The sequence below is a fragment of the Oncorhynchus nerka genome, linkage group LG22 (assembly GCF_034236695.1).
Source record: "Oncorhynchus nerka isolate Pitt River linkage group LG22, Oner_Uvic_2.0, whole genome shotgun sequence".
Classification (NCBI taxonomy): Eukaryota; Metazoa; Chordata; class Actinopteri; order Salmoniformes; family Salmonidae; genus Oncorhynchus; species Oncorhynchus nerka.
This window is the reverse complement of record NC_088417.1, coordinates 36,980,260-37,268,617: the sequence shown is the minus strand read 5'-3', so window position 1 is coordinate 37,268,617 and position 288,358 is coordinate 36,980,260. Positions and strand designations below refer to the sequence as shown.

The following is a 288,358-nucleotide window of genomic DNA, read 5'->3' as shown; positions in this document are numbered from 1 at the left end:
TTTTTGTATCATGTAGTAGCCTAAACCTACCGCTGTTACATTGAGCTTGGTGAACAGAATATGAATGACAGTCATCCAGTATGCTGTAATAGAAATAAGGCCATGCTCATTATGCTAAGCCATAGCTCAATACACAAATCCCGGTTTTCTGACTAGTCTGGAGCATAGGCCACTTTCTAGGTATGCATGAGATGTAGAAAATGCGTAATTAAGGTGACTAGTACCATTGACAGAAAAAAATAGGTAGCAGTTTCCTCAGACAAGGCCCGCTGCTGTGCAAGTAAAACACACTTCTGAAAGTTATATCGGTAAATCTACTCTAATCTATTGATTGAATACATTTAATGTATTAGTGAAACATTTATTAATGTTCACGATTGCATGTTAATTAATATATGCTTATTTTTGAAGTATTGCCTAGTCTCTTTAACGGTGTCCCCTCCCCTGCCCCAGTTCTGCGGTGTCTGGGCATCCCTGCCAGGGTGATCACCAACTTCAACTCCGCCCACGACAACACAGGGAACATAATCACAGATCTCGTCTTCAACTCAGTGGGAAATGTACTTGAACTGAACGAGCGCCTTACCAGAGACTCAATCTGGTAGTTATATTTCTGCTTATCCATTTGTATTGAATGAAAATGAAATCCCAGAACGTAGGTTTCTATAATCCTATCTTTCACTGTATGTACTGTAAAAACAGTTTAGTCATAGCATGGTGGAGGGTGAAATGGACTAGATGTCCCTGTTATCTTTAAATCAATGTGCTCCAAGAAGAAAATGATTGTGCAGAATCCCAGATAGTGTATTTAAGTGGTGAAGGATGACAGATTGTGTATCTCAGTGGTGCAGGATGCCAGATAGCGTACCTGAGTGGTGCAGGATGCCAGATAGTGTTCCTGGTGGGTGCAGGATGCCAGATAGTGCTCCTGATGGGTGACGGATTCCAGATAGTGTTCATGATGGGTGCAGGATGCCAGATAGTGTTCCTGATGGGTGCAGGATGCCAGATAGTGTTCCTGATGGGGGCAGGATGCCAGATAGTGTTCCTGGTGGGTGCAGGATGCCAGATAGTGTTCCTGATGGGTGCAGGATGCCAGATAGTGTTCCTGATGGGTGCACGATGCCAGATGTTATTGTGTTATTGAGAGGTGTGCATTGTCTCCACAGGAATTACCACTGCTGGAATGAGGCTTACTTGTCCAGATTTGACCTCCCTGCAAACCAGAACTTAGGTGGCTGGCAGGTGGTGGATTCAACCCCCCAGGAAACCAGTGATGGTAAGAGAGAAATTAGGATAATGGGAGAGACCATTAAAATGTATACACATTTTGTATGCTTAGAATGGGATTCAAAATTGCATAATGAAATGAATGAAAATGCAGCCATTTAAGATAGTGTGTTCCATGATAATTTGAAGGCTAAATAAATACAAATACTGAGCTATATTGTATGCAAAAACATTACATTATTTTATACTAATACAATTGCTCAGCAAAATATATTTCGTTTATTTCACAAGCAATACAAAACCATCTAAAAAAAGACAGGCGTCAAAATGATTGGCATCCCTGTTTTCAATAGTCCAGCACCCTCCCATTGCGAGGATAACGACACTGAGCCTTTTTCTTCAATGTTTTATGAGATTGGAGAACAAACACATTAGGAGTGATATTAGACCACAGTTCCTCGATAAAGAATCTCTCCGGATCCTTGAAATCGTACATTACATTTACATTACATTTAAGTCATTTAGCAGACGCTCTTATCCAGAGCGACTTTTTTCTTTAGTCTGCACTTATGGACTGCCCTCTTCAATTCAAACAACAGGTTGATTTTGTACTCAATTAACCATTTGTTTGTGGATTTTGATCAGTGCTTGGGGTTATTGTCTTGCTGGAAGATCCACTTGCAGCCAAGTGTCAGCGTCATGGCAGAAGCAACCAGGTGTTTGGATCAAATATCTTGGTACTTGGTAAAGTCCATGATGCCATTGATCTTAACAAAGGCCCCAGGACCAATGGAAGCAAAATAGTCCCAAAACATCAAAAATCCACCACCTTATTTTACCATAGGTATGAGGTACTTTTATGCATACGCTTCTGTTTTTCAACACCAAGCCCACCACTGGTGCGCGTGGCCAAAGAGCTTCATTTTCATGTCATCTGACCATAGCGCTGTTTCCAATCCATGTGCTAATGCCATTTATTAAACTCTAGGTGATGCTACAAATGACATGAAAATAGAGCTCGTTTTTTCTCTTTCTCTAAGCAATTGTATTAGTTTAATAGAACATATATATTTTTATACAATATACAGTAGCTCAGTATTTGTATTAGAATCATTTATTCTATACAGTCTTTTTTGCTCATCTTTATCAAGGGTGCCAATAATTACTGACCTCGCTGTTTATTTTTCCACATTTGCATTTTTTCATCTGAAATGAATGTTCTTGGGCCCTTTCTATGTTTATGGCTGTACTCGTACTTTTAAAACATTTACTTTAGAATGTGTTGTGTTGCAAAACAAGATACCCAACACACTTGTTTCATATATCCAGAGCCATGTGTTTAGAGAGTTGGGACATTGAGGTTTCTGCATTGTGATGCCTTCACATAACAATACAATATTCTATGGCAGCCATGTTAGCTCCCGAATGAGCATTATGTAATAGTCCCAGTTCTTGTTGTTTGTCTCTAATGATTTTTAAACTTAAAAGATGAAACACATTTTGTACGTCTTCACCACATCTGTGATTATTTCAGCAGATGTTATTATTTCCTAAAGTTATGAAGTATAAGGCTTTAGATTTTGAAAGATTTGCACAGAAACAGTGGATAACTGTTTTATCCCCCTGAATCCAACAATATAGTTGAAATGATAGTGACGTCAAATGTTTTGGGGAAACATGCTGCTTTGTTATTGAGAACACTGGACAAAATAGTAGAGTGCAGGCCTACATAATGGCATTTATATTCAAGAAAGTGTCTGAATGTAGCTGTTAACACAGGCTGTAGACTTGGAAAAAAACTGCAGCAGAAACAAAAACCGGGAAATCAGTTACCAGTCTAATAGTATTGAAATTGACAGCATCGCTAGTCCTTTGCCCATGCTTTGACCAGGGGCCCAATCTGGTATTTGACGACGAGGCAGGCAAAGGTGTAGAGCTGGTTGATGCTTCCAGTGATGGTGAGAGGGACGACGGTGTCAAACAGCTTGTGCTCCTTCTCTCTGCAAGTCAGCTGCTACACAGGGACCATCAGCCGAGATGTATTGCGTCTCCCTGAATTCTGCTGCTGGCGTCTGTGCTTTCTTTCAGAGGAACAATGGTCTGTAGACCTTACAGGGCTCACAGTCATCCACAAGGAAACCTTTTTCCACCATTATGGCCATCGCTGGTTTCAGCAGAGAAACGATGTCGGACTGCTTCAGGATCTCCTCACTGGCAGAGCCTCCATATGGGGCTGAAACAAAGAAATGTGTTAAGAAAGTTGCCCCATGTTGTCACGATGCAGCTCACAGTCCGCTGGTGGATGTTGAATCTGTGAGCCAGATCCCTCTGCTTCAGATTCAGTGAAAGATGAGTCATGAAAAGGACAAACTTGTCTGTGGGCTGCAGGGATTGTGACTGATGGAGAGAAAAAAGGATTAAGATGCATTACTATGCAAAATTATAACTAACCTGATCAGCCCTACAGATTGCAGATAAATTTGATAATATGGAATTACAGCATCGCCTCTGCTAGAAAGGAGTCTCTGTCAAAGGTTGTGGGTCAACCAGCAGGACAATGACCCAAAACACACATCAGAAAGCACCCAGGAATGGTTCAAGAAGAAAAGCTGGACTATTTTGAAGTGGCCAGTGTTGAGTCCAGATCTGAATCCCATCAAAAATCTACGGCAAGAACTGAAAACAGCAGTTGGTGGAATGCATCCCTAAAATATTGCAGAATTGGAGCAGTTTGCAGCAGTTTTAGGGATCCAATAAAAGATGCAGCAAGCTCATTGATGTCCACAGGAAGCATTTGTTGGCAGTTATCTGGCCAAAACCTCTGCATCCAGGTATTAGCTCTTGGGTGATAATAATTTTGTCCATGTCATTTAAACTCATTTTAGAATAAATTGGGAATTATTTATAAAAAGTGCAAGGGTGCCAATATATTAGGCCGCAATTGTACAGGCAATAATTTAAATGTATTAAATGGCTCTGAAAAGCATTGACTGCATCTTGAAAATGTACCAATACCCTGATAATTAATACAATCCGTTTCCAATTGCGTTGCTGTATTCTCCAAAAATGCTAGCCAATATATTCTAGAAGATGCTAAATAACCAGCTAACAAAATATCAAAACCGTTTGGATGAAATAACAGCACCCTAGGGAAGTCGTAAATAAGAAAACATTTAGAAATGTGAACTGTCCCTTGTAAAGTCAAATAGACAGGGTCATGGGTTGTTGATATTGTTTTTGCAGGATATTTCCGCTGTGGACCTTGCTCTGTCAAAGCCATCAAGGAAGGAATGCTTGGCTATCAATTTGATGCCCCGTTTGTGTTTGCTGAGGTAAAACAATATGTCTTCTTTATGCTTGACCAGTAACACTCTGTTGAATGTTCAGCCATAATGACTTCATCATCACTCTATGCCATGATGAAGCGTAACACAGTTATGCTTTATAACTTGCAATACATTTTATTTAATTAAAATCAATCATCATATTCACATTTATCTCTTTCTTTTAACCTCAGGTGAATAGTGACGTTTACAAATACAAGCTAAACTCACAAACTGGGAAAACTGAGTTACTAAGCGTAGACAAAACTTATGTCGGCATGAAAATCCTGACAAAGTCCATTGGTGGAAACAATTATGAGCCAATGGACATTACAGGGACGTACAAATACCCAGAAGGTATGTGGCACCTGGACAATGGAGTAGGCTGGCAAGGGTGCAACTGCAATTTTAAAGGTTGTTATTGGCAGTTTGCAAAATGTCTCATGAAACTAATGCAACAAGAATGAAGAATAGAAATGACTTTGCTATTGCTGCTTTTCAAATTACTTTGCAAAAATATAAACGTAACATGCAACAATTTCAACGATTTTACTGAGTTACAGTTCATGTAATGAAATCAGTGAATTTAAATAAATGTATTTGCCCTAATCTATGGATTTCAAATGACTGGGCAGGAGTGCAGCCATGGGGAGCCAGAACCAGCCAATCAGAATGAGTTTTTCCTCACAAAAGGGCTTTATTACAGACAGAAATACTCCTCAGTTTCATCTGCTGTCAGGGTGGCTGGCCTCAGAAGAAGCCAGATGTGGAGGTCCTGGGCTGTACAGTATATACAGTATATATATATAGGTGAAATAAAATTGCCAAGAGTTTCATATCAGTCCCATGGTTGTTCTTTTAAGGAGTGTGGTAGTCCCAGTCCTCTCATATTTGTCTGTCTATTCTATTTGATAGAGAGAGAGAAAAGATAGAAGAGAATTGCTAAAATAGCAGCGGGCCGGATTCTAACCTTTGCTGCAGCGATATATGTATTCCGAAGAGAGCGGTTTAGATCACTAGATCAGCCTAGGCCACCAGTCCCATGTTAACTCTATTCCCCTCCAACTCCCCCCACACACACAGGCAGTAGTCAAGATGAGGAGACCATGAAGAATGCCGGGAGAACCTACAAGGCGCATTTGCAATATGACGATGAGCAGGGCGTGGCGATGACGCTGGAGATCCCGCAGGAGCGTGTGAAGATTGGCCAGAACTTCCAGATGGCTGTGGTCTTCAGGAACATGAGTGAAGACACACGCACCATCCATGGCCTCCTGGTTGGCTCCACGATCTACTACACCAACATCCAAAGGGCTCAGTTCAAGCAGGAGACCTTTGACGTCACTCTGAACCCAATGGAGAGTGAGTAGAAACCTGGGTGACCCTTCATATACCTACTGTACTGTAGGTCATTTTGGGCTTGTCTCCATGTATCACAACTTTGTATGATAGTCCTGCAAAGCTTTCAGACCCCTCTGAAATAAAATCCTCAACAGTTTATAGAAAATGCTTTGCAGTCCTTTTACAGCTTTATGGCAACGTCCTGTTTCAGCAGGTGTGTGTATGTATTGTATTGTAAGAGAACGTGAGGTAACGATGGGATACTCTCTAGTACTTACCTCAAAATACTTTACAGGTAACAACCTGGTACTAAATGGTAATGAATGGTGAATCCAAAATAATCCAAATATGAATTATCAGGTAATAATTATAAAGTTATGTTCTGCCAAACATACACTCCTGTTGTTTATTGAATTTGTTTCGTTGTCAAATCTCTGTCTCCCTAAAACCAACAGCGTCGAGGATACAGGTGGTCGTGCTGGCCCAGAACTACATGCCCAAACTGGGTTGCCAATCCAGCCTCCGCTTCGTGGTGACGGCCAAGAGCATGGAGAACAACCAGGACATGACGGCCATACAGATAGTGAACCTGAAAGGCCCCGAGTTGGCCTTTGCGGTGGGCCTGGAACTTTCATTAGTCCTCTTTATTAGGATGTATTTCCTTAGTCCTTTAAAGGGATAGTTCACCCAAATATAAAAATGACATCTTGGTTTCCTTACCCTGTCAGCAGTAATTTGGTCACAGTGACCAGGTACACAAAACCAAGTCATGGATTGCTCTCTTACGTTGTCCATAGACTGCTGACATGGAAAGGAAAACTGTAATTTTGTAATTTGAGTGAACTATCCTTTAAAGTGTTCCGTAAAAGTATATATTAAATTTATTTATTTTTTCCCCAAGAGCTAATGTTTTAGTGTACCCAATTAAAGCCTTATTTGTGCTGCTGGTGTGCTGCATCTCTCCTCGCCTTTGATAAAGCAGCCATTCCGAAAAACATCCATGCTCCCAACGCAGGGGAGTTGATAATCCCTAGATTATAATGATGTCTTATATCACCATAGATTGTTGTGAATGGACCATCTCTATTTGAACAGATGAGTGGACCAGCGAAGGTGAACCAGGAGATATTTGTCAAGGTGGAGTTCACCAACCCGTTCCCATTCAGCCTGCATGACGTGAGGATGGCCATACAAGGGCCTAATTTCATCTCATACCGGGAAAAGTTGTACAAGTAAGAGGATTTACAACTCCAAGTCCTCACATCATCAGGATGTTCACACTTACATTAGTCTCACATTCACAAAAACAGATGTAGTCTGTTTAGTATGTCAATCTGTGTGTTTGTGTGTGTGTGTGTGTGTGCGTGTGTTTGTAGTGAGATCGCTACCGGCACCTCCATCGCCTGGATAGAGTCCTCTGTCCCTACGAGGTCTGGGAATACAATGATCTATGCTGTCCTGGACTGCTCGGTTCTTGGGAATGTGCAAGGCAATTGGGCCGTCAGCGTCCAGGCCTGAGCATCGCCCAGGAAGCCCTTCCCACCTGCTAATCGCCTGCCATCGACCGGAGAACCATGGACGAATAGAGGCTCTTGTATAGATCTGAAAGGATTTGATTGCTGGATATGCAATTCCATCTAGCTTATGAGAAGGTGAGGGCGAGCAAATAACATACCCCTTACGGATAAAACACATGATTCACAGGTGAAATTTCCTCCTGGGAAATCATGTGAAACCATGTTTTTTTTTTTTTAACACTGAAGTTTACATGTGGATTTTACATGTGATCACATAACCTTTCACGTGAATATTTTTCAAATGAGATTCCACAGATGATGCCCTGCAAACAAAATTGAGTCGTTAGGATACACACAAACAGTTCTTTTAACATAGTGTTTTCAATGTACATTTTTGACATACATAATTACATTGTGTATGTTTATTTATACAGTAAATATTATTCAACATGTCCTCAGCTGGGTTTTGAACTCACAAATTCTTGGTTCAGAGCATCCCGACCTTCCTGCTACACCATCACGTCGGTGTCAATTACAGATTGAACCTGTATTCGTACACTTTGGGTTTGAGTAAAGTAGCAATCAGCTTTATTAAAAATACACTATTATAAAGAACGATTATAGTTATCATAGTGATTCAGGAGTAACATTAAAACAGAATAATATCCCCCACAAACAGTAGACAGCTATTCAGAAAACTATACTTATTCTGAAATAACTATGAAATCTATGGTGAGAGAATAATACGATTAACTAAAATAGAAGTGCAGATGGCACTCTTTTGCTAAGTGCAGACATGTATTATATATAATGAATGTGTATAGGAATGCTATAGACTTTGATGGGCAGCAGAAAGATCAGCGTAACCCAGAAGTTGTCAATTCTAATCCCAGGTGGGGTCATATTGAAAAGTCACTACTAAGTGATCACTACTAAGTGATAATCATGTTGTCACTGATGAAATATTTTGTACACTATTTTAGCTGAATACGGTACCATTTACTTTAAAACCCACATATCATATGATTCCCTTACACAAAAATACATGCAAAATCACATTTTCACATGTGAAGTACCTGAAATTTTCACATAAAAAAAAGAGACTTGAGGTCAGTTCTTCACATATGAAACCACATGTTCACATGTATTCAAATTAGAGTTCACATGTTAACACCACCTTTTCACACATGTTTTCACCTCACGTGGAATTTGTTTTTCACGTGTGAAAACGTTCACATAGGAACATCTAACTCTCAAATGTGTAGTTTCATGGTATCGTACGTAGACATTTTGCATCCCCATGTTGTCACATTTATTTCACGAGATCATGTTTTCGCATGTGTAGTTTCATGTTATCAGATGTTGCTTTTACATGTTGTCACAGATGTTATCACATGTGAAATGTATGTGATTTTTCTGTAAGGGATTGCTTACACGATAAGATTTGTTACAGAATGGGCTAGGGGCTAGGAGTTGATTTGGAATTGGGCAGAAGAGGGAGGGCCAAGTCGCAATAAGCGCATCAGTTTATCTTATTATTTTCTCTGCATTGCCAATTATCAATCAAATCAATGTATTTTCAGGCATTGGTGACACTTAAAGTTGAAGGGCACCTGCATAAGGACTTCATCACACATTCATTAGCCATATATTCCACATGCATAATAGGTAGAACTGCAAGCTGACTTTATTTAACTAGGCAAGTTAGTTAAGAACAAATTCTTATTTACACTGACGTTCTACCCCGGCCAAACGCGGACGATGCTGGACCAATTGTGCGCCGTCCTATGGGACTCCCAATCACGGGCAGATGTGATACAGTCTGGATATGAACCAGAGACTGTAGTGACACCTCTTGCACTGAGATGCAGTGCTTTAGACCGCTGTGACTTTTTTGATATGTCAGAGTATCATCACTTGCATGTCGACTCTAAACATCCTGTGTAAACTTGCAGTTGTTGACATAGTTTTTTCATAAAAGTTAACCCTTCACAAGTGTTTCCAAAGACTCTCGGACGAAAAAAGTTCAAAAGTTATGATTCATATGAATATGATGGACAGAGTTTTTTATGTGTTCTAATTAGATTACATTTATATATCAGGGATTTAATTTGGTTTCGAATCAGCCGACTCAGTTTCGGGTTTCTGTTATTGTCGACCTTACAAACCTTTGCTGACTGTGAATTTCTCACACAATCATGACCTTCAATCTAATCAACGGTCCAGTGTTATCTGCAATAGATTTTAATCAAGCACAAAAGGTGCTGCATTTAAAGAAGCTATGCGTATTTGGGAAACAAAGTAAAAAATGTTTCTTTTAGACTGGGATTTTCGTTGCCAAAACGTTGCACATCACCCACCTATCATCTTTATATAAATAATTTAATTGTATGATATAAAAATATAAATAAATCACAATGTAAAGCAGGATGTGGACACCATTCCTCAGTTATTTTTGTTTGATTGTTTTTTGTATAGCCAGTAATATTGGAAAACCGTAATTTTTGGCTTTGCATCAAACTAAACATTTCAATTCACTGCCATTTACTGTTTTTAACATTTCAGCTGTGCACTGCTTTTGATTAACAATAAAATCATTTTCAAAATCAATACTGTTGTCACATCATTACATTTTTTTGTATCATTTAGTATTTTAAAACATTTCCGGATAGAGTGGGATAAAGTTAACAGGCCACCCTTAACTGCCAATATCATTGTTATGTTCACTGGTCCCATTTCATGAATAAAATCTAACACACCTTACAAACCTTCCAACCTTTTTATGACCAAAAACAACAGGCTTGCACAAAGTACTAGAAAACATTCAGACCATCAACTCGACACAGGTTCCACATTAACCACTGTAAATGAATGAGGAAGTGCAAGAAATGTATAATTGCATTAAAATAAGTGCAATAATAGCTAACTTTCACTTCAGTCTTAAATCAGTAACATTATAGCAGGCTGGGATGACATCCTATTAGACAGTGTTCAACAGTCTCTGATGTTCCAGGAACAGGTTTTATATCGATGGTTCCAGGTGATACCTTTATTTTACCAGGGAAGACATATTGAGACCTAGATCTCTATTTCAAATGTGCTCTGCAAACCACAACACAATTGACACATTATACACAAAGTATAAATACAGTGCATTCTGAAAGTATTCAGACCCCTTCACTTTTTAGACATTTTGTTACGTTACAGCCTTATTCTAAAAAGGATTAAAGACATTTTCTCCTCATCAATCTACACACAATACCCCATAATGACAAAGTGAAAACAGGTTTTTATACATTTTGGGAAATGTATAAAAATAAATATACAGGAATACCTTATTTACATAAGTATTCAGACCTTTTGCTATGAGAATCGAAATTGAGCTCAGATGCATCCTGTTTCCATTGGTCATCCTTGAGATGCTTCTACAACTTGAACGGAGTCCACCTGTGGTAAATTCATTTTATTGGACATGACTTGGAAAGTGTTATGAGAATTATGTTCTCAATGTTCCTAAACTGGGCTGGGCTCCCTGCCTGTGCCATTAAACCCCTACAACTCATCCAGAACGCCGCAGCCCGTCTGGTGTTCAACCTTCCCAAGTTCTCTCACGTCACCCCGCTCCTCCGCTCTCTCCACTGGCTTCCAGTTGAAGCTCGCATCCGCTACAAGACCATGGTGCTTGCCTACGGAGCTGTGAGGGGAACGGCACCTCAGTACCTCCAGGCTCTGATCAGGCCCTACACCCAAACAAGGACACTGCGTTCATCCACCTCTGGCCTGCTCGCCTCCCTACCACTGAGGAAGTACAGTTCCCGCGCAGCCCAGTCAAAACTGTTCGCTGCTCTGGCCCCCCAATGGTGGAACAAACTCCCTCACGATGCCAGGACAGCGGAGTCAATCACCACCTTCCGGAGACACCTGAAACCCCACCTCTTTCAGGAATACCTAGGATAGGATAAAGTAATCCTTCTCACCCCCCTTAAAAGATTTAGATGCACTATTGTAAAGTGGCTGTTCCACTGGATGTCTTAAGGTGAACGCACCAATTTGTGAGTCGCTCTGGATAAGAGCGTCTGCTAAATGATTTAAATGTAAATGTAAATGTAAACTGAACCTCAATTAACTTCTCTGGGGTAGGGGGCAGCATTCGGAATTCTGGATCAAATCAAATCAAATGTATTTAGCCCTTCGTACATAAGCTGATATCTCAAAGTGCTGTACAGAAACCCAGCCTAAAACCCCAAACAGCAAGCAATGCAGGTGTAGAAGCACGGTGGCTAGGGAAAACTCCCTAGAAAGGCCAAAACCTAGGAAGAAACCTAGAGAGGAACCAGTCCTCTTCTGGCTGTGCCGGGTGGAGATTATAACAGAACATGGCCAAGATGTTCAAATGTTCATAAATGACCAGCATGGTCAAATAATAATAATCACAGTAGTTGTCGAGGGTGCAGCAAGTCAGCACCTTAGGAGTAAATGTCAGTTGGCTTTTCATAGCCGATCATTAAAAGTATCTCTACCACTCCTGCTGTCTCTAGATGAAAAGCATGCCCAAATTAAATGACCTGCTACTCGGCTCAGAAGATATGACATGCATATAACTGGTAGATTTGAAAACCTGAGAAACATTCAGGAAGTAGTTTTTTGGAGAAGGTCTGTATGGAGGAGTGGGCCAAAATCCCTGCTGCAGTGTGTGCAACCCTGGTCAAGAACTACAGGAAACGTATGATCTCTGTAATTGCAAACAAAGGTTTCTGTACCCAATATTAAGTTCTGCTTTTCTGATGTATCAAATACTTATGTCATGCAATAAAATGCAAATTTTAGATTCCATCTCTCACAGTTGAAGTGTACCTATGATTAGAATTACAGTCCTCTACATGCTTTGTAAGTGGGAAAACCTGCAAAATCGGCAGTGTATCAAATACTTGTTCTCCCCATTGTATGTACATTTGATATTGATCCATGACTGTTCTAGGCCTATATCAAATTATAACTCTTCCTGTTAGGATTTTTATTACAATCCTCATAAAAAAAACAGTCTAAACATTAAAAATTGTCTTATCCAACATAGGCTCCTCGTAGTTAAAAGAAACGGAGCCAACTCCTAGGCCTGGAGGCCTGTATTCGTCATCCCACTGGCCGGAGCTCGGAATCGGTCCGTATCTCATCATCTCATTCATCATTGATCTTTCCAGAGTCCTGGTGATCAAACCTCTCACACATGGGAACAAAGAACATCCACACAGAACCAAAACACTCATACGGGTGAAAGTTGCCCACAACACAGGGATTATGACATTTTTCAATTTCCCAAACAATTTGTTAGAGAATTATCCACGCCAGAGTTCTCTGCTAACTCATGAGCTAATGTGGTTAACCTTTTTGGGAGAGGGGGCAGCATTTTCACTTTTGAATGAATAGCGTGCCCAGAGTGAACTGCCACCTACTCTGTTCCAGAGCTAATATATGCATATTATTATTGGTATTGGATAGAAAACACTCTGAAGTTTCTAAAACTGTTTGAATGATGTCTGTGAGTATAACAGAACTCATATGGCAGGCAAAAACCTGAGAAAAATCCAACCAGGAAGTGGGACATCTGAGGTTTGTAGTTTTTAAAAGCTTGGCCTACCGAATACACATTGAGATATGGATGAGGTTGCACTTCCTAGGGTTTCCACTAGATGTCAACCGTCTTTAGAAACTGCTTTGAGGATTCTACTATAAAGGAGGGGCTCATGATACCTCTGGTCTGGCAGAGAGCCTCGGTCTCATGACGCACGCTCCCGACAGAGTTACCTCTCATTCCAATGATTTTCTGAGAACAAAGGAATTCTCTTGTTGGAACATTATTGATGTTTTATGTTAAAAACATCCTAACGATTGATTCCATACATCGTTTGACATGTTTCTAAAGGACTGTAGAACCTTTCGAGTTTTTGTCTGGACGAAATGCTCGCGTCTCATGAAGATGGATTACTGTGCTGAACACGCTAACAACAAGTGGCTATTTGGACATAAATGATGGAACTTTATGGAACAAATCAGTCATTTATTGTCGAACTGGGATTCCTGGGAGTGCCTTCTGATGAAGATCATCAAAGGTAAATGAATATTTATGGTGTTATTTCTAACTTGATTCCAAAATGGTGAATATTCCTCTGGCTGATTTGGGCTCTGAGTGCCGTTCTCAGATGATGCTTTTTCTGTAAGATTATGATTTTTCCGTAAAGTTTTTTTGAAATCTGACACAGCGTTTGCATTAACCTCTCTAGGGTAGGGGGCAGCATTCGGAATTTTGGATGAAAAGCACGTCCAAATTAAACGGCCTGCTACTCGGCCTCAGAAGCTATGATATGCATATAACTGGTCGATTTGGATAGAAAACACTCTAAAGTTTCCAAAACTGTTGAAATAGTGTCTGTGAGTATAACAGAACTGATTTAGCAGATGAAAACCTGAGAAAAATCCATTCAGGAAGTCGTTTTTTTTGGTTTTGTAGTTTTCTATTCAATGCCATTACAGTATCCATTAACTTGGGACTCCATTTGCAGTTCCTATGCCTTCCACTCGATGTCAACAGTCTTTAGAAATAGGCTTGTATTCAGGCTTGTATTCTTATAAATGAGGGAGTAAGACCTGTCTGAACGAGTGGACCCTAACGCGGCGCAGAGTTTTTTCAGGCGCATGTGCATTTCTTGTTTACCTTTTATATTGACGACGTTATTGTCCAGTTGAAATATTATAGATAATTTAGGCTAAAAACAACCTGAGGCTTGAATATAAACATCGCTTGACATGTTTCTATGAACTTTACGGATACAATTTGGATTTTTTGTCTGATTGTTTTGACTGAGTTTGAGCCTGTGGATTACTGAAGAAAACGCACTAACAAAACTGAGGTTTTTGGATATAAAGAGACTTCATCGAATAAAAGGAACATTTATTGAGTAAATGAATGTCTTCTGATTGCCACCATATGAAGATCAGTTTTGTAACGCTTCTGCTTGGCTGGTTACTGTTTGTAATAATTTGTCAACTGGGCTATGTTCTGGGCTAGGTATGCTTTCGCCGAAAAGCATTTTATAAATATGACACTGTGGTTGGATTAACAAGATGTTAATCTTTAAACCTATGTAAAAATATGTTTTGTTTTCTGAATTTTTATAATGAGCATTTCTGTAATTGAATTTGGCGCTCTGCAACCTCACTGGATGTTGGCCAGATGGGACGCTAGCGTCCCACATACCCTAGAGAGGTTAACTTCTTGACGCTACCATATTCATGAAATCTCAAGTGCAATATTTTGAAACACAGCTTAGCCTTTTGTTAATCACCCTGTCGTCTCAGATTTAGAAATGATGCTTTACAGCGAAAGCAATCCAAGCGTTTGTGTAAGTTTATCGATAGCCTAACAAAGCATTATGTACATTTAGCATCAGGAAGCTTGGTCACGAAAATCAGAAAAGCAATCAAATGAACTGTTTACCTTTGATGATCTTCGGATGTTTTCACTCACGAGACACCCAGTTACAGAGCAAATGTTCCTTTTGTTCCATAAAGATTATTTTTATACCCAAAATACCGACATTTGTTTGTCGCGTTATGTTCAGAAATCCACAGGAAAGAGCGGTCACAACAACGCAGATGGAAATTCCAAACAGTCTTCATAATGTCCACAGAAACATGTCAAACGGTTTTTATAATCGTTCCTCAGGTAGTTTTTAAAATATATATTTGATAATATATCAACCGAGTGTGTAGCTTTTTCCATAACAGTGGGAGGAACAATGGCCGGTTTACTCAATTGCGCACCAACTCACTCTGAGAGCCCCCACCTCTCCACTTACGCAATGTGATCCTTCACGCTCATTTTTCAAAATAAAAGCCTAAAAATATGTCTTAAGACTGTTGACACCTTAGGGAACCAACAGAAAAAGGAATATGGTTGATATCCCTTTAAATGGAGGACAGGCCTGCATAGGAACACAGAAAATATTTTTACAGTTGTGGAAACTGTTTTCTATCCCAATCGGTCAATTATATGCATATTCTAGCATCTGGTCATGAGAAATAGGCCGTTTACTTTGGGAACGTTATTTTTCCAAACATAAAAATAGTGCCCCCTAGCTTCAAGAGGTTAAGGAGAAGTCTATCTTTAATTCTGTGAATAACATTTGTATCTTTTATCAATGTTTATTATGAGTATTTCTGCAAAATCACCGGATGTTTTCGAATCAAAACATTACTGCACGTAAGGCGCCAATGTAAACTGAGATTTTTGGATATAAATATACACATTATCGAACAAAACATACATGTATTGTGTAACATGATGTCCTATGAGTGTCATCTGATGAAGATCATCAAAGGTTAGTGATTAATTTGATCTATATTTCTGCTTTTTGTGACTCCTATCTTTGGCTGGAAAAATGGCTGTGTTTTTTCGACTTGGCTATGATCTAACTAATCATATGTTGTGCTTTAGCGGTAAAGAATATTTTTAATCAGACACGATGGGTAGATTAACAAGATGTTTATCTTTCATTTGCTGTATTGGACTTGTTAATGTGTGAAAGTTTAAAAATATATATTTTTGAATTTTGCGCGCTGCCTTTTCAGCAGAATGTTTCAGCGGAATGTTGCTAGCGGAACCCCTGCGCTGGAAAGATTAAACCAGCCAAGGCCTTGCTCACTGATCCGTCTGGAGCTATGTTATCGGGGATGAAAGTACAACATTCCGCTCCAAATATCACACACACACCCCCCTTCTCAGCCAGTAGCATATCCAATGCTATTCTCTTCTGCCATACCATCCAGCTAGTAGCAGCTGTTTGTTCTGCTAACCCTTTTATCGCCCTTCTAGTATAGTTGATGAAACACTGTTGGTTATAGTAGATATAATTGATCCAATCTACATTTTTTTTGAGAGTTAACCACCAGAAAATGCTTGATTCTAATCCAGCCCGTATCTGATTCCTAGCTTTGAACTCATCAGGCTTGTAACCCCAATGCTATCGATGTAAACTCTATTGTCAAAGGACAGGTTAGGCCACAGCTTCATACCTCCACACAACCACCGAACCTCCGCTCTAGGCCTTGTTATCTTGCTAAAGTCCTCGGAACTCAACCACCCAGTCAGGTCCCTCATTGTCTCGTCTGTGGTAACATTCTCTGTCCGGTTGCATGTCCTTACTTCCCCTACATTCCGTCCGTATGTGGTGTATCGAGCCATACAATAATAATTTCCTCCTGTAACTGTGAAAGGGGAAAGTCTGGATGTAATGGGCACATGGGGATACAGATAATGCATATCAATGCAACTGTCATTGTCTGGCTTCCCTGCCTTCATGAACAGCTTTACCATACAGGCCATTCCCCTGGGTAAATCAATTCCATCAAGTGGAAAGGGGATGGTTGTCAACTGAGGTTTGGCTGTGGCACAGGCATAACATTCTTCTTTATCTACTGATCTGGCTGTATACAGAATCCATTCCAACCATTGGTTGGAATCCCCATAACCAGTTTCCACCTCAATCACTTCCTTAAGATCTTTCGTCTGAACTATCCGCACCGGTCCTTGGCTCTGGACGACTCCACGGGTAATGTCCGTTTTGTCCGGGGTACTGCTGGTATTCTGGCTGGCTGTAGACCTATCACCAGATCTAAACTCTGCTACCCGGAATGGTACCGTAGTCTCGACCGAAACCTGGTCAAAACCAACATACCTTAACCTGAGATCGTCTTTCTTTACGTTTTTAATGGTCATTCATACCTTTATGCAATACTTCCCTTGCTCCGGATTACAGTCAAAAACCCTCACCTTCACTATACTCCATTTTCTCCATACTGGGTTTGTGGATTTATATAGCCCTCTCTCTCGGTGTGAGCTATGACCTGTTTCCATGAACTACATGGGGACCTGCACAGATATCTTCCATAATGGCTCATAGTCCTAGACTGCCAAGGGGTTAGAGACCCCATTTGGTCTACATAGAACTCAACTGAGACATCCTTCCCTAGCTCTACTCTCACTTCCTGTTTATCCAGATTAAGTGACCTTTTGTACTTTGTTAATCCTCATCTTCTACACTATGGGTCAAGTTACCACCTTCTGCCTTCTCGGTTGGGTCATGGTGTATTAGGAATATGGCTCCCACAATCAGACAGCTCAGACCGATCAGCACTCCTGTAAAGCCCCACCCTTTCCCGGAGAACATATCATCAGCTAGAGGCCAGCGCTCACTTCTATGAACTTCGTTCTTGGCAATCCTGTAACAATTCTCTGTCAAATGTCTTATCTTCTTTAAGATTTATCTGTGCTGCTTTGTATGGTTTTAAATGCCTATGTGCTTGTCTGTGTAAATAGTAACCTTTCTCTCCTTTCTTATTTCCCAGGCACTGGTCAATGCTACTATTTCGGCCTGTTGTGCAGAATAATTTCTGGGCAATGGTTCAGTGTCTAACACCTTAGTTCCTGAAACCAACTAAGCTTTCATTCCCCTTTTGTCTCCACTCAGTAACTGTTATCTACCCATTCTGTGTCACTTCTATCTTCTCTCCTCATGCTACCCCCAACCATCAAGGTCTCAGTAGTGCGGGGAGGGATTCTCCGTCTGCCTTTCCTTCTATCTGTCTGTCTCTCTTTCTTATAACAGTCAGTATCAAATATGGGTTGTTTCCAAATATTAACTATATGTCTCACTGTCTCCCTGTCTGAACTCATGGATTTTAGAACAATCAACAGGTCTATGGTAGTAATCTCTTAGTGTCAAATGTCTTACACTGCATACACCATCTGACTACCTAAAGGAATATACAACTTTACTAGATTTCTAAACCTTACTTAAGCCACCTTAAAATCAGTTTTACAAATTACCTTAAATTCATCATCCAAATGGCCCTCCCATGAGGCTGATCAGACCACAAAGGAAAGCCATGATAGAAGTCAAAAGTCATACCACCGTTTCACAGTAATGTTTCTTACTATATTCGACAAATTAAAGAAAAACCATCATACATTTCTACATGTTGTATCCCAGGTTCCCAGAACATTCCTTTATCAAAAGAATTCCCGTGTTTAATTCAAACTCAGAAAATAAAACTTCTAAAATTCCATGTGTGTGTACCCCTTTAAGATATCATTTCTCTAGGAAAAAATGGAAATCTCCTCAAACCCCTAGGTTAAAAACAAACAAAAACATTTCCAGACCTTTTCAATTTAGTAGAAATATGCCTCTATCTCACTCGCTCCCTTCAAGATTACAGCCCCCATAAAACATTTCCGAAGATAGAAAATGAAGTACTCCTTTTCCCAGAAAAAAAACACTTGGTCAGCATTCATTATACTACCCTGATTCAGAAACCCAAATGTTGACTACAAACAAAACCCAATAATAATGATAATTCCATTGTACTCCCTCCAATCATTAGTTTTAAATTTCCTCAATGGTTATATGTACTTAATTGAGCATGTGCTACCCTTGGATACAATACTGTACTTGAAATCTATGAAATACCCCTACTTAACATCCTACTTGACTAGTTTGACCCAAGCTTGCTTTGCAACATTAAAACCCATTCAGTCTGTCTGCAAACAGTCTCTCAAAATGCTTGATAGGAATACCCTGCCATTAGACACACATCACTGAGATGAATGTGCACTGTCCCTGCAAAATCAAATTAGCTCAACCTGCAATCCACTTTGCTGACCTGACATTGTTCCACGTAATGGAAACAGATGATAATGTTAGAATACATTAACTTTCTGTTCCAATTCACTGGTGTTACCTAAACAATCAAACCAAGAATCAATAACCAGAAACTATCACAAAACTTTTATCCGACATCAGTCAATCCGTAAGAATAAAAACAAATGTCGATGGGCACAACTCTATCAAAATGATCTCTCCACTATTATTTAGAATTCATTAGATTTAGGTAACTGTCTCTTCTATGATTCAATCATTTAAATACGACTCCATTCACAATAGGTTATTCCAGTAGATCAGTTAGGCAAGACAGCGTATTACATCGAAATCGCCTCGCTATTATTTAGAATAAATTAGTCTTTCAATTTAACCTAAACAAGCTATTAAAACGTTCAGTTTATATCTTAAACAAGCACTAACAACCATATATTTCCAGGCAAAACATATCAATAGTTCAACTACTATCCAAAACCCAGATTTTAGTCAATTGGTGCTTAGGCTGGGATACAAACCCGAGTCTCGCGCATGGTAGGCAAGAATTCTACCGCTGGACCACCAACACTTTTTGAAATGACAGAGACTCCACGCAAATAACTCTTTTTATAATTGTCTGTAGTCGTAAAATCAGGCACGTACTACCGAGACAATTCCCAGAAAATAGCGACAATTTAAAGGTCCGAGCGTTTCCCTAGCGAGGATTGTCCTTACTCTCTCTCTCGTTGTCTCTGCCTCTCTCTTTCTCTCTGTATGTCCCCTTATCTTCTCTTTTCCTTTCCTCTCTTGACACTTGTCACTCTCTCTATCTTCTACTCAGAATTTAGGAATAATTACTATTAGGACTTTTGATAAGTTATTAGGTCTCACACGCACATCATTTTTTCTCCTGCTGATATCCTTGTAACTTTCTCTCACCCTTTCTCTACACTTGCCTTTTTGCTCCGACTACTCCTCTTTTTCTTGGCCCCATACGCTCTTTTTCTAGCTTCAGCCAGCCAAATACGAGCGGTGTCGAGCCCTTCTGTCCGTTGCTTCTCTACCCTGCCATCACAAACCCTATTTATTTGTTCAATCATTGATTCAAAGTTTTCTATATTTAAACGTCCGTCAAAATCATACTTTTTCCTCCATTTCGGGCCAAAATAGATGTTCCTCTCATCTTTTCCCTGCATATATTTCTCATCTCCCGTTAATTCCGGGATTCCCTTAGAGGATTTATGACCCATGTTTCATACTTATTTTCACAATCTATGTGTATGTGCTTTTTACCGTTATTATTTTATTTATGGTAGTGCACATGTACCTCAGGTCATTGCGGACCTGCTCCCTCAATCGATTTTGGTTAACTTCTTGGTGACGGGGCAGTATTTTCACATCCGGATTAAATGCATGCCCAAATTCAACTGCCTGATACTCATGCCCAGAAGATAAGATATGCATATTATTATATATTTGGATATAAAAGACTCTGAAGTTTCTAAAACTGTTTGAATCATATCTGTGAGTATAACAGAACTTATTTAGCAGGCGAAACCCTGAGGACAAACCATTCAGATTTTGTTTTGTTTTGAGGTCACTCTCTTTTCAATGGGTTTCATTGGGAATCCAGATTTCTAAGGGACCGTCTTGCAGTTCCTATCACTTCCACTGGATGTCAACAGTTTTTAGAAATTGGTTGAGGTTATTCCTTTGTGTAATGAAGAAGTATGGCCATCTTGAACGAGGGTCACTTGAAGTGTACTTTTAGATAGAGGCGCATGACCAGAACACAGATCATCCCGTCTTCAATTTTATGATTATTTATGTTAAAAAATACCTAAAGTTGCATTACAAAAGTAGTTTGAAATGTTTTGGCAAAGTTTACAGGTAATTTTTGAGATATTTTGTAGTCATGTTGCTCAAGTTGGAACTGGTGTTTTTCTGGATCAAACGCGCCAAATAAATGGACATTTTGGATATATATCGACAGAATTAATCGAACAAAATGACCATTTGTGATGTTTATGGGACATATTGGAGTACAAACAAAAGAAGCTTGTCAAAGGTAAGGCATGATTTATATTTTTATTTCTGTGTTTTGTGTCGTGCCTGCAGGGTTGAAATATGCTTTCCTTTTTCTTTACGGGGGAGCTATCCTCAGATAATAGCATTGTTTGCTTTCGCCGAAAAGCCTTTTTGAAATCTGACATGTAGGCTGGATCCACAACAAGTGTAGCTTTAATTTGCTATCTTCCATGTGTGATTTAATGAAAGTTTGATTTTTATAATAATTTATTTGAATTGGGCGCTCTGCATTTTCCCTGGCTTTTATCCAAAATGTCAATTTATTTGGCGCGTTTGATCCAGAAAAACACCAGTTCCAACATATCCCAGAGAGGTTAATACACAAAGTAAAAGCCTCCTAGTGAATCTGTTCAGAATAACAAAGCTCCTATTATTGATATATTCTAAGTATTTAGAACATCAAATCAAAGATATCTTAAATCATTCCCCAGATACTGGTTGAAATGAAAACAGACCGAGGCCCAGCCAACAATAGTCGAATGTTTATTCCCGAGGACGTCCAGTCCGTTGTACAAAACCATCCATTTTATACTGGCTCCTTACGCACATACCTTCACACACAAACAGCAGGTATCCTACGCACATACTGTATCACTACCCAGCCGACAAAGATTAGGGAGACCGTGAGAAGTATTCCCTGTCCTCCCCCAAGATTAGGGAGACCGTGAGAAGTACTCCCCGCCCCTCCCAAATCTCTCAGAGGCCTAGCCAGGTCGGCACCGAATTTTGCTCAGACAGTCTGTGTTTAAGATACTATAAAGATATATTGTACAGATATATTGTTTTACCCTAATTCTGACTAAAACTACACACATCATTAATTATAATTTTACTGACTAAAACTACACACATCAGATTATAATTTTATGATTCTAATCAATTTCATACAATTATAAGGTTTCAGAGTGAATTATTTCATCATTAGCTTTCAACATTTATTTTATTCTTTTATCAGAAAGGCACACACCTGTCTATATGCTCTATGGTCCCACAGTTGACAGTGCATGTCAGAGCAAAAACCAAGCCATGAGATTGAAGAAATTGTCCATAGAGCTCCGAGACAGGATTGTGTGGAAGCACAGATCTGGAAAAGGGTACAAAACATTTCTGGAGCACTGAAGATCCCCAAGAACACAGTGGCCTCCATCTTAAATTGAAGAAGTTTGGACCCACCAAATCTCTTCCTAAAGCTGGCTGCCTGGCCAAACTGAGCAATCGGGGGAGAAGGGCCTTGGACGCGGCCCAGGAACCCGGTGGTCACTCTGACAGAGCTCCAGAGTTCATCTGTGGAGATGGGAGAACCTTCCAGAAGGACAAGCATCTCGGCAGCACCACCAATCAGGCCTTTGTGGTAGAGTGGCCAGACGGAAGCCACTCCTCAGTAAAAGGCACATGACAGCCCACTTGAAGTTTGCCAAAAGGCACCTAAAGACTCTCAAACCATGAGAAACAAGATTCTCTGGTCTGATGAAACCAAGATTGAACTCTTTGGCCCGAATGCCAAGCATCACATCTGGAGGAAACCTGGCACCATCCCTTCGGTGAAGCATGGGTTGGCAGCATCGTGCTGTGGGAATGTTTTTCAGTAGCAGGGACTGGGAGACTAGCCAGGATTGAGGGAAAGATGAGCGGAGAAAAGTATAGAGAGATCCTTGATGAAAGCCTGCTCCAGAGCGCGCAGGACCTCAGACTGGGGCAAAGGTTCATCTTCCAACAGGACAACGACCCTAAGCACACAGCCAAGACAACGCAGGAGTGGCTTCAGGACAAGTCTCTGAATGTCCTTGAATGGCCCAGCCAGTGCCCGGACTTGAACCCAATCGAACATCTCTGGAGAGACCTGAAAATAGCTGTGCAGCAACGCTGCCTATCCATCCTGACAGAGCTTTGGAGGATCTGAAGAGAACAATGGGAGAAACTCCCCAAATACAGGTGTGCCAAGCTTGTAGTGTCATACCCAAGAAGCCTCGATGCTGTAATCACTGCCAATGGTGCTTGAACAAAGTACTGAGTAAAGGGTCTGAATACTTATGTAAAAGTGATATTTCCAATTTTTGGTTTTATACATTTGCTAAATTGTGTGCTTCGGTGTGAGCCAAATAAAATAAAAAATATGTATCTATATATTGGTCACATACACATATTTAGCAGATGTTATTGGTCACATACACATATTTAGCAGATGTTATTGGTCACAAACACATATTTAGCAGATGTTATTGCGGGTGTAGCGAAATGCTTGTGTTCCTAGCTCCAACAATGCAGTAATATCTAACAATTCACAACAATACACAAATCTAAAAGTAAAAGGATGAAATAAGGAAATATATAAATATTAGGACGAGCAATGTCAGAGTGACATTGACTAAAATACAGTAGAATTAAAATCCAGTATGAGACGAGTTAAGCAGTGTGTAAACAATATTAAAGTGACTAGTGTTCCATTATTAAAGTGGCCACTGATTCCATGTCTATGTATATAGGGTAGTAGCCTCTAAGGTGTAGGGATGAGTAGCCTGGTGGTAGCCGGCCAGTGATGGCTATTTAACAGTTTGATGTTTTGAGATAGAAGCTGTTTTTCCAGTCTCTCGGCCCCAGCTGTGATGCACCTGTACTGACCTTGCATTCTACATGACAGCAGGGTGAACAGGCTGTGGCTTGGGTGGTTGATGTCCTGGATTATCTTTTTGGCCTTCCTGTGACATCGGGTGCTGTAGGTGTCCTGGAGGGTGTTGGACAGAACAGACCATACCGCCCTCTGGAGAGCCCTGCACTTGTGGACGGTGCAGTTACCATACCAGGCGGTGATACAGCTCGACAGAATGCTCTCAATTGTGCACCTGTAAAATTTTCTGAGGGTCTTAGGGGCCAAGGCAAGAGAGAGGCGCTGTTGTACCTTCTTCACCACACTGTCTGTATGGGTGGACCATTTGAGATCGTCAGTGATGTGTACGCTGAGGAACTTGAAGCTTTCCACCTTCTCTACTGCCGTTCCATCAATGTGGATAGGAGGGCTCTCTCTCTGCTGTTTCCTAAAATCCACGATCAGCTCCTTCATTTTGTTGAAGTTAAGGGAGAGGTTATTTTCCTGGCACCACTCCACCAGGGCCCTCACCTCATTCCTGTAGTCTCGTCATTGTTGGTAAACATGATAATGGAGTCGTGCGTGGCTACACAGTCAAAGGGTGGACAGGGAATTCAGGAGGGGACTAAGCACACACCCCTGTGGGGCCCCTGTGTTAAGGGTAAGCGTGGTGGAGGTGATGTTGCCTACCCTCACCACCTGGGGTCAGCCTGTCAGAAAGTCCAGAATCCAGTTGGAGAGGGAGGTGTTCAGACCCAGAGTCCTGAACTTGGTGATGAGCTTGGAAGGGATAAAGGCGTTGAATGCTGAGTTGTAGTCAATGAACATGATTCTCACATAGGTATTCCACTTATCTAGGTGGGTGAGGGCAGTGTGGAGCGCTATTGAGATTGTGTCATCTATGGATCTGTCGGGGCGGTATGCAAACTGGAGTGCGTCTAGGGTGGCTGGGATGGTGGAGTTAATGTGTGCCATAACCAGCCTCTCAAAGCATTTCATGATTACAGAAGTGAGAGCTACAGGGTGGTAATCATTGTGGCATGAAGCCTTAAAGTTCTTAAGAAAAGGGATGTATGTGGTCATTTTAAAACGTGGGGATTACAGACTGGGACAGGTAGTGGTTGAAAATTACTGTGAATATGCCTGCCAGCTGTTCTGCGCAGTGGGGAGGGGATGCGCCTTATTATCACTATCCACTGCCATATGCTGCTGAATGTTGGAACTTCGAAACTCAGCTCAGGTGTCCATGGTTCTGAAATCTCCACTATTAGTTTAATTTGTGTGTGTGAGATTACGACCATTCTAACTGTAGAAACAAGCTCCCACCACCAGAGGGCGACTAAATATCAGTTTATCGATGGAAAAAAGGTATACACCCGATGATGACGTCTACTAGGCTACTACTGTAGTTGATGATCTTAAGATGATCATATTAGAACATGGATCTTATCAGACAATTGCGACAAAAGACTCTAAAGAGCCTTATAGCTCATCAGACTACTCCGATATTCCTATGCGTCAATTTGCTTATGATATTTTGCATAATGAAGGATCCATTGGAAGTTAGGCTATACATTTATCCAAGGCTGTTTGTTTAACAACTATGCTGGTTAATTTATCAACGGGGAGGGACAATCTTTTTTAGGAAAAGTTCAAGAACCATATCTCATTCAAAAAAAGTCAAGGTTCTTTAACATAGTCAACCTATCAGAAAGAGGAAGAGTGAGGGAGAGAGGGGGGATAATCTTCTGGGCTCCAGCCAATATTACAGTTTCTAGTCCTTCACTAAAGGCTTATTGCAGCGCGGTCTCTGTTCTAAATTAACTTTTGGGGGCTAGTAACCCGCCGAGGCAAAGGGAGCTTGCAGTCCGCCGTTCTCATTGTGTGAGGATTCTCCTTTAGCAATTTGCCTGACGGAAACGTTTTAGTATTCTGGCGAGTGCCCCCGGGTCTGGCACTACAAAAGTGAAACTCATTGGCTCGCTATAAATTCTGCTGACGTCAGCGAGGGAGAGAGAATTATATTATCCTCCCTATTTTTTTCATTATGCAAACAATTTGTATGACTTCCTCACACACACACACACACACGCATGCATACACACACAGAAACACACACAGCTTTCCATGACACATTCAAGTGAATCTGAAATGACAAGCTACCTATCTACAGACGTACGCACCTACAAACAATGCGCCCACGCATACACACATTCACACACAGCTTCACATAAAACACCTTGCAACGGGCACTGAATCTGAATTTACTGGGTGAGTGGGTAAGTCATTCACATCAGTTTTAATGTGGAGGAATGGGGGGAGGTTCCCTTTTCCTTGTCACTAATGTGATTTTTTTTATTTATTAGTCTTGGCACCGAATAGGCTATATTGTTTGTGTGCCTTCAAAGGCAGGCATGCGATAGCCCCATTAGACCTTTTCAGAATAGCGTATGATTAAACAAATTAGTCACATATGAGAATGTGTCTGGTCCTCGTTTCCCAGTTTTAAGTGTTTGACAAACAAGCACACATAGAAAACGTTCGCTAAGTGCGTCGTTAGACCATGTGTCAATAATGATAAGATTGAGAGAGAAAAAACAGTGTTGCTCTCGGATCAGCTTTCTCCATTCAAATCTTACCATAGCATTATAATTATTCCACAACACTGACAATACCACCCATGGCTGCAAATATTGAGGCGGCGTATTCTAAATGCGTAGGTTAGAGCGTTGGGCCTGTAACCGAAAGGCTGTTGGATCGAATCCCCGAGCTGACAAGGTAAAAAATATGTCGTTCTGCCCCTGAACAAGGCAGTTAACCCACTGTTCCCAGGTTGCCAGTAAGTTTAAATAGGAATTTGTTCTTAACTGACTTGCCTAGTTCAGTAAAGGTTACATTTTTAAAAGGTTAGGCTACCCTATAATAATGCAAATAAGATTTCGCACACATGTCACAAATAATTCCTGTTGAAATATATTGAGGCACAAAATACAGACCCTAGCATTAGCTAAATATAATTAAATTGAATGAATATAAAAATGTATTTCAAAGTTATTGAAATATGTAGCTCTACATAGCCTATAATGTATTTACGACTTGCAGTCATCTCGGGTTTCATTTGGAGTATCGTTTAATTCTTTTGCATTGGCAACTTTGTATGTATACACAGCAAACTCGCTAGTGTTACCTAGTGTTGATTTTTCAGTAACATTTCTAGTGTTGGTTCAGGTGTGATATTTTACTGTACGTGTTAAATTAACACTCATTGGTGAAAAATAACCCCGGTGTTGGTGTTAATAACGAGTGCTATTAGGTAGTCTCATACCTTAACCTTCTTAACCCGTCAGTCATTCTAAATGTTGGATCTCCCCACTTTGGCTAGATTCCTAGAGGAATTACACCTAAAAGCTAAACGCGATTTGGCCCTTATAGTATATAGGCCTTGTGGACATTTTTATAATAGCTAAACAACACTGTTTTTTGTCAGAAGCGGAGTCTTTTCGTATTTGGTAAAATTATTATGAACATACAGTATTGTAATAAATAATACACCACAAACTTTCGTTATTTGTTTTTCTCTCTTGACGCTCCACGCTCTCTAGACACCAGCAATGTGGTCCTTGGCGATAACGTGTGCCCGTGACACAGATGCGGATATCACCACAGCTCTTTTAATGACTGTACGGTGTGGGCAAGGGGGAAAGACTACCCTTGCCTAGCAAATGAAAAAAACGTAGAAAGCGGGAGTCCAACTGTAACTTTTACACCAAGCATGCCATGTGGGCGTGAAGCAGAGAGATAGAGATAGAGAGAGAGAGAGAGAGACGCCCTCGCTTTACAAGGGGTAAACCATTTCACTCCTCTTCGCCACGCTGTGTAACAGGCAACGGGAGAAAAAGCTCCCCGAGTGCTGCTGGAAGTTGATGGCTATGTGTGATGCTCAGACCTCAACATCGTTTTTCAATCAGAGTTTTTAAGATCTGCATATGCCAATGGTTTTACCACACGTAGAATGGGATTAACTTGGTCCGGCAAATATATCTCACTGTTTCTTGCTGTTCAGTTAGGTGAGTGACTCTGTCACGGTCGATTCGTTATTGTCTTGTTTTTATATTTGAGATGATGAATAGCGAATTGTAAGAATTATAGTCAAACTATTTGGAATGTAAACTATTCGATAATTTCAGGAAAAATATATAGATTTTGTATTGCAAAGGAATGCATGAAATCAGTTTATTTTCGGGTTGCAATGGGATGCATGCAAACATAGCCACAACAAAACAAATGCTGTCACATTCCACGTTTTAATAGTTATAATGAAAAAATGTGAAACCAATTATTATTTATTTTGTATTAATCTATACGAATGCATATGTAAATTCGATTGGAAATGTGCATGGGGACGTTCGCACCACAGGAGCCTGTTGAGGGGAGGACGGCAAATAATAATGGCTGGAATGGAGTGAATGGAATGGTATCAAACACATGCGTTTGATGTGCTTGATACCATTCCATTGATACCATTCCAGCCATTACTAAGAGCCCGACCTCCTGAATTAAGGTGCCACCAGCCGCCTGTGGTTCGCACAAGTAGGCCAGTGTTTCGTTTGCATTGCATAACGCTGTCAGTGGAAGACGCTGCTCCTTGGAGTCCTGTAGTGGCAAGGGAATTAATTATAAATAATGCATGCCATAACAGCCGAGCCATTGTTGGAAAAACATAAATGATTTCACTTGACATGCTTTGTGAATGAAACATTTGACAAAAATACATCTAAAAGGCAATTGACGCTCGTTTAATATATGAGTGTCTAGCAGGTGCGTCGTCTCTTTTTTCAAACGAAATGCATTGAGTGCGCTATGTCGAACAGTCTAATGTATAGTAGGATTTCGAAAAATGTGAGATCATTTTTCATTAACGAATATGACTATTAAACTAAATTTAGTATACGAAGATAACATCATTTAAAAAAATTAAAAATCAACAAATGTAGCCAACCGCATAGATATTAAGTGTTTATTATATGCATATGGGCTATTTGGTCTATTTCATGTTGAGGCTATAATTTCGAATATATCTAAGAATGTAGGCTAGCCATATCCATTTGTTTCATCGTGTAGCCTAGCATTAACCTAGAAAACGGCAACTGGTAAACTATGGATAGTCGTTTTTATCACTTGGATATTACCTGGTGTTTTGTCTGTGACTGCAGGGTCGTCCGCATCGGTCGCTTTTAGAGTGTTATTCTACGTTGATGTGCGGTGTTTTGCTTTAGCTAAATCTATAGTGTGGGTGTGAAGGATTGACGAATGGTAGCACGAAGGCTACTGTAGCTAGCTACAGAGCTAAGAGCTGAGTCTATGCTGAGTCTATACTGAGTGCGAGAAACACGTGTGATGGATTCTCCTAAAACGCTGTCCTCATTTCACACATTAAAATAAAGGGTCCCTAAATTTTAAATCAGAGGGCATATCTATTTCAAACCTTTTATTGCACTTGTCAAAATAATTACCCCATTTACAAGATAATATTATTCTCAGGCTACTCAAATGATTGAAACTGGGTTGTCTTGATATATGCAGTTCTGCATTATAGACTGTATCGGATCGAATGTTAACATTCTATAATTAGAAGGTGGCATGTAGTACATTGCTGTAAACTTGCGATCTGGCATCATATACTTTCTGACCATAATGATGATTGCATTTCGAAGTCGAATATAGAGACAGAGTTTGTGCCAAGTGTAAGCGGCACACGGTGAACTGCTAGGCTATATGGGGGTTATGTGTAATTTTACAATGCAAATGATCATATAATCTCGCTCGTTGCCACTTTATAAATAATCCCTGCAAAATGTGTAATGCAAGCAGGTTGCTCCTCGAGATGCAGCGACATGAATTATTGCCTTTCGAATTTACGCATTAATCTGACCTCGACAGAGTCTATTACAAAATCCGCATAATGTATTTGGTGACATTGGATTCCTTGTAGGCTACAGCCCGATTTACTAAATGGCATGATGGCAATAAGAGTAGCCTCACATGTTTTACAACACTATTTAACGAAAACGTGATGCCGATATTGTCAACATATGACCTAAACCTAAATGCCTATAACAGAGGTTGTGCATTATTCTACAACCAATCGACATGGGACACCATTGTAACAAATGGTCAATCGAGCGATTCTCCCGCGTAATGGTTATCTCTGGTTAGAGATGCTCCGTGCGTCCACCATTGGCAAACAAAAAAATGTAGTTCGAGGGGGTTAAAGGGTTGGATTGAAGACTTGCACGTTTGGCAACAACATTGTCATTTTCTATATTTAACGAATTATAAAAGACGTAGAACGCCCCATAATCTGGTTGAATAAACACAGACACATATATTACTAAAATGTATTATAGCAGAGGGTACCCCCACACCCACACAAACACACGCACACGTGCAAGCACACATATGATAATTTCGTTACACTCGCAATAACATCGGCTAACCATGTGTATGTGACCAATAAAAAATGTGATTTGACATACATACAAAAGCCATGCAGTGAGAACCCCCCCCCCCCCCCCCGCACTCGGCGGTGCGTTAATCTCATCCTCCTTTGTTGCTGTTTTCGTGGCGTTCAATGCTGGGATCTCCGGATGTAATTCTCCAGATATTAGTGTATGATCAAGTGCAATGAAATTGTTGGACATATTAAAACGAACATTATACTATGGGAAAACATTCCGATATTTCTTGATCATAAATTATATTGCTCATTTTGAACTATTAGTATATGAAACATAGTCTGGCTAACACTTAACTCTTTAAGTCCTCCTGACTATTTGGTGTCACAATGCGTCGATAATGAAGAGGGCTGTGCTTTTATTGGTTGGCTTTCCTCTATGTCGTTTGCTCAAATTTAGCTGTAGGCCTAATTTAAGATTTTTGTCATTCAAAAAGCATGACAAGAATATTGAGGTTTTGATTTTGTCCAATGTAACAGTAAGCTAAATCTGGTCAATTGATAAAGCATACTTACTTTAACCTCTTGTTTTGACCTTGCATTGTTTTTAGCCTTATAGATTATGAAATGTTGATGTTTTCAGACAATGCAATTAATCATGATTAGAAAAAGAGTGCACTAAAATGACAAAAAGTGAACTTGCTTTAACTGATTAATAACTCTGACAGCCCTATACAAAAGTGAATAAATTATTTCCCCCCCAATTCCAGTTTATCTGCTACATGTGGTGAGAGCAACGGGGAAATGTGATACAGTATTCAAAGGTTTCTCCAATTGCTTGCTGAGACTGGGGGAGAATATGGCTAACTATCCACAGGAGCTGGATGAGAAGGAAAACCTACAGACCATCTGCACGTAAGTTGAATTTAAAAAAGGAAAGAAAAAAAAAACATGCTACATTTGATCAACTCCAAAAAGGATCAAGCAGGCACAACCCCCACCCTGTATTCCAAACCGGTTGGTGCAAAATGGCATGAGGGCCCAGTTTATCTCGACAGCTCCATTGGATTAGATACAGAGTCGGGTTCAGGGGGAGCCACGTGCCAGCTCAATATGGAAAAAAATGGTGTAGTGGCTTATTTGAAATGAACAACCTATGTGGAAATGGAATATTATAGCCCAAAAACTGTACATGTGATTGGACGTTAGGCATGTGAGAATGGGGGATCGACAAGCATGGGTGCTGATGATCTGGCTTTGGCTAGCTAGTTCGCCATAAGTGGTCGTTTAGGGCCCCCGGGCCGTCAGCCCCCCCCCCCCAAAAAAAACAAAAACAAATAGTAGAATAGACTCAGAATAGTAGAATCTACAAAGTGCTATTCCGCAAAAAAGAAATTGTGCATCAGTGGTTTTTCTCTTGTTATGTCAGTCACTGACAGTCACTCAATTAGCCATTTCAGCTAACAATTTTTTGTTTTGTAAGTTAGTCTAGCCAGCTATCTACATTTACATATTTACATTTAAGTCATTTAGCAGACGCTCTTATCCAGAGCGACTTACAAATTGGTGCATTCACCTTATGACATCCAGTGGAACAGTAGTGCATCTAAATCTTTTAAGGGGGGGTGAGAGGGATTACTTTATCCTATCCTAGGTATTCCTTAAAGAGGTGGGGTTTCAGGTGTCTCCGGAAGGTGGTGATTGACTCCGCTGTCCTGGCGTCGTGAGGGAGTTTGTTCCACCATTGGGGGGCCAGAGCAGCGAACAGTTTTGACTGGGCTGAGCGGGAACTGTACTTCCTCAGTGGTAGGGAGGCGAGCAGGCCAGAGGTGGATGAACGCAGTGCCCTTGTTTGGGTGTAGGGCCTGATCAGAGCCTGGAGGTACTGAGGTGCCGTTCCCCTCACAGCTCCGTAGGCAAGCACCATGGTCTTGTAGCGGATGCGAGCTTCAACTGGAAGCCAGTGGAGAGAGCGGAGGAGCGGGGTGACGTGAGAGAACTTGGGAAGGTTGAACACCAGACGGGCTGCGGCGTTCTGGATGAGTTGTAGGGGTTTAATGGCACAGGCAGGGAGCCCAGCCAACAGCGAGTTGCAGTAATCTATACTTGGAATAATCATAGCCGAATATCTACAGGCCATGTGGCCAGGCACCTGAAGCCCTTTGTCTACTTTCCCAGAGTCAGATGAACTCATGGATATCATTTTTATGTCTCTACATGCTCTTTGAAGGAAATTGCTATTGCTAACTAGCATTAGCACAATGGGTAGTCAATGGTAACTGCTAGCATGCTAGTAGTTAGCAGTTAGTTTTGCATGTCAATGCTAACTACTATCTCTAACTTACTTCATATTGAATGCAGAGACAAACATGGTATCCACGAGATCATCTGAGTCTGGGGAAGTACACAAAGGGCTTCCTTTTCAAAATGTCGAAATATGCCTTTAACATGGCCTAAGTTTTGGCAAATTGTGTAGAACTGCAGGAAATTAGCTTTAAAACTGCAAAAATGTCTCTCCACCCAAAGGTAAAATGGTAAAAATTGGCGACAATTATCTTTAAAACGTAAATGTTTTGCTCTACCTTCAAGAGGTGGGCCTTTAAAATGTTTTGCCCATGAGGTGGGGGACACAAGCAAATGTCACAAGCAAATGTCAGGTTAAAGCCCCCAAGGGCTAAGGACGGCCCTGAAGACGGGAATAGGTTGTGTGTGTGTGTGTGTGTGTGTGTGTGTGTGTGTGTGTGTGTGAGAGAGAGAGAGAGAAGTAGAGCAATTGGAGGGGTTGGATAAAATCACGTGACTTCAGGGAATCTTTTTCAGAGCTTGTGAATTACAACCAATGTAGATTTTGTTTGTCCTACTAGGGAGCTGTTAAAACAAGACTTTAGGCCTATGCATTTATTACTGGAATTATTTTTGGCGTTCTATTGTTATTAAAACAGTGTTAAAAGAAAACTATTTACTCTATTTGAATACAGCATGGACAATTGATGAAGAGAGAGAACAGGATTATAACAGTAATATAATACTCTAACGCCTGTCTTGTTTATTTTACATTTGATTTGCAGATATTGGGATGACTTCCACTCATGTGCGACCACTGCGCTGGTGGATTGCCAAGAGGGAGCCACAGACCTATGGGAGAAGCTCAAAAAGGAGTCCAGAAACTTAGAGTTCCGAGGGAGCTTGTTTGAACTCTGTGGCGGGGGGAACGGGGCCTCCAAATCCACAGTCGCTTTAGGTCTCATCATACTTCTAACGGCACTTTCTGCCTTAGTGACTTGGCTTGCATTTTAGCAAAAACAAACAAAGAAGAAGATAAAGGGGAAAAAATGCTAGCTATTGACACAAAAATACAAAACAAAAGAGACGTTTGAATTCATTTACACCCAAATGGATTATACTTCATCCGGGGAAGGCGACCTGATTTTGCTAGAGACATTGGCGGGTCGTCTTCCGGGACTGGTGCACCATATTTCTCTGACCTGGGGTCAATTACATTAAATATTTAGCAGGTATTGAGTTTAAATTATGATGACATTTAGATGGATCCTCGCCCGGTTACTATTAAAGTCGACTATTAATTATTTATATTAGTAGCCTAGGCCTTGACATCTGTTATTTCAGGTGATTGCAAACTGCTCATACTCTGTAGGCTAATGCGAGGCGCGCTTTAGCCCAACGAAATCTCCAGATCGGTCTCCAATATTCACCGTTTAGATATGTTATTTACTTTACTTTGCGAAATGTATCATGTCGAGCCAAGTATAAATGGAAAGTGTTGTTTGAGGATATGATGTTTCTACCTTCACACGATGCTAATAGCCTAACTATCACCCTAGAAAAAATACATGTAAAATAGCATAGTAATAAGAATGAAAAAAAGAGTACTCTGAAAAAAAGAGTACAAGCATTCAATGGTAGTTTGGTTATTACGTGAAAAGTAGCGTATGGCAATATGATGACAAAGTTGGTCAATGTAGAGAACGAAAACAGTGGCCGGAGAGTGATATTGACTGTTGCCATTATGTTGGCACTTTACCCATCAATTTACGAACAAATAGAAGCTACCCATGGGGTATAGTGTACATGAAACCATACTTTCCCAAAGTAGGCTACAGTAGCACGAGAATACTCGGAACGCGAAATCAATAGCTGGATGAAAAGAAATTAAGCTAGCTTTATTTGATGTTGCATAGACCACTTTTTACTGCCTTCAAAATATGTGTATTATGTTTGTTTGTTTTTGGGGATGTTGCATATAACACTTCACTATTTCAAATCATGTAAGTAAATAAGAGACTATGTATATCAAAGGAATTTTGAAAATATATATACTAATACTTTATCCCAAACATTTTTTAAAATAGATTGATTATTATATAACAAATCTGATTGCTAAAAGTACTACGAATATTGAATAAAACAGTTAATGTTTGAAAATAAGTGTGTGGTTCAGATTTGAACATGTTACTATTTGTAGTTTTGTTCCAAAATGTGTAGCCTACATTATGCTGCCAAAATGTGTACATTGGTAGTGTGTAAATCATCATAGCTGATTTTAACCTAACTCAATGATGTTGACAGGTGTCTTTGGCAACAAGATCTTTGGATGTTGGGTTCATTCATGGCTTTGAAGCAAACGAGATAAAGCAGTCATTTAGTATTCACTCACAACACACACACACACACACACACACACACACACACGCACGCACGCACGCACACACGCACACACCGAGTCACTTCATTGATTTAGGGAGAGAAAGCAAGAGACCATACTGCTGTTTGTCTTTCTGGGCAAAAACGTAAAATCTCAAAGCGACTGGCTACTGTGGCTAGGAAAAACAGAAACTGGCTAGGAAAAATAGAAACATTGAAACAGGCTACAGTATTTAGAAGAAAAATACTGATTTAAATATGTCCAATAAAGCATCCTAATGTGCAAAAGATGAATTCAAATCGAGATTAGGAGTGGCAGGCGACAGGCGTCTGCGTTGCGTGAACCTTAACGATTAATAAAACAATATGTCCCTAAGGAATGAACGTTGTGGGCTTCAGCTCGTGATTATTTTTTATATTTAGGTCTATGTTAAAATGTGGTAGAGCAATATGAAATATATATAAAACTTTTTTTTTACTAATATTGCTCACACATTTCGTCAATCAGAAGCTCATTTGTATTTTCTTTCCCCAGTGGAATACACTTTTGATTTCAAAAGCATGCATTAATATGGATGAAAGCTGTATGAATGACTGTCTCTCCTTCCAAGAAGAGAAAGAAACCTACAAACCTGCCTGTATTTTTCATTTATTTTCTTTTATTTGAGAAAAATTCTGTAATTGCAATGCAGTTTTTGTAGATTCTATATTTTGTATCGGTAGGGACAATCACCTATCACCTACACGCCTATCACCTCATACACCCCCCCCTCGAAATAACAGAAAATGCGTTTAGCCTTTTTCCATTTTTTTTCTACAGGAGAATAGCATAATTATAAAAATACACACTCTAACAGAAATATTTGACCAGCTTTTATCGCCTCCGTGAGATATCCCCTTGAACTCCTCATTAAAAATGTATGCTACTCCGGAGGTTCCAGCTAGTTCTATTCAAAGCATAATCTCGAAGGGGTTAAGGCGCCACCTGTTATAGACTATACTGTGACCTATAACGAACCCTACGTGTTGCCATTTCCTATGATAGTAATATTACTATAATAACGAAAACCTTAGATAAATTATAAATGAGAAGAATCACAATTTGAATGTTACAATAATCATAGCCTCATATCTTTATTCAAACGAAGCATGATACCTTATTTGGTTTAAAAGAAAGATGGCATTGTTTTTGCCTAGAATAATTGAAGTAGGCTAATATCACTCTGACACGTTTTCGTTATTAAAGTTTTTAACAGCGTGACAGAAAGTGTGACTATACATACACACTATATTAATTCAAACTACAGTAGACTGACCCCCCCCCCAAATTAAACTATACAAAAACGATGTCCAACTGTGATTAGCCTATCTTACAGTACATGGCATATGATATGTACATAACAGAATTAGCCTATAGGCCTATATGATTTTATCAAAGCATATAATTCTCTAAACATGTTTCTATTCAAGTGTTTAATGATATTGTTGTCTCTTTGGCTATTTCATATTAGGTTGTGAACCATGTGAAATCAGGATACTAAGTAACCAGCTTTTCCTATTTGAACCCTGGGATTTCCTGCAAAAGAAACTGAAGCTAGTTGCTGCATTCCACACACAAGCTCAAAAAGAAAACCTGCCAAAAAGACATGAAAGATTAACAAGGGAAAAATGTCAAGGCATGCCAAAAAAAAGATACAAAATAAGCTATTTATGTTTTCTAAAGTAACAGTTCAACAATATCGGAATAGAATGCAGAGTTAGGCATTTTGAAGAGCAAGAGGACAAAGGACCCTTTTGGACACTTCAACAAACAATTACATATTTCAAGTTGGTTTTGGCAGACTTCCATTGTACCTATGCCTGTTCCAGTCTCAAGAGAAGTCGGTCTCACCTTTCAAGGACTCCTCTTACAAAGAGAGCCCTCTTACTGTATCAAGGTATGGTATTGAGGTCAAATTGGCCTAGGATCTTGCTTGATTGCTATGAGTTATATTGATGTACTCAGTAAACAATTCCTCTAGAGTGTACTGTTCAAAAGTGTTCCTCTGAAGAATATCTGACCTTTGTTTCTATTTGGTAGATGTGTGGCACGTTGTGGCTGCCAAACTATTGAACATTGGAGAGAATGTGGTCAAAACCCTGCTTTCCTTTAGTGCCACAAGTCTTTCAGGACCATGGACAACTCCTGACTCCCATGCAGTTCATTCAGCACCATATAGGTCTAAGCCAGTCAGTCAGAACCACGGAGAGCTTCTACATTAGCTAGACAGTTCCTAGCCTTGCTTGCCAAGTTTAGTGCAGAACAGACTACAGCTCAACCTGAGCTCACAACGCCATCAGTCTCCTGCAGTAGATACGTCAATAAAGCCTGACAGAGAATGAGAGTCCTCACAGTAGACACTTATCCCTAACATCAACAATTGCATGAGAATCTCTGCTAAGCTGGGTCTTTGCCCAGAAAGGGATCCCAATACTCTTTTCCAAAACAGTAGAATGATCCTCACAAAATACAACATTTAGACAGTTTTTCAATAAACACAGTTGTCTGTTTTTAGAAAGGCTTCAGGTCTTTACAGATTCTCCCAGCAACAACATTGTACCATCATAGGTTACACAACAATAGCTGTATAACACATGTAAAAAAAAACACACCACTAAAATGGGATTTGGGTTTGGGACATAAAATATCTTGCATCATAGAAAAAATAAACTCCTAGTAAAATCCTTTGGAGAACCTTGCAGAGTTCAGAGAAGATTGACATTACAACAGAAAATGGGGGCAGTGCTGGTATTCACTGACTTGACACAAATTGATAAGTGTCACTAACCACATATCACATAGCTTTCACCAATCCAGCCATGGCAGATCAGCAAATTCCTCCAAGAAGGGAGGAAGAAAGGATCCAATCTTAACACCTTCGAACAGGGCCTGTTTCTTCTGGAATGCACCTCTTCTGGAAATGTCCCTCGCAAGAAACAGCCTTCCTCTACATATCTGCCAGTTCTGCCCATTGACTCTTACTAGAGAAGCCATAACTTCCATTAATCAGCTGGGGCCTTGTGAGTCGGCTAATGACTATCACATTTTGTCTTCAGACAATAAATGAAAGAATCAAATCAAGCAAACATTAGTGGTAGTTTAATCCTCCTTATTGAAGCACATGTATTTCATACCAAGACAAACTCAATTGGAACATGCTGATGATTGGTTGAGATAGATGCATGTCAAAAGGTCTCCAATCTTAAATATATATAATTTGATCATGAACATGTATACACGGTCATCGTGTTGTCAGGTGAGTTCTTCCAAATTTCATGGCTGACTCAAGATGTGTCTCTCGCAGCCATCCGCCGACAAATCTTCTCCTGCCAATCCTAATCGGATAAGGAATTCTCCCCAAGTCCTGCCTGCTTATCATGAAAGGTTTACTGTTGGGGAGATGTGTGCTGACACTGAGTCACCGGGTAGAATCCATAATCATCCAAGGCCTCAGCAGGGAGGCAACACAGGGCACAGGGTCAAATTGAACTTTAGCCCACTTTTCCATTGTGTTCATATCCCCTGATCGGAAACTCCAAAATGAAATAAGGGACATGGTCATTCAGCACCAAATGGAGGAAAAGGGACTGAAACCGGAAGGGACAACCTGGACTTGTCCAATATGAAATGCAAATGTTGGTTTCCGTTGCAAAACATTTCAAAACGTTTCTGTTATGTGCTCTAATAAACATGACCCGCGCAGGAATATGCCTCAACAGCAAGACATGTCCCCTCTATAAGTTGCCAATGAAATTGTATTTAAAAAATAAATAGCCAGCGTCATGGGGAGCTCTGCCAGTGAAAAATTACTTTGGAGGGCATTGTGACCTATTGAACATCAGTGGGGAGGCTCGTCAACGATTTTTGGAGAGCAGGCGAGTGCACCGCTGTGGGCCTGATTAATGCTGAGCTCCCTCCCACTTCAAATATTTCCCTGAGTCATTAAGTTTTCTGTCGACACTGAAACTTTCCCTCTCTCTGTCGACTAATTGACAAGGTCAATTCCACTTGGTTATTAAGTCTACATGGTTGACTTAGTGGCCTCCTCGGTCAATGCTATCATGTTGAGAGTGTACAAGGATTCCCTCAGGAGTCTAAAGGGGTCTCTCCAAATTACTGAGTAAAGAGACACCTCTGGCATCTAAATTACTTCCTTGGAATGTTAACCCTGCAGTGACTGATGTCTTAGAAATGTTTAATTGTTGCTGAAGTAATTGCTAGATCATCATTTATTCATCATTTATTCATCTCAAAGACTCAAACTACTGTGGCAGCCGGCAGGGAGAGGCGAGGGGAGTGATAATTGAGGAGAGATATCTTGCAGGTTGCTGGATCCACCCACAAGCCTTATATGGACTTCCTGCCCCAACGAGGCAAGACTGTATTTCATTAGTCAGGGAGTGCTTGAGGATAAAGGTGGAAGCAGCCTGCAAAAATAAAACAAATAAAAAGCATACTATCTGTGAGATTACACGTTGTGACCTGGACTGTCAGACTAACCGAGGACCCGAGTGTGAGGATTACCCCTGGAAAACAGAACAGACTAAGAGAATGACTTGTGGACTGTGAGGTGATTGGTGAATTCCCTCTTCTTTCCCCGTGTACAAAAATCCATAATAAACTTCCCCTTTGCGTTCTATTCGTGCTACTGGTGCCTGTTTTGTTATGGAACTTTGGTATTGAAAATTTCACAAATGAACATCCTTATTATAATAATGCAGATAGTCACAGAGATTTAGAGGATATGTGTAGTTGAAGTCAACAAGATAAGTTGTATTGCCAAATCTGTGTTGGAAACTACAACGCAGTTCCTAATATTGACTCCCACCACATCCAAAATATGGCAACTGTGATTACTGTACTGTTTGTAATTAGGATTTTGCGATGATTAATACATTGTCAAATCATCCTCTCAAGTTAACTGTGGGTAACTTTTGTGAGATGATCAAGTGTATAATCATTCTACAAGTTCCATTCCTCGGGGGTCAGCTTTATTACAACATTATTTCCCCCCTCAGATACCTCTCTCCTAGATGCACTCAAAACAGAGAGGAAAAACACTTTCTCTCAAGCGCGATGATTGTGACAGATGGAAAGAGAGAAAGAAAGCAAGTGGGAGTCAGAGCTAGAGAGAGAAAGATAAATAGATACAGAGAGGATGAGAGAGGGAGAAGCAGAGAGAGGGAAGCAGCACTAATTGCCTGGGCTCTGGGGGTGCCTGGGCATTTGAAATCTGCCACGGATCACCTGCACCCTAGGAGATAAATCACAGTCACGCCACAACCTCTGCGCTGCCGGCTAGGAACACAGGAGAGGGAGCAGGGGGACAGGAGGTCAGCACTGCAGCCCTCGGCAGCTATGCAGTTTGTGTGTGTGTGTGTTTGTCTGTGTAAGAGAGTGTGTGTGTGTCAAAAGGATAACTATGTAAGCCTGTGGGTTTGCATTGGCAGCTATCAAATATGTTGCTTGCTTGCATAGTAGAGGGGTCGACATGACATGCTTAATAAAACCAACAAGCTCTCCCTTGAAACCCCTATGACTTTCTAATGCCCTATGTGAAATGTAAAGCAGTACCCTACTCTGGGCACAATCAGTGGGTCTTTCTACAATAACATCCCCTTCCAACCTCATAGGACCTGTGTCTGGCACTAAGGCTGCTAGACTGCTGCCATTGCTCATCTATTTTCAATCTCTTCTTCCTTTCTCTCTTTCTCACACCATTCTTAAGGGAATAAGATGTGGGGAGGCTTTTTCAAGTCTGTTGCATCAGCCGCGCACCATGGAAAAACGTCTTCATCGGTATTGGTTAGAAGAGTGTTTCGCTGAGAAATGAGACTTCTTTAGATGCTCCAAGGCAGAACACACTGCCATGTGAAGTGTAATGCTGCTGCCTTCTAAAAATACATGCCCTGAATTGTTAAATGAACACGTGGAAAGCCTCCCATGGGACCACTGAACCGAGAACCCACTCCGAGCACGTTCGCACTCGTGTCGCCAGCTCGCGGTCAGCGTTCCTCGTTTTTACGTGGTGGCGCGCTGTAATATTTCATTCTATGGTGGTGCGAAAGAGCTATCTGGTGATGTATTCCCCTGTAAGCTAGCCTCTGTGAATGACGATTCTGCAGAGACGGCGATGAGAGGGGGTGTGAGGAAGAAACACTAAGAAGTGAACCCGATTATTACTCACAGTATTGTCTCTATAGGCTACTGAAGAATTCATACAAATCATTCCTTTCTATTCCAACTGTCCGTCTATTTGAACCCCCTCTATTGTCATGCCCTTATCTGTTTCACCTGTCCTTGTGCTTGTCTCCACCCCCGTCCGAGTGTTGCCCATCTTCCCCATTATCCCCTTTGTACTTTACCCGTGTTCTCTGTTTGTCTGTTGCCAGTCTGTCTTGTTTGTCAAGTCAACCAGTATTTTGTCTCAGCTCCTGCGTTTTCCCAATCTCTCTTTTTCTCGCCCTCCTGGTTTTGACCCTTGTCTGTCCTGGCTCTGAGCTTGCCTGCCTGACCACTCTGCCTGCCGTCCTGTACCTTTGCCCCTACTCTGGATTACCGACCTCTGCAGGACCTGACCCTGAGCCTGCCTGCCGTCCTGTACCGTTGCCCCACTACTCTGGATTATCGACCCCTGCCTGCCTTGACCTGTCGTCTCCAGCCGACCACGTACGCAGACTCAACCCCCAGAGATGTCTGTATTGCGGTACTGCCGGACAATATGTGCTTTCCTGTCCCTTCAAGAGGCCTAGCTCATTTGTAAGAATCAGTACTCTGGTGGGTCTTTAGGACAATTTTGCTTCTCCCCTTACTCGCCCCCCTTTCCATGCCACCCTGCAGAGAGGGGACCAGTCCAAGTCTCTCCAGATACCCATCGCCTCGGGGGCCGATATGAGTCTTATGGACGTTACCCTGGCGTCCAAGCTGGGCATCCTCACTCAACCTCTCTCGAATCCCATGGATGTTAGAGCGCTGGACGGGTGCTCTATAGGCCGGGTCACCCACCATACCATCCCCATCAACCTACGAGTGTCAGTGAACCACAGCAAGACGATCCACTTCCTGATAATTGAGTCTCCGCAGGTTCCAGTGGTATTGGGAATCTCTTGGCTCCAGCGACACAATCCCTCGATTGACTGGTCTACTGGTGCCATCTGGGGCTGGGGCCCGTTCTGCCACACTCATTGCCTGAAATCAGCTCTGCCTGCCCTAGGACGTCTTCCTGGGGGCTTGGAAATTGCCCCGGACCTCTCCGCCAGCCGGGCGGAGTACCAGGATCTACGGAGGGGTTCAGTAAGGCCCGGGCCACTTCGCTTCCGCAGCACCGACCGGTTTCCAAGAAGGTCAAGCCAGATGTGCTGGTACGCCACTATAGCCCCGCGGCTACAGCCCCTGAAGCCGAGACCTTCCCCCCCCGCTCCAAGAATATTAGCCCCTCTGTTGTTCGTCCTCCGTTGCCCCATACCCTCCGTATACTTCCTACCTTTCCTGTGTCAAGAATTAAAACCATGTCTCACAGCCCTTTGTCTCCTGTTTCCAGGCCCACCCCTCTCCCCCGTCTCATCGACGGCCAACTGGCGTACAGGGTGAGATGTCGGGGCATGTGATTCCAGTACCTGGTTGAGTGGGAGGGTTGTGGCCCGGAGGGAAGGTGCTGGGTCTCTGATCTGTTTCACCTGTCCTTGTGCTTGTCTCCACCCCCCTCCAGGTTTCGCCCATCTTCCCCATTATCCCCTGGGTACTTATACCTGTGTTCTCTATTTATCTGTTGCCAGTTTGTCAAGTCAAACAGCATTTTGTCTCAGCTCCTGCTTTTTCCCAGTCTCTTTTGCTCGCCCTCCTGGTTTTGACCCTTGCAGGCCTGACACTGAGCCCGCATACCTGACCACTCTGCCTGCCCCTGAGCCTGCCCGCCGTCCTGCACCTTTGCCCCACTACTCTGGATGATCGACTCCTGCCTGCCTTGACCTGTCGTTTGCCTGCCCCTGTTGCTGTAATACATATTGCCACTTCAACACAGTCTGCATTTGGGTCTTACCTGAAACCTGATGCTATAGGATATCATATCCGAGAACAATATGGTATAGATATCAACTAGCTGGTGTGACCTCTGAAAGATATAGGTCTATCACATGCAGCGAGGATATGTTAAATTATATCCAGGATATACAATGCAATAAAATATGTAAAGAGATATCCTTTTAGGTTGCATGTTAAGCGTCCTAAAAAAAATCTGATGAAATTCAAAACAACATTTGGGTAACACATACCTCATGCTTTCTTTATGAATGCTGTGCAGCCTTCTGTGCATCCACTCCATCCTCCATATTTTGAATACAAATGAGACAGACATGAATTATGGCGAGTGAAAAGTTCCTATTTCCATGCTCACATAAGTTTGCAGTAATGTTCAAGATAGAACCCTAATCATATCATTACATTTTGATCATGATTATTGAAGGCCACAAGTCATATTGCTGCTGCATGACATAGATTTCAGATTATACACAGATATGTTAATATAACTAATACTGTTCCTCAAGCCAAATTAAATCATACATAAAATGGTTATCAAAAGTGTACATGTGATGTAAAAATAAGTTGGCTTTAACATCAACACATGAGTTGGAACCAGTGGCAATTTTAGCATGTAAATCTTTGTGGAGCTAACCATTTAAAAGAAATGTTTATGCCTGCCAGCCAAGCCACTACACACGACTACACAAAGCTACTACACCCCCCCCCCCCCTCAGAAAACACATTTATTGCACTATAATGGTGACAAACAGTGCCCCAAAAACTATTAGGGCCTACATAAAGCTGTAACTCCCAACACATTACAACTGCAGCACCTGGCTATCAGCGGAGCCTTGTCTGGCAGCGAAACAGTTCATTCAGCCTCATTTACTGCCTTTAAAAAAACATAGCTGAAATAGCTGACTTGCTTAAACAAATGCGGTCTCTACTGACAATTGAGATGATAAAACAAGACAATAAAGATTGAGCTAGGAAGGACATAGTCAATATAATTATTTGTACAGCACTTTTGAAGTGACAGAATTCAGAACATGGGCCATTATTATAGAACCGTAGGATAAATAAAGGGGGCATATAAGCACACAATGAAAGCTCTTTTACAATATTCAATGATGACATTTCTCTAAAAACTAGAGGCTACATGAGGCAGAGGCTACATGTGCACCACCAAGTCTGAACAGTAGGCTAAGTTATTAGGGGAAAAGGGACCAAATTATTAGGGCGAGGCACATGGGCTACTAACAGCTTACTACACAACATACGGTTAGTATGTTGTGTATCACAACATACTATCACTTTCTTAGTTACAGTATACATATCTCCATGGCATATTACATCATTTCTGCAGAAGCATACAAGCCATTTTTGGACTCACCTTGTGCTGTGCTCACTTGAACAGGAAGGTGACACAACGGTCCTTCGTGGACAAATTCTGTCATCAAACTTTGTCATCAAAGTCTGGCATTCCCTGGATTTATGGTACTTACAAGACAATTGGGAACTCTGAAAAATACAAGGTTGAATCATGACATCAGTGATCTTCAGATCAAAGCTTTAGAAAGATGCCAGAGTTCCCGACTTGGATTTCCAGGTTGGATCACTGTTCAAAGCGTATTTTCCCAGTCGGAGCAATTTTTTTTCTGAGTTCCAAGTTGTGGTGAACTCACTGAAGTCTGAGATTTCCAGTTGTTTGGAACGTGGCAGTAGTCGTGCTGTATTGACAGCATGGCCAATGTTTAATGTTTATCCTTTAAAGAATGCTTGCAGTAAGCCACGGACTCCTTCCAAACCACTCATTATTGAATTTGTGATTTCCAACTTGTTGTGTAATGTAGGGGCACAACCTTCATTGGGGATGGGAGACATGTCCCACCCACATTCTGAAATTGCATTTTTGATACAAAACAAAAAAACTGTGTGCTTTAGGAACATGCGGATGCCTCTGAGCGGTTAGGTGGGATTTTTGGAGTGTTTATCCAACTGGATTAAAAAATAAAATAAATAAATGAGTGATGTCCCACCCACTTCTAAAACCAAAGTTGCTCACCTGGTGTAATGTTAATGTCCAATGGCCGATGAGCCCCGATACATTTTATATATAATTTCTCTTCATACTTTCTCTTCATACGACAAGGATTGAAAAGGATTTGCCAGTAGATTGTCAACTTGATTCATGATGATGACTGCTAGCTTGCTTGCTAAGATTTTGAAAGTATGATGTTGACATGATCAGTCCAATTAAAGCTATGGTAGATACAATGTGATTTGACTTCATTTTATCTGTGGCCAATGACCTTGAGCCTTCTTTTCGAGCTCTCCCTGTAGATTTTGCAGCGACGTAGTGTCCCCATGAGGGACAGAATACTGAGCCAATCACAGCACAACTGGAGAACATAATCAAATTTATTTCACATGAGATCATATTTTCACGTGCTCAAATGTTTTCACATGTATAGATTCATATTATCACATTGCTTTTACAGGTTGTTCCTTTTAATCACGTTAACTTCACATAAGATCACGTGAAATTCATGTTGTTTTTCCGTAAGGGCCATCAGTCTACAAATAAAGCCCCAACTCAGGCAGCCAGTGTTTTCAATGCAATCAAAAGCTATTCCAATATTTGTGTAATACTTAGAAAAAAGGATCTTTACCCATTTCAATCGCAAAGAGTTAGCGCTAGAGTACACAAATTAACACCCCATCCCCCTATCCTTTCCCCCGACTGCTATCTGTTCTGGTTTGAGGAGAGCTTTGAGTTGATCGCATTTGAGCCACATGGGACATGCATCAACACATCTCCCCAATGCCTCCAAAGCAAGAGGAAGAGGGAGTCCGGAAAACACACTGTTAAAAGTCATGGAAACCTGAATATTACAATATTAATTAATAATAGTCTAGTCATTTTTTAAAGACATGTCATTAAATATACTGAACAAACATATACAAGCAACGTGTAAAGTGTTGGTCTCACGATCCCAGAAATGTTACATATGCATAAAAAGCTTATTTCTCTCAAATGTTGTGCGCAAATGTGTTTATATCCCTGTTAGTGACCATTTCTCCTTTGCCAAGATAATCCATCCACCTGACAGATGTGGCATATCAAGAAGCTGATTATTACAGGTGCACCTTGTGCTGGGAACAATACAAGGCTACTCTAAAATGTGCAGTTTTATCACACAACGCAATGCCACAGATATGTCAAGTTGAGGGAGCATGCAATTGGCATGCTGACTGCAGGAATGTCAACCAGAGCTGTTGCCAGATAATTGTGTCTTAATTTCTCTACCATAAGCCGCCTCCAACATTGTTTTAGAGAATTTGGCAGTGCGTCCAACCGGCCTCACAAACACAGACCATGTGTATGGCGTCATATGAGCGAGCGGTTCGCTGATGTCAATGTTGTGAACAGAGTGCCCCGTGGTGGCGGTGAGGTTAAGGTATGGGCAGGCATAAACTTAGGACAACAAACACAATTGCATTTTAGCGATGGCAATTGGAATGCACAGAGATACCATAACAAGATCCTGAGGCCCATTGTCGTGCCATTCATTCGCCTCCATCATCTCATGTTTGAGCATGATAATGCACGGCCTTATGTCGCAAGGATCTGTACACAATTCTTGGAAGCTTAAAATGCCCAAGTTCTTCCTTGGCCTGCATACTTACCAGACATGACACCCATTTAGCATGTTTGGGATGCTCTGGATCGAGGTGTACGACAGCGTGTTCCAGTTCCCGCCAATACTTAGAAACTTTGCACAGTCATCGAAAAGGAGTGGGACAACATTCCACAAGCCACAATCAACAGCTTGAACAACTATGCGAAGGAAATGTGTCGCGCTGCATGAGGCAAATAGTGGTCACACCAGATACTGACTGGTTTTCTGATCCACGCCTCTACCTTTAAAAAAAAGTATCTGTGACCAACAGATGTATTCCCAGTCATATGAAATCTATAGATTAAGGCCTAATTATTTTATTTCAATAGACTGATTTTCTTATATGATCTGTAACGTTGCGTTTCTATTTCTGTTCAGTACACTCTATTTAGAATGGGAAGATGTTCCCAAATACATTTAAATCAATAGAACATTTATTTATTGCTTCCAAAATGCCCAAAAGCCACTGCAACTCAAGAATGACCCTTCATGCGTCATCTTAACAATGCCTCTCTACCCAGCACACAGGTGTAGCCCTGGTTATCATGTTATCATTGGTTATCATTGGTTATCATGTTAATGTCTTTCCCCTTTGCCGTGGCAGAATCGGCTGACACGAATGCTGTTATTAACCCATACCTTGCCTGCAACAGAGCTCCCTCCTGGGTGTATAGTAGATAGATATGGGGATACACATCGTGATATGTTGTCATTACGTGATAGAACTCTAATAGAAACAGATGAATGGGACGAAAGGAGAAACGCGAGACAAATGATGAGTTGATGCTGGGTGGGATGTTTGGCAGGGCTCTGTCTGTTTGAGCATGCCAACCTTTGAAGTGTGCGTCCGCCCTAGGACAACATTCAACCAATTATAAAGGTCCTTGATCAGGTGAATATTTATTAAGCACCGTCCTGATATAAATAGATGCACAAGGTCTGCAATATTGTAAGCTCACTGAATGTATATGTTCTACTGTGGAAATCAAGGTACGTTTTAAATATTACACATACTGAGCAATACAATAGGCATGATCTCCTAAGCTGGCATACTGCAGATCAATCAGTTTTCATTCAAGAAAGTTGCACTAAGATGTAAAGATACTGGGATAATATAATTTAATGGCACATTTAAAGGAATAGTTTGTTAGATGTTTTCATACCTCAAATAACTACAGGGGTGGTTCCTATACTGCATCTCTACCAATAATGTCTATAGTAAACGCGTATACAGTTCAATAGATGGTTCAACTCTGTCCCTTAAATGATTCATTGGCTGTCCCCATACGAGAACCCTTTGAAAAACCATTTTTGGTTGCAGGTAGAACGCTTTTGTGTTTCATGTAGAACTCAAAAGTGTTCTATCTGGAAGCAAAAAGGGTTCTTTAAAAGAGCAGAACAGCTATATACGGTTTGACGAGGGGTGGTGGTGTGTGTCTATTTGTCAATAATAGCTGGTACGCGATGTCTAATATTAAGGAAGTCTCGAGGTATTGCTCGCCTGAGTACCTCATGATAAGCTGTAGACCACACTATCTACCAAGAGAGTTTTCATCTAGATTTTTCATAGCCATCTATTTACTACCACAAACTGATGCTGGCACTAAAACCGCACTCAACGAGCTGTATAAGGCCATAAAAGCAAACATGAAAATGCTCATCCAACAGCGGCACTCCTAGTGGCCGGGGACGTTAATGCATGCAAACTTCAATCCGTTTTACCTCATTTCTACCAGCATGTCACGTGCAATCAGAGAAAAAAAAAACTCTAGACCACCTTTACTCCACACACAGGCTAAAGGCTAGAGCTGCCGCTTCAAGGAGCGGGACACTAATCCGGACATTTATAAGAAATACAGCTACGCCCTCAGACAAACCATCAAACAGGCAAAGCGTCAATACAGGACTAAGATTGAATCCTAGTACACCGGCTCTGTTGCTCGTCGGATATGGCAGGGCTTGCAAACTATTACGGACTACAAAGGGAAACCCAGCCACGAGCTGCCCAGTGAAGCGAGCCTACCAGATGGGCTAAATGCCTTTTATGCTCACTTTGAGAAAAGCAACACCGAAGCATGCATGAGAGCACCAGCTGTTCCGGATGACTGTGTGTTCACGCTCTCCGGAGCCGATGTGAGCAAGACCTTTACACGTTCCGGATTTCCAGAACGTGTACTCAGAGCATGCACGGACCAACTGGCAAGTGTCTTCACTGACCTTTTCAACCTCTCCTTGACTGAGTCTATAATACCTGTGCCCAAGAAAGCGAAGGTAACCTGACTAACGTCGGTAGCCATGAAGTGCTTTGAAAGGCTGTTCATGGCTCACATCAACACCATCATCCCGGAAACCCTAGACCCACTCCAATTCACATACTGCCCCAACAGATCCACAAATTACGCAATCTTAATCGCACTCCACATTGCCCTTACCACCTGGACAAAAGGAACACCGATGTGAGAATGCTGTTTATTGACTACAGCTCAGCGTTAAACATCATAGTGTCCACAAAGTTCATCACTAAGATCAGTACCCTGGGACTAAACACCTCCCTCTGCAACTATATCCTGGACTTCCTGACCCCCAGGTGGTAAGGGTAGGCAACAAAACATCTGCCATGCTGATCCTCAACACGGGTGCCCCTCAGAGCTCGTGCTTAGTCCCATCCTGTATTCCATGTTCACCTATGACTGTGTGGCCAAGCACGAATCCAACACCATCATTAAGATTGCTGACAACACAACGGTGGTAGGCCTGATCACCGACAACGATGAGACAGCCTATAGGGAGGAGGTCAGATACATGGCAGTGTGGTGCCAGGACAACAACCTCTCCCTCAACGTGAGAAAGACAAAGGAGATAATCGTGGACTTACAGGACAAGGAGGGCCGAACACACCCCTGTTCAAATCGATGAGGCTGTAGTGGAGCGGATCGAGAGTTTCAAGTTCCTTGGTGCCCACATCACCAACAAACAATCATGGTCCAAACAAACCAAGAAAGCTGTGAAGAGGGCACGAAAATGACTTTTCCCCCATCAATTGACTTAAATTTGGCATGGTTCCCCTGATCCGATTTGCGAGGTGGTCTAAGGCATGGCATCTCAATGCAAGAGGCGTCACCACAGTACTTGGTTTGATTCCAGGCTGTATCACATCTGGCCATGATTGGGAGTCCCATAGGGCGGCACACAATTGGCCCAGCATCGTCCAGGTTTGGTCGGGATAGGCCATCATTGTAAATAAGAATTTGTTCTTAACTGACTTGCCTAGTTAAATAAAGGCACTATCAAGAGCATCCTGACTGGTTGCATCACTGCCTGGTATTGCAACTGCTCAGCATCCGACCGTAAGGCACAACAGAGAGTTGTGTGTACAGCCCAGTACATCACTGGGGCCAAGCTTCCTGCCATCCAGGACTTACAGTGCCTTGCAAAAGTATTCATCCCCCTTGGCGTTTTTCCTATTTTGTTGCATTATAACCTGTAATTTAAATACATTTTTATTTGGATTTAATGTAATAGACATACACAAAATAGTCCAAATTGGTGAAATGAAATGACAAAAATAACTTTAAAAAATGTCTAAAAACACCCCCCGGAAAAGTGGTGCGTGCATATGTATTCACCCCCTTTGCTATGAAGCCCCTAAATAAGATCTGGTGCAACCAATTACCTTCAGAAGCCACATCATGTGTTAAATAAAGTCCATCTGTGTGCAATCTAAGTGTCACATGATCTGTCACATGATCTCAGTATATATATATATACACACCTGTTCTGAAAGGCCCCAGAGTCTGCAACACCACTAAGCAAGGCGAACCATCAAGCAAGCGGCACCATGAAGACCAAGGAGCTCTCCAAACACGTCAGGGACAAAGTTGTGGAGAAGTACAGATCGGGGTTGGGTTATAAAAACATATCCAAAACTGTGAACATCCCACAGAGCACCATTAAATCCATTCTTAAAAAATTGAAGGAATATGGCACCAGAACAAACCTGCCAAGAGAGGGCCGCCCACTAACACTGACGGACCAGGCATGGGGGGCATTAATCAGAGAGGAAACAAAAGACCAAAGATAACCCTGAAGGAGCTGCAAAACTATACAGCAGAGATTGGAGGATCTGTCCACTTTAAGCCGTACACTCCATAGAGCTGGTGTTACGAATCCCTTTTGGCCCGACAGTCTAGGGGGGATGGTAATGAGACCCGTAACATAACTCATGCAAATTATTATTGTGACAAAGTAAAAGTGTGCACGAAATAACCACGACAACAGAAATCTACCGTCAAACTCTAGGTTTATTTATAAACACACGGTAATGGGGGGGAGCAGGAAAAGGGGCTGAGCTGGACCCAAGAAAAGAAACAATAAGTATTCAAAAACACCCCTAAGCTAGACTAGCCTACTTTAACAACAGCTAACTAACTAACCAAAAATACAGTGGGTGGTCCGCCCAGTTCTAACTAGTGTATTTAACAAAGTTCACCTACGGGTAGTGTATGCCCATGGGCGACTTGTCTTGGTTTCCCCCTTTTCCCACCAGCAACAAACAAACACCATAACCAAAAACAATACTCACAGGTGATGACAAAGTGCTATGGAGGTGCTTTAAACAAAAGAGAGGTTAAGACACAAAGCGAGAGTGAAACACAGAGACCTACAGACATGGCATTTACAGAGAGATTGAGCTAGAGATTGAGCTAGAGATTGAGCTAGAGATTGAGCTCTAGAACAAACAAATGATGGGGTTTTTAAACCATGGGGAAGGAACTGTGATAGGTTAGGAAGTAGGAGGAGGTGTGTCTTCTGATTGATGATTGATTGTTGACTGATTGGGGAGTGATGGTTTTCACCTGTGAGGGGAGAAGGAGAGAAAAGAAACACACACAGGATACACACACACACAGGATAACTGTATCCGTAACACTCCCACCATTAAAAGAGCAACCCTAGGGGTTGCGACTACAGTATTTCAATGAATACTCACAACAAAGCAACAACCTTGCAAAACATACAGAAATCATTTTCACACACGAGACAAAGCATCTGCCAACACATTATCAGAACCCTTTTTGTGGCGGATCTCCAAATTATAATTTTGTACAATCAGCGCCCAACGCATAAGGCGCTGGTTCTGGTTGTACATTCTGTGGAGAAAAACTAAGGGGTTATGGTCAGTATATACAATCACGGGTAGGGCACTGGAACCAATATATACTTCAAAGTATTGCAGAGCCAACAACAAAGCAAGAGCTTCTTGTTCTATTGTCGCATAGTTTGTTTGACATTTATTAAATTTACGTGAAAAATAACAAACGGGATGATCCACTCCACTCTTGTCCTGCTGCAGTAGAACAGCACCAGCACCTCTGGCACTAGCATCTACCTCAAGTTTGAATGGTTGTTCAAAATCTGGAGCAGCAAGTACAGGTGTACTACATAAGAGTGCTTTCGCTGATTCAAAAGCTCTCTTACAATCAGGGGACCACACAAATGATCTAGCCGGACTAAGCAAATCGGTCAATGGAGCAACTACCGCAGAGAAATTTTTACAGAAGCTACGGTAGTAGCCAACCATCCCTAAAAAGCGGCGTAGCTCTCGTCTGGTGGTAGGTGCAGGAATGCAGTTATAGCCAAGACCTTGGCATCAACAGGGCGCACCTGTCCATGGCCAACCTCTTTACCGAGATAGGTAACAGTAGCCTTCCCAAACTCGCACTTTGCCAAGTTCAGGGTTAGAGAAGCAGCTGCCAACCGTTCACATACTACCCTTAGCGAGTCAACATGATCTGACCACTCAGAAGAATAAATCACTAGGTCATCAAGGTATGCACTACAATTAGGAACGCCAGCTAATACGGAGTTAACCAGTCGTTGGAAAGTGGCTGGTGCATTTCGCATCCCAAAAGCCATGACTGAGTACTGTAGGAAGTTGTCTGGGGTCACAAAGGCAGAAATCTCAGAAGCACGTGAAGTTAACGGAACCTGCCAGTAACCTTTAAGAGGTCTAACTTAGTTACATACTTAGCAGCACCAATAGTGTCGATACAGTCGTCCAGTCGGGGTAACGGGAACGAATCTGGCATTGTGACAGAATTTACCTTTCGATAATCCGTACATAACCTGGACGTACCATCAGGTTTAGGAACCAGAATGCAAGGAGAACTCCAAGGGCTTGAACTTGGCTTAGCCAGGTCATTCTCCAACAAATATTTCACCTCATCCCTCATTATCTTCCTCTTGGAAGCGTTGATACGATATGGGTGTTGCTTGATAGGTGTAGCATTTCCAACATTAATGTCATGTTCCAACACGTTTGTGCGAGTAGGAACGTCATTAAAGAGACATGGAAAACTGTGTAGTAGCCTCACAATATCATTGGCCTGTCCATCCGTTAAATGAACCAGACCGGATAGGATAGACAGCAGCATTTCTGAGTTGGGCAATCTAACACACTGCTGCTGAGTATTGCGCAACTCCAAGCCATCAACATCATCAATATGACAGTCCACTATCATAGCAGTAGTAGCAGAGGAGACAGTAGTACCTTCCTCTGTTTTTGAACTCTCTAACTGTGTGATGGGTCAGGTGTGGTAAGCTTTCAACATGTTAATGTGACACACACGAGATTGGCGTTGTCTATCAGGAGTTTGAAGCACATAGTCAGTTTCACTTATTTTCTTTTCAACTAAATAAGGACCCGAGAAACGAGCTGACAGTGAAGATCCTGGAACAGGTAATAACACCAGTACTTGGTCACCTGGCTGTAGTGGACGAGAAACAGCCTCTTTATCATAGTGTCTTTTCATGCTCCTCTGTGAGGAAGACAGAGCTTCCTTTGCGAGAGCACAAGCTTGGTTTAGGCGCTCACGAAAGCGACTAACGTAGTCCAACACATTCTCATCTCTGGTACACAACTCTTGGGACAAGAACTGTTCTTTAAGGACTTTCATTGGTCCTCTCACTGTGTGACCAAACACCAGTTCAGCCGGGCTGAAACCTAGGGACTCCTGCACAGTTTCACGAGCAGCAAACAAAACTAGAGGAACTCCCTCATCCCAATCTTTCTCAGATTCCAAACAATATTTACGTAGCATAGACTTCAGTGTCTGATGCCATCTTTCAAGTGCACCCTGAGACTCTGGGTGATAGGCGCTGACACACGGTGCGTAATTGACAAGGATTTTAACACCTGCCTGAAGAGCTTGGATAGGAAATTGGTACCTTGATCGCTTTGTACCACCCTAGGTAACCCGAATGTCGTGAAGAATTTTATTAAGGCTTTACTCACTACCGGGGCTGTAATCCTTCTCAGAGGAATGGCCTCGGGGTATCTTGTAGCCATACACATTATCGTTAACAAAAACTGGTTACCCGATTTTGTCTTCGGTAACGGTCCGACACAATCAACCACCACATGCTCGAATGGTTCACCTATGACAGGTATGGGACAAAGAGGAGCGGGAGGAATAACCTGATTTGGTTTTCCTGTTATCTGACATGTGTGGCATGTCCGACAGAAGACTGAGCCACATCTTGTTTTAAACCCGGCCAAAAGAAATGTCGAAGGATCCGATCATAAGTTTTTGTGATTCCTAAATGACCAGACCACTGGTGATCATGAGCAAGGGATAACACATTTTGTCGAAAGGCTGTAGGAATCACTATTTGGTAAACAGCATTCCAATCTCCATCCGCGTCAACATGGGATTTCCATTTACGCATGAGGAGATTACCATCAATGAAGTAAGCCACGTTCTTCTTCTTCACATCTTCCAATGAGACAACACTAGAAAAACATTTAGCAAGCTTGTTGTCAACCTTTTGGTTAGCAATCAGCTGCTCACGAGTGACTAGTAACTGTATTGCATCAGCAATAAGTTCAACGTTCTTTGCTTCTTTCCTGGGCTGTTTGTCAGAGGTGATCAGCTTCTCAGAGGTATCACACAATCCATCTTCTTGATCAACCTCTTTGAACAGAACAGTGTTCGACAAATCTATCACGTCACCCTCTTGTAGTGCCTGAGCACGAGTGACAGCACAAGCGGGGAACACATGTGGATAACTCTGTGCCAGCTCATTCGAGAGAGAGTGGTCACTTTTATCCAATACTTCCAATACGGGTGCTACCTTTCCTCCGGCAATATCGTTACCCATTATAAAGGTCACACCTTTCACTGGCAACATAGGGCGTACCCCCACTCTGAATATTCCACTGATTAACTCAGAGTGTACTTTCACAAAGTGCAATGGCACTGGGACAAAACCCATTTCAATACCCTGCACTAACACACTGGAACCACAGTATGTATCGTCAGATAAGGACAACACATCTGACAATATAAACGACTGCGCCGCACCAGTATCTCTAAGGATTTTAACCGGCCGTTGAGACGCTTCGTCATTCGTTAGGGACACAAACCCCTCGAAAATGAATGGTTCATAACTGCGGTCGGGGACTGAGACTTTCAAACTACAGTTACCCTGAGGCACCTGTTTTGTTGCAGACCTCACAACCGTACGAATTAGAGCAACACCTGTTGGTGGCTTGGCACGAAGAGGCATCCCTTGTTTGCGTTTAAGCAGGAAGCAATCATTAATCATATGTCCTACTTTATGACAATAGAAACAGGGACGCTCATTCTTCTGGCGTGCTTGATATACTACTGCTGGCCGACTAGGGCTAAAGGTAGGAAACTCAGTGGCTCTACTCTCAGTTTGAGCCGAAAACACACTCTTGTGCGTCAACACAAACTCGTCTGCCAACACAGACGCTTCTGCCAGGGAGGATACTTTCTGTTCGTTTAGGTAAACTACAATGCGTTCGGGCAAGCAATTTTTAAACTCTTCCAACAAGATTAACTCCCGGAGAGAGTTGAAATCAGTTACCTTACTAGCAGCATGCCATTTATCAAACAGATTTCCCTTGTCTCTAGCAAATTCCACATAAGTCTTACTAGAAGACTTTCTATGAGACCTAAATCTCTGTCGGTATGCCTCAGGCACAAGCTCATAGGCACAAAGAACAGTAGCTTTGACGACTTCGTAATTCAAACTGTCCTCCAGAGGTAGCGCTGACAAAACCTCTTGGGCTTTACCAGTTAATTTACACCGAAGTAATAGGCACCATACCTCTTCAGGCCATTTCAATGCTACGGCTATACGCTCAAATACACAAAAATAGGAGTCAACCTCTGACTCTCTGAACAAAGGTACTAAGGCAATCTGCCTACTAATGTCAAACGTGTTTGAGGACACAGTAGGTGAGGACGGCTCACAAACAGGCACAGTAGGACCGTCTGCCTCCAGTTCCATCTGGCGCATTTTGAACTCCAACTGCCTTTGTTCTCTGTCTGCATCAATTTTACACATCTCCAAATGCCGTTGTTCTCGTTCTTTTTCTGCCTCTATTTTACACATCTCCAACTGGAGAGTCTCTTGCCTAATTTGGGCTCTCTTCCACCTCCAGTTGGAACTGTGCTAAACGGACATCCCTCCTGGCATCACCATTTGACAGTGGGGATAGTGGATCAAAACGGGACAATGTGGCTGGTGTTTTAGCCTCGCCCTCATTATCAGACACCAATGGGCTTACAGGAGCAGCAACATCCGCTACAGGGGTAGTAGGCTCAGGCAGCGGTAACACAAGCACCTGCTCTTCCAACAATACATTTAATACTAGCCGTTTAACCTCCGCCTTAACTAAACTCTGCGGAATCGATACTGAATAATGGTCAGCCAAGGTCATTAAATCAACTCTACGACATTTGTCAAAACCCCCCCACGAAGGGTTATCCAAAAATGATTTCAAATCAAAAGTAGTCATTTTACACTACTTCACAAGTGCCAAAGAAAATAGCAAACACTAATGCTACTTCAGCTATGACGCTCAACACTGAACTATACCACTACAACAATCTACATGAGCGGCATGGGTGTCAGTTATGACAGATCCCGGATGAGGCTCCACTTATGTTACGAATCCCTTTTGGCCCGACAGTCTAGGGGGGATGGTAATGAGACCCGTAACATAACTCATGCAAATTATTATTGTGACAAAGTAAAAGTGTGCACGAAATAACCACGACAACAGAAATCTACCGTCAAATTCTAGGTTTATTTATAAACACACGGTAATGGGGGGAGCAGGAAAAGGGGCTGAGCTGGACCCAAGAAAAGAAACAATAAGTATTCAAAAACACCCCTAAGCTAGACTAGCCTACTTTAACAACAGCTAACTAACTAACCAAAAATACAGTGGGTGGTCCGCCCAGTTCTAACTAGTGTATTTAACAAAGTTCACCTACGGGTAGTGTATGCCCATGGGCGACTTGTCTTGGTTTCCCCCTTTTCCCACCAGCAACAAACAAACACCATAACCAAAAACAATACTCACAGGTGATGACAAAGTGCTATGGAGGTGCTTTAAACAAAAGAGAGGTTAAGACACAAAGCGAGAGTGAAACACAGAGACCTACAGACATGGCATTTACAGAGAGATTGAGCTAGAGATTGAGCTCTAGAACAAACAAATGATGGGGTTTTTAAACCATGGGGAAGGAACTGTGATAGGTTAGGAAGTAGGAGGAGGTGTGTCTTCTGATTGATGATTGATTGTTGACTGATTGGGGAGTGATGGTTTTCACCTGTGAGGGGAGAAGGAGAGAAAAGAAACACACACAGGATACACACACACACAGGATAACTGTATCCGTAACAGCTGAGCTTTATGGAAGAGTGTCCAGAAAATGCCATTGCTTTAACAAACTATAGTTTTGGCAAGTCGGTTAGGACACCTACTTTGTGCATGACACAAGTCATTTTTCCAACCATTGTTTACAAAAATATTATTTCACATATAATTCACTGTATCACGATTCCAGTGGGTCAGAAGTTTACATACACTTGTGCCTTTAAACAGCTTGAAAAATTAAAACAAATGATGTCATGGCTTTAGAAGCTTCTGATAGGCTAATTTACATAATTTGAGCCAAGTGGAGGTGTACCTGTGGATGTATTTCAAGGCCTACCTTCCAACTCAGTGCCTCTTTGCTTGACATCATGGGAAAATCAAAATAATTCAATCAAGACCTTAGAAAAACAATTGTAGACCTCCACAAGTCTGGTTCATCCTTGGGAGAAATTTCCAAATGCCTGAAGGTACCACATTCATCTGTACAAACAATAGTATGCAAGTATAAACACCATAGGACCACGCAGCTGTCATACAGCCCAGGAAGGAGAAGAGGTTCTGTCTCCTAGAGATGAACGTATTTTGGTGAAAAGTGGAAATCAATCTCAGAACAACAGCAAAGGACTTTGTGAAGATGCTGGAGGAAACAGGTACAAAAGTGTCTATATCCACAGTAAAACAAGTCCTATATCGACATAACCTGAAAGGCCGCTCAGGAAGGAAGAAGCCACTGCTCCAAAACCGCCGTAAAAAAGACAGACTACGGTTTGCAACTGCACGTGGGGACAAAGATCATACTTTTTGGAAAAATGTCCTTTGGTCTGATGAAACAAAAATACAACTGTTTGGCCATAATGACCACCGTTATGTTCGGAGGAAAAAAAGGGGGAGGCTTGCAAGCCGAAGAACACCATCCTAACCGTGAAGCACGGGGGTAGCAGCATCATGTTGTGGGGGTGCTTTACTGCAGGAGGGACTGGTGCACTTCATAAAATAGATGGTATCATGACAAAGCAAAATTATGTGGATATATTGAAGCAACATCTCAAGACATCAGTCAGGAAGTTAAAGCTTAGTCGCAAATGGGTCTTCCAAATGGACATTGACCCCAAGCATACTTTTAAAGTTGTGGCAAAATGGCTTAAGGACAACAAAGTCAAGGTATTGGAGTGGCCATCACAAAGCCCTGACCTCAATCATATGGAAAATATGTGGGCAAAACTGAAAAAGCATGTGCAAGGAAGGAGGCCTGCAAACCTGACTCAGTTACACCAGCTCTTTCAGGAGGAATGGGACAACATTCACCCAACCTATTGTGAGCAGCTTGTGGAAGGCTATCGAAACGTTTGAACCAAGTGAAACAATTTAAAGGCAATGCTACCAAATACTAATTGAGTGTATGTCAGCTTCTGATTCACTGGGAATGTGATGAAATAAATAAAAGCTGAAATAAATCATTCTCTCTACTATTATTCTGACATTTCACATTCTTAACATAAAGTGGTGATCCTAACTGACCTAAAACAGGGCATTTTTACTAGGATTAAATTTCAGGAATTGTGAAAAACAGAGTTTAAATATAGTTGGCTAAGGTGTGTGTACATTTCCGTCTTCAACTGTATGTATATAGTCTTAATTCATTCCTACTTAGATTTGTGTGTATTGGGAATATGTTGTGCAATTTGTTAGATATTACTGCACTGACAGAATTAGAGGCACAAGCATTTCACTGCACCCGCAATAACATCTGCTAAACACATGTATGTGATTTACTGATTTAAGTAACAACCTGATTTAAGTAAAGTCACTACCTGGTAAATAGCGGGCTTTAAAATAAAGGGTTATTGAAATATCTATAAACAGTACTGTCCGCAGGATACCTACCACAGACTATTTACTATTTACCACCAATAAATCCACGAAAAATGAGAATTTCAATAAGCATTTTTCTACGGCTGGCCATGCTTTCCACCTGGCTACCCAGTTCATCTGTCCTGCACTCCCCACAGCAACTCGCCCAAGCCTCCCCGATTTCTCCTTCACCCAAATATAGAGAGCTGATGTTCTGAAAAAGCTGCAAAATCTGGACCCCTACAAATCAGCCGGGCTAGACAATCTGGACCCTCTCTTTCTAAAATTACCTGCCGAAATTGTTGCAACCCCTTTCACTTGCCTGTTCAACCTCTCTTTCATATCGTCTGAGTTTCCCAAAGTGTATGTTTTGAGTAAAACAAGCCTATATTTTGGGTTCTGATGGAGTATGGCAGTTGAACTAAGTTCATGAGGCATTTATAATTTACATTCTTCAAGAATCAACAGGTATACATCATTCATTTTAAAAGTACATTTTTTTTAACCAATCATAGATTGCCCCTTCATGGAATGACACAGTCCACTTTTTATTTTGGAATTCATGCAGGACATTCTTCAGATGACTTCCCGAAAGAAATCAGAGTGGCAATTAAATGTACATGTCACAATATGTCGATAAGCTCCCCCATGAAATCCTGTCATCATAAACTACTGATTTCTGCCTTTGCCCAGAGGCGGTTACGCACCGCATTATATCTCAGTCTTTTCCCTAAAGAAAACAATAGATAGTTGTTTATTGTTTTGCCCATCCCCCCAAGCTAATTTCCACCAATTGATCTGGGCCCTTGTCAGTGGAGTTTGTCTGGGTCTGGGGCTGCTATTGATCTAGCCTGCACCACCACCACGCTCAGAGGAAACTAGCAGTTGAAGACTATTTCCAAAATGCTCTATCCACTCATTTTTCACGTTTTTTCATCAGACATTTTTGCTTATGGGCACCTTCACGTGTTTCTAAAATGTTACTGTTATCAGAAAAGCAATTCAATATTAGGAAACTGTTCTTAATGTTTTCTAAAATATGTGTATATCCACTGTTTAGCTGGAATGGAATGCTTGAATCCTGTATATTTTACTGTGATAGGCACAGACCATTATTCCTTCTCCACCAAACTTTACTATGCATTCGGGGAGGTAGCGTTCTCCTTGGCATCCGCCAAACCCAGATTCGTCCGGACTGCCAGATGGTGAAATGTGATTCATCACTCCAGAGAACGCATTTCTGCTGCTCCAGATGCTTGGCATTGTGCATGATGATCTTAAGCTTGTGTGTAGCTGCTCGGCCATGGAAACCCATTTTATGAAGCTCCCGACGAACAGTTCTTGTGGTGACGTTGCTTCCAAAGGCAGTTTGGAACTTGGTGGTGAGTGTTGCAACCGAGGACAGACAATTTGTATGCGCTTCAGCACTTGGCAGTCCCATTCTGTTTACTTGTGTGGCCTACCACTTCGTAGCTGAGCCATTGTTCCTTCTAGACGTTTCCACTTCACAATAACAGCACTTACAGTTGACCGGGGCAGCACTACTTGGGCAGAAATTTTAAGAACTGACTTGTTGGAAAGGTGGCATTCTATGACAGTGCCACGTTGAAAGGCACTGAGCTCTTCAATAAGGCCCTTCTACTGCAAATGTTTGTCTATGGAGATTGCATGGCTGTGTGCTCAATTTTATACACAACAGGTTTGGCTGAAAAAGCCGAATCCACTAATTTGAAGGGGTGTCCATATACTTCTGTATATATAGTGTGATTGTCTCACCTAGCTATCTTAAGATGAATGCACTTTCTGTAAGTTGCTTTGGATAAGAGCATCTGCTAAATGACTGAAATGTCAAATGTACATGTTTTACATACAGATCACATATTAGTGTATTGAATACTTTACAAAAAATGTCGTTATTTGTTATATGTTATATTTGACAGTGTAAAATCTAGCAGTACTGCTTATTTCTATGAGAGTGAGGCGGATATCAAGAATTTAAGAAAACAACATGATTATTGTTTCTCTGAAATGAAACCATCAAGTGACAAATTTTAAACAAATACATATCTGTCATTGAACAACCCCATGCAATGATTAGATAGTGAAAAACACACCAATCTCTTTCATAATTTATTTAAAACAAAATATAACCTGAAAATAGATATATAGCGTTTTGGAATGAAACATTGCAATTTAGCAAATTAGCAACTTTGCAACTACTTACTACATTTGACCTACTTTGCAACTACTTGGCATGTTAGCTGACCCTTACCCTAATTTCTAATCCTAACCTTAACCCCCAACCTTAACCCCTAGCTGAGCTAATGTTAGCCACCTAGCTAAAGTTAGTCACAACAAAATTAAATTCGTAACATATACAAAGTGGATGATGGACATCCACAAATTAAACTACATACCATACGGAATGTTACATATCATACTAAATGGAGGGAGCCACTCATCACGTCGCAATTTCATTTTCTCTGTTCCTCTCCAGCCAATTCAGAAGAAAAGGAAACAGAAACATTGTCATAAAGAATGGGCCCTTTCTTTGACAGCTCTATTCTGTTGGGTCGGTTTGTCAATCTAGTGCTCTGTATACCCAACGGCAGCAGTGAAACAACAAGAGAATCCCGAGGATTCTATTGACAAGAGATTGGAGCCAGGGGCTGATGAAGTGTCAATGTTTCTAATGACTTCTTAATGAAGAGGCTTACAGCACATCAAATAAATATGGGACACAGTCTCATCTGGTATTCACACAGGTTCTTCCAGTCGTAAATAGAATAGCGGGCGTAATAGACCGAGTGCAAATGCATAATCACTCTGTTAACGAGACTGACGAGGGCAGAGGTTGTTCCAAAAACCTTGGTGCTCAATCTGCGGTATAACATCATTACTGCAACTCCTCAAATATATGTGTGTGCTCTGCTCAGAAAGAACGATCGCCAGGACTTTAACCAAATGTCACGGTTTATTTGAAATCACCTGTTACGCAAAAGGACATAAAGAACACTCTTTGTACATTCACCCAGCACTGAGACAATAGTGGCTTTTATTACAATGCTTCTCAGGTAGTGTACCAACACATCCCCTCCTCACTCCTAATAACACATCTTTCATGAAAATATTACAAGTACAAATGTCGATTACATTTACATTACATTTAAGTCATTTAGCAGACGCTCTTATCCAGAGCGACTTACAAATTGGTGCGTTCACCTTAAGACATCCAGTGGAACAGCCACTTTACAATAGTGCATCTAAATCTTTTAAGGGGGGTGAGAAGGATTACTTTATCCTATCCTAGGTATTCCTGAAAGAGGTGGGGTTTCAGGTGTCTCCGGAAGGTGGTGATTGACTCCGCTGTCCTGGCGTCGTGAGGGAGTTTGTTCCACCATTGGGGGGCCAGAGCAGCGAACAGTTTTGACTGGGCTGCGCAGGAACTGTACTTCCTCAGTGGTAGGGAGGCGAGCAGGCCAGAGGTGGATGAACGCAGTGCCCTTGTTTGGGTGTAGGGCCTGATCAGAGCCTGGAGGTACTGAGGTGCCGTTCCCCTCACAGCTCCGTAGGCAAGCACCATGGTCTTGTAGCGGATGCGAGCTTCAACTGGAAGCCAGTGGAGAGAGCGGAGGAGCGGGGTGACGTGAGAGAACTTGGGAAGGTTGAACACCAGACGGGCTGCGGCGTTCTGGATGAGTTGTAGGGGTTTAATGGCACAGGCAGGGAGCCCAGCCAACAGCGAGTTGCAGTAATCCAGACGGGAGATGACAAGTGCCTGGATTAGGACCTGCGCTGCTTCCTGTGTGAGGCAGGGTCGTACTCTGCGGATGTTGTAGAGCATGAACCTACAAGAACGGGCCACCGCCTTGATGTTAGTTGAGAACGACAGGGTGTTGTCCAGGATCACGCCAAGGTTCTTAGCGCTCTGGGAGGAGGACACAATGGAGTTGTCAACCGTGATGGCGAGATCATGGAATGGGCAGTCCTTCCCCGGGAGGAAGAGCAGCTTTGTCTTGCCGAGGTTCAGCTTGAGGTGGTGATCCGTCATCCACACTGATATGTCTGCCAGACATGCAGAGATGCGATTCGCCACCTGGTCATCAGAAGGGGGAAAGGAGAAGATTAATTGTGTGTCGTCTGCATAGCAATGATAGGAGAGACCATGTGAGGTTATGACAGAGCCAAGTGACTTGGTGTATAGCGAGAATAGGAGAGGGCCTAGAACAGAGCCCTGGGGGACGCCAGTGGTGAGAGCGCGTGGTGAGGAGACAGATTCTCGCCACGCCACCTGGTAGGAGCGACCTGTCAGGTAGGACGCAATCCAAGCGTGGGCCGCGCCGGAGATGCCCAACTCGGAGAGGGTGGAGAGGAGGATCTGATGGTTCACAGTATCGAAGGCAGCCGATAGGTCTAGAAGGATGAGAGCAGAGGAGAGAGAGTTAGCTTTAGCAGTGCGGAGGGCCTCCGTGATACAGAGAAGAGCAGTCTCAGTTGAATGACTAGTCTTGAAACCTGACTGATTTGGATCAAGAAGGTCATTCTGAGAGAGATAGCGGGAGAGCTGGCCAAGGACGGCACGTTCAAGAGTTTTGGAGAGAAAAGAAAGAAGGGATACTGGTCTGTAGTTGTTGACATCGGAGGGATCGAGTGTAGGTTTTTTCAGAAGGGGTGCAACTCTCGCTCTCTTGAAGACAGAAGGGACGTAGCCAGCGGTCAGGGATGAGTTGATGAGCGAGGTGAGGTAAGGGAGAAGGTCTCCGGAAATGGTCTGGAGAAGAGAGGAGGGGATAGGGTCAAGCGGGCAGGTTGTTGGGCGGCCGGCCGTCACAAGACGCGAGATTTCATCTGGAGAGAGAGGGGAGAAAGAGGTCAGAGCACAGGGTAGGGCAGTGTGAGCAGAACCAGCGGTGTCGTTTGACTTAGCAAACGAGGATCGGATGTCGTCGACCTTCTTTTCAAAATGGTTGACGAAGTCATCTGCAGAGAGGGAGGAGGGGGGAGGAGGATTCAGGAGGGAGGAGAAGGTGGCAAAGAGCTTCCTAGGGTTAGAGGCAGATGCTTGGAATTTAGAGTGGTAGAAAGTGGCTTTAGCAGCAGAGACAGAAGAGGAAAATGTAGAGAGGAGGGAGTGAAAGGATGCCAGGTCCGCAGGGAGGCGAGTTTTCCTCCATTTCCGCTCGGCTGCCCGGAGCCCTGTTCTGTGAGCTCGCAATGAGTCGTCGAGCCACGACTCCAATTCGATTGAATCGTCAACAGGACTGTATTGTGTTCGTTCGTCGGTCTCTCTCGCCAGGCTGGTAAGAAGCCAATGGCATGAAAGGCTTTCGGTGACGTCCATATTAAATCAAACACATTCCACCTCCGGTGATGCGACGCTGTGAATTGTGTTATTTAAGAGCATCAGCCACTTCACACGAAAGGTTCCTGGAGGCTCTAATGATAAGAGTTGCTTGGTACTGAGGTGGAGTAGAGCCTATAGTTGATGTGTCGCTTTGTTCAGAAGAATCAGTGAATATAAATAATGTCACATAGCAGGCGCTTTTATTCAAAGAAATGTACAGTACAATGAGAGCATCCATTTTTATTATGTGATCAATGCAGGAATTGAACTACCTTGGCATTGCTAGAGCAGTGCTCTTACAAACTCTACCACTATCTAACAGTCACATTGAAGGACACTTTCAAGGAGGTCTAGTCGTTACCTATAGTCTCATACCACACCTCTCCTCAGGGACAGCCATCCGTTCCATGTATTTGAACTATTCCAGAGCTAGCACACCTGATTCAACTTGACAACTAATGATCAAGCCCTTGACTACTTGAATCAGGTGAGTTAGCTCAGGGCTACAGCAGGAAAATAGTCCTGCAGCAACAGGAAATATGAATTATTATGGTGATTATAATTTCTGGACCTTTTCGTTAGGGGTTTATACATTTTTCATTGGGGCAAATCAAGTCTGACATTTTAAAGTGGAAATGAAAAACTTCAGAAAAGTTTTTAAACTTTGAATACACTACAAAATTCTCAACAACAAAAGGGTAATCAAATTAAGATCCTACGTCTGTAGGTACTACAACCACTTGCATTATTGTTGTACTACCAAGAGGAACCCCAGGAATGGTCCGTAGGATTCCCCTTGTGTCTCTATGAGAGCCGAGAACAGAGTCAGCCGAAGTCCGTCAGCTTGAAATGTGTAAGTCATGGTTATGATCAGAAGGACACACAGTGACAAAATTATTGCAAAAGGGAAATTTGAGTTTGGGTAGTGCTTTTCCATTTTGCCAGGTTTTAAACCGATTTTTCCTGTTTACCGCCTACTGAGCATGACCCAGGGGAGGGTGCGGCGGAGGGGGTCTCAGTACCTCCCCTTCACGCCCAGTTCCTGCTCGGCGGTGTGCTCGATGGCGGCGTGGAGAACACGCACCTCCTCCTGGGTCAGGGTCCTCTCCATGTGGCGGTAGGTGATGCGGTAACAGTGGCTGTGCTTCTGCGTCCTGTGGGGAGAGAAGAAGAGAGACAGGGGTTAGGAGGACCGAGAGGGATCAAGAGAGGGTGCTGGTCACAATGGATTTAAAAAAAAGAAAAAGAAACGTCCCTTTTTCATGACCCTGTCTTTCAAAGATAATTCGTAAAAATCCAAATAACTTCACAGATCTTCATTTTAAAGGGTTAAACACTGTTTCCCATGCTTGTTCAATGAATCATAAACAATTAATGAACATGCACCTGTGGAACGGGTGTTAAGACCCTAACAGTTTACAGATGATAGGTAATTAAGGTCACAGTTATGAAAATTTAGGACACTAAAGAAGCCTTTTACTGACTCTGAAAAACACCAAAAGAAAGATGCCCAGGATCCCTGCTCATCTGTGTGAACGTGCCTTAGGTATGCTGCAAGGAGGTAATGGTATGAGGACTGCAGATGTGGCCAGGGAAATAAATTGCAATGTCCATACTGTGAGACGCCTAAGACAGCGCTACAGGGAGACAGGACGGACAGCTTGATCATCCTCACAGTGGCAGACCACGTGTAACAACACCTGCACAGAATCGGTACATCTGAACATCACACCTGTGGGAAAGGTACAGGATGGCAACAACAACTGCTCGAGTTACACCAGGAACGCACAATCCCTCCATCAGTGCTCAGACTGTCCGTAACAGGCTGAGAGAGGCTGGACTGAGGGATTGTAGGCCTGTTGTAAGGTAGGTCCTCACCATACATCACCAGCAACAACGTCGCCTATGAGCACAAACCCACTGTCGCTAGACCAGACAGGAGTGGCAAAAAGTGCTTTTTACTGACAAGTCACGTTTTTGTCTCACCAGGGGTGATGGTCGGATTAGCATTTATCGTCAAAGGAATGAGCGTTACACCAAGGCCTGTGCTCTGGAGTGGGATCGATTTGGAGGTGGAGGGTCCGTTATGGTCTGGGGCGGTGTGTCACAGCATCACCGGACTGAGCTTGTTGTCATTGCAGGCAATCTCAACGCTGGGCATGACAGGGAAGACATCCTCCTCCCTCATGTGGTACCCTTCTTGCAGGCTCATCCTGACATGACCCTCCAGCATGACAATGCCACCAGCCAAACTGCTCATTCTGTGTGTCCTGTCCTGTCCTGCAAGACAAGAATATCAGTGTTCTGCCATGGCCAGCGAAGAGCCCGGATCTCAATCCCATTGAGCACGTCTGGGACCTGTTGGATCGGAGGGTGAGGGCTAGGGCCATTCCCCCCCAGAAATATCCGGGAACTTGCAGGTGCCTTGGTGGAAGAGTGGGGTAACATCTCACAGCAAGAATGGGCAAATCTGGTGCAGTCCATGAGGAGGAGATGCACTGCAGTACTTAATGCAGCTGGTGGCCACACCAGATACTAACTGTTACTTTGATTTTGACCCCCCCTTTGTTCAGGGACACATTATTCCATTTCTGTTAGTCACATGTCTGTGGAACTTGTTCAGTTTATGTCTCAGTTGTTGAATCTTATTATGTTCATACAAATATTTACACACGTTAAGTTTGCTGAAAATAAACACAGTTGACAGTGAGAGGACGTTTATATTTTTGGAGACTAATGAACACAAACACAAGAGGTATGTTTGACCTCTCCAGTGAGATCCACATGGGCAATCCCAATTAGATCAGACAATATTCATGTTGTCTACAATATTTGTCACATCCCTCCATTCCTAAGGGATATAGAAAGACATTAGGTGAGATATTAGAGCCTATAGTAGTCAAGATAATGGATTATGCATGCACACACCCTAATGCACGTGCCCACACACGCACACATAGTCCCTGTCTCTCTAGGGGACAGTAATGAGGATCTTCAAAGTACAGCGAAGGATGAACGTGAACAACGGTAGTATCCGCCACATAAAGCAGTTCGAAAGCTAAGCGTGGCCCTTTTGTCATCTCCATATTGCGGTGCTCATTGAAACCAACGGCTGAGATTTGTATTGTGCCACAAAGCACCTGGCTAAGACAAAATGTCTGAGAGAAGACTTCTGAAAGACAGAGCCTTGGGATTCCATAGCTCAAACCCCATGGGATCCCTGATAAAATCAAAGTCGGCTTCATACCAGCAGACTCCCACTGTCAGGGGGACACATCTGGTGTCTACTGTTGCAGAGATAATAATTCAAACAGAGACGTGGTGACAAAATCACGCAGTGGTTTTAGTTCCGCAAACACTGAGGCAGGCTGTGGCGACTGACATCAGAAAGTGTCAACTGTGTTCTGATAACTCCTCATTTCAAGCACATTCCTCACCGGTCCTATTTTCTGTATACACATCACAATATGGGGGTGCATTTAAAAAAAAAAAACAGTACATACGGCTGCTGCAAATTACTGGGAAAACAGAGGCGAACTGTTTTCCCTGACAATGCAGATATCCACTGGAAATGAGAAGCTGCAATTACGGCGAGGCGGTGGCGACACTCAGGCCGAGTTTAGCCATGTTGAATCAGGAAATCCTTTAGGGCCATAAACGGAAGCTCCGCTCTCGCCTTTCATTTCTCTCCAGCTCCGGTAGACAGGAGAATAGATTACATTTCTCCAGCTTTACAGTGTTCTATATGGTGGCGGGGGCTGTGCCATAGGTGTCGGTTTCTTCCCTCCTCTACTCTCTGAAAGGGCAACCTTGTTTTACAGAAAACCCCTCCTCGCAGGCTGCCACGCTAAGAATAGCTGCAGCCCGAGAGAGTGTGATCTCTGGGTAACCTTGTCGGGAGGTGACTGACAGATGAGAAAATATAATTTAGAGCGCACGGCGCTGAAAGAGATAATTGGTTTATTGGACCGACATCCTCGTTAAAGAGAAAAAAGAGAAGAAAATAAAAATCACACTCTCAGTTAGAGAGCTATTGTGCGCAGCTTCGTAAATACCAGCCCTGACAAATTTATGCCACCACTGATTGCAAATGGGACATTGCATGAGGCTCACACGCAGCTATGTCTTTCTATACTTTTTGGGGACCAATCAAAATCCTATTTTCCCTAACTCTTAACCCTAAACCTAACCTTAACTCCACCCCCCCCCACCACAGCCAAAACCAGCTAATGAGAAAAATGTTTTTGAGCTTGCACAATGTTCTTCTCCCTCTCCCTCCATCATTGACTTGACATGTCAATGTATGACAATACATACTGTAGACATGCCAATGATGAGCTAATGGAATTAGCTCCAAACCAGAACTGTGTATTAATGATAATAGAGTGCAGACCATAACTATCAACTGTACAGGAGGGGAGGGGACATTTTCTGAGGCGATTCCGACTTGATAATGGAGAAATTAATTATTCAACGTCCGAGCCCATCAAAAATAATCAATGATTGGCCATGACACCCCGTTAGAAATGGCATTTGTTGTCTCCATTGTCTCCATCCACAGCAGTTGGTTCATGCATGGCTTCCCTCGTTTCCCTCTCTCTCTCTCCCCACTCCTGCCCCGTCTGTCTTAGCAAAAAGAGTATCTGACATTTCCGCAGAACGCACAGTTGTTCAATAATTCAGTACGCAGAAGAAGAACAGTGATCCAAACACAAAATACAATCACTATTTATTGTAGAAGTCTCCATTTTATTGCCCTGCAGAATTTGGTTTACATTCAGCCAGTCGGCTGTTGGTTATTCACACTGGTTTCTTCCAAAGGGAGAAAAACAGAGCTGTCCAGGAGCATAGAGGATTTGGCCTCCAAGGCCGGCAGAGCAGATGTGAGAAAACTATCTAACAAAGATTAGGGTGCTGTAATCGGGAATGTACAGTATGTTCAGAAAGAGTCATGTCGTGAAGCAAAGCGAGCTTTGTTGTGGCGGGACACCGAGTCAGACAGCTGACAATGTCAAAACAAAATGTTCAATAAAATGTGTGGTCAAACAAATACAGTTCTCCTGACACACGTTGTGATTTTGATGATTACATGTTGTGTAACTCTCCAGGCCACACTTTTCAGGAGTGAGTAGACCTATTTTCAGTGAGTGAAGAGGGTATCCAGCAGACTGCTTCACAAACTGGATGTAATGTGGTTGTATTCATGACGTCATTACAACCTATTTGGTAAAGGGCAAGGACTTGTTGTGTATTTACTGTCACGAGTGACAGAGCAATGAGATCAGTGATGCTTAGGGGGATGTTTGGAGGAGTTGGGCTGGGAGAGGGGTCCGTGGCTGGCTGAGGGAAGAGAAGCTGAGAGGAGGAGAGAAGCCCAACACACAGGAAGCAGGAAGTCCACTCTAATTGGTCCCAGTCAGCTAGAGAGAAGACTGCTTAGCCTGGGACACTTTCTCTCTCTCTCACTGTCTTTTATGCTCTCCAACACTGACTGACTGACACACACACACACACACAGTGCTCCAACACAGACCCGGTGCCAGGATAAAGTGACTATGGAGGCAGTTGAAATTGGCGAGGGGGATACATTTTTGGGGGTTCTTGCATTGGAATTATATTGAACTCTGCTTATATAATCACGCTATACCAATATAAACAAAGTTCAAATACCGAGACTCCAAGATCATTGAGGGCTTTTAAAATCTGTAGCTTCTCTCTGCTGCGCTGTATTAGCATAATGGACAGCGCGCTGAAGCTAGGCGGTTTTGGTAATGAATATAGGCTACAAACAGCCTATGTGAATCTAGCCGTACACACAACTGTCTTACCAAAATCATGTAAATCAAATGCTGAATGTAGTAACCTAGTTATTCATGCATGCAAACAAAAATACAGAATAGCAGTTTGGCTTAGAAAACCAGCACAACTGAATGCGAATAAACGCAAACAGAACAAAACAGCGGTACCAAGTAGTAGGCCTAGGGTTCTTTCATTGGAATTATATTGAATTCTACTTATATCAGGTTATATCATAATAAACACAAACGTTTAAAAAAATGCTTTTGACCAAGAATTTACAGGATCAACGGGACAAAATCTCACTGCGCTCCATCAGCACCATGGACAGCACCCTGCATACTAAAGCCAGATTTTGATCAAAACTAACCAGCTAGATAGCGGTGGTGCATCAGTGCCACTGGCACTGCACTGTGCCCAAATTGCTTCAAAATTGCTGTCGCACCTCAGCTTCTTGACACACTCAAAAGCACCACATTGACTCCAGTGTAAAGATCCGTTGCTTTTGCCTGGAGTAATTTGTTTGGAGGATCGAGAAGACCGACGATTATGTGCATTTAAAAAAATATATTTCACCTTTATTTAACCAGGTAGGCTAGTTGAGAACAAGTTCTCATTTACAACTGCGACCTGGCCAAGATAAAGCAAAGCAGTGAGACAGAAACAACACAGAGTTACACATGGAATAAACAAGAGTACAGTCAACAACACAATAGAAAAAAACAGTCTATAGTCTATATACAGTGTGTGCAAATGGCATGAGGTGGTAAGGCAATAAATAGGCCATAGTAGCAAGGTAATTACAATTTAGCAGATTAACACTGGAGTGATAGATGAGCAGATGATGATGAGCAGATGATGGTGTGTAAGTAGTGATACTGGTGTGCAAAAGAGCAGCAAAGTAAATAAAAACAATATGGGGGTGAGGTAGGTAGATTGGGTGGGCTATTTACAGATGGACTATGTACAGCTGCAAGCGATCGGTTAGCTGCTCAGATAGCTGATGTTTAAAGTTAGTGAGGGAAATGTAAGTCTCCAGCTTCAGCGATTTTTGCAATTTGTTCCAGTCACTGGCAGCAGAGAACTGGAAGGAAAGGCGGCCAAAGGAGGTGTTGGCTTTGGGGATGACCAGTGAGATATACCTGCTGGAGCGCGTGCTACGGGTGGGTGTTGTTATTGTGACCAGTGAGTTGAGATAAGGCGGAGCTTTAGCATAGCCTTATAGATGACCTGGAGCCAGTGAGTCTGGCGACGAATATGTAGTGAGGGCCAGCCGACTACAGCATACAGGTCGCAGTGGTGGGTGGTATAAGGCGCTTTGGTAACTAGTGTTGTATGGCATTGAAGCTCGTTTGGAGGTTAGTTAACACAGTGTCCAAAGAAGGGCCAGATGTATACAGAATGGTGTCGCCTGCACAGAGGTGGATCAGGGAATCACCCGCAGCAAGACCGACATCGTTGATATATACGGAGAAAAATGTCGCCCCGAGAATTGAACCCTGTGGTACCACCATAGAGAATGCCAGAGGTCCGGACAACAGGCCCTCCGATTTGACACACTGAACTGTGTCTGAGAAGTAGTTGGCGAACCAGGCGAGGCAGTCATTTGAGAAACCAAGGCTATTGAGTCTGCCGATAAGAATACGGTGATTGACAGAGTCGAAAGCCTTGGCCAGGTCGATGAAGATGGTTGCACAGTACTGTCTTTTATCAATGGCGGTTATGATATCGTTTAGTACCATGAGTGTGGCTGAGGTGCACCAGTGACCAGCTCAGAAACCGGATTGCACAGCGGAGAAGGTACGGTGGGATTCGAAATGCTCAGTGATCTGTTTATTAACTTGGCTTTCAAAGACTAGATTGGTGGCTCTAAACTTAAAGCCGGGGTCCGTCACTGCCTTCAGCAACCCTGTAGCCTCGAGTCTTACTTCTGTGTTGTAGGAACTTGTGTGTTTTTTCCTGTTTTTATGGAAACCCAAAAGGAGTTATTCCTGCCCGCCCAGTGGCTTTCCATAGCCCCCCGAACACCGCCAAAGTTTACATGACAGGTTGGCGCAAAACAAATCAGTATCTCCGCTCTGCTGTGTCACCCTGTCAATCAGTTAAACTTTTTTGCAAATTTTATATAAGGACATAATTCTAAAACTGAGGGAGCAAAAGTTTGAACTTAGCCCCCTAAGTTCCCTTTAACCCCCTCGTGTAGCCGGGTAACACCTATATGAGAATGCTGTTCATTGACCACAGTTCATATTGAAAACGATTCTCTCCTAGCTCAACACCAAGCTCAGAGCCCTGGGTCTGTACAACACCCTCTGAAAAAGGATCCCGGACTTCCTGATGGGCAGACTATAGGCTGTGAGAATTGGCAGCAACACTTCCTCCACACAGGCTCCTAAAACAGCCCCCCCCCCCCCAGGGGTGTGTTTCCTCAGCCCTTTGATGTACTCCCTGTTCACCCACGACTGCTTGGCTTTGCACGACAACAACTCCATCAAGTTTGCTGACAATACCACGGTTGTATGCCTAATAACAAACAACGATGAGTCAGCCTATAGGGAGGGGAAATGGGGTATATCTAGTCAGTTGTACAACTGAATGCCTTCAACTGAAATGTGTTTTCCGCATTTAACCCAACCCCTCTGAGTCAGAGAGGTGCGGGGCCTGCCTTAATCGACATCCACATCTTCAGCGCCCGGGAACAGTAGGTTAACTACCTTGCTCAAGGGCAGAACGACAGATTTGTACCATGTCAGCTCTGGGATTCGATCCAGCAACCTTTCGGTTACTGGTCCAACGCTCTAACCACTAGGTGGTAAGTGAATTGGCATTGTGGTGCTAGTACAACAACCACTCACTCAACATCAGAAAAACAAGAAGCAGAGGACTTCAAGAAGCAGATGCAACATCCCCCGATCCACATCAACGGAACTGCAGTAGAGTCAGCTGTTTTTAGTTCCTCGGCATCCACGTCACCGACGACTTGACGTGGACCAACTTGTCAAGAGAGCGCAACAGCACCTCTGCATCCTAAGGCGGCTGACGAAATTCGGCATGCCACCCAGGGTCCTCAGACTCCTTAACACGAACTGGACTGACCACATGCTCTGATTCTCTGCACCTTAACACACATGCAGTCACTCACGCACGCACACACCCACACAGACATACAAACATTCACACACACATTCCAACTGCTGCTACCAGACTCTTATTATGATCGCTAAATACTGCACAATAGAAACACTACAAAACACACGTAAATATTGGACTGTAAATTGTAAAAAGTCTATTCTAATGAGCCATTCACTTTGTTTCTATTCTTATATTTTATTATTTCTTATTGTTGTTGCATTGTCGAGAAGGAACCTGCAGGTAAGCATTTTGTTGGACGGTGTACACCATGTGTAATCCCATACAAAGGACTAATACAAATAAAACTTGAAAACACACACACACACACACACACACACACACACACACACACACACACACACACACAGTTCTTATACACTGGGAGTCCATATACAGTGGGGAGAACAAGTATTTGATACACTGCCAATTTTGCAGGTTTTCCTACTTACAAAGCATGTAGAGGTCTGTAAATTTTTATCATAGGTACACTTCAACTGTGAGAGACGGAATCTAAAACATAAATCCAGAAAATCAAATATACTGTACAGCTATTCAAATTGAGAGCACAGACCAGTTGTTTTCCCACCTCCAAACAATTTGTATTTGTTTTAATGTGATTACAAGTCAACTCATACTAAACATCCTATATTTTCAAGTAATTCATCTAGTCAGGATGGACGTTATCTTAGCATGGCACCAATGTAATTGAGAAATAATCTGAGTAATTGCAGTCCACAGGAATCTGAACATCCTCTGCATTTGCATACATTTCCATGAATTAATTTGTCATTTCAGTTAGTATTTTTTTCTTAAAGCTTTCTTTTCTTTTCTCTTCTCTCCTTGATACTTATGTAACTGGAGGGATACATCTAAGCCATCCTACATTTACCTGTCACAAGTCTTAGAAAAAGCATTGCTTTACATGTGGTGCCTTGTTGCTTCAGGCCAGGGGATGGGCAGCGAAAAGATGAGTGTAGCGTTTCATTCATGAGAGGGAAACGGAGGAAGGCTGCTTGCTGGGACAACCCCCCCCTGATGGCTGGCATTCAAGATGAGATTCTGAGATGAGAGGAGAGAGGAGCAGACCAGGGACTCTCTCCAGACTCCATGCCATGCTAATGATTCCAAGCAGTAACCAACAAGGCACTGGGATAGTAAAGCAATGCTGGTTCAGGTTTATTGCACCATTGAAGTGTTTAGGCTTCCTTTGCTTCCTCTGAGATCCTCTGGTATAGCACATTGACCAAATATGATAGCAATTAGAGGGTATAGGAGTTGCTACACTGGATAGTGGAAAACGCCTCGGCCGTTCAAGAGAAAATCTCTATTTCTTTTCACTTCAATGACAGGCTCTCCAAGACAGATACTGCTTTGTCATTCACAAATTATGCTTTCGCAATCCAACAAGGTTTTTCATTGTTAAAGGCTGAGGGGGTAGTTCTGACATGTTGTCTTTGTTGTGAATAAGCGTTGCTATCTATAGTCACACACATAGCCACCCCAATAGTACATGCGATTTCCAAACTAGCGATTTACTGAATAAAAGAGATGACATCACAGTCTGGAAAAGAACACACAAAACTCATAAATTAATTAGACCCAACAGACAAGTAGGGTTACAAAACAACTCGTCTTTGTCTGATGGTAATGCAACAGTTAGTACATTCATCTTAAGATAGCAAGGTGAGATATCACAGTCATAATAAGTACATACCCAGTAAGGAAGTTATCAGAAATGTCAATGCTAGTAGGAAAATGTAACTGCAAGTTATTATTTGTATTATTATTATTATTTGTTTTTGGAAGGGAGGACAGGGATTCTGCTGTTCTAGCATCAGGGGGAAGCTGGTTCCACCATTGGGGTGCCAGGAGAGAGAAGAGCTTTGACTGGGCTGAGCGGAGGCTGACCTCCCGTAAAGTTGGGACAGACAAAAGACCAGAGGAGGCAGAACAGAGTGCTTGAGTTGGAATGTAGGGTTTTAGCATAGCCTGAAAGTATGGAGGGGTAGTTCCATTTGGTGTGCCGTAGGCAAGTGCCATGGTCTTGCAGTGGATGCGAGCTTCAACTGAACGTCAATGGAATGTACGGAGGAGCGGGGTGACACATGTGAACTTGGGAAGGTTGAACACCTGTGTGAAGAAAGGTCATACTCTACGGATGTTGTAGAGCATGAACCTGCAAGAGTGACTCACTGTTTTGATGTTTGTAGAGAACGACAGGGTGTTGTCCAGGGTCACTCCAAGGTTATTTGCACTCTGGCAGGGGCCACCGTGGAGTTTGTCTTGAAGCCGGCAGGCCTTCCCTGTGAGGAAGAACAGCAACGTTGTGTCGAGGTTGTGGTTGAGGTGGTGGGCTGACATCCAAGCTTAGATACCGTATCTGTCAGGCACGCAGAGATGCGTGCCACGACCTGGACGTCAGATGGGGGGGGAATGACAAAAGTAGTTGGATGCCATCTGCATAGCAATGACAGGAGAGACCATGAGAGGATATGACGGAGCCGAGTGACTTGGAGGATAGAGAAAAGAGGAGAGGGCCTAGAACCGAGCCCTTGGAGACACCAGCAGTAAGAGCATGTGTTGCGGACACAACTCCTCTCCAAGCGACCTGCCAGGTAAGATGCAATCCAGGAGTGTGCAGCGCCTGAGACGCCCAGCCCTGAGAGGTTGGAGAGGAGGATCTGATGGTTCACGGTGTCAAAGTAAGCTTTGGCAGAGACGGAGAGCCTCCGCAACACAGAGGACAGCAGTCTCAGTTGAGGGACCCTTCCTGAAGCCTGACTGTTTAGGGTCAAGAAGATCGTTCTGAGAGAGTCAGAGACAAAGACAGCACACTAAAGTGGTCAGAGACAGCACACTGAAGTGTTTTGGAAAGAAAAGAAAGAAGGCATACCGGTCTGTAGTTATTGACATCAGAGGGGTAGAGTGTTGGCTTCTTGAGGAGGGGAGCGACTCTGGCCATCTTGAAGTCAGAGGGGACACAGCTAGTGGTCAGGGTTGAGTTGATGAGAGAAGTGAGGAATGGGAGAAGCTCCCCAGAGATAGTCTGGAGAAGTGAAGAGGGGATGAGGTCAAGTGGACAGGTTGCAGATTTTCATCTGGCGAGAGAGGGGAGAAAGAGGTCAAGGCATAGTGTAGTTCTGTGCAAGTGGGACCAGTGAACTCAGTAGACAGTGAATGAGGAGCAGATGTCATCAACCGTTTTTTCAAAGTGGTTGACAAAGTTGTCCATAGAGAGGGAGGAGGTGGAGGGAGAAGGTGGAAAATAGTTTCCCAGGGTTGGAGGCAGAGGCTTGGAATTTCGAGTGATATAAAGTGGCTTCAGCAGCGGATACAGAAAAAGAGAAGGCAGAGAGTGGAAGGATGATAGGTCCTCCGGAAGTTTAGTTTTTCTCCATTTTCACTCAACTGCCGGCAGCCACAGAGCAGGAGGGGAGGGTCAAGCCGGCTGGGAGGAGAGGGGACAGTGGGAATCAAAGGAGGCAGAAAGGGAGGAACATTTATCAGAAGGGAGAAATTATAGGATATATGGGGAGAGAGTAGTGAGAGAGAAAGAGTGAAGATTGCGACGGTGCATGACCATCTGGGTAGGGGCTGAGTGGGTAGGGTTTGAGAAGAGAAAAGTAGTGATCAGAGACCTGGAGGGGGTTGCAGTGGGATTAGTAGGCAAACAGCCTTCAGTAAAGATGAGGTCAAGCGTATTGCCTGCCTTGTGAGTGGGAGGGGGCTGGGTAAGGGTGAGGTCAAAAGAGGAAAGAAGGGGAAAGAAAGGTGTAAATAATCAAAGTCCGGTGTCGGGAGGTTGAAGTCGCCCAGTATGATGAGTGGTGAGCCATCGTTGGGAAATAATCTTATTAAGGTGTCAAGCTCATTAAGGAACTTTTCAAGGGCACCTGGTGGGCCCATAGGCGACAATGTTAAGCTTGAGTGGACAACTGACAGTGACAGCATGGAATTGAAATGAGAAGAAGTACCATTTAGGAGAAATGAGTATCCCTGTGCCACCACCGTGACGGACAGATGCTCTCGGACTATGAGAGAGCAGCTGGAGTAGCAGTGTTCTCTGTGGTAATCCATACTATGAATGTGCATTGTTGCTATCAGTCTTGCCTTACCTGCATGCCTTTCAAATTGACAATAAAAAATATTTTGTTAAGCCTTGATGTGTCATACTGTAAATTAAGGTAGGAGGTTTCATCAGAAAATCACCAAGCCTTGACTGAAAAAGTGTTGGAACACTGAATCTCATTTAGACATGAACCAGGCGGAACCACCTGGTGCACCAGTCGCTCACATTCCCTGTTAAATTCAACAGTATCTCTCCCCTATCTGCACTCATGCCCCAGATCTCCAAGACAATGAGTGAAAGTTACACATCCCACATGTCAAATTAATGTGCCTAATTAGAGATAAATAAATAAAGAATGAAAGAGGGAGAGTGAAGCGAGAAAGAAAAAGAGGGAGAGCGACAGAGAAAAAAGAGAGGGAGAAAGCGAAAGAGAAAGAGATCCTCTCACTATGAGAAGAAGAAACTTTTCAAAGGCCCCAAATTCAAATTCAAGCTCAGAAGTCTCCCGGTGGAACAGCAGCGATTTGAATTATTAAGATCTCTGTCACAAATGAGGGGGAAACACATTTTGGTGGTGGGCCCATATAAAGAAGGGGTCCCGTCTGCTAAATGACTTAAATGTAAAATGTAATGTAGCGCCAGGCATGCAAGAGGCTGTATGATTATGATCAACGTTCCATAAATGCATCACTGATTGGAACAGAGGGGTAGTGGATTGACGTCAAAGCTAGCTTAACACTGACAAGGTCTCTGTAGAGGGATACACAATTGAAGATGTTGATGTATTTTCATAAACATGTTTACCTACTCAGCTGATGTACAGTGCCTTCAGAAAGCATTCATACCCCTGGACTTATTCTGCATTTTGTTGTTACAGCCTGCATTCAAAATTAATTAAATATATACTTTTAAAAATTATATTTATTCACACAATACCCCATGACACAGTGAAAACATGTTTTTAGAGATTTCAGCAAATGTATTGAAAATTCTATACAGAAACATCTCATTTACATAAGTATTCACAGCATTGAGCCAATTCATTTTAGAATCACATTTGGCAGCTTTTACAGCTGTGATTCTTTCTGGGTAGTCTCTAAGAGCTTTGCACACCTGAATTGTACAATATATTAAAGAAGCAATAACACTGGCCTTCTTTAGACTAGTTGAGTATCTGGTTAGAGCCAGTTTGCTCTGTTCTCAGAACAAGAATAGACTGACAAGTTTCAGAAGAAAATTATTTGTTTCTGACCATTTTGATCCTGTAATTGAACCCACAAATGCTGATGCTCCAGATATTCAACTAGTCGAAAGAAGGCCAGTTTTATTGCTTCTTTAAATCAGGACAACCATTTTCAGCTGTGCTAACATAATTGCAAAAGAGTTTTCTAATAATCAATTAGCCTTTTAAAATTATAAACTTGGATTAGCTAACACAACATGCCATTGGAACACAGGAGTGATGGTGGCTGATAATGGGCCTCTGTACGCCTATGTAGATATTCCATAAGAAAATTGTTGTTTCCAGCTACAATAGTCATTTACAACATTAACAATGTCTACACTGTATTTCTGATTAATTTGATGTTATTTTTAATGAACAGAAAATGTGCTTTTCTTTCAAAAACAAGGACATTTCTAAGTGACCCCAAACTTTTGAACGGTAGTGTACATTTTTTAAATTCTTCTTGTTGATCATAGCTAGACAGCCATTTTCAAGTCAAAACTGTAACTAGGCCACTCAGGAACATTCAATGTCACATCAGTTAGTAATTCAATTGTATATTTGCACTTGTGTTTTAGGTTATTGTCCTGCTGAAAGGTGAATTTGTCTCCCAGTGTCCCTTGGAAAGCAGACTGAACCAGGTTTAGCTCTATTCCATTTATTTTTATTTAAAAAACTTCCTTGCCGATGACAAGCATACCATTACATGATGTTTGAAAATATGAACAGCGGTACTCAGTGGGGTGTTGTGTTGGATTTGCCCCAAACATAATGTTTTGTATTCAGGAAAGTTAATTTCTTTGCAACATTTTTTACAGTTTATTTTAGTGCATTATTGCAAACAGGATGCATGTTCTGCCCTGAGCGGTTTCCTTCCTCTCCGGCAACTGAGTTAGGAAGGGCGTCTGAATCTTTGTAGTGACTGGGTGTATTGATACACCACCCAAAGTATAATTAATAACTTCGCCATGCTCAAAGGGATATGCAATGCCTGCTTTGTTATTTTTTTTACCCAACTAACAATACCCATCTGCCCTTTTTATGAGGCATTTTGAAAACCTCCCTGGTCTTTGAATCTGTGTTTGAAATTTACTGCTCGACTGAGGGACCTTTCAGACATTTGTATATGTGGGGTACAGAGACGAGGTAGTCATTCAAAAATCATGTTAAATAAACACTATTGCAACACAGTGCGAGTTAATTCAACTTATGTGACTTGTTAAGCACATTTTTATTCCTGGACTTATTTAGGGTTGCCACAACAAAGTGGTTGAATACTTATTGACTCAAGACATTTCAGCTTTTCAGTTTTTATGAATTTGTAAAAAATTCTAAAAACGTAATTCCACATTGACATTATGGGGTATTGTGTGTAAGCCAGTGACACAACATGTTAAATTCAGACTGTAAAACACAACAAATTGGGGAAGGATTCCACAGGTGTGAATATTTTCTGAAGGCACTGTATGTATGTGCGTGCGTGTCCCAATAGAATTGGAACACACAAATTTCAGGTCTGCTGTGCGCAAACTTGAACATTGTGAAAATTCTGTGCAACTTCTAGCGTACATTTGTTACAGTTTTAAGAGTGGTCTTGTAGGGTACAGTGGCTTTTTGATCATAACGTAGGCCTACCAGAGTGGCCTACCATGAAAAACAAGAAAATGCATCCCATAACATTTTAACATGGAAACAGATGTTTTATCATTCAGCCTACAGTAGCAGCCAATGTGTGGTGTTCAATGTAGGCCTACATTCCATGAGACCTTTGGAAAAAAAAACATGCAGGGCTCGACATTAACCTGTTTATTCACTTGTCCTTCAGACAGAGGTAACTGAAAATGTTGTGCTGTTTGATGCAAGAAACCATTTTACAAAATGCATTATTATTCCCATATCATTATTACAGATAATCAGACATATTATGCTACCCTCTTGCCTATTGGCTCCTTAGCTTATTCAAGCCTGTCTCAAAATACAACACTGCCCCTTTAAGACAAAAAAAGGTCCCTACCTGACTTCCTTTTCAAAGATATCTAGAAACGTATATTCCCCAACTGCTGACTACAAATTATCTATAACTGGGCTAATAACTCACTAACTAGCAAAGGATATGAACAAAATGTGCACACATGGCTACATGCAGCTCTTGCTTTGATCTCAAAACAAGCACTTCTACTCACGACCGCTCATAATGTGAAAAAATTGGCCAAAACGCTAATAATTACAACAACCATGCAAGCCTATAGATACACTTTCCTACTCATTCATTACTTCTGCAGCGCTTGTTGTAGGGCTTGGTGGAAATAGGAAGAATGCCCATTTTATGGCTTATAAAAGTGTTGAATAGTGCTGAGTAAGAACTTACACATGAACTCACTCATAAAAACAGAAGCTCTTTGCTATATTCGTTGACAGTCTCTCTCTAGTCATGGTTTTAAACATTTTGAAATTTCACAGTATCAACTTTGCTGTAGCTTTCTTTCATGCCTGCTACTGCAGACACGGTCATCTGAGCCATGCGATTGGCCAGCGGTAAGTGCACTTGATTTGCTCTCTGGGCCCACAGGGAAGGCAGAGTTTGTACCTTAAACATTAAACCGTTAAAATGGCAACAGTTAGCCAACCTGGCGTGCAAGGCAGCTGAATCAGGTGCCTTGCACCTAAAAAAAATTAAAAATAGGAACAAGGCTTTATCATTGTTTTTTTTTACAGAAAGGTTTGACGATCAACTAGGAAGGGAGATCGACCAGTTGGTGAACACTGCTCTAGAAAATTGCATATAGTTCAATCTTGTGGGCTGATATTTCTGTGCAGCAGTCCTGGGCTCCTGCGTGGGAACATTGCTGTGACCCACTAGAATTACATGACACCATTGTGATGATGACATTTCTTTGAAATAATGACCAGATAAAGACCTAACGATGTAAACTCTGTTTTAATGACAAAGTACTATAATTCTAGTGCTGTCAGCAATCACATGTATTCCGTCTCATGTGTTTGGTTATGTGGGGGAGGGAGGATTAGGCGGTTTTATTTATTTCACCGGTTCCTCCAGTGATCAAAAGTTGGAAAGAGAGCAGTCACCAACGTTACAACGTAGTGTACAAACTACGGGAGGAAAGTTCAGATGCTTATAAAAGGATCTTAAATTCATTGTTCTTTCTTTTATTTGTTCCTAACTAATAACAGAAACCATGGTATCTCTCTCCCTCTCTCTCCACCTCTCTCTCCCTCTCTCGCTTTCCCTCCCATAAAATACCAGGTAATGATTGTAAATGTTTCGGAATTTCTCAGACATTTCTTCATTACTGTAACTCAACTAAAGTCTTTTGCATATTGCTATTTATCTTATGGAGTCTAAACATTTCAGAAGGCTAATTGCTTAGTCTTATTACAAGTCGCATGTGAGGTATTTATAATATCATATATACTGTATATACATGTCAAATATTACTGCCTACCACACACACAGCCACTATTTACCCACACTCAGGTGGATATGGCTTGTTTCATGGGGTCTGGTCTTGGTCTTGGCCTGGATCTCCAGAGTTCTCATCTTGACTTCATCTCTGGTTGGCCTTGAGGAAACTAGCAAACGATTCAGACTGCTAGCCTATAGCTAGCTACTGCTATGACAGCCATGTGATGGTAGCTAGAGTAATAAAGCATGTCTACTTTTCTCACCACAGTGACCAAGAACATACTGAAACGTTGTGTGCCAAGGTTTACCAGACATGAAGACGTTAACTACCTTTAAGATGCCATCGGTACATGGGGCACTGCTCCGGCACTGTAAATAACTCAAGGCTTGGGTTCGCCGTGGGAGGAGGGCTCCACTGCAGGGATTTTTTTTCTCGATATATGCCTTGACGACCTGAACCTCCGGTGGGGCCTGGAGACCCCGGCTCGGAATATATGAGTAATAAATACTCCCTCCCCTAGAAGCGAGGCCCTGGCCAGTGAGATATTGAGGGTTTGGGATAAATCCCGCATGGGCAGCTGGACGGAGCGGCGAGCCTGAGCTCAGTAATAACGTGGCCCTTACTGTCGTCATCATGACAGGCTCCCAAGAAAATGCTTAGGGGGAGAGCGACAGCTGAGATGAATCACTCCATGTTGTACATTACATCATGGCAGGTGGATTGGGCATTGCTTCTGAGTGTGTGTGCAGCCAGAGTGTGAGTGTGTGAGTAGGTCAGTGAGGGGTTACAAGACATTACGCTTCTCTCTCCATCTGATTGAATTCCCCTGCTAGAGACCGAGACACATTACGGTGGGAGGAAAATGATGTGAGCAGGCTACACAGACCTAGCCTAAACCCACAAAGGCCCTCTGCTGTACTCTGCATCCACTCCCTTCTCCTTACCTAGACTACAGGGTTCAGTTCTATCAAACTAGATAACTAACTATGCATTGATCATACATGCTGCTGAAGAAAAGCCATCTGCTGTATTGGAATGCTTATGAAAGAATAAGCACTTATCTAGACATCTCTTCTTTAACCATTAGCAATGATAAATCGGCACTCACATACAACAAGTAATAGCCAATGCAAATGATTATTATTATATCCATTACCGATTTAACTGTCCGTAATTGTCACACTGTCGCTTGTTTTGTCAGCTCTGTTGTCTTCAGTTTGCCAAGGATTCTAGATGAACTTCTCATTGGTTCCTTTATTCACAGATCTAAAACCACATTACTGCTAATCAGATTGGAGGGAAACTGATACTTCTGTTCATTGTCCATTGTCCATAGTCATTTTTCTTCTTTCCATAGTCATTTTTTTTCTTGCATGAGTTTTAAATGCCTATTGATAGAGCATCTGATACAGTATAATAGGCATATTACCATGTAGCAACAACTTTTTAAAACTTTGTTTTTGAAACCTTCACTGGGAATTGCAAAAAAGTTCAATCAATTGCTTTAATCAACAATATTATACTGTATGCTCAACTTCTAAAAAGGTACTATGTTGCTCGTGTTAGTCTGAAGTAAGTGAGATGATTTTGGCATGCTAGTTGGGTCATGCTAACAGAGATGCTACCATTCCTAGTGTTTTGTTCTCAACAAGTAACGAGTGCTAAGCTGTGTTAACTGCTACAGGTTTAGTTTTTTCCAACAAAATGGGGGCTCGTCTGGGATTTTGGTTCCCATTAGTATGGTAATCGCTCTAGTCACCTACTCTGAAGCTCTAGTGTACCCAGATATTTGAGTGTTCAAAATACACTCCTTGCTTTGAAACAACAAAAGCTCAGCTGTGTGATCAACCCAGTCGATATCACATGAATGAGCTCAATGTTTCCATGGATTTTAACTGTTTGTTTCAGTTTGCCATCAGATGCATGGATCTCAGTGACATGGCATAATATATCAGATGCTTGGATCCTGGTGGCATGGCATAATATGATGCATGGCATAATATACAAATATGAAGGGCAAAAGATGTGCTTATCTATGCAGGCTATGAATGCTCCAGGCAAAATGAGAAATAACCAAAAATAGACCAATAGTTATGCTAATGCATCAGTATAGCAATGCTTATGCTACTGAATAACACATGAATAAAACATGTTTGTCTTAGAATATATTAAGGTCCTGGCAGAAAACAAACCAATCACAAAGAAGAGAGCCCGAGGCGGGAATCTAAATCGATGTTTCACCGGACCCCACATTACCAAAGATGTGGCTGCCCGCGTGGGTGCCCAATGGTAAGAGAGGAGGGTATCCACATTGCTGCATGCTCAATAATGAATTGTTTATGCAAGGTGCATCGGAGTGATGGTGACAGCTTTAATTTATTTCAACCTGGGTGTTGGGAGTACTTGAAGTTGGTGAAATATTCAAGGGAAAAGGGGGGCCAGTGGAGTCAAGTATTTCTCACCATGATGGTCTCTCTAGCTATAGCTTGTGTGCTTCAGATGGAAATCACAAAATCTTGTCAATTACACATCAAAAAGCTGGACAGTGAGATGACATTTGGGGTTGACACAGCTGACGAATTTCTGAAAAGCTGGAGCTGTCATTACACTACCGTTGTCGGATCTAATATTTTGTGGGTGACCGTATAATTTCTCTAATTTCTTTAACAATTATTCTAGGATTGATTGTGAAAATGACCTGTCAACGTCAGTCAACTGCTAGTCCCGATGACATTTGCTCGACGCATTTTTTGAGCATACTCCAGAAGACACATTTTTTTATTGACAAATCCTCTCAGGTGATGCACCACTGCCCTAGTACTACTGTACATTAGCTCAAAAACATGCAATCACATCTGTGTACTGTGTAATCCCTAAAGGTATTGTAAACTACAACCATACACTCCCTGAACTTACAGTACAGTAGCGACAGGTGCTTAAGTGTAATTATATTTCTATGGTTCCAACATCAAGGCCAACGTCCCATCGCTTCCCAACAGCAGCCCAGCTGATGAGCAGCCCCCTAATGAGTCATTAGGCCAAGTTCACTGGGTTTGTGAACGCATTTGACATTAGCCTGAGATTAACCCTGCTCATTCCCGTTATTTCATTGAATTATTTATGCCTGTTTTTTTTTTAATAGCTGACAAGTCCTGACTCGCATTTCCTCCTAAATTGTTTGTTAAACGTTCTACTTGACCTTCATTGGAAGATAGAGGCGAGATAAAACATTACGCATTCTTTCTCTTTTAAAACACCACAACTTCCATGGACAGTTTCTGCATTTTTTACTCTGGTTTTAAGAAACCACTTCTTCGATTGAGCGGATGCATGAAATCAACATGGGATTGCGGGCCGGCTATCTACTCACTGTCCATTCCCCCAGTGGAGACAACTATATGTAGACTGAAATAGAGTCCCCCAGCCTCTACTGACAACCATCATTCAGGTCAGTGAGACTGTCAAGCATTGTATTGCTCCCAAGATGCAGGCAACAGTGACGTGGCAGCAAGCAGCATCAGCAGTCACCGGCATAAATGTTTAATTCGGCTGTGGCATTCCAGCAGATCAACAATGGCCGACGACTTGAGCATAGATTTATGGGTGATTGCCGAGACAGGGGTGGACCCTGTGCCGTTATTGAGGTCAGGTTTTCACAGTCCGGGTGTTGGAGGAGCCGTGATTGCTTTTGGGCTTGTAAACCCAATGATATTCCCAGTGGTTTTTGCATAAACAGACGAGAGAGCAATCAAACTGAGGCTTTCCAATCCGGCCCACAATTTGAGTATCCAAATTACCCAGCGGGTCAATCATTTCATTTGGCGAGACTGGCATGGTTCACTAATAATGGTTGAATATTTTCCCAGTATTTTACAAATGTTCTATCCCAAGAATAAATCACTTTTCTCCCAGGTAACCCGCTATTTCCCAGAAGTGTCATTCAAAAGCATTATAAAGAGTATAAATGTCAGGATTTGATTAGAGCTTTGATCAGCATGAAAATTCTAACCTGAGCCTGATGAGCCATATTTTAAATACATTAACGACATTTCATGATCCCAAGCCCAAAAAAGCCCAAATTATTGTGCCGTTATACAATACATATGATATACAGTAGGTTACTGTACATTACGCATGACAGAAAAACATAAAAGCCCATAGCCTAGCTACAGTATATGCTCTCTTAGATAAATAAATGAAACTAGTTCCAGTAGGCTAATATTTTTGAGTGTGAACTGTATTACTGTACTGTATTATATGGACTGGAATTACGCACATCGCTCCAACCATGATGAAGCAGAAGAGAACATGCGATTCTAATGCAGCACATACAGCCTACAAAGTTACAAGTATAGGCTAGCAAAATTGATTTTAATTTGGAAATATAATAGGGCCTATTTGTATAATTAGTAGGCTGACGCATATGGGTCAAAGATGTATAAGGATTTCAAAGTAGCAAAAAAAAAAAACAGCAATTACAAATCCCTAAAATACTTTTAATGTTCATTGGAGTGTCACCTATGCCCTTATATGAGTTATATTCAAGAATAAAGCCAATAAATCATTTTTATTGTGATTCATATGAATGTACCCAAGCAAAATGTCATTCAGTATAACACGGTTTATTATTATTTTTAAATGTCCATTTATCATAATCACAAGGTTATATATCCATGCTTAGACTGGCAGAAATATAACTACCCAGAAAAAATGACATTATTTTATTTTGAATCCCACATATATGATGTGTCACAGGTGGAACATAAAATTTGTTGAAAGTTTTTACAAAACTTCCAGCCTTTCACTGAAACAAAATGCAGAAATCGATGAAAATATCTTTCACTTCATCCTTTGAGATTTGTTTTTGTCTCTCTGTGAGTCAATAAAACAAAGTTATTGTATTTTAATAAAATGCTGGCGTTATACTGTACGACAATATTTTTACCCTGAATGACACATTTCACTACGGCCCAGAAATGTTGATTAAATGTGATTCCTTCAGCAATAACAATAACGATCCTATGAACTATTATTAGTAGCAGCAATAGTATTTTTCCTTTAGCTATTTTTTTACTTAGAAAAAACAGGATAAGATGTTTAAAATGTGCAGGCTAGCTGACCTTAGATTGCTTCCATACTAGAGCAAGAGAGAGAAATTACCCATACGCCACACACAAAGAACATGGATTTTACTATGCAACATAGTTTAACTGACACATGAGGTACAATATAATTCACGTAGCATTAAATCAGCATTGAACATTTCAAACAAAGCATTCATTAAAAAACATTCCAAAAACATTGTGAAAAAAACTGTAGTTTTGCTTCATCACGAAACAGTGGATATATTTCTCAGGCATTTGAAAGAAAACACATAAAAAATAATTCCACCAACATCAAAACAAAACATTTCTGAACATCAGAATATTAACCAAATCTATTGTCTGAACATCAAATGGAACTCATCAACGTTCTCAAACAGAACACATCATTCAATATCTTTAAAACATGGATTTCTTTTCTATTTTTTAATTTTAATTTCTAGATTGCTTGTGTATGTCCGTTTCTTGTGTAGGCCTATGTAGTATTCTGTAGCCTAACTGGTGTGTAACTTGGAATTTGGAGTAATAAAGCTCTGTAAACTTTTCCCAGTCAGAGTTGCAGAGTTTTGAATTCCTTTGTTTTGGAGTAAACGCCTCTGGTTCGGAGATTACTGCTTGGACATCAGACTTGAAGTAGTATGTGATGTCCTTAACATGGGGTCATTCAGCATAACGGGTGAAACTGGTTTAACATGACACTTTTGTTGTGCTAAAGGACAAAGGCGTGATACTGAAGGACGGATTTCATACATAAACCTATTTAACAGGCAGTTCTTTGGCCACCTGTATAAAGTGATGACCTTGACCTATAAAGATTATCCTTACTTTTCAAATTTAATATAGCTTTTTATAAAATAATAACATGAAAAGTATGTTTTCTGTGTTGTACTGAAGGAAATCCGTTTTTGTTATTAGAGTGAAAAAGTGAAATCATCAAATATTTCAGAGAGATTTACTCACCACCTCACATTGATAGAGGGTATTCAATGGGGCTTCCTTGTGATGTCACACACTGTCACATGATTACCATCATGTGATATGCTTTAAAATGGCTTTTTACCTTTGATATACTGAATGACATTGATGAAGCGCAAACGTCTGGACAAAAGTTATTCAAGTGATACAGTATGTCGCCCATTATTCTATATATTGTTGCAAACCCTAACACAATTATGCCATGGGTGTTGATTTATATTTTTGGGATGAATTTCTAAATCTTAAAAACACTTTTGTCATTAAAATTTTAACATGGACAGTACCACTGAAGAACATTGACACTTTAGAGCTCAATAACTTCCTTAATCCTTTTTGGAATAGGGGGCAGCATTTTCACTTTTGGATGAATAGCATGCCCAGAGTGAACTGCCTCCTACGCTGTCCCAGATGCTAATATATGCATATTATTATTAGTATTGGATAGAAAACACTCTGAAGTTTCTAAAACTGTTTGAATGATGTCTGTGAGTATAACAGAACTCATATGGCAGGTGAAAACCTGAGAAAAATCCAACCAGGAAGTTATGTAATTTTTCAAAGCTTGGCCTACTGAATACACAGTGCCTATGGGGTCAAGTTGCACTTCCTACGGCTTCCACTAGATGTCATCCGTCTTTAGAAACTTGTTTCAGACTTCTGCTATAAAGGAGGGGGGAATGGCAGCTCAATGAGTCATGGGTCAGAAAGAGTGTCTCAGGCTTGTGACGCGCGCTCCCGACAGAGTTAGCTCTCGTTACAGTGCTTTTCTTCAGACAATGAAATTCTCCCCGGCTGGAACCTTATTGATGATTTATGTTAAAAACATCCTAAAGATTGATTCCATACATTGTTTGACTTGTTTCTACGACCTGTAACGGAACTTGTCGAGTTTTTGTCTGGACGAAGTGCTCGCGCCTCATGAAGATGGATTACTGGGCTGAACATGCTAACAACAAGTGGCTATTTGGACATAAATGATGGACTTTATGGAACTTTACGGAACAAATCAGTCATTTATTGTCGAACTGGGATTCCTGGGAGTGCCTTCTAATGAAGATCATCAAAGGTAAGTGAATATTTATAGTGTTATTTCTAACTTCTGTTGACTTCAACATGAGGGATATTTCTTTGGCTGGATTGGGCTCTGAACGCCTTACTCAGATTATGCTTTTTCCGTAAAGTAAAAAAAAATCTGACACAGCGGTTGCATTAAGGAGAAGTCTACCTTTAATTATGTGAATAACACTTGTATCTTTTATCAATGTTTATTATAAGTATTTCTGCAAAATCACCGGATGTTTTGGAATCAAAACATTACTGCACGTAACGCGCCAATGTAAACTGAGATTTTTGGATATAAATATGCACATTATCGAACAAAACATACATGCATTGTGTAACATTATGTCCTATGAGTGTCATCTGATGAAGATCATCAAAGGTTAGTGATTAATTTGATCAATATTTCTGCTTTTTGTGACTCCTATCTTTGGCTGGAAAAATGGCTGTGTTTTTTTTGACTTGGCTATGACCTAACATAATATGTTGTGCTTTCGCTGTAAAGCATTTTTTAAATCGGACACGATGGGTAGATTAACAAGAAGTTTATTTTCATTTGCTGTATTGGACTTGTTAATGTGTGAAAGTTACATATTTCAAAAAAATATTTTTGAATTTCGCGCACTGCCTTTTCAGCGGAATGTTGCCAAGGGGTTCCGCTAGCGGAACGCCTGCCCTAGAAAGGTTTTAATAGTTTGCAACACAAATATTTCTGGGTCAAAAGGGTAAGAGTTGAGTTAATTAATATTATATTTATACATATTTATCTTTTTAAGTTAAATGAATGGCCTTCGGACACCACATTTACGTCTCATCTTTGACCCATATATACCTTTCATAATGTTTTCACTAATGTTATTAGCCTACCTCCACTTTCTCTATTGTTGCTTTCAACAGTTGTCCTTATCTTAAATCATTCTTATGACATCCTTGGATAATATAGGACTAGAATTAGATGCAGAAGGCTTTCACTTCTCTTCACAAAGATTGAATGGTTATGGGTCTGAATAAATAACTTACAGCCTACCTGGAGCTCTATTGGCTGCTGTAAAACATTTAACATTCAGCAAAAAAAGAGTGTCCCTCTTCGAATAGTGTATTGGTATAAGAACTGCTATTCTATTCTAGCTTTTCCTGCATGGGACTCCAAGAGCTAAGGAGCATTTTTTAAGGAGAGGCCAGTGGAGCACATGCGCTTGCGTAAGACACATAGGCTATAATTTAGAAGCACATTATGCGTAACCCATCATGAATTATCTAAATATAAGGCTAATACTGCATTGAAAGTATTACCTGAAAGAGGTAGGCCTGGACATCTATAAATAGGGATATACAGTGGGGAGAACAAGTATTTGATACACTGCCGATTTTGCAGGTTTTCCTACTTACAAAGCATGTAGAGGTCTGTAAGTTTCATCATACTGTGAGAGACGGAATCTAAAACAGAAAATCACCAGAAAATCACATTGTACGAGAGAGTGCTCGCTGCGAGAGAGTGCTCTTGCGTGCAATGATTTAAAGCAATGATATGAGTGATAAGCGGTTTTAAAACTCTGCAGCAGCAATTAGAAGTTTAAACAATCCTTACAATTAGAACACAAGGTGACCCCCGAATGCCAGATGGAGATGGGTAAATTAGACGCACATATGGGTCTTTATATTACTGTAGCATAGGCTATGCTGCAGCAAATGCAGCAAATGTAGGCCTATCTGTCACAATAAAAAAAGTTACCATGATGAGATGATAGGTCTACATGCATTGTGAACTGAGCTCCATACAGAGATGGGCTATCTGTCCCCACCCTGTGCGTTGATTCGTAATGCAGAGGCCGTAGAGAAGCCATATTTAGACATTGCAAATCATTTAACAGTTCAATTTCACACCATGCTGTTCTCATATAAATAATTTATTGTAATTTACCGGTTTCTCGCAGTTATTTATCCTGGGAAAAGGGAGTGGTTTTGGACAGTTCCCACCATTCAACCCTACTTCTAAGCTCACAGAGCCATACGTTTCCAGGTAATGAAAGTGGTGCCTACAGCACACACAAGCAGAGGACAGTGTACATACTCGTATTTGTTTACGATGAGACATACAACTACTCATACAAGAGTAGAGAAAATCACACAAGCTGTAAAGCATGTAACACGAGTCATCATGCAAGTTCAGTTACCAGTACAGTTACCAGTACAGGTTAAGTCTTAGTTAGAAGTGGGGGGAAAAAGACAGTCATCATGTCGAATGTCAATCGAACCGGTGTTAATTTCCTACAGTACCACTTGGCCAGAGATGATCAATATCTAAATACTGGCTGATGAGGAAGCTTCAAAATACAAAATGGCTACTACAGTAGCACTGCATACAGAGGTATGCCTTAAGCCAGCCTGACCCTGGCCTCTTGCCAATGCAGAAGTCCAGAAACCCAAGCTCTTGCTAATTAGTGAGCCAGAGTAGCACATTTATGCTGCACTTTCCACTACCTAGTGCCCTGGGGGAGACAGCATGGGGTGCCCGGACTGCACGGTCTGAAACATTTAACAGTCCTTGAGGCCGTGGATAAGGCCTGGTACTGGCGGCCACAGAAGCATACAGAAGCATTCTACATCTGACTGTAATTTTGAGTGTCCTGTGACATGCTAAACACAGGCCTACTCTCATGGAGAGCCAAGGGTCAACAAAAGTCCTCAGCTGTAATCTATCCTGTTATGGCAAGATGAACCATCAATCAAGTCTTCACATTTACATGGCAGACGCAAAACTTAATTTGTCTCACTCAGATATCCCTTTAAGACTTTCAAATCTGGTTTGCACAGTCTTCCTGGTTTGCAAATGTAATATTAAATATTACATTTACAAATGTTACATGGCTTAGCGTGACTGACTTTACATCCCTCAGTGGAAGCTTTCCTCTTTGGGCAAATAGTTGGCTGGATGGATCAAGCTCGGTTTGAGCTCCAGTGAGAAACTTGAGGGTGCTAAAATCGGGACTTGGCTTTGTAAAGTACTGTGTGTGTCAGTGCACAGACTGATGCACACGCATCATTGACATGGTAATAGTGTCACAGTGCGTCACAGCATTGCAGTCGGACATTCTAAGTGAGGTTGCGTACAGCATAACAAATAAGGACGACTAAGGATAAGAAGGAATGTCCCTCTGTAATAACGACACAAGCATGCACTTACAGTGTCCTGGGAAGAGGATCATCTGGGGGAGAGGGGGCATGATCAGAAAAGAAAGTCTTCGATCAAATGTTGACGAGGGAATTGACACGAGAGTGCCGAGTTGCTGATGTGTTAGGACTTTGGTTCAATTTGTAATGAAACAATAGGCTAGTTCCGGTTCTCCTAGCTGATTAACTGCCCAATGATAATTCAAGCCATGACACTGCTCACAAGTGGATACAATGTTCACATGTGTTGGGTGTTTCACCTCTGGTTGACATTGAGGTACAAGCTAAACATTCTGTAATAAGTGTTCAGTATTAGAGAGGTATTACTTTTGTTAGAACAGAACACTTTTCAAACTCTCTGCAGGTTAAATGTGGTAGGATAGTACCTGGCTAGCATCCTTGCTTAGAAACTAAGCAGTGACTGAAAATGTCAGCAGATCTGAAATACTGGTACAACAGGTGCCTTATGTCCTATAATGCCCCTTAGCAGGCCAATATTTCCCAAATATCAAAAAACGCTTATCCATCACCACTTGTATTGCAGAAGACAGAGGAAAAGTCCATTACAGCAAACCAACAGACAAGCATGGTGTGTCAAAGGGTTCTAGCCTTTATAATCACTTAACTCTGACAAACAGTCTGCAAATGCAATTAGAAGCAAACTAACAAGCTATCCTCCTTGCTCGTCATCATATGCCCTGGAGTGAGGCATCTCTCTCTAATTATAAGAGGAATCTGGGGGGCAGGGAGGTGCACGATAGGGTTTACAGAGAGGGTGTGGGTGTGGTAGAAGAGCTAAAGGAAGCATAAGAGGGGTGCGGCCCCTATTTACCATCAGCCCCATTGCCTGCACGCAACCTTATTGCCACAAAGACGGCCTCATCGTTACTGTAAAATGGAAAGGGTATTGTCTTCCCGCTTATGTCCACATGGTTACAAGTCCACGGCCACACCTCTCCCTCCACAATGAAATTAATTCAAACGCTTCTTCCGAGTGCGCCTGGGTAATTTGAGCATATTATGCTGTGGATGGCTACTTGGGAGGAGGTAATCAATAGCTTTAATGCTGGGTTAAGTTAATCCACATTGTGCATTAGAGCGCCTATTCAGAAATAGATTTGTGCTAAAAGGACTTGGGTCCTGAAACTGGGAAGCAGCAGGTTCGGAGAAGGAAACAAAAAGCAGATACCAAAGTGGGACTTCGTTTTTTTGTTCTTGTTGCATGTATCCTGCACTCAAGCCTCCACACAAGTCCATTACGTGCTATTTGGTAGGACAAAGTGATTGGTTTCCGTTGCCTGCCTCTCCCGAGCCTCAAACCGACATCTCCATTGACAAGGGAGTCGTGGTCCAATATCCATCATTGAGATATTACTATTTCTATTATCGCCATCCTCCTTAGCCACTGCTTCACAAAACAATATAGTGTGGCTCAGTGGCACCGGCGTCTCGGTTAGCTGACTGAGGCGGCCCTGTTTGCGCCCAGAGGGGCGATGAGCTGTTATGAGGAGCCATAAACTGTATTGCATGCTCACAACAAGTTTTATCACCCTCTGCTACCTGTATGCACTGACGAAGGCCAACAGAAGAAGCTGGGATGTACTATAAATTCGTTATCTAAATGCACTTCATAGAAAGTGTTATAATAGCAGATAACATTTGCTAAAAAAAGTGCGGGGGGCCCCAAGGGCAACAGGCAGCACAACTGTATCAAGTGAAAATACTGACTTTGGTTGTGTATTAAATGGATTGTTCACTCTTTGAAGTTAGAGCTCATTTCCGACCTAGGGTGTTTGTTTCATTCAAACAACTTTTACGTTTGTTAGCTTGTTATCGGTGAAAAACAATTAAAGCTAAAAGAATATACATTAACTATCCCTTAAAAAGAGTTGGGTCTATTGTGTTGCTGGCATGTTTTTCATTGGCTGCCTTCAGGGGAAATAAATAGAACTCTGCCAAGCACGATTGAGAATTCACATTTGAATAGGAAATTGCTTTTTTCAATTACAATGAAAGTTTGCTCCAGTGTTGTATGACAAAAAGATTCTATAACGGGAATTTGCATTTCCTGCGTGTATTACTCGCTTGTTTTGTTTGGGGGCTGAGGACAATCAGGTGCGCGCCCATGTTTTCCTTTGCAAATTGCTTTCTCCGTCCAGATCTAGCTTACAAACAATTCTCCATAATGAATCAAAATCCTCTTTAATGAAAGCCAGAGACTGCTAAATGATAACAGGTACGAGACAATGCACCCCTGTCACCGAGTGATTGAGTGAGAGAAAAGCCCAAATCACGGTGCAATCAATCTGTCAGCGAGGTATCCCCCCAACAAACACATGCACGCACGCACACACAAACACACAATTCCCTCCATTGCCCCCCTGAGCGAAAGACGAGGGTTACAGGAACATAACAATGCTGAAAAGGTCAATGTAGTGTCAGCAAGCCTAAATGATGTTGTGAACTCATCCCGACCCATTTCTGTAACTTTAATCTCCTTTCTGTCTGTCTCCAGATTTCCCCTCATTTCTCAATCTATAGGTGCGAAAGAGCTCCATCTCCCATATAGTCTTTTCCATTAGCAAAGGCTGTCGGCTAATCAGCTGGTTAGACTCATTTTCAGCCAGCTCATTTTCCACTTCATATTAACTAGGCTACTTTTCATTTCAAAGTTTCAATTCGCTAGTTCATCGAGCCCTCTCCTACTAGAACGAACATTAGTATGCATCTTCTAACATCTAGTGATGGTCAGTCACAAAGCGAGTGATGACAGGGAAACGCAGCAGAGAGGAAGAGGCGAAGCGAGACAAAGTTTCACTCGCCAAAATCTGTCCCAAAATAAGCCTAATGCGTTTCTATGGGCTTATTTTGGACCTTAGAAAACTATTGGGTCAGTGACACATTTGTTGTTGTTTTGGCTCTGGACTCTAAGCATTTTGGATTTCAAATGACACAATGACTACGAGGTTAAAGTACAGACTGCCAGCTTTCGCTTGAGGGTATTTTAATCCATCCCAGTTGACCCGTTTAGAAATTAAAGCACTTTTTGTACATAACCAAAAGTGGAACAAATTCACTTATCAGTATTAAAGTAGACAAAAGTAGCACGCAATGATTACATCAAGCTGGTGACTCTACAAAATTGTTGGATGTATTTGTGTTTGTTTTGGTTGTGTTTCAGATAATTTTGTGCACAATAGAAATGAATGGCAAATAATGAAGTGTCATTTTGCAGTCACATATTTATTTATTTACATTTTTTCCCCCCTTTTTTCCCTCTCCAATTTCATGATATCCAATTGGTAGTTACAGTCTTGTCCCATCGCTGCAACTCCCATACAGTCTTGGGAGAGGCGACAGTCGAGAGCCATGCGTCCTCCGAAACACGACCCTTCCAAGCCGCACTGCTTCGTGACACACTGCTCGCTTAACCCGGAAGCCAGCCGCACCAATGTGTCAGAGGAAGCACTGTACGACTGGCGACCGTGTCAGCGTGCATGCGCCCAGCCCGCCACAAGGAGTAGCTAGAGCTCGATGGGACAAGGACATCCCGGCCAGCCAAACCCTCCCCTAACCCAGACGACGCTGGGCCAATTGTGCGCCGCCTCATGGGTCTCCCGGTCCAACCCGGATCTGTAGTGATGTCTCAAGCACTGCAATACAGTGCCTTAGACCGCTGCGCCACTCGGGAGGCCCCTGGAGTCACTTTTATTGTAAATAAGAATAGAACATGATTGTAAAGACTTCTGCATTAATGTGGATACTACCTTGATTACAGATAATCCTGAATTAATCGTGAATAATGATAAGTGATGAAGTTAAAGACGCACAAATATCATACCCAAGACATGCTAACCTCTCAGCATTACAATAACAGGGGAGGTATACTTCTTACTCATCATTACTCACAATTTATTCAGAATGATCCGTAATCATGGTAGCATCCACATTAATGTAGATAGGGTTTAGAAACATATTATATTTTTGTTTACAATAAAAGTGGCTCTGTTCATTTGGCTCCCTAATTTGCATAAGCTACTGGTAGACTTAGGGGCTTTTTGGCGATTATCTGCAGATAAATTATGAAAACATTCGATGAAGAATCATCACTGCAGGAAAAATACTGTAGGTAGTGGAGAGCCTCATTCTGGTCCAAATATTATAGGGCACTCATGGAATCCAGGCATGAAGTATATTGAAAATGTATTCATTTGCCCAAGTTCATCATAAAACAAGAACATAATGTATATCAGTGATTAGTATTTCCTTCAAATTTCCGAAGAGGCAACGAGAATGCACCCGTCTGTGTGGTGAGACTTTAGCGATGATACTAATGAAACCAGTCTTCCTGCAGCTGTCCCAAAAACCATCTCAATTAAATGTTAACAACAAAGTAGTCTATGCTTACCTGCCAGAATGACGTCACGATTATTTCCATCAATTCAGTGGGTATTTGTTATACAAATTCTACCATCATCTGCATAGCCGTGGGAAGTAGGGGTGCTGAGGGTGCTGCGGCACCCACTGAAAAATCGTAATAAAATATACATACAGTACCAGTTAAAAGTTTGGATACAGCTACTAATTTTATTTGACCTTTATTTAACTAGGCAAGTCAGTTAAGAACAAATTCTTATTTTCAATGACGGCCTAGGAACAGTGGGTTAACTGCCTGTTCAGGGGCAGAACGACAGATTTGTACCTTGTCAGCTCGTGGGTTTGAACTTGCAACCTTCCGGTTACTAGTCCAACGCTCTAACCACTAGGCTACCCTGCCGCCCCCAGATTTTTCTTTATTTTTTTACTATTTTTTACATCGTAGAATAATACTGAAGACATCAAAACTATGAAATAACACATATGGAGTCATGTAGTAACCAAAATTAGTGTTAAATCAAAATATATTTTATATCTGATTAAAGTAGCCACCCTTTGCCTTGACAGCTTTGCACACTCTTGGCATTCTCTAAACCAGCTTCATGAGGTAGTCATCTGGAATGCATTTCATATAACAGGTGTGCCTTGTTAAAAGTTAATTTGTCGATTTTTTTCCCTTCTTAATGTGTTTGAGCCAATCAGTTATGTTGTGACAAGGTAGTGATGGTATGCAGAAGATAACCCTATTTGGTAAAATACCACACCCATATTATGGCAAGAACAGCTCCCATAAGCAAAGAGAAACGACAGTCCATAATTGCCTTAAGACATAAAGGTCAGTCAATCCAAAAAATGTCAAGAACTTTCTTCAAGTACAGTCGCATAAACCATCAAGCACTATGATAAAACTGGCTCTCATGAGGACTGCCACAGGAAAGAAGACCCCAAAAAAACACTACTAAAGGACACCAATAAGATGAAGAGACTTGCTTGGGCCAAGAAACACAAGCAATGGACATTAGAACCGTGGAAAATTGTCCTTTGGTCTGATGAGTACAAATTTGAGATTTTCCGTTCCAACTGCCATGTCTTGTGAGAAGCAGAGTAGGTAAAAGGATGATCTCCGCATGTGTAGTTCCCACTGCGAAGCATGGAGGAGGAAGTGTGATGGTGTGGGGGTGCTTTACTGGTGACTCTGTCAGTGATTTATTTAGAATTCAAGACACACTTAACCAGCAGGGCTACAGCTGGATCTTGCTGCGATACGCCATCCCATCTGGTTTGCGCTTAGTGGGTCTATCATTTGTTTTTCACCAGGACAATGACTCAACACACCAGGTTGTGTAAGGCCTATTTGACCAAGAAGGAGAGTGATGGAGTGCTGTATCAGATGACCTGGCCTGCACAATCACCCGACCTCAACCCAATTGAGATGGTTTGGGATGAGTTGGACCACAGAGTGAAGGAAAAGCAGCCAACAAGTGCTCAGCATATGTGGGAACTCCTTCATGACTGTTGGAAACACATTCTAGGTGAAGCTGGTTGAGATAATGCCAAGAGTGTGCAAAGCTGTCATCAAGGCAAAGGGTGGCTACTTTGAGAAATCTAAAATATATTTAGATTTGTTGAACACTTTTTTTGTTTACTACATGATTCCATATATGTTATTTCATAGTTTTGTTGACTTCACTATTATTCTACAATGTAGAAAATAGTAAAAAAAACTTGAATGAGTAGGTGTTTCCAAACTTTTGACTGGTACTTTATATATGCATTAAAACAAATATTCACAAAAGTAGTGCACTGGGCCTTTAATAGTCCTATATTAGCAAAGCAATAGCTTTCTGCAGAGCGGGCAAAACCTTTTTTTCCACCCTCCCCCAGTGTACCCCGACCCCCACCTACTTCCTGCAGCTATGATCACATGCAGGGGTGCAACTATCACTGGGGACGGGGGGACATGTCCCGCCCACATTCTGAAATTGCATTTTTGTCCGGCCCAGTTGAATCATTGGAATGTATTACAAAACAAGGCAACGGTGTGCTTTAGGACTATGCGGACACCTCCTAGCGGTCGTGTAGGCTGTTTGCAGTGTTTATCCGACTAGATATGTCCCCCCAGTTCAAAAAACAAAGTTGAGCCCCTTATCACACGTGCACTAAAAAAACACCACTAAACAACAGCCTGTAGCTACTGTAGATGCACACTTGAATTAGGGGCAACTACACCAAAAACATCTACATTTCTCAGAATTATTCCAAACTTCAAAAATGGGTCTCATGATGTGATTTAAGCATTGTTGTTGACTTAGAAAAACAGATAAAGTTGATGTTCTATTTATAAAACTGACTTAGAGAGCGAAAAACAGGGAAAAACAGAAACCCGAAGAAAAAACGAATATCTAGATAATGCAGGCTATTTACTTAATTTTTCTGTTTTAATAAAATATATAATTTTAAGAACTAACATCATTCTGGCAATTCTTATCTTTCAGTAAAACTGTAAATAAGACTTTAATCTCAAGAGAAAACAGGTTAAATGTAAAAAAAAAAAAAAGATTTACCGAACTCTTCCTTAGAAAACAGTTCTGATCATATAGGCTTAGATCAACACAAAACCCCAAACAATTAACAATACACGGAAGTCATACATTTTCAGTAATTTATATTGTAATTTAATGTCGCTCTACACAATACCACAACACATTTTTCCAATCTGGGAGGGAAATAATGAATAATTTGCTGTGTATTTCAGATGGGATCAAGGCATTAGAATGTACCAGACGCCACCAAAATAAAGCTCTTTCGGCCAAAAATGTCAAACCCGGGGGTGCCTGGCTGGCTACTTTTTCTATTAGACTTGCTACTTGTGAAAAACACTGCTATATACACCTCCGGTTCTTCGTATCTTTCACCTCTTCTGATATTTGGTTTATTCTGCTCCATCTTCATTGGAAACACGTTTGTATGTGGGAAGAAAGTGTGTGTGGTGTGTGTGGGGACAAAGTGTATGAATGAATCTCCTCTTCCTGTCCATCATCCTCTCCTCCATTTATTCCTCTTCTCCCACACATTAGCTGTGACCTTTGAGTTTCTTATAGAGTTCGCTCTAACCACCTCTCTGCCTCCCACTCTGTAATTGAACTGGCATAGACATAGGTCTCTTTCGTGTAATGAAGTAATTACCCATTGAACTGGCATAGACATAGATCTCTTTCATGTAATGGAGTAATTACCTTGTGCTCTCCCCTTTTCCTCTCCACTCGACTGCTCTCCCTTCCTGTCCTCTCCACCCTGCTCCCCTCCTCGTCTCACCTGTCCTCTCCCCCTCCCTACGCCAGGTCGCTTCTTTCCCCTCCTCTCTTCCCTTTCCCTCCCCTCTCCCTTCTCCTCTCCTGCTATAGAACTGTCACTCATGATGTGATCTTTGGCCTTTGGACAGTAGACTGCTTTACAAGGCAGTGGACAGTGATGGGTTTATTCAGCTCACTGTCTTCAGAGGATGTAAGGTCGAGGGCGACAGCTGTGGAACTGTGTATGTGTTTGTGTTTCTGTGCGCACACGCCTGGGAGTGTTGTTTGTAATGATGATTGCTAAGCAGGGTTATCCCGCAGTCGGTTTTGTTTTCTCTGATGTGGAGAGGGCAAGGCGGCCCCCACAGCCCTCTGTTTATAAGAGCAGAGTAAAGAGTGACATTTAACTTGACCTTCTGCTGGCTACATAAGCCTCCTAGACAACCAGCCACTGGCTAGCACTGAAACAGCAAGTGCCAAATTCAACCAGGAAGACTGACCTGTAGATGTCATTACTCTTGTTGACTAGCAACCCGTGAGCACTAAAGTGAAGGTTTCAAACAGCCGCTCACTTACGTGCTCTCGGTTGCTGCTAAACCCAATATTCAATTGGTTACCTCCAACCCCAGAAAGATGGGGCCAAATGCAACACTTTTTGGTTTTCCATTTCAACACAGCTTCTCAAAACTCACTAAGGTCCTTGTGGTTGATGATACACCAAAGATATTAATACACAAAGTCACAAATACATACACGCACACAATCACAAGTCCTGCATTTCAAAAGATCATTCCATGATCCCTCAGGGGAGAGGGGAAAGAGATATTCCGGCCTGGCCTCTCGCTTGCCTGCCTTGCCACTGCTCTAATTACTGCATTGATCCAGTTGGCTCTGGCCCGCTCCCCCTCCTTCTCTCCTGACCTGGCCGAAGTTCTCCACCGTGACACATCGAAAACAAGGCCCCACGTCATTTCTTAGAAGCAATCTAAGCGAGAAGTCCTTGTGTAGTAAGGAATAACTTTGTTGAATGAGTCATGACAAATAAAATGTGTCCCTTTGCTCAGCAGACAACCGAATCAATTGGCGTGTTTTCGAAACGCTACCTAATAGAAGTGCTTCCCTCGCGGAGTTATTTCACTGGGACGAGGATAATGGCCGATAGGATAAAAGTCTAAAGTAATGGAGGAAGAAATGCCTTTAGAGTAAAATGTGGCAGGTGGTGGCTGTAGATTGCTCCCATTTATCCTCTTCCAGGGCCCAAAACTAATTACAGAGGCCCCATTTACTCCCCGTACACATCACCCAACCGCATCTTCTGCTAATTAGCAAACACTAGAATTATGGAAAAATTGTCGATTGTGCCGCTAACCCAGTGAATCAAATCAAATGTATTTATTTATTAATAAATCACTTGGGGGGGGGGGAGCACCTGCTAACTGTGTATAGACAATAACCCAAATGTATACAATCATGTAGATTCAGGCTTCAGTCAAGGTAAACAAATAGTACCTCTGTCTGGGACTAAGATTACTTTCAGATTTTTCTCTGTCAGATTTTGTTCATTCGGTTGTCGGTGTCACGTTCTGATCATAGTTCTGTTATTTTATTCTTTGTTTTAGTATGGTCAGGGCGTGCGTGAGTTGGGGTGGCCAGTCTGTCTTTCTATGTAGGTTTTTGTGTTCCGCCTAGTATGGTTCTCAATCAGAGGCAGGTGTCGTTAGTTGTCTCTGATTGAGAATCATACTTAGGTAGCCTGGGTTTCACTGTTGGTTTGTGGGTGTTTGTTTCCGTGTGAGTGTTTGTCGCCGCACGGTACTGTTTCGTTTTTCGTCACATCGTCTATTGTTTTGTATTTCAGTGTTCAGTTAGTTTTTTAATAAATCATCATGAACAATTACCACGTTGCATCTTGGTCCGATCCTTACTCCTCTTCAGACGAAGAGGAAATCTGCCGTTGCAGTCGGTCCCCAAGTCAGTTTTTTTTTGCCTGCCCATGTCTTGGAACCATCTCACTGTCCTGCCGTGTTCATTGTTCCTTTCATGGGGAGTTCCACTAGAAATCCAAAGTGTCTTTTATTGGGCAACATGCCTAGTCAATAGTCATATTTTTAAGCCTGGCACTGCCATTTCATTGACCCCATGTGGCTGGAGAACAAATCATTTCCCTCGTTCGTTAAGCCAGGAGAGTGGCGGCAACTGGCGGCCAGCGAGAGAGCAAAAGCGAGGACTTGCGGTTAACAAGCACTTTGGCATGCTACATGGAGGAGCACCGGTTTTCATCAGATGGCACAGTACTTCACCAGCGGATAAATCGCAGCGGCTAAACTCTCAGGGATCCACTACTAAAGACTGCGACTAGGCACCGAGAGCAGTGATTCACCCACAAGCATTTCAAGGGGGCTCTTGTCCAACGGTGGTCTTCATCATAAAAACAACTTTACATGAACGGTTGGGGATGGGAATGGGATGATTCATAAATGCTGGACCAAGGACAAGAAGCACCTGCCTCGCTGTGCTTAGGAGGACGAGGTTGTTCCGCGGTACGCACGACTTTCCAAACAAATGGCATCTTTCAAAATGGCAAAATGACTGAGAGTTCTTGTCCGTATTCTTTATGACAGCTTGGGGGCTTGTTGTGTGTAGGGGGGGGGGGGGGGGGGGGAATTTGATGATTTGGTCAATGTCTTGATGAAATAATAAGAGGGGACAGTGTAGAGGCAGCAATAATTGATGACTGTCGGTCGTCTAAAGGATCTCGGAGAACTGTCCGACCGTCTGCTCTTAGTCAAAGACGGCCGGGACTCTGGTAGCTTGAGTGGAGCGGTGTCGCTCAACCAATGGGTCGGACGTTCCTAATCAACACTGCTTAGGTGTAACGTTGACGAACAGCGGCTATGACAGGCTGAAACCACAGACTGCTCTCTTTCCAAGTTCCCTTTTTCTCTCTCCCAATCCCTCTCTTGCTCTCCTTCCCTGTCTCTCTCTTTCTTTCTCCAAATTGACAGCTCCATTTGAAGCCTCCCACCCTGACAGAATGGTGCTTACTGTTGAAAATCAACTTGAAGCTGTCTGCGGGGGAAAAAGCTCACCTGTGTCTGCAGCGATTAACCGAGGATGCCTGAGCACCGCCAGAGGAAATTAAACCAGCCTTAACTTAACCAAACAAGGGCAAGAACCATAGCAGATGAACTTTCTTATTGGTTATGATGACTAAATGGCACCCTGCCACACATATCAAACTGATCATAGAATAGCATGCCTGTAGAGAGAAAACCTACTATGAGGATTTACAGTGCACCACCTTCCCTTCGCCTGTCAAAGGGTCACTATTACAGTGTATTGCAACTGTAGGCTCACCTACAATATGTCAGGAGGCACAACACTATACTGGAAAAGCCTGCATGGAACCAAAACAGTGCAGTGCATTGTGGCAGACCTGTCAGCCTGAGGGGCTCTTCCCCCGTTACCCCCACTCTCAATTACACCCAGATTACCCAGCTGCTCCAGGCTGCTTGGCAGCACCTACAGCATGAATCTGGCCGAGCTCCCATTATGCTCACTTCAGCCTGGTAATGCCGTAAAGCACTCTTGTTAGCAAACTGAGGAATACGGTGCACTGTGCGCTAACGCTATGGGCTAAAAAATACCTAATAACTTGGAATACTGTGTACAAATGAGATATCATAAAGACGTTGGGATTCTATTATGTACAGAAGAGAATGGAGACAGGGATTGTCTTCTTTTCTTTTAATGATTTTAAAGTGTGGAACATTCATTTCATATGGATCCGCCTAAAATCAAATAAATGTAATGTTATGTCAATTAAATGTTATACCTGACAGATCATTTGACGGTAAATGTAATTTCCCTTTTACATATCTTTTTTTCACCCAATCTACCTGGAACTACCTGGACAATACACATTGTTACAGCATGTGTTTTGGCAAACACTATACCATCCGCAATAGGACTGTAATATGCATTCTATATGCATATTATTTTCTAACATCTAACATTTGTGAGTGACAAATCATGTGTGATGTAGGGTAATGCACTGTACCGTATTGAACTGTGCATATTAAACAACGATACATTATTCAAAGGCGTTTCCTGCAGTAGCTCCATTAAACTCAGTCTACTCTCTCTTCTTCCCTTGTCTCACTGCCTCTGCCAGCTCCCTCCTATCACTCTATACTGTCGCTCCCAGGATACCCCCCCCCCTCCCACACAACTCCCTCTCTCTGTTATCCCCTTCTCTCTCCTACCCTAGAATTTTCCCTCTCTCTACCAGTTCCTTCTCTCTCTCTAGCACACACAACCCCCACCCCCCGTCTCTCCATCTTCCTCCCTGGTCTCTGTCTTTCTCGCTCCTCCCTCTCTGCCTGCTCTACTCTGGCTCGGGGGCCGTGCTCGGCATTAGCCTGCTGCTTCGCCTTCTGGAAAGATCCCGGGAGGTTTCCAACAAAGAAGGCTGATTTTTAACAAGTCTGGCTCTCTTCAGCAACCCACTGCCGAAGACGGCCATTTGTCAAATGCACACACACCTCTCTCTCTCTCTCCATTTATCTCTAAACGTTTCACTGATCCTGGGACACAACACTCTGCATGGCACTCCTCTCTCTCACACACACACACACACACACACACACACACACACTTCCTCCATGTTCCTGTTGTCTACATATCTCACCTTCCACCCCCTTTCCCCATCTGTTTCTTTCTTCCTGCGCGTGCCAGCAGTAATTGTTAATTTGATCCAAAAAATGGTGGCCGGGTGCTCCCTATTCTGCCTAAGCTGAGAGGGGAGATGTGTAGGCCTTGTGAGGGACAGACTGAGGGCTCAGGCCAGGTGTGGTGGAGGTGAGATGGGCTTCAGGTCAGACAGTGTTAACGTTTGCCTCCGAGGACACAAGGCTAGTCTACTATATACACTATACTACTATATACACTAGCATGTACTGTACTATACTAGTATATTAATATGTACTGTATTATACTGTTATATACTATACATTCAGCAGAAGCTTTTCAAATTCTATTGGCCATTCTGGTGCCATTTTATGACAGTGGCTTTAAAAAAAATACCTTGCATATTTATAGTTTACAACAAGCAGTGTTGTGGTGGTTTTGTAGAGTACATACACAGGGATGCACACACACGCACATGATCACACGCATGCACACACTCTTCCTCATGAACGTCTCACATGGAAAGCATGCCTATGCGAGAAGAGCATGCAGTACAACACAGAGACCAGACGACAGCCTCTCCTCGAAAATATAAACCAGCAAGGGGGGTGTATCAATGGAACTTGCCCCTTGTAGAGTTGTAACATATACTGCTAGTTACATAGTAACACCTTCGTAGTGACATGGTAATACAGTTAAGCGGATAAACTCAGTGTTACAACTTTCCCACCTCCCTCCCTCCCCCGCATGCCGTTGACTTTCTGTCCAAGCTGCTTGATTGACAGCACGGTTGACTTTACAAATGAATCCGTCCCGATGAAATCTGACAGCGTTACGGACCAATAAATGCAGATTTGTGTTGCATTATAGTGCCTATCAGCTTTGATTTGTAGCGCCACGTCCGAGGAATACTAGTGCAGGCCAGTAAAACGTATCAGTGTGACTACAGTACGACGCAAAGGCATTCAAACGGAATTCTCCACTTTGAGCTGAGGATTCCACTTTGTAGTGACATTCCCGCCAATGCAACATCGAAATCTTGAGAAAGATGGAATGGTTTGTTTGAATGCCGGGTTCTGTAAATCACCTGGAGGAGCTTCTGCAGTGATGTGACAGTTAAAGGCTGCGAGAAAAATATTTTGATATTAATGGTTAACAATTCATATTTAACTAATAGTATGTGGGGTCGACCAGCCTCATTTATTGTAATAATTATTGAATAAAGATGATTGTTTAAAGAAATGACAAAGTCTCTCTCACTTGGCCCTTGTCGGAAAAAACACATCATTTTACATGTGAAAATCACCCAAAGATTCACATGTGGATATTTTTTGCAAGATTTCACAGCAAACAAAAATGTGTCATTTCCCATAACGTCACACAGTCGCAGTTTTTGGAACCTACATATTTTACACACTTTGACATACATTATTACATTGTGTATGTTTATACAGTGGAAAGAAAAAGTATGTGAACCTTTTTTGAATAACCTGGATTTCTGCGCAAATTGGTCATCAAATTTCATGTGATCTTCATTTAGGTCACAACAATAGACAGTTTCCTTAAACTGATAACACAAACAATTATACGTTTTCATGTCTTTATTGAACACACTGTGTAAACATTCACAGTAACTGGTTGACACTCCTTTGGCAGCAATAACCTCAACCAAAATGTTTTCTGTAGTTGCGGATCAGACCTGCACAACGGTCAGGAGGAATTTTGGATCATTCCTCTATACAAAACTGTTTCAGTTCAGCAATATTCTTGGGATGGCTGGTGTGAACCGCTCTCGAGGTCATGCCACAGCATCCCAATCGGGTCAGGACTCGATATAATACTCCACAAGGCGTATTTTCTTCTGTTGAAGCCATTGTTGATTTACTTCTGTGTTTTGGGTCGTTGTCCTGTTGCATCACCCAACTTCTGTTGAGCTTCAATTGGTGGATAGATTGCAGTAGAATGTAAGGCTAAATGTCTTGATAAACTTGGGAATTGATAGCAAGCTGTCCAGGCCCTGAGGCAGCAAAGCAGCCCCAAACCATGATGCTCCCTCCACCATACTTCACAGTTGGGATGAGGTTTTGATGTTGGTGTGCTGTGCCTTTTTTTCTCCACACATAGTGTTGTGTGTTCCTTCCAAACAACTCAACTTTAGTTTCATCTGTCCACAGAACATTTTGCCAGTAGCGTTGTGGAACATTCAGACATGCTTCAGACATGCAGCAAATGTTTTATTTGGACAGCGGTGGCTTCTTCCGTGGTGTCCTTCCATGAACACTATTCTTGTTTAGTGTTTTACGTATCGTAGAGTCGTCAACAGAGATGTTAGCATATCCCAGAGATTTCTGTAAGTCTCTAGCTGACACTCTAGGATTCTTCTTAACCTCATTGAGCATTCTGCACTGTGCTCTTGCAGTCATCTTTGCAGGATGGCCACTCCTAGGGAGAGTAGCAACAGTGCTGAACTTTCTCCATTTATAGACAATTTGTCTTTCCGTGGACTGATGAACATCAAGGCTTTTAGAGATACCTTTGTAACCCTTTCCAGATTTATGCAAGTCAACAATTCTTATTTCTTAGGTCTTCTGAGATGTATTTTGTTCGAGGCATGGTTGACATCAGGCAATGCTTCTTGTGAATAGCAAACTCAAATTTTGTGAGTGTTTTTTATAGGGCAAGTCAGCTCTAACTAACATCTCCAATCTCGTCTCATTGTTCACTCCAGGTTAGAGTCCTGACTCCAATTAGCTTTTGGGAAGTCATTAGCCTAGGGGTTCACATACTTTTTCCAACCTACACTGTGAATATTTAAATTATGTATTCAATATAGACAAGGAAAATACAATAATTTGTGTGTTATTAGTTTAAGCACACTATGTTTGTCTACTGATGAAGATCAGATCAAATTTGATGACCAATTTATGCAGAAATCCAGGTAATTCAAAAGGGTTCACATACTTTTTCTTGCCACTGTCATTATATTCAACTTGTTCTCACTTGGGATTTGAACTCACAACCTCATGGTTCCATGGCATTCCGATCTTCCTACTACGACGCCATGTTTGTAGACTTGAAAGTAAAATCTCAGCTTGATTAAAAATACACTCAAGAAAAACAATTATATTTATCACAGTGTTTCAGGAGTAACATTACGTGAAAATCGAACTTGCAGTTCTACTCGTGAATTACGTTCCGATGTGGTCACGTGTAGTTTCTGGTATGACATGTTGAAATTTTAGCATTCACGTTTTCACGTGCTCAAAACGCTTTCACGTGCAGTTTCACGTTCTCACATGTTGCTTTTACACGTTGTCACGTTAACTTCACATAAGACCATGTGATCGCATCCTCTTTCTGTCGAGCCTGCGGAAAGTGATCAAATTGCAACCTAGTGTTACGAGTAACACTTTACCTCATCAGATCCTCCTCTCCACCCTCTCAGAGTTGGGCATCTCCGGCGCGGCCCACGCTTGGATTGCGTCCTACCTGACAGGTCGCTCCTACCAGGTGGCGTGGCGAGAATCTGTCTCCTCACCACGCGCTCTCACCACTGGCGTCCCCCAGGGCTCTGTTCTAGGCCCTCTCCTATTCTCGCTATACACCAAGTCACTTGGCTCTGTCATAACCTCACATGGTCTCTCCTATCATTGCTATGCAGACGACACACAATTAATCTTCTCCTTTCCCCCTTCTGATGACCAGGTGGCGAATCGCATCTCTGCAGGTCTGGCAGACATATCAGTGTGGATGACGGATCACCACCTCAAGCTGAACCTCGGCAAGACAAAGCTGCTCTTCCTCCCGGGGAAGGACTGCCCATTCCATGATCTCGCCATCACGGTTGACAACTCCATTGTGTCCTCCTCCCAGAGCGCTAAGAACCTTGGCGTGATCCTGGACAACACCCTGTCGTTCTCAACTAACATCAAGGCGGTGGCCCGTTCTTGTAGGTTCATGCTCTACAACATCCGCAGAGTACGACCCTGCCTCACACAGGAAGCAGCGCAGGTCCTAATCCAGGCACTTGTCATCTCCCGTCTGGATTACTGCAACTCGCTGTTGGCTGGGCTCCCTGCCTGTGCCATTAAACCCCTACAACTCATCCAGAACGCCGCAGCCCGTCTGGTGTTCAACCTTCCCAAGTTCTCTCACGTCACCCCGCTCCTCCGCTCTCTCCACTGGCTTCCAGTTGAAGCTCGCATCCGCTACAAGACCATGGTGCTTGCCTACGGAGCTGTGAGGGGAACGGCACCTCAGTACCTCCAGGCTCTGATCAGGCCCTACACCCAAACAAGGGCACTGCGTTCATCCACCTCTGGCCTGCTCGCCTCCCTACCACTGAGGAAGTACAGTTCCCGCGCAGCCCAGTCAAAACTGTTCGCTGCTCTGGCCCCCCAATGGTGGAACAAACTCCCTCACGACGCCAGGACAGCGGAGTCAATCACCACCTTCCGGAGACACCTGAAACCCCACCTCTTTCAGGAATACCTAGGATAGGATAAAGTAATCCTTCTCACCCCCCCCTTAAAAGATTTAGATGCACTATTGTAAAGTGGCTGTTCCACTGGATGTCTTAAGGTGAACGCACCAATTTGTAAGTCGCTCTGGATAAGAGCGTCTGCTAAATGACTTAAATGTAAATGTAAATGTACCTCCGCGTTCTTATTGCCGTGTATTTGCTCTTGTAAGTAGAGGGTAACAGGTAGTACAATTACAGCACAGAAGTAACCCTAACTCTAAGTACAACGCAACAATAACTAATTACAATACATGTTGCACTACAATGACTGTGATTTCACCTACTTTCGTTGAATTCACCGATTGTAAGTTGCTCTGGATAAGAGTGCCTGCTAAATAAGTTCTGCTAAATGAATTCTTGATTGGTGGCGCCGTGCCCGCTTTTCACAGGACACGGTGTACATCAAGGAGGAAACACAAGTCTCAGAATACTCCTCCCTGCTTGCGCAGGTTATATATAAATGGCGTACAGACAGAGACAGAAGGGTACGGTCGCCCGCCCGCCCTCATCAGGAGCAGCTTGCCTAATTCCATGAGTCAGCGTTGATGCTAAGCAAACAATGTGAGCTCGGCCCACCTCAGCTCATCTCTCTCTGGGTAAAAAAAGGGTCTCTGGTGAAACTGCGGCACAAATGATCCCAAAATGCTCATGACCTTGAGGACAATCATTCTCACAATATGCTATCTCAAATTCACAAAAACACACACCCTTAAAGACACATACACCTAAAAAGACAGGAAAGACAACATTTACATATTGTGAATCAGACAACTGTGATACTGTTCTTTCTCGCATTCACAGTACACACACACACACACACACACACACACACACACACACACACACACACACACACACACACACGTCAGCCCTAATGAAGGGTAGGGAAAAGGTCGCTATTTAAAAAAATATTAAAAGCAGGGACAGAGATTAATGCGCACAGGCAATTTTACACACCACGGGCCCCTTTTTTCACCATTAAACACACTACACACACACACATTCATGGTTCGGTAAACTACTAGGATGCGGGGCGGGCATAAGTCCTGCGCCAAGCTGTGTCCACTGCCTGCCCTTTACGCCCTGTATTTAAAAAATTAGACGTCAAGGCTGAGGCTCAGGGGTGAACGCTAAGAACAGGATAGTGAGGGAAAAGGAAACAGCTTTGTCACTACAGAGAGGGAGTGTCCCTCAAGGGTGAATCTCAATAAGGAATAAAGTGACTTCCTCTCCTCATCTCCTTTCCTTGAGCTGCACGGACCTGTGAAAGGGGTGGATTGGTGAAGCAAAGACATCCGCCATGTTGCTTTCATCCATCCTGTGTTTTCAGGTTTTTATGTAAATTTCAAATGTAAAGACAGACGGGGGCGAGCAAGGCAATGCCCTACTAAAAACGTGCTACTGAAACGTATCGACACACATTGTGTAAATCCTTGATAGGAATGCGATGGAAGTAGTAATCTATTAGCCAGGGCAAAGCCAATCAGTCTCTGTGATTGATCTGTCACTGGGCCATTCCTTGTTTGTTCCTGTCGGTGCTGGGATTAGTCCAAAAGGTTCTGTTTGTTAATTGTGTGTGTGCGTGCGTGAGAGAGAAAGATAATTATGTGTGTGTATGACAGAAAGAGATAGAAATGGAGAGAGAGAGATAGAGAGAGAGAGAGGGAGTAGGTGTGAGCGTGAGTGCAAGACAAACAGAGCGAGCCTCATGTCGCCGATGTGAGTCGGGTCAAATGAAGATGTGCCATTAACAAACATTGACCCTCGGTCCTTCCTTGTCATTCGACTAAGGGCTCCAATCAACGGAGCAAACAGCACTCGGCTCAGTCGGGCTCCATTATCTTGCATAATAAGGAGCTATCAGAGTAGAAAAGATAAGCTAGACGCGGAGACATATCCACTATCAAAGACCAAACAATCCAATCCCGAGCCTCTCTGATGAATAGAGCATCGCTTAACCTTTTCTCTCCGAGCCCATTTGTCAAGCAGTGGAATAGATCTTACCTCACCCCTAATAGCAAACAACACCGTACAAACCAAATGAAGAGCATTCACCACATCGTTGTATCATTATCATTAGCCACTAAATGGTTTAACCTGTTAGTTACATTTGAACTAATATGTAATGCATATAGAGTCACAACATTGTTACACCCAGTGTTAAGTGTTTTTTTGTCTCTCACGACAAGCACATTTTTAAAGGGGGCATGAGGGGAAGGGGCAATTGTCTGGGGGGGTGGGGGCGGTTGGAAACTGAAAACCTGATTATGGTGGTAGCAATTCAGTGAACAACTAAATGAGAGTCATATACCAACTTTTCGAAGGTAATGCCCTTATCAGAGTGAGGGGCACTATGCCCATCGTTGTTCAGTCGTGGCACCCTAGGTATGCCGTTTGAGTACCACTGCTATATCTTCTTGAGGGCGTGATGTCTTACTTTGGATGTGTGGTGGATGAGAGCAGTGTTTTGAGGACCCCCTGCGATTGCACTTATTTGATCTAAGCCAGTATAAGCACACCTGATTCAACTGGTCAACTAATCATCAAGCACTTGAATCAGGTGTCAGGTCAGGTAGTTAAAATCAGAACCAAACGGAGGTAAACGGACTGAAACGGGGAGGGACTACCTGAACTTTTCCAATAGGAAACACTTGTTTTCCATTACAAAACATTTTGCTAGTGTGCACTAATGAATACGACCCAGGTGTGCTAACACTAGGAAACACTGTGTTGAGTCCTACAGCTCTGTGTCTTGTGAAGAACATGGAGCCTTACTTTGGATGTTTGAACTGGTCAACCAGGGTGACCTTCTCCACCAGGTCTCCTCCGATGCTCCTCACCAGGTCATAGAAGTCGTTCTCTGTGTAGCCCTCGGCCGGTAGCCAGAAGGAGATGTCGTTGATCAGAGGTGGGTACTTACTGAGGGGCTTGAGGAGGGGAGGAGGAGGGGGAAGCGGGATGGGGAGGAGAGGAGATAGAAGCAGAGAGGAAAGGGGAGAGAACTTTTAGAACAAAGACTAACAATGAGACACAGCAATGCACGCTTTGCCTGATATGGAGGTCCTGGATGGCAGGGAGCTTGGGCCCAGAGACGTACTGGGCTGTCCGCATCACCCTCTGTGGCGCTTTGCTGTCGAGGGTGGTGCATTTGCAATACCAATCGGTGATGCAGCCAGTTAAGATGCTCTCGATGGTGCAGTTGTAGAACTTTTTGAGGATTAAATATTTTCAACCTCCTGAGGGGGAAGAGGCGCTATAGTTATTTCCACACTTGTCCAGGTGGGAGAGGGCAATGTGAAGAGCAATTGAGATTGCGTCATCTTTGGATCTGTTGGGGCGGTATACGAATTGGAGTGGGTCAAGGGTGTCTGGGATGATAATGTAGATGCGTGTCATGACCAGCCTGGTACGTCTATGTGTGCACATATTTACAATGACGGTCTACCCGGACAACACTGGGCCAATTGTGCACCGCCCTATGGGACTCCCAATCACGGCCGGATGTGATACAGCCGGGATTCGAACTAGGTACTGTAGTGACGCCTCTTGCACTCAGATGCAGTGCCTTAGACCACTGCACCACTCGGGAGCATTATCAGGACAGAGAAACCAATGGTCACATGGAGCACTCCAAACAAAAGCCAATGAAAACATTTACAAATCTCACAATTGATGCTTAGTTTGTGTTGTCCAGAAGCCAAAAGAACAATTCTAGTCAAATTAGCAACCCAATCTAGTTGTTGCATCTTTAGATACCCCCCCCACTTTTACATTTTCTAACAGATTTTCCTCTCCGTCACATTTGGAACAGCAATCAGGTGGGCTATTTATAATGGTGTTTTCCCAGGTGCTCTGTTTAGAATGGTGTTTTCCTGCTAATTGCATTTTGGCTAGTTTTGGCACAACATCATGGCCTTGGGAATCCTCTGTCACTCTTCAACACTGACACAGGGGAAATATGAGACTAATTATACACTCTCCGTGAATCCCAAATTGAACTAGCCCCTCCTCCCTAGGCACATCTGTAGAGGGCACTTCTGTAAATCTGAAGAGATTGGATACTGTAGGTGTAAGCAATATGGAACATTTCCACAAAGCTTATCTGAAGGCAAGGTGACGCAAGTACCATATTGCTTATACCTATCCTATCCCTTCAGATCTACACGAGTGCCAACGCATTGATTTGGGATTTAGCATAAACCGCTTTTCCCCCCCAAAACACATACAGTAAATGTATCCCCTTGTATGTCTTTGGTACTACTGAAGATGACAAAATCTTTTAGCAGAGGTTTTCACCCAAAGCAACTTCCATCTAACGCATAAAAATAAGTTGAAATTGACCAAAGTATTTGGTCTCCACAATTCTTTATTTCTCTGTTAATATTACAGAACCTTTGTTTTTGATTCAGAACTTAATATATCCATTTAAATCAGAAAAACAGAAATGGAATTGAAAAAACTATTGACACCCCAGACTTAATATTTGGTAGCACAGTCTTTGGTCAAGTGCTTCCTATAGCCATCGATGAGCTTCCTGCACCTCTGTACTGGCAGTTTGGACCACACTTCTTATGCGAACTGCTCCAGTTCTCCCAGATTTGAAGGGTGCCTTCGCCCAACTGCTCTTTTCAGATCTCTCCACAAGTGTTCAATGGAATTTAGATCTGGACTCATTGCGGGCCACTTTCAGAACAGTCCAGCATTTTGTCTTGAACCCTTCCCTTCCTTTTTGAAGTGTGTTTGGGGTCAATGTTCTGCTGGAAGACCCATGACCTTCGACAGAGACCCAGCCTTCTGACACTGGGTCTGACATTGTGCTCCAAAATGCCTTGGTATTCTCCTGATTTCATGACGCCATGCACATGTTCAAGGCACCCAGTGCCCGAGACAGCAAAGCAACCCCAAAACATCACTGAACCTCCATGTTTGAGTGTAGGGAAGGTGTTGTTTTCCTTTGAAGGATTCCATTTGTTTTCTGTTGACATAGAAAAGGTATGCGTTTATCAAAAAAGCTCTACATTTAGCATAGGATTTTGTCATGTTCAGGTGCGCTTTGGCAAATTGCAGTCGGGCTTTCTTATGTCGCTCTCTCAGCAGTGGGGTCCTCCTGGGTCTCCTACCATATAATCCCCTTTCATTGAGTTGGTCGACAGATGGTGTGAGTTGAAACTGTCGTACCTTGTGTCTGAAAGTCAGCTTGAATCTGTGTAGCAGTTGATTCGAGGTGCGTTCTCCACCATTCACGCGGTCCCTTGCTGCAATCTTCCATCAGGTTCTCAGGGAGGTTGGCTACAGTGCAATAGGTCTTAAACTTCTTGATAACATTACGTACGGTGGAAACAGGAACACCAAGGTCTCTGGAGATGGACTTGTAGCCTGGAGATTGTCCAGGCTCGGCTACAATCTTGCGTCTGACTTCAGATGGTTCTCTGGTTAGTTTTCTTTTCTCCATACTCATTGCGGTACGCACCGTCACACAAAACAGGAGAATGAGTCGTTTTCTTTATTAAATTAGTGATTTTTATATTGCAGACGCCAAGATCAATTCCCAAGTATTTGGGCAGTTTCTCCCATTCTACTCTGCAGATCCTCTCAAGCTCTGTCAGGTTGGATGGGGAGCATTGCTTTGCACAGCTATTTTCAGGTCTCTCCAGAGATGTATTTGGTATTTTATTAGGATCCTCATTAGCTGTTGCAAAAGCAGCAGCGACTCTTCCTGGGGTCCACACAAAACATAAAACAGAATGACATAATACAGAACATCATTAGACAAGAATAGAACTACATACATTTTTAAAAAGGCACACGTAGCCTACATATCAATACATACACACAAACTATCCAGGTCAAATAGGGGAGAGGCGTTGTGCTGCGAGGTGTTGCTAAGTGAAATCTGTTTTTTGAAACCAGGTTTGCTGTTTATTTGAGCAATATGAGATGGAAAGGAGTTCCATGAAATATGGGCTCTATATAATACTGTACGTTTTCTTGAACATGTTCTGACTTTGGGGACTATGACAAGCCCTAGTGGCATGTCTGGTGGGATAAGTATGTGTCAGAGCTGTGTGTAAGTTGACTATGCAAACAATTTGGGATTTTCAACCCATTAAAATTCTTGTAAAAAGAAGAAGTGATGCAGTCAGTCTCTCCTCAACTCTTAGCAAAGAGAAACTGGCATGTATAGTATTTATATCAGCCCTCCGACTACAATTAAGAGCAAAACGTGCCGCTCTGTTCTGGGCCAGCGGCTGTTCTAGGCCAGTCGCTCTGGCTGGGCCACTAAAGGATATTCAGAGACTTGTCCCGAAGCCACTCCTGCATTGTCTTGGCTGTGTGCTTAGTGTCATTGTCCTGTTGGAAGATGAACCTTCTCCCCAGGTCCTGAGCGCTCTGGAGCAGGTTATCATCAAGGATCTCTCTGTACTTTGCGCCGTTCATCTTCGCCTCCATCCTGACTAGTCTCCCAGTCCCTGCCGCTGAAAAGCCCCACAGCATGATGTGGTAGCATGATGCAGCATGATGCTGCCACCACCATGCTTCACCGTAGGGATGGTGCCAGGTTTCTTCCAGACGTGATGCTCGGCATTCAGGCCAAAGAGTTGAATCTTGTTTCTCATGCATGGCCTGAGAGTCTTAATGAGGTTGGGAGATTGGGAACTTAAATGGACGAGCTAAAGCCAACTTCATAAAATTCCTAGGTGACTAGTAGTATTAGCGAGAAAAAAATAAAACTATATTTTTTATTTTAACAGGACAAATCTGAGGGGGCATGTGCCCCTATGCCCCCTATGAGCATGACGCCTCTGCTTATGAGCATGGCTCTTTATGGAACCTTAAAAAAGGTTCTATATAGCACCAAAAAGGTATCCGCTATGGATACAAGCCGAAGAACCCTTATTTGGCACTAAAACATTTTTAACATTTTTTTTGTGTGTGTAGGTGTTGGACAAACCTACCGAGGTCAATGAAATAAAGATGTAAAAATAAAAACATACGAGAAATAAAACACGCGTACATTCACGTGTTTTTATTTCTTGTGTGTTTTTATTTATCTGACCTAGTATTGAATACATGCTTTAAGATCCTATTCAGGATTTTATTACCAGTGATATTGAACACTGCATTATACAAAACAGTTTGTAAATCAGCATTTCACTGTGCTTTTTACATCTATTGTATCCTGTGCACGCATCAAGTCAACTTTGATTTGATGTGAAAGTCTCATCATGTACCAGTCCAATTAATGATGTGCAATTATCTGCACAGTAAGCACATTCTAATAGGCCCCAATTCTGACCCCCCAAAAATCTATCAATCCCGGCTAGCTAAAAAGCCATTAAGCTATCTCAGTTTCTAGCCAAATCCTCCAACAACAACGGCTCCCATTAAGTCATTACAGCTGGGCAGCAATAATGACTCGGAGGATCAAAATTATTGATTCAGTCCTCCTTTCTCTGTCTCACTCAGGATGTTTGAAGGAGTACTCGTTAATTTGAGAAAAAAATACAAAAAACCCCAGCCATTTGGTTTGCTATAAAGCGCAGGGATGGAGCTGTAGAAATGAAACCACTTTTACATTTGTAGATTTAACGATATTTTGAGGCTAAACATTGTATGTTAACAACATAATTTAGAAGCAATAGCGTAAAACAATTTTTGGGGGGTTATTTGATGGGGATAGTACAGTTGAAGTCGGAACTCAGTTTTTCACAATTCCTGACATTTAATCCTAGTAAAAATGATCTGTCTTAGGTCAGTTAGGATCACCACTTTACATTAAGAATGTGAAATAATAGTAGAGAGAATGACTCATTTCAGCTTTATGTCTTTCATCACATTCCCAGTGGGTCAGAAGTTTACATGCACTCAATTTGCATTTGGTAGCATTGCCTTTAAATTGATTAACTTGGGTCAAACGTTTCGGGTAGAATTCCACAAGCTTCCCACAATAAGTTGGGTGAATTTTGGCCCATTCCTCCTGATAGAACTGGTGTAACTGAGTCAGGTTTGTGGGCCTCCTTGCTCGCACACGATTTTTCAGTTCTGCCCACAAATTTTCTATAGGATTGAGGTCAGGGCTTTGTGATGGCCACGCCAATACCTTGACTTTGTTGTCCTTAAGCAATTTTGCCACAACTTCGGAGGTATGCTTGGGTCATTGTCCATTTGGAAGACCCATTTGCGACCAAGCTTTAACTGATGTCTTGAGCTGTTGCTTCAACATATCTACATAATTGTCCTTCCTCATAATGCCATCTATTTTGTGAAGTGCACCAGTCCTTCCTGCAGCAAAGCACCCCCACAACATGATGCTGCCACCCCCGTGCTTCACAGTTGGGATGGTGTTCTTCAGCTCGCAAGCCTCCCCCCTTTTTCCTCCAAACATAATTATGGTCATTATGGCCAAACAGTTGTATTGTTGTTTCATCAGACCAGAGGACATTTCTCCAAAAAGTACAATCTATGTCCCCATGTGCAGTTGCAAACCATAGTCTGGCTGTTTCATGGCGCTTTCGGAGCAGTGGCTTCTTCCTTGCTGAGCGGCCTTTCAGGTTAAGTTGATATAGGACTCGTTTTACTGTGGATATAGATACTTTTGTACCCGTTTCCTCCAGCATCTTCACAAGGTCCTTAGCTGTTTTTCTGGGATTGATTTGCACTTTTTGCACCAAAGTACGTTCATCTCTAGGAGACAGAACACGTCTCCTTCCTCAGCAGAATGACGGCTGCGTGGTCCTATGGTGTATATACTTGCGTACTATTGTTTGGACAGATCAACGTGGTACCTTCAGGTGTTTGGAAATTGATCCCAAGGATGAACCAGACTTGTGGAGGTCTACAATTTCTTTTCTGAGGTCTTGGCTGATTTCAATTGATTTTCCCATGACGTCAAGCAAAGAGGCACTGAGTTTGAAGGTAGGACTTGAAATACATCCACAGGTACACCACCAATTGACTCAAATAATGACAAATAGCCTATCAGAAGCTTCTAAAGCCATGACATAATTTTCTGGAATTTTCCAAGCTGTTTAAAAGACAGTCAACTTAGTGTATGTAAACTTCCGACCCCCTGGAATTGTGATACAGTGAATTATAAGTGAAATAACCTGTCTGTAAACAATTGTTGGAAAAATGACTTGTGTCATGCACAAAGTAGATGTCCTAACCGACTTGCCAAAACTATAGTTTGTTAACAATAAATGTGTAGAGTGGTTGAAAAACGAGTTTTAAATGACAACCTAAGTGTATGTAAACTTCTGACTTCAACTGTAGTTAAGCCAAGCACATGATGCCTTGAGCTGAGATTCGGGATACGTTTTAAGAAGCTTTTACGTGCAGTTGCCACACCCTGTGGCAAAAACAAATGTTCTGAAAAGACTTAAAAGGGACTAGTAAGTTTGTTTGTTATTGTTTTTGGTCCAGGAGCTAAAATGGAAAACAAATCCTGCACACTATGCTTGCAAAGTATCGCTTATTTATGCTGACGTTTGCTAATGTTTCATTTGATACCTTCTTCATTAAAACAATGGCTGCTGATATGGTCCGGGAGCATCATAATGGCTTTTGGTTGAAACCAAAGCCATGTATTACGAGAGTTCGGCCAGGTTTTAGAACGGCCACCACGTTAGAAGCCCATTTATTCTAGAAATGTTATTGATGTAACGTTGGTGTCAACAAATTGCATGGATGCTTTCCCTGAACATCTTCAAAGGTTTTGAAAAATATCAGAAATGAACAGCACAATGCAGAAGCATCAACTATCACCGAGCAACCACTATGGGGGAGAAAGTGGCGCTCTCGGAACATTCAGACAGAACCCCCATTGGCCTAACTCTCAATATACGACTCTTTATCTATCTTTGCCATTGATCTCTTGGGCAGCACCATTTAGTGTAGTCAATTGAAAGTAGTACATTTATTTTTCTTCTACTTCTATGAGTTTATTGGCAGTTCATAAACAAACTGAAAAGATGCATGGAATGTGTAGTCTGAACAAGCCAAGGTTGGTGAACTACTGCCATCTGCAGTGCTGGAAAGTTTGCTCAGGAGTATAAATCATTGTCTGTTCCTCTCTGAAGTCTCCCCCTGTTGCCTACCTTAAAATGGGCTTTGAAACCTCAACAGCCAAACTCTGCATTAAAAGTGAATAATAGTGGTTGAAAAATATAATAAATATAACCTAGAGCTTTACTTGGAAGGTGACTGGGTCGTTGATGCTGGGCAGGCAAAACTGCTTCAGGAAGCGGTCGTCCTGGCTCCAGAAGAGGCGGATGTCAGGGATCCCGTACAGCACCATGGCCAGGCGTTCCAGGCCCAGTCCAAATGCCCAGCCCATCTTGTTACTCACTCCCGCTGGAAAAAGGACACAATAGGAGATTAGAGCAGCTGTTCCCAGAACTTTTTGTAGTGGGGGAGGTTTGGTTATTCAACCACTAATTGGCCGACATGGGTTCATTTACTTGAATTCCATTTTTTTTGGTGAGTCCAATGCACTGTTTCTCTAGAGAGAAATTAAATAATTAATGAGAAAAATCTGACAAATCAAGTCAAGAACTATGTGGGACGCTGAGCTGAAGGGTAGTTTTCAGTAAGCCAATATTCAACCTAGTTCAGCGCAGAAATTTGTTAATTAACCACAATGACTATAATCCATTGCACCATTTTTCCCCAGCTCATAGACAGGAAGAGGCGTGCACCCGAAGGGCGCAGCGGTCTAAGGAACTGCATCGCAGTGCTAGAGGCGTCACTACAGACCTGGTTTCGATCCCAGACTGTGTCACAACCGGCCATGATCGGGAGTCCCACAGGGAGGCGCACAATTGGCCCAGCGTGGTCCGGGTTAGGGGAGGGTTTGGCCGGAGGGGCTTTACTTGGCTCATCGCGCTTTAGCGGCTCCTTGTGGTGGGCCGGGCACCAGCAGACTGGCCTCAGTTGTCAGTTGAACGGTGTTACCTCCGACACATTGGTGCGGCTGGCTTCCGGGTTAAGCGGGCAGTTAAAAAGTAAGAAAGAATGTAAGAGGCGAAGCAAGAGGTTTCACTCTAGACAAAAACTGTAGAAAATTAGCACAATGCGCTTCTATGGACTTATTTTGGACCTAAGCTTGAAGCCTTCCTTTCCGCCTTTGGGCCATTGACTCCCATTGTTAGGGCGAAGACATGAGCATCTTGTCATTATATACAGATCGCTTGACAAATACACTTTTACGCCTGCTACACTAGGTGAGATACACACAGACTGCATGAGAGAGGAATGTACACAACACAATGATGAGAGGGAGAGACAGTTCGTGAAAGTATACCTTAACAACTCTGAACAACTAGTAAAATAATTTTGTCAAACAGCTCTGCAGCATACTGAGAAACGCTAGCTAAAAATGATGACTAAAGACTGTACAGCAACGTTTCCCAAACTTGATCCTTGGGATGCCAAGGGGTGCACGTTTTGGTGTTTGCCCTAACACCACACAGCTGATTCAAATTATCACAGATTGAAGATTAGTGGATTATTTGAACAGCTGTGTAGTGCAAGGGCGAAAAGCAACACGTGCACCCCCTGCGGTCCCGAGGACAGAGTTTGGGATACCCTGCAGTACAGTATGGGGAACACAAAATGTTAGATGGCCTGGCCGGTTGACTGATACTGCCTGAGCAGAGATGAGATGATTACTTCAAGGAGTTAAAAATAATAAACTAATCAAATAAAAACTAAATAATATACACAACTGAAATATTTCATTTTTTTCTATTGATGTCTACTAAATGTGGACCTGATAGAGACATATGGAATATTTTAAATGTTTTGGCAATTTACATTTAAAAGCTCTAAAAGCATTGCAACGTAATTATTTCATAATCCATTTCATGTTTGAAAATAATTTGCGAAACAGAACTGACCTCAAACAGCACTAATCGCTCAGCACTCTCAGTGATCCAACAATTATACGACACAGACATAACGAGGCACAAAGTATCAATATCTGAAGTGTTTCGAGCTAATAATCTAGAGAAAATGAGTTCAACTCCAGCCTACACATTCGTATTGCAGACCAAACTATTCAAGGGCTTAATTAATAGTTCTTGATGAGACCCCAGGACATGACTTGAGAAGCCCTGAAGGAACTGGAATAGCAACCAGGTGTTTCCAGGTACAATTCTGGACAGGAAACTGTATCATCTAGTGCATCACCTTAATGGAATGTCAATAAATCAATAACAAGTTGTTTTGATGTCGACTGTTCTCGGACAACCCCGGGATGAAAAGTCAATGCATTGGACTGCTTTAAGATGCGTCCTGTCAACCCATCCACTGGAGGACAAATATCTTTAGTTTTTCTTTACAGCTTTTCTGCTACATATACATACACACACACACATATACATTTTACATACATGGTACTTTCATATAAAGCAGTCACATAACAATAATACCAAACGCAAGCTCTTTAATCCCGCTCCTCAGCCACTCTCAGCCCGTGTCCCACCTTTCACCATAGACCACCCTCGTTTGGCTTCCATGTGCCATATATTTTTCAAAGAACGTGCTGCGACGTTGTATATATTTTTCTTGCCTTTTTAAAAATCGTATAGTATCCACAGATTGTGAGCTGAAAAGGTGAAAGCCTTTCCGAGGAGTATTATTATATTATTTATTGACTGACTATGGCTTTCCAAATCACCCAGATGCATCCTGTATTGATGAACTCGCTACAAGGCTAACTGAACATGCTTCCATACTTTTTTTTCGGGCTGAGGCTCTGTAAATCTTACAAACCAAACAAATCTGTAAATCTTACAAACCAATTAACATCACAGGCCAACTTAAGTAGCGAACCAACTGTTTTCCAAAATAATAAAATCAGCAAAGACTAGATAACGTTTTGTGTATTTACTCATCTTATATATTTACAGTAGAGAAACATCCTTTATAAAAATACAATGGTGCCCTGGGTGAGGATAAACCATTACAGCATTCAGATATGCATAAAAAAAACTACATGTGGTTGCAACACGACCACAGACCCTTCGCCTCAATCACGTTTGGTAGAGCTAACATTCTGTGATTCTCAAACAGAGAATCTGAACTCGTCCAATAGGAATGCTCATATTGTGTATCGTCCTTCATCTAAATATCTCGGCAACCAGTTAGGCTAAATGACCGCAATAGGTTTATTGACCTGCAATCACATTTCCACAATCGTGTCAATGGTAGAGGGCAGCAGCTGTCTTGTGAGTGACAGGGGAAGACTCTAGTTCAGCAGTGAAATCTGTCGCAGGACAGGGCAGGATAGGGGTGTTAACTTTACTCTGGTTGTAATAATTATTTGCTTGGTGACCCTCGTGACCCGTAGATAGATGAAGGGGGTGCAAACGGCAAAGCTCCTCGTTTCTAGTCCGATCTCGTACTTTTCCCTCGACTGCGGCGGGATTCTGCTTTATATGGTAATGAGCGAGGGGGAGCATGGCGGGTCAACGCTGACTGAGGAACACACGACTAAATCGTAACTTCATAAGGAGGAATCAAAATCAGCCTCTCTCCCTTCCTCCCTCATATACAAAGTGAAGGCATTTACATGTCATGAGAATCACAGTCATGGTTAAAAAAAAAAATATATATTTTTGTCTCTTTGTGACTGATTTCTACCTCAATCTCGTAACTATTCCCGTTCGCACACAGTACATATGTAGTCGTGTATTGCTGCAGTGCAATGTACAGGTGTTTAAAAATAATCATTGTGCTCACTGATCCGGGAGTGATAAAAGAGGGGCATACAAAAATCCTGACAGCCGCTTGTGTGTGTGGCAGAGTTGAGCTGGCAGTCTTTGGCAGAGAGCGCTAACGCTGCCACGGTTACCAAGGATGTCCACAAAAGGATGACACGATGACATAGAGCACTCAGCTATGACCTCAGCTGAAATACAGGGGGAACAGGGCTGGAGGGGAGTGGGGTTTGTCTTACGAGGCCCAGCCCCCCCCTCACACGCCGTACCACAGTCTGCTGTGACACCATCCCCTTTCTCTTAGCCAGTCACAGCGGGTGAGAGGGGTTGTGTTTGTGGTGACGAGACTGTGGTGTCTGACAGTACACCCACCTTCTGGTGACATCAGTAGCTTGCTGTGGCATCACCGCCTCCTCTCCTTTCATCCAGTAACTTCTCCATCCTTTAAAAAAATTACAAAAATCTGTGCCACATCGTCCCCCCCCCCCCCAAAAAACATCACGCCTCTCCAATCTCTCGTCCGCTGTTCTCTCCAATTCTCGTCCCTCGCTCACATTGCTTTACCTCCTCTCCTTTCCTTCCCTGCTGTTCTGCCTCTACATACATGTTTTTCTTTCTCCAGTTCCATTCCCTCCATCACTTCTTTTGTCTCTCTTCATTCATTTTCAAACGTTTCGTCTCTCACTGAAGCCCAATTTACCCACAACCTCTTCTTCTTCCTAAATCCCACTGGCGGTCACGCAACCCATGTTAGTGGGAACAATGGGTAAAACTTTACTTAAAAGTTTCTTGTTAAGTAACGATATTAACATTACAACGTTAATATAATGATGTTACATAGTGTTTGGAAACTAGATTATAATTGCATAATGGAGGTGAGTGGTTTCTGTAATTACCCAAGTTGAATATTAGGGACTGTCCCTTAACAGCGACAACTACCACCTCCAATTCAATGCATTTCCAAACCTACAGTATCTGGGTTACTTTGACAAGACAGTACAGAGACCAAGTGAAAATGTATTCACTTAATAAATAATTGGCTTAGATAACATCATTGATCAACAAACCTGATTTACAGGGACAAACAGATCATATTAAACAGTGTTGTTGGAGCAAGACACATGCTGGTCACGCATAATACCATGACTCACCTACCAGGATATTACACATCTATTTAAGAGAGACCTATCTCAAGAAAGCACTGATTAAGGAAAGGGAATGCCTTCAACTGAAATGTGTCTTCCGCATTTAACCCAACCCCTCTGAATTGGAGTGTAGCTGTCAGATAAAAAAAACAAGCATGTTCAGGAGTTACCTGTGGCAGTTATGGCATGACCATCCTCAACTCTACCCATAGGACAGTAGGAGATATGGGAAGTGTGTATGTGGGTCGAGCAGTCAATTTTCTCACACACACACACAAACTTACCCCCCTACTGGGTGCGTTTATCCTTGTTTTCTATTCCTCTGGAGAGAAGCAGCACCATCTTTCCCACCATGGATCCATATGTGCATGGCAGCAGAAATGTCAGTTATGGATTAATGCCCCATGTTTCGCCATGTGACATTTTACCTGCAGATTTCAAGGGAGAAGTCGGATTGGGTGATCTAATTGCACTCTTCTAAATTCTGCCCGATAGTGGTAATTACATCTTTCATAATCTCGACTCATTAATGACTCACTGCTGGCTTGGAAAACAGTTAATTTAATACAAATTACCATACAAAGTACGAAACACAACACAGCATGATCAAGAAAGACATACTGGGCCTCCTGAGTGTCGCAGTGGTCTAAGGCACTGCATCACAGTGCTAGCTGTGCCACTAGAGATCCTGGTTCGAGTCCAGGCTCTGTCGCAGCCGGCCGGGAGACCCATGGGGCGGCGCACAATTGGCCCAGCGATGTCCGGGTTAGGGGAGGGTTTGGCCTGCAGGGATTTTCTTGTCCCATCGCGCACTAGCGACTCCTGTGGCAGGCCGGGCGCAGCGCACGCTGACACGGCCGCCAGGTGTATCCTCCAACACATTAGTGCGGCTGGCTTCTGGTTTAAGCGGGCATTGTGTCAAGAAGCAGTGCGGCTTGGCTGGGTTGTGTTTCAGAGGACGCACGGCTCTCGACCTTCGCCTTTCCCGAGTCCGTACAGGAGTCACTGCCTCTCACTCACGCAGCGATGGGACAAGACTGTAACTACCAATTTGATACCACGAAATTGGGGAGTAAAAAGTGGCAAAAAAAAGAAAAAAAAAGTAAGACATACCACCACAAGAACGTAGTAGACATGGATACATTTACAATGGCGTGCTGATTTTATTATGTTAAAGCTGCAATATGTAACTTTTTGGACGACCCGACCAAATTCGCATAGAAATTCACAGCGGTTTAGATGTATAGCGGGGTGCGTAATTGGCGGCAGAGAAGACAGGCGCAGGAGAGCAGAACTGGGTGATAACCGGAGATTTATTAAGAAAAACAAGATAAATAGGCACAAAAATAACCCGTCGTGCACTCAAGTGGAACGTGCACAAGCACTACAATAAACAATCCCACACAAAGACATGGGGGGAACAGAGGGTTAAACACACAACAAGTAATTGCGGGAATTGAAACCAGGTGTGAGGAAAAACAAGACAATACACATGGAAAATGAAAAGTGGATTGATGATGGCTAGAGGACCTGCGACGCCGACCGCCGCCCGAACAAGGTGAGGACCCGACTTCGGGCCAAGCTTGTAGTACTCAAAATGGCCCCACATAGCTTCCAGAAAACGGTCACTTTCAAACTAGGGATTTCGTGGTTGAGGTAAGATATTTATTCTGCAGGTATGAACAACACATTGACAAACCAGCCCAAAAAAGGAGATTTAAAAAAATACTTACGCAGTTGCCACAATTCCAGGAAGTCTCTTGTAAGGAAAATACCACTCAAAAAATATATATTTTGGTATTAGTTTCATTAGTCCTCTGTTGATACAGTCCCACAATCTTTAGCATGGGCTCCTGAGTGGCGCAGTGCTGTAAGGCACTGCATCTCAGTGCTAGAGGCGTCACTACAGACTCAATTCCAAGCTGTATCACAACCGGCCCTGACTGGGAGTCCCATAGGGCTGCACACAAGAGTACAGGCATCGGTGTAATGCACATTCCTTCAACGATAAATGCAAATCCGACCATCACCCCTGGTGAGACAAAACCGCGACTTGTCAGTGAAGAGCACTTTTTGCCAGTCCTGTCAGGTCCAGCGACGGTGGGTTTGTGCCCATAGGCGACGTTGTTTGCGGTGATGTCTGGTGAGGACCTGCCTTACAACAGGCTTACAAGCCCTCTGTCCAGCCTCTCTTAGCCTATTGCGGACAGTCTGAACACTGATGGAGGGATTGTGCATTCCTAGTGTAACTCGGGCAGTTGATGTTGCCATATTGTACCTGTCCCGCAGGTGTGATGTTCAGATCTACCGATCCCGTGCAGGTGTTGTTACACGTGGTCTGCCACTGCGAGGATGATCAGCTGTCCGTCCCATCTCCCTGTAGCGCTGTCTTAGGTGTCTCACAGTATGGACATTGCAATTTATTGCCCTGGCCATGGCTGTAGTCCTCATGCCTTCTTGCAGCATGCCTAAGGCACGTTCACGCAGATGAGCAGGGACCCTGGGCATCTTTCTTTTGGTGCTTTTCAGTAGAAAGGCCTCTTTAGTGTTTTAAGGTTTCATAACTGTGACCTTAATTGCCTACCGTCTGTTAGTTGTTAGTGGCTTAACGACCGTTCCACTGGTGCATGTTCGTTAATTGTTTATGGTTCATTGAACAAGCATGGGAAAAAGTGTTTAAAACCTTTACAATGAAGATCTGTGAAGTTATTTGGATTTTTATTAATTATCTTTGAAAGACTGTCCTGAAAATGGACGTTTCTTTTTTGGCTGAGTTCAGAGGACTTTGACTCCAAAGTTTCCTTTAGACAATGAAAGAGAATATTCAATATTCATTATTCATGATGGGGAAAACGACAAGGCTTAACCTCCTTTAAACTCCGAATCAAAGACTAAGCTGTGTCTAGTTCCAGTTTAGGAAACTTCCTCTCTTCACTCCCCTGCCATTGGAATCAAATTATTTTCAAATGCCTTTCCACGCTCCACATCTGTCATGCCCTGACCTTAGTATTCTTTGTTTTCTTTATTATTTTGGTTAGGTTAGGGTGTGACATGGGTGATGTATGTGTTTTTGTTCCTGTCTAGGTGTTATGTATGTCTATGGGTGTTCACTAGTCTAGGTGTTATGTATGTCTATGGTTGCCTAGATTGGTTCTCAATTAGAGGCAGCTGTTTATCGTTGTCTCTGATTGGGAACCATATTTAGGCAGCCATATTCCTTGGGTATTTCGTGGGTTATTGTCTATTTTTTTCTTCCAGTCATCCAAATGAAAAAGCAAAACAGCAAAACAAGAAGATTTGTCACAGGTCAAGACATCACTGACCACATTCGAGCCTTTGCAAATATGGTGGTGCAACTCCTATTTATTACTATCCACCCAAATGACAAATGCCCATATTCTTTCCATACTTTGTAACTCTATGGACAGACTGCAATCCACCTTTCGGTATGTTAAAATACCCACTTTCACTAGCCGCTAACTTCCGCATTTACGAACGATCCCTTCATTCACTCAGTGAAATTAGCGTGTCGGGTTATTAATTAAGCCATTACGTCTCAATTAGCTTAACATGGCTGATCAGGGATGACTGTTAGGTCCCCCCAGGCTGCAGCTGCCAGGGGACGCAGGGCCCATGCTCTCACAGTGACATGTTCATCAACACTCCCTCACTACTTCCATATCAGGAAGTCAATTCACAAACAGATTCGTATGGAGCAACAACAACAACAACAATTCCTCTATGAACATAACACAGCTATTAACTCAGTCTGTCTGGTCTGTTTGACATGTCATTATTTTGTCATCTTTGTATAATTGAGGTTGTAGAGTGCATCTACTCAGGATATTGATCCAGTATGTGGATTCTGGATAGCGCAGAGAAAAATGTTTTTGTCAGGTTCCCTTACTTGTATGCAGAAGTGAGAAAAGGGTGATATCAGTATTTTCTAATCAGCACACTATTTACAACTGGGAAACTAGGCAAGCCCGGCTCATTATTCAACACAAAGCTACAGTTAAGGATGTGCGAGGAAAAAGCGCAGTCGCTGAACACACAGAGAACAGAAATATTGATGAGGGTTAAAACTCCCTTTCCGTTGGGGTGCTGTGAGAGGTAGCCACGTCATATCCACACCCTCACCTTACAAAGGTTCAATGCAGCAGATTTTTATCTCAATATCAAATCAATTCTGGGTAACAATTAATTACCGTACTGAGATTGTTTAAACAAAATGAAACAAAAATAGGTTCTTAGCAAAGAGCAATTTCTATGCAAGAATTTTGCTAGGACTTTTTGGGAGTAGGGAGGGTGAAAACTGTAAACTAGCTGTTTTTTGGAACTCTTTCATATTGGTCTATAAACGAATTAACTCACAACAGGCTGAAATGTCAGGCGGTCTATTCAAACGTCTCTCACACTAAAAAGGGCATTATCCTAATTTTCACCATTTCACAGCATTACTCCAACCACACTGCCTGCCCTTCCAGGACACCTACAGCACCTGGTGTCACAAGAAGGTCCAGAAAATCATCAAGGACCTTAGCCACCCGAGCCACTGCCTGTTCACCCTGATACCATCTAGGAGGTGGAGACAGTACTGGTGCATCAAAACTGGGACCGAGAGATAGAAGCCACTAGCCAGCTATCACCTGGTACTCTACCCTGCACCTTAGAGACAGCTGCCCTACGTACATCATCATTGAACACTGGTCACTTTAATAATGTTTACATTTGGTTTTACCCACTTCATATGTATATACTGTATTTTAGTCATGGCTCATTCTATATAACTACTGCTGTACACACCTTTTCTATTCACACTTACTTATTTTGGGGTATGTGTGTATTGTTAGGTATTACTGCAAAAATGTGTACGTGTCCAGTAACTTTTGATTCGATTTCATTCCTAGTGTGGACATATATATAAAACACATAAAAATCACATTTTTGACTGCACCGGGTCTTTAAGTCATGTAGTCAGCCTGGAATGCAACCGTTGGCTTGTAAGTGCAAACAGCTGACCCTCATGAACTCATTAAGGGTGTGGCTAGCAGCTCAATCAGCCACCATTCCATTATCAGCTGCTATTTCCCTCACTCAGAGGAGAGGACTGGAGGCAGTGAGCAGGTAGCTGACACAAAAGGCTCTGCACGAGAAACCTAGCCTAGCTTGGTCTGTGGCAGCACCTCCCCAGATGCTGCCACAACGTCTAGACCCCGAATCTTGCATTTTGTCTTGTATTCGCTTTGGTGTAAAAAAAAAAGAAGCTGTTTCCTCTGCAATCAGTATGTATTATGATACCTACTTGAACTGAACCCCTGCCCCCTAGATGTGGCATAATATCTAGCACTGGCTTAAGAGTATCCGTAAATCACTTTGATGGAGATGAAGAATCTTAGGATGCAACTTGCCAAACATTGTGAATTAATATACAATTTAAATTCAGGAAGTCTAATACGAGAATGTAAAAATCCCCATTACTTCAATGGGTCTTTAAAATGTGACCCAATGCTGATATTAAATGATTATTTATGCATTCAATAACATTTCCTTTTGGAGTTTATCCCCAGTGGAACAATTGAATAACCCCTTAACCGAACCCTCTCTCTAGCTAGAAGAACACTTGTGATAGTCATCCTGTAAAGTTGTTGTGAGATTATCTTGCCCCGTCCAATCCTCTCCTCCGTGTCACAATATCGATCCCCTTTATCTTTACTCACTGATCCCTCACAAACAAATCACTCTACATGTTTATGTTTACCTTCTTCTCGGTCTCCCAGAGAGAGAGAGAGAGAGAGAGAGAGAGAAAGAGACAGAGAGAGGGTAATTAACAGATTGTTAATTCAATTAGGTTATTTCATTCAACATCTTGGTTTTGTTGATTTATAAATCTGAAGCTCGGGGTCAACTTGTTTCTGCACATTTGCATGCGACTTAAATTAATATCAACCATAAACAAGTCTTGATTGATCATAACAAACACTGCTCCTCTGTTTCGTATTATGACCAAAAAATATCATTGTTTTAATTGATGTTGAGATGTCTTAATAAAGAGCTGCCCAACCCTGTTCCTGGAGAGTTACCCTCCGGAAGGTTTTTGCTCCAACCCCAGTAGTAACTAACCTGACTCAGTTTATCAATCCTAACCTGACTCAGTTTATCAATCAGATAATTATTAGAACAGGTGCACCTAGATTAGGGTTGGAGAGAAAACCTTCAGGATGGTATCACTCCAGGAACAGGGTTGGCCAGGCCTGTCTTTATACCTTGAGATTGAAGTTGAAATCATTTTAGAATAAAGCTGAAACTTCAAGAATAAAGTCACTCACAACAGGCTTGGCCAGCGGCTAATTTTACAATAGAATTTTAATCTAACGTATCTCCTAAATGAGACAAACGGTTTACCTCTGAAATACAATTGGATAAAGATGGGAGAGATTGACATCATCATCATCATTATAATGTATGTGGAACAACAACTACATGGGACACAGTGATTGACTTTCACTTTGATTGCAATCCTGATTGATTTCCTTTCGGGCTGCAGTGGTGGTGCTTGGAGCGGTGGGTTGTAAAACCACCAACATTACAACCACTGCTACATAGACAAATAATGAATGGTAGTAATGAATAATGACCAATAGTACTGATCTGAATACTTCCTGCCCCATTCTGATCACCACAACACCAACACGTTTAAAAAGTGGTTTAACAAGGTTGAGGGACATATATTTCCGGAATAGTCTGAGATGAGCCAGTGGAAAGGGGGGCTAGTGTGTAAATAAACAATCTAAAGTTCCTTACTCTCCTTGACTTTATACTATCATCTGTGCTGCTGCTGATGTGAAAGAACTGAAAAGGATATAAAATACAGTCAGTCTCTACATCAATTGTGTTTGAGCTTTTGGTGGGACAGGATTGGAGGGCAAGAGGGGACTTGTTATTAGGGCTCCTATGTGAATAACTCTACATATATGAAATATTTACTCCACAAATGCCCTTTCAAAGCTACCTTACGGGCCAAATTTTCCTCTGGGCGCAAAGTAACACATGGCTTGGTGAATATTGTTTTAGCTTGATGGGATTTGATAACCAGCTCAGCCTCAATATATTTAGCACGATTCAAATACTACCCAGCTGGCCCAATTTGGCACATGAAGTCTTGACTACGTAATTTCCTGGTTGTGTACAGGTTTTTATGGTTGTGAAGACAATTTCTTTTGGACCATTTTGTGGTTGTGACAACAGGGAAATAAGTCATTTTGGAAGTTTTTCAGGTTGCTAAAAATATTAGAACATTAAACAGCCCATATACAACCTCACCATGATGTCAGAAAACATGTCATATTGGCGGCATTGTAATCAGTTTGGCCCGCTGGGCACAGTTCATCGCTGTATCATTGAATTCTCACTCTATATCATCTCTCTCTCTTTGCCCTCACCTGGGCTTCCGGCAAAATGTCTAAGGCCATGTCGCTTCCAGTCCCATATCCCCCCTCATTAACGGAAGCCTGGACAAAGGAACAAGCTGCGACGGGCCCGTAGCCGAAGTGAGTAAGGGAAAAGTGTAGTTGCTGTGGTGTCGTCACTCCTCCGTTCCTCCTCCTCCTTGTATTTGTTCGCCACCCGTGTTATAATTTGCATCCTTGTCTCTCACACTCCCACGTGGCTTCCCCGCCCACCGCATCGTGGGGAAAACAAATTAGCATTCATAAACCGATCAATTAATAATGCCATGACAACCACAACACCAGCGTTTTGGCGGACAACAGGCATGCGAGGCCCCCGCACATCTCTTACTCCAGCTTGGTAAAACCACAATGCACAACTGCTGTGTACTCGTTAATATAATTGCTGCACTCATGGATGCATTTGCATGTCTTCATTATGTTGCGTTCCTATCTCTTAGCAAACAAACAGTGTTAGTGAAACACACTAACACAGTTTCACTTAGACACACACACACACACACACACACACACACACACACACACACACACACACACACACACACAGACACATCTCCTTCACAGTTCGAAGCAGGCTATATGTCTGAATGACTGTCAGATGATACGACACGTTACCATGCAGCAGCACACTGTGCCTTATCAGTGTCTTCTCTTTCTATAGATTCTACCCCTCCCTCCCCCAACTCTCCACATAACAAGCAGTCTTTCACTGGCTCACCAGTTTCAAAACACAAGTATTTGTTTGCTGAGCAGAGCCTCGTGACTGACACAATTTTTTACAAACAACTTTCTACAAGCCGAGAGCTTGTCTCCTTTCCCAGAGTGCTTTGTTCCCTGTCTGTCGATTCCCTCTGGGATGGACAAGGTCCCATGCTCGTGAGGGGTGCCAGACGCCATCGTTCCTTCAAATGAGCCTCACATCACAAATCTTACTCCATTGAATGCCGAGTCAGCGAAACACACACACACACACACACACACACACACACACACACACACACACACTCTCTCTTAAAAAACCCTCTCTCTCACACACACACAGACAAAGCAGACAGACAATTTAATGAATGCGTCGTTAACTAACAACAAGGGCAAACTGTGGCAACACGATTTGAAACTGAAAAATAAAATCAGCGTTTATCAATGGAATTGCTCAGGTACCAGTTTTACTTGGTTCCAAAACGTTCTCTCCCGGTTCGTGCCTATATCCCTGGCAACCACGCTTGGTCTTCTCAGTCAAAAGGGCTAAACAAATGGATGACCCATTCGCGACCAATCTTCCTGACTGATGCCTTGAGATGTTGCTTCAATACAACATAATTGTGCTATTTTGTGAAGTGCACCTGGCCTCCTGCAGCAAAGCACCCCCACAACATGATGCTGCCACACCTGTGCTTCACGGTTGGGATGGTGTTCTTTGGCTTGCAAGCCTCCCCTTTTTCCTCCAAACATAACGATGGTCATTATGGCCAAACAGTTGTATTTTTGTTTCATCAGACCAGAGGACATTTCTCCAAAAAGTACGATCTTTGTCCCCATGTGCAGTTGCAAACCGTAGTCTGGCTTTTTTATGGCGGTTTTGGAGCAGTGGCTTCTTCCTTGCTGAGCGACCTTTCAGGTTATGTCGATATAGGACTCGTTTTACTGTGGATATAGATACTTTTGGACCCGTTTCGTTTCCTCCAGCATCGTCACAAGGTCCTTTGCTGTGGTTCTGGGATTGATTTGCACTTTTTGCACCAAAGTACGTTCATCTCTAGGAGACGGAACTCGCCTCCTTCCTGAGCGGTATGACAGCTACATGGTCCCATGGTGTTTATACTAGTGTATTGTTGTTTGTACAGATGAACGTGGTACCTTCAGGCGTTTGGAAATTGCTCCAAAGGATGAACCAGACTTGTGGAGGTCTACAAATTTTTTTCTGAGTTCTTGGCTGATTTCTTTTTACTTTCCTATGATGTCAAGCAGAGGCACTGAGTTTGAAGGTAGGACTTGAAGTACACCTCCAATTGACTCAAATAGCTTATCAGAACCTAAAGCCATGACATCATTTTCTGGAATTTTCCAAGCTTTTAAAGGCACAGTCAACTTAGTGTATGTAAACTTCTGACCCACTGGAATTGTGATACAGTGAATTATAAGTGAAATAATCTGTCTGTAAACAACTGTTAGAAAAATAATTTGTGTCATGCACAAAGTAGACATCCTAACAGATTTGCCAAACTTTTAGTTTGTTAATTTAAAAGAAATTTGAGGAGTGGTTGAAAAACGAGTTTTAATGACTCCAACCTAAGTGTATGTAAACGTACGACTTATCTGTATATCCCAAAATATTATGCCAGTTGAATCATGATTTCGATTGGCTGAGAAACGCTGCCCGCCCGTCTGTCTCGTCCCGACACGTTCATTACATTACTATGGGACAGCAGGAGATCAAATTTGAATATTGAAACAATGTTGGAAATTTCGGAGAGACAGACAGCAAGGTTTATACACATCTCCGCTGTTGAAAACTGAATGTTAGTCTAAAATAAAGGAGATAATGTCTTAATGCTTTTTATAGTGACGATGAAGTTCATAAATTGCTTGGCTGGGCTGATGAGGCAATGGATTGCACAGTCAGATGGAACTGAGTAAATAGGCATTTGAATGTCATAGATTTAGCCAGCGTCAACTTGCGGAATAAACACTGGCAGGAATGCGGTTTTAACCCATCAGCATTCAGGTTATACCCACCCATTGTATAATACTCAATAGAAGTCTGCGGCGCTGCTCCGTGACAGAACAGCGCTAACTTCAAACGTCAACTGACAAGCTAACTAGTGGCTGCAGGTTAACTTCTTGCTCCTACCCTCTACTTTTTTGAACATTTTGTTAAAAATCGCGCAACATTTCAGCGCCCTGCTACTCATGCCATGAATATAGTACGTTCATATGGTTAGAATGTGTGGATAGGAAACACTCGGACGTTTTTAAAACTGGTTAAATCACGACTGGCTATAACATAACGTGCGTTACATCGGAAAGCGCAGGAAAACCTGATCACAGAAAATGGAAATAAATATCCTTGCGCCACTTCCAGCAATTGTTCACAGTGAGCTGAATTAGATAAGACCGAGCATTCAACTCCCACAGCATCCCCATGTTGTCTAGAGTCTTGTGAATTGAATCATCTTTGATTCTTGGTTGAACCGAAACAGAGGAACCACTTACCTCCAGTCTCCGCCCAGATCATTTTGAAGAGCTCTCTCGTGAAATTTTTTCCAAGACGACAGCTAATGATTTTTACATCGCCTCCTGATGATTTTTATCGCTTATTAACGTTTACTAATACCTAAAGTAGCATTACAAACGTATTTCGAAGTGTTTTGTGAAAGTTTATCGTCTACTTTTTGAATTTAAAAAAAGGACGTTACGTTGTGAAATCGCTGTTTTTTTCGTTTATCACACAGTCTACATATAACGATATCTTGGCTTTATATGGCCCGATTTAATTGAAATAAAGACCCAATAGTGTTTATGGGACATCTAGTAGTGCCAACAAAGAAGATGGTGAAAGGTAATGACTGTTTTCTATTTTATTGTGCGGTTTGTGTAACGCCGAAATGCTAATTATTTTGTTTACGTCCCCTGCTGTGCTTTTGTGTTGTAGTGTATTGGTGCATGCTATCAGATAATAGCTTCTCATGCTGTCGCCGAAAAGCATTTTAAAAATCTGACTTGTTGCCTGGATTCACAACGAGTGTAGCTTTAATTTGATACCCTGCATGTGTATTTTAATGAACTTTTGAGTTTTAACTAATACTATTAGCATTTAGCGTAGCACATTTGCATTTCCAGAGCTCTAGTTGGGACGCAAGCGTCCCGAGTAGAGGGAAGAGGTTAATGAGTGAAAACATGGGCTATTTCTAAATTAAATCCGCTGAATACAAAACTAAATAGGGACTAAATTTAGATTTATTTACAAATCTAGCAGACTGAGTTTCAATATCCACCCTCCGAAGACAATCTGTTCCGGTTTCCATTTGGTATTTCTGAGTCTTTCCCTTTAAAACGCCATAGAAACAGCCCCTCTCAACGTAGATTGATTGTGATTATAGGCAATGAAAGCCAATGATCTGGAGGTGAAAATGACAAAGGTATCAAGTTGATTTTGATTGGTCCAACCAGCAGAAATGCTTCCAAAATGGTCCAACCTCACAATCCCAAATATGGAAGAGACACAACCAAGAGCAGTGTAGTCTAAACTAGCAATGGCCACAGCAAATTAACACTCTTATGTCATCAACACTATCAAGTACAAGTATAATTAAGGTTATAATAGAGAACAATGTAATTTATAATGACATAGGGCAAAGAAAACTACGTTTGACATTCATTTTGTAGCTTTTTCTTGAATTGCCCTGTTTTTCTCTACATTGTAGAGAGGTGACCACTCCTGGCTAGCGTTTCCATCCCGGAGCAAGCACCAATTAGTCTGAAGCTAGCCCGGCCAGGGCTCCTGTGCTACCACCGAAGCCCACTCCTGGGCTACAATTCCCGGACCCCTTCCACTGCCGGTACGGGGCACGGAACCCCGCCGATCCTCTGCGACTGGAATACCGACATAATCTGCCTGAGGATTCCAACAGGCCCCTCAGGCGCAACGCCGGCTGAAGGCCCATTCTGCTAACTACCTAGAGATACTTGGAACCATACTAATTCCACGACTGGTCTATCGACGTCACCACACGAAGAGGCAAAAACAGACTTACCCCCATCGCAACGTCGCCTAAAGGCTAACTTGCTAGCCCCGGTCTGCTAACTGCTAGCTTGCCTTGCTCCGGTCAGCTAACTGCTAGCCCCTGCTAACTGCTTGCTGGCTGACCTGGTCTGCTAACTGCTAGCTTGCCAGCCCCGGTCAGCTAACTGCTAGCTTGTTTAGCCTCGGCCTACTAACTGTTAGCATCGGCCTGCTAACTGTCTGAATCGCCGTGTCCCCAGTCAGTCCAACCACTCACTGGACCCATTTGTTCACTTGGCTACGCATGCCTCTCTCTAATATCAATATGCCCCGTCCATTATTGTCCTGGTTAGTGATTACTGTCTTATTTCACTGTAGCGCCTCTAGCCCTGCTCACTATGTTAGCCCTGCTCAGTATGTTGATCCCTGTACGGGGATCGCAGCCATAAGAGGATAAACCAACCATGTTGTCCCACCTCCTACATATGCGATGACATCACCTGGTTTAAACGTCTCTAGAGACTATATCTCTCTCATCATTACTCAATGCCTAGGTTTACCTCCAATGTACTCACATCCTACCTTACCTTTGTCTGTACACTATGCCTTGAATCTATGCTATCGTGCCCAGAAACCTGCTCCTTTTACTCTCTGTTCCGAACGTGCTAGACGGCCAGTTTGTATAGCATTTAGCCGTACTCTTATTCTACTTCTCCTCTGTTCCTCTGGTGATGTAGAGGTTAATCCAGGTCCTGCAGTGCCTAGCTCCACTCCCACTCCCCAGGTGCTATCATTTGTTGACTTCTGTAACCGTAAAAGCCTTGGTTTCATGCATGTTAACATTAGAAGCCTACTCCCTACATTTGTTTTACTCACTGCTTTAGCACACTCTACCAACCCCCGGATGTCTTAGCCATTTCTGAATCCTGGCTAAGGAAAACCACCAAAAACCCTGAAATCTCCATCGCTAACTATAACATTTTCCGCCAAGATAGAACTGCCAAAGGGGGCGGTGTTACAATCTACTGCAAAGATAGCATGCAGAGTTGTTCTGTATTACTATCCAAGTCTGTACCCAACCAATTCAAAATTGTACTTCTAAAAATGCACGTTTCCAGAAACACGTCTCTCACTGTTGCCGCTTGCTATAAGACCTTCCTCTGCCCCCAGCTAGCTGTGCCCTCGATACCATATGTGAATTGATTGCCCCCCACCGATCTTCTGAGCTCATGCTACTAGGTGACATTACCTGGGACATGCGTAACACCCCGGCCATCCTACAATCCAAGCTTGATGCCCTCAATCTCACACAAATTATCAATGAACCTATCAGGTACAACTCTAAATCCGTAAACACAGGCACCCTCATAGATGTCATCCTGACTGACTCGCCCTCCAAATACACCTCTGCTGTTTTCAATCAAGATCTCAGTGATCACTGCCTCATTGCCTGCATCCGTAATGGGTCTGCGACCAAACGACCACCCCTCATCACTGTCAAACGCTCCCTAAAACACTTCTGCGAGCAGGTATTTCTAATTGACCTGGCCGGGGTATCCTGGAATGACATTGACCTCATCCCGTCAGTAGATGATGGCTGGCTATTCTTTAAAAGTGCCTTCCTCACCATCTTAAATAAGCATGCCCCTTTCAAAAAAAATTAGGAACTAGGAATAGATATAGTCCTTGGTTCACTCCAGACCTGTCTGCCCTTGAACAGCACAAAAACATCCTGTGGCATTCTGCATTAGCATCTAATAGCCCCCTTGATAAGCAACGTTTCAGGGAAGTTAGGAACAAATATACACAGGCAGTTAGGAAAGCTAAGGCTAGCTATTTCAAACAGAAATGTACATCCTATAGTACTAACTCAAAAAAGTTCTGGGACACTTTAAAGTCCATGGAGCTCCTCCCAGCTGCCCACTGCTCTGATGCTAGGAAACACTGTCACCACCGATAAATCCACTATAATTGAGAATTTCAATAAGCATTTCTCTACGGCTGGCCATGCTTACCACCTGGCTACCCCTATCCCGGTCACCTGCCCGGCAGGCTACCCCTATCCCGGTCACCTGCTCTCCACAGCAAACCACCAAAGCCCCCACCATTTCTCCGTTACCCAAATCCAGATAGCTGATGTTCTGAAAGAGCTGCAAAATCTGGACCCATACAAATCAGCCGGGCTAGACAATCTGGCTAGACAATCTCGACCTGGCCAAGGCTTTCGACTCTGTCAATCACCACATTCTTATTGGCAGACTCGACAGCCTTGGTTTATCAAATGATTGCCTCGCCTGGTTTACCAACTACTTCTCTGAGTTCAGTGTGTCAAATCAGAGGGCCTGTTGTCTGGACCTCTGGCAGTCTCTATGGGGGTGCCACAGGGTTCAATCCTCAAGCCGACTCCCTTGTCTGTATACATCAATGATGTTGCTCTTACTGCTGGTGAGTCTCTGGTACACCTCTACGCAGATGACACCATTATGTATACTTCTGGCCCTTCTTTGGACAATGTGTTCACTAACCTCCAGACGAGCTTCAATGCCATACAACTCTCCTTCCGTGGCCTCCAACTGCTCTTAAACGCAAGTCAAACTAAATGCATGCTATTCAACCTATCACTGCCAGCACCTGCTCGCCCGTCCAGCATCACTACTCTGGACGGCTCGGACTTAGAATACGTGGACAACTACAAATACCTAGGTGTATGGTTAGACTGTAGACTCACATTAAGCATCTCCAATCCAAAATTAAATCTAGAATTGGCTTCCTATATCGCAACAAAGCATCCTTCACTCATGCTGCCAAACATACCCTCGTAAAACTGACCATCCTACCGATCCTCGACTTCGGTGATGTCATCTATAAAATAGCCTCCAACACTCAACTCAACAAACTGGATGCAGTCTATCACAGTGCCATCCGTTTTGTCACCAAAGCCCCATACACTACCCACCATTGCGACCTGTACACTCTCGCTGGTTGGCCCTTGCTTCATACTCGTTGCCAAACCCACTGGCTATAGGTCATCTACAAGTCTCCATAGCAGCACCCACTCGTAGCACGCGCTCCAGCAGGAATATGTCACTGGTCACCCCCAAAGCCAATTTCTAATTTAGTCGTCTTTCCTTCCAGTTCTCTGCTGCCAATGACTGGAACGAACTGCAAAAATCTCTGAAGCTGGAGACTCATATCTCCCTCACTAGCTTTAAGCACCAGCTGTCAGAGCAGCTCACAGATCACTGCACCTGTACATAGATGGGCTGTTTACAGATGGGCTATCTACCTACCTCATCCCCAAACTGTATTTATTTATTTATCTTGCTCCTTTGCACCCCAGTATCTCTACTTGCACATTCATCTTCTGCACATCTACCATTCCAGTGTTTAATTGCTATATTGTAATTACTTCGCCACCATGGCCTATTTATTGCCTTAACTCCCTTATCTTACCTAATTTGCACTCACTGTATATAGACTTTTTGTTTTCTTTTGTTCTACTGTATTATTGACTATGTTTTGTTTATTCCATGTGTAACTGTTGTATGTGTCGAATTGCTATGCTTAATCTTGGCCAGGTCACAGTTGCAAATGAGAACTTGCTCTCAACTAGCCTACCTGGTTAAATAAAGGTGAAATAAAAAAATAAAATAAAAAATTGTACAGCATTGAGTGAACGCCTTACAATATTCTTATGGCTGTAATGAATTATTCACCACAAAAGCCCTGTACATTTTGTTGTGTTAGGCTTTGAACAACATCCACAATGATCACGTTTCCCACTCAGTTTCAACCTGTTGTTGAACTTCCTTCTTCAAATTGATCAATCACAGTAAGGTGAGTTTTAAAAGCAAAATGTTTTAACGACAAGTGTTTGATGTGATTTTCGATTGCATTGATGTCAGACTTAGAGGGACAATAGAGCCCTGAGTACCAGGCCATTAGCGACCTGATGGTATTTAGCGAGTTGGGTACTACCAATGCATGTGCACAAGAGGACATTTCCGTGGCGGTAATACAGTCACCGCAACAGTGCCATGCCTGGAAACTACAACCATACCTCGTTCAAAGGCTCTTAAATCTTTTGTCTTGCCCATTCACCCTCTGAATGACACAGACACAATCCATGTCTAAATTGTCTCAAGGCCTAAAAATAATTTTTTAACAAGTGACATCAATAAGTGATCATAGACTATCCAGGTGAAAGCTAAGTCATGGAAAGTGCAGGTATTCATAATGTTTTGTACACTCAGTATATGACGTATTCGCAAAGGTGACCTAAGGCACTGCATCAATCCAGTCTGTTAATTAGGCCACACTGACTCTCCACTTTGCCCTCTCAATGACATCCTCTCGCCCTCTCTCGGTCCCTCTTCCTCTCCGTTTGTCTGGGTCTTTTTGGCCCATGCGAAGGCAAGCTGACTCAAATGGAACGCGGCACAAACTACTGTTTTTTGCAGGCCCTGCAGACTCAGGGGACAGGGAGTGGTAGCTGGCGTGTGTGTGTGCGTGGACCAGCTGTCTCCACCCTCTGTCCCACTAGTGATTGCCTGCAGTGGGACCACTGGGACTGGGGCTAGAGGAGGGGAAGGTGAGGGGAGGGGGAGGGCCACCTGCCAATTGCTTTGGGGTGAGGGGCCAGAGAGTGGGAGGAGTTGCCACCTTAACAAAACATGAGGGGTCACAGTATTAACTGGTTTCTCTCTCTCCCCCCATACGCCCTCTCTTTATCCCCCTTTATCTCTCTCCTTAGTCTATAGCTATTTTGGTTTGTATACTGCAGTCTCTCTCTTTGTCTCTAGATAGAGATACTGATCCCTGCTTTTACCAAGATATCAATTGTTTTGATCAACCCTTCCTTCCTTTTCTCAATCTCCATCTTTTCCTAATCACACATCAGCAGCGTTTTCTTTCCCTATCCCTTTTTTCCCTGGGTCCTTTTCCTACGAGGGGGAACTGGCATTAATAATCAAAGAAAAGAAAGGCGTCAGTCAGAGGCCAGGGGGGCGTGGGGTTTAGGGACTGATTAAAATCTTCAACTCGTAAAATAAATAGAAAAAAAAGGCCAGATCTGACAGAAGGTGGTGTAATGAGAATGTAGACATCGAGAGGGGACGGGTCAGAATTGGCACATGATTTATTCAGTGTATAAGGGGAAGGGAGGTGGATTAAGACTTTAGGTGCCACCTGAACCAATGCCCCTCCCCCCACCAGCCTATCCACACGCCCCACGCCTCTCTGCTGTCCCTTGGGAGCTTGTGGCCCTCTGGCACAGGGACTTGAAGGGACGCTAATTGTCAGCCGAACACAATTTTAAATCACATTGGTGGGGTCTACTGTGCCCTCCGGGGCGTGACTAAACTGAGGCGGGGGGGGTTGGGGTAGGGGGTGACATGTGCAGTCATTAACACCGGGTCCCATATGCGATGGTCAGGTTCTGGGGAGGCCCCTCAGTAGCGCCCCCTCTCCATCACACACACCCTTGCCCACCCTTCAGCTCCCTGTGGAATCAAAGCGTGCCAAGGGATTACACACCGGCGCTCTAATGAATATCTAAGTGGGACCGCCAGCACTAATGGAGACTGGAGACCTCCTCTCCCCCGCATCACTTCCTTCACCCCTCCATCCTCCTTTGATCTGTCCCTTAACCCCAAGCCTGTGGCACACCCCGTCCATGCTCAGAATATGGCTGGTCATGCTTTAAACCCCCCCCCACTGGCAACCCGGCTGCTGGTCCCGTCTGGAGAGAGAACCCCACACATTTAATACCCTCTCTGCCATCTTTTTCTTATTGTCTCATTGTTCCTAAGGGAAAGGGTGCATGTATGCGTTTGTAAGAGTTAGTGAGGGTGGGTGGGTGGGTGTGTGTGTATGTGGGGGGGAATGAATGAAGAGTTGCCTTGGTAACAGAAGGCACACTGATCTGCCGCAGTGAAGAAATGGGGGGGGCAGAGTTGAGAGTGTAAGAATAAGCATGAGCGGGGAGCTAGTCTGTGTGGGTGTGTGTATCTGTGTGTGTTAGAGTGGGAGGGAGAGAGAGAGTGGCAGGGTGTGGTTAACAAAGTCCCTGCAGTGAAGAGTGAGAGGGAAATGTGGAAATAAAATACAAGTGTGGGTCTGTGTGTGCATATGTGGGCACATGTGGTTTTGTGTGTAGTTTGACAAAGTTATTGAAGAACAACCCTCTCCCGCGGATTAATGTCAAGAGCATTGCAGCAGAGCAATGTTCTTGACAGGGCAGCGGGACACTTCCATTGATATGCAATCAACCCCCACTCCAGTGTGAACTGGTCCCATTAAAGTGACACACACACACACAGCGTAGCAACATCATACGTCACCCCAGTTTTGCATGCCTATTTATTTCCAGAGAGAGAGAAATGAGGACGTACTTGGCTTGGGCGGTATACCGTCAACACCGTTGAAACTATTTCTTTGACGTTTTTCTTATACATTTTGATATTTGTAGATACTGATGTAAATATTTGCAGTCAACTAGTGCAATACGTCAGGAGATGAAGCAGATCGCATCCTTCATTTCACCTGTCACATGAAGCTCACCATAGTTCCCCAGAACAGTTGAGCCAGTCACGTGTTTGTTTGTAAAAAAGCGGGAGCAGGTGAGTCTAACTGTGAATTGACAGGAGTCACGTTTTTTTTTCTTCAATAGAGTGATCAGGGACGTGCAACTATAGTTTTGCTTCACATAAAATACTGTACATTAGTGCAATATTTGGCTGAAAATAGCTTCATTGTCATCAGATGACAACAGAAGTGCTTGCGTGTGCACTACAGTAGGGTGGCTTTCACACTATCGTGCCAACCCGAACAGTCTTTTGACGCCTTCTGTATATTTCACTGAAGCAAAAGCGTAAGACTACTGATTCAGTGATTCCGTACTATTCCCTCTTCTCGAATGGCTTCAGTAAAAGTCTAGGGGTGGATGGCTGGCTGGCTGGGAGCTATTGCTGCAGCGTGAGGGGGACATTCCAGGTCCTCTCCCCTGGAACGAGCCTTTGTTTGGGCCGCTGAACCAGCTCCCCTCCCCTGGGGCCCAACAGAGTGTCTCCCTGCCTCACGCTCCCCAAATGGGACACTCCCACCACTCCCAAGCTCACCTCTGGCTCTGCCCCCTGTTGCACAACACTGCCATCTGCTGGTGGAGGCAGGAAGTGTGACTGCACTGCAGAATGGCAAAGGACGGAGGAGAAAGGTTTGACCCTAGCCACAACAGCAAAGGGCCCTCGGTTGGGGGAGGGAGCAAACACTAGAGCTAAACTGGAGTCATGTTGTTTTGGCGTCCATTTAATGTATTATTGATTTCTAGATAAGTGGGATATTTATTGAGGCGCATCAGCACACATATTTGTTCAAGGGCAAAACAGCAAGAGTTATCTCTTAAGTATACAATTCTGTAAAGAGTACTGTCTGTTGTTCGCTTGTGTGTACCCTCCGTATGTATTTAGACAGTGAAGCTAAAATGTTACATTTGGCTCTATACTCCAGTATTTTGAATATTTTACCTTTTAGAAATAGATCTAGTCCCCTCATTTGAACATGTCATAATGTTTCACTAATAGGGTTTTAAAGTAGTTAAAAGTGTAGTATTTGGTCCCATACTCCGAGCACACAGTGACTACATGAAGCTTGTGACTACACACTTGTTGGATGCATTTGCAATTTGTTTTGGTTGTTTTTTTGTTTTTTTTGCCCAATAGGAACTGAATGGTGAATAAAGACTGCAGTTATTTTCTTTCAAAGTGTGTAGATAAGATGTTTGTGAACACTTCTAAATTCATCCTGATAATGCATTGCTAAAGACAAATCATGAATTAATTATGAATAATGATGATTGAAAAAGTTGCAAAACCTGAACCCCCCCACCCAAAAAAATGCTAACCGTTCAGCTTTTGCAACTTTTTCATATATATATATATATATATATATATATACACATATATACACACACGCACATACATACACACACACAGTACCAGTCAAAAGGTTGGACACGCCTACTCATTCACAGTACCAGTCAAAAGGTTGGACACGCCTACTCATTCAAGGGTTTTTATTAATTTTGTACTATTTTCTACATTGTAGAATAATAGTGAAGACATCAAAACTATGAAATAAAACAGATGGAACCCCCCCAAAAAAGAGTGATAAATCAAAATATATTTTGTATTTGAGATTATTCAAATAGCCACCCTACGCCTTGACAGCTTTGCATACTCGTGGAATTCTCTCAACCAGCTTCAAATGGAATGCTTTTCCAACAGTCTTGAAGGAGTTCCCACATATGGTGAGCCCTTGTTGGCTGCTTCTCCTTCACTCTGCGGTGCAACTCATCCCAAACCATCTCAATTGGGTTGAGGTCGGGTGACTGTGGAGGCCAGGTCATCTGATGCAGCACTCCATCACTCTCCTTCTTGGTGAAATAGCCTTTACACAGCCTGGAGGTGTGTTGGGTCATTGTACTGTTGAAAAACAAATGATAGTCCTACTAAGCGCAAACCAGATGGGATGGCATATCGCTGTAGAATGCTGTGGTAGCCATGCTGGTTAAGTGTGCCTTGCAAAGCCGCGGAGCCAGATGGATTACCAGGACGTGTACTCAAAGCATGCGCGGACCAACTGTCTTCACTGACATTTTCAACCTCTCCCTGACTGAGTCTGTAATACCTACATGTTTCAAGCTGACCACCATAGTCCCTGTGCCCAAGGATGCGAAGGTAACCTGCCTAAATAATTACTGACCCATAGCACTCATGTCGGTAGCCATTAACTTTTTTTTCACACTCCACACTGCCCATTCCCACCTGGACAAAAGGAACACCTATGTGAGAATGAATACAGCTCAGCGTTCAACACCATAGTGCCCACGAAGTTCATCACTAAGCAAAGGACCCTGGGACTAAACACCTTCCTCTGCAACTGGATCCTGGACTTCCTGATGAGCCGGTCCCAGGTGGTAAGGGTAGGCAATAGAGGTCGACCAATTAATTAGGGCCGATTTCAAGTTTTCATAACAATCGGAAATCGGTATTTTTGGGGCGCCGTTTTTAAAAAAAATTTAAAGAGAAGATCACATTCCTATTTTCAATGACGGCCTAGGAACGGTGGGTTAACTGCCTTGTTCAGGGGCAGAATGACAGTTTTCACCTTGTAAGCTCGGGGGATCCAATCTTGCAACCTTACAGTTAACTAGTCCACAGCTATAACCACCTGCCTCTCGTTGCACTCCACAAGGAGACTGTGGAGACTGCCTGTTACGTGAATGCAGTAGAAGCCAAGGTAAGTTGCATTAAACTTATAAAAAACAATCAATCAATCATAATCACTAGTTATAACTACACATGGTTTATGATATTACTAGTTTATCTAGCACACATATGTCAGAGTCAAGGCCCGCGGGCCACATCCGGCCCGCAAGAAGGTTTTTTACGGCCCCTGGGATGATCTTGATTTATTATTAGAACCGGCCCGCAGCAAGCCGGCAGCCCGCAGATCTTTTACACGCACCAATACTACATTTCCCACAATGCAAAGGTGACGCACCGAGCAGTAGGCTGCTTCATTTCAATATTTATTGGCACAGCAGTCGTCAGCATCACAGTAAAATTAACTTTCAGATACCCATCAAAAATGGCAAAACGGAAGGTGGATACTGAGAACCGGGGGTTTCAAACAAGGTGGGAGTCGGAGTATATGTTCACGAAGGTAGCTGGAAAACCTGTGTGTCTTCTGTGTGGAGAAAGTGTGGCGGTACTGAAAGAGTATAATCTGAGACGACATTATGAAACGAAACACGCGGACAAAAACAAGAATATGGACATGGAACAAAGGCTACAAAAGGCAGAGGAATTAAAACGAGGCCTCAAATCTCGACAGGCTCTGTTCAAAAAAGCCAAATCACAAGGCCAGGCTGCTGTCAAGGCCAGTTTTATTTTGGCAGAAGAGATCGCTAAATCAGCCCGGCCATTTACGGAGGGGGATTTCATCAAAAACTGCATGATTAAAGTTTGTGACGAAGTTTGCCCAGAAAAAGGCAACTCTTTTTAAATGTGAGTCTGAGCAGAAACACCATTGCCGAGAGAGTAGACCAGTTGTCCATCAATCTAAAAGAGCAGCTTGTGAAAAAGGGAAAAGATTTTATTGCATATTCCTTGGCTGTGGATGAGAGCACCGACATTTCTGACATTGCCCAGTTGTCAATTTTCATCCGCGGAGTGGACTCCAACCTAAGCGTGACAGAGGAGTTTTTGGCTTTACGTCCTATGCATGGCACAACTACGGGCATGATTTGTATGAAGAGGTGTCAAGATGTGTAAATGAGATGGAGCTGCCTTGGGAAAAACTCGTGGGTTTGACAACCGACGGAGCACCTGCGATGTGTGGACACAGGAGCGGACTGGTGGCGAAGATACGGGAAAAGATGCAAGAGGAAAACGCGACAGGTGAGCTGACAGCTTATCATTGTATCATACACCAGGAAGCGTTGTGCGGTAAAGCCTTGAAAATGGAGCATGTAATGAGCATCATCACGCGCACAGTTAACTTTATCAGAGCCAAAGGTTTGAATCACCGCCAGTTCAAGGCATTTCTGACGGAGTTAGAAACGGAGCATGGTGATTTGCCTTATCACACAGAGGTGCGATGGCTAAGCCAGGGAAAGGTGCTTCAAAGATGTTTCGAGCTTCATGAGGAGATTTGTCTGTTCTTGGACAGCAAAGGAAAGACACAACACAACTCCGAGACGAAATGTTTCTGTGTGAAATGGCTTTTCTGTGTGACATTACGAGTCATCTGAATGCAATAAACTTGCAGCTGCAGGGTCGGGATCGTGTCATCTCTGATATGTACAGTACAGTGAAGGCATTTAAAACCAAACTGACTCTGTGGGAGACGCAGATGCGGAAAGAAAATTTGAGCCACTTTCCCAGCTGCCAGACCATGAAAGAGAAGCTCTCTACCAGTGCGTTCCCGAGCACACAGTTGGCTGATAAAATAGGTATGCTTGCCGCTGACTTTCGACGCCGATTTGCTGACTTTGAAGCACAAAAAGCAGGTTGGAACTGCTCGGTAACCCATTTGCTGTTGACGTGGAAAGCTCACCACCAAACCTCCAAATGGAGTTGATTGACCTCCAATGCAATGATGCACTGAGGGCAAAATATGCGGCAGTGGGTGCTGCGGAGTTCGCCCGTTTCCTCCCCGGCACAATGCCCCAGCTGCGCATCCAGGCTGCTCAAACGTTGTCTATGTTTGGCAGCACATACCTGTGTGAACAACTGTTTTCTTTGATGAACCTGAACAAAACATCACACAGAAGTCGACTTACTGCTGAACACCTCCACTCAATTCTGAGGATTTCTTCAGCTCAGAGCCTTACCCCGAACATTGATGAACTTGTGGAAAAGATGGGACACCACCAAGTATCACCCTCAACCTCAAACAAGTGAACATTACTGTGCAATCACATATTTAGAGTTTTTACTCAGTTCAAGTTTAAAAGTTAAAATTTAATATTTGTTTTCACTGCATGTTACTTCTCCTTAAACAAAGTGTTGTTTTTGATTAATAGATTTTTGCACTTTATTTTTTTGTATTTCAATCCAATTATATTTTAAAAATATTTCAGTTGAGTGGATGATAGAAAATTGCTATTATTGTTTTTTCTTTGAAGTAAATTTAGCCCACTTTTGCTAAAATAGAAAATATAGTCTACTGATGGTGCCTTGAATACCGGTTTCTTTCATTTAATGTTCATGTTATGGGGATATTTATATAAAGGAAATTTGTCTTTTGTGTCTGTTGAAAATTAAAGATTACTGACAGAGCCATAAGAAAATATTGCTTTATTTATCTGATCATATTGTAATATATTTGTTAGGTTTTCAGTAGGTTCAATTAGGTTCACTAGACTATATGCGTCATTTAAAAATTTTTCAATGAACATTCGAACAGTCCGGCCCTCGTCTTGTAGCTGATTTTTTTATTTGGCCCTCCGTCCATTTGACTTTGACACCCCTGATCTAGCGTGTCCTGCGTTGCATATAATCGATGCAACGCTGGGGGATGATTTAACAAAAGCGCATTTGTGAAAAAAAAAGCACAATTGTTGGACGACAGTACCTAACCATAAACACCAAAGACTTTCTTAAAATCAATACACAGAAGTACATATTTTTAAACATGCATATTTAGCTAAAAGAAATCAAGGTTAGCAGGCAATATTAACCAGGTGAAATTGTGTCACTTTTCTTGCGTTCATTGCATGCAGAGTCAGGGTATATGCAACTGTTTGGGCATCCTGGCTCATTGCGAACTAATTTGCCAGAATTTTACGTAATTATGACATAACATTGAAGGTTGTGCAATGTAACAAGAATATTTAGACTTAGGGATGCCACCCGTTAGATAACATACCGAACGGTTCCGTATTTCACTGAAATAATAAATGTTTTGTTTTCGAAAAGATGATAGTTTCCGGATTCGACCATATTAATGACCAAAGGCTCGTATTTCTGTGTGTTATAACTAAGTCTGACTGAGCGATGGTAGGCAGCAGCAGGCTCGTAAGCATTCATTCAAGCGGCACTTTCGTGCGTTTTGCCAGCAGCTCTTCGCAAGCACAGCGCTGTTTATGACTTCAAGCCTATCAGCCTAATGGCTGGTGTTTCCGATGTGAAATGGCTAGCTAGTTAGCGGCGTGCGCGCTAATAGGGTTTCAAACGTCACTCGCTCTGAGACTTGGAGTAGTTATGCCCCTTGCCGGGCTTTTGTGGAGCGATGGGTAACGCTGCTTCAAGTGTGGCTGTTGTTAGACTCCAGTCACCCAAGTCATGGACTGGTTTCTCTGCTACTGCACGGCAAGCGGTACCGGAGCACCAAGTCTAGGACCAAAAGGCTCCTTAACAGCTTCTACCCCCAAGCCACTGCCGAACAATTCATAAAAATGGCCACCCGACTATTACATTATTACATTGACCCCCCCATTTGTTTTGTACACGTACACTGCTTCCACTCGCTATTTATTATCTATGCTCAATCACTTCACTTTACCTCGAACCTGTACCCCCGCACACTGACTCGGTACCCCCTGTATATAGCCTCGTTATTGTTATGTAATTGTGTTGCGTTAGTTTATTTGATAAATAATTTCTTAACACTTCTTGAACTGCACTGTTGGTTAAGGGCTTGTAAGTAAGCATTTCATGGTAAGGTCTACACTTGTTGTATTCGGCGCATGTGACAAATAAAGTTTGATTTGAATTCTAAATAAATCACAGACAGTGTCACCAGCAAAGCACCCCCACATCATCACAACTTCTCCTCCATGCTTCACGCTGGGAACTACACATGCAGAGATCATCCGCTCACCTACTCTGTGTCTCACAAAGTTGGAACCCAAAAACTCAAATTTGGACTCATCAGACCAAAGGACATATTTCCACCCGTCTAAAGTCCATTGCTCGTGTTTCTTGGCCCAAACAAGTCTCTTCTTCTTATTGGTGTTCTTTAGTATTGGTTTCTTGGCAGAAATTCGACCATGAAGGCCTGATTCACGCAGTCTCCTCTGAACAGCTGATGTGACTGTTACTTGGACTCATTGAGGCATTTATTTGGGCTGCAATTTCTGAGGCTGTAACTCTAATGACCTTATCCTTTGCAGCTGAGGTAACTCTGGGTCTTCCTTTCCTGTGGAGGTCCTCATGAGAGCCAGTTTCATCATAGGGCTTGATGGTTTTTGCGACTGCACTTGAAGAAATGTTCAAAGTTCTGGAAATGTTTCGGATTGACTGACCTTCATGTCTTGAAGTAATGATGGACTGTCGTTTCTCTTTGCTTATTTGAGCTGTTCTTGCTATAATATAGACTTGGTCTTTTACCAAATAGGGATATCTTCTGTATACCAACCCTACTTTGTCACAACACAACTGATTGGCAAAAATGCATTAAGAAGGACGGAAATTAAATAAATTAACTTTTGACAAGGCACACCTGTTCAGACCTGTTAATTGAAATGCATTCCAGGTGACTACCTCATCAAGCTGGTTGAGATAACATCATCAGGGCTACTTTGAAGAATCTACAATATATTTTGGTTTGTTGAACACTTTTTTGGTTACTACATGGTTCCATATGTGTTATTTCATAGTTTTGATGTCTTCACTATTATTCTACAATGTAGAAAATAGTAAAAAATAAAGAAAATGAGCAGGTATCCAAACTTTGACTAGTACTGTATGTAAATAAGGTATTTCTGTTTCTTATTTTCAATACATTTGCAAAAATGTCTAAAAACGTGTCTTTGCTTTGTCATTATGGTGTATTGGTGTAGATTGGTGAGGGAAAAATAACTATTTAATCCATTTTAGAATAAGGCTGTAACATAACAAAATGTGGAAAAAGGGAGAAGGGGTCTGAATACTTTCCGAATGCACTATATTTGTATGTGTGAGTGTATGCAAGCATACATTTGTATTTGCCCAAGTGTGTATGTCTATGAAAGTGCATTTTCTTGTGAAAGCATGTTTGTGTTCATGTATACAGTAAGTGCATGTGTGTTTGGGAAGAGTGAATGAGGGTGTGTCTGTGTTCATGCGTTTGTGTGTGAGTGTTTACGTGTGTGTGTGTCTGTCAACAGATGTGCTTACCAGAGTGCACCAGCTCCTGCTCCATTACTCCACAGCCCAACACCTCCAGCCAGTCCTCCTGGAAACGCACCTCCATCTCAAAGGAGGGATGGGTAAAGGGGAAGTAACACTCCACCCAGCGGATCTCCAGCTCTGGCACAGAGAAGAGAGGATCATGTGAGAAAGTATATGGAGGAGAAGAAAGGACAGGTTGAGACAAAAAGGCGAGGGACTGATCCCAAAAGTATCAAAAAAACGTCCTTTCTAGAGACCACTGGCATTAAAGGACTATGGGAGAATTTTAATTGCATTTCTTCTCTCTTTCTCAAGACCCATCGGAAGGTAAGATGTCCCTATCAACAAACTTGAACTTGGAATGTTGTTTACCTTCTCCAAACAGGTGTCTGACCATACGGTCGAGGGTCTGTTTCAGATCAAACTCCACAAGCTTAACCGCCTCCAGAGTGTGTGTCTCCTGCTTCTGAGGGGTCCGGTGCCCCCCGCTCTCAAAGAGAGACAGGTCCTCTCCACTCGACACCTTGGCAAACAACTTGGGGGTAAAAAGGTGAGTTACTGTGTGTGAATCTAAGATGACTTATCAATGTCTTTACAGCACTCAACACAGCATATTTAAAATCGATAAAACAGAAGATCTTGCCGCTGTGTAACAAGGGCCCACTGTAATCATCATACTTTGTGTGTCCTACTCTTTGACCTTGTTGTGACACTACAGAGAAGGCCTTGACCTTGTGGTTAGGAGCAGAAGCTAATCAATAACACTGGAGCTTCTCATGGCAGTGCTGAGTTTAGTACTTTAACTCCACAACCATTTATACTGACCTCGTGGTTGGAGAAGAGGCGTACCCCCTCCATCTGATGGAACACAGGGTAGTGGCTGGCGTCGATCTCGTCCCTTCGGTACACGTCACCCGCCAGCAGGAAGGCGTCCAGCCCCGAGCACACCAGCTCCCTCTGGTGGGCGGACGTGTGAGCTCGCAGCATGGTGCCCCGGTTGAGGTAGTAGTTGTCGCCTCGCTTCCGGCTGGGGTGGTCGGGCGGGATGAGCAGGCTGTCAAAGTTCTGCTCCGTCGTCACCACCGGACTGAGGTTGTCATGGACCGAGAAAAGCGGGTTGCCAGAGCGCATGATGTAGGCACGGTAGAAGTGGGCTTTGATTCGCTCTTTGATGAGCCAGATAGGATGGTGGGCTTGGTTGTGCAGGTTGAAGCCCACCTTGGCCAGGATCTTGCTGGTCACGTTGGTAAAGTCATCACGAGGGTAGGAGTAGCCCATAACTTTGACCGTTGTATCTTGGCCAACCAGGGGCTGAGAGGAGGGGACATCAGTGGTCAGGTGACAGGGGGAGGGGAAGGGTCTGGGGGCTGTGGTTGGCCTGCCATTGGCTGGGAGGCAGCAGAGCGGCCTATGATGTGCTAGGGGCTTGAGGATAGGGAGGAAGAGGGGAAGGATCCTGCAGTGCAGCCTCATGGTACCTGCTCCATGGACCTATAGAAGACAGGGACAAGTGTCAGTTCCGGCAGCCTTTCAATTCCATAGCAACAAAGTGACACAGGGACTCCAATTTCTCACTTTAAAATGTATGTCAAACAAAAACAAAATGGTTACTAAATTAAATAACCAAATGGTTACAAAGTAAAAATCCATGCACAATGACTACTTAACAATTTCCACAGAACATTTTACAAAAACATTACATGACAATATAATTGAAACACTTGAGTAAATGAAGGATACAAAGTATATTGAAAGCAGGCCTTTCCATACCGGTGTGGTTCCTGAGTTAATTAAACAATTAACAACCTATCATGCTATAGGGTCACGTATATAAATGCTGGGATGTACGTACATATCCCAACCAGAAGCCCTGGATTATAGGCAATATCCGCATCGAGCTAAAGGCTAGAGCTGACACTTTCAAGGAATGGGACACTAATCCGGACACTTATAAGAAGTCCCGCTATGCCCTCAAACGAACCATCAAACAGGTAAAGCGTCAATACAGGATTAAGATTGAATCCTACTACACCGGCTGACGCTCGTAGGATGTGGCAGGGCTTGCAAACTATTTCGGACTACAAAGGGAAACCCAGCCACGAGCTGCCCAGTGATGTGAGCCTACCAGATGAGCTAAATGCCTTTTATGCTCAATTCAAAGCAAGCAACATTAAAGCATGCATAAGAGCACCAGCTGTTCCGGGCAACTGTGTGATCACACTCTCCGTAGCTGATGTGAGCAAGACCTATAAAGCCGTGGTGCCAGATGGCATGCATGGACTAAGAGGTAAGTGTCTTCACTGACATTTTCAACCTCTCCCTGACCGTGTCTGTAATATCTACGTGTTTCAAACAGACCACCATAGTCCCTGTGCCAAAGAGTGAGAAGGTAACCTGCCTAAATGATTACTGCCCCGTAGCACTCATGTCGGTAGCCATAAAATGCATTGAAAGGCTGGTCATGGCTCACAACACCATTACGCTGGAAACCCTAGACCCACTCCAATTTGCATACCGCGCCAACAGATCCACAGATGACGCAATCTCAATCGCACTCCAAACTGCCCATTCCCACCAGGACAAAAGCAATACCTATGTGAGAATGCTGTTCATTGACTACACCTCAGCGTTCAACACCATAGTGCCCACAAAGCTCATCACTAAGCTAAGGACCCTGGGACTAAACACCTCCCTCTGCAACTGAATCTTGGACTTCCTGACGGGCCGCCCCCAAGTGGTAATACACCTGCCACGTTGATCCTCAACAATGTTGTTGGGGTGCGTAGTCCACTCCTGTACTCCCTGTTCACCCACGATTGCGTGGCAAAGCACGACTCCAAAACCATCATTAAGTTTGCAGATGAGATAACAGTGCTAGACCTGATCACCGACAACGATGAGAAAGCCTTTAGGGAGGAGGTCAGAGACCTGGCAGTGTGGTGTCAGGACAACACTCTCCCTCAATGTGAGCAAGACAATGGAGCTGATCGTGGACTATAGAAAAATATTTGACGGGCCTGTAGTTGAGCTGTGTCGAGACTCAAGTTCCTTCGTGTCCACATCACCAAACTATCATGGTCCAAACACACCAAGACAGTCGTGAAGAGTCCGCTCCATCATTCATTGAATCAGAAGGCTCATTCATCACAAAACCCAGAGATTTTGCCAACTACTTTAATAATTTTTTTTCATTGGCAAGATTAGCAAACTTCGGCATGACATGCCAGCAACAAACGTTGACACTACCCATCCAAGTATATCTCACCAAATTATGAAAAGACAAGCATTGTAATTTTGAATTCCGAAAACTAAGTGTGGAAGAGGTGAACAAATGATAGCTTTCTATCAACAATGACAAGCCACCGGGGTCTGAAAACTTGGATGGAAGATTACTGAAGATAATAGCAGACGATATTGCCACTCCTATTTGCCAAATCTTCAATTTAAGCCTACTCGAAAGTGTGTGCCCTCAGGCCTGGACAGAAGCAAAAGTTATTCCCCTACCTAAGGATAGTAAAGCCCCGTTTACTGGCTCAAATAGCCGACCAATCAGCCTGTTACCAACCCTTTGTAAACTTCAGGAAAAAATGGTGTTTGTCCAGATACAATGCTATTTTACAGTAAACAAATCAATAAGACTTTCAGCACGCCTATAGGGAAGGACATTCAACAAGCACAGCACTTACACAAATGACTGATTATTGGCTGAGAGAAATTGATGATAAAAATATTGCGGGGGCTGTTTTGTAATACTTCAGTGCGGCTTTTGACATTATCGATAATAGTCCACTACTGGAAAAACGGATGTGTTATGGCTTTACACCCCCTAATATATTGTGGATAATGAGTTACCTAACTAACAGAACACAGAGGGTGTTCATTAATGGAAGCCTCTCCAACAAAATCCAGGTAAGAATCAGGAATAACCCATTCAACTGTCAAGGCCCCTTACTTTTTTCAATCTTTACTAATGACATCCCACTGGCTTTGAGTAATGACTCAACACTATACACGTCAGCTACCACAGCGACTGAAATGACTGCAACACTTAACAAAGAGCTGCAGTTCGTTTCAGAATGGGTGGCAAGGAATAAGTTCATCTTTAATATTTAAAAACTAAAAGCATTGTATTTGGGAAAAAAATCTTTCACTAAACCCTAAACCTCAACTAAATACGATGTATTTCAATGTGGAAATTGAGCAAGTTGAGGAGACTAAACTGCTTGGAGTAGCCCTGGATTGTAAACTGTCATGGTCAAAACATATTGATACAACAGTAGCTAGGATGGGGAGAAGTCTGTCCATAATAAAGTGCTTGTCTGCATTCTTAACAGCACTATCAACAAGACAGGTCCTAAAGGCCTTAGTTATGTCACACCTGGACTACTGTTCAGTCATCTGGCACACAGTGGAGGAGAGATTGACTTCATCACTACTTGTATTTGTGAGAGGTAATGACATGTTCAATGCGCCAAGCTGTCTGTTTGAGTTACTAGCACACAGCTCGGACACCAATGCATATACCCCACAAGACATGCCACCAGAGGACTCTTCACAGTCCCCAAGTCCAGAACAGACTATGGGAGTAGTACTACATAGAGCCATGACTACATAGAACTCCATTCCACAGCAAGTAACTCATGCCAGCAGTAAAATTTGATTTAAAAAAACATATAAATAAACCTTATGGAACAGGGGGGGACTGTGAAGCAACACAAATATAGGCACAGACACATACAAAACGCATGATAACATAGACACTGTACGCACACACGCGTACACATGGATTGTGTGTTGTAGATATGTGGTAGTAGAGTAGGGGCCTGAGGGCACGCACTTAATATGTTATGAAATCTGTTGTGAATGTATTGTAACGTTTTTTTTATTTTTTAAATGTATAACTGCCTTAATGTTGCTGGACCCCAGGAAGAGTAGCTGCCGTCTTGGTAGCAGCTAATGGGGATCCATAATAAATACAAATACATCCCGCCAAGAGATCCAGACACTTGTAGAATGTATTCCATGGCGCATTGAAGCTGTTCTGGCTCGTGGTGGCCCACTGTCCTATTAAAGACACTTTATGTTGGTTTTTCCTTTATTATGGCAGCTACCTGTACATTTTAAAGTGAAAAAATCTGGTCACAGTGTTTGTGGATTTGACCTGTATCACAAATTTGTCTTGAAATTATAGTAGGGCAACGTCTAAAGAACATCTTGAAAATTTCTGCAATCCTTCAGTTGGTCTGATACAAAACCTACGCCCAACCATACTACAACTGAAAATGCCTAGAGGATTGAGAATTTAGTTTAAAAGGCCAAAGAAGAAGAAAAAAAGACGCTGGACAGAATGTATTCATGTGGGATTGGATTGGTGCTCAAATGAACTTTATGGCCTTCTACATTAAATACTGTCTCTGTGTTTGAGGTTACGTGAGGCAAACAAATTAAAGGCTGAACACCCTGGCAAGAGGCTAGATGTCGACACAATGCGACCTCATCTAAAATATACACGTCACGTAAAATTTATGAGCACAGCTATAATAATGAACTGCAGACAAGCAGTGATTTATATGAGAACAAATTCATTTAAAAATCAACCCTGTGTCACTCTTCCTTTCTCTTGCTCGTTCTTTCCCCTTGTGAACATTTGCCAGGCAGGTTTGCTTCAGCAGAGAAGACTGAATCGAAGCACCTGGGAGGATTGACTTGTATTTATTTCTGGGCTAACAGTGCAGCTCTATTGGCCCCGCTCAAATATTTGCCCCTTCCCAGCTATTTTTCATGAGCTGAGGAGAACTGAGTTTTTTCTTCCACCTCCCTCTCACTGGCACAATATGGTGAAATAGACACGCACGCACATACACTGAGACTAAGGACACACACACACACACACACACAATGAGAGACTAAGGACAAAGGATGTTGCATTGCAGGGCATTGCAGCAAAGTGGATTAAGGTTCTTAATCCGGAAAGCTTTTGACAGTTTAAGGCTTGTGTTTTACAAGTCTAAATCGTAGGTTATACAAGGTGAGTCCCACAAATGTGCATAATTCACTAGGTGTATGCAAGAACATACAAATAAACTCCATCAAAACACACACACACACAAAGTCTCAAATGGGGGCCCATGAAATAAATAATCTACTCGTCAGTCGGTCTCCCCTTCCTTTTGGTTAATGGTAGGGAGAGAATCGCCTCGTCCACACAACACATGACCTGCTTCTGATTCCAACCCCCACGTAGCACATCTACAAATCTAGTCAGTATTCAGCAGTGTCAGAGGGAGAGAGAGAGAGAGAGAGAGAGGGTGAGGAGGGAAGGAGTCAGTGTGTGTGAGAGACAGCGTGTCAATGTGTGTAGGGGGAAGGAGGGATGTGTGAGAAGGAAAAAGTGTGTTCGAGTGAAAGCGAGAGAGAGGAGAGCAGGGTAGCAGAAGAAAGTCCACAAACACTGCATAATTCATGGTGAGGGGCACCACTTGATTCACATCACATCTCCCTACAGAGCTTTGAATAAGACCTAAAATAGCTTAGTCCTAGAACCTCGCAGATCAAGCCTTAAATACACTAACTTTCTCATTGCAAGAATGAATTAAAAGGACTTTGCTGCTGCTTGTACAGTACGGTATATGTTACACACTGACAGGCTGAGTTCTGTGACAGCAATCAAAACAAAGTAAATAATCCTTTTTCCCCCTTTCTCATATATTTGTTTGATCGATGAGCATTTACTAAAAATGCTTGGTTTATGAATGCGTTGGGTGTCTATAGAATAGGTAGGTGTACATGCCAATAGGATGTTTTTGTGTGTGTACATACAGTACCTGTCAAAAGTTTAGACACACCTACTCATTCAAGGGTTTTTATTTTTACTATTTTCTACATTGTAGAATTATAGTGAAGAAATCAAAACTAAGAAATAGCACATACTGTATGGAATCGTGTAGTAACCAAAAAAAACAAGAAGTATATTTAAGATTCTTCAAAGTAGCCACCCTTTGTCTTGATGACGGCTTTGCACGCGTTTGGCATTCTCTCAACCAGCTTAATGAGATAATGACCTGGAATGCATTTCAATTAACAGGTGTGCCTTGTTAAAAGTTCATTTGTGGAATTTATTTCCTTCTTAACCTCTAGCGACGAGCAATCCCGTATCCGGGAGCGTAATCATAGCCTCGAGCTCATTACCATAACGCAACGTTTCCTATTCATGAAAATCGCAAATGAATTGAAATAAATATATTCAAACACAAGCTTAGCCTTTTGTTAACAACACTGTCATCTCAGATTTTCAAAATATGCTTTTCAACCAAAGCTACACAAGCATTTGTGTAAGAGTATTGATAGCCTAGCATAGCATTAAGCCTAGCATTCAGCAGGCAACATTTTCACAAAAACAAGAAAAGCATTCAAATAAAATAATTTACCTTTAAAGAACTTCGGATGTTTTCAATGACGAGACTCTTAGTTAGATAGCAAATGTTCATTTTTTCCCAAAAGATTATTTGTGTAGACAAAATAGCTCCGTTTTGTTCATCACGTTTGGATAAGAAAAAGACCGGAAAATGCAGTAACTTACGCCAAACTTTTTTCCAAATTAGCTCCATAATATCGACAGAAACATGGCAAATAATTGCAACGGAGGACACCAATCGACCACCTGGTAGATGTAGTCTCTTATGGTCAATCTTCCAATGATATGCCTACAAATACGTCACAATGCTGCAGACACCTTGGGGAAAACGTAGAAAACGTAAGCCGACTCCTAGCTCATTCACAGCCATAAGGAGTCATTGGCATGAGGCGGTTTCAAAAAATGCGGCACTTCCTGATTGGATTTTTAACTGGGTTTCGCCTGTAACATCAGTTCTGTGGCACTCACAGACAATATCTTTGCAGTTTTGGAAACGTCAGAGTGTTTTCTTTCCAAAGCTGTCAATTATATGCATAGTCGAGCATCTTTTCATGAAAAAAATAGCTTGTTTAAAACGGGAACGTTTTTCATCCAAAAATTAAAAGAGTGCCCCCTATATCGAAGAAGTTAATGCATTTGAGCCAACCAGTTCTGTTGTGACAAGGTAGGGTTGGTATACGGAAGATAGCCTTAACTGTTAAAAGACCAAGTCCATATTATGGAAAGAACAGCTCAAATAAGCAAAGAGAAACAACAGTCCATTACTACTTTAAGACATTCAGAGTCACCCGGGAAAATTAACAACTTTGAAAGTTTTTAAGTGCAGTTACAAAAACCATCAAGCGCTATGATGAAACTGGCTCTCATGAGGACAGGAAAGGAAAAGCCAGAATTACCTTTGCTGCAGAGGATAAGTTATTACTTTTCTATTAGACTAGGCTAAGTCAGTTCAGTCAGTTCAGAACAAATTCTTATTTACAATGATTGCATACCAAAAGGCCTCCTGCAGGGACGGGGGCTGGGATAAAAAAAAAACTCTGAAATTGAAGCCCAAATAAATGCTTCCCAGATTTCAAGTAACAGACACATCTCAACATCAACTGTTCAGAGAAGTGAAACAGGCCTTCATGGTCACATTTCTGCATAGAAACCACTACAAAAGGACACCAATAAGAAGAAGAGACTTGCTTGGGCCAAGAAACATGAGCAATGGACATTAGACCTGTGGAAATATGTCCTTTGGTCTGATGAGTCCAAATTTGAGATTTTTGGTTGCAACTGCCGTGTCTTTGTGAGACGCAGAATAGGTAAACGGATGATCTCTGCATGTGTAGTTCCCACTGTGAAGCATGGATGAGGAAGTGTGATGGTGTGGGGGTGCTTTGCCGGTGACTCTGTCAGTGATTTATTTAGAATTCAAGGCACAATTAATCAGCATGATTCCCTGGTCTGATGAAACCAAGATTGAACTATTTGGCCTGAATGCCAAGAGTCACGTCTGGAGGAAACCTGGCATCATCCAAACGGTGAAGCATGGTGGTGGCAGCCTCATGCTGTGGGGATGTTTTTCAGCGACAGGGACTGGGAGACTAGCCAGTATCGAGATAACGATGAATGGAGCAAAGTACAGAGAGATATTTGACGAAAACCTGCTCCAGAGCACTCAGGACCTCAGACTGGGGCGAAGGTTCCGCTTCCAACAGGACAATGACACTAAGCCCACAGCCAAGACAACGCAGGAGTGGATTCGGGACAAGTCTCTGAATGTCCTTGATGTATTTGATACCATTCCACTTATTCCGCTCCAGCAATTACCACAAGCTCGTACTCATCAATTAAGATGCCACCAACCTCCTGTGAATGGAGACTCTGTACTGTTTTTTAATCTTCTAGCCTCCCAAGTTTTAAAATACTTGTGGAGGAACAGGAAAACATGCAGCTGGAGAGAGCATTCTCAAGCTGAAGAGCCTATCGGACACAAAGCGAGCCTCCAGGAAACAGGCCACTGAAGGGGTTATGCAGAGTGTGCCCGCGATCCTTGAAGCCCTGCGCTGAGTAAAGCACCATAACCATACTACACCAAAAGACGACCTCTGAAGTCAATGACCTTCTCTAAAAAAATGACTACAATTGAGTTTACATTTATATTGGTGTTTTGGAACAGTTTACTAAAGAATACGTACATCCTTTCTAACTATCAATTCAATTGACACCTACATGACTGAGATTATACAGACACACACAGATGAGGCCTAAGACAAGTTGGAGAACACTGAGAAAGAGATGGGCTAACAAAATAAAGCAACAACTGAGTTTGCAGAGAGAGCGCGCAAGAGGAAGAGGTTTCATGACGGGGACGCAGAGGGCGACCCAATTCTGGAAAGCAGAAGGTGCTTTGAAGTTGAGCGTGAAAAACCCAGTAGCGTTGCAGTTCTTGTCACACTCAAACCGGTGCGCCTGGCACCTACTATGTACCATACCCTATTAAAAGGCTTTTAAATCTTTTGTGTTGCCTATTTACCCTCTGAATGGCACACATACACAATCCACGTCTTAATTGTCTCAAGACTTAAAAATCCTTATTGAACCGGTCTTCTACCCTTCATCTACGTGGATTTAAAAAGTAACATCAATAAGGGATCATAGCTTTCAACTGAATTCACCTGGGTCAGTTTGTCATGGAAAGAGCAGGTGTGGTTAATGTTTTGTATACTCTTACATACTTGATGTTTTTGTGAGGCAGTTTGAGATTCGATTTTCCGACTTCAGAGAAAATGGCACAACTGTTCTCTGTGCTCAACCCAAAGCGCTTTGAGCACCATGATGCAGAATGGAATATGCTTGAGCTTTCACATTTCCAAGCCAGAGGAAGTTGTGGATGCATTCCTCTCTTTCTGCACAATGTATTCAGAGTTAGCCACGGATCTCAACACTGATGCAGTCCTACCATTTCCTCACTGCTAACGACATGCACCGAGCATATCCAAATCTGACAATTCTCCATAGAAAATCGACCATTCCCGTCAGCAGTGCCAAGCAAAGTTTTAGCTGCCCGAAGCTCATCAAGAGCTATTTGTGTGCATGCATGATGAATGAGGGCAGATTTTCCAACCTCCCTTTGCTTTGTATTGAGCGGGAGACATTGACACAGTGGTTGGCAGGTTTGCCAGCATAAAGGAGGAGGATGATGTTCTAAAATGGGTACTTGATTTGTATATTCTTCACCTTTTGGGACTATTATTTTATTCTATGGAATGCATGATGGAATAAACAAATGGACTAGACTGCATCAAACGACAACATTGCTACATCGGCTGAGCAGAGACAACCTATTGAGTGAAACATCCTTTTTTATTGGTCTTTGGTTAATAAGATGAAAGCAGTCAAAATGTTATTACAGAACCTCTTGCTTATCACCTATCGGCAGAAATGTAGTATGATTCGTGGGCCGACTGGCAACCTATTCTCTTTTTTTGTGTGTCTTTCAAAACATGCATGATACACTATTTGTAAAAATGTCCAAAAACATAAGTCCACTTTGACATTATGGGGTCTCAATTTGATACATTTTAAATTCAGGCTGTCATGCAACAAAATATGGAAAAAGTCCAGGGGTGTGAATATTTTCTGAAGGCACTTCAGTTCTACTGATTTAATCAAAGTGTTGACAATGATGTCAACACTTTGCTTTATGTAAAGCAAAGGCCATGTTTAACACCTGGTTCATTGCAATTTTTAATTGTACCTTTATTTTACTAGGCAAGTCAGTTAAGAACAAATTCTTATTTTCAATAACGGCCTAGGAACAGTGGGTTAACTGCCTGTTCAGGGGCAGAACGACAGATTTGTACCTTGTCAGCTCGGGGATTCGAACTTGCAACCTTTCGGTTACTAGTCCAACGCTCTAACCACTAGGCTACCCTGCCGCCCCCAATAATACCTGTATTGCAGATAGCTAAATAATAAATAAAAAAGCCTCTTAAAAGGAAGCTTGATGTCAGCAGTTTCAAATTGAGTTTTTCCTAAAAGTAAAAAAAAATTCTAGCATTGTTTTTTCCTAATTGCTGGCTGAAAATACAATCTAGCAGTAGAGTGTATTAACGGCCATCAACAATACAGCTTGTTTGGAGGTGGGGGGGCTGGCAGGCTACATTTTCTATTTGGCTGGCCTATCCATGTGCTTGTGGAAAACACTGACGTGAGTGCACTTGCATCGAGTGTGTGTGTGAGGGTGCTTGCGTTGTATGTGTGTGTCAGGCATATAGGAGGAATTGTGCAGAGGTGGCAGAGGCTGAGCCCTGAATGAAGAGGCTCAAATTGATATGGCCTGTCCACACCAGCTACAGCAGCTAAATGTCTGCTCTAGAATCAACACTTAAATACACTAACCAGCTAGAGTTAGCAACTATCATCAGCAGACAACACTTGTACAGTTGAAGTCGTAAATGTACATACACTTAGGTCAACAAATTATAGTTTTGGCAAGTCGGTTAGGACATCTACTTTGTGAATGACAAGTCATTTTTTCCAACAATTGTTTACAGACAGATTATTTCACTGTATCACAATTCCAATGGGTCAGAAGTTTACATACACTAAGTTGACTGTGCCTTTAAACAGCTTGGAAAGTTCCTGAAAATGATGTCACGGCTTTATAAGCTTCTGATAGGCTAATTGACATCATTTGAGGTGTACCTGTGGATGTATTTCAAGGCCCACCTTCAAACTCAGTGCCTCTTTGCTTGACATCATGGGAAATCAAAAGAAATCAGCTAAGACCTTAGAAAAAAAATTATAGACCTCCACAAGTCTGGTTCATCCTTGGGAGCAATTTCCAAACGCCTGAAGGAACCACAGTCATCTGTACAAACAATAGTAAGCAAGTATAAACAACATGGGACCACACAGCAGTCATATCGCTCAGGAAGGAGACGCGTTCTGTCTCCTAGAGATGAATGTACATTGGTGCGAAAAGTGCAAATCAATCACAGAACAATAGCAAAGTGTGACCTTGTGAAGATGCTGGAGGAAACCGGTACAAAAGTATCTATAACCACAGTAAAACAAGTCCTAAATCGACATAACATGAAAGGCCGCTCAGCAAGGAAGAAGCCACTGCTCCAAAACCGCCATAAAAAAAGCCAGACTACAGTTTGCAACTGTAAATGGGGACAAAGATCATACTTTTTGGAGAAATGTCCTCTGGTCTGATGAAACAACAATAGTTGTTTGGCCATAATAACTGTTTGGTCACAATGACCATAATGTCATTTGGATGAGGAGTGATGGAAATGAGTAATCCTTCATCGATACAGTACACTGTACAATCTTTGTTATTATCTGATAAATTTTGACATCGTTATCATTAAGATTACCTATACATTAATTGGTATCATATAATGTATTATGATTACATTCAGAGTATTGCATCTTTAACATGGAATACAGTGGGCAGTCAGTGTGATATTTGAAGTAACAAGGTTCTATAAAAAGGTACAAAAAAATCTAATAATATGGTTGGTGAGCTTAAAGTCCTTCAGCAAGGAGGTGTCTGTTCAAGCCACAGCTCAGTGTGTGCGAGTTATAAAGTGTAAAGGTCACAAAGCTAAATGGTCCCAAAATTAACTCCCAAAGCCGCAACACCCACTCTTTCCCCACTGGCTAAAATTCCATCTCTTTTCCCACTGCACCTTGGCGCCTCCACTCTGGACCCCCCTATTTCTATGTGTGCCACTACCTCTTTTCAAACAGTCGCTCACACAAGCAGTCCATAACAACATCACAGCATCAGTAAGAAACTAGAACTTGGCTTAGTCGGTGGGAAAGTCGTTGTCCACTGCTCTTCCTTTAAAAGGGGGGTTCTACTAAATTATTTGAAATAGTTTTAATAACTTTATACCAAAGATCATCAAACATTATTTGATGAAAATTTTATTTGGCCTTACTGCTATTAGCCAATACAAACACATGGAATAATGACAGATCGTCCCCCAAAAACATCTAAAAGGAAGTTTGTTCTACAGTGCATTCAGAAAGTATTCAGCCCCCTTGACTTTTTCCACATTTTGTTATGTCTGGATGAAAGTCCCCCCCTCATCAATCAGCACACAATACCCCATAAAGACAAAACAAGTGCAGGTTATTAGACAAAAGGAAATATCACGTTTACTTAAGTATTCAGACCCGTTACTCAGTACTTTGTTGAAGCACATTTGGCAGCGATTACAGCCTCGAGTCTTCTTGGGTATGATGCAACAAGCTTGGCACACCTGTATTTGGGACATTTTTCACATTCTTCTCTGCATATCCTCTCAAGCTCTGTCAGGTTGGATGGGGAGCGTCGCTGCACAGCTATTTTCAGGTCTCTCCAGAGATGTTCAATCGGGTTCAAATCCTGGCTCTGGATGGGCAACTCAAGGTCATTCAGAGACTTGTCCCGAAGCCACTCTTGTGTTGTCTTGGCTGTGCGCTCCGGTTCGTTTTCCTGTTGGGAGGTGAAACTTCTGAGGTCCTGAGCGCTCTGGAGCAGGTTTTCATCAAAGATCTCTCTGTACTTTGCTCCATTCACATTTCCCTCGATCCTGACTAGTCTCCCAGTCCCTGCCGCTGAAAAGCAACCCTACAGCATGATGCTCCCACCAACATGCTTCACCGTAGGGATGGTGCCAGGTTTCCTCCAGATGTGATGCTTGGCATTCAGGCCAAAGAGTTCAACTTTGGTTTCATCAGACCAGACAATGTTGTTTCTCATAGTCAGAGTCCTTTAGGTGCCTTCTGGCATCTTGCCAATATCATAAATGCCTGATTGGTGGAGTGCTGCAGAGATGGTTGTTCTTCTGGAAGGTACTCCCATCTCAACAGAGGAACTCTGGAACTCTGTCAGAGTGACCATCGGGTTCTTGGTCACCTCCCTGCCCAAGGCTCTTCTCTCCCGATTGCTCAGTTTGGCCATACGGCCAGCTCTAGAAAGAGCATTGGTGGATCCAAACCTCTTCGATTTCAGAATGATCGAGGCCTCTGCGTTGTTGGGGACCTTCAATGCATCAGAAATGTTTTGGAACCCTTCCCCAGATCTGTGCCTCGAAACAATCCTGTCTCTGAGCTCTACGGACAATTCCTTCAACCTCATGCCTTGGTTTTTGCTTTGACATGCACTGTCAACTGTGGGACCTTATATAAACAGGTGTGTGCCTTTCCAAATCATGTCCAATCAATTTAATTTACCACAGATGGACTCCAATCAAGTTGTAGAAACATCAAGGAGGATCCATGGAAACAGGATGCACCAGAGGTCAATTTCAAGTCTCATAGCAAAGGGTCTGAATACTTATGTAAAGAATGTATTTGTTAAAAAAAAAAAAATGTATAAAACCCTTTGTTCACTTTGTCATTATGGTGTATTGAGTGATTGATGAGATAGAAAACAAATGTAATCCATTTTGAGGCTGTAATGTAACAAAATATGGAAACAGGGAAGGGGTCTGAATACATTGTATATCTGAGAATTATAAGAAAGTTCAGGAAACATGTTAAATACCTGCAAATAAAATAATATTATCTTATTTTTTGTCACTAAATAGTCTCCATTTATAATTCCATACATTTGTGGAACTGGTACCAGGGGACCTTCAGACAAGTCTTGAGGCCTGTGGGAATCCTAGAGCAAAACAGACCTGTACATATTCAGACGCTAAAGACAGAAGTCAGATCAGCTGTACGGGCTTCAGATGAGACCCAAGATGCTTGTGGGGGCAAAACTGAGAAAATCATTGTGTTCGTCAGAGACACCTTTCCATAGAGGGGTCATAAAAGTTTAGACGTTACAGATGATTTTGTGAGATGACCGAGGTTAGGGATGTCTCATGGTCAGACAAACACCACTTTAGCTCTGTCACCTTTCACTGTAGAGGCGGAATTGTGACATTGGCAGATGTGGTGAATTGAGACGCATCCAATGCAAAAACAGATATCTCTAGCTTAAAAGAACAGATTTAAAAATATATATATATTATGCTAATTTGATTTATGTGGGGGAACAGACGTCGACACTGTGGAGATATTATTAAGGCCCATGGTGCGTGGGGAAACACTGGAACTCAAAGCCCTTTTACTCCACTTGGCAGAAGGACACACTGCTGGCAGTCCCTTAATTGATGCCTTGGTTTAGAGAATCGAGCTGCGCTTTCCCACATCATCGCAGAGGGAGGCTCTCGCAATCTCTCTCTCTCCATATGTCTGCTGAGAAAAATAACTGCGGGCAGACTCATTCAGGTGTGCAGCCACTACCAGTCACCTGACTTGATTAGTGTAGTGCCAACAACGCAGCCACTGCCAGCTAGCCTACAAAGTCAACAACGCAGCCACTGCCAGCTAGCCTACTTCAGCAGTACTGTATCATTTTAATCATTTTAGTCAATAAGATTCTTGCTACGTAAGCTTAACTTTCTGAACATTCGAGACGTGTAGTCCACTTGTCATTCCAATCTCCTTTGCATTAGCGTAGCCTCTTCTGTAGCCTGTCAACTATGTGTCTGTCTATCCCTGTTCTCTCCTCTCTGCACAGACCATACAAACGCTCCACACCACGTGGCCGCGGCCACCCTAATCTGGTGGTCCCAGCGCGCACGACCCACGTGGAGTTCCAGGTCTCCGGTAGCCTCTGGAACTGCCGATCTGCGGCCAACAAGGCAGAGTTCATCTCAGCCTATGCCTCCCTCCAGTCCCTCGACTTCTTGGCACTGACGGAAACATGGATCACCACAGATAACACTGCTACTCCTACTGCTCTCTCTTCGTCCGCCCACGTGTTCTCGCACACCCCGAGAGCTTCTGGTCAGCGGGGTGGTGGCACCGGGATCCTCATCTCTCCCAAGTGGTCATTCTCTCTTTCTCCCCTTACCCATCTGTCTATCGCCTCCTTTGAATTCCATGCTGTCACAGTTACCAGCCCTTTCAAGCTTAACATCCTTATCATTTATCGCCCTCCAGGTTCCCTCGGAGAGTTCATCAATGAGCTTGATGCCTTGATAAGCTCCTTTCCTGAGGACGGCTCACCTCTCACAGTTCTGGGCGACTTTAACCTCCCCACGTCTACCTTTGACTCATTCCTCTCTGCCTCCTTCTTTCCACTCATCTCCTCTCCTCTTTTGACCTCACCCTCTCACCTTCCCCCCCTACTCACAAGGCAGGCAATACGCTCGACCTCATCTTTACTAGATGCTGTTCTTCCACTAACCTCACTGCAACTCCCCTCCAAGTCTCCGACCACTACCTTGTATCCTTTTCCCTCTCGCTCTCATCCAACACTTCCCACACTGCCCCTACTCGGATGGTATCGCGCCGTCCCAACCTTCGCTCTCTCTCCCCCGCTACTCTCTCCTCTTCCATCCTATCATCTCTTCCCTCTGCTCAAACCTTCTCCAACCTATCTCCTGATTCTGCCTCCTCAACCCTCCTCTCCTCCCTTTCTGCATCCTTTGACTCTCTATGTCCCCTATCCTCCAGGCCGGCTCGGTCCTCCCTCCCGCTCCGTGGCTCGACGACTCATTGCGAGCTCACAGAACAGGGCTCCGGGCAGCCGAGCGGAAATGTAGGAAAACTCGCCTCCCTGCGGACCTGGCATCCTTTCACTCCCTCCTCTCTACATTTTCCTCTTCTGTCTCTGCTGCTAAAGCCACTTTCTACCACTCTAAATTCCAAGCATCTGCCTCTAAACCTAGGAAGCTCTTTCCCACCTTCTCCTCCCTCCTGAATCCTCCTCCCCCCCTCCTCCCTCTCTGCAGATGACTTCGTCAACCATTTTGAAAAGAAGGTCGACGACATCCGATCCTCGTTTGCTAAGTCAAACGACACCGCTGGTTCTGCTCACACTGCCCTACCCTGTGCTCTGACCTCTTTCTCCCCTCTCTCTCCAGATGAAATCTCGCGTCTTGTGACGGCCGGCCGCCCAACAACCTGCCCGCTTGACCCTATCCCCTCCTCTCTTCTCCAGACCATTTCCGGAGACCTTCTCCCTTACCTCACCTCGCTCATCAACTCATCCCTGACCGCTGGCTACGTCCCTTCCGTCTTCAAGAGAGCGAGAGTTGCACCCCTTCTGAAAAAACCTACACTCGATCCCTCCGATGTCAACAACTACAGACCAGTATCCCTTCTTTCTTTTCTCTCCAAAACTCTTGAACGTGCCGTCCTTGGCCAGCTCTCCCGCTATCTCTCTCAGAATGACCTTCTTGATCCAAATCAGTCAGGTTTCAAGACTAGTCATTCAACTGAGACTGCTCTTCTCTGTATCACGGAGGCGCTCCGCACTGCTAAAGCTAACTCTCTCTCCTCTGCTCTCATCCTTCTAGACCTATCGGCTGCCTTCGATACTGTGAACCATCAGATCCTCCTCTCCACCCTCTCCGAGTTGGGCATCTCCGGCGCGGCCCACGCTTGGATTGCGTCCTACCTGACAGGTCGCTCCTACCAGGTGGCGTGGCGAGAATCTGTCTCCTCACCACGAGCTCTCACTACTGGCGTCCCCCAGGGCTCTGTTCTAGGCCCTCTCCTATTCTCGCTATACACCAAGTCACTTGGCTCTGTCATAACCTCACATGGTCTCTCCTATCACTGCTATGCAGACGACACACAATTAATCTTCTCCTTTCCCCTTCTGATGACCAGGTGGCGAATCGCATCTCTGCATGTCTGGCAGACATATCAGTGTGGATGACGGATCACCACCTCAAGCTGAACCTCGGCAAGACGGAGCTGCTCTTCCTCCCGGGAAGGACTGCCCGTTCCATGATCTCGCCATCACGGTTGACAACTCCATTGTGTCCTCCTCCCAGAGCGCTAAGAACCTTGGCGTGATCCTGGACAACACCCTGTCGTTCTCAACTAACATCAAGGCGGTGGCCCGTTCCTGTAGGTTCATGCTCTACAACATCCGCAGAGTACGACCCTGCCTCACACAGGAAGCGGCGCAGGTCCTAATCCAGGCACTTGTCATCTCCCGTCTGGATTACTGCAACTCGCTGTTGGCTGGGCTCCCTGCCTGTGCCATTAAACCCCTACAACTCATCCAGAACGCCGCAGCCCGTCTGGTGTTCAACCTTCCCAAGTTCTCTCACGTCACCCCGCTCCTCCGCTCTCTCCACTGGCTTCCAGTTGAAGCTCGCATCCGCTACAAGACCATGGTGCTTGCCTACGGAGCTGTGAGGGGAACGGCACCTCAGTACCTCCAGGCTCTGATCAGGCCCTACACCCAAACAAGGGCACTGCGTTCATCCACCTCTGGCCTGCTTGCCTCCCTACCACTGAGGAAGTACAGTTCCCGCGCAGCCCAGTCAAAACTGTTCGCTGCTCTGGCCCCCCAATGGTGGAACAAACTCCCTCACGACGCCAGGACAGCGGAGTCAATCACCACCTTCCGGAGACACCTGAAACCCCACCTCTTTCAGGAATACCTAGGATAGGATAAAGTAATCCTTCTCACCCCCCCCCCTTACTAGATTTAGATGCACTATTGTAAAGTGGCTGTTCCACTGGATGACTTAAGGTGAACGCACCAATTTTTAAGTCGCTCTGGATAAGAGCGTCTGCTAAATGACTTAAATGTAAATGTAAATATAAATAGGATGGAGATCAAAGGAGGTGGTGTTGATGGTGACGACAGCGATGAAGGTTATGATGATGATGATGATGGTTATGAAGACGACAATGGAATCTACGATGATGAGGAATATCCGATGACAAAGCTGACAATGATTGCGTGAACCCCAGACAGACAGGAAACCAGACAACGTCTGTGGGGGTGTTCTCATCCCTCCCTTCAGCGAGTTGGGGGATTAGGGAGATTTCGGCCGACACAGATTCAGTCTAATCATAATGACAATGGTGACTTAAAAAAAAAAAAAGCAGTAGAAATACCAGTAGCAATGTCAACGATGCGGCAGAAGCCATGAAGAGGAAAAATAAAGAGGATGTTCAGATGACGGGATGACCTAAGTCACGTCCTCTGAACCTTCCCGTAGGCAACTCTTTACAACCACTCATCATCTCCTTGATGGTAGAGAGACTGACGTAATCAATCATCTTGTCATCAGGCATCAAGTGCTACGAAGGGGAGAATTAGAGGGAAGCAGGGAGGGAGAATGCAAACTGAAAAGGAGATGTAAAGAATAAAAAGGATAAATGAGAACATGACAGGTAGAGAATTGGGTAAGTGAGAGAGATGGTCTGAAAGATGGACGACAGAGCGAACAGAGTAATACGAGAAAGGAGAGGGGGATGAGAAAAGCGCATCATGTGAAATGGAAACGTTTTGATACAGAGAAAGCAGGATACGGGACTAGAAGAGAGAAAGTCAGAGAGAGAGAGGGAAGAACAAGAGAGAATAATGAAGAGGAGACAGAACGATATAAAGAGGGAGAGAAAATAAAAGAGAAATATATATATTGTTTTTAATCACTCACAGAGGGAAGGTACAGAGAAAAAGCACCAGAGAGGAGAGAGATAGATGTGGTATTTATCGGCTGGCTGCATGCTCTCGTTTACACCCCGGCGCGCCACGGTAAGGCATGTGGGGGCACGCGGATGTGGCTTGTGACTGCAAGAGTAATTGATGGCGAGAATTACGTCGGCCTTTCCTGTGGATGTCTGCTCAATGAGCGGGACCCTGCCGCGGACCCAGCGGAGTCATGTTTCACACCAGCTCTCAGGCCCGGACAGCTATGCGGCTGCTGAAGCACCTACTCCATCACTCGGCACTAGCTGGCGAAAACACAACCGCCAGTGAGGAACCAAACTGTATGAAAGTAGTGCCAAAGCATGTCACTATAATTACAACCGGAGAAGAAGACTGATAAAATAGATCTTCCTAATCAATACAGAAGAGCAATGAGCACTTAACATTCCCACCCAATTAGTTATTAATGTACTGGTTCGGGATGAGATGTTCTGGTTAGGGATGTGATTGGAAAACTACACAGTACAGACTGATCCACTCCACTCCAATATTAGTCCATCACGGCCCGTATGTCTAAAGGATCTTACAATATTATTATGTCTTAAATAAATCGAAAAGTAATCATATGCTTAACAGTGCTGGGAGTCATTTTTAGCAACATGGTTACTTCATTGCTAGGAAATCAAATCTGCTTCATGCATACAATTGATTACTTTGACCACTGAGGTGCCGGCAGGGTAGTCATTCCTTGTAATACAAGGCTTTGATGCCGCTTCAAATCTTGGAGACATTTGGCAAATGTGTTCAGAATATTTATGTTCAGAATGTCCTAGTGGGAGCGTGGTATCACATCTAGGGCTGGAAGGGTATCAGGGCAGTAGTTTACAAGTTGGTTGTGTTCTTTGATTAAGGTGAAGGTCTTCCAACTGTGCTGTAATTTGTTTACACTGGTATGGAGTGCTTGAAGCGTCGCTTCTCCAGATAGTCTATTTTAGCCTGACAAGGCTGGCATGGTCGCTGCACCATACGTCTGTTCCCATGGCTGCTTGGCTAACGCACAAGCATTTGGCTTGGCACAGACGTGGCAGAGTAGGCCTGCAGGGAACTAAAAACGGAAAGAGCCAACATGGGTGCAGGAAACACAGATAGGACTTGGTAACACTTTATCTTAAAGCCCAATTCAAGCTGGTACTAACATAATATTAACTACGAAACCGGCCTGTATTAGCACAGGGTGCCAAAAGACCGCTCAAAGACTAACCTAACGTAGCAGGCGTAAAAGAAAACGCCTGAGCGGAGTTCCCACATCAGGTTTTCAATGGAAAAAGAAGCTAGGTTGAATTTGTTGTATCCCTGAAAAGCCGGATGCATCCGGTTGTTGGCAAATCCACTAAGGGTGCTCAAAGACTAACACATTTGGTAACTAAAGGTGACTCTCTCTGACAGGTCTCTTATTCCTTCTTTGAACATACAGTATCTTATCAGTATTTCATTTCATGATTTGGGGCAATGCTGAGGGGATGGATAAACATCTGAACCACTAGAATTAGAACTACAATCCAGCACACTAGGTCCTGCCACGTACAGCTATCAGATCAAGAATTTATACTGAACAAAAATATTAAGAAACGCAGCATGTAAAAAGTATTGGTCCCATGTTGAGATGAAATAAAAAAAATCATATCAAGAAGCTGATTAAACAGCATTATTATTACACGGGTGCACCTTGTTCTGGGGACAATAAAAAGCCACTCTAAAATGTGCAGTCTTGTCACACAACAACAATGCTACAGACGTCTTGAGGGAGTGTGCAATTGGCATGCTGATTGCAGGAATGTCAACCAGAGCTGTTGCCAGAGAATTGAATGTTCATTTCTCTCCGACGTCATTTTGGAGAATTTGGAAGTACGTCCAACCGGCCTCACAACCGCAGAGTTTGACAAACTCTAAGCAAAGGAGATGTCTCGCGCTGCATGAGGAATATGATGGTCACTCCAGATACTGACTGGTTTTCTGATCCACACCCCTACTTTTTTTTTTTAAAGGTATCTGTGACCAACAGATGCATATGTGTATTCCCAGTCATGTAAAATTCATAGATTAGGGCCTAATGAATCAATATTAATTGACTGATTTCCTTATATGAACTGTAACGAAGTAAAATCTTTTAAAATTGTTGCATGTTGCGTTTATATTTTTGTTCAGTGTAGATCGGAAACAACGGAGGTCAAAATTACATTGCACAAAATGTAACGTCGTAAACAAAATCAAGTGCAAAGGCGATCCAATCAATTATGTGGTTCAGAGACTCGCTGGCACCTCGTAGTATTTGGAGGTTGGATTTCACCCTATAAAACTGGTACTCGGGAGACAGTGGCTATAAATCAGCAGCTGCAGTCCGTAGGGGTGGCAAACCATGGCATCATGCCATCCGCCGAGGGCCATGACAGGAATGAATAAGAGACAAAACACCACCCAAGGTCAATGAGGTAATAACTTGTCAATGAGACCATGGCACAGAATGACATGCGTCAAAAACCTGCTGCCCTTCGAAGTCGCTGATGTTGAAAGAGACATTATACATGGAAAGTGTTTGATATTACAAAAGAAGTCGCACATAACTCAATGCTAGCTGCTAAAAATATCAATGTAGTCAATGGTGGCATGGTGAGACACAGTGACAGAGTCTTCACACTAGTATTTAGCTTACCTTACAAAAAAAATCAGTCTTTTGGTATGGGTTTCATTAGTCCATTGTTGATATAGTCCCAAAATATTTTGCATGTCAGCAATCAAGTTTAAGAGATATAGCTTTCAAAATACTGAAAAAAAAAAAATACCAAAAGATCATTTTTGGGTGGAGTGTTCCTTTACCCTCAGCTAAATCCCTTTCTTACCTAGTACTGTTGCCACTACTACACTATTTTGACTTCAAGTAAGAGTCAGAAGTAACAGAGAAGCACTGCTTCATCCCAACTCAGGTGGCATGTTGGTCGAGCGGGTTAGCCTTAAGCGGCTTTGGGAAAGCAAGAGCAAACTGCCCCATGGTTAATGCCTCCTCACTGCACACACAGTGGGACCGTGGTAGACTGATGAGCTGGCCATTGATACAGGCAACCGAGAGTCGAGGAGCCCTCATAGCGTCCGGGGAGTTCACGCCTGGGCACTAGGCCAGGGCATGCAGCCCTTGGGTCGGGCCAGTAACTGGTGGTACCTACCCCCCCCCCCACGCAGACCTTGTACCACCAGACTGGAAGGGATATCTCCACTCCGATCTCTCACTCACGCACGCATGGATGGCGCTCCACCCATGCCATGGCGAGAACACTGCTTCCTGTGCACAATTGGCCCTGCGTCGTCCGCGTTAGGATTTGGCCATGGTAGGCCATCTTCGTAAATAAGAGAATGGTCCTTAACTGACTTGCCGAGTTAAATAAAGGGAGTTCAATGTCACTGTTTCTACGACCTTAACGCAAAGAGAACAAAGCGTGTTTTGACTCATGATATTAGATGAAACCTGCAATACCAGGGATAAAAATGCAATAAAAATGTCTTTCCCCTGGAGAAGCGCAGCACACAGCAATTGTCTGAAGCCAGAGTGGGAGTTGTGAGCGACGACAGCACAAACAAGGTGCATTTTTACGGGTGGCTGAGAAATGTATGGAGGCTGGACTCTTCACTCCCACCACATACATTCAACCCCACACCATCAAAGCCAGTATCTATCCCACTGGCCCTTGGGGGGCCAAACGTGTTCTATTTGCATTGTCTCTATTTGTCCAGTCTCCATCAACCAGCAGATCTGATGAAATAACCTCTAACATAATGTTAACACAACTGCCACAAAACAATTATCCAGTATGCTTACTACACACTTTCCATATGTGTGGTTCATATATGCAAAGTGCTGTGGAGCCTTTATAAGTGATGGACATTGAATGGTGGTGAGCAAGGTGAGGCCATGTTGCTCTAAGGTGATTGTGTACTGTAGTGGGAATAGAGATTACATTTCTCCGGAGCGTGTCATTGTGGAAGGAAATAGACTAGACTTCTTCCCCAAGACTGCATGTCAGGGTTGACAGAGGCGAACACAACTTGATTCCTCTTGGGACAAAACAAGTGAATTTAAAAAGGGCTGATTCACAAGGCGGTAGGCAGCTCTCCTTTTGAGAAGTCATTTGAGACTCTGCAGGCAGGGTTGGTTTGTAGTCTTGCTGCTCAGGGACTATTCCAAGATTCTCAGCTCATTCAACTATGTCACGTACAAGATCAAAGTGTCAGATAGTTGGTATTGAGGGTCCTCTGCAGTTTTTTTGTGTGTTATTTCTATATAGAAACACACAAGCATAAGACAGCGCCTAGGCATTTGTTTTTGAATGGAAGTTGTGAATTCAGGCGAAATTCTACTCTTAAGGGATACGGAGTAGGGAGGGCGTCCAATCAAAAAACCTATATGTTAACCAATGGGTAAAGTGAATTGTGTAGATAATCCTCTAAGAAAACCAATGGTCCAAACCTCATGTCTAGATCATTAAAAAAAATCATAAGAAAAAAGTTATTGGAGTTTTTAACCCTTGTAGGATGGCCAAAATTACAGTGACTCAATAAATGGCCAGAGAAAAGAAGTGGTACAAAATAAGGAAAAATAAGGAACATTGCACAGCATCACGTCAGCTATGCTGGATAATGTGCGCTTATAAATGCTACCTGACGGGCTCACTTTCCCGCTGATCTCATCTTTCATCCCCAAAGCGCATTTTCACCCACTCTGAGCAGAGTTGCTGGACACCCTATACTGAGCAATCAATTCAATCGAGCACTAATTTCAGTATTTAAATGTGGGTACAGTATCTTTTGGGGTACATTTCCAAATCCTTGCCTGGGAAGCTGACTGAGAAAAAACACACCGGTTGTGCCATCTGTGAAATACACTGAAGGGTTGCATAGACAGAGGGAACACTAAAATAGCAGAAACAGTGAGGGAGCTGAAGACCACCTGTGTTGGTGGAAGTGCGTGGGGTGTACGAATACTAGCAAGGACCAGGGTTGGAGGTGTGCAATAACCTTTCAGTGTCAGCATCCAGATGCAGGCGTCAGTGAATTGACGTGTCTGTGATGCCCAAGCCTACACGCCCGCACGTTAATTCACTGACACCCGCATCTGCATGCTGTCACTGAAAGGTTGTAGCACACCGCCAACCCTAGAAATTTGAATTGATCACTGGTGAGAAAACATACTGCTTTCTGTTCAGAAATTAATGCTGCGGGGGATCAAAAAGAGTGGAACAGACCACCATTGCAAAGAAGGTTGGTATTACAAAGTTTAGGGCTTGGGCAAGTTCAGGCACGCCCCACAAGGAGACAGGATATATTGAACTGCCCATTCATCACAGTGCATTGTCTTCAGCTACTGTCATGCAGTAAGATGGTGCGTGTGTGTACAACCCTGCACAAGTTCTAGAGTGAGGCTTTTCATGAGAACCCATCTGTCAATGGTCATGCTTGGGCTTTTTGTTTACTCATTTGGTCCCATTGCAAAAGACAGTTGCAGCCAAATATATTGCACTTTTCTTATTATAATTCTTCTAAAATAAGATGAAATTGAAAGAAATAAACTTTTGGTCTCCGTCCCAAGTACTAGCTCTGGGGTGCCAATAAATTTGTCCATGCCATGTTTTTTTTCTAAATAAAAAATGGTAAACTTAAGTTTACAAAAATGTTAATTGAATCTGCAATGTTGAAAAATCCTATAACAAAGGTGGAGAATAAAAAAAAAATTCAATTTCAACTTATTTCAGAAGAAATAGGGAATTATTTAAGGAAAGTGCAAGGGCGCCAATATATTTGTCCGCAACTGTGTACGGAACATACTAGTGGTGGGAAAAGTACCCAATTGTCATACTTGAGTAAAAGTGAAGATACCTTAATAGACAATGACTCAAGTAAAAGTGAAAGTCACCCAGTAAAATACTACTTGAGTAAAAGTCTATAAGTATTTGGTTTAAATATACTTAAGTATCAAAAGTAAATGTAATTGCTAAAATAAAATTATGTATCAGAAGTAAAAGTACAAGTAAACATCATTTCAAATTCCTTATACTAAGCAAAACAGACAGCACCATTTTCTTGTCCTTAAAATGTACGCTCTTTACGCCACTGGAACATACTGACAGCCTGCTTTCTAATGCAAAAAAATTGTTAACAATTCTCTGCAGGCTTTAACCAGCGACCGCTTAGCCAACATTTCAACAACAACCTTGAGAACCTTTTGTGTGAAAGACCCACTGAACACTACAACGGGAGCCCACACAGCACGGGGATCTGTATTACATCGCCTCTTTTTAATCAAAGTTGGAGCAAAGCTGCAGTTATCCGATGATTCCTTTTAACTCCAAATGCACATTTTCATGACATGAGGATATCTATCGGAAAAGAAAACCTGTCTTTGAAAAACAACCGTGCCCTTAAACTTAAAGTGCTACAGTTCATCCCTTAGTAAGACTCTGATCTTGTATGTGAGCGCTAAAACTTCTCCCTGAAATGAAATGGTGGAAAACTGAGTTTGTCTCCCAGGACTAGAGCCCTGCATGGGCATGGATTTTATGCCCGAGGCCTACCCATGCCCACGACTTTCAGGGCCTATAGAGCCCCACAGTGGAGGTGTCATAATACCCATAAAACCTAGCGGTCCAACAGGAATATGGTTCCAATCGTTTTTCCACCATTCATTTGTCCATAGGGGATTTTAGAAACACTTCAAATAATGGCTGTGTTTCGTGTAGGCTTATCCTGGCGTGACATTTTGATAATCATGTAAATCTCTCCCGGACAAGGTGACTTTTATCAATATATGCAGCTCCATTTACGCTCAGATTCGAAAATGCTAATTAGCATCAAAGTAGACATCATGCAAAACTACAAATCCCTGCAAGCTCCTGCATATCATCTCTCGCTGACACTTTTGCGAACAGGTATTGTGTCAATTCGTTTATTTTGCACAAGACCGTTCATAGAATTATCTATTTAAAGAAATTTTGGGAATTTATTAAATACTACATGTAGCTAACATTAGATAGTTAATCCAGAGATTCTGCCTCGATTCGGCAGTCTTGTCCAGATCATCATGGCATTTGTAGTTCTTTATGATTGCCACATTAGCATTTCATTTTTGGGGGGTAAATACAGCCGAATATATTGATAAAAGTCACCTTGTCTTACACGGTTGTCAAAATGTTGCGCCAGGGTAAGCGTACACGAAACGCAACCCTTTTTTAAAGCGTTTCTAAAATTCCCTATGGAAAAAATGAATGGTGGAACAACGATTGGAACCATTTCCCTGTTTGACCACGAGGTTATGGGTATTATGACTCACACTGTGGTACTCTATGACCTGTTTGGAAGCCAGTTGTCAAAAATGTCCTCAAACTTCATCACTCTCAAAGACGTTCAGGTCAGTCAAATTAAATCTCAATCCAAATCAGTCAGGTTTAATCTCAACGTGAATCAGCTAAAACCAGAATTAAGCTATCCTAATATTTATAGGAGCTCAACTGTCATTTACCAGTTCCCAAATTACAACAGGTCAGAGTGTGCAATGAGCTAGAATGGATGACTTGGCAAATCACAAAAGCCATTTGCTCACTTAATGGTTAACATGGTCTAATCTAAAAAAAAAAAAAAAGGTAGTAAGACTATTAAGAGTTGATGGTGTCATGAGAGCTTGAGCAGAAACCGTGACAGACAACATAACATGATCCCTTTAAAGGCTGTAATAGATTGTTGAATCATGTATTTAAGCCTGGATACCATAAACTCTTAATTGTATTCCTACCTTTTTCAGATTAGACCATGCTCTCTGGAATGTGCAAGTGTGTGTGTGGCTCTGTTTGCGGGCAAAGGTTTGGTGCTCAGGAAGAGCTTTACTGAGAAAAATTGGGGTACACCGACCCGAGACGCCGCCATAGACCAGCGAGAGGAGAGACTTGGCTCTTAAGATAATATAGCGACCGTAAATGATTACGAAAGCATGTTTCTGAGGAATTTGTTCCACATCCCAGGTAATATTAGGTGGTGAAGAACAGTGTTGCTGTGGCCAAAACAGTAATGTCGCACGGCAACAGAACTGCAACAAACTAGTACAAAACAGGGAACAACCCAGTAGTGGTTTGCTAATTAAAATCTAATGTACTGCAGATGTTGTCTACCACAAGCCAGCAAAATAATACTTCAGAAATCCATTGATCCCTCTGAGAGCAAAACATTGGAAAATGTGCATAGTTTTAGGTTAAGTAACAGTTTGTGGTTTAGGTTCAAATTAAAAGCAAAAGGCCGTAGAACCACAACCTCTAGAGAGCTTGGCCGATCAGCGATCAAGACATTGAAGCCTACTGCGATAGTATGAGAAGAGACAACGGAGTACATTTAGATTAGTTTAGGCCTACTTCACTGACTTAGGTTTTATTTGCTTTAATTCCTTTTACCACAACTCCCTGACGACCTTGGCAAAATCAAGGTCCTATTCTCTTACATGTCTTTGCAGAGAATGGGAATTTGCATTACTCTCGATCATGGTGAGCGTCAACAAATTAGCTTAAAATGACTCAGGGATATGACGTAGATGCACAGAGTAAACAGCATAGTGGGTCAATTTCCACAACAATCTAAGACCACTGAAGAGCAAAGGGTAGACGTCTCCGCTGTTATGGTCCCATACCTAACACGCTGTAACGGCGTGAAGCGAACCTGTGCACATGTGCAGATACTGCGTGTGACAGTGATAGCAAAGTCTCACATCTCGTTCATCGCATTATCTGCAATGCTGCTTGTTTTATTTAGTTGGCTCCATATTCATGTTCTTAAAGGTAGACAACTGTCCTTTCTTGGAGTTGGACTGGGCAATTTGAGACCCCCCATCCCCTTGCCGCAGTGCATCTCTGGCAATTTCCAACAATTATCACAATGGCTAATTTATCTCGGTGACAGCCAAGCAAATTCTACAACCCTGCACACAAGGTCATTACCCGGGGATTGCCAGCTAATGTGTTTACTTACGTCTTTCCAAACACTCCCATCCCCAAAAAGTGATTACGGTTCTCTGCAACACGGTTACACTCATGGGAATAGCACTCAAAACTGCCTACAGCCCTGTAAAACTGTAATGTACAACGTATAATTACGTTAGTAGCCCAGGTCTATGGTCCCCATGATGAAAGAGATGTTGCATGGCCTCTGAGGCTTCTGCTACATCGAGGTCCCTTTGGATATGGATTGAGGTGGTAGCCATGGTCATAATGCATGGCTATTGGCTGCCTTCTAAAAACCAATACCCTTAGGTCATACCTAATTTCTAGGATATATCTCCAAAATGCTAATGCCTCACTATCGATTGCTGACAGGAGAGGGCATGTGTTGGTGCATGGTTGCTGAAATGTTGTTTTTAGTAAGCAGCCTAATAATGGTTTTTGCCAGGGGCTGATTTGTTTTGTTTTCCATTTTCCCTGGGAATGAAGTGGTTAGTCCCGTTTTAGCTGTTGTTTGAGTTTGTTTGCTTCCTTTCACAATGACCTCCCTTACCTGAAGGCACTGCGGGCAGGATGTATCAATCCTTATTTGGATGGATTGTATTTCTTCATAAGGAAGCCCATCTGGTTGGTTTTGCACTCTCTCTGTTATTTTTCATTTCCTTGCTTTCCCCCCTCTCATCATTGGACTGGGACAATCTGACTAGTGGCTATGATTTCTTAAAGTGAGGTCCTCGATTCCCAGGGAAAGACATGCTCTCCAGTGATCATCATGTGAGTGAAGATTTATTGGAGGGCAAGACGCTACCTAATGGCCTGCCAAACAAATGTGGCGTAATAAACATTTCACTGGCAATCTCTTCTTCTCCTCCAATCGGGGCTGACATCAAGCTCATCTGACTGATGCACCGCCAAGGGGCAACGGAGTGAAGATGGACTTGTTCAATTTGTGGTAAGAGACTTGGATGAACTAATAACCGGATCTCTCTCGGACCTCGAAATAGACTCTAGGCCAGGGCTCTCCAACCCTGTAGGTTCTCTCCAACCCTAATCTAGTGCACCTGATTGTAATAATTAGCTGGTTGATAAACTGAAATCAGGTTCGTTACAACTGGGGTTGCAGTGTCCTGCTCTATGCACTCCTGCTGTAAGCAGGTGAACTGCTTTAAAAAAGGGAGAGCGCACGCTTTTTGTTCATGCGCATTTTCCACTTAAACACCTTAGATAAGCCTTCATTTAATCTAAAACAGGATTTTAAAGATTGTTGGCTAGTTATTTAGTCTTGCCCAGCATCTTCTGGCTAGCATTTTTGAAGCATATAGCAATGCAAGTAGAAAGTATAAGAATCACGTAACAGTGCACTCAAAAGCATAAAAAAAGGGGATCTATCCCTTTAATGCAGCCGTTTTGGCAAAGCAATGGTATGGCTGTCAAAATACAGTTTGAGGCGTTTAAAAAGATGAGGTAGTAGGGCGACATTTTGACAGCGTAAAAAGCGGTTGTTATTATCAAAGCACAGCAAGTCACTTCAAATACAACAAAAATAATATTGCATTATATGTGTGCATAAATTATAACTGACCAATGTTGATATTTTGAAATAAATCTCACTATATTGTTTGGGAGAATAGAATTCCACCACAACCATTGTTGGCCTAACATTGGAGCAACTTTGTATTTGTGTTTACATAAAATGTTGTGCCTCTTCCTATCAATGTCCTTTTTGGGGATACTGGAAGTGGAAGAGCACTGAAGGGTCAAGTGAGTAAACTACACATTAAAAAAGGACAATATTCGTTTGCTATACATGTTGATTTTTTTAATAATACAGTGCATTCGGAAAGTGGTCAGACCCCTCGACTTTTTCTTTATTCAAAACTATTTTTTCCTCATTAATCTACACAGAATACCCCATAACACTATTTTTTTTATATATATTATTTTTTATATTTCAAATAAAAAACAGAAATGCCTAATTTACATAAGTATTCAGACCCTTTGCTATGAGACTCGAAATTGAGTTTAGGAGCATCCTGTTTCCACTAATCATCCCTGAGATGTTGCTACAACTTGATTAGAGTCCACCTGGAGTATATTCAATTGATGGGACAGGATTTGGAAAGGCACACACACCGGTCTTTATAAAGGTCCCACAGTTGACAGTTCATGTCAGAGCAAAAACCAAGCCATGAGGTTGAAGGAATGGTCCGTAGAACTCCGAGACAAGATTGTGTCGAGGCACAGATCTCGGGAAAGGTACCAAAACATTTCTGCAGCATTGAAAGTCCCCAAGAACACAGTGGCCTCCATCATTCTTAAATAGAAGAAGTTTGGAACCACCAAAACTCTTCCAAGAGCTGGTCACCTGGCCCAACTGAGCAATAGGGGAGAGGGCCTTGGTCAGGGAAGTGACCAAGAACCTGACGGTCATAGTGACAGAGCTCCAGAGTTCCTCTATGGAACCTTCCAGAAGGACAACCATCTCTGCAGCACTCCATCAATAAGGCCTTTATTGGTAGAAATCAAATCAAATCAAATTTTATTTGTCACATACACATGGTTAGCAGATGTTAATGCGAGTGTAGCGAAATGCTTGTGCTTCTAGTTCCGACAATGCAGTGATAACCAACAAGTAATCTAACTAACAATTCCAAAACTACTGTCTTATACACAGTGTAAGGGGATAAGGAATATGTACATAAGGATATATGAATGAGTGATGGTACAGAGCAGCATACAGTAGATGGTATCGAGTACAGTATATACATATGAGATGAGTATGTAGACAAAGTAAACAAAGTGGCATAGTTAAAGTGGCTAGTGACATAAGAATGCAGTCGATGATCTAGAGTACAGTATATACATATGCATATGAGATGAATAATGTAGGGTAAGTAACATTATATAAGGTAGCATTGTTTAAAGTGGCTAGTGATATATTTACATCATTTCCCATCAATTCCCATTATTAAAGTGGCTGGAGTTGGGTCAGTGTCAATGACAGTGTGTTGGCAGCAGCCACTCAATGTTAGTGGTGGCTGTTTAACAGTCTGATGGCCTTGAGATAGAAGCTGTTTTTCAGTCTCTCGGTCCCAGCTTTGATGCACCTGTACTGACCTCGCCTTCTGGATGATAGCGGGGTGAACAGGCAGTGGTTCGGGTGGTTGATGTCCTTGATGATCTTTATGGCCTTCCTGTAACATCGGGTGGTGTAGGTGTCCTGGAGGGCATGTAGTTTGCCCCCGGTGATGCGTTGTGCAGACCTCACTACCCTCTGGAGAGCCTTACGGTTGAGGGCGGAGCAGTTGCCGTACCAGGCGGTGATACAGCCCGCCAGGATGCTCTCGATTGTGCATCTGTAGAAGTTTGTGAGTGCTTTTGGTGACAAGCCGAATTTCTTCAGCCTCCTGAGGTTGAAGAGGCGCTGCTGCGCTTCTTCACGACGCTGTCAGTGTGAGTGGACCAATTCAGTTTGTCTGTGATGTGTATGCCGAGGAACTTAAAACTTGCTACCCTCTCCACTACTGTTCCATCGATGTGGATAGGGGGTGTTCCCTCTGCTGTTTCCTGAAGTCCACAATCATCTCCTTAGTTTTGTTGACGTTGAGTGTGAGGTTATTTTCCTGACACCACACTCCGAGGGCCCTCACCTCCTCCCTGTAGGCCGTCTCGTCGTTGTTGGTAATCAAGCCTACCACTGTTGTGTCGTCCGCAAACTTGATGATTGAGTTGGAGGCGTGCATGGCCACGCAGTCGTGGGTGAACAGGGAGTACAGGAGAGGGCTCAGAACGCACCCTTGTGGGGCCCCGTGTTGAGGATCAGCGGGGAGGAGATGTTGTTGCCTACCCTCACCACCTGTGGGCGGCCCGTCAGGAAGTCCAGTACCCAGTTGCACAGGGCGGGGTCGAGACCCAGGGTCTCGAGCTTGATGACGAGCTTGGAGGGTACTATGGTATTGAATGCCGAGCTGTAGTCGATGAACAGCATTCTCACATAGGTATTCCTCTTGTCCAGGTGGGTTAGGGCAGTGTGCAGTGTGGTTGAGATTGCATCGTCTGTGGACCTATTTGGGCGGTAAGCAAATTGGAGTGGGTCTAGGGTGTCAGGTAGGGTGGAGGTGATATGGTCCTTGACTAGTCTCTCAAAGCACTTCATGATGACGGAAGTGAGTGCTACGGGCGGTAGTCGTTTAGCTCAGTTACCTTAGCTTTCTTGGGAACAGGAACAATGGTGGCCCTCTTGAAGCATGTGGGAACAGCAGACTGGTATAGGGATTGATTGAATATGTCCGTAAACACACCGGCCAGCTGGTCTGCGCATGCTCTGAGGGCGCGGCTGGGGATGCCGTCTGGGCCTGCAGCCTTGCGAGGGTTAACACGTTTAAATGTCTTACTCACCTCGGCTGCAGTGAAGGAGAGACCGCATGTTTTCGTTGCAGGCCGTGTCAGTGGCACTGTATTGTCCTCAAAGCGGGCAAAAGTTATTTAGTCTGCCTGGGAGCAAGACATCCTGGTCCGTGACTGGGCTGGGTTTCTTCTTGTAGTCCGTGATTGACTGTAGACCCTGCCACATGCCTCTTGTGTCTGAGCCATTGAATTGAGATTCCACTTTGTCTCTGTACTGACGCTTAGCTTGTTTAATAGCCTTGCGGAGGGAATAGCTGCATTGTTTATATTCGGACATATTACCAGACACCTTGCCCTGATTAAAAGCAGTGGTTCGCGCTTTCAGTTTCACGCGAATGCTGCCATCAATCCACGGTTTCTGGTTTGGGAATGTTTTTATCGTTGCTATGGGAACGACATCTTCGACGCACGTTCTAATGAACTCGCACACCGAATCAGCGTATTCGTCAATATTTCCATCTGACGCAATACGAAACATGTCCCAGTCCACGTGATGGAAGCAGTCTTGGAGTGTGGAGTCAGCTTGGTCTGACCAGCGTTGGACAGACCTCAGCGTGGGAGCCTCTTGTTTTAGTTTCTGCCTGTAGGCAGGGATCAGCAAAATGGAGTCGTGGTCAGCTTTTCCGAAAGGGGGGCGGGGCAGGGCCTTATATGCGTCGCGGAAGTTAGAGTAACAATGATCCAAGGTTTTACCACCCCTGGTTGCGCAATCGATATGCTGGTCAAATTTAGGGAGTCTTGTTTTCAGATTAGCTTTGTTAAAATCCCCAGCTACAGACGGAAGCCACTCCTCAGTAAAAGGCACATGACAACCCGTTTGGAGTTTCCAAAAGGAACCTAAAGACTCTCAGACCATGGGAAACAAGATTCTCTGGTCTGATGAAACCAAGATTGAACTCTTTGGCCTGAATGCTAAGCGTCACGTCTGGAGGAAACCTGGCACCATCCCTACGGTGAAGCATGCTGGTGGCAGCATCATGCTGTGGGAGACTAGTCAGGAGGGAAAGATGAACAGAGCTAAGTACACAGAGATCCTTGATAAAAACCTGCTACAGGGCGCTCAGGACCTCAGACTGGGGCGAAGGTTCACCTTCCAAAAGCACAACGACCCTAAGCACGACCCAGCCAAGACAATGCAGGGGTGGCTTTGGGACAGATCTCTAAATGTCCTTGAGTGGCCCAGCCAGAGCCCGGGCTTGAACCCAATCTAACATCTCTGGAGAGACCTGATAATAGCTGTGCAGCGATGCTCCCCATCCAACCTGACAGAACTTGAGAGGATCTGCAGAAAAGAATAGAAGAAACTCCCCAAATACAGGTGTGCCAAGCTGGTAGCATCATAACCCAAAAGATTAGAGGCTGTAATCGCTACCAAATATGCTTCAACAAAGTACTAAGTAAAGGGTCTGGATGTAAATGTGATACTTTAAAAAAATATTTTTGATATGTCATTTTGGGGTATTGTATGTAGATTGATGAGGGGAAAATATATTTTTAATCAATTTTAGAATAAGACTAACATAACAAAAAGTGGAAAAAGTCACAGGGTCTGAATACTTTCTGAATGCACTGTATACCGATTGATTCTAGGAGAACATAACATATACAACAAACACTTTGAGCTTAATTCAACTGTCTTAACCCATCAGAATCCCAAATAAGCATATTTTACTCCACTGTTTATAAACAATGTCATTGTAAACAAACACAGTATAGCCTAAAAACATGGTTTAAACTCAAATTTAGATCACGTCAATTGGTCAGTCCATCCATAACTCTGTCTATGAATTTGAGAGTGGTTACATTTCTCCAGCCCCATCCCTGAGCTCTTTACCAAAACAGAGGCAGTGTGACCGGCGACCGCTTTGTTTGAACTGCAGATTGCCCCTTTAAGTAATAAAATCATCATCGTGCATCAAGTCACAAGTAAAGTACAAGTAAAGTGCACCAAGTAAAAAAGGAAAACAACGACATCAATACAATGTTCAACTCAGGCAAAACACCATGTCAGGTACCTACCTCTCCAGGGTGAATGGTACGGAAGACTTTGGGCTCACGATCTGTGGGATGAGAGGAGCGAGGAAGAGGCTATAGTTGTGTTTCAGTTCTGGTCACCCTCTGGCCTGAATCCTTCCAGCTGCCTGCACATGAGACAAAAAATTAATAAATCGATGGATCAAAGGCCTTGTTTTGTCAGGCGGAGCAGCGAGCGACCACCTCGGTGCTGGTGGGAGGAGACCATGGATTCACCCCAAAGCCAAGCAACAAGTCCATAATATACTATGCAGGGGAGAGGAGTCAGGCCTAGCATCAGTTTGAGTTTTCACTTGACTGATTTGACAGTGAGTTCAGCAGGTTAATATAACCATTAAAAGGCAACAAATATATCTTCTATTTTGTAATTAGGAAAACAACATTTCCTACCAATTTCTCTTTTCACTCCTTATTAATTTTACAAGGGAGTGGGATGACCATTTCTCATTGCTTTTTAGAAAATAAGTCATTTACGCAAACCACCCACCCACGCAAACTCCGACGGCGCCACATCTCTTGGTCCGAATCCCTCACTAACCGCGAGACCCACCATGTCAGAGGGTAAGAAGGGCCCCATAGGAAATCAATAGGAGGAGACTCCACTCCTGAATGACTCGTCTTCTGAAGTGGCTGCAGACCAGCCGTTATGGCTCTCCCATGCGGACAGACTCGATAAAGGGTGGCTTGAGTGATCATCGCTCCCGCTCCACACTAACTGGAGCTCAGCTAGTCAGTCAGCGAGCAAGCAAATGTGCTACCTGGTACTGAAGAAGGAGAGAGTGGGAGTTGTGGGTGTGTAGTCACAGCAGGCACTCAGCTGCATGGAGTACTCCCATTGACAGGCCTGCAGGCTTTTTTCATATAACCTTTATTTAACTAGTCAAGTCTCTTCTTCTTATTGGTGTCCTTTCGAAGTTGTTTCTTTGCAGCCATTCAACCATGAAGGCCTGATTCACACAGTCTCCTTTGAACAGTTGATGTTGAGATGTGTCTGTTACTTGAACTCTGCGAGACATTTATTTGGGCTGCAATTTCGGAGGCTTTGTATACACCTATCAGCAATGGGTGTGGTTGAAATAGCTGAAACCACTATTTTAAAAAGGGGTGTCCACATACTTTTGTATATTTAGTGCATGTAAGAAGCACAGAAGCTTTGGATTCATTTGAGAAATTAGGCTGCCTTTTGTCAGCTTTTTCACTGAACCTCAATGGATAACAAAGTCCTTTAGCAGAAGGGTGATGTTGCATGAATGAGATATCAATTTCCCTTTACATATGTGGAGTAGCAAAAAACAAGGTATCCAAATGAAAATAGATATTCTATATGGAAACGTAACATTCAAAACAACCCCTTGTCGTGATACCCAATTGGTAGTTAGTCTTGTCCCATCGCTGCAACTCCTGTACGGACTCGGGAGAGGCGAAGGTCGAGAACCATGCGTTCCCCGAAATACAACCCCACCAAGCTTCTTGACACACAGCTCACTTAGCCAGGAAGCCAGACGCACCAACATGTTGGAGGGAACACCGTACAGCCACAAGGAGTCACTAAAGCGCGATGGGACAAGGACATCCAAGCTGGCCAAACCCTCCCTGTACGATTCTGGGTCAATTGTGCGCCACCTCATGGGCCCGATATCTAGTAATATCATCAACCATATGTAGTTAACTAGTGATTATGATTGATTGTTTTTATAAGATAAGTTTAATGCTAGCTTGCAGCTTACCTTGGCTTACTGCATTTGCGTAACAGGCAGTCTCCTTGTGGAGTGCAACAAGAGAGAGGCAGGTCGTTATTGCGTTGGACTAGTTAACTGTAAGGTTGCAAGATTGGATCCCCCGAGCTGACAAGGTGAAAATCTGTCTTTCTGCCCCTGAACGAGGCAGTTAACCCACCGTTCCTAGGCCGTCATTGAAAATAGGAATGTGTTCTTAACTGACTTGCCTAGTTAAATAAAGGTGTATATATATATATATATATATATATATATAAAAACCGGCAAATCTGTGCCCAAAAATAACGATTTCCGATTGTTATGAAAACTTGAAATAGGGCCTAATTAATCGGCCATTCCGATTCATCGGTCGACCTCTAGTATAAACACCATGGGACCACACAGCAGTCATACCGCTCAGGAAGGAGACGTGTTCTGTCTCCTAGAGATGAACGTACTTTGGTGCGAAAAGCACAAATCAATCCCAGAACAACAGCAAAGGACCTTGTGAAGATGCTGGAGGAAACAGATACAAAAGTATCTATATCCACACTAAAACGAGTCCTATATCAACATAACCTGAAAGGCCACTCAGCAAGGAAGAAGCCACGGCTCCAAAACCGCCATAAAAAAGCCAGACCACGATTTGCAACTGCACATGGGGACAAAGATCGTACTTTTTGGAGACATGTCCTCTGGTTTGATGAAACAAAAATAGAACTGTTTGGCCCTAATGACCAACGCTATGTTTGGAGGAAAAAGAGGGAGGCTTGCAAACCGAAGAACACCATCCCAACCGTGAAGTGCGGGGGTGGCAGCATCATGAGGCAGGAAAATTATGTAGATATATTGAAGCAACATCAGTCAGAAAGTCAAAGCTTGGTCGCAAATGGGTCTTCCAAATGGACAATGGCCCCAAGCATACTTCCAAAGTTGTGGCAAAATTGCTTAAGGACAACAGAGTCAAGGTGTTGGATTGGTCATCAGAAAGCCCTGACCTCAAACCTATAAAAATGTGTGGGTAGAACGGAAAAAGCGTGTGCGAGCAAGGAGGCCTGCAAACCTGACTCAGTTATACCAGCTCTGTGAGGAGGTATTGTCCAAAATTCACCCAACTTATTGTGGAAAGCCTGTGGAAGGCTACCTGAAATGTTTGACCAAAGTTAAACAATTTAAAGGCAATGCAACCAAATACTAATAGAGTGTATGAAATACATAAAAGTTGAAATAAATCATTATCTCTGCTATTATTCTGACATTTCACATTCTTAAAATAAAGTGGTGATCCTAACTGACCTAAGACAGTGAATTTTTACTAGGATCAAATGTCAGGAATTGTGAAACTGAGTTTAAATGTATTTGGCTATGGTGTATGTAATCTTCCGACTTCAACTGTATGTGTACCGCTTAGATAGCTAATCAAATTGTCATATTCTTATAATTCAAGGGATAGCCTATTCATTAAATAGGCCTAGTTTAAATGACTTAACCTTAGACTGTGACAGTAAACGAACATGAGATATCAACAGCAGATTGCTTGGGGGTTATTTATATTTCTGACGAATGCATGAAATGTATAGGCATGGGTCATGCGTTATGACTGGTGCCAATACAACATTGTCTTGTTAAATAACCAGTTCATGGGAAGGTCATGTGTGGCAGAGAGGAAGTGTAAGCCCTATATAGTATGCCAAATTCATAATAAACATTTAAATTAAAGCAGCAATCTGCAGATGAAACGATCAACTCTACCCCTGCCACTGTTTCTGTAAAAAGAAAAATCGGTGGGTTGGGGCTGGAGAAATGTAACCACTCACAAACTAAAAGACAGAGCTATGGACTGACCAGCCATGATATTAAAGATTTAACCATGTTTGGAGCATATACAGCATTTGTTTACATGTACTATGTTTACAAACATTGGAGTAAAACAAGATCATATCTGTGTTTCTGATGGGATAAAACAGTTGAACTAAGCTCACAAGGCATTGAAAGTCATATTCTTCAAGAATCAATGGGTACATATCATTCATTTATAAGTCCAAAAATGGATGTAGTTAACTGCTGATTGCCCCTTTAAAAGACAACATCCAAATGTAAATGATTACTATCATGAATTTGTCGTACTATATAGGGCTAAGCAAGTGTGTGGTTATCTATTTCAAGAAAACCAATTCCTACTCTACAATACCAGCGTTACAGGTGATCGCTAGCTACAGTAGGAAGATATGAATGTCTAAAAAGGTTTACAGTTGTCCACTTTACCTGTTCCTGACATGAACAGAAAATGCAATAACATAGACTGGAACTAACTCTAGCAAACTAGTTAGTCTCTTCGTTTCAACGGTTTTCGTAAAGCTAACCGCAATGCTAACCATAGAAGCATAGCTATCTGGTTTATGATTGTGAATGGGGTGCCCTGGAAGGTTGAATCATTTGACAATGCCAATGTACTAAAACTCAGACATGGCAGTGTTGGTCATTTACAAAGAAGAAATGTGTGTGGGGAAAAAAACAAGAACATTACAAAAAGCACAACTGAACGTTAGCTCACCTTTTACCACTGTGGAACGGTGGATTGTTTTGAGAAGACCGAAGATATGCCTGCAAAGAATAAGATATATTTACAGTTGTTTTGAAAAGAATGTGTAGATTACTCGTGAAATATACTCATTTTCGTATCTTTATGATACTCTTTTATGGTCATTAATCTGAGAGACTTTCTAAAGCGAAACTGAAAAGAGTAATTTTATACTGGCGCTCACCTAACCACGTTTAATCGAGGTCCTGAGCACGACCGAAGGTCGGAGCGTTTTTTGCAAGATGGCAGCGTCTACAGCCCAGGTGCTTTCTCTGTATCGCAAGCTTATGAAAGAAAGCAGTAAATTTCCCTCTTATAATTACAGGTAAAAGCTTTGCTGTTTCCTATTGTCTGTGTTCTAGCTAGCGATATATATGGTTTAAGTAGTCTCATTGCCGGTCAACATTCTGATAGATTGGGTTGTGTAGAAATGAAATTAGACTTCAACAGAAAACTGGCTTATGTTCATGTGATTCAATTTCAAATCGTCTAGTCGGGGTTGGGCTGTTTAGCACCTTTGGCCATAACCTGCCTATAGTACTTCAAGAGTTCAGGCTGGTCTCATAGAATAGACGTAAACAGAAACCACGTTTACATAAACGGTGTTTATGCAAGTAAAGTCATCACTTATTTGTCGTCATATACGTCATTGGTCATACTTTAAAAAAGTGATGGAAACCGGAAGTTTCGGTAAAATTGTATAAATGCCGACAGATGATTTGTTGGTTCGACATTGTGACGTTTTTGTGTCGGTAAAATTCAGTATTCGAAAATGGCGGTGGAAACGCCATTATGTGTAAATATTGATGTCATAACCATAATATCTAAGTAAACTTGGAGTCGCGATTATATGGTGTGTGGTCCTCGCAATACGACTCGGGAAACCATACAGTTTATTAGGCTACATATGAAATCATTTGTGATTGGGTGTTTTTTAGTTTTTTGATCAGAAAGGGTCGCGGACTAGTCAATGCTAATCCCTAGTCAATAATGGCACCAAATCACCTGTCTGGAATATTAAATTCAACACGTTTTGTCCAATATCTCAAGATAGGTTGGTGTATATTGTTATTACATTTTTAGGGTTGATGTCAAACACAGATGATTCAAATAAAAGTACAATGTAAATACTATGCGAATAAGGCAGTACAGAATACATAATTACAGTAATTTAAGACTAACGTAAACTCTTACATCGCCTTGGTCCGAACAATTGCCCTTATTTTAGCGCCCCAAAAACGTAATACTTCCAGATCAACTGTAATGTCAATACCATTGTAAAGCAAAACATTTTTTTATGGACTCATCAGACCAAAGGACAGATTCCCACCGGTCTAATGTCCATTGCTTGTGTTTCTTGGCCCAAGCAAGTCTCTTCTTATTGGTGTCCTTTAGTAGTGGTTTCTTTGCAACAATTTGACGATGAAGGCCTGATTCACCCAGTGTCCTCTGATCAGTTGATGTGGAGACGTGTCTGTTACTTGAACTCTGAAGCATTTATTTGGGTCACAATATGAGTTGCAGTTAACTCTAAGGAGCTTAGCCTTTGCAGCAGAGGTAACTCTGGGTCTTCCTTTCCTGTGACAGTCCTCGAGAGCCAGTTTCATCATCAATCACATGGTTTTTGCAGTTGCACTTCAAGGAACTTATGAAATTCTTGAAGTTTTCCAGGTTGACTGAACTTCATGTCTTAAAATAATGATGGGCTGTCATTTCTCTTTGCTTATTTGAGCTCTTCTTGCCATAATATGGACTTGGTATTTTACCAAATCTTCTGTATACCACCCCTACCTTGTCACAACACAACTGATTGGCTCAAACGCATTAAGAAGGAAAGGAATTAAACCTTCAATAGTGAACATACTAGCAATATGCTGGCTGTCGATAGTCTGCAAAAAGAAAGCATTTGTCTTGGCTAGCCTACTGTAGCCATGTCTATATATTTTGGAACATGTCTTAATGGGTGAGTGTCCTATTTTCATGTCCTCTCAATGACATACTTTCTAAATAAAAATGAATGCAGTTAATACAATGCAATTCTAAAGAATATAGTTATGTCTTGGATTTCAAAATTATTTTACACAGCTTTTTTTTTATAAAGTGCTTTTGGAAGGTATTCAGACCCCTTGCCTTTTTCAACATTTTGTTACGTTACAGCCTTTTTCTAAAAATGATATTTTTTAAAATTTAATCCATCTAAACACACTACCCCATAATGACAAAGAGAAAACAGCTTTGTATTCAGACCCTTTGCTATGAGACAAGAAGTTGAGCTCCGGTGCATCCTGTTTCCATTGACCAACCGTGAGATATTCTACTACTTGATTGGAGACCAGCTATTGTAAATTCAACTAATTGGACATGATTTGAAAAGGTCTGTCTATATAAGGTCACACAGTTGACAGTACATGTACATTGAAGGTCCCCAAGAATATAGTGGCCTCCATCATTCTTAAATGGAAGACATTTAGGACCAAGGACTAACTAGAGCTGGCTGCCCGGCCAAACTGAGCAATCGGGGGGAGAAGGGCCTTGGTCAGGGACGTAACCAAGAACCCGATGGTCACTGTGACAGAGCTCTAGAGTTCCTCTGGGGAGATGGTTGTTCTTCTGGAAGGTTCTCCCATCTCTGCAGCTCTCCACCAATAAGGCCTTTATGGTAGAATGGCCAGACTGAATCCATTCCTCAGTAAACCGGGATTAGATAGCTAGGCTAATTGAGGCTGCATGCGCATTTTTGTCCTGCACAGTTACAAACAACTCCATTCAGAAGATAAAGTAGCAGCCTGTCTGTTGGCTCCTGGATGTTGTAGCCTATCCTTCTCCTTTAACTTTAAATTCCGTCTTACGTTGATTAGATATATCCTAACTTTTGCCCCACACAGAGGCTCGATTACTGTGGGCTATTGTCACTTTGATTACTTATGATTGGTCAACGACAAGCTTACACGTGCCCCTCGTGAAGTGCGAAGAGCAGCCTCATCAATGATAGGCCTACATTTCTGTCTCTACTGCAGCAGTCTCATTCGGCTCTATATGGGTCCTTATGGAAAAGTCAGTTAAAATGACGATTACCTGAGACCCGTGACATTCATATCAGATCTGACCTAGACCGTTGACAATATTTTGGTCGCGGATCGTGTCTTGGGTATTTTGGGAAAGGTTGATCCGTGTGGACCTCTACTGCAAGCTCTTACAGGATTCTTTAAAGGCCCAGTGCAGTCAAAATACATTGTTTCCTTTTTGTTTTATTATTATTATTATTGTACAACATTTGATGATACTAACACAGTAAAAGTGTGTACACATTTGATCTGTGTTATTTCCTGATAGTTGCTGGCTGTAAATGCAATCTAGCATTAGAATGTACCAGAGGCCACCAAAATAGTGCTAGTTTGGGAACCCATTCTTAACCAGGGTGGGGGCAAGCCCCCACGGAACTCCCTTAGCCCTGGGGAGCCTGGCTGGCTTCTTTTTCAATTTAGCTGGCTACTCCATGTGCTTGTGGAAAACACTGTGGCTGGCAGGGAGCTCGGCCCCAGTGACGCACTGGGCCTTCTGCACCACTCTCTGTAGCACTTTGCCTCCCATGGTGGAGCTGTCTCTGGCTGACCACCTTCACCCCATGTTGTGCTTCTGGCACTCCCCTCCCTGGAAAGACGTTGCGCATTTCTGCATTTCCATAAGACATACAAAAACTTGCTCAGTGAATCAGAGCACTCTTTTATTGTTGACTTACCAGGCAGAGTTACTGGAAGATGTGGGGGAGCAACTGAATATGGGGACCCTGAATCTCAATCCTTGGGATGATGTTTTATCGCATGTTCGCTGACTGTTAAGCGTTTTGCAAGGAGAACTGTTGAAATCAAGGTATGGGCCTCCCAAGTTGTAGCAATGAGACAAGCTCGAAAATTGGGGATAAATAAATAAGATATCAAGGTTATAGATCTCGGGTCAGATCAAAGTACATTTGATATTCACCCTGTTGCTTCACCCTATTTGCTTTGCTGAAAAGTATGGCCCATAATAACACTGCTAGCTTAGATGCCATGTCCAGAAACGTGCATCTCTTGCCTACAACATATAGATCGGTGTAAGCATTATGAAGGGACATTCCACCTAACTATCAGAGCTTAAAGGAAAACTCCACTCTGAAAACTATCTTTTGGGATTTTATTTTATTATTCCACTGTTGATACAGTCCCAATATGCTTTGCATACCAACAAAGTTTTCAAGATATAGTATTTTCAAGGTGCAAAGTGTCACTTGCCACATGATGATGCATCATCATCATGATGTTTAAAAATGTAAGTGACACTTTGCTTATGAAAGTCCAATATCTAGATAACTTGACTACAGACATGAAAATCATTTTGGGATTGTTAACCTTTTCAAGTGTATGTTCCAAATATCTCTAACGGTCACCCCAGCGTGAGTTGTTTTATGCACGTGATGTCAGAATGCACTCACTGTTCCAAAATGGGATTGTTACTGAACAAGACAGTTAACACACGCTGCCTGATAATTATCAATAGGTTGTTTGAACTTGCCAATTTCAAATGATTTTCTAACAACAGTTGGAATTTAGGTGTGTTCCGCCGCCTCATTAATTCACATAGAAGTAGCCCATTTCACTGTTGCGGACAATTTATGTTTGAGACTTTACTGAGGCAGACGAACTTCTCTCTTCAAGGAGAGCCCAAGCTCCTACCCAGTGTTCCTGCAGATCAGGTATGCAGACATTTGCGCAGTTTTGCACGAACTGGCACATGTTCTGACTGGCACTCGCATTGCCTTCATTGTTGTTTTCCTCACACATAATAACTTGTGTGCATTCCTATCAAAGTAAATGCCTTATTTTCTGTATATCGTGTTGTCGTTTCTACTGTATGTATGGAGCATAATGTATTTACAGTTTTATTCATGTTTTCAAGTACTGGTGACAATGCATTCGGATTATTATATTGATTAATGGACACCTATGATGTGTGTGTATAAAATACTTTTTTGACGCTTGTGTTGATTATGATGAGCTAATGCTAAGCTATTTTCTAGCTACAGTGGGGCAAAAAAGTATTTAGTCAGCCACCAATTGTGCAAGTTCTCCCACTTAAAAAGATGAGAGGCCTGTAATTTTCATCATAGGTACACTTCAACTATGACAGACAAAATGCGAGAAAAAAAATCCAGAAAATCACATTGTAGGATTTTTAATGAAATTATTTGCAAATTATGGTGGAAAATAAGTATTTGGTCACATACAAACAAGCAAGATTTCTGGTTCTCACAGACCTGTAACTTCGTCTTTAAGAGGCTCCTCTGTCCTCCACTCGTTACCTGTATTAATGACACCTGTTTGAACTTGTTATCAGTATAAAAAACACCTGTCCACAACCTCAAACAGTCACACTCCAAACTCCACTATGGCCAAGACCAAAGAGCTGTCAAAGGACACCAGAAACAAAATTGTAGACCTGCACCAGGCTGGGAAGACTGAATCTGCAATAGGTAAGCAGCTTGGTTTGAAGAAATCAACTGTGGGAGCAATTATTAGGAAATGGAAGACATACAAGACCACTGATAATCTCCCTCGATCTGGGGCTCCACGCAAGATCTCACCACGTGGGGTCAAAATGATCTCAAGAACGGTGAGCAAAAATCCCAGAACCACACAGGGGGACCTAGTGAATGACCTGCAGAGAGCTGGGACCAACGTAACAAAGCCTACCATCAGTAACACACTACGCTGCCCGGGACTCAAATCCTGCAGTGCCAGACGTGTCCCCCTGCTTAATCCAGTACATGTCCAGGCCCGTCTGAAGTTTGCTAGAGAGCATTTGGATGATCCAGAAGAAGATTGGGACAAAGTCATATGGTCAGATGAAACCAAAATAGATTTTTGGGGTAAAAACTCAACTCGTCGTGTTTGGAAGACAAAGAATGCTAAGTTGCATCCAAAGAACACCATACCTAATGTGAAGCATGGGGGTGGAAACAATCATGCTTTGGGGCTGTTTTTCTGCAAAGGGACCAGGAGGACTGATCCGTGTAAAGGAAAGAATGAATGGGGCCATGTATCGTGAGATTCTGAGTGAAAACCTCCTTCCATCAGCAAGGGCATTGAAGATTAAACGTGGCTGGGTCTATCAGCATGACAATGATCCCAAACACACCGCCCGGGCAATGAAGGAGTGGCTTCGTAAGAAGCATTTCAAGGTCCTGGAGTGGCCTAGCCAGTCTCCAGATCTCAACCCCATAGAAAATCTTTGGAGGGTGTTGAAAGTCCATGTTGCCCAGCAACAGCCCCAAAACATTACTGCTCTAGAGGAGATACGCATGGAGGAATGGGCCAAAATACCAGCAACTGTGTGTGAAAACCTTGTGAAGACTTACAGAAAATGTTTGACCTCTGTCATTGCCAACAAAGGGTATATAACAAAGTATTGAGATAAACTTTTGTTATTGACCAAATACTTATTCTCCACCGTAATTCGCAAATAAATTAATTGAAAATCCTACAATGTGATTTTCTGGATTATTTTCTTCTAATTTTGTCTGTCATAGTTGAAGTGTACCTATGATGAAAATTACAGGCCTCGCTCATCTTTTTAAGTGGGAGAACTTGCACAATTGGTGGCTGACTAAATACTTTTTTGCCCCACTATATGTGTGGCGCCATGTTCACTCATCTTTCGGGTAAACTTTCAGAAGTGAATGAAGGGATGTGAATGATCGTAGACAACACACCCCCTTCAACTCACAAACAGACAACTTATCTTGTCTTATATCTTTGGTTGACGTGAAAAAACAAACGTGGCACGCATAAACTACCCATCGTCGGATTACTTCCGATTTTATTGAAAGTGTACTACTCAATTATTTCAATGAATGGTGAGCTCACCAGTGACGTGATTAATTGTAAATAGTAATTGCTATTAGCTAATCCATATTGTGGCTTCTGTCAGATGAGAGATAGCTAAATATGACCGCTTGTGTTACATCAATCTTTCCTCAATTAGGGCTAGGACCAATGTAGCTTACATTTTCTGGTTTGGATGACTGTGTTATGCTGTCATTACTTCTGGGAATGTCTGTCTGAATATAGCATCCAAAAATAAACTGGTCACACTCAGGACATTTCTCATTAGTCAATGGACTAATGAGAAAATGCCCCCCAATTTTATATATATATATATATATATATAAAAAAGGGGAGGGGGTCTTTTTAAGTGGAGCTACCATAATTCATATTTTCAGTCCCTATATGGGAGGGGATGGGGCCAATCTTATTTGAGATACGGTCCTTTCCATTTCAGTAAGAGGGGCTGAGTGCGTTACAGGTAAATAGTCTTTATTGCAGTTGCACTACACTGATTATCTCACAACGGCTAGTCTTGTGCACCTAGATTTGCATCACAACTGCAATTATGAATTACCTTGCTCGCAACTTTTGCCACTGCTCTGTGATCTAGCTTACAACTGGTCACCTTTGCAATTGTAGTAAGCCCACTTATAGGCTATTATTCTCCACAACGTTCAATAAGTTGTTTCTTTAGGCCTATTTATGCAAACTTTAAGTAAGTCACTGAAAACATGTATCTTTGACAATGATAAAGTAATTGTGAGGTAAGGACAGCCAGTGTTTCCACTCATGTCAGTTAGAATAATGTTGCATTGTGCAACAAAGCATGATGCTGTCTGTGGCACAGAACAGCCCTGATTAATAATTGAAGGCTTAAAGAGACACCTCTTTCTCACTCTGCTTAAAGTGAAACTGAGTATTTTAGCAACATATCTAAAAATCTGTTCATATACACCCCTTTTTTTTCTTTTTGACATTTTCTGACAAGTGAGCACATGGTGACTTTAACATTTTAATACATTCATAGAATACATCATTCTCAAACATTCTAAGGCATTTGTGAAAATTCAATAGCAATATAGAGTGGGAAAATGGCTGTGTACTTGGACAATTAATAGACACTGCCATAGATAAAACCTAATAAAAACATCTGTTTTGTCCAGGACCGATGTCTATGCAGACCGGTGCGTCATAGCCAATCAGCGCTACATTAGGCCTATATGCAAATAAACCATTTATATCACACGGGCCTGTCATCATTCACATTCAACTGGACTGTGGACTTTACAGGCAGTAGCAACAGCACTTCAGGTTATTAGATCGCATTCGCCAAAAGTCACAACACATCTTAATGTATTTCTGTAAATATGTAATTACCACAGGAGTTCCCTTACATTTGTGAACTTCAGTCCTATTGATCAAACCATGAAAAAGTAGTCTCTCTGTTGCCTATGCACATCAACAAGATCAACAACTAATGCTAGCCAGAGCAAGATGAGCTAAAATATAACGAAGACACTCTAGCTAGATAAACTCTCTCAAACTTTTCAGCTAGTTGGCTGTCGAAATTGTATTGTTAAACGATGGGGAATGGCAGCCTGCCCGTCCTTCTGCAGCTTGCCTGCCAATGCATGCCTGTCCCAACCTACGTAACTGAATGGGAACTTGTCTCCCTGCCTGCCAAATACATTGGCTGTCTGCCAACAAAAAAAAGAGCAAAATAATAGTTTTCCAGCCTTTGCTGCTATGCTTGCAGATTTGCGTAATATGCTACGACCCAAATCAAAAAGTTCTGAACTCCAAATGACAAATGTAGTTATAGGTTGTTGTAACGTTTAAACTTAAAACTTTTTTGCATTGCATGGATCACCGGTGCAGTTGAATGCTGCATTGCTGTATGGTGCACTCAATATATTTTAGTTGAGTAGTCAGCCTAGGCTACTGCTCAAATGTTGCTGTAATAAGCCTATATGTTTCTCCTTTGCATGGTGTTTTGTTTTTTGGTTAATCATTGTCGAGCTTTAAAAACCAAGGCCAGGCTGCAACATTTTAGTAGCTTAGCTACTGTGACCTGTCTATACACTTTCCTTCTGCTGTCCGCTGCAAACAGAACAAACAAGAGCAGCACAATTTTGAAGTTGAATTCACAGATGCAAGTGAATCATCCTGTAATTTCAGAAAGTAGATTACTTTACTGTTTGGTATTTTATTAGGATCCCCTTTAGCTATTGGAAAAGCAGCAAGCTACTCTTCCTGTGGTCCACACAGAACATGACAATACAGAACATTAAGGACAGAACAACATAAGTTTAAAAAAAAGGCACATGTATCAATCAATGCATAAACACAAACTATCTAGGTCAAATAGGGGAGAGGCATTGTGCCGTGAGGTGTTGCTTTATCTGTTCTTTTGAAACCATGTTTGTTGTTTGTTTGAGGTATATGAGATGGATCGGAGTTCCATGCAATAATGGCTCTATACAATACTGTACGCTTTCTTGAATTTGTTCTGGATTTGTTGGACTGTGAAAAGACCCCAGGTGGCATGTCTGATGGGGTTAGTATGTCTTAGATCAAATCAATCAATCCCAGAAGAACAGCAAAGGACCTTGTGAAGATACTGGAGGAAATGGGTACAAAAGTGTGTGTGTGTGGTATGTGTGTGTTATTTATATATATTACACACACAGTAAACCGAGTCCTATATCGACATAACCTGAAAGGCCGCTCAGCAAGGAAGACGCCACTGCTCCAAAACCGCCATTAAAAAAGCCAGACTATGGTTTGCAACTGCACATGGGAACAAATATCATACTTTTTGGAGAAATGTCCTCTGGTCTGATGAAACAAAAATAGAACTGTTTGGCCCTAATGACCATCGTTATGTTTGGAGGAAAAAGGGGGAGGCTTGCAAGCCGAAGAACACCATCCCAACCATGAAGCACGGGGGTGGCAGCATCATGTTGTGGGGGTGCTTTGCTGCAGGAGGGACTGGTGCACTTCACAAAATAGATGACATGAGGATGGAAAATTAAGCTGTAGCATTAGCAATGTCTTTCAGAAGGAGAAAACTCACAAATGCGGAAATTCTGGAACATTTTTAAAATCTGAAAGTAAGGAATCAGATTCTGACAGTGACAGTGAGGAGCTGCCATTGAGAACCCTGAATCTGAGGACCCCTTGTCCACTGACAAAGTCCCAGTTCCCTTTGAAGGTGATGGAGGCAGACCGATAGTGGGTGAAGTACAGGAGTTCTGTCGTAGCTGGAAGGCTGCCAGCCATTTCACCCCTCCTGGCCCTGCTGTTTGCTTTGATGAGTCCCAGTCTGGAGTGCAACACCCCTTGCAATTTCCGTCTGAGGCAGAGTGCTTCAAGTTGTTTCTGACAAAGGAGCTGGTGGAAGACAGAGCAATCACTATGCCTTGGAGCTACAAGAGAAGAGAGAGCCAGGAGTGAGGAGGAAACTCGCTGAATATGTGACGACCACAATTAGTGAAATGTATACCTTCCTGGCGACCGTCCTTCTCATGGGGATAGTAAAGAAAAACTCCCTAAGAGAATATTGGAGCACAGATCCTATGTTTGCAACTTCCTTCTTTTCCCAAGACTGCTTCCTAGTTCTGCTGCGATGACTGCATTTCATCAACAATGCTACTGCCATCCTAAATGACCCGTTATACAAACTAAGAAATGTCAACAGCTGGCAGTAAAGTGGCATGACAAACAAGACATCATGTCCTATCCACTGTCCATACAGCAACCATGTCGGCCACAGGGAAGGTTGACCACCTGACGGAAGAGAGAGAAATCAAACCAGACTGTGTGCTTGACTATAACCTCAAATTGGGAGCAGTGGATAAGGCGGACATGATAAACAGCTTTGTGGAATGCACTCAGAAAATGACCAGGTGGAATAATAGATTATTAACTATGACTGCAATGCAGGCAACAGACGGAAAATGTGAACGTGTGTGCAGGACGTGAGATGAGCAAATGTCTGCAGACTTGAACTGCACAAACAATTGGGAAGTGTTTGGGGAATTTTGTCTGGGTCAGAAATGTAAAAAATAAATAAAGATTGGTCCGCAAAAGTAAAAATTTCGACTTTTTATGTGGATGAATTACGAACACACCTCAATTCAAACTTTTCTTAGAAAATAAAAAAAAATTATTAGAAAATTATTTGAAATTGACAAGTTGAAACCGCCTATAAATAAAAATAGGCTGCGTGCCTTGGTTTGAGGGCAGCGCTGATTAAATGTACTGTTGCGTAACAATCGCATTCTGGAAAGGAGAGAACGTTCTAACATCACGTGCATAAGAAAAACTCACTGGGGCAACCGTTAGAGATATTTGGAACTCACGCATGAAAGGGTTTCAGTGACTTCATTAGCTGTGGTTTCTGATGCTTATATGGTTGACTCATCAGCGTTCATGGGCATGCATGCTTTGTTTAATGCCACTGGCAGGTCATTAGTAAAACATTGAAAAGAGTAGAGTGCCTAGAGAGCTGCCCTGCGGTACACCACACTTTACATGTTTGACATGAGAGAAACGTGCATTAAAGAAAACCCATTGAGTTCTATTAGATTTCCATATCGTTGATTCAGAGCTGAGATTGAAAAGCCATAACACACGTTATTTTTCAACAACAGGTTATGGTCAATAATATTAAAGGTTGCACTGAAATCTAACAGTACTGCTCCCACAATTTTCTTCTTATCAATTTCTTTCAACCAATCATCAGTCATTTGTGTCAGTTGACTCGCTTGTGCGTCCTATTCGGCCCGCGGCCCTTGTGCTTGACACATACGCTAGCCTATTAGTCACATTATGACTGACTTGTGATCATTGCCTTTGCTAGTTTGAATTTGACATTCCCAGCCTTAGTTAGTCATCCATTTTTGTTCAAAATATTTAGTAATTGAAACAAACAGTGCATCCCAAATGTGTAGAGACCGCAAACAATGTATCAGGCCAGCTGTGATTTACAACCTTATAGCAATGTGTTTTGGACTACCAAGAACTGTATTGGTGAATTATATTAATTATGCATTAAACTGCATCCATCTATTCTGCCAACAATGCCTTACTGTATGTCATGGAATTTTGAGTCGAATAGAACCCATTTTTAAAACCTATCTTTTTTGGTTTTGTAGCATAAACTAGGAATTTTATAGATTTTACTTATGATTGTCCGTTTGTTTCATCTGCAAAGCAGTGAAGACGCTGTCGGTACTACTTTAAAGTGTGTTACGCCTGGTTAGGGATCGTGTAATAGACCTAAAGGTGCTGTTTTAACTTCATGGTCAAAAAACTTAAGCCACGTATGTCCCCAGACAGTGCTTCAAATTGGCTACAGCAATATCACTGCATTCACAGGCAAACGTGGAAAATAAACCAGAGGACGCATGAGAGGATGCTTTTTGATTCTCTTCACCGCTCATGCATTACCAATGGTGGAAACTCACTCCGGCCGAAGCGTAAGCCATTTCAACGCTTTCAAATCCATGATGGGGAGTGTTGAAGTGCACAATTCAGGAGAAGGGGATGTAGGCGGGCCTTGTGAGAGCCATAGGGGAAGACTGTGTGAGGTGGGCAGAGAAGGATCGAGTGGGAGAGGGAATAACATGAATGAATAGCAGATGTGCTGAAGTAAGAGAAAATATGAGAGAAAGGGGGTGGGGGGGGGAAACTCCAAGAGAGTCTCGGAGAGAAAGACTGAGAGGGAAGGTAAGACTGAGATGGGGAGAGATGAGATATTCTGTGAGGGAGAGATGTAGACTTTATTGCAGACACACTGCAGAATATGAACCTTATCAAAGCAAGGGCGGACTGGCATAAGTAGGTCTTGCGTTATTTTTAACTTTTCCCCTGTGGCTTCCAGCGCTAACACTGTGCTAGTGTGGAGTCGGTGACGAGTCATGTGCAGCTGTGCGATGGCTCTTATTCATCAAGCAGAGAGTCAAGAATTAAAACCTTGAAAAGACGTGGCTAAATAAGTGATCATGGAAAGCAACCCTTGTGCCACATGGAGTGTTATTCTCTGTGAAATCTCTACACATCTGTCTGACTGTTTCCCTGCAGACATGTTTGAGGGATTTGAGTGCACCCATATTCAGTCATGTTTACAGCGAGAAGGTAGAACCCATGTTTTCTCTTCAAACAGTACAGAATGATGTATGCCTTGTTTGAGAACACCTTTGTCAATTGTTATTGGTTCATATTTAGTACGTCATTTCAAAGCAAATGTTTTTTCTCCTTGTTTTCTTTCTCATTCCTCATTAGGAGAGATGTATCTGGAGAACACTAATCACTGCTTCATACTGTAATGTGGAGCCTCCCCCAATGGTGATGTTGGCCATTTTGGTTCCCAAATGGCCATTTCTGTCAACTCTAACATCAAGAATACTGCACATCGGTCTGAAAAAACTACAACAATGTTAATAATAAACCCTGCCATTTAGGTACCTACAGGACATTTGGAAAGTATTGACCCCTTCACATTTTGGTACGTTCCAGCCTTATCTAAAATGGATTCAATAAAAAATTGTCCTCATTAATCTACACAATATCCCATAATAACAGAGCAAAAACTGTTTTTTTAGAAATGTTTGCAAATGTAACTATAAAAACACCTTGTTTACATAAGTATTCAGACCCTTTCCCATGAGACTAAATTTAGCTCATGTGCATCCTATCCCATTGATCATCCTTGATGTTTCTACAACTTGATGGGAGTCCACCTGTGGTAAATTAAATTGATTGGACATGATTTGGATAGGCACACACCTGTCTTTATAAGGTCCCACAGTTGACAGTGCATGTCAAACGAAAAACCAAGCCATGAGGTTGAAGGAATTGTCCACATAGCTCCGAGACAGGATTGTGTCAAGGCACAGTTCTGGGGAAGGATACCAAAACATTTCTGCAGCATTGAAGGTCTCCAAGAACACTGTCCTCCATCATTCTTAAATGGAACAATTTTGGAATCACCAAGACTTCCTAGATCTCATCGCCCGGCCAAGCCGAGAAATCAGGGGAGAAGGGCCTTGGTCAGGGAGGTGACCAAGAACTCGATGTTCACTCTGACGGAGCTCCAGAGATTCTCTGTGGAGATGGGAGAATGTTCCAGAAGGACAACCATCTCTGCAGCACTCCATCAGTAAAAGGCACATGTCAGCCCGCTTGGAGTTTGTCAAAAGGTACTTAAAAGAACTCTCAGACCATGACAAAAACAAGATTCTCTGGTCTGATGAAACCAAGATTGAGCTCTTTGGCCTGCATGCCAAGCGTCACGTCTGGAGGAAACCTGGCACCATCCCTACGGTGAAGCATGACTGTGGCAGACTCATGGTGTGGGAATGTTTTTCAGTGGCAGGGACTGGGATACTAGTCTAGATGGAGGGAAAAATGAACATAGCAATGTACAGAGATCCTTGATGAAAACCTGCTCCAGTAAGCTTGAGACTGGAGCGAAGATTCACCTTCCAATAGGACAACGACCCTAAGCACACATCCAAGACAGCGCAGGAGTGGCTTCGGAACAAGTCTCTGAATGCCCTTGAGTGAACCCAGCCAGAGCCCGGACTTGAACCCGATCCAACATCTCTGGAGAGACCTGAAAATAGCTGTGCAGCAACGCTCCCCATCCAACCTGACAGAGCTTGAGAGGATCTGCAGAGAAGAATGTCAAACTCCCCAAATACTGGCGTGTCAAGCTTTCCCTCTATCCTGACTAGTCTCCCAGTCCCTGCCACTGAAAAACATCCCCACAGCATGATGCTGCCACAATGCTTCACCATAGGGATGGCCAGAGAATCTCGTTTCTCATGGTTTGAGAATCCTTAGGTCCCTTTTGGCAAACTCTAAGCAGGCTGTCATGTGCCTTTTTACTGAGTGGCTTCTGTCTGGCTACTCTACCATAAAGGCCTGATTGGTGGAGTGCTGCAGAGATGGTTGTCCTTCTGGAACGTTCTCCACAGAGGAACTCTAGAGCTCTGTCAGAGTCACCATTAGGTTCTTGGTCACCTCCCTGACCAAGGCCCTTCTCCCCTGATTGCTCAGTGTAACTGGGCGCCCAGCTCTAGGAAGACTCTTTGTGGTCCCAAAATTCTTCAATTTAAATCAGGCACTGTGTTCTTGGGGAACTTCAATGCTGCAGACATTTTTTGGTACTCTTCCCCAGATATGTGCCTTGACGCAATCCTTTCTCTTAGCTCTGTGGACAATTACGTTAAACTCATGGCATGGTTTTTGCTCAGACATGCACTTTCAACTGTGGAACTTTTATATAGACAGTGTACATGATTTGGAAAGGCACAATCAATTGAATTTACCACAGGTCGACTCAAAGTTGAAACCTCTCAAGGATGATCAATGGAAACAGGATGAACCGGAGTTCAGGGGTCTGAATACTCATGTAAATACTCATGTAAATTGTTTAATCAAACCTTTTTCTGATATCAGGACATAAAAACTACAATAATTAGCCTAGTGTGCATGTGCGGCCCGAGCTCGTTTTCCCCGTCTAAACTAGCTGGCTAGCTGAACTATGCTAGTTTTCGTACACAAATATTGCGCCCGCAACTTTAAAACTCGTTATGCAACCATGTAACTAAGAAATTCGACAGAAATAAATATTTTTGTTGTTGTTGAATAGTCATGACTGGTTCGAGATCTGTCGTAAGACTACGGTGGCAAAGTATATCTTTGCTACTTAACGCGGATCCATGTTCAGTTTTCAGATCCACTGGGGTCATTGGTGTAGATTAGCTGCACGTTTCTGACTGGTCTTGGAACTTTGACAGCAGGCAGCCTCTCCTCACTTGGCTTGACAGGATATGTAGTGGTTTTGCCAACACAGTCAGATATTTATACACTCTTGTACCCTTATCCATTTTTTAACTGACTGTGTTTGTTGATTAAATGAGACTTTATTACTATAATGAGTAATCCAGGAAAGTTTATTGACACGAGAAAATGTCAACTCTACAGAGAGCAATGACTACAATGAATGGCTAAATTACTTCTGGACACGAAGGGTCCGTGGTGCTCCTCCTCACCCCTCTACACTGAGTGTACAAAAGATGAAGACCACCTTCCTAATATTGAGTTGCACCCACCCTTTTCCCCCTCAGAACAGCCTCAATTCATCAGGGCATGGACTCTACAAGGTGGTGAAAGCGTTCCAAAAGGTTGCTGGCCCATGTTGACTCCAATGCTTCCCAAAGTTGTGTCAAGTTGGCTGGAGGTCCTTTGGGTGGTGGAGCATTCTTAATACACATGGGAAATTGTTAAGCGTGGAAAAAGCCAGCATCATTGTAGTTCTTGACACAAACTGGTATGCCTGGCACCTGCTATTATACTCTGTTCATATGCACTTAAATCTGGTCCTGCCCATTCACCCTCTTAATGGCACACATACACACAATCTATCTCAATTCTCAAGTCTTAAAAACCCTCCATTTAAACTGCCTAGTCCCCTTCATCTACACTGATTTTAAGTGGATTTATCAAGTGACATCAATAAGGGATCATAGCTTTCACCTGGTGAGTCTGTCACGGATAGAGCAGGTGTCCTTAATAATGTTTTGTTCGCTCAGTGTATAAGCTGTCAGCTTAGCCTGGGGGGTGTGTTCCAGTGCGCTTTCCTGCCAAAAGCTGACACTGTCATTGACACTGACCCAACTCCAGCCACTTTAATAATGGGAATTGATGGGAAATGTTGTAAATATATCACTAGCCACTTTAAACAATGCTACCTTATATAATGTTACTTACCCTACATTATTCATCTCATATGCATACGTATATACTGTACTCTACATCATCGACTGCATACTTATGTAATACATGTATCACTAGCCACTTTAACTATGCCACTTTGTTTACTTTGTCTACATTCTCATCTCATATGTATATACTGTACTCGATACCATCTACTGTATGCTGCTCTGTACCATCACTCATTCATATATCCTTATGTACATATTCTTTATCCCCTTACACTGTGTATAAGACAGTAGTTTTGGAATTGTTAGTTAGATTACTTGTTGGTTATCACTGCATTGTCGGAACTAGAAGCACAAGCATTTCGCTACACTCGCATTAACATCTGCTAACCATGTGTATGTGACAAATAAAATTTGATTTGATTTGGCTGAATTTCACGCAGTCATTTGAATATGTTAAAGCTTTAAGGCCACATTCATGACCATGATAACTTTTTTTTAATGTAAGAATTGGGGCATTTTATTCAGTCAAAACTGGTATTCAGACATGTCTGTGGTCTGGACCTAAAACTAAAGTATCCCTTTGGTGCAGGAAATTGCGTTTGCTTTAGGTTCTCAGCTAATCTGATGATTCACTTTTGATTGTGTGATCCAAGATTACTCACTTGGTAAAGGCATGAAGATGCATTTTCTTCTCTCTAGAACACACGTCATTCTTCCTTCCATAATCTGTTTTGAGCTCCCCGCTCTCCTGTCACAACTGAACGGCAGATGGGGTGATTGCTTCTCCGGCTGTCGTAAAAGGCCCCATCCTCGTATTCTTTTGATGACTCAATTATTCCCACACCATGGACGAAGTGCACACTGTGTAGACTAATTGACCAGCAGTCTTAAGCAGACCCCGCAGTGTGCCTCAAGCTGGTCTGTATGGCATATCAACAAGGCTTGGTAGGTTACTTTCTAAATGTAATCCGTTACATATTACCAGTCAACTTGCAATCAGTAACATCATTTTTGGTTTACGCAAACTAAGTAACTTAATCGTGAGCGTTTCAATCACTGCTTATAGCCATTGACGAGAGAGGCTATTGATTTCGTTGGGCCTAGCGATTTTGCAAAAATATGCCTATGAGGATGTTATAAGAATTACGTTAAAGTACCATTTTATTATGAATCATGTCATTGATGTACTCCAGAGAAACAGGTTTTGCTTTTGTCCTGTTGTGTTAAGTTGGTGGTTCGCCATTAGAAGGCTTTGGGCTATTTTTTCCGAAGTATGTCTTGGTGACCTGAAAATAGAATAGCTTGATTGGTCATGTTTAAAAATTCAGCTGCTGTATTTTTTAAATTTTTCAAGCAGATCCAATTGTACTAACTCAGCAACTAATAATTAGATCATGCAAATGCACCTTAGACTCAAAAAATTGATATGTTATTTGTTTGCTTCAAATCCTCCTCTGGCTCCCAATTGGCGTAGTGGTCTAAGACATTGCATCTCAGTGGAAGAGGCGTCACTGCAGTACCTGGTTTGAATCCAGGCTGCATCACATCCTGCCGTGATTGGGAGTCCCATAGGGTGGAGCACAATTTGTCCTAGTCTGGGTTTGGCCGGGGTAGGCCGTCATTGTAAATAAGAATTTGTTCTTAACTGACTTGCCTAGTTAAATAAAGGTTATATTGTTTTAAATATATATATAAAAATGGAGATTCCCATCAGTCTAGGAGAACAACCGCTCTGCTACTTTTTCTTCGGTGGGTAACCAACGTTTTCTTCTTTTGTCAGAACCGTACTGTTAATTATTATTTTTTCAACCAGTTTTTGAAGAACCTCCCTATACACTTACTCATACTCTTTCACACTCGCTTGTTCGCTTCATACTCATCCTCCGCCTTGTGTTTTGGGGAAAAAAAGATGGGTCCTGGCTGTCAATAAGGAGCTGCTTGTCAGTTCATCTCTCAGCACAGGAGCCTCCCTGGGTGCCAGGATGCCAATTTGATCTTCGCATAACACTTCCTGCCCACTTCACACAGGGCTTCGGCTGCCAGATAAAAGCTAACAGCCACTCGTTTCCAGCCTCTCGCTTTCCAGCGAATGGAGAACCCCATTATCCACAACCCCTTAACTAGAAGGCTGATTCACACGGCACAGCCCTTCGGCTAACAGTGGTTTCTCTAATCCAATTGAAGGGTGGGGGGTATTTCCCTCCATCGGTATAAATGAGTCTTGTAAATGGGGTTCTTTGGATTTTTATGTAGCAGACCGAATGCTTTGTGGTGCTTTGAATCGGATTGGGCCGGGGTTTCCACATTTTCATTGTGTTACGATGCATCGCTAACGTGTGGCGTTAAATTAGGATTTTCCTCACTTTGACAAGTGCCACGTTAATCGATTGCTTCATTTGTTATTGATGTGTATACTGAATGCCGTATATGTTTTCCTCCAGAGTTTTATGGGTATGTTGATAAGTGTAGAATTTGTGTTTTCATTCAGGACGTACGCCTTACGCCGGGTGCAAGATGCCTTCAGGGCAAACCGGAGTGTAGAAGACCCTAAGATGGTGGAGCAGCTCTTAAACCAGGGCAGGGACAACCTAGACATGATCCGGAGACAGGTAGGCCTACCACAAACACACGCACACACACACACACACACTGGTTCATGTAAGAACAAAGTTATTCCAGCAAGGACTTAAGTATTTTGATGCTCACAGCAAAATCTTATTTTTCCACCACAATCATTTCTCCAAAGAAATGTTTGCCATTAATCGTCCAACTTAACCAAAATATCACCTTGTCGGGATACCTCGGAGTCTGTACTATAGTTTCTAAGGACAGTGGGTGGTTATTTTTCCCCCATCCTCTAAGTTGCTCATTCCCCCAGATACATGTTAGTTGAGCACCTGCTTATTGTCCACCTGTCGACTCTCGCACGGCGCCAGAGTGCTAATCACCACTGATGCCCTGCTGTTGGCCGCTTTGTTCCCATAATGCACCTCCAACCGCCCATCCCATCTCAGGGGACCATGGGGAAGGCTCCAGCCCTCGCTCTCTCTTGGTCTCTGTCTTTCTTGGTCTCTTTATTCAGCTATGTCTGTCTCTATCTCTCAATCTCAAGTTTCTCTCTGTTTCTGAGTGTATGATTTCCACGTCATTCTCTTGGGCACCGTCCTCTAACATCTATCCTCGGTTCCCCAAGGCTCTATGTGTTGTGCTGATAACCAGCAGAAATGTATGACTTGGTCAATGACCTATAAAGAAGGCAATTGGCAAAACACAGTAATGTTTGCATTGAGATGCATGCAGCTCGTCTCATGATAGACACAAATATTCCGATGTATATATTGTTTATATGGGCTCATCCTACAGGCCTATTCAATGAGAATATAGAATAAAAACAAATACAATTATGCAACATTGCTCTACATCTCACGAGCGTTCTTTGACGTCTAGAGGTAATGTCAAGAGAGACGAGTACCACTAAGATAGTTAGTGTGTTTATGTGAAGCTGTGTGGGTGGCACTGCTCTGCAACTACGCCGGTGCTAAGCAGCAGAATAGAGCAGCTGCGCGTGTGTGTTTGCATATCCCAGCAGATGCGAAACAGCCTTATGTAGAGGATAAGACCCACGTCTCCCACACACACACCACATGCATATTGATGCTCGAATATACACCCGTATTATATACACACCAAGCGTGTCTTGACAACTTCAACCTTGTGTGCTCAAGCAAGTATAGCACTTTTGGCACAGAGAATATTCTTGGCTCTCTGCCTCTCTCTCCAGCGGACACCACAATGTGAGTGCCAACACAGGCGGGCATGAGTGGAACAAGGAGGCGGGTAGTGTGGGGGTGGCACTGCACTGTCACACTATGACCACCCACCCCCCAACCACACACACACACACACACGCGCAAGCCCTCCTGCATACACATGACGCCTTACAGAACCTGTGGATTATGTTGTGTGTTTGAAAATGACAGATGGGTGTCTTTACCACTTGCAGTATGTATACGTGGTGTGTTGCTGATGGTACAAGGATGACTAAACCATTCACTTACTCACCACGTATTCTCTAGTCCCTGTATACGCAGCCCTCTCCCGCTTCAAAAGAAGAAGCTAGCTCTTTATTCATCCATTTGCACCAAAATGTGTTATTTGCTGTCAGACACTATCCAACATGGCACACGCACACAGAACAGATAGGAGCATTAAGTGCCTTGCTGAAGGGTGCAATCACACCGTGTTTATCTTGCTTTGACATTTTAGCTTTTTTTCCAATAGCAGCTGTGGGTTGCGTGTTTAAAAAAAATATATATATATATTTATTATCGTTCTGTTGTCTGCTCCACCAGGATCCCTACTCCTACACACGGTTTCGAAAAAAGCCTGGTGGGGCATGAATGTTAATCCAGAGCCCAACCCTTGCGTACGAAGTTCAGGCCCTACCCTATCCAGGCTCAATTGCTTCTGCCAAATTTAAGACCCAACCTGAAATCAGAAATATATTCCTCCGCTAATAAATCCACCCTGAATGCTGCTCGCTCTGCATGTGATTTGATAATGGTGGCTCTGAATAGTGTTGTCAGGATTTGATGCCAGATTTTCCTTGGCAAAAATGAACAGAAGCAGATGGAACTCTATGGTCCTTTTTGAAACCTACTTTTGGAAAATATTGTGTGCTATATCTTGAAAAAATATAAAAATGTGACTGGTTGACAACATAATGCATTTTTTTTTCAACATTAAAACTGCTTTCCTCAAGAAATTTAATCCAGTTCATGTTTTGCTTTCTTACTTCCTAGTAACGCGTTACTGTTATCGTGACAACACTAGCTCTGAGTCTGAGTATCCATAGCAACGGCTCCACTTGGGTTGCTATGCTCAATGACTAGACATGACAGAGCAGTTAGCTACTTTTTGTAACTCTAAACTCCAACAAAATTCAAGCAACATAATTATATATAAATCTCTCCTGTTTTATATAAGCACTTCTGACACCATGTTATGATCTTAGTCATATGACTGCACTGCGCAGCATAGCAGCAGCAAATGGGTCAGCTTCAAAATGTTTGTCAAATTAGTGATGCCCTGCCCCTACCCTAGTTATTGATAAAAACCAGGCACTGCCCGGCTCTAAACGATGTAGAATGTCAGGGCTCAGGTCGGTTTGCAGAGCTCTAGGATATATACATTATTAATATGCCCCCTCTCTCAAAATACTTTAGTTAGGGGGTTGTAAGAAGCAACAAATCATTGGCTTCAGGTTCAGTAATAGCTCTCACAGCACTAGAAGCCCATTCCTATAACGGCGTGCTTGGCAGTGTCCCCACCCCGGATTTGAATTTTAATGTGGAATGTGAGGTAGGCAGCCTAATGAATGTCAGATAATTTTGGCTCACACTAACATTTTTTTGCCTACTCCTCCCTTTCTCCCATTTTAGAAACAATGTCATTGAAGAGCACCTCGCCTAAAAACAGTATATACCCAGCCACAAGCAACAAAGACATGTTTATTGTATATCCAGGGCTTCAAGTGCAACCATTTCGTCGCATTTTGCTGCCATTTGTGCGAGAACATTTAAAAAATATACATATTATTTTTGGCCGCATCAGTGCGAGCTGCAAATTCTAAACTCTGCAAAAAAAGTAACCGTCCTTTTTTCAGGACCCTGTCTTTCAAAGATGATTCGTAAAAATCCAAATCGTCACATATCCTTAAACACGGTTTCCCATGCTTGTTCAATGAACCATAAACAATTAATGAACATGCACCTGTGGAACGGTCGTTAAGACACTACCAGCTTACAGATGGTAGGCCATTAAGGTCACAGTTATGAAAACTTAGGACACTAAAGAGGCCATTCTACTGACTCTGAAAAACACCAAAAGAAAGAGTCTTAGGGTCCCTGTTCATCTGCGTGAACGTGCCTTAGGCATGCTGCAAAGAGGCATGAGGACTGCAGATGTGGTCTGGGCAATAAATTGCAATGTCCGTACTGTGAGACGCCTAAGACGGCACTACAGGACGGACAGCTGATCGTCCTCGCAGTGGCAGACCACGTGTAACAACACCCGCACAAGATCGGTACAACCGAACATCACACCTACGGGACAGGTATAGGATGGCAACAACAACTGCCCTAGTTACACCAGGAACGCACAATCCCTCCATCAGTGTTCAGACTGTCCGCAATAGGCTGAGAGAGGCTGGACTGAGGGCTTGTAGGCCTGTTGTAAGGCAGGTTCTCACCAGATATCACCGGAAACAACGTTGCCTATGGGCAAAAACACACTGTCGCTGGACCAGACAGGACTGGAAAAAGTGCTCTCACTGACGAGTTGCGGTTTTGTCTCACCAGGGTTGATGGTCGTATTCGCTTTTATCTTCGAAGGAATGAGCGTTACAGCGAGGCCTGTACTCTTCAGCGGGATCGATTTGTAGGTGGAGGGTCCGTCATGATCTGGGGCGGTGCGTCACAGCATCATCGGACTGAGCTTGTCATTGCAGGCAATCTCAAATCAAATCAAATTTTATTTGTCACATACACATGGTTAGCAGATGTTAATGCGAGTGTAGCGAAATGCTTGTGCTTCTAGTTCCGACAATGCATTAATAACCAACAAGTAATCTAACTAACAATTCCAAAACTACTGTCTTATACACAGTGTAAGGGGATAAAGAATATGTACGTAAGGATATATGAATGAGTGATGGTACAGAGCAGCATAGGCAAGATACAGTAGATGGTATCGAGTACAGTATATACATATGAGATGAGTATGTAAACAAAGTGGCATAGTTAAAGTGGCTAGTGATACATGTAACACTGTGCGTTACAGGGAAGACATCCTTCCCCCTCATGTGCTGAGGGCTAGGGCCATTCCCTCCCCAGAAATGTCCGGGAACTGGCAGATGCCTTGGTGGAAGAGTAGGATAACATCTCACAGCAAGAACTGGCAAATCTGGTGCAGTCCATGAGGAGGAGATGCACTGCAGTATTTAATGCTGCTGGTGGCCACACCAGATACTGGCTGTTACTTTTGATTTTGCCCCCCCCCTTATGTTCAGGGCCACATTCCTTTTCTGTTAGTCACATGTCTGTCGAAGTTCTTCAGTTTGTCTGTTGAATCGTATGTTCATACAAATATTTACACATGTTAAGTTTGCTGAAAATAAACGCAGTTGACAGTGAGGGGACATTTCTTTTTTTGCTGAGTTTAGTTGGTCACCTCACTCAACAAAAAATATTTTGGTGTGGCTAAAACAATGATTTGGTGAGACGTTTTTTAAAATTTGTATTTGCAGCACGGAACATTTATACGAAATGGATGAGCGTGCACAATTTTCAGTGACTCGCTTTGGCTAGTGAGCACTACTTTCAAAATTTCTGGATGAAATTATTCAAGACATGCATTGATTTGATTCCTGCCATGAAAGTATCTGCCCTGACCCCGACAGTGCCTATTTTAGCTAGTGGCTGTGATGAGCGAGCCTTTTTCTCTCCCTCTTCCCAATGTGCGCTCTGAGTATAGGGAGAGAAAATGCATTCTGATTTTACAACATTTCAAAATGCAATTGCGGGGGAAAATACTGCTTTCGAAGCAAGTATACTGTTCTTAGTTGAAGAGAGGGGGGGCCTCTGCCTTTTCTAGGTATCTGATGTATTGCTGAACTCTCATTATTGAGTGAAATTTCACCAATTTATAACCTACGTTTCTGGCATGACTTTGAGATACGGAGCCGAGGTTGGCCATTTGTGGGTGAGTGCATTCTATCAAACCCCCTGGAAAGATTTGCTCAGCTGTATTTCCAAAAGCTGAATGAGTTTCTCTCGGGGCTACACCCATCTGTAAATCTGCACTACATGAAGGGGGCCAGCTTCAATAGGAGAGGGCGATATAACTTCCCATGATAATCCAGATAGAGCCATAGTGTGTAGGGGAAAGACGGGCTCTATATCAGCCGGGCATTTCAGGTTAATGCCCTCGGGAAGACCCATTTCACCTCTCAGTGGAGCTCAGACCTGTGTTCAAAAACTATTTGATATCTTTAAAATACTTTGAGTGTTTTATTTTTTTCTAGCCTTCCTGGATTGCTAGATTGGTGGGGTTTGCAGTTTTGGGACTATTCTGTTGATCCATTTAAGCCTGGCAAGCTCAATCAAGCACAGACAAAGTATTTGAAATGACTTCAAACAGCATTGGAACCCTGTATGGTGTTACTCACAGATAGGAGTGTAGGAGTTGACGATCTAATGTTAGCATATTCTAATATTGCCATTATTGCTATAATGTAGTCCTTTTCCATAGCAATTTACACTTTTCAAATGCTGTGTCCCTATGTTCCCATCAATTTAGCCATTTGAGCAACTGTAGTGGTAGTTTGTTACCTCACAGACATACGCCTGGCCCCTGTTTACCAGTCATGGTGAGCTAATCTTTCCTATGGGGCTGGGCTATGGGGGTTTGAAATGTCCCTTCCCTCATGCGAGTCATGTCAGTTACTAATCTTTCTGCTTAGACACCCCTGTTCTAAATGTCCTTTCTTCCATTATTTCTCATCTCTGCCCTTTCTTGGTCCTTTGCTGCAGTAAGATGTCAGTCTTTTATAAGTCGGCTTGTATGTAACTATGATGGATTGCACCTGCAGGATGGTATTTATGTAGGGAACCGCATGATCTTGCCAAAACGAATGTGGCTTTTCTGTTAATGGGAGATCAAATGAAAAAGATCCCTTTGTACAAATGCCATTGGTTCTGCTTGAGCGTGTGTGCTTTTTGTTCGCTCTTTTCTATTTCTCTCTCTGTGTGTGTTTGCCTCCATGTGCCCGCGTCCTTGCCAGACATCGTCTGTCAGCCCGTATCGGATTCTTGAGAAATGATATTGCCAGTGACAATTCTATGATCATGACTTCTATTGCATTCTTGTTTGGTATAAACTATGGATGTGATTTACCTATCCAATGTTCCCGCTAATATTATACCCTGCAGGGCAATCCAGCACAAATGGCTGCTACTAATGGCACTTGATGTCAAAGTATTTCAACCATTCTGGGGCAATGAAGATGAAAGGTCAGTTTAGTGAATTATATCTGACATGTACTGTGCAGCGACACAAGGCTATGTAGCAGGGCCCAACTAGCCTGCAGGAGGTTTGATTTGTTATGTGTTAAAAAAATACTTCAGTTCTCTCTAGAACATCTAAAACTAGATCGAAAGTAACTCGTCACACTGCGATTGAGGGATACATAAGTCTACCATGTACAGAACCAACTGTTTTTTTTCTTTCAGGTTTCTCTTGGGTCACTGGTGGAGAAATATTACAGCATCCATCTTTGGAGACCTTGAATATATTACAGTATAACGTGTCCTCATCCAACCTTCTCATAGATTGCCAAGCTCTAGATGAAAGAGATGTATTTTGGAAGACAACTTGCATCTCGTTATGTTCATAATGAGCACACAACGTGTGTGTGTGTGTGTGTGTGTGCGCGCGCCTTGAACAGAGTGACTGGCATAACCCAGTAAACACATTAACACATCCGTAGGAGGTGAAACCATAAGTCTCCATCACTCCTGATTCAGGGCTAAACGAGCTTTAAATGGCTGGTACTTTCACTCTCACTGAGTGGGAAAACAGGGGAGGTGGGGGTTCGGGAGGCAGGCATTCAGAGGATACCAGGATGTCCGCTTTGAGTCATTACCCTTGCTGCCTCGTTGCTCTGGTCGCCGCCCCGGGTCAGATAACCACCCACATTGTCACATTCACACACAACAGTACTGTGTCCTGTGACTGCAATTGAAGATGCTATAAAGTTACAAGAGGGGAGCGAGAGAGAGTGTGCATTAGTGGTGCTTAGATAAAGGTGGGAGGGGGGTGATTGCTGAAGCGAAGGAGAGACTGGTGCTGTAGTGGGAGAAAAAGGAACTGAATGTAAAAGTGCTTGGACAAATGGCAGATAACACGTTTGAAGGGATCAGTTGTTTTAGCAAGCAAGGTGCAAATTCAAATTTTGATCACTGTTATTTGCAGTGTGATTTGTAGATCAGTGATTCTGCACACTAATTGCAATGCAGTTGATCTCAAACATGCACCATATAATGTGTCTCGAAACGAATGGTCAGATGTGGGGTTGTCTTGACCTGATATGCTACTGGTCGCTATGTTCCTTCCCTAACTCCACTACCGAGTCCTGGACTTAGCTACATTGCATAAAAGGTTCGGTGAAGTAAAAAAATGTGGCTCACACAACCACTTTTCCATCCAGGTACTTAGAGGAACCCAATGAAAGTTGATCACATTGATCCACCCGTGTTTCTCTTTTGTTTTCTTTTACGTAGAGTTTTAACAGCTGGATCTGGACTGCTATCCTCTTAGCCAAGAATGCCTCTGAGCACCTGTGAGGCTATAAAGTGCTCAATAAAAGTTTAATTGTTTGCAGAGAGCCTGGCAGGGGCTGCCAAATACCACTGTGCCAAATATACTGCTGAGCAGGATGGGGGGAGGTAGATGTATTCCTCCTGAGCTTCCATCACTGAACGTTGCATTCTATTCACCTCCATCTTCTCACCTATATTCCTCCTCTGGCTTCTTTGTCCTCATAACGCTTCTCTCTCCCTTTCTCTTCATCCAGCCACAGAGCTGGATTTTGAATAGTACGTCGTCTCTTACCATGAATCTGCGTATTAAACTTAATCTTTTCTAAAAGTTTCTCTTGTTGCTCTTGCAGGCCCACCTTCTCACTAAAATACCGGTCTTCCTGACCGAGGCTACTCCTACTGGTTAGGAGGAGTAGTGAAGGTATTTTTTTGGTTCTCAAATGAATGTTCTCTTAGGAAGGTTGTGTGTGTGTGAGAGAGGAAGTTTGTGTTGCTACCAAAGGAGTACAAATTATTTTATCTTTGAGACAGCACAGGCCTTAACATTAAACAAAGGAAAAATCAACCAATTCAAAAAGCTGTAGTATCACTTTTCCAGCTAGATGTAACCTATAAAAACCCAACCAATAAGATAGTACTGCTAAACCCAACCTTGTAGATTAGAATATCACCTTCTACAACTTCACCTATTATGACGTCACGTCTCTGTGAAATCGCGGCAGGGTAGCCTAGTGGTTAGAGCGTTGGACTAGTGACCGGAAGGTTGCAAGTTCAAACCCCCGAGCTGACAAGGTACAAATCTGTCGTTCTGCCCCTGAACAGGCAGTTAACCCACAGTTCCTAGGCCGTCATTGAAAATAAGAATTTGTTCTTAACTGACTTGCCTGGTTAAATAAAGGTAAAAAAATATATATTTTAAAAATCAGGCTTTGTAGCATAAAACTCAGTACAGAGTTAGCTGCGATAGTCTGATGGCCTGTTATTACACAGTAGCGGTACCCCGGGCGGTAAATCATTGGAAATTAATATTCCCCTGTCATTTATTTCGATGCAAAAACTGGTGTCACATGGCCAAGTGCCAATGCCTTTTAGCAAACTCCAGGCATTTACATTTGTTGGATGACATGAAAATGGAGCTCTTTGGCCATGCAGTGGTGGGTTTTGCATCAAAAGAAACATGCATGAGCAGAAAACAGGAGGAGGATTATTTAAGATACTTTTTGAAGGGGTAGGTTTTCAGATATTTTCAGAGGATGGGCAGGGACTCTGCTGTCCTAGCTTCAGGGGAAAGCTGGTTCCACCATTGTGATGCCCTGGAAAGGGAAGAGCTTGGACTGGGTTGAGCAGGAGCTGCCCTCATGTAAAGGTGTGAGGGCCAAGAGACCTGAGGCGATAGAACTTGTGCTCGGCTTGGGGTGTAGGGTTGGAGCATAGCCTAAAGGTAGGGAGGGGCAGCACTAGGGTATTGTAGTGGATGCGAGCTTCGACTGTAAGCCAGTGCAGTGCGCGGTGGAGCGGGGTGACGAGAGAACTTGGGAAGGTTGAAAACCAGGCGGGCTGCAGCATTCTGAATAAGTTACAGGGGTTTGATTGCGCAAGCGGGGAGCCCAGCTAACAGCGTGTTGTAGTAGTCCAGACAGGAGAAACAAGTGTCTGGATTAGGACTTGCACCGCTTCCTGTGTGATGTAGAGTCATACTCTACGGATATTGTCGAGCATGAACCTGCAGGAGTGTGTCACTGCTTTGATGTTTGCAAAGAAGGACAGGGTGTTGTCCAGGGTCACGTCAAGGTTATTTGTACGCTGGGAGGGTGACACTGTGGAGGAAGAGCAGCTTGGTCTTGTCGACATTGAGCTTGAGGTGGTGGGACGACATAAGTTGAGATATCTGCCAGGCATGCAGAGATGCATGTCGCCACCTGGGTCTCAGAAGGGGGAAGGAGAAAAGTAGTGGAATGTCAACGACAAACCAATGATGGGAGAAACCATGTGAGGATATGACAAGGCCGAGTGACTTTATGCATAGAGAGAAGAGGAGAGACCCTAGAACCGAGCCCTGGGGGATGCCAGTAGTGAGTGTGGTGCAGACACAGATCCTGTCCACATCACCTGGTAGGAGCAGCCCACACGGGTAGGATGCAATCCAAGAGTGTGCAGAGCCTGAGATGCCCAGCCCTGAGAGGGTGGAGAGGAGGAGCTGACTGATCTAGGAGGATGGGAAAAGAGGAGAGAGAGTCAGCTTTGACAGTGCGGAGAGCCTCCGTGACATAGAAGAGCAGTCTCGGTTTAATGGCCTATCTTGAAGCCTGACTGGTTAGGGTTAAGAAGATGTTTCTGAGAGGGATAACGAGGAAGTTGATCAGAGGCCGCACGCTCAAGTGTTTTGGAAAGAAGGATACAGGTCTGTAGTTTATGACGTCAGATATGTTGAGTGTTGGTTTCTTGAGTAGGGGAGCGACTCGGGCCATTTTGAAGTCAGAGGGGACACAGCCTGTGGTCAGGGATGAGGTAAGTGAGGAATGGGAGAAGGTCTCCAGAGATGGCCAAGAGGAGGGGATGGGGTCGAGCTGGCAGGTTGTTGGGCGACCAAACCTCACTAGTTGCAGGATGTCATCTGGAGAAAGGGGACAAAGAGGTCAAGGCATAGGGTAGTTCTGTGTGCGTGAGACTCAATAGGCTGAGTGAATGAGTACTGGATGTCATCAACTTTCTTTTCAAAGTGGTTTATAAGTCATCCGCAGAGAGGGAGGCGGTGGAGGAGAAGGTGGAAAAGAGTTTCCTAGGGTTAGAGGCAGAAGATGGAAATTTAGTGGTAGAAAGTGGATTTAGCAGCAGATGCAGAGGAAGAGAACGTAGAGTGAAAGGATGATAGGTCCTCCGGAAGTTTAGTTTTACTCCATTTTCACTCAGTTGCCTGTGTGCCAAGCCGGTCTGGAAGAAAAGGGACAGTGCGAGTCAAAGGTTGCGGAACGGGAGGAGAGTAGGGTTGAAGAGGCAGAATGAGGAGCCGAGAGGGAGAAGGATTTAGCAGAAGGGAGAGATTGTGGGATAGAAGCAGAGAGCGTGGTGGGAGAGAGCGAAGATTGCGATGGCACATGATCATGTGGTTAGGGTTGGAGGAAAGGGAGACAGAAAAGGGAAGAAAGTTGTGATCAGAGACCTGGAGGGGGGTTCCAGTGAGGTCAGTAGGTGAGCAGCCTCTAGTAAAGATGAGGTCAAGCTTATTGCCTGCCCTGTGAGTTGGAGGGGATTGGGAAAGGGAGAGGTCAAAAGAGGCAAGGAGGGGAAAGGCAGAAGTCGGGAGGAACAAAGAGCGGTGAACCATCATCGGGAAATGAGCTTATCAAGTTGTCAAGTTCATTGAGGAACTCTCCAAGGGCACCTGGTGGGTGATATGACAAGGTTGAGCTTGAGTGGACAAGTAACAGTGACAGCATGGAATTCAAATGAGGAGATAGACAGGTGAGAAAAGAGAATCTCCACTTAGGAGAAATGAGTACATCTGTGCCATCACCACGATGACCAGATACTACCTCTTGGATGAGCTCTTGCATGAGGCAGAAATAATGCGTTGCGACTCGAGTTTCCGCATCAGCTGGAAGACTGTACTTTTCGGTCACTGTCAGTGGAGGAAAGGGAGAGTGGAGGGATTTGCTGCTCTCCCTCCGCTGAGACTGACCACCAGATACATGCACCATCAGCCAAGTAAAATAAAAAGCGAATTATTTAAATGTATGCTCACTCAGCTGTGCTTCACAAGTAATAAAACAACGGATCTATTACCGGTGTGATCATATAGCCTAGATCCTTTTTATTTCTTTTTATATATACACTGCTCAAAAAAATAAAGGGAACACTAAAATAACACATCCTAGATCTGAATGAATGAAATATTCTTATTAAATACCTTTTTCTTTACATAGTTGAATGTGCTGACAACAATCACACAAAAATTATCAATGGAAATCAAATGTATCAACCCATGGAGGTCTGGATTTGGAGGCACACTCAAAATTAAAGTGGAAAACCACACTACAGGCTGATCCAACTTTGATGTAATGTCCTTAAAACAAGTCAAAATGAGGCTCAGTAGTGTGTGTGGCCTCCACGTGCCTGTATGACCTCCCTACAACGCCTGGGCATGCTCCTGATGAGGTGGCGGATGGTCTCCTGAGGGATCTCCTCCCAGACCTGGACTAAAGCATCCGCCAACTCCTGGACAGTCTGTGGTGCAATGTGGCGTTGGTGGATGGAGCGAGACATGATGTCCCAGATGTGCACAATTCGATTCAGGTCTGGGGAACGGGCGGGCCAGTCCATAGCATCAATGCCTTCCTCTTGCAGGAACTACTGACACACTTCAGCCACACTTCAGCCACATGAGGTCTAGCATTAGGAGGAACCCAGGGCCAACCGCACCAGCATATGGTTTCACAAGGGGTCTGAGGATCTCATCTCGGTACCTAATGGCAGTCAGGCTACCTCGCCATGGAGGGCTGTGCGACCCCCCCAAAGAAATGCCTCCCCACACCATGACTGACCCACTGCCAAACCGGTCATGCTGGAGGATGTTGCAGACAGCAGAACGTTGTCCACGGCGTCTCCAGACTCTGTCACGTCTGTCACATGTGCTCAGTGTGAACTTGCTTTCATCTGTGAAGAGCACAGTGTGCCAGTGGCGAATTTGCCAATCTTGGTGTTCTCTGGCAAATGCCAAACGTCCTGCACGGTGTTGGGCTGTAACCACAAGCCCCACCTGTGGATGTCGGGCCCTCATACCACCCTCATGGAGTCTCTGACCGTTTGAGCAGACACATGCACATTTGTGGCCTGCTGGAGGTCATTTTGCAGGGCTCTGGCAGTGCTCCTCCTTGCACAAAGGCAGAGGTAGCGGTCCTGCTGCTGGGTTGTTGCCCTCCGACGGCCTCCTCCACGTCTCCTGATGTACTGGTCTATCTCCTGGTAGCGCCTACATGCTCTGGACACTACGCTGACAGACAGAGCAAACCTTCTTGCCACATCTCGCATTGATGTGTAGATGTAGATGCACTTGTTTTGAGATCAAATCAAGAGCCCCGTGTAGCCACGTGTGCAGATTTTGTTCATTGATTTTGCAAGTTAGTGAATTATTATCCCAGTTATAGATCATTTGTAGTCAGCAATAGGGGAGGGATTGCTTGTGACGTGGTGTTTTTTGTGTGTGTTTTTTTCTTCATACATTTGCAAGCCTTAAATGCACATAATTACAATGACACACTGATGCGTTTCAGGCGGCGTTCATTTTGTGGGCCTACTAGACATGTTTTGAATCACAATAATTACGCTATCGGTGTTAGCGTAGCTTCCCAGTAATAACTCTGCAATGGGCCTTACAACGTCCTTAGCTCTGTGTGATTGGACTGTGTTAGGAGTGAGTGATATCGGCATTAGCAGTGTGTCTAGGACCTGAGGGCCTTGGTAAGAAAACCAATAGTGATTCCCTGCTGAACATTTTTAAAACGGCAGCAACATGTATGACCTAACCTCGAAACACACTTCATCACCCTATACGGTTATCAAGACCTTCCTTTATCTGGGCCCAAATAGAACGTGTTACAAGAATATTTAGTGGATTGGACAGCTATTAGTTCCCTTATGGAAAGCTATTTAGGCTGGGCTACTGTTGATAATGAGCGTGTGCCTGGCTGCCTGTACCGTGTACCCGGGTGTGTTTGTTCCTGAGCTTGTGTGACTTGTTTGCTGTGTGCAATGCATGTTTACCCATGTTTTGTGTGTATGTGTGTAAGATGGCGAGTTGGGAATAGGCCAGTGAATGAGCTAGGCCAAGCAGTAGTTAATGCCGTATATTATACAGCCTAATACGCCATAAAAGTGAATGATTGTGCTTCTCGGAATTCCATCTACATGAATACAAATGGACCCATCTGAATGGAGTGAAATTCCAATGGAATTGACTTCCATGAAGTGCACTACGGTATATCCATCACTCTAGACAGGGGTGGCTAAATTGGTTGGCTCGATACATTTCTTGGTCATGGTTTCAATCCCGTTGGACTGGCTCTTGTCCACATTTATTTTTTTGGTCTCCTTTCCTCTTTTCCAATAAAACACAGTTTTAATGTTTCTCATCCATTGACCCAGAGCCTGTTGTTCCCCACACTGATACAAGATTGCAAGTGGAGAAGCACGGAGCAGTTTGGGAAGATATTTTTTTTGACTAGTGTTCTTCTCAAAAGCCTAAAATGTACATTTGGTCACAGGGTGGCAGAATTATGATTCGGAACGAAACCCACGGTGTTTGTTGTCGACCAAGGATAACAATTTGGCTTGAGCATATTGGACGGCTAGTGCTCTGTTTTACTGCGGCCGGTTGAACACTGCCAGCGTGTGTTGCCGTGGGCCGGCACGTCGCATATGGACCCCCGCCGTGACATGGCACCAGAGGAGAAACTGAGTCACGCATTTCTTCCTCCCTCGCAGCTTGCAACACCTTAGAATCTGCAACACCTTATCCATGAGTCACCATTTATTTACTCTCTACCTGTCTATCTGTTCTACACTCCGATATGCCGATCTGTTTTATCTGCTCTGTCTATCTATTCTAATAATACATACATTTTATGCCCAGATATGTCAGCCTACTCTAATATCACATTGCATACCGACTTCTCAAACTTCTGTACCAAGTATTGTAACACTTTTTAGCGATATTTTAAACCTAGATCTAGGCTAGAGTTACCCCAAATATTATCATGCTTCTTATTAAGTGAAATGTGCATTTGTGCTGATAAGGTGTAGGGCCATCCCCCCCAAAGTGAATCTTCTTATCAACTGTATGCAAGATTTGCCATGTGTTGTCTTAGGAATTCCGCATTCTCTGTGTTGGTCTTGCCAACCCGCATTGTCACATCTCTGAGAAGCAGAGGTTACATCATATTAGGTTTGATATCTGATTGGAGGTTAACTTTACAGTAATACTATTGGTCAACAACTCAGATTTTGAATACCAACAACTCGATGCTTATAAAGGGGTCTTAGATTTATTGTTCTTGGTCTTTATTTGTTCCCGATCTGCTGTGGTGTGATTTTCTCTCTCCACCCCATGGACTTTTGGGGCATGGCCTTTCACGCTATGGTTTATCTCAATTCAATTTAAGGGCTTTATTGGCCTGAGAAACATGTTTACATTGCCAAAGCAAGTGAAATGGATAATAAACAAAAGCGAAATAAACAATCTTAACAGTAAACATTACTCATAGAAGTTCCAAAATAATAAATACATGTCACATGTCATTATGTCTATATACAGTGTTGTAATGATGTGCAAATAGTTAAAGTACAAAAGGGAAAAATAAACTACAATGGTGTTTTTTCTTCACTGGTTGCCCTTTTCTTGTGGCAACAGGTCACAAATCTTGCTGCTGTGATAGCACACTGGTATTTCATCCAATAGATATGGGAGTTATCAAAATTAGATTTTTTGGTGGTTGAAAAACACATTTTTATGACTCCAACCTAAGTGTATGTACATTTCTGACTTCAAGTTTGTGCGTGCGTGCATATACCTGTGTGTCATTTGTTTCCTTCTGCATGGTCATGATGCCTCTGATACTGAGTGATGCAGTCGGTGGCAGAAGTCCCCCGCAACGTCGCTCACAGTGCCGCAGTGATAAAGCAGATTGTATTAATGACCCAATCCACAGCCCCATGGAAAAAAAGGGCGATCACCTTTCAGTTAGTAGCCATGTTTCATGTTTTTCCCTTCCGAATGATTTGGCATCACAACCAAAGAAAATGTACATGAAAAGTTAGGGATGCTAAGCTAAACAAGCTAGCTGGTCTGAGTGTCTTTTAGTCTTTAGTTTTGTGATACCAGGTTTAGTATAACTATACTCGATACGGCCACTATAATCGATACCAGAATGATACCACGGTAAGAAAAAAGGCATATTACCTTAAGTCACAGAATGGCATTTGAGCCAGACAAACTCAGTTACTGTTCTATCATTGGGCATCTTTAGCATTACATTTGACATTTGATGTATGCATTAATTAATCAATTGTAGATTATTTTCTTCATTCAATTTGTTTTTACCAGTCTAACTACATAACGTAATGGTAAAAATGTATTAGAATGGCAAATCCCTATTGATAAACTGGGTAAATCAAGATGAATATAGCTAAATGCATGTTCAATAGGAGAGTTATTGAGCTTGTTTTTGCTGATTCCACCTGGCTACAGATGGCAATATATTTTCCTTCATGTTTCCCTTCCATATAGCTCGTGCTATAAGGAGACATTGGCTGTGGCTGCGCTGATAGACAATTCCTCACCTTGCTTTCACTCGCTCTCTCTTCCTTGTTCCACCTCCCTCCTCCTCTCTCCCACTTATCTTGCTCTCTTCTCAAGAGCTGAGATCAGATGGCCATTTGTCTCTGGAGAGAACTAGTTGCCTACGTCTAGCCTGGCCTTGCTGTATAGGCCTTGTCTGCCAGTGGCCCCTAAGTACTTATTGATTACGACCACTTACTTGGAGCGCCATCCCTTTAAGTGCTTGGTCCCCTGGAATTCAATCCCAGCTGAGAGTCCAGACCTCTCACTGCAGCAAAACTCCCACATAAGTTTTTTTAAGACAAACATAATGCAAGAGACTAAGAAAGACAGTGGGAGAAAAATGGGAGCGTAGCTGGGCTAGCTATTTTTACCCAGCACTTTTTGCTATGCTGTGCTGTGTGGTGGACAGAAGTGAAAGATCAGAGCTAGTCTGTGAACAGTGGTTCCCGGGGGAACTCCACACACGACACTACTGGGTTGTCGTCATCGCTTCAACATCCCCAATTAGACCGTGTGTTCTCATTGAGGTATGAGGCAGAGACCACTCGGTTCTCCACATACACAAAGTGTACAAAACATTAGAAACACGTGAAAGCTATGAACCCTTATTGCTGTCACCTGTTAAATCCACAAGTCAAAGGCTGTAATCGCTGCCGAAGCTTCTTCAACAAAGTACTGAGTAAAGGGTCTGAATACTTATGTAAATAAGGTATTTCTGGTTTTTATTTTTAATACATTTGCAAAAATGTCTAAACTGTTTTCGCTTTGTCCTATTTGTTCGCTTTGGGTTACTGTGTGTAGATTGAGTATTTAAAGAAATGTCATCTATTTTAGAATAAGGCTGTAACGTAACAAAATGTGGGAAAAGTCAAGGAGTCTGAATACTTCCCGAATGCGCAGTATACCTCATCATTATCTGGGTGTGATCATACCGGGCAAGAGCTAATCGGATAAGGTGACTTTATTCTAATTATGCATAATAGTATCTCATTAGTTCCCGCCGTTTGATCAGGCAAAGCTAATTGGGCCACAGCTTTTGTGTGTGTGTGTGGCCTGTTGAGGCTGCCTGTTGAGGCTCACATCGCCCAATTAGACGACACTCAGACCAGCTAGCTTGTTTAGCTTAGCATCCCTAACTTTTCATGTACATTTTTTTTGGTTGTGATGCCAAATCATTCGGGAGGGAAAAACATGAAACATGGCTACTAACTGAAAGGTGATCGCCCTTTTTTTCCATGGGGCTGTGGATTGGGTCATTAATACAATCTGCTTTATCACTGCGGCACTGTGAGCGACGTTGCGGGGGAATTTTACAGATTCATGTGGCGTACTGCACATCTCGTTAAAAGTTGCTTCAACGGGGGACAGTTTTACATGCAAAAACACAAAAAAAAACTCCCTCCATTTTGCCAAACCCCATTGCACTGACAGGCTTTTCGTTTCAGGGGAGAGCTTCCCTCCATATATGTGTAGTTTGGACACGGAACCACCGCCAGCCAGATCTACGTCCCAAATAGCACTCTATTCCCTTTTACAGTGCACTACTTTGGAGCAGGGCCCATAGGACACTATAGATGGAATGGGTTGCCATTAAGGACGCAGCCCAGGTCTTGTAGCTCGAGGCTTTCCAGAGAAAAGCCTTGATTCAGTTTATAAGCCGTGATGCAATAATACCAAACATTGGGAACCAGGTAGCACAGGACGACCCAGGTATTGAATTACACAGGAGGCTGCTGTGATGTGGGCACCGCCATAACAAATCAGGACAAGCCCTCTCTATTGCTTTCTCAATCTCCTTCTGCCTTTCTCAGACTAAACAAATATTGTTCGCCATTAGAAAACCAAGTCACAATGACGGCTGAATCCCTAACACACTCACTGAACAGGGCCACCACATTTTTGGGGTGTCATAACTCGTCCAACTGAAGGTCGGGGATGGAGTGGGCGCTCCCGGGGGGGGGGGGGGGGGGACAGACCCGAGAGGACCTGACCTCATGTTGACCCCACAGTCTCACTGAAACTGCCATTGACTTGGACGAAGAGGAAGAAATTGTCATCATTCTTTCATATGCATTGAACGATCATAATGTATACATAGTGTATGTTTATGACCAGAAAATGTATAGTGTAACCCTGCTATGACTTCCTAGCATAATTTAAAAAGTTGACATTTTCGGCTCAAAATCCAACCGGAATCACCCTACATTTCACTATTTATTTTCACTAGGATTCAGAGGCTAGAGGTTTTACGCATAACATCAGTACAAATTGTCCCAAATTGTTCAAATTAGTGTGAAAATTGTCTAAACTTAAATGAGTTAATTGATTTTCTTTCAGCATTCAAGGAAACCATAAGGCTTATACATCCTAGATTTCTATTAAGTGAAATTAGGCCTACCAGTCATGCTTTTTTGTAGTGTGTAATAAGCTTGGACGATATACCGGTGTATTTGCAAATGGCCACAAGATGTTTTATTTTGAAGTTTTTATTTATACATTTGAATATTTACCTGCAATCAACTTGTGCAATATTTGAGGTGATAAAGAAGATCGGGTTCTTCATTTCACCTGTCACAATTTTACATTATGAAGTTTACCGGTAGTCCCCAGTCATGTGGTGTTTGTTTACAAGCACACAGCAATGGGTGACCGGAGCCTTGTGAGTCACTCACTGTTGTGCAGCCAGGTGATCTAGTTACAGTATGGAATTCATAACTAAATGTCTGCTAGCTAGATATCTTAGAACTATTAACTTAACTGTCTAAAATGTTCTGAGTGCTCTGCATTTGTATATTTGGTTTGCTAATTTAGTAGCTAGCTAAGTGGTTAGCATCTTCCAAAATCAGGTTTTGCTTGGTAACAGCAGAGAATCCCCCTCCTGGGTCAAGAGGCTTGCTGTCTAATACTTGTTTTGTGCATGCAGCAAACTGTGAGTAGCATGTTTTAGTTACTTGTATGACTTTATAAGCTGGGATGTCTGTCCTGCAAATACTTTAGGTCAGCGACTGGGTGAAATGTATGCAATGCGGTTTTTAGCATTTAGTTAGCATTCTCTATGGGATTTAACATGTACTTGTTAGCATTGCTATCCTTCAAATTAGAAGATCAGTGGGGTTTGAAAATAGCATCCCTTGTGTTCAGTGCTGGTATTACTGAATATCCCAGTATGACAGTCTGGAAGCCTAGTGTGTAAGTCACTTGTATACTGAATTCAAGAGAGCAGCACAGACTCTAGCTATTTAATCTGCAAATGTCAGAGGGTGATTGGTGGATCAATGGGAGGCTTTTCCCTCTGCCTCATAAGCATCAGCTTTGTGTGTGTGTGTGTGTGTGTGTGTGTGTGTGTGTGTGTGTGTGTGTGTGTGTGTGTGACAAACCGGCCATAATCGCTGGTGAGGCCAATTCTGATCAGGTAGCCAGCATAGAACACAGGAGAGATGGGTCTGTCCTTTAGAAAACCACTGCACACTCCACTTGTTACTGTATGTTTGAAAGCAGATAATTTGTAATTGCACACCGCTCAAGCGTAGAACAGAACGCATTGACAAGAAAGGCAATGTACGCTTGGTAATGTTTCCCTCCTCCCAAAAAATATTTTTAATCAAGCTTAGTGATGTTTAAATTTCGACTGCCTTCGTCTTTGTACGTGTACTAACCTAGAAATTATGTGAAAAATGTGAGATTATTCAAAGTAGACACCATTTGCCTTGATGACAGCTTTGCGCATTCTTGGCATTCTCTCAACCAGCTTCACGAGGTAATCCCCTGAAATGCATTTCAATTAACAGATGTGCCTTGTTAAAAGTTAATTTGTGGAATTTCTTCCCTTAATGCATTTGAGCCAATCAGTTGTTGTGACAAGGTAGGGTTGGTATACATTACGATAGCCCTATTTGGTAAAAGACCAATACCATATTATATTATGGCGAAAAAAGCTCAAACTTCATTAGTTACCACCCTCAGAAATTGCAGTGGAAATAAATGCTTCAGAGTTCAAGTAACAGACACATCTCAACATCAACTGTTCAGAGGAGACTGTGTGAATCAGGCCTTCATGGTCATATTCACTACTGAAGGACAACAATAAGAAGAAGAGACTTGCTTGTGACAAGAAACACAAGCAATGGACATTAGACTGGTGGAAATCTGTCCTTTGGTCTGATGTGTCCAAATTTGAAATCTTTGGTTCCAACTGTCTTGTCTTTGAGACTCAGAGTGGTGAATGGATGATCTCCGCGTGTGGTCCCCGCCGTGAAGCATGGAGGTGGTGTGATGGTTTAGGGGTGCTTTGCTGGTGACACGGTCTGTGATTTATTTAGAAAATCAAGGCACACTTACCCAGCTTGGCTACCACAGCATTCTGCAACGATATGCCATCCCATCTGGTTTGCGCTTAATGGGACTATCATTTGTTTTTCAGCAGGACACACCTACAGGTTGTGTAAGGGCTATTTGACCAAGAAGAAGAGTGATGGAGTGCTGCATCAGATGACCTGGCCTCAACAATCACCCGACTTCAACCCAATTATGTGGTTTGGAATTAGTTGGACCGCAGAGTGAAAGAAAAGTAGCCAACAAGTGCTCTGCATATGTGGGAACTCCTTCAAGAATGTTGTAAAAGCATTCCAGGTGAAGCTGGTTGAGAGAATGTCAAGAGTGTGAAAAGCTGTCATCAAAGCAAAGGGTGGCTACTTTGAAGAACCTCAAATATAAAATCTTTTGATTTGTTTAACACTTTTTTTGTTACATCATAATTCCATATGTGTTATTTCATATTTTGATGTGTTCACTATTATTGTACAATGTAGAAAATATTCAAAATAAAGAAAAACCCTTGACTGAGTAGGTGTCTAAACTTGACTGTTACTGTACATGTACTGAAATCATCCATCACTACATCCTCTGCTTCCCCTACATTTCAGAACTTTTTGTCAAGAAGATACAGTAACTAATGTAGGGGAGTGGATGGCAGCCATTTTGTGTGCAGTAGAGCCGCAGTGCGCTAGTGGAAACCTATGAGGGGCAGTGTTACCCGGGGGACAATGAAGGCATCTCTCTCCCCCAGTTTCAAGGGCATGCCTCCACAGTCAATAGTGCCTACAGTAACTGTAGATGAGGGCTGTAATCAAAGATCCCAAAAGCCCACTCCTGGGACGCAGGAGTTAGATAAAAGAAGTGCTGCGTGTGGTGATGATGATCCACCCCTCTCCTCTTTTGTGGCTCCTGTCCCCCGGTGCTCCAACAAGGAACTCTGGTAGGATCTTGTTGCACTGGCTACTGTAAAGGTGCTGCAGAGTTGTGAAAATACTTTGTGGTGTGTGTGTGCACCAGAAAGCGTGTGAGAGAGTGTGTTTTTGAGATATATATAAATGGTAAAGATCGGGACTAAGTTACCAGCCTCAGCCAGTAATTTATTTTTATTTTTTACTTACAAAAACAAACACACACTGGGTGTGGTGTTGCACGGTATACCTCAACTGGCAGCTTCATTAAATACTACCCACAAAACACAAAACACCAGTCTCAACGTCAACAGTGAAGGGGCGACTCCAGGATCCTGGCCTTCTAGGCAGAGTTGCAAAGAAAAATCCATATCTCAGACTGGCCAATAAAAAGAAAAGATTAAGATGGGCAAAAGAACACACACTGGACAGAGGAACTCTGCCTAGATGGCCAGCATCCTCGAGTCGCCTCTTCAATGTTGACGTTGAGGCTGGTGTTTTGCGGGTACTATTTAATGAAGCTGCCAGTTGTGAGGTGTCTGTTTCTCCAACTAGACACTCTAATGTACTTGTCCTCTTGCTCAATTGTGCACCGGGGCCTCCCAGTGCCAGTTTGCCGTGTTCCGTGAAGGGAGTAGTACATAGCGTTGTACGATGTCTTCAGTTTGTTGGCAATTTCTTGCATGGAATAGCCTTCATTTCTCAGAACCAGAATAGACGCGTTTCAGAAAAAAAGTTATTTGTTTCTGGCCATTTTGAGCCTGTAATCGAACCCACAAATGCTGATATTCCAGATACTCAACTAGTCTAAAGACATTTACATTTACATTTAAGTCATTTAGCAGACGCTCTTATCCAGAGCGACTTACAAATTGGTGCGTTCACCTTAAGACATCCAGTGGAACAGCCACTTTACAATAGTGCATCTAAATCTTTTAAGGGGGGGGGGTGAGAAGGATTACTTTATCCTATCCTAGGTATTCCTGAAAGAGGTGGGGTTTCAGGTGTCTCCGGAAGGTGGTGATTGACTCCGCTGTCCTGGCGTCGTGAGGGAGTTTGTTCCACCATTGGGGGGCCAGAGCACCCACAAGGCAAGATCAGTACAAGTGCATCACAGCTGGGACAGAGATTGAAAAATAGCTTCCATCTCAAGGCCGCCAGATTGTTAAACAGCCACCACTAGCAGAGAGACAGCTGCCTACCTACAGACTTGATATCATTGGTCACTTTAATAACTGGAACACTAGTCACTTTAATAATGCCACTTTAAGAATCTCACATTACTCATCTCATATGTATATACTGTATACTTCACTATCCATTCTTTACTATCTATTGCATCTTAGCCACTCTGTCACTGCTCATCCATATATTTTATACTTATATATTCTCATCCCATTGCTTTACTAGTATTAGGTTTTGTTGTGGAATAGTTAGATATTACCTGTTAGATACTGCTGCACTGTCAGATCTAGAAGCACAAGTATTTCACTACACTCCCAATAACATCTGCTAACCATGTGTATGTGACCAATAAAAGTTGATTTGATTTGATTCAAGTGCATATAGGCAACGGTAGGCAGGCTCCAGCACGTCACACCACTTTGCAATGAGCTGGAGGAAGTATTCATTTTGAAAACATATACTTAATTGTTTGAAACCTGAATGGTTTTACTTCATGTGAGGCATGTCTTACCTTGCTTCAAAGTAAAATCCAACCATAGAAACAGAGGCAATTATTTTATAAAGACTTCCATATGCCATTGAAACCTTTAGCCTGTTTATCTCATGTTCTATTGGTTTTAAACTTTATTTCACTGTCCAGTAGCCAAAGGCACAATCCTAGTCATATTAGCAAACCATGCTAATTGTTGCATCTTTAGATCTCCCTTTTAAAAAAAAATTATGGATATTTTCAGCACTGTCACATGAAACCTCTCAAATGTGCAATGGTGTTTCCCGTTAATTGCATTATGGAACGAACATTTGCTTAGCCTACTGCCTCGTGCGCATTGCTGCACTTATAAAGTGAAGAAATAATAGTTTCTCAACATTTTAAGCTAAACGTTCTGATCTGTTGCTTCAGCCTTATTGTTTATTTACTGTAGCCTGGTTGTATGAATTTGGAATCGGTCGTCCCACAACTGTCCCAGAGTGTTAGGAATAGGCTATTACTCGCACAGAACGACAAGCCGACCAATAGAACAGGTACACTTTTCTACTATGGGGGATATTACTATGGGGAATATTAGATAGACATAGGCTAGTGATTTGGCTGTTCGTTACTCGTCTTGTTGGCTGAGTAAAAGTAAATGTGGCAGTTATTCTAACATCTACAAAGTGCGCATTTGAATTCGGTAAGAAGGAAGCAAGCTGTTGCATCCTGGAGTTGCATGTTCTGTTAAGAAGAATGACCATAATCTAAATGTGATCTGTCATTATAAGCAGAGTGGGTGGACGCCCTAATCAGGTTATGCACCCAATGCATACGGGTCTGGTACAATTCTCAAATGTCTGTTAAATTAAAATGCTGCCGGTCAAATGAAACCCTGACATGCACACAGTCGACCTGACCAATAAGAGAAGAGTACCTCCAGTAAGCTCAGCCTTCAGCTGATGATTGCCTGACTTCACATGTAATGGAGAGACTGGTGGATGCTAGTGAGTGAGTGAACACACACACACACCAGGGTTGGGAAACTGAAGGGGTGGGGGCCACAAAAATATCTGGGCCGCTGCTTTTGTGGAGCGATGGGTAACGATGCTTCGGGGGTGACTGTTGACGTGTGCAGAGCGTCCCTGGTTCGCGCCCAGGTCGGGGCGAGGGGACGGACGTAAAGTCTATACTGTTACACGAGCAATATCTTTTAGCGGCCCCACTCGACTGTAGAAGGGCATACAGAACATGTTGCAGTTTAAAGCACGTTTGTTGCAATTCTACAGATTTTGCCATGGGGCAGAGAGAAGATTTAGCAATCGACCATGTTTCTAAAAGTTTAGATATCTGGCCGCTCGACTAACTTACCAATCAAGAAGGAAAAAAATGCTGTCATGGGATAATTGAGTGACTGACATAACAAGTGTAAAAACTGATGATGCACAACCAAATCTTGAAATTACACCTTGTGTATTATATAGGGCTGTCAAAGTTAACGCGTTAATAACATGTTACATTTTTATTGCTGATCAATTTTGACGCCATTAAATCACATTTCCATTTCTTCACCGCACGGAGTCTTTTTAAGCACGGACCCTATGGCAGCTGCTGTTATGTAGTTAGCACTGTCTGTCCCTTAAACATCCACAATTTGCTCAGCTTTGAGCAACAATTTTGAAAGAAAACTTACAGAAAGTTCAACCATAAACATATTCTCATGCATTTCTTTAGATAAACAGCAAAAACAATTTGTACAGATTTAGATAGCTAGCTAGTTAATGGTAGCATAACTAGCTAACCAAAATCATGTTTACAACGCCATGGCTGAATGGCTCTTGATATAACTAACTTCCCACAATGATTTTAAATCAGAACATCCATTCCATTAGGAATCTGTTTTTTTTTTTAGTTCAGGTCAAAAGATTTAAGCAAATTATCAAAATTCTAGTAATAGCAGCTTGTGACTGGTTCATGTCAAGTAGCCTAGGCTAGATTTAATAGCCGTATTACATGAGCTCAGACCTGGCTGACATGTTGTTATTGTCTAATGTGGAATTCATAACATTGTTGGACAGGTTTAAAATGCTCTTTGTGTGCCAGTTCTTTTTTTCCTGTAGTCAACCCTCCAATCAGATATTGGGAGAACACTCATTTAGAATTCCTGAAGCTGTAACAGTGTGTGTGCATGCTATTAAACTTCAAGAACATTTATAAGAGGGAGCAGGCATACTTAAACATTGGGAGCATTTTGTTTCTGATACAGATTGTGTTTATGTCCCCTACAATCAAAGCATGGTATGCCTGTAACTCAATGCACTGCTTTTTAAAAGGAAAACCTTTCTTTAGAGCCACATTTTTGCAAATTCTAAATGATTAACTACAGAAAATCATGCGATTAATTGCGATAAATCGTTTGAAAGCACTAATAAGACAAGACCCTGCTAGGTAAAGTCCCCCCTTATCTCAGCTCGCTGGTCACCATAGCATCTCCCACCTGTAGCACACGCTCCAGCAGGTATATCTCTCTAGTCACCCCCAAAACCAATTCTTTCTTTGGCCGCCTCTCCTTCCAGTTCTCTGCTGCCAATGACTGGAACGAACTACAAAAATCTCTGAAACTGGAAACACTTATCTCCCTCACTAGCTTTAAGCACCAACTGTCAGAGCATCTTACAGATTACTGCACCTGTACATAGCCCACCTATAATTTATCCCAAACAACTACCTCTTTCCCAACTGTATTTAATTAATTTATTTATTTTGCTCCTTTGCACCCCATTATTTTTATTTCTACTTTGCACATTCTTCCATTGCAAAACTACCATTCCAGTGTTTTACTTGCTATATTGTATTTACTTTGCCACCATGGCCTTTTTTTTGCCTTTACCTCCCTTCTCACCTAATTTGCTCACATTGTATATAGACTTGTTTATACTGTATTATTGACTGTATTTTTGTTTTACTCCATGTGTAACTCTGTGTCATTGTATGTGTCGAACTGCTTTGCTTTATCTTGGCCAGGTCGCAATTGTAAATGAGAACTTGTTCTCAACTTGCCTACCTGGTTAAATAAAGGTGAAATAAAAATAAAATAAAATAAAATAATAGAAGGGCAACTCCCAACAGGAAGTAGAGACCTCAACCGAGTTACCATTTTTTATCCGTGGGCCTACAAAAGGAGGCCACAGGCCTCCCGATATAGACAGACATATGGGTCGCCCCATGAAATGACTGCCTTTTGCATCCCTTTGAAATTTTAAGTATGAAATTGTGCACAAATAGAAATAATATATTATATTAAATGCCCTTTAACCATTTACAATTGTGGTAATTGGCCTGTATGGATAGGGATACATTGAAATGTTTCTTACAGAAGAAATATGAAAATGCATAACCATTGTAGCAATTGAAAGTAGAGGTCGACCGATTATGATTTTTCAACGCCGATACCGATTATTGGAGGACCCAAAAAAAAGCCGTTACCGATTAAAATCGGACAAGTTTTATATATATTTGTAATAATGACAATTACAACAATACTGAATGAACACTTATTTTAACTTAATATAATACAGCGATAAAAATCTATTTAGTCTCAAATAAATAATGAAACGTGTTCAATTTGGTTTAAATAATGCAAAAACAAAGTGTTGGAGAAGAAAGTAACAGCGCAATATGTGCCATGTAAAAAAGGCCAGTTTTATTGCTTCTTTAATCAGAACAACAGTTTTCAGCTGGGGGCTAACGTAATTGCAAAAGGGTTTTCTAATGATCAGTTAGCCTTTAAAATGATCAACTTGGATTAGCTAACACAACGTGCCATTGGAACACAGGAGTGATGGTTGCTGATAATGGGCCTCTGTACACGTATGTAGATATTCCATTAAAAAATCATCCGTATCCAGCTACAATAGTCATTTACAACATTAACCATGTCTACACTGTATTTCTGATCAATTTGATATTTTAATGGACAAAATGTGCTTTTCTTTAAAAAACAAGGACATTTCTAAGTAAAACCAAACTTTCGAATGGTAGAGTGCGCACACACACACGCGCACACACACACACACACAACAAGCCAAGGTAGGAGAGTCAGACACACACACATGCAACAACATCACTCCCACTTATTTCTGTATTGGAGTTGTTGGTTCTGTGGGTCGGGCTGATTGAGCGATGGCTGCAGAAGCTGGGGTCCTTGGAATATTTAGCCTCCTCTGGATTTGAGGTCTTACCAATGCCTTTCCCAGCTTGTTGAGAAACAACTGTATCTGGAGCTTCCCTCTGTTCCAATCTGGGTTCAACGCCATCCAGATTACATTTTGTATGCCAAGATGTTGAAGAATATCTAGCGTAGGGTTCTAATTTTGCAGTCATAGCCAGTCACCAGCTTGTCTAAATTGTCCACCCCTCCTTTTGTGGCATTGTAATCCATTAGGATTTCATTTTTTTTAATGTTCCTAGCCACAGATTCTCCTATCCCTATGCGGCATACTCATGAGTACCACATTTTTCCCTGCCATTGACACGTAGGACACTAGAAACTTGTTGGCCGTGAACACAAACGTAGCGGAATTGTTAGGCCTGTTCCATGTATACAATAGCTGAGGTGGAAGCTCTGGCTTTTTTGTTTTTTCGTTCCTACTATCGTCAGCTTCCTCTTGAGAAGCTCCTCTAAGTAAAAAAAAAAAAGGTTAGCGCATGTGGTGTTGTGGCCACAGTGTCACTGTGTCACATCCAGAGCAACCCGCATCCCTTAGTTCTTCTCAGGGGCTCCTCTATCTGGCTTCCCCGTATACACTTGCAAGTTCCACGCATATGATGAAGCAGCATCACAGGCAGCCCAAATCTTGATTCTATATTTTGCAGGTTTAAACGGTATGTACTGCCTGAAGGGGCAGCGGCCCCTAAATGGCATAAGCTGCTCATTAACAGTAACATTGGGCCCAGGGTTGTAAAACAGGGGAAGATGGTCCACCCACTTGTCCCACACTAACCTGATTGCTGGTAGCCTAGTGGTTAAGGGCGAGAGGTAGCCTAGTGGTTAGAGCGTTGGGCCAGTAAACTAAAGGTTGCTGGATTGAATCCCTGATCTGACAAGGTAAAAAGCTGTTGTTACACACTTGAGCAAGGCAGTTAACCCACTGTTCCTGTTCAAAATAAGGCTGTCCTTCCTGCACATGAGTAACCGCCATCTGCGTCAGCCCTGATTGCATCCTTATCACATTAGGAGCAATGCAGGGTGGCTCATTCCTTTGGCAAGAAGACCATTAAATTTCAATTTCACATCCATATTTCTCCTCCTGAAGGCTGCTGATGAGCTGTTTGCTGACGGGCTGGGACTGGCTGCTGACTGGCTGGTCCAGGGGCTGGCTGAGGGTCACTCATCCTCTTCTTCCAACTCACTGTCAGACTCCGAATTGACAGACATTTTCGGAAAATTCGTCTTCCAAAGTGGAAGGCGCTCCTTCCACACTAGCTCTCTGAAGAAATTATTTTTAAGGCCCTATGAGCAGAGATGATTTTTGCCATACTGATTGATTGTGGTAAGGAGTCACACATGCAAAGCTACTTATTTGTTGTGTCCCTCCCCCAATTTGCACCTAGCTGGGGTAGAGCGTGGGGAAATGCTGATTTACATTTTTTTATATAAAGTATTGTAATAACATTGTGCAGGTTCTTGCAAGACATTGTATAGTTTCACACACTACAAAGGGTAAAGAGTGCAAGAAAAGTGGGAGACAGGCAGGAAGACAGACAGGTTCTTGATGCTGTGTTGAAACAGCAGGCCCAGGGAGGAGGAAGGCACACAGCAAACCTTTTTAGTTTCCTTTTTACTTGTTTTCTCTTGAACACTTTTCCACACTTTTTTATTACCCATGGGTCCAGTGGATCTGAACACCACATATGTAATATAAATGTGTAGGGGGGTTACACAGTGTTCACTCAATGAAAATGTGTTATTTTACATGTTCTTCACAGAAAATGAGCCAAGGCCAACGAGTCTCAGGTTGAACAAATAATTCATTGTATTATTTTTCTTTTAGTAAACATTGAAAATGGGTCCCACAGACCCGAACACCTCAGAAGGGTTCAAAAATAGCTTTACCTTGAGACATGATTCTACTATGAATTCTGCATGTAAGGTTTTTAAATGACTGCTCTCCCATTCAGCATATTACCTTTTTAGAGTCCCTAGTTACATTTAACATTTTAGTCATTTAGCAGGCGCACTTATCCAGAGCAACTTACAGTAATGACTGCATCCCTTGCTATACTTTTTTATCTACCTGTCCCCGTGGGAATCGAACCCACAACCATGGCTTTGCAAGCGCCATGTTTTACTATCTGAGCCACACGGGACCCATACTTGAAACCATAATGCCTTCTTTATGACAAACATTCATACCACAGCTCTATATTAAAATCCCTCTGGTAACAGTACAATGTATGCTCTTGTCTTCTAGGTTTTTGTGTATCGTTACTGTAAGATGGAACAATACCATTCACACACCAATACCATTCAGATAGATGGATACTGTTCCCTCTATGTATTTGGACAGTGAAGAGCTGTACTATATCAATTTGGATTTCAGATCAAATGATCAGATGATCAAATGAACCTGTGGCAACTGTACAGAATGGCACCTTTTTTATTTGAGGGCAGGCGTTGAGGAGGGAGTGTCTATTATAGAGGGTGATGAGTCATTCCTAGTCGATCATAGCTGACCACATTACCTTTTGGAGCTTCCTGTCAAAAGGGGGAATCCCTCTTCAGGAGAATGTCCTCGGTGCTCCCCTCCCTCATACCTCCGTCTGACTTCTGCCTCCCCCTTCAAATCCCACCCTCACACACACCCCCCCACATCCATGCCTGACATCCAAGACTTGTATCTCGCAATTTCTATCAGTATCTTCTCCTCTCATAATAGGATGTGTCTGTTCTATTTGCTGAGACCACACAGTCTTGTTTTAAAGTTACACTGAAGAATGCTGCAAATAAGAACTTTTCTTTGTGGAGTTTGTGCATGTCCATAGGGTGAGATGATCTCAGGGCTCGGTACAGAAGAGTTGTGTGAAAGACCGGGAAGCCCGCGTTAACCTTTGCACTTTAAGTTACGTTTGTCTTTCTGTTTGTCTTTGTCTCAAGCCGTGTTTCCCCCATTTATTCCTACCGAGACTTGAGGGAACACTTTTTCAATTTGTCGCTGTGTGTTAGGTTTGGTGTGTGCACACAGAGTGAAAGGGGTGCGTCTGTGTGTACTCAAAGGTTCTGTGTCTTCAGTGTACCTACCTCACACACGGTTTATTTCATGATCATACGTGATCATGGCATGTGTGTTGTGCAATCACATCACAGGGATGTCTTTAAAAGGTATTGTATGTGTGTGTTCAGTTTGCTTAGCTCAGCACACTGTGTGTATGTGTTGGGAATCTGCAGTGCGATATCCTTGCTATGAGCCGCCTGCTTGCTACATCCGCAACAATTAGCATGAAAGTTAATTGTTTCGGCTACATTCCCTGCCCGTCCCCTCCACCACCACATTCCACACAGCCCTGTCGGTGAAATAAAAGTGTGTGTGTGTATTGGAGGCGCGGGATGCATCTCACGTACTGGTGTACACCTACAAAACGAAAGATGTGTGTGTGTCAGAGAATGAGACGGACGGAAAGAATGTGAACGACAGAATTAAATGGTAAAAGACCGACACAGACTGGGTCAGGTTAAGTGGGTAGCGGCTTCCCTCTTGTGGTACTGCTGAAAAATGACAACTTCGATCGCACTTATTGAGGGGCCTACAATTCCGGACCTATTTTTAAAACCAAAAAAAACAATGACCAGACTAACCCTCTTTTATATGAATCAAATATTAACTTATTTACAGTTGAAGTCGGAAGTTTAGAGTCATTAAAACTCATTTTTCAACCACTCCACAAATGTCTTGTTAACAAACTATAGTTTTGGCAAGTCGGTTAGGAAATCTACTTTGCATGACACAAGTCATTTTTCCAACAATTGTTTACAGACGGATTATTTCATTTATAATTCACTGTATCACAATTCCAGTGGGTCAGAGGTTTACATACACTAAGTTGACTGCCTTTAAACAGCTTGGAAAATTCCAGAAAATGATGCCATGGCTTTAGAAGCGTCTGATAGGCTAATTAATATAATTTGAGTCAATTGGTGGTGTACCTGTGGATGTATTTCAAGGCCTACCTTCAATCTCAGTGCCTCTTTACTTGACATCATGGGAAAATCAAAAGAAATCAGCCAAGACCACAGAAAGAAAATTGTAGACCTCCACAGGTCTGGTTCATTCTTGGGAGCAATTTCCAAATGTCTGAAGGTAGCACGTTCATCTGTACAAACAATAGCACGAAAGTATAAACACCATGGGACCATGCAGCCATCATACCGCTCAGGAAGGAGATTTTGTCTCCTAAAGATAAACGTACTTTGATGCGAAAAGTGCAAATCAATCCCAGAACAACGGACCTTGTGAAGATGCTGGAGGAAACAGGTACAAAAGTATCTTTATCCACAGTAAAACGAGTTCTGCTCAGCAATGAAGAAGCCACTGCTCCAAAACCGCCATAAAAAAAGTCAGACTACGGTTTGCAACAGCACATGGAGACAAAAATTTTACTTTTTGGAGAAATGTCCTCTGATCTGATGAAACAAAAATAGAACTCTTTGGCCCTAATGACCAAAATTGTGTTTGGAGGGAAAAGGGGGGATGCTTGCAAGCCGAAGAACACCATCCCAACCGTGAAGCATGGGGGTGGCAGCATCATGTTGTGGGGGTGCTTTGCTGCAGGAGGGACTGGTGCACATCACAAAATAGATGAGTAAGGGAAGTCATGAGTAAGGGAAGTTATGTGGAGATATTGAAGAAACTTCTCAAGACATCAGTCAGGAAGCTAAAGTGTGGTCGCGAATGAGTCTTCCAAATGGACAATGACCCCAAGCATACTTCCAAAGTGGTGGCAAAATGGCTTAAGGACAACAAAGTCAAGGTATTGGAGTGGCCATCACAAAGCCCTGACCGCAATCTTATAGAAAATGTGTGGGCAGAACTGAAAAAGCGTGTGTCCGAGCAAGGAGGCCTACAAACCTGACTGTTACACCAGGAGGAATGGGCCAAAAAACCTATTGTGGAAGGCTATCCAAAATGTTTGACCCAAGTTAAACAATTTATAGGCAATGCTACCAAATACTAATTGAGTGTATGTAAACATTTGACCCACTGGGAATGTGATTAAAGAAATAAAGCTGAAATAAATCATTCTCTCTACTATTATTCTGACATTTCACATTCTTAAAATAAAGTGATGATCCTAACTGACCTAAGACAGGAATTGTGAAAAACGGAGTTTAAGGTGTATGTAAACTTCCGACTTGAACTGTATGTGTATATTTGATTTAATCAGGTCCCGTTGAGAGATTGATCTCTTTTTCAATGGGTCCACTGTATACATCAAACACGCATGTTTAAAAAGGCACGGACAACAAGACGCTTGTGTGGGATGTCGGAGTCTAGCAAGTCTCTTGGCATTACTGTCTTACATGTCTTGCCAATTCCATTCTTCAGCACAACCGCCTCCCCTGACTTATAACACCTTTTAGCTGTTAGTTGTCGGCGTGCCAGATACTGAGCCTTGACACATTTTGTAGATTTTTGATTACTACTTCTTCACATAGGCTTCGTCTTGGAATGGTGGCGCTTTGCTACCGGAGGAAAAAAAGATATCCAATGGGTCGAAGAAGAAAACGATGAAGATTGCATTATTGTCTATAGTCACAGGACACAGAGATGTCGTTTTGCTTTATCTCACAGAGAGGTTGAAGAACTGGGTCAGTGCAGAGCCCGCCTGAGCCGTTTTAAGGGTGAGGTGCCTTGCTCCCAGGCACAACAGCATGATATCATGTCATTGTAGAATGCTTTGCCACCAGATGTTAGTCATGCAAGAAACAAATTTAAAAAGAAACATTCTCACAGCGACTCACCTCTTTCTAAAGATCTAATTTAACTGTACTGTATACTGTGCATTCAGAAAGTATTCAGACCCTTAATTTTTCAATTTCTTTATGTTACAGCCTTATTCTAAAATGTATTTTTTTTTATTATAATCCTCATCAATCTACACCTTACCTCAATGACTGTGAAAACAGGATTTTTAGAAATGTTTACTAATTTATTGAAAATAAACTAACCCTATGTAAATAAGTATTCAGACCCTTTGCTATGAGACTTAATTGAGCTCAGGTGCATCCTGTTTCCATTGATCATCCTTGAGCTGATTCTACAACATGAATTGGAGTCCACTTGTGATAAATTCAATTGATTGGACATGATTTGGGAAGGCACAGACCTGTATATAAGGTCCTACAGTTGACAGTGCATGTCAGATCAAAAACCAAGTCATGAGTTTGAAGGAATTGTCTGTAGAGCTCTGAGACAAGATTGTGTCGAGGCACAGATCTGGGGAAGGGTACCAAAGCATTTATGCAGCATTGAAGGTCCCTGAAGACCACAGTGACCTCCATTCTTAAATGGAAGAAGTTTGGAACCACCAAGACTCTTCCTAGAGTTGGCCGCCCGGCCAAACTGCGCAATCAGGGGAGAAGTGACCAAGAACCCGATGGTCACTCTGACAGCTCCAGAGTTCCTCTGTGGAGATGGGAGAACCTTCCAGAAGGACAACCACCTCTGCAGCACTCCACCAATCAGGCTTCTATGGTAGTGTGGCCAGACGGAAGCCACTCCTCAGTTCAAGGCACATGCTAATCCGGTTGGAGTTTGTCAAAAGGCACCTAAAGGATTCTCAGACCATGAAACAAGATTCTCTGGTTTGATGAAACCAAGATTGAACTCTTTGATCTGAATGTCAAACAGTCACGTCTGGAGGAAACCAGGCACCGTTCATCACCTGCCCAATAACAATCCCTACGGTGAAGCATGGTGGTGGCAGCATTATGCTTTGGGGTTTGATTTTCAACTGCAAGGACTGGGAGACTAGTCAAGTTCGAGGAAAAGATGAAGGATGCAAAGTATAGAGAGATCCTTGATGAAAACCAATTCCAGAGCACTCAGGACCTCAGATTGGGGCAAAGGTTCACTTTCCTACAGGACATCGACCCTAAGCACACGGCCAAGATAACGCAGCAGTGGCTTTGGTACAGATCTCTGAATGTCCTTGAGTGGCTCAGCCAGAGCCCGGACTTGAACCTGATCGAACATGTCTAGAGAGACTTGAAAATAGCTGTGCAGCGACGCTCCCCATCCAACCTGACAGAGCTTGAGAGGATCTGCATAGAAGAATGGGAGAAACTCCCCAAATACAGGTGTGCCAAGCTTGTAGCATCATACCCAAGAAGATTAGAGGCTGTCATTGCTGCCAAAGGTGCTTCAACAACAACAGTACTGAGTAAAGGGTCTGAGTACGTTTATGTATTTATTAAGAAGGAAAGAAAGAAATTTCACAAATGAACTTAAGGCACATGAAATGCATTCCAGGTGACTACCTCATGAAGCTGGTTGAGAGAATGCCTAGAGTACATGTATGCAAAGTTGTTATCAAGGCAAAGGGTGGCTACTTTGAAGAATCTCAAATATATTTTGATTCAACACCTTTTGTTGTTGAGTTACTCCATATTTCATTGTTTTGATGTCTTCACTATTATTCTGCAATGTAGAAAATATTTGTATTTTTTTATAAAACCTGGAATGAGTAGGTGTCCAAACGTGTGTGTGTGTGTGTGTGTGTCTCTCTACCATTTTTATTTAGAATTTAATGTAAAATCTTATTTTCTTGTCTATTACTATTCTGTTTCTATTTTCCATAGCAAAATAGACTAAATTCACAAAGTAGACTAAATTCTTCGCTACTTTAGAACCCGCTTTATTTTTTAAACATTTTTATTTAACCTTTTATTTCATCACGGAATCATACAAAAAGGAGGGGGAAGACTATAGCTTGAAAAATTATTTTCCTACATTCTGACTGTTTTCCTCAAGAAATTAAGTCGGATTCCTTTCCAGCTGAGTATCGCGATACTGCTATTGCGACAACTTCCCAACCCATATGGTCTACCATGTAGGGAACCACGGAGAACAGGCACACCAAAGTGTTTATTCCACTAATTGAGGTGTGTATTAAAGGCACTGGACCATTAGAGGCAGAGTGTCAGAATCTAGATGTACCACTATTTGAGGCAACCCTGGACAGGTTGGGAGGAGGAGACAAATTGAATGTCAGCAAGGCACAGAAGTCTGAGAGCCCCATTCCAAAACAACCAAGGGCATCCCTTCCTTCCTTCCTTCCTTCCTTTAGGAGAGCAATACTGTACAAATCTTCTCAACTTTCCAACTTTGTTAGATGAAGGAATTGGTATTGTAGTGGGGGAGGGAACAATGTATTTTTAAGGTCTTTTGAATGGGGCTGAAGGTTTTGGGGGGGGTTATTTTCCAACGTTGGGTGATTGCGCTTTTGAGAACCCCCCCCCCACAGTTTTCCCTATCTGATACATGGCCAGGTGTTTGCATGTCTTTGAAATTCGCTGGAAACATTTGGCTTCACACCAGCTGTGAGGAGAATAGATATAGAAGAAGCACTAGGAGGTTGGGAAACAGGTGAATTTAACAAGATAACGAGTCCCCACGCCTCATCCTAGCCTTAAACACTCCTGTTCTTCAACTCCATGGGGTGGGTAGCAGCATCTGGTACCCCCTATATATTTGCTGAAGGACAAGGGCATGCCCATCACAGGTGTTCCCCTGGGGTGCCAGCCACCCAATGCTTTGCTGATGTCAGGGAAAAATACATCTGCAGTACCACTCCACATTGGCCCCAGGTGCAAGCAGAACTGGCACACTTAGAGGGCATGGGGTTGGTAGACTGTATGGATGGCACAGAGCAATGGTAGGAGCATAGAGCAGGGCTGGTGTTATGGTTGGGCCTTAGGGGGCCTGGACCACCATACTGTACCTCCTTGTCCGTCCAACTAAAATACATTGATAATTAATTTGGCCAAGGCTCGCGCCTTGGAGGTGCTCTTATTCTCCATGGACTTTAGTGTCCCAGAACTTTTTTGAGTTTGTGCTACAGGATGCAAATTTCTGTTTGAAAAAGCTAGCCTTTGCGTTCCTAATTGCCTGTGTATATTGGTTCCTAACTTCCTTGAAAAGTTGCATATCGCGGGGGCTATGTGATGCTAGTGCAGTACGCCACAGGATGTTTTTGTGCTGGTCAAGGGCAGTCAAGTCTGGAGTGTACCAAGGCTATATCTGTTCATAATTCATTTTTTTGAATGGGGCATGCTTAAGATGGTGAGGAAAGCACTTTTAAAGAATAACCAGGAATCCTCTACTGATGGAATGAGGTCAATATCCTTCCAGGATACCCGGGCCAGGTTGATTAGAAAGGCCTGCTCGCTGAAGTGTTTTAGGGAGCGTTTGACAGTGATGATAGGTGGTTGTTTGACCGTGGACCCATTACGGACGCAGATAATGAGACCGTGATCACCGAGATCCTGGTTGAAGACAGCATGGTGTATTTAGAGGGCAGGTTGGCCAGGATGATATCTATGAGTGTGCCCGTGTTTACGGATTTAGGGTTGAACCTGGTAGGTTCCTTGATAATGTGTGTGAGATTGAGGGTGTCTAGCTTAAATTGTAGGACGGCCGGGGTGTTAATCATATCCCAGTTTAGGTCACCAAACAGTAAAAACTCTGAAGATAAATGGGGGGGCAATTAATTCACATATGGTGTCCAGGCCACAGCTGGGAGCTGTGTGAAAATCAATATTCCAAACATAGTCTGGGACAGTTGTGGGATGCGATAGATTATTGCAACCACTAGCATCAAAAAACCTGTTTTAAGCAATGAGCCTGATGCAAGGTATGAGAGCATTTGAACTTAAAATGTTGATACTGTTAGGCTATTTCTTCACATTATAAGCTTGGCAATGTGCACACGGTAGTAGGCTATTAGCGCAAATGTTCCAATAGCAGGAAAACACAATTCTCAAAAGTGACCACAAATGCGATTTATGCATTATGCTAAAGGTGCATTTTTATGATGAAAATTATCTTACTCAAACTTGAAACTGACACACTGCGTATGTACAGTGCCTTCGGAACGTATTCAGGTCCTTTGACTTTTTCCACATTTTGTTACATCACAGCCTTATTCTAAAATGGATATAAAAAAATATATCAATCTACACACAATAACCCTATAATGACAAAGCAAAAACCATCTATTTTTATTTTATTTTATTTTAGCAAATGTATTAAAAATAGAACACATACCTTATTTACACAAGTAATCTGACTCTTTGCTATGAGACCTGAAATTGAGCTCTGGTGCATCCTGTTTACTTTGATCATCCTTGATGTTTCTACAACTTGGAGTCCACTTGTGGTAAATTCAATTGATTGGACATGATTTGGAGAGGCAGAAACTTGTCTATATAAGGTCCCATAGTTGACAGTCCATGTCGGAGCTAAAAACCAAGCCTTGAGGTCGAAGGAATTGTCCGAGCCCCGAGACTGGATTGTGTCGAGGCACAGATCAGGGGAAAGGTACCAACAAATATCTGCAGCATTGAAGGTCCACAAGAACACAGTGACCTCCATTCTTAAATGGAAGAAGTTTGGACCCACAAAGACTCTTCCTGGAGCTGGCCGCCCGGCCAAACTGAGCAATCAGGAGAGAGGGGGCGTGACTAAATGGTCACGCTGAATTTAACTGTGGGGAAGACTATAGCTTGAAAAATTATTTTCCTACATTCTGACTGTTTTCCTCAAGAAATTAAGTCGGATTCCTTTCCAGCTGAGTATCGCGATACTGCTATTGCGACAACTTCCCAACCCATATGGTCTACCATGTAGGGAACCACGGAGAACAGGCACACCAAAGTGTTTATTCCACTAATTGAGGTGTGTATTAAAGGCACTGGACCATTAGAGGCAGAGTGTCAGAATCTAGATGTACCACTATTTGAGGCAACCCTGGACAGGTTGGGAGGAGGAGACAAATTGAATGTCAGCAAGGCACAGAAGTCTGAGAGCCCCATTCCAAAACAACCAAGGGCATCCCTTCCTTCCTTCCTTCCTTCCTTTAGGAGAGCAATACTGTACAAATCTTCTCAACTTTCCAACTTTGTTAGATGAAGGAATTGGTATTGTAGTGGGGGAGGGAACAATGTATTTTTAAGGTCTTTTGAATGGGGCTGAAGGTTTTGGGGGGGGTTATTTTCCAACGTTGGGTGATTGCGCTTTTGAGAACCCCCCCCCCCCCCACAGTTTTCCCTATCTGATACATGGCCAGGTGTTTGCATGTCTTTGAAATTCGCTGGAAACATCTGGCTTCACACCAGCTGTGAGGAGAATAGATATAGAAGAAGCACTAGGAGGTTGGGAAACAGGTGAATTTAACAAGATAACGAGTCCCCACGCCTCATCCTAGCCTTAAACACTCCTGTTCTTCAACTCCATGGGGTGGGTAGCAGCATCTGGTACCCCCTATATATTTGCTGAAGGACAAGGGCATGCCCATCACAGGTGTTCCCCTGGGGTGCCAGCCACCCAATGCTTTGCTGATGTCAGGGAAAAATACATCTGCAGTACCACTCCACATTGGCCCCAGGTGCAAGCAGAACTGGCACACTTAGAGGGCATGGGGTTGGTAGACTGTATGGATGGCACAGAGCAATGGTAGGAGCATAGAGCAGGGCTGGTGTTATGGTTGGGCCTTAGGGGGCCTGGACCACCATACTGTACCTCCTTGTCCGTCCAACTAAAATACATTGATAATTAATTTGGCCAAGGCTCGCGCCTTGGAGGTGCTCTTATTCTCCATGGACTTTAGTGTCCCAGAACTTTTTTGAGTTTGTGCTACAGGATGCAAATTTCTGTTTGAAAAAGCTAGCCTTTGCGTTCCTAATTGCCTGTGTATATTGGTTCCTAACTTCCTTGAAAAGTTGCATATCGCGGGGGCTATGTGATGCTAGTGCAGTACGCCACAGGATGTTTTTGTGCTGGTCAAGGGCAGTCAAGTCTGGAGTGTACCAAGGCTATATCTGTTCATAATTCATTTTTTTGAATGGGGCATGCTTAAGATGGTGAGGAAAGCACTTTTAAAGAATAACCAGGAATCCTCTACTGATGGAATGAGGTCAATATCCTTCCAGGATACCCGGGCCAGGTTGATTAGAAAGGCCTGCTCGCTGAAGTGTTTTAGGGAGCGTTTGACAGTGATGATAGGTGGTTGTTTGACCGTGGACCCATTACGGACGCAGATAATGAGACCGTGATCACCGAGATCCTGGTTGAAGACAGCATGGTGTATTTAGAGGGCAGGTTGGCCAGGATGATATCTATGAGTGTGCCCGTGTTTACGGATTTAGGGTTGAACCTGGTAGGTTCCTTGATAATGTGTGTGAGATTGAGGGTGTCTAGCTTAAATTGTAGGACGGCCGGGGTGTTAATCATATCCCAGTTTAGGTCACCAAACAGTAAAAACTCTGAAGATAAATGGGGGCAATTAATTCACATATGGTGTCAGGCCACAGCTGGGAGCTGTGTGAAAATCAATATTCCAAACATAGTCTGGGACAGTTGTGGGATGCGATAGATTATTGCAACCACTAGCATCAAAAAACCTGTTTTAAGCAATGAGCCTGATGCAAGGTATGAGAGCATTTGAACTTAAAATGTTGATACTGTTAGGCTATTTCTTCACATTATAAGCTTGGCAATGTGCACACGGTAGTAGGCTATTAGCGCAAATGTTCCAATAGCAGGAAAACACAATTCTCAAAAGTGACCACAAATGCGATTTATGCATTATGCTAAAGGTGCATTTTTATGATGAAAATTATCTTACTCAAACTTGAAACTGACACACTGCGTATGTACAGTGCCTTCGGAACGTATTCAGGTCCTTTGACTTTTTCCACATTTTGTTACATCACAGCCTTATTCTAAAATGGATATAAAAAAAATATCAATCTACACACAATAATGACAAAGCAAAAACCATCTATTTTTATTGTATTTTATTTTAGCAAATGTATTAAAAATAGAACACATACCTTATTTACACAAGTAATCTGACTCTTTGCTATGAGACCCGAAATTGAGCTCTGGTGCATCCTGTTTACTTTGATCATCCTTGATGTTTCTACAACTTGGAGTCCACTTGTGGTAAATTCAATTGATTGGACATGATTTGGAGAGGCAGAAACTTGTCTATATAAGGTCCCATAGTTGACAGTCCATGTCGGAGCTAAAAACCAAGCCTTGAGGTCGAAGGAATTGTCCGAGCCCCGAGACTGGATTGTGTCGAGGCACAGATCAGGGGAAAGGTACCAACAAATATCTGCAGCATTGAAGGTCCACAAGAACACAGTGACCTCCATTCTTAAATGGAAGAAGTTTGGACCCACAAAGACTCTTCCTGGAGCTGGCCGCCCGGCCAAACTGAGCAATCAGGGAGAGAGGGGGCGTGACTAAATGGTCACGCTGAATTTAACTGTCTAATGACTCTTGACCGCCGGTGTGGTGTTAATACGGTCACAGTAACAGCCCAAGTCATGACACGGGCACAATGAAAGAGCCATAAGTTATAATATAATAATGTTATTATACCAGAATCCAATTGGTAGCATATTACATGGAAAATTAATGATTAATGTATCATTTACAATGTAATGTGTTTACTGGTGATTTCACAATTTTAATTTAATCAACACATTCACAAATTGTGTCTGTGATCAGTTTTTAGGTTTGGGTTGATTTGAGTTTTATAGCTAGTAAGCAGCCCAAGCAAACATCATTGTGCATATCTTTCTTCACCCACCATCAACATCAACAATCTCTGTAATCCTCCTCCATGCCATTCACCTTCTGATTTTTGTCTCCGTATTCTAGCGAAGCGACATCATATAGAGTTGGAAAACCAGACCCAGCAATGATTGACTTTCCTCCATATGTTTTGGTTTTGCTTGACCGGAACTAATGACCGGTGGAACTGTGTTTCATGAACGGAAGATTTTCAAGCAAACATCTGCTCCTCACCGAATTAGGTAATGGCAGCGGAAGCCACGTGCAATTTGCATCAAGTTCTACCGCTCCGCTGGCAGGGTTCTTGCCGCTCACCTTCCCACAATCCACTGCGCTTTGCTCCACGTTCCCCCATTGAAAATGAATGGGGGCGGAACGTCGTCTGACACATTCAGAAGTGGTGAAAACCCTACACAGCCTACTACAAAATAGCCTATAGAATGGCGCACAGAATACAATCCAAACCAGTATCCTGTTGAAAAGGCCTTGGTCTTTGTACAGCTGGACAGGCAACAGTGTTGAAGTCTTTGCCCAATACTTTAATGTCCAGGCAGAAAGCAAGACCCCCCAAAATAACACCAAGGCCTTTGGCATCACCTCTATTTGTTATAAGCCAGGTAAAGGGAAACTGCAATATTCCGTGCTTTTTAAAATCCAGCAATATTAACTGGTACAAACTGTAACACAGTAACGAAGAAGATGGCAAAAAAAAAAAAAAAAAACAGGTGCCTGTTGCGAAGCTCTGATTGGTTTATAAACCTGCTACGGTAATGTAGCTCTGCACCTTTTAAACCAGCCATAAGCAGGTGCAAACTTTAACACAGGCCTTGTTGGTTTATATATCCACGTCCAGTAGATGGCTGTGCTCCCTGTTCTGGCTGTGGCAGCCGTAGGGGGTTCTGACGGATGGCTTGTGTCAACAGAACACAGGCATATTTACACAGGGGCGGGGGCTCTGCGAAATGGATCTTAATGCTCCTCTTTGCTGAGCCATCCCTTTGAGAAATGAACAGTCACAGCCTTAGCCGACCTTGCATATGTTCGCTCATTTCTCTGTCACTACTGCCTTTCCCGTGAAGGCAGCAAGTTGCCCGCACTTTACCAGCCGGGCTTTTAACAGATGGCTTCCTTGACTCACTTTGACGCATCTTTTAATGTCGAAACCATATATTGGATTTTGCCCCAGTGTCAGTCAGTGTTTGGGGAAGGGGATACCTAGTAATTTGCACAACTGAATGCGTTCAACCGAAATGTGTCTAACGCATTTAATCACGTCCATGTCATCGGCGCCTTGCTTAAAGGCAGATCTTTCCTCTTTGCAGGCTTAGGGAATTGAACCAGCGACCTTTGGGTTACTGGCCCAACGCTCTTAACCTCTAGGCTACTTGCATGAGAAGAGGGAGGAATGAGCTGCTTTGGTTCTGTTGATACAGCAGGTTAGGGTGTGTTTGTGTGTGCGTGTATGTATGTGAACTCAGCAAAAAAAGAGACGTGCCTTTTTCAGGACCCTGTCTTTCAAAGATAATTCGTAAATATCCAAATAACTTCACAGATCTTCATTGTAAAGGGATTAAGGTCACAGTTATTAAAACTTAGGGCACTATAAAAGAGGCCTTTCTACTGACTCTGAAAAACACCAAAAGAAAGATGCCCAGGGTCCCTGCTCATCTTTTGTGATCGTGCCTTAGGCATGCTGCAAGGAGGCATGAGGACTGCAGATGTGGCCAGGGCAATAAATTGCAATGTCCGTACTGTGAGACGCCTAAGACAGGGAGACAGGACAGACAGCTGATCCTGCAAGACAGGAATGTCCGTGTTCTGCCATGGCCAGCGAAGAGCCCGGATGTCAATCCCATTGTGCACGTCTGGGACCTGTTGGATCGGAGGGTGAGGGCTAGGGCCATTCATTCCACCCAGAAATGTTTGGGACCTTGCAGGTGATTTGGTGGAAGAGCAAGAACTGGCAAATATTGTGCAGCCCATGAGGAGGAGATGCACTGCAATACTTAATGCAGCTTGTGGCCACACCAGATACTGACTGTTACTTTAGAATTTTACCCCCCACCCTTTGTTCAGGGACACATTCTTCCATTTCGGTCAGTCACATGTCTGTGGAACTTGTTCAGTTCATGTCTCAGTTGTTGAATCTTATGTTTCAACAAATGTTTACACATGTTAAGTTTTCTGAAAATAAACGCAGTTGACAGTGAGAGGACGTTTCTTTTTTAGCCGACTTTGTGCTTGTATATACCGTATGTGTATTGAGTGCTGATAAGATAAAAGCTGTGAATAACTTGAGACATGGGAATTGTGAGTCATCGCTTGATGTTTGAAGTAGCAGGTGACTGTCAAGAATATGTGCAAATATACAAAGATACCCATAGCAAGGGAAAAGTATGCATTTTAATCTGAGCTGTTGAACTGGTACCACTGTTAAACAGATTGTGCACTCATGAGAAGTCCTGACTCTCTCGATTCCAATTTCACTGCGGACTATCAGAATAGGTCACCAGACTTTGATACTGTAGGTCAATGTTGTAACTTGCTGTATCGATGAACTGAGCTTTGCTCCCACAGTTCAGTATGGATTTGACAGACATCATCTGCCTACAGTATTTATCTGAACCACTAAAATGGTGTGGGGAAATGAAGCCCAGGTTGTCTGACAATCTCAACAACTAAGTGTTATTTTCACACAAATGCTCCCTATATAGTGATGTTTATTTACAAAATCAATCAGTTTTGCAACACATTCGATGTGATTGCCAACACAACTTACCCTAACACTGTTTATGGACGACATATCAAATAATGGAATTCCGGTGAACTTCCCTTTTAAGTAATTTATTTTCTCCTTTCTCCACAGGTTGCCATAGGCAAGATGTACCCGACCCAGAAGACTATTGTTGAGGGGTAGGGTTCGAAGAGAAACCACCAATGGGCATTGATGGAGTGTCTCAGAACGAGAGGAAACGATGCCCAAGAGACCATGGGAGACTGAGCACTGAACCTCAACCTCACTTTCCCTTTCACACGGAAGCTTTATTTTCCGACGCCCTCATTGGATGGATAGGGGGAAAGCCTATGGGTTGGGCCTACTTTGTCCGACATCAAATGGTTCTTTATCTCTAGACCAGTGTTCCCAACCCTCCACATTTTTGTTCTAGCCCTGCACTGATACACATTATTCAACTAGACAGGGGCTTGCTGATGTAGTTGATCATGTTAATGTGTCAGTACAGCCCTAAAACAAAAATGTGGACTATAGCATTCCCCACGAGACGGTTGGGAAACACTGCCCCTAAACATTTTGTGATGGACTGTCGTAGATCTGAAAGCATCAGATAGGCATTAAAAATAATTGTAATAATGCCACCTAGCCTTTTGGTAGGCAATAGAGATTCTACCATATTGCTCACACCTTTACATATATATATATGGTGGGAAGAGACAAGGGGATGGTTGATTTCCGACTTGGCAACTGTGCAGCGTTGACGACGTAACAATTGTCCTTGGTCCCTATATACTGTACCCTCTTCACCATACTAAAATAATGAGCTTCTTTTGTGAGCTGTAAGAGTTGTAGCAGTGCCACGGTGTACACACGGTCTTGATTCCCTGTTATATTTTTCTATTGTGTGTTGTATATATGATTTGTCGTCATGTAAGATGGTGTATAAACAGATTAAAGATATGCGGATCTGAATCGCATTATTGTCTCCATACTCTTTAGTCATGACTCAGTTGGTAGAGCATGGCACTTGCAATGCCAGGGGTCATGGGTTAGATTCCTGCTGATGCCCCCCATACATCAAATGTATGCATGCATGACTAAGTTGCTTTAGGGAAAGGGGGATACCTAGTCAGTTGTACAACTGAATGCCTTCAACTGACATGTGTCTTCCGCATTTAACCCAACCCCTCTGAATCAGAGAGGTGTGGGGTGCTGCCTTAATCAACATCCACGTCTTCGGGGAACAGTGGGTTAACTGCCTTGCTCCGCTTTATGACACTATTATTCTGTTATGACAAGTCTTACAATGCATTAAAGCTGCATCATAATGCATTATACCTGGAGGCAAATAATGGAAATGGATGATGTTACACATGATTTGAAGAAGGCAGTGAATTGGAGTTGGGTGAGAGGGTGAATGTATCCCTTTTGTTGGTTTTAGATAAGCAGAGACTGATATAAAGATTCTATTAACACACAAGGATCAAAGTTGAAAGCTCCCGCATATGTCATCTCCAAATATCTTATCTGCTTCTGATCAGTTTTTTTGATCAACAAAAGCTGTTTTGAAGCACATGAACATCAAGGGAGAGGACCTGGATTCAAATATGGTTTAAATACTTTCTGTGCTTGATTGAGCTTGCCTTGCTTAATGGACCAATATAAAAGTACCAAATGGCAAGTCCTGACCATTTGGCATTCCAGGCAGGCTGCAGTGACCACTCAACGTATTTTAAAGATTTCAGATAGTGATGCTTCCTGGGTTCAAATTCTAAAACAACTGGGACTGATTACGTTTGAATAATAAGAGGATACTTGCTAATGACATTTTAGTCATTATCAACATGTCGTGTACTGTTTAAGAAAAGGAGCATTCCGCATTTAAAACATTTTGTCCATTTCATTGGTTCATATACAGTTAAAGGCGGAGGTTTAACATACACCTTAGCCAAATACATTTAAACTCAGTTTTTCACAATTCCTGGCATTAATCCATGTAAAAATTCCCTGTCTTAGGTTAGTTGGGATCACCACTTTCAAGAATGTGAAATGTCAGAATAATAGTAGAGAGAACTATTTATTTAAGCTTTTATTTCTTTCATCACATTCCCAGTGGGTCAGAAGTTTAAATACACTCAATTAGTATTTGGTAGCATTGCCTATAAATTGTTTAACTTGGGTCAAATGTTTCGGCTAGCCTTCCACAAGCTTCCCGGAATAGGTTTGGTGAATTTTGGCCCATTCCTCTTGACAGAGCTGGTGTAACTGAGTCAGGTTTGTAGGCCTCCTTGCTCGCACACGCTTTTTCAGTTCTACCCACAAATTTTCTATGGGATTGAGGTCAGGGCTTTGTGATGGCCACTCCAATACCTCGAGTTGGTTGGCCTTAAGCCATTTTGCAACAACTTTGGAAGTATTCTTGTTAATTTGGAAGACCCATTTGCAACCAAGATTTAACTTCCTGATGTCTTGAGATGTTGCTTCAATATATCCACATAATTTTCCATCCTCACGATGCCATTTATTTTGTGAAGTGCACCGGTCCCTCCTGCAGCAAAGCACCCCCACAACATGATGCTGCCACCCCTGTGCTTCACGGTTGGGATGGTGTTCTTCGGCTTGCAAGCTTCCCCCGTTTTCCTCCAAACATAACGATGGTCATTATGGCCAAACAATTCTATTTTTGTTTCATCAGACCAGAGGACATTTCTCCAAAAAGTACGATCTTTGTCCCCATGTGCAGTTGCAAACCGTAGTCTTTTTTTTATGGCTGTTTTGGAGCAGTGGCTTCTTCCTTGCTGAGCGGTCTTTCAGGTTATGTCGATATAGGACTTGTTTTGCTGTGGATAAAGATACTTTTGTACCTGTTTCCTCCAGTATCTTCACAAGGGCCTTTGCTGCTGTCCTGGGATTGATTTGCACTTTTCACACCAAAATACGTTCATCTCTAGGAGACAGAATGCGTCTCCTTCCTCAGCGGTATGATGGCTGCGTGGTCCCATGGTGTTTATACGTGCTTACTATTGTTTGTACAGATGATCGTGGTTCCTTCAGGCGTTTTGAAAATTGGTCCCAAGGATGAACCAGACTTGTGGAGGTCTACATTTTTTTTTCTAGGGTCTTGGCTGATTTCTTCTGATTTTCCCATGATGTCAAGCAAAGAGGCACTGAGTTTGAAGGTAGGCCTTGAAATACATCCACAGGTACACCTCCAATTGACTCAAATTATGTCAATTAGCCTATCAGAAGCTTCTAAAACCATGACATTTTCTGGAATTTTCCAAGCTGTTTAAAGGCACAGTCAACTTAGTGTATGTAAACTTCTGACACACTGGAATTGTGATACAGTGAATTATAAGTGAAATAATCTGTAAACAATTGTTGGAAAAATTACTTGTGCCATGCACAAAGAAGATGTCCTAAACGACTTCCCAAAACTATAGTTTGTTTACAAGAAATGTGTGGAGTGGTTGAAAAATTAGTTTTAATGACTCCAACAAGTGTATGTAAATGTCCGACTTCAACTGTATTCAATAGCCCAATTGATGTCATAGTGCATGAATCACAGGATTAAAACAACATAGCGTGTTGCACTGTTACATTAACATACAGTACATGTACCATTTAAGAATGAGACAAACTTTGCAATTTCACATTGTCTAGTCAGTACATTCAGTTCAGTAGGCCAAGGTCTAAGACTGGACAGTTACATGAACATGCTGTGCGGACTCCAGACCTGAGTTCAAATACTATTTGAAATGTTTTCATTTCATATTTGAACACTGGTCTATGTGGTTGTTGTCCAGAGAGATTCTTATCACTGCAGAGCTTCAGCCTGGAAACCAGCCATTCTCTGTTGACAGAGTAAACTCCACATGATTTGCTGATTTGCCTCTTGAACTTTGGTCAGGGGACAGGTACGGTATGGGACAACCACCAAGTACTACTGCACTAAAGGGTACATGACAGGCCAAACAAGGGAAGTGACATCACTGGCAAGAGTAGTGTGCTGCTCACATACCCACCCGCAGTATTCCAAACACACTGGGAAAGTTCTGACTGTAGAGAAAGTAGTGGAGTTTTGATAAGGTGATGTCATCAAAGAGATTCTATGTAATTATATGGATGTCAAATAAGTTTTCCATTAAATGTAATACAGAATGATGTAATTGGCCTATGTATGACTTAATAGCTAAGTAGATGTGTAATATATGCTTTATAATATGATATGCAGTTGACGTAAAGCATGACCAAGTTCCACCCCCAAACATGTAGAATATATACAATTCAGTCATAGCTGTAATGCCAACAGGCACTGTGTCATGCTAACACATAGAGCTCTGTTCTTCTCATTAATTGAAGGAAACCAGTGCTCTCCAGAGAACAGTAAATACTCTAATATGTGACACGAACCTGCTGCCTCTTAGACCATTTTATTGAAATCAAAGTGTATTGGTTGTGTATACAGATCTGCAGATGTTATACCAGGTGCAGCAAAATGATTGTTACTAGCTCCAACAGTAGAATAAAAACATGAGCTGGCACACACCCAGAAAAACTATTTTGTGTGGAGATGCTGATTGATGGCGAATTAAATATAAACTAGCTCCAACAGTGCAGCAGAATGTCTCGCAAATACAATACAAATACACAAATCATCAAAAAATATAGAATCAAGAATTGACGAGTCCAATTAACAGTCCAGTGTAGATATTCACTGTTCAAAATCTTACAAGCCTTTCACTGTGTAGCCATCCACACCAATATAACAGATTGCTCATTAAATCTTTCCTTGGTGTCCATGGGAGTACAAACAAGAATTAATATGGTTTGTGGCAGAGAACTCTGGCAGATTTAGCTTCTCACATGATTTTATAACTAGGATAAGTCCCACATTTTCAAACTGCAATATCCTGGGCCCTGAATCAAAGGCTATGACTGAAATGGTACACTACTTAAGATCAGCCATTCCCTTTAATGCAATGCTTTTGACCAGAGATTGAAAACATTGCACTATAGGTCAAAAGTAGTGCACTCTTTTCAGAAATAGGCTGCCACAAGTTTAGCATGATCTTTTACCGTTGTTTCACATAGGATTAGGTGGTGCACACTGTATCAGTTGACTATATGAAGTACAGTGCCCGGCGCTTATAAGTATGACAATGTGTACAGTGCCAAGGACATTGTACATTTAAGGATGTTTACATCATGTATTCTATCCTTTTCTTTTAGCACTAAATTGATTATTTGATTCAGTCATTAGCGGAGTGCACTGTACTGCAATTGTTAATATGGCCGAGAACATTCACAATGATGAAACTGATGAACACAATTCATAGAAAATATCTGAATTCATAAGTCATTACAATTCACAACAAGTAGGATAGCGCTCCTGATCAGATTACATGATATGCAAATATTATGTAGAACAGGTGACATCCCCTTTGATTATGGGTATTTGTACTGTAATGTCTCTTAAAATACTTAATTGGCAGTCTTTTAGTATGGTCTTGGGTCTGTGCAGTCCCCACTGGCAGTGGAGCTGATAAATGTTCATCAGTCATTCACAGATCCTAATGGCAATTATTGTGTTATTAAATGCTGTTCCAGAAGAGGTTAGAATGCTCAACTGGACAGATGTAAACTTGGCAACTCCATGTTTTACTTTTAAAAAAGGATGGATCAGAGTGGTTCCCTTTTTTGGTTCAAAGTCAGCACATCAATCTTCAGTAGGCCTTAAGTCATAATCATTATGACCGCATATCCACCTTGATAATAACACGGTGGGGCTAGATGTAAAGGGAAAAATACTAACTTTATTGAAAAGTATATATCAATCCACGTGATAGAGAACAACTTCCTAAGAACACTTGTTGAACGACACCAACTTTACGAACGTGCATAAGAGCGCGTTTTAAGTGGCGTGAAATGCCGCGCTCTCGTAGGTCACCATGCCTGTACAGTGATACTTCAAGGTATAGTTGTGTCCATTGTTGTTATCCCAAAACTCGCCCTGGTCATTCCTGATGTACACGGCGAAGTGCACCGAGGAAGTTGGGTCTAGGAACGGAGGTGTGTACAAGGTAAAGGTATAACGCTCACCGACAATATTGTCATCCACAGGCATGGGTATCGCCTGCGCGTCCACGGAAGACAGCCACTCGTTGAACGTGTACCTCACACCAACTTCCCTCGTGCAACAACTTTGAATATTTGTCCGAATCTGCCCACGGACGTCAAACCGGGTGATGGTCACCTTCTCCAGGTTGACGTGGCGCTGCAATACCGTGGTCTCAAAATGTTCAGACTCAACTGGCATCTTGAAAGTTGGGACGAGACGGTCCATGGTCAAGGTGGATTGAAAGTTTATGCACAGGTCCCCAATTGGATACTCTCGGTCCTGTTGTTGAGGGGGAAAGCTCTGCAGTCTTAAAAATACCTTGGAAGGGATTTGCGGTTCTTCTGTTGTGCTGAAGTGCTTCACACTTGCCAAATCAAGCCCCATGGAGTCTGCGAACTTCACCCGTTTTCGGCCGTTATTGGCTATTTCTTCAAAAAGCGTAGCCTGCTTTGGGTACGCGGGCAGGGATTTCGCTCTTCGCCTGTCTTTCATATACATTTCTGGCGGTTCCAATAAGCCATCTTTCAACTCCTCATCATGACCATTCTCCGTTGGCTCCTCGTCAATTCCCGATAGCATGGTTTTACCTGAAATCGGAGAACACTGTTTGGAATCAGACAGGAGGCCTGAATCAGACATATTGGTAATGCGTGCGTTATGAATAAACACCGGAACAGTTCCAATGATGAAGTTTACATTCCCGTGGAACTTCTCAGTTAGTGTGATACGCCCATTTAAAAGCTCATCATCCAATTCTGCCTGTTTCTGTGTTCAGCATCAGTCTTTGGAAAGTTAATGCAATTTCATTTCACGTCATTGCAACGTAATAGAGAGCACTATTCGATGTGGTAAAATAAGGAGGCAATGGAATGATGACGTTCCATTTACCAACTTGGCTTGCATTTAATTAACTAATCTGATCTAACAAAGTGGATATTCGTCAAAATCCGTCATTATTTATGTATTGTAACAGGCCCACAATGTGCTTACCTAAGTCCGATTTGGATATAGTTGGCTGTTTTCGCTGCATAACATGTAGAAGTTGTCACTTTTCAGGTTTAGAAGAAGTGACTGCAGTTCGTATAAGCTACCATGCATACATCTTTGATGGTAGTAGTCAAAGTCGTTTTGTAATGCAGTTGATTGGTAAGGATGACATAAACATGCTTTGGGATTGACATCCATACAAGCATCATGCTCCGTTTTGTACCTCAACATAGTGTGAAATACACATAAACAATAGCCTAAATGTAGGTTAATTTCGCTGGGTGTAATGAGGAGATTCAGGATCCCCCCCCCCATGGCCCTTTCCCCCACATATTTCCATGGCAATTCCATAGTTTTTTGTAGGCAGTAACTCTGCAATGACTTGGCCAAAGCCTATAGGGAAAATAATGGTGTTTTTGTCTGTTTTTTTAAATATTTTTTATAAACACCAAGAAATAAGGTTTGTGGTAACACAGTTTTAGGAGATCTTACACATTTTGTTCTATTTATGTGCTTGTTTTGATTGGATAAGTGCTTAAAAAAAAATCATATTAAGTTACTTTAGGTGATGAAGATTATCTCATAGAACAAAACCTAATGTAACTTTGGTACATTTTTAAGCATTTATCCATTCAAAACAAGCACATAATTCCTCAAGGTTATCTTAACTGACTGATGTTATCTAATTGAACAAAACGTATAAGATCTCCTAAGCCTGTGTTAACCTCAGACTGTATTTTCAGCATTTCCCAGAACCCCATTCATTTCCCCCACAGGAATGGATGAACGAACCAGAGGTAACTAATTTCTGTTGTTTAGGACTATAAGCTGGCGAGCTCTATTCAAGCTTACGAACAGCTCACCTGCAGACATTGTGAATTTTAAAGCACTTATCCAATCAAAACATGCACATAAAGTGCATAAATGCTTCATAATTCATAAAGGTCATGTTAACGGACTGATATATCATAGAACAATACGTATAAGATCTCCTAAGCTTACAAACAGCTCACCTGCAAGGCACGCTGGAGCGTGTGCTAAAGAGGCATTAGGGTATTGGGCTATAAAGTCATCAAATTATACATGATCAAAATTGTCATTCAATATTAACAAATTCACGTTTTAATGCCAACATCTACATGTAGTTTGGTGACAATATAATACTGTAGGCTATTTTTGCATCAGAAAATAAATAGACCCACATTCGAGACCCTTTCAAACCCTTGATATGAAAATAACCTAGTAACCTAGATAGAATAGGCCTATACTTGTTTGTTGCTCAAGAATGATCATTACTGTGATTTCAGCCACAAAAACAACATTGCATTGATAAGTGATAGCCTTCTGTGTTTCCAGTTGCATCACAGTAGATAAAACCTGTCACAAAATCCATATAGGTCCTCTGCACAGACATCATGCAATGACATTTGGTTCACTTTGTTGGATTGTTCACCATATTTGGCCAAGCAAGTAGTAATATCTGTTAACATCAACAGCATCTCGATAATCAAATCACACATTTCATTAAAATGCCTATATTGTTCATCTCTGTGTAGATGATATCACATCACATGTTTCATCCAGAATATGAAAGTGACAAGTTTCCTCCTCATTCAAACCTAGGGCTCTCAATAAAATAAAATATATACTTGCAAATAAATCATTTAAAATATTTTATTTAACTAGGCAGTTAAGAACAAATTCTTATTCGCAATGATGGCCTACAAGGGAACAGCGGGTTAACTGCCTTGTTCAGGGGCATAACAGATGTTTTACCTCGTCAGCTCGGGGATTTGATCCACCAACCGTTTGGTTACTGGCGCAACACTCTAATCACTAGGCTACCTGCAGCCCCACAAATAGGTAAGAACTACTGACACAAACAACCAAAGCTTCCCTGATGACATGCAAAGTCCTAGATGTGGGCTCTATACCACATTTTAATAATGGCCACTTTAATAATGGAACACTAGTCCCTTTACTAATGTTTACATATTGCTTTACTCATCTCATATGTATATACTATTCAACTGTATTTTAGTCAATGCCACACCAACATTACTCATCCTAATATTTATAGATTTCATAATTCCATTATTTTACTTTTATATGTGTGTGTTGTGAATTGTCAAGATACTACTGCACTGTTGGAACTAGGAACACAAGCATTTTGCTACCGCAATAACATTGCTAAATATGTGTGACAAATACAAGTTTTCCACTAGATGGTGCTCTATAACTATTCTACAAAGCCACAGACAAATTATAATGGGAATGCACAGAGGTGGGTTTTGCAAAAGTAATACCCAATCAAAGTATGATAATAAAAGTTAGAGGAATGTTACAAATTAGCATACTTTTGATGGTTTAATACCAGCTGTTTCTCTGTGGACCAAAGCTTAATTGTTGATATATGATCAAATAAACTACTTTAAAACACATTTTTTTGAATTATTTTATTGAAAAAACAAAAATGGAAGATGTCAAATTACTTTTGAGCAGCTGTAGAACATTCAGTGGCGAGTTCCCCTGCCTTCTAACACCCTGGCAGTTTAAAAGCAGGGACAACCATGATATTTTACCATAAGAAAAAACACATTGTACTGGTCATATGGGGTCAACTTAATCCCGATTAAAAATGGCTCCCAAAGTGTGAGTCTCGACACAGCAGTCACTTAAAATCAGTGCAAGAATGTGGCCTTCTCTATGGAACATTGAGACCCATGTCACCAGAAATGTGGGACCAGTGGGTTAACAGTTTTGCATACTGGGTTTTGGGACCATTCGGTGCAGTTTTGCATATGTTAAAATGCAAAGGTAAGATGTGAAGCACATAAGATATTATAGGCTGCTTTTATAAGCCTAAACTTCCATGTTCTGTTTCAATAGCAGGGTTACAGTATGTTAGAGTAATAGTGATATGACAACATAAACATATATAAAAAGGTAACTGCCAAAATCATGGAAACTCAAGTAAATACAAAGGGATACAAAGTATATTGAAAGCAGGTGCTTCCACACAGATGTGGTTCAAGGGTGAATTAAGCCATACAAATTCCATGTATAAAAATGCTTTGCCCGGCCAGTGGATGACAATGCCCCCATCCACAGGGCACGAGTGGTCACTCAATGGTTCGATGTGCATGAAAACGATGTAAACCATATGCCATGGCCATCTCAGTCACCAGAGGGGTATCCTACGAAGCAGATGAGGAGTTAGGTAACTTTAGTCAACTCGGGCTAACTGGACATACGAAAGTGGTTCACCTTTTAGCCAGGTAAATTTCTATGGCAACGAATCCTTCAGAACTAACCTGCTCCGGCACAGGCTAACTCACTACTAACTCCACTTACTGAATGAAATGACTGAGCTGTGAGTTGAGACCAGTGAAATCAGATACCCTCCTTGCAAAGATTGCATTATTTCATTATAACTTGCCCATGGATTGATGTTTCAGCATTGTCTCAATGAAGAGTTTGGCGTTTGACTAGCCATGTACGACAGGCATACACAGTTACAAGCCTGCTAGAGTTAGAGGTAAGCAGAGGAGCAATATCCACCGTCATAGTAGATGAAGCCTGAGCTGGAATGTGAAGCTAACTGAAGCCGGCAAGCTTTAGAAAACACTGAGTAGATCTAGCTTGCTTCATAGAATACCGCTAAAGATTTCAACCCAATTGAACACTTATGGGAGATTCCGGAGCGGCGCCCGAGACAGCGTTTCCACCACAAATAACAAAGTACCAAATTATGGGTGGTGTCGCATCCCTCAGAGCTCCAGCTGTTCTGGCTCATGGTAGCCCAATGCCATATTAAAACACCTTTTTTCCCTTTATTTTGGCAGTTACCTGTCGATTTCAATTTTACATTCTCAATACATGAATCTACATTTGTCTAAAATCTCCATATGTAAATACGTATTTTATTTATATATACACAGTCATGTGAAAAAGCAAGTATAACCCCTGGAAAGTAGTCTTAAAAAAATACATACATAACCAGTCAAAAGTTTTGGACAGACCTACTCATGCCAGGGTTTTTATTTATTTTTACTATTTTCTACATTGTAGAATAATAGTGAAGACATCAAAACTATGAAATTACACATATGGAATTATGTAGTAACCCCCAAAAAAGTGTTAAACAAATCAAAATATATGTTATATTTCAGAGTCATCAAAGTAGCCACCCTTTGCCTTGACAGCTTTGCACAATCTTGGCATTCTCTCAACCAGCTTCATGAGGTAGTCACCTAGAATGCATTCAAATTAACAGGTGTGCCTTGTTAAAAGTAAAATATTTTAATGTATTTCCTTAATGAATTTGAGCCAATCGGTGTTGTGACATGGGTAGGGGTGGTATACAGAAGTTAGGCTTATTTGGTAAAAGACCAAGTCGATATTATGGCAAGAACAGCTCAAATAAGAGAAATGATAGTCCACCATCACTTTAAGACATGAAGGTCAGTCAATCTGGAAAATGTCAAGAACTTTTCAAGTTTCTTCAAGTGCAGTCGCAAGAACCATCAAGCGCTATGATGAAACTGGCTCTCATGAGGACCACCCCTGGAATGGAAGACCCAGATTTACCTCTGCTGCAGAGCATAAGTTCATTAGAGTTACAGCCCAAATAAATGCTTCAGTTCAAGTAACAGACACATCACAACATCAATTGTTCAGAGGAGACTGCGTGAATCAGGCCTTCAGGTCAAATTTCTGCAAAGAAACCACTACTAAAGGACACCAATAAGAAGAGACTTGCTTTGGCCAAGAAACACGAGTAATGGCCAATAGATCGGTGGAAATCTGTCCATCGGTCTGATGAGTCCAAATTTGACATGTTTGGTTCCAACCGCCATGTCTTTGTGAGATGCACAGTAGGTGAACCGATGATCTCTGCATTTGTGGTTCCCACCGTGAAGCATAGAGAAGGTGTGATGGTGCTTCGCTGGTTACACTGTCAGTGATTTATTTAGAATTCAAGGTACACTTAACCAGCATGGCTACCACAGCATTCTGCAAGTGATACGCCATCCCATCTGGTTTGCGCTTAGTGGGACTATCATTTGTTTTTCAACATGACAATGACCCAACACAACTCCAGGCTGTGTAAGGGTTATATGACAAAGAAGGAGAGTGATGGAGTGCTGCATCAGATGACCTGGCCTCCACAATCCCTCGACCTCAACCCAATGGAGGTGGTTTGGGATGAGTTGGACCACAAAGTGAAGGAAAAGCAGCCAACAAGTGCTCAGCATGTGGGAACTCCTTCAAGACTGTTAGAAAAGTATTCCAGGTGAAGCTGGTTGAGAATGCCAAGAGTGTGCAAAGCTGTCATCAAGGCAAAGGGTGGCTACTTTGAAGAATCTAAAATATATTTTGATTTGTTTAACACTTTTGGTTACTACATGATTCCATAGTTTTGATGTCTTCACTATTATTCTACAATGTAGAAAATAGTAAAAATGAAGAATGAGTAGGTGTCCAAACCTTTGACTGGTACTGTATGTGTAATGTAAATGGCTATTTGAGCTAAATTCCAACTACATTCATTGATAAAGGTAACCCAATCTAACAAATCACATAAAATTAACACTTTGAATATGTTATGCAATTAAAATAAACAAAAATCTAATTTCCTTATGCAGAAAAGATTGTACACCCCTACCTTTACCATCACATAAAATTGCTAAATTTTTTACCAGAACCGGTGGAAATTATTAGAAAATCTTTAGAGTGTAACTTGGGTGGGTCCAGCCTTCCAAAAAGATTAGAAACTTGGTCTGGTTTGGTCTTAACCAATTCAGCCCAAGAACTGACCGAAAGATGCTCATAGAAGTCTCTAAGATCCCAAAGGTAACATCAAGGGATCTACAGGCCTCTCTTGCCACAATTAATGTCGAAGTGCCGGAGTCAACTGTCAGAGAGTGCACAAACTTGGCCTACATGGGAGGTCAGGAAGAAAGAAGCCTCTTCTCTCAAAAAAGAAAATCAAGACACGACTGACATTTGCCAGACCACACTTGGGTAAAGACCAAAACTACTTGAACAATGTGCTCTGGAAAGATGAGTCAAAGTTGGAAGAAGAACCTCTTACCAACTGTAAAGCATGGGTTTGGTAGCATTATGGTTTGGGGCTGATTATGGAATGGTTGAGTCAAGGCTCAGATCTCAATTCTGTCGAAATGCTGTGGGGGGACTTGAAGCAGGCTGTGCATGCAATAAAGCCCTCGAACATGGCACAGTTGAAGCAGTACTGTAAAGACGAGTGTGCAAAAATGAATCCCAGTCGATGTAAGAGACTGATAGACAGTTACAAAAAACAACTACATTAAGTTATTTCAGCCAAAAGGGGGCAACACCAGCTACTTATTTTTTCAGCAGTGGAATTGCATTTCTGTACATTTTTTATGAATAAATGATTGCAAAGTAATCATTCAGTGTCATTGGTTAAACTAGGTTACCTTTATCTGTCAATAGTGTTAAAGTGAAGATTACATATCCATTTGTCCATATATGTTTAAAAAAATATTTTAAAAATCCAGGAGGTGTACTTACTTTTTCCACGACTGTATATATCAATATGTAAATCAGGAGAGGAAAATGAAGGTTAACACAATAACAAAATTATATGACTTCATTGACATGATGCCGAGCGATTGGATGAAAACATTAAATTAACCCTGTGTACTATAGTACTGCATATGAGCTGTACAAATCCCAAAAGGCAGCAATGGTTTCTCAGGGATCAAACAAACGCAGGCTCTGTAGCTGTCATTCTGAAACCAGTTATATTGATTGACATTTGATTTGCAAAGGTGACGTACGGATGGCGCAGTCACTTCTCCGACGTGTACATTTGGTACATCACCGTGACGACAGCCGCAGCCAAACAAGGGATCAACCAGTTTGTCCACCAACTGTTGAGGAGTGAGGAACAAGAGCTCACATACAATACATCAGTAAAACCATCAGCTGAAAGTGTACAAAAGGTGATAAAACACAAATGTCATAGAAAAGCAATGTTGGTTCCCCATTAGATCACTGCAACAAATAGAAGATATACTTTATTCATCCAGACGGTAATTTGTCATCTGCGATTACCCAACCCCTCTGCTATACACACAAACAAACATTAGGTTGGAGAAGCTGGAGCAGAGATTTCTAAACAAACATGAGGAACCACATTTGCTTACATAAACACAAGCATCTGAAGCAACCATTACTCATGTAGATGCAAACTTGCAAGATTAAATTGTAAATTGATTTAAAACCAAGAAACTGAAGGGAAAAAAAATCAGGGGTGCCTACATACCTAGAGGTTTCCTTGAGTGGTTCCTGCAAGAAAATAAAAAAGTGCACAAATATTTACACGCATGTCTCAGTATCTTTGAGTAGGCCTATCTTTATGATACATTGTGAATGTTTCATATGTGCTGTACATGTCAACTACAGGCGTTTTCAAAATGGCTCTTGAGTAAGGCAGCTTGCTGTCGAAACCTAACACCTTAGTATGTGTGCTGGAATATGAGTAGCGTAAATTGTCACATTTGAGATAGTTGCCTGATATCCACATGAATTTGTTTTACTTACTGAAGGTTTGTCAATCTTCAGTCGGTCATCCTACACGAGAGAGTGAGGGAGATAGAAGAAGAGGGAGAGTGGAGAGTGGGAGGAAAAGAGAAAGGTTGTTTATTATGCTATGAGAGATGGCAGGTATTCAACAAATATAGGACCAGGCATTCCTTCCCCTTTAGATTACACTAGATGTGTAAGAAGCCTGAGAACTAAATTATTTATATCCTCAGCAGAAAAGCAGTCTACCAAAACAAACTAGACAGATTCTTTTGCAAATAAGTGTCACATCAGCCAACTGAAACCAGAATGATTAATCAATCATACCATTGCCATGATGTAGCCTACACATGTTATGCTGTGAAATCTAACATTTCACACTCAGAGGTGTCTATTTTAACAGAACTATGGGACCACTGAAACTTCCTACATAATATCATGGTCATCTGCATTCAATCAAGATGACATCCAGAGAATAAAAGGGTAGCCAATGGCATTCAATGAAGACAACAGGGCAGAAAACACAATCACAATACCCTACACTGTTGTGTTCAGCCAATCTACTCCACTCACAGTGCCAGACTTGTCTTGAGCAGCGCCTCACACTCAATAGGTCACAGGAAGACCAACCAGGTCACCCGTGATACAAGTCAGTATTCAAAGTTTATCCATGTCTGAGGAAATTGGGATATGATGTGGAAACCGGCCACTAGGGGGTAACAGTCTTACCTTCAAGTAGGTTTTGATTTTGCTAGGGCGTTGAGGACGGTGATGGCAGAGGGGTGTAAGCATCTGCCTCTGATTCCAAAGGTTGCAAGCTTGTATCCAGCAATAGAAATTTGTTTGACATTTGTTTTTAACCCAATCCCAAACCTTAACCATAACCTTAAAAATGTGGCCTACCATTTAACCTTAACACTTTGAAAGTTGATGTTTGATAAAAATAAACGAGTGTCTAATTCTGACGTGAGACTGTGAGCTGGCATTGTGCAAGGGCCTGTGCGGTCGCTGTCGAATAGTAACTTTATGGTTGTCTGGGTGTTTTGTTTTTATCTGTATTCTAACAATCTAGTCCCACGCTTCCAAAGAGAGATGAATTGTGCCTGCTTGCCCTGCTAACTCTGAAATAGAATACAACCTATAAATTACTTTGTTCCTCTGGGATTAATTAAAACAAACACTACCAATAGAATAGAGGACTGGGCATGCCCCCATTCTCATCGACGGGGTTGTAGTGGAGCAGGTTGAGAGCTTCAAGTTCCTTGGTGTCCACATCACCAACAAACTAACATGGTCCAAGCACACCAAGACAATCATGAAGAGGGCGCAACAAAACCTATTCCCCCTCAGGAGACTGAAAAGATCTGCCCGAATCCTCCTCCAAATTTCACAGCGGGTGTGAGACACCGTGACTTGTAGGCCTCTCCAGGTCTCACACCCACAATGAAATTTGGTGGAGGGTCGCTGATGATCTGGTGGTTCTTCAGCAAGGCTGGAATCGGGCAGATTTGTCTTTGTGAAGGACACATGAATCAAGCCATGCACACGGTTGTCCTGGAAGAAAACTTGCTTCCTTCTGCTCTGACAATGTTCCAACTCTGAGGATTGGTTTTTCCAGCAGGACAATGCCCCGTGCCATACAGTCAGGTCAATCAAGGTGTGGATGGAGGATCACCAGATCAAGACTCTGTCATGGCCAGCCCAATCTCCAGACCTGAACCCCATAGAAAACCTCTGGAATGTGATCAAGAGGAAGATGGATGGTCACAAGCCATCAAACAAAGCCGAGCTGCTTGAATTTTTGCGCCAGGAGTGGCATAAAGTCACCAACATCAATGTGAAAGACTGGTGGAGGGGATGCCAAGACGCATGATAGCCGTGACTGAAAATCAGGGTTATTCCATCAAATATTGATTTCTGAACTCTTACTAAGTTAAAACATTGGTATTGTGTTGTTTAAAAATGAATATGAACTTATTTTCTTTGCATTATCCGAGATATTTTTTGTTATTTTGACCAGTTGTCATTTTCTGCAAATAAAAGCTCTAAATGACAATATTAGAGATTTGGGAGAATATAGAATAAAACAAAACCATTTTTTTTTTACCCAGATCATACCTGTAAATAGTAAGACCAAAGAAACTGATAATTTTGCAGTGGTCTCTTAATTTTTTCCAGAGCTGTACACTCAGTTTATTAGGTACACCCATTCAGTACTGGTTTGGACCCCCCTTTCCCTCCAGAACAGCCTGAATTGTTCAGGGCATTGATTCTACAAGTTGTTGGAAACGTTGGTCCATGCTGACGCAATGGCATCATACAGTTGCTGCAGATCGGACGGGGGGTACATTCATGCTGCGACCAGCCCATTTCCATCTCAATGTTTCTCCACTCTTCTATTGTCCAGTGTTGGTGATCGCGTGCCCACTGGAGACGCTTTTTCTTGTCTTTAGCTGATAGGAGTGAAACCCTGTGTGGTTGTCTGCTGCAATAGTCCATCCGTGACAATGACAAGTTGTGCCTTTCGAGATGCCGTTCCGCGCCATTATTTTCCTGTTTGTATCCTGCCTGTTAGAGTTCACGATTCTTGCCATTCTTCGACCTCTCTCTTGTTTTTGCCCACAGGACTGGATGTTTTTTTGTTTGTCGCACTATTCTCAGTAAACCCTAGAATGGTGCATGAAAAGTCAAGGAGGTCAGCCGTTTCTGAGATATTGGATCCGGCCCGCCTGGCACCAACGATCATACCACTCTCAAAGTTGCTTAGGTCACTCATTTTGCCCATTCTAACAATAAATCGAACACTAACTGAATGCCTCGATGCCGGTCTGCCTGCTTTATATAGCAAGCCACGACCATGTAAACTATCCAGTGAGTGTATTATCGATGGCTTACATCAAATTTTGGGTGGAATATTGGCTGTATGGTTCATAAATTATAGTATATTATATTTATTTTCCTTATCTCATGACAATTTGTTGAATGATGCACACATCATGTAGCCTAGCCCATAGGCCTATATGCTTTGATAAGGTTTGTATCACAACTAAAATGGCCAAATAACTTACAACCAGTGTAGAGTCTAACTGGTATACATAGGCAGCATGTGAGTTTAGTTTGGGGAAGATAATTTGCACCATAAAAATGCACCTTTATAATAGTGCATTAAATACATGAATCACATTTGTGGTCACTTTTCAGAACAGTCACACTTATAGCTTACTGCGATGTGTGCATTTTGATGGATTTGATGAAACCACAAATCTTTCAGGCAAACAATGTTTCCTTTTGCTCATGGGTGTGGGAAGGTGTACCCAGTGGTGTAGTGGAGGGTAACTGTACGGAAAACACGGGCTACGCACCATTTTTATTTTGCTCGCGTTTACCTACCTTTAGTGTAAAAATGCATTGAAAAGTTTAGGGAGCGTTACTTTACTCACCGGGAACGGCGATTAGCGCTTACCCACCTATTTTCTTCACTACTACAACATCACTGTGTATACCCCTTTCTGTCCAATGAGGTCATTTCTGATGATTTATGGGACAGACCCCTTTTGGCTCAAGAGCACCCCCAGAGGCAAACGTTTTCTTATAGCCTATAAATAAAATAAAAAACAGGTACGGAAGGAGTGCTTACTGGATGCAGTTCTCCAATGACCATGTTGGCAGCCATCTCCCTGGCATCTGAGGAGTGTCCGACATCTTCAAAGCTCTCTGTGGCATCGCCGCCGGCCTGCTCTCTCAAGACCTCCTCTCCACCTGGGTGCTGTAATATACATGTCAGAGTCAATCAATTTAGGCTTAATAAAACGCATTCTAGGTGTCCATTCTCATTGTTTTGCACTAAACCTTGATGCTAAGCTGTAGCTTTATAGACAAAACCACATCTTGGATCAGTGGTTCTCTGTGTTCAGACTAGGGCAGGGATTCTCTAACTTTTTCACTCAAGCCCCCCTTCCAGCATTGGGGAAGATGTTGATGTGGCGCAGGCATGACTTCTATGGGCACAAGCACTGTTCACACCTCTCTTGTTGACAGAGAAAAAAGTTGTTCGCATATTTCCTGTAATTCTGAACATTTTTAGAGAAAATGTTAAAGCAAATTTTCTTGCAATTCTATACATTTTGCCATGTCCAATGAGTATTCATATGATATTTGACTGACTAAAACATTACAACTAGCCCATGTCAACTATAAAACATTAGCTGACATGGGCTAGTTGATCTGAACATTTCTGAGAAGTTATAAATAGCTCAGATATGCAATGACTGACATGACAAGAGGAAAACTGATGATGCACTTCCTAATTTCGAAATTACACCTAAGGCTGTTACGGTGACCGTATTACCACCAGTCACGAGTCAAATTCCAGGTGACTGTTTAGTCACGGTAACTAGCCTTCTCCAAGCTCTGATGCTGCTGATGGTCATTAGTACCAAACTTGCTGGTAGCCTGGTACTTGGCACTATTGTCCCTCTAATATCAACGCAAATGTATTCGAAAAATCTAACCAAACACTCCATGATGTTGCACATCTTTTCTATAGGCTATGCAACTGTGTGAGAGAACAGCATTTTGATGGCCTCTATTAAAAGGAGGATCCCATCAGCTTTATATAGGCTAGGCCTACGATATTTGTTAACAACTTTCCTAATGTTAAGCACATTGCATCAACTTACAACAGGAGTATAGCCTACCAGGCTGGCATGAAAATGAACCAAATCAAAACTAATTTCACACATTATTTAGTATATGTAAACACAACATTAAATAATTAATTATCTGATGGGTGACAATATTAGCCCATCACTGTTGAATGATGCACACATCATGTAGCCTAGCCCATAGGCCTATATGCTTTGATAAGGTTTGTATCACAACTAAAATGGCCAAATAACTTACAACCAGTGTAGAGTCTAACTGGTATACATAGGCAGCATGTGAGTTTAGTTTGGGGAAGATAATTTGCACCATAAAAATGCACCTTTATAATAGTGCATTAAATACATGAATCACATTTGTGGTCACTTTTCAGAACAGTCACACTTATAGCTTACTGCAATGTGTGCATTGCTGAGCTTATAGTGTGAAGAAATAAACTATTAGGCAATCAACATTTTAAGCTAAACATTCTAATCTGTTGCATCAGCCTCATTGCTTTTTAAAAGTTTTTTGATGAGTGGTTGTATTCATTTGGGATCTATAGCATCCCACAACTGTCCCAGTGTATGTTTGGAATATTTATTGACCAATAGAATAGCTCAAGTTTTGTACTATGGGGGATAGTAGATTGACATAGGCTAGTGGTTTTGCGGTTTATTAGGCCTACTCATCTTGTTGGCTGACGAAAAGTAGGCTAAATGTGGACAGTTCTTCTAACATCTTCAATATGCGCCTCGGAATTCGATAAGAGGGACGCGTGCAGATGCCTCCATGATGTATCCGTCTTCACTTGTAGCCTACTTAGCTGATATGCCTGTGAAAAGGACCCCAATCAAGTGACGGGCATTGGCTAATAAGAATTGAGAATTCTGAGAAAGCCACGTGAGTGAGGTTTTTTGGAGCTCGGCAGCCAGGAGAAGAGAATTACAATTACTATATTCAGCCCAAGGGCACAAGGGCCACAAAAGGCATTTTTCGGGGGCATTATGGCCACACAAGGGGGATGCCGCTAGGAAATTCAAGGCCTGGTGAGAATATTATCAAATGCTTGTCAAAATTGTGAATGAGAGACTGATGAAGTGTGCGCAGCCTGCACAAGAAACAAAACAGAGCGCATGCCTTTCATGCAACTTTTTTCAAATCATTAGTCGAATCAGTCGGCCTTAGAATGCATTAAAAATGTAAACATATAGCCCAACATTTGGATCACAACTAAATTAAGGAGGAGCTGTTCCTTTGTTAACTGCTCAACACAGAATAGCTGTATGTGTGCACTTTGGAAATCGTTAGGATATTTTCTCCATTCTCTTTTATTCAGCTATGTTCAATTGTATTCTACCTACTACTACAAATAATGCCACGGAATTCTAAGCTAATCTTGTCTGCTTAATGAACTAGTGTAGCCCACAGCCATACGGCAAAGCCATATCAGGGCCCAACATAAGGACAACTCAAAGTATGCTATTCTCTTCTTCTGAAATATACTTTTTCTGTAGACCCTTCTAAAATAAATAATGGATTTATTGTGATGTGTAGGCTATATTAAATGGATTTATTTGACTTTTTAAAATGAAGATGTTCCAAAGGTCTGCATCAGTGGCTTGTAGGCTGTGTGGAAGCCAGGAGAATGTGTCATGGTCAATTACTGAGAGATCGGCGGTTATTTTGTTGACAATCACCGGCTGACAAAATTTCATGACTACCACAGCCCTAATTGCACCTTGTGCACTCTACGAAGACAACTTTCAAGAGTAAGAGTAAGTTGAAAACCGGACAGAGTTCCGTTTGGGGGGGGGGGGGGGGGGGGGCGCACAGTTTGGGAACCACTGGACTAGGGTGTCCACAACATTAGGTAGATCTGTAATTTTAGTATCCAAGTTTAAATCATATTTAAATCCTCTTTCAGCAAAACCTATTCTGCTAGTTACATGCGTTATTCAAGACACAGAGGTATAGAATTTTTTGTATAATATTATAGAAACTTGTGAAAAATCTTGAACACACACCTATATTTTGGGGGAACACAGGGTCAGCAACAGCGTAGCTCTGGAGAAGCCCTGGAGAAGTTAAGGGTTCCATTTCTTGCTCAAGGGTAAAACAGTAGTGGATATGGTCTGAAACCAGAAGCCTTCCAATTGTCAGTTCAGTTCCCACTCTTCATCACCCAAAGTGGGACTTTAACCAGCGACCTTCTGGCTAATGGTCTTCCTTCATCACCTCTGAGCTACTTATCCTGTACTATCTGATTGAAAGATTAAATTAATCTGTAACCAGGACAATGTGTGAACTCGGATAGGAATTGTGACTTGCCAGGTTTTGGGGATATTCAGTGTCCACGATTGAACACAGTCTTTCAAAGGACGGATCAGAAAGCTTGCGGACTGCTTTACTTGTCTAAACTATTTTATCTGCCCTTATCTTATTGTCCATAGACTACAATGTAATAACAATAAACTAGGCCATCCAAAGTGCAAAGAAACCCAGGAGAGAAAACATATCAAATTGTATTTGTCACATACACATGGTTAGCAGATGTTAATACAAGTGTGGTGAAATGCTTGTGCTTCTAGTTCCAACCATGCAGTAATATCTAACAAGTAATCTAACCTAACAATTTCACAACAACTACCTCATACACACAAGTGTAAAGGAATGAATATGTACATAAAAATATATGAATGAGTGATGGCCGAACGGCATAGGCAAGATGCAGTAGATGGTATAGAGTACAGTATATACATATGAGATGAGTAATGTAGGGTATGTAAATATTATAAAGTGGCATTGTTTAAAGTGGCTAGTGATACATTACAGACATTTTTCCATTATTAAAGTGGCTAGAGTTGAGTCAGTATGTTGGCAGCAGCCACTTAATGTTTGTGATGGCTGTTTAACAGTCTGATGGCCTTGAGATAGAAGCTGTTTTTCAGTCTCTCTGTCCCCGCTTTGATGCACCTGTACTGACCTCGCCTTCTGGATGATAGCGGGGTGAACAGACAGTGGCTCGGGTGGTTGTCGTCCTTGATGATCTTTTTGGCCTTCCTGTGACATCGGGTGGTGTAGGTGTCCTGGAGGGCAGGTATTTTGCCAACGGTGATGCGTTGTACAGACCTCACTACCCTCTGGAGAGCCTTACGGTTATGGGCGTAGCAGTTGCCGTACCAAGCGGTGATACAGCCCGACAGGATGATCTCAATCGTGCATCTGTAAAAGTTGTGAGTGTTTTTAGTGACAAGCCCGAATTTCTTCAGCCTCCTGAGGTTGAAGAGGTGCTGCTGCGCCTTCTTCACCACGCTGTCTGTGTGGGTGGACCATTTCAGTTTGTCCTTGATGTGTACGCTGAGGAACTTTTAAAAAAACTTTCCACTCTCTCCACTACTGTCCCTTCAATGTGGATAGGGGGCTGCGCTCTCTGCTGTTTCCTGAAGTCCACGTCAATCTCAATCTTTGTTTTGTTGACATGGAGTTTGAGGTCACTTTCCTGACACCACACTCCGATGGCCCTCACCTCCTCCCTGTAGGCAGTCTCGTCGTTGTTGGTAATCAAGCCTACCACTGTAGTGTCATCTGCAAACTTGATAATGGAGTTGGAGGCGTGCATCGCCACACAGTCGTGGGTCAATAAGGAGTACAGGAAAGGGCTGAGAATGCACCCTTGTGGGGCCCCAGTGTTGAGGATCAGCGGGGTGGCGATGTTGTTACCCTCAAAACCTGGGGGGGGCCGTCAGGAAGTCCAAGACCCAGTTACACAAGGCGGGGTAAACAACCTAGAACCTAGCTAGGTAAACAACATGTAAGATCACACACACGTTAGTTGGCTGGCTCGTTAGCTGATGGGTGCTAGTTAAACCACAATGAACAGTGCCAAATAATGTCATTACTACCCTGCATAAACCTGTTGGGAGCTGACCAACAGCTAGCTAACATTAGGCTCTAACTAGCAAAGCTAATGGATTGGGGATATGAATAATAACACCACACACAACGTTAGCTAGGGAGACATCCAGCCAGCTAATGTTAGCTAGCTAACAGTACACTTTAGCTTAATACATGTAACTAGCTAGCTAGGTAAACAATTAACCTAGCTAGGTAAACACCATGTAATATCACACACACACGTTAGCTAAAGTTAGCTAGGGAGCCAGGCAGCTAACACTAGCTAACAGTACACGTTAGCTAGAGATATGTAGCTAGCTAGGTAAACAATGAACCTAGCCAGGTAAACATGTAATATCACACACATCACAAGCCAGCCAGCTAACGTTAGCTAGTTAAACAACAATAGATAATAACGGTATACACGTAGCGTTAGCTAGGGAGCCAGCCAGCTAACATTAGCTAGCTAGCTAACAGCACACTTGAGTTTGAAATGAAACCACTCTTTCAAAATTAGTGTAATATCTGAAAATGGAGCTAGCTAGACTATTTTACCCGTATACATCATCATGCATGATGGACGGGTCTCCCTGTTAGGGAACCATGCCACAAATGCCCTTAGTTTGAAGACGTAATCCGGAAACAGGTGTTTTCTCCATCTCCTTAGCTGTCATACTCTAATTCCACTGGTTTCAAAATTTGATCCTCCAGAAAGTGGAGAGCAACACTTATGCAGCTACATTTAAAAAAGCCGCGTTCGCCTCCTTTTTGGCAGACCAATCCGAACTCCTCTCTCGCCATGTCCAGCCCACTAATTATCTCAGCCAAACATGGCTAGTGGGAAGTTTGCTTACTTTTTCTGTGGTTTACCAAGAAGGCTCGAAATTTAACAATTGTATTCGTATTTACAGATGAAATACAAGTTTGTTATTAATGGACATGAAAGTTCACATGTTCCAGAAGGCATTTCTGCTAATTTTTAAAAAAAAAACATAAATTTAAAAATAACAAACATTCAAATGGCTATCCTGCGAAGTCGTGACTTGCGACATACGCCTAGTACCTGAAACGGGTCACATGAGAGGCAATTTAGCATTTAGGATTCTTTATCTGTAATGGTTATGATAAATAAGCCATTGTTGCATGAGGTTGGCATATTGATAAATGCGCACATATTTTTTTCCAGTGCGGGGCGATTACTCAAAAAAGAAAATCATGCGAGTACTCAAACAGTCACTAAAGTTCAAATGACCATCTCTAATTGCAATTCGACATTTATTGCGATTAGATACTGGGATTTTATTGCAATTCAATGTTCCAAACATATTGCTCACCATATGTCTGCTGCAGAGGGCCAAGAGAAAACAAGTTTTGATCAGTCATGGAAATATAAGCACTGAAAACAAAATAGCTCCTTATTTAAAAAGAAGATGGAGAACAAGCTACGAATGAAAAAATAATATTGCAATATTGTCAAAACGATACATTGTCGTTTCCCCCCCTATCACTATTGTACCAACCTGGACCCAGGTGTACACACAACATAGTACATGTAAATCTGTGACACTCAGATTAGTATGATCCGGTATGTTACGTTTCGTTTGGTATAGATTCATTTGTGAATGTCCATCATCCATTTCATATGATACATGTTACAAATTACAATTCAGATGATACGAATTGCAAATCGTACAATATGTTACAAATTTGCCAGACGTTAAATATGTTACAATGTACAATTTGTTAGGTGGCTAACGTTAGCTAGGCTAGGGTTTGGGATAAATTGAAGGTTGTGGGTTAAGGTAAGGGTTAGCTAACATGCTAAGTAGTTGCAAAGTAGCTAAAAAGTAGTAGTTGCAAAGTTGCTAATTAGCCTAGCAAAAATATTTCAAGATGTGATTTGAAACACGCAACCTTTTGGTTGCTAGACAATCGCATTATATGCTAACCTATCCTCCCCGACCAAACTCTCCTTTCGTGTTTGGCGTAACCCTTGTAAGTCTAAACCCTTAGATCATGGAATTGTTTTAAGATCGTCATAAAATGTATAACTTAGCCTCTTGATTTAGAATTTTAGGCATATACATTTTTTTTATGAAACATTGAATTGAACATGGAGAGACAGCAACCAACCAAGCTTACTCGCACTATAGTAGAATAATAGCTGCTATAGCTATGTCATTTATCATCCAATATGACTACGTAGTACCGGTCTTGACTGTATCAAACCAGGGGAAGCTAGTTAAGTTAACTAGCTAGGCTAATTGAGTCTGCATGCACTTTATTGTCCTACTCAGTTACAAACAACTCCATTCAGAATATAAAGTAGCAGCCTAGTTGTTGGCTCTTGGTCATTGTAGCCGATCCTTCTCCTTTTAACTATGAATTCAATCTTCCTCCATTGATTAGATGTATCCTAACTTTTGCCCTACACGGAGGCTCTAGAACAAGCGACACGCACAATTCATGAAAATCAAAGAGCAGCAGCATAAATTATGCCATTTCTCTCCCTCTCTCTCTAATGCAACAGCCTTGCGTAACCATACCAAACATAGCCTGTTATCACACTAATTTGACTGATTATGTTTACTGTGTTACGTATCGTTCCGAGGCCAGGCTGATACTTTTTTTGTTTTACTCTAAAGTTCGTGCGTCGTTCTCCCTATCCTCACATAATGAAAATGTATTTATTGACTTCTCACACAATAGTACGAAATGTTGCCATGGATAATTACCTGTTGGCTATGGCTATTATGGATAAGCATATATTAAGTCAAATGTGATGGGCTATAACATTGGGGGCGGCAGGTAGCCTAGTGGACAGTAACCGAAAATTAGCCAGATCGAATCTCCGAACTGACAAGGTAAAAATCTGTCATTCTGCAACTGAACAACGCAGTTCCCCTGTAGATCGTCATTGTAAATAAGAATGTGTTATAAACTGACTTACCTAGTTTAAATAAAGGTTTAAAAAAACATGAACTATTCGTGTAGCACAATTTTCTCACCTCCTCCAAAAATGTGGTGACATCGTAGACTTTATGGTTGATTATAATCCATGTACTCTTGAATGAATTTCGTTCCTCGATTTCCGACAATCGGTAGTATTTTACAGCGTGTCCGTTCTCGTCTTTATCCTCCATTTATCTTGTCAATAAATATATCTGATATGAATGTGAATCCAGAATGTTACAATCTATCAAATGATTCGAAGTAAGAACAGAGTTCAGAGTTTTATTGTAGGTCATGGTGCGTATCAGGAACCGCCCATAGATTTGCCCATGATTGCGGTGATTGGTTATTTTATATGTATTTTTCATTCGGGGGCTCTCTTATTGGTGTAACCCATGTCAGTCTGTCCCTGAAGAGAAAACTCATTCATGATGATGAGTAGGCTAAAGTTCATAAAAGTTCATCTCGAGGACCTATTTCTTACGCAATAAAACAGATAGGCATGCCTTTCTACCTGTGCATTGTGTAGGCCTATTGCCTTATTCCCCAAAAATATGCTAACAAATAACGAAATGGGAAGAGAAAAAAAAGAATAAGAAAAAAATATATATATATAACGATATGGGGGACGTGCGGCTCTAACTATTTGTTCTTTGGGCTACTCTATATTCTAATGTAAAACAATAAATACATACAAAACAGTATACTGTAGGATTTATGGGCTTCAGTAAATGCTATTGATTGATTATACATTGGTTGGATAACCTTGATAATTCTGTGATTAAACATCCACTCCAGCAAATCCAATATTTCGAGCTGAAAGATGATGGCCAAAGTTTACACATGATGTAGCACAACAGTTTAAGTCAGTACGTCATCTTTAGTCAAAGTATGATACACTATATACACAAAAATATGTGGACACCCCTTCAAATGAATAGCTTTGGCAATTTTAAGCCACAACCGTTGCTGACAGTGTACTAAAGAGCTCAGTGACTTTCAACTTGGCACCATCATAGGATGCCACTTTTCCAACAAGTCAGTTTGTCAAATGTATGTCCTGCTAGAGCTGCCTGGTCAACTGTAAGTGCTGTTATTGTGAAGTGGAAATGTCTAGGAGCAACAACGACTCAGCTGCAAAGTGGTAGTCCACACAGTCTCACAGAAAGGGACCGCCAAGTGCTGAAGTGCGTATGCAAAATACACATATGTATGGTCATATTCTTTATATTTTATTTTGTTTGTAATTTTATGGGGCCATCCCTTGTAGAATTTTCTAGGCCTCCTAGGAATTTGCATTTAAAATATTGTGTATTAGTATTGCCACTAGGGGGCGCTGTGGCGTCAAATGGGAGCATTAGTGAGATTGTGAGTTCTTGGAGATTTCTTCTTCAATCTTGGAGAATATCTACTACTGAACACCACTAACATTTCTCCATCTCATCATTTTATCCTGTTATTTCAGGTATGTAGGCCCAGAAAACTGTAAAGACAATGCCTTCATCAAACAACACTGTTTCACAAAGAATCAGTGACATGGCAGGAGATGTTTTGAAACAATTACTGCTTCCCATACATGCCAACAGATGTGGCGGGCCTAGCACAGCTCCTGGTATATATCAGTTACGTTTATGGAGGGTCAATTAAGGAAGACATCCTCTTCTGCAAACCATTGGAAACCAGGACAACATGAGAGGATATTTTTAAAGTACTGGACAGCTTTGTGACATCAAATGGACTTGGTCAAGACGTGTTGGTATGACAGGGAGACAGTGGAGCGGTAATGCGCGTGCAAGCAGTTGTTCCCAATGCCACTTGGGTACACTGCAGCATCCACGAGAGGCTCTTGCTGCCAATGGAATGCCTGACAACTTGAAAGATGTTTTGGACACTACAATAAACATTTTTTACTTTGTTAAAACTCAATACTTTGTTAACTCTCGTGCATTTTCTGCATTATGCAATGATATGGGCAGCGACTATGTAAAGCTTGTACAACATACAGAAGTGTGCTGGTTATCAAGGGGCAAAGTATTGACATGTTTTTTTAAATTTAGAGACAAGCTTAAAATGTTCTTTACTGACCATAATATTCACTTGTCTGACCGCTTGCATGACACCGAGTTTCTCAGACAACTGGCCTATCTGGTTGATGTTTTTTCTCGCCTGAATGATCTGAATCATTGAGGCTATGATTAAGAAGTTTGAGCTCTTTTCTGTCTGCATTAACAAGGACAACACACAGGTCTTTCCATCATTGTAGGATTTTTTGTGTGCAAATGAACTCAAGCTTACGGACAATGTCAAATGTGATATAGTGAAGCACCTGAGTGAGCTGGGTGCGCGAGGACGCAGGTACTTTCCTGAAACGGACGACAGACACAACTGGATTCGTTATCCCTTTCATGCCTTGCCTCCAGTCCACTTACCGATATTTGAACAAGAGAGCCTCATCGAAATTGCAACAAGCAGTTCTGTGAAAATGTAATTTAATCAGAAGCTACTGCCAGATTTCTGGATAGGGCTGCGCTTAGAGTTTCTTGCCTTGGAAAATCGCGCTGTTAAGACACTGATGCCCTTTGCAGCCACTACCTATGTGAGAGTGGATTCTCAGCCCTCACTAGCATGAACTAAATACAGGCACAGACTGTGTGTAGGAAATGATTTAAGACGGAGACTCTCTCCAATACAATCTAACATTGCAGAGTTATGTGCATCCTTTCAAGCACACCCTTCTCATTAAACTGTGGTGAGTTATTCACAATTGTTGATGAACAAATTAGGTTTAATATGTAAGATGGCTAAATAAAGACAAATTATTGATTATTATAATATTATTATTTGTGCCCTGGTCCTATAAGAGCTCTTTGTCACTTCCCACGAGCCGGGTTGTGACAAAAACTCACACTCATTCTTATGTTTAATAAATGTATCGTATAGTGTGTGTGGCTGACCCTGGTGCTAGAGGGGGTACGCAGCTGGAGGTTGAATGTTTGAAGGGGTACGGGACTATAAAATGTTTGGGAACCACCGAGCTAGAGGATAGAGGTATAGCTCAGCTACTGTTTATGCAATATGTTGTTGTTTATGTCTAAACAAGGTGACTCAGACGTCAAGTAAGACAATCATACGGTCCAAAATGTGTACCTACACACAGTGTATCAGGATTTAGCTACAAAACACATCGGCATCAGAAGGGAGTTGAGACTCCTCACTGATAACACTGTGTCTGATGAAGCATTGCCGAGGCATGTGATAAAAATAACAAGCGATGCGAGTGAGAGACAGCGTAGATTGGGCCAAATTTCACGTCGTAAGACGACAATGCCCAGCTCGAAGCTGATGAAGTCAAAGTTGAGCAAAATACTGAGCTAAAGAGCAAAAACAAAACTATCCAGCAACTGAGCGCTCAAGTCGAGGCCCTAAGAAATGTTATTGAATCCTTGAAGCAGCCCAAAACACCAGAACATTTGTGTCAATGTACTTCCAGTAAGCCAGCGTTTCAAAGAAGAGAGACCATACAGCTGTTTAAGATGTGTAGAGAGGCGCAATGGAATGCCACCATTTCTTAGCATGTGGAGAAGAGGAACACCAAGCTGTGGATTGTCTGAAAAAACTGAAGTGTTCGGGAAACGGGGTTTGGTCATTGCAGGAGGACAGCGAGTGGCCAGCATAAACCAACAGTCCCAGCCTGATGCAGTTCACGCACCCAATCAAAATCAAGTCAACTGCACAGTTTCATCACATACTAGTCAGCCAACACAAGGCAAAGTAGTCCAGCTAGTTGGAAAAAAATATATACTCAAGTGTTACATGAATGGCTATTCTGTAAACATTCTGCTATACACACACGGGTGCGCAAGTGAGTATTCTGGACCACAAATGGAAGGAAAAAGACTTACCTGATCAAAAAGTCAGACCACTGACCGAACTCATGGGAACAAAGCCCATGTCATGGCTGTCAATGGAGATGCTATGCCTTTCAATGGTTGGGTCGAGGTGAGGATGGACCTCCTGGGAAACGGTGATCCAGATCTGTCAATACAGGTACCGTTTCTGGTCACATGACACTAGAGAGACCACTCCTAGGGTTCAATGTCATCCAAGAGCTGATAAGGGGACAACATAGTGGAGCACAGGTGCTGCTTACAATAGCCAGCCTGCTTGGTGCAGCTCTGGAGATCCAGGGAGAACAAGCTAATGCAATAGTAAGTTTCATACAGACCCAGAACACTGACGATGACCATACTGAGGTGAAAGTAGGGTTCCAGGATGCTGTCATCCGCCAAGGCCAAGTTGCTCATGTCAAGTGTAAGGTGCCAGTCAGTTTTAATTTATCCAACCAAGTTGTTCTGTTTGAACCACATGAAGTGAGCGCACAGCTGGAGCAACTAGATGTTGGTGAAAGCCCTTCAACGCCACGGAGTGAAGCTGAGACCAAAAAAGTATGAACCGTCCCGGAGAGAAGGCAGGTACATGAGACGTCTGGTCTCTGCAGATGGAGTTCGGATTGATTCTAAGGTCCAGGAGGCCATCTTTGTCTTGAGAGACAAAAAGCCCGGTACTGTTGGGGACGTTGCAAACTACTCAGATTCTTAAGTTACTACCGCACTTACTTACAGGACTTCTCAAGAATCTCGAAGCCAATCTACAAACTACTCAAAGTAAAAAATGGTACAGCCATCAGGGAAACCGTGGTAAGAGAAAGGAAAATGTGCTCAGTTGTCATCCAGGATGCAGTGGAATGAACCGAGGCACACCACAGCACACCTGGGTGACTGATAGACACATAAGCCAGTCCGCCTGTCTTAGCCTACCCCCACTTTGACTTGCCCTTCACACTGCATTAGCTTGGAGCTGTCCTTTACCAACGCCAAAACGGGAAGCTGAGGGTGTGGATCAAGAATCCTCTCTTCAGCCAAGAAGAATTACAACCTTCTCTCTGGCAAACTCAAGTTTCTTGCCTTGAAGTGGTCTGTGTGTGAAAAGTTTATTTTACGCCCTTTACTTTACCATCTACACGGATAACAATCCCCTGACATACGTCATGAGCACTGCCAAGCTAAATGCAGTAGGCCACAGATGGGTTGGGGAACTGTCAGACTTTAGGTTTGACATCAAGTACAAACCAGACAAAGTCAATATAGACACAGACACACTATCCCATTTGCCCCTTGGCATAGACCAGTTGTCAGGTGAAGCTGTTCGTGCAACATGGCAAGGGAAACAGGCAGCACAGGGAAACGATATAGCAGCCTTGCACCTGTCACAAGACTATGTAGAGGAACAGTACACTCATGAACCCCTGCCAACTATCGTCCATGGCGAGCTAGAAAAAGCCCAAAGAGACGATCAAGCTATTAGAGAACTATTGATACTAAAAGAAACCAACAGTATACTTACCAGTGAGGCAAGACAAGGAGTAAGTGCCACTACCAAGAAACTGATGCATGAATGGGGGAAAACTACACATTGACAATGGAGTCCTGTACTGGAAAACCAGTCAAAGACACCAGCTAGTCTTAGTCTTAACAGTCCAGTACAAGCAGATGGCATTGAAACATCTTCGTGATGATATGGGTCATGTTGGAACAGAGAGAGTCCTCAGTCTGGCATGAGAAAGGTTCTATTGGCCATTTATGAAGAGAGACCTTGAGGAATATGTAACCAGACGCTGCCGCTGAATCAACCAAAAGAAGCCAGTCACACATGTAGCAGCACCGATGGGCAGCATCACCACAAGTTCACAACCTCGAGTTAGTCTCTATTGACTACATGCATCTGAAGGCCAACAGAGGAGGCTTCGAGTACCTACTGGTTGTAGTAATAGACCATTTCACAAGATTTGCACAAGCGTATCCGACCAGAAGAACAGCAGCCGAAAAGATATTCAATGACTTCACCCCAAGGATCATGCTTCACCATCTGGCAGTCCGACGGACAAATCTGAGTTTGGTGGATGCCAGGAGACATACATACCACACACACATACAGTATCAGTCAAATGTTTGGACACACCTACTCATTCAAGGGGTTTTTCTTTATTTTGCTATTTTCTACAATGTTAAATAATAGGGAAAACTATGGAATATCATGTAGTAACCAAAAAAAAGTGTTAAACACACCAAGCACTCCATCACTCTCAAAAATAGCCCTTACACAGCCTGGAGGTGTGATTCCATGTGTTATTTCGTAGTTTTGACGTCTTCACTATTATTCTACAATGTAGAAAATAGTACAAATAAATGAATGAGCAGGTGTGTCCAAACTTTTGGCTGGTACTGTATATATATATCTGACCTTTTTATAAATGTTATAATTGTGTGACATATGATGGCATTTTGCAAACCCGCTCCCCCCCATCTCCCAAAGAGGAACTGTTTTGACCACTAAAGTTTTGCTTCACTACACGCTCAAGTGTCTATCCAGATGATGAAAAGGCAGAAAAGCAAAAGGAAATTAAAGGAACTTATAGTTAGTTACATGTCATTTGCAGCATCCATGATCATGAGCAAAGTCATTGTAGCCTATCATTTCACTTCCCCTGTGAGAACCATGAGCACAGCTTGATTGGCTTTGCTGTCCCACAACAAAAACCAGAAGCCTACCCAGTGAGCAAAATTACATTGAGAACACGTCTTCTATATGTTTTTTCCAGATGTCCGGTGCATTTAGTTTATTTCAGTAGAGTACAGTTGAGTAAAGTACATTACAGTATAGTTGAATTCAGTAGAGTACAGTACAGTTGAATTCAGTGGAGTACAGTACAGTTTAGTTCCGTAGATTACATTAAAGTAGGGTACAATACTTTACTTTTTTTTACTGTACTCTACTGTGTTCTACTGTATTGCACTGTACTATACTATACTCTTATTTACTTTACTGTGTACTGTAATGTAATGTACTGCACTGTGCTGTACTGTGCTGTCCAAACTTGTGAAACACAGATGTCTATGATTGCTTCAGATCTGGTCAAGTCCAACTCGGTTCAAATCTGAACCAATTATAGACGTCTATGTTTGGGCCAAATATTGTCTGGTCCGGACGTCTGTGGATGTTGAAACCAAGGCCTGTTCAGACGGGACAAAATCTGAACCAAACATAGACATCTATGTTTGGGCCAAATAAAGGCCTGTCCAGACCGGACCAAAAATATAAATAAATTAAAAGGAGTCCAAAAGATGTCTCAATCGGTAAATGCTTAGTGGGTACCTACCAAAGATTGCACTGTGTCCATTACAATGTAAAAAAATGAATATCAGCTCTCAATAGTTATCCAAAATCCATATTACCAGAGCTTCAACTGATTATTTTAAACTATTTCTACGGCGGATTTGCAGCCACAATTTATGAAAGATGCCAAAACTCTGGAGATAGGCCAGTGGTTTCCATCTCTGGCAAAGTCTTCCCTAAATCAATGCTTATGACAAATCCAGCTCCAGAACTATGCATAGAGTCAGCTGGGTAATATTTTGAATACTGTAGTTGAAAAAAAACAGCAACATCAGATAACATTAGCTAGCTAGATAAGGTTAGAAAGATAGCTAGCTAGCTAGCTACCAAGATAGATACAGTGGGGCAAGTATTTAGTCAGCCACCAATTGTGCAAGTTCTCCCACTTAAAAAGATGAGAGAGGCCTGTAATTTTCATCATAGGTACAGTTCAACTATGACAGACAAAATTAGAAAAAAAAAATCCAGAAAATCACATTGTAGGATTTTTAATGAATTTATTTGCAAATTATGGCGGAAAATAAGTATTCCCACTTCTTCGGTGGGGTTTTAGGGCGGACTACAACCTGAAAAATTGTGTATTGCCACCTGCTTCTGGATGCAGAAAAGGAAAAGGGAAAACTAAAACTTTTAACTCCCTCTTTATGTTCAAAAAACATCATAAACAAAAAAACGTAATCCTCAGTCATTAAAATTCACTCAGAGCCCTACACGAATCAGGGGACCTGAGAGAACAGAACTGCTCCAGCCAGTATTCTGTTTAGCTCTTCGCCTGTGATATCATTCAATCCTAAGAAGCCTCCAGCTGCAGATATGATGATATCAATATTTCTTGAATTCTTATCAACTCCAAAAGTGCAGTTTATTAACATATCAATAAATACCAAACATTTATTTTTTCACTATGACTCTGAAATCTTAAAGTTTTAATGTTTGTTGAAACGGTTAAAGAACGGTAACATTTAAAATGTCAGTAGTTGTGTGGCAAATGTATGCTAATTACCACTGTTTATAGTTTATAAAGGTTTTTAAGAATGTGAAGTGAGAACGTTGGTTTGGTGTCTCTTGGTCAAACAGTTCTAGAGTTAATGTTGGTGAATTATGTTATCCTAATTTATGCAAATATGAATTGATATAGTATATAAGGTTTTAAGAATTTAGAGACACGCTGGACAGCTCTTACCCTGGCAATCTCTTCCTCCTTCAATCTAACAGGTGTTACACAGGATTTAGCTAGTTAAAATAAAGGGTATTTCTACGTAATGACGTATTACTCATTACCAAGTGAAAATACCTTCAAACAAAAGATGAGCTTCAACTTTAGTCAACTTTTTTGCAACCTGTAAAAATGGCTTAAATTTCTTACAAAGTAATATGTTTTATTGTTAATAAATGTATTAATTAATCAAAGATATATGCCTACACAATAACATAATTCTGTAGCCTAGATCATCGTTTCCCAACTCCAGTCTTAGA

The 288,358-nt window shown here is 42.5% G+C and overlaps 6 protein-coding genes across 6 annotated transcripts in view; 3 read left to right on the top strand and 3 right to left on the bottom strand.

Annotated features, from left to right (window-relative positions):
* LOC115104523 (coagulation factor XIII A chain-like) overlaps nucleotides 1-7,629 on the top strand; it is a 23,215-nt gene extending 15,586 nt beyond the window's left edge. The window contains exons 7-14 of the mRNA XM_065007734.1: nucleotides 454-601; nucleotides 1,170-1,279; nucleotides 4,474-4,562; nucleotides 4,748-4,910; nucleotides 5,637-5,915; nucleotides 6,350-6,510; nucleotides 6,990-7,126; nucleotides 7,271-7,629. Coding sequence (XP_064863806.1) covers nucleotides 454-601; nucleotides 1,170-1,279; nucleotides 4,474-4,562; nucleotides 4,748-4,910; nucleotides 5,637-5,915; nucleotides 6,350-6,510; nucleotides 6,990-7,126; nucleotides 7,271-7,412 — 1,229 coding nt within the window. The 3' untranslated portion in view covers nucleotides 7,413-7,629. The remainder of the gene's footprint in view (nucleotides 1-453; nucleotides 602-1,169; nucleotides 1,280-4,473; nucleotides 4,563-4,747; nucleotides 4,911-5,636; nucleotides 5,916-6,349; nucleotides 6,511-6,989; nucleotides 7,127-7,270) is intronic.
* Nucleotides 7,630-27,603: 19,974 nt separating this feature from the next.
* Nucleotides 27,604-33,602, top strand: nrn1a (neuritin 1a). The gene is made up of 3 exons (XM_029626774.2): nucleotides 27,604-27,837; nucleotides 30,995-31,139; nucleotides 33,293-33,602. The coding sequence occupies exons 1-3, from the start codon at nucleotides 27,783-27,785 to the stop codon at nucleotides 33,519-33,521; spliced, it is 429 nt and encodes a 142-aa protein (XP_029482634.1). The 5' UTR covers nucleotides 27,604-27,782; the 3' UTR covers nucleotides 33,522-33,602.
* A 31,095-nt stretch (nucleotides 33,603-64,697) lies between these two features.
* On the bottom strand, nucleotides 64,698-190,760 carry LOC115105129 (phenylalanine--tRNA ligase, mitochondrial). The gene is made up of 8 exons (XM_029626771.2): nucleotides 190,665-190,760; nucleotides 186,381-186,502; nucleotides 151,895-152,560; nucleotides 151,442-151,604; nucleotides 151,076-151,207; nucleotides 119,547-119,707; nucleotides 112,130-112,281; nucleotides 64,698-65,673 (listed from the first exon to the last, which is right to left on the bottom strand). Exons 3-8 carry the CDS (start codon nucleotides 152,540-152,542, stop codon nucleotides 65,535-65,537), a joined length of 1,395 nt encoding a protein of 464 aa, XP_029482631.1. The 5' UTR covers nucleotides 152,543-152,560; nucleotides 186,381-186,502; nucleotides 190,665-190,760; the 3' UTR covers nucleotides 64,698-65,534.
* Nucleotides 190,761-190,907: 147 nt separating this feature from the next.
* On the top strand, nucleotides 190,908-254,453 carry LOC115105130 (LYR motif-containing protein 4B). The gene is made up of 3 exons (XM_029626773.2): nucleotides 190,908-191,016; nucleotides 209,780-209,900; nucleotides 253,609-254,453. The coding sequence occupies exons 1-3, from the start codon at nucleotides 190,934-190,936 to the stop codon at nucleotides 253,657-253,659; spliced, it is 255 nt and encodes an 84-aa protein (XP_029482633.1). The 5' UTR covers nucleotides 190,908-190,933; the 3' UTR covers nucleotides 253,660-254,453.
* A 3,440-nt stretch (nucleotides 254,454-257,893) lies between these two features.
* On the bottom strand, nucleotides 257,894-260,332 carry LOC115104600 (protein phosphatase 1 regulatory subunit 3G). The gene has a single exon (XM_029625959.1). It carries the CDS (start codon nucleotides 260,234-260,236, stop codon nucleotides 259,391-259,393), a length of 846 nt encoding a protein of 281 aa, XP_029481819.1. The 5' UTR covers nucleotides 260,237-260,332; the 3' UTR covers nucleotides 257,894-259,390.
* A 1,912-nt stretch (nucleotides 260,333-262,244) lies between these two features.
* Nucleotides 262,245-279,954, bottom strand: LOC115105128 (cytochrome b5-like). Its single transcript, XM_029626770.2, has 5 exons — nucleotides 279,706-279,954; nucleotides 271,797-271,925; nucleotides 268,178-268,207; nucleotides 267,900-267,922; nucleotides 262,245-267,504 (listed from the first exon to the last, which is right to left on the bottom strand). The coding sequence occupies exons 1-5, from the start codon at nucleotides 279,838-279,840 to the stop codon at nucleotides 267,423-267,425; spliced, it is 399 nt and encodes a 132-aa protein (XP_029482630.1). The 5' UTR covers nucleotides 279,841-279,954; the 3' UTR covers nucleotides 262,245-267,422.
* Between the last annotated feature and the right edge of the window lie 8,404 nt (nucleotides 279,955-288,358).

What these genes read in the sequence shown, in the direction of transcription:
- nrn1a (XM_029626774.2), top strand. Translation starts at nt 27,783, where the DNA reads ATGGGATTAACTTGGTCCGGCAAATATATCTCACTGTTTCTTGCTGTT. An exon ending in GTTTCTTGCTGTTCAGTTAG is followed by an intron (nt 27,838 to 30,994) that starts GTGAGTGACTCT and finishes CCCCAATTCCAG; the next exon opens with TTTATCTGCTACATGTGGTG. An exon ending in AACCTACAGACCATCTGCAC is followed by an intron (nt 31,140 to 33,292) that starts GTAAGTTGAATT and finishes TTTGATTTGCAG; the next exon opens with ATATTGGGATGACTTCCACT.
- LOC115105130 (XM_029626773.2), top strand. Translation starts at nt 190,934, where the DNA reads ATGGCAGCGTCTACAGCCCAGGTGCTTTCTCTGTATCGCAAGCTTATG. An exon ending in TTTCCCTCTTATAATTACAG is followed by an intron (nt 191,017 to 209,779) that starts GTAAAAGCTTTG and finishes GTTTTCATTCAG; the next exon opens with GACGTACGCCTTACGCCGGG. An exon ending in TAGACATGATCCGGAGACAG is followed by an intron (nt 209,901 to 253,608) that starts GTAGGCCTACCA and finishes CTTTCTCCACAG; the next exon opens with GTTGCCATAGGCAAGATGTA.
- LOC115104600 (XM_029625959.1), bottom strand. Translation starts at nt 260,236, where the DNA reads ATGTCTGATTCAGGCCTCCTGTCTGATTCCAAACAGTGTTCTCCGATT.
- LOC115105128 (XM_029626770.2), bottom strand. Translation starts at nt 279,840, where the DNA reads ATGGAGGATAAAGACGAGAACGGACACGCTGTAAAATACTACCGATTG. An exon ending in TCACCACATTTTTGGAGGAG is followed by an intron (nt 271,926 to 279,705) that starts GTGAGAAAATTG and finishes TGTATATTACAG; the next exon opens with CACCCAGGTGGAGAGGAGGT. An exon ending in CCACTCAAGGAAACCTCTAG is followed by an intron (nt 267,505 to 267,899) that starts GTATGTAGGCAC and finishes ACTCCTCAACAG; the next exon opens with TTGGTGGACAAACTGGTTGA.
- LOC115105129 (XM_029626771.2), bottom strand. Translation starts at nt 152,542, where the DNA reads ATGAGGCTGCACTGCAGGATCCTTCCCCTCTTCCTCCCTATCCTCAAG. An exon ending in GCAGGAGCTGGTGCACTCTG is followed by an intron (nt 119,708 to 151,075) that starts GTAAGCACATCT and finishes TCCTTTTTCCAG; the next exon opens with CGGGAGTGAGTAACAAGATG. An exon ending in GACCAGTTCAAACATCCAAA is followed by an intron (nt 65,674 to 112,129) that starts GTAAGGCTCCAT and finishes CTCTCCCCACAG; the next exon opens with GACGCAGAAGCACAGCCACT.